Here is a 286,718-nt window from a genome sequence, read left to right on the forward strand (position 1 = left end):
CACCTGCATCTAGATATGAACATCTTCTATCAATTGACAGCTGAATGCTTCAAGGTGACATGTGCTGCTTTTGATCAAATTGAATGCTTGTTTTAACATGTATAGCTTGCAGCCAGGATTTAAAGTACAACACTCATCTGCTGCTTTAACTGCTTTATGGACTTTTCTACTATGCGTTCAAATGGCCAGTCTGTCGCCTGTATCTCCTGGAAAGACGGTACAGACCATACAAGCATCCTGAAGAATAAAGATTGGCCTTCAAAACTCTTACTACTTACATGGTTAGTTGGTGGGCCCAACAGCTTAATTTGGAAAATAAGTACATTTAACGTCCCATTCCTCTGATCTCATCAATATATTTCCCCCCCAATTACATCTGTGCAGTTATACAAGCCTCTACCAATGCTGAACCTTAAGAAGGATTTAAAGGCTGTATTTCCTAAATATTCTGAAATAAAAGAAAATAAAACAAAATCTCCTGGCAGAATCTAAATATTCTAAAGAGGCTAAATCAAGAGAGACACTCCCATTCTCCCTTTCTTCTCTAGCATTATCATCTCCAAAATCCAGAGCCTTCAACTCCAGGCTCCCCTCACCCTAACTGCAGCCCATACGCCCTCCTCTCCAACACATCCTTTACTTCCCTGCTTCTCATTCCTCACGTGCTGCCTTTCCAGACCAGCACCCAAGCTTCCTTGCAACCACTGGGCCTTTCTATATATTTGGCAGATGGCAAACGTACAAGTCCTGCTGAGCAGCTGGCATGGGTCAATGTGCTGGCTGGAACCAGGTGATGGCCCTGCTGAGATGCAGGAGAGGCAGAGGACCTCAGCCAGGGCTTGGATCACTTGTGTTGTTTGCCAGCACTGCCTGTGATGAGCACTGTCACCTTCCTGGGATATCAGCAGGACTTTCCATGCCACTTCTGACCATGGGAACTTGCAAAAAGCCTTCATACCAGTAAGCCTTCTTTACAAATCTCTGCTAACTCATGGCCTGGTGCTACCATACAGCTCACAACCACAGATCACCCATGCGCGCAGGCAGGGAAAGTCTGCAACACCCTTGGTGTTCCCCAGCAGGTCTCATTTGTAGAGCAGCATTGTGGGAAGGGTTTTTTTGGTTTTCAGACAAGCAGAAAAACAATCTGTTAGGAAAAACAACAACACTGAGCTACATCCATTTTTTTTTTGTATGAATACCTTCATATGGCTGAAGAAACTTAGCACAATGACTCAAATTCTAGAGCTGAGCTGTGCACTGAGGTACACAGGCTGCAAGGCGCTTTGTTTCTAATCTTCATTTGCATTCAAAGTGAAGAACAGCCATGGACAAGCTCGACTGGCAAAAGCTGCAAACTTGCCAGGGTTTTCAGGCAGACAAAACCTGAGAAGCAGCTCAGACTGCTGGGGTAAAACGTGTGTGGCATGGGGGTGTTCAAACATTGCAAAATGTATGCAGTCCTCTCAAAAATGCTTCAAAATGTTCCTTGCTGAGGGAACCAGGATATCACACCATGTCATTAGTGCTCAAGGAATCAAATTACCCCCTGAGTTCAAAGGCTGCTTTAAGAAGAAATGCAAGCACATGATCTTTTCAAGGTGTGTCCCCCCCGCCCCTTGCTGTTTAAATAAGGCTGTTCAGGTGGTTATAGTTAGGTATGTACTGAGTACCTTCCCCAAGCAAAGTCTTCTTCCCTCTGTCTTTAGGTAGGCTGAGCAGCTGCTACTCCCTGTATCAGAGGTTTTAAGGTGGATACCTCAGGTGTGAGCCTTGTCTAAATGCAAGGGATAGGTCTGGGCCAAGCCTTTACACAGCCACACAATATAAGGATGAGAGCTGTGTCTAGATTTGCTCGATACAGTACTGGCTTTCAAGCAAGGTAAGAGACCTAAATGTTGACCATACTTTTAAAAGCCAGCCAAGTGACGCACTGTGTTTGAACAGCACCCAGTTTAACCCTGTTTCAGAGATCTGAAATCAGGAGTAGAGTGCTCTGAGGAGAATGATAATGGATAGAAGATACTGTCAGAACATCTACACTTACACAGGATATGGATTTATTTTAGGCTCTATTACTTTAAAATATGCTATCCATCATTTCACCTGTATCTTCCATAACCTTCATAAGCCTGCTCCTCAACTGCTGCAGAACAGCTCTGTCAGTGCTTTATGCCAGTTGAATATCTAGCTAGGTATCTTGAAATGAATGCTCTGTTGGTTGTTTGACATGAAATGTGAATACCCTGTAATGTCTTTGTTTTTGATTCTGTGCTTCTTAGAGCCTTAGCAACATTCCAGTCTTCTACCAACTTATATACCTACCTCTGGGCTGTTACTGATCTCTTTTATTCTTTCTCCACTCTTTAATATTAATCTAGTGAGAGTAGAATCATAAAACACATTAGTGTCAAGAAAGCCCTGGAATTTGGAGGAGATAAGAAGGTAGAATATTCTGTGAGCAGCTAATCTAGTTAGAGAGACTGTTTTTCTCCCCATGAGGAAGCTTTTGCCATCTTTCTGATAGCAGGTGGCTCCTATCCCTCTCCTGGTTGGGAGCTGGTGCAAGCCTGCTTATTCCAAGTTTAGCAGCCTTTCCTTTGCCATAGGATTCTGATGAAATATGTGGCAAACCTGTGTTTGCCCAGTATGGCTTGCAGCTACCAAGTGCTCTGTATTTCCTCTTAGCATTTAATATTTTATTTTCTCAAGCACAGAAAAAAGTGCTCCATCAGTGAACTTGCCTGTGAACTTCGTGGGAAGCAGGGAGTCAGTGGAAGTGAGGCTGCTGGCATGAAAGAAAATTTACTGCTGTGTGCAGCTGCTGTGGGGCAAATCACTTTTGGATACAGGTGAAAGATATTCCCTGAGAAAAGAATCAATAGGCATCATGCCTAAGAAAGGGAGGGGAGTGGTTTCTAGTTATTTCTGTCGAGCTTTTTTGCTGCTCAGACTTTTTACATGAGAGGGTGGGTAAACTCCACTCTGCCAAGACAGGAGAAAGAATTGTGCTCTGGCCAGCTTCAGTTGACTGGGATGTGTCCCGTCTCTGCATTGCCCGTGCTCTCTTCTGCCCTTTCTTCCCTGCTCTGCCTCAGCTGAAGAGATGTTGAAAATAAAGGGATGGGAAAGGACTGCAAAAAAGAGTCTAATCTAAGAAAGCCATAGGACAAAGTAACCCTGTCCCTGACATGCTTTCTTTGCCTTTTGCTCCTGTCTGCCCCTGAACTTGCAGGTCAGACTCATTTCTCATGTTTCCTGAATATCACAGTGATTCACCCTCAAGGTTGTGAATCTTTTGTTTAAGTTGCAGAATAATTCAGTTCAGTGGAGCTAATTGGCATTCACAGTAAGACCCCTTTGCATACATTTCCCTTTATTAGGGAACTGTAAAGAGGATATTGATTATGTTTTCCATCTCTAATTTAGCCAAAGTGATGTAAAGCAGCCCAGACCAGTCCAGAAATGCCTAACATGTTTTATAAATGTGACTAAAAATGAAAAAAGGGACAAGTAACATCCAGATAGTGGAGTGACTTGAATAGCAGATGTCTTTACACAAAATATTCTCCACTTGCCAAGTTAGACAGGAGGTTTAATTTCATTCCTCTTAATTCCACAGATGCTGCTTGGAGAAAGCACCATGCACACAATTATTAGCCTGTTATGCTGAGTGAAAAAGTATTGCCTCCAGTATAGAATAAACATAATTACTGAATGGTTACCAGCAGAACATCAGCTTCACTTGTCAGTTATCAGCAAATTTGCAGCACTTAATTAGGAAGAGGTGGGGCTTTAACTCTCTCAGAAGAGGTCCTTTGAGGAGGTACCTCTATCTCTAGGCAGAAACTTTAAAGGCTTAAAAATGTTCTCCCTCTTCAAATCTAGAGAGCTGGTAACCTTTTCCAGATGAAATATAGAGCTCTGATGAACTAAGAAAAGCAAACAAGGGAAAAAGTACACTTCAACTTTTCACATGTCAGCTTAAAAGAAAACTAAGGACTATAATATCTTGATACTACTAGTGTCACTTTTTGAACTCTCAGATAGAAGCTTAAAATTTTCTTCAGACATTAGATTGTAACCAAGAATCTCTTCGTTGAAGTGGTTTGTCTCACCCACTTTCCCAGCAGTAATCATAAATCTGACTTGCATGCTATACCAATAGCACAAATTAAAAGTAAAACATTGTTTCTACTCCTGTTTACCAAAGGTACTCCTACAATTCTTCAGCTGGAATGAATGGAGCGAATCTCCTTCTCTTTTCAGTGAAATGCTGTGGACTTTGTTATATGGGTCAAACTATGTTATCATAACCCAAGTTTTCAAAAAGAATCAAAGAAGGTGGTATACCTGGGTCTTTGATATGGTATTACAAGAAATATTATGAGTGAAACAGATAAAATGGTGATTAATAGAAGATTTTAAGGATAACTTCAAAAGCAGATGGTAATTGATAGTACTAAAAGGAAAGTTCAGTAGTGAAACTTCTCGAGCATCAGCCATATTTCATCTTCTCATTAATAAAATGAAAATACATGCTCCAGATGCAGAGAATGCTAGTTAGCTGAAGAGATGAAATTGTAAATTAATAGAAAAGCAGGATACAATTGCAATGCCATATGAAAGGAGTAAGATAACCTTGAAGCCTCTAAGCCATAAAAATTGGATTGATATTTTGCATCACAAATGCAAGGACATGTCCTTGACTGACAACGGAAAGTTCTGTTGTTGGTTAGAAGGTCACTGAATAGAAACAAATATCAAGGAGAAAGACCTAAGCGTCCTGGTTGAACACAGGATGATGGTCCTCACTAGTGCAGAGAAGTGCTTTGGATATTCAGGAAACATGAGGCCCATCACATGAAATGAGTCTGGAAGAGTTTGGCTTCATTAATCTAGCAAAATGAAGGCTGCAAAAGGATATAATTGCTTGTCACAAGTATACTGGGAGTAAACCCAGAGAAGGTTGAAAGCTGTTTAAACTAGCTTAATGCTGACACAGGACATTACCGTGAATATATTGGATATATTCATTGGATTGGATATACAGCACCTTATGGCTCTAAAATATTTGTGACTAATAAACAGTATATCCACTTTGGATATCATCTTGTATAATATAGGAAGAAGACTAGAGTATCTTCCTTATAGAGAGTTAAAAAAGAGTGCACAAAGAGAAAATATCTTGAAGCACAACCATGTGATAACAATAAAGTCAAAGTTAAGACTGTATACAGAAACATAAGTATACAATTGACTGTTTTAAAATATTTTGGAAAACAATCGCATTCCATACTTTTAATTTGGAAATTATTTTTCCTGACCATTAATAAATTTTAACAGTGAGTCCCACATAAGAGCTATAAACAAGCACTGTGAATCAGAGTCATTCAAGGTAAGAAACAGTTCTCATACAATGCCAGTTGCCTTGTTGATGAAATAAGCAGATGGTGATTCCTCATGTGGCTCTTTTGATGCTAAAAGTGATGTTACAAGAGATGATTTCAGGGAGATACATATATTTCCCTGAAATACACACTAGTGCATTAACCATCAGACAATGTCTGTGTTTGTTTAGCAGTAGGAAGATATTCCAGATACTCATCTGATATGCAAAAATGGATCTACTTAAATCAGAGCAGCTCTCTCAAGATCAAATGAACTCTAAACCTGGACCATTCTCTTTGGGAATTAAAAATTGACCTTGTCATTGATTATTAGCTACTAATCTTTGAGATCCCAAAGGTTTTCCAAGCTCAGCACGAATATCCATGCACCAGTGAGGCCAGCATTAGACTTGCAACAAAATTTTAAAGGTTTGTCAACTCTTCCAAATGAAGATGGGACTTCATGTTTCCTCTTGTTTCCTGGAAGCTAGGAAGATGCTATAAAGACAGTCTGTTCAGTGTCTCTGAGTATGCATCCTGTTTGCTGTGACATGCTGTTGTGGGCAGGGAAAACAGAAATCAGATTAGAACACATTCAGCTTGAGATGAATATGTCAATGCAAATGACTGGGAAAAAAAGAAAAAAAAGGCAAGTTTTCCCTGCATAAGTAAATGCAAGGAAAAAATCTACTGAATTCCCTTCTTATTAGCTTTTACTCTCTGATAAACTTGTCAGGAAGCAGATGGTTTTTGAGAGAGACAAATTCATTCACATTGAACAAGTATTATCTTTATCTGTGTTAAAGCTGTGACTTGTACTGAAAGGAATGGGGAGCAGAACCTCCTAGACAACATTACAAGAGCTGTCAGGACATTAGGTCTGAGTAAACAGGGATAAATGTAAGCTGCATTGCCTAGTTGCTCTCACCATAAGGCTGGGCAGGGATTTGACTGTCATCCTTTGTTGATCAATGTGCTAGCAGTAATTTATTTCTAATACAGGCCAGTAATAAATTCCTCAAAGTCTGGAGCTACAGATCAGCAATTGTGTCTCAAAGGATCACTGCGTTTAAATGCTCAGCTGCTGTTTTAAAGCCATCCTAGTTTATGACCTATCATTTGTTCATTTGTGAGCACTTTGTATGTCTATATCACATTTACCAACCTCATTTTTGACAAGAGTTTGAGAGTAATATTTGCAGATAAGGTCACGGTGAATCGTACAGGCAGTGTACCTGTAGTTGAAAAGGCCTGTCTTTAGAAGAGAAGATAGCCCCGCACATGATCTCTGTAAAAGCCACTAGAAATTTTTGGAATATCTCCCTAATTTGCTGTTAAGTATTAAAGAGCTTGAAGTTTCTTGCAGCTCTGTAGGAGTGTTTTAATTTCTACAGAAACCTTGTCTTGAAAATCTATTTGAAAAAAAGTTACTATTTCACATCATAAGCCTTGATTTTAGGTGATTTTTTTGTAGAAAATGGTTTTATTTCATTAGGAAACAGGAAAATAACTATTATTTTTCCTGTTAAAATCTATCAGCTCCTCTGAGCTATTTTTTCAAGCTATTTGTATTACCACAGCAGTAGGGCCATAATTTAGGGGAAAAAATCCAGGAAGAATGGGTAAATTACTGCCTAGAAATACTTAGGACAGAATTGCTTGAAAAAAAAACCATCTCTGGCTTTTCCTCAAGTATAATTTCCAAGGAGGGACTAAAATTCAAAGAGAAAATTGAGAACTTGCCCCGAGTATCTTGGCTTTATGGAAATCAATGTATTTGCCCCAGAGATGCCTAGATTTCCACTAGTGGTCAGGTACAAAACTGCCTATGTTCTGGAACTATTAATTTATTGAAGCCTGAAAATGGTTTTCAGAAAAACGATCCTTCCCTTCTTCCAACCAAAAGTCTCATCTTGTAATACAACTACCAAATTGATCTCATGCAAAGAACAGATGACTTGTTTGTTTGGTTTTTAGATGAATTTATGGATATGTCTTCTATTAGCCCAGGGGTTACTATGTTCACTCAGATGCTGTTATTCTGCCTGCAGTGAAATGATGACGTGAATGCAACTATTTCATGCCATAATTGAGACCATTGAAACTGGAGACCCTTTGCATAGTCAAACTACAGTTGGTGGAAGCATGCCAGTCACAAGGCCATTGATGGCACATATCTTCTGCCAGCTTCAAGAGGAGGCAAGGACCCTTCTTAGGACCAGGCTTTGTGCGAGTACCCAATACATAGGATTAACAGCAGATCGTTTAATGCACGGCAATTCTTGGCATAGTTCAATTTCAAAACCAATTTGTCAGAGCGCTGGAGGTGAGAGATGGCTCCACCTCTGCTGATCATCTCTTGCTGAGCTATAAATTGAGACCGACTGGGAACAGAGAAGGTCTCCAGTAATAGCCTGGCAGGATGGTACCAACCATAAATACGTAGGAAAGAATGAGGCCATTTCATAACAAGCTGGTTATCTCCAGAGTAAAATCGAACCGCTTGCTATTACACTTTTTCTGGATAATTATAAAGAAGCGATGCTCTGCTGTTATTTGTCTCTATAAACACAGGAATAATCAAGTGGTGTCTGATACTCCTCCATACAATGGTGTGAATCGCCATTTTATCTCAAAGGTTGAAGAGAGGGTATTTTTTCCTAGAGGTCGTTTTTAATGTGATGAGGCAAGTACGGACACCTTCATTTAAGAAGATAACTTCTTAGCTATTCTGTACCCACAGGAAAGCTTCAAAATGTGATTCAAACGTAGCATGAAGGCTTGGCGAAGCAAATAAACAATCTAAGCTTTATTATTGATATTTTTAAACCTTGTATGTTTTGAGAGGTTAGGATGAGAGCATACTCTCCAAGGCCAGGAATTATCAAGTTTAACTGCTAGGACCTAAAAATATTGTAGGTATTGTATTTGCTGAGAATGCCGTGTAACGTGGGCCAAGACTCTCTTAGGTTTATTGCCATGTTTTAACCCGAGTTTGATTTAATTTATTGTCTGTGGGAGAGGAAGGCCTCAAACTAAAGATCAGCACGAGGCTCGGGACACTGAGGAGAATTTCTGATGGGAAAAAGGTGACTTCGAGCGGTCCGAGGAAACGTCTCGCGTGAGGAATGTCAGTGCCCAAAACAGCAGCCCAAAGCAGAGCGGGGCTCTCCAGCCTTGCTGTTCTGTGGTGAGGGCCCGGCCGGCACCCCGAGAGGTCTGCGCGCCAGCCGGGCGCCATCTGTCCCTGTCCCCAACGTCCCTCTGTCCCTCTGCCCGGGCCCCCAGGGTGGGGTAGGCCGCCCCCGCCCACCGGCCTGGTTGCCGTGGCAACGGTGAGGCCGGGTGCCGGCCGCCATGGCAACGGCAGCCGCCATGGCTGCCATGGCCGCCCTCGGCTGCCTGCAGGGCCTGGGTGGGTGCTCGGGGCAGGAGGCGGGGAGGCTCCCAGCGGGGCTGGCTCTCCCCGCACTGGGAGCACTGGTCTCCCTGGGGATGGTCCGGGAGGCTCCAGGGAGCCCCCACCCTGGCATTTTACATATATTTTACACTGTGGGCCCGGGCGGGACTCAGGCTTTGTAGGGCAAATGGGTATTGCTTTGTCTTAACAATTATCAGCTTTTTCAAAAATCCAGGTAACGTCATCCCCGTGGGCTGTCTCTCCCAGTTTGACCCCAGAGCGCAGGTAACGTGGAAATGATAAAACCCTAAGGACGGCGTCATGGCAAAGGACGGCAGGGAGGGACTGTGTTTCAAAGCGAGGTGGCTGCCGTAATTATTATCGCATTTTCTTCTTGTCTTTTTGGCTGTATTATCATGTCTGTGGCCATCTGGTTCCTCCGTGGGACTCCCAAGGCTTTTTTGGCAAGCGCCTGTGTGAAGATGTCTAGGGTTTTTCTTCTCCAAACCTTTTTTTGCTACGTTTTATTTCTGGAAACGTTCTTTAGAAACAGAGTTTTCGTGAACAGCTGCAGCTTCCATGTGGGTACAAACCTCCTCGCTACAAAGACGTTCTGGGGCAGAAATACCAGAAACCTTTGCCCAGAAATCTGGCGGCGTGTTTAGAAAGCGTCTGGGCTTTGCCCGGTGGCCAGGCGCTGTGGCAGGTGGTGCGAGACCAGCGCCTGTGGTGCCCTCGGCCTCTGATACGAGCACGTGGCATGGTATCTGAAAGAAGAAGGAAATTTTATATAAGTTAAAAGCACGGAGTCGTTCCTTGTAGGTATTGAGAGGTTAGAAGCTCTTGAATTGTCTTGAATGTTATTTTTTTTTCCTGGGCTGCATCAGACAAGAACCTGCTTATGGAGCTCTTGGGCTCTCTCGGAAGATAAATGTGACCTGCGGGGTCACATTTATCACAGTGTCTCTTTTAAGAAATACAGCCTGCTTTCAGGGTGGCAGAATGGATTACGGAGACACAAAATTGGAACAATTCAGCAATCAGCAATCTGGTGCAAAGGCCTTCATGAAAGAGATGAAGCAATGACTAAGAGCAGAATGAATTTGCTCTAGAAGGAAAGATTAATCATCATGCAAAAGAAGGATTGCTTTAAGTGTAAGCAAGGAAACTGAGCTAAGAATAATAAAATTAACCAGAGGAAAAGCAACAAATAAACTAAATATCAGGAGACAAATTTCAAACGAGCTTCATCTGGCTGTAGGATACTCCTCCTTGAGAAGCAGGCAGAGGTGTGCATTAAGGCTGAGCGGTTTCAAGGGATGGATGCTAGGCTGGGGGGCATATTGCATTTATGTTATCATTTCCAGTTTTTCTATTTCAGAGCATTCAAAACTTTCCGTTGCTGTCAAATCTGATTTGCGGTAATGGACAGTTATTCTTGTCTAACAAAACACAAAATATCACAAAATATTTACTTCTGGAAGCCTCAGCTGTCAGACTAAGGGCTGTATGGCGCTAGAATCTGAGCTTCCCTGTTACCTTTGAGATATGTTGCAGGGCATTATCCCAACAGGTTGGTTTTAAAGGCTGTACACTTACAGCGTTCCTTAAAGAGTTTTTAATCTAGAGGTCAGAAAAAGGCATACATAGATGAGACAAATGGCATGGGGCGACATAAGCTGTAGCAAGAGATCTAACATGATGTGCAAATCCATAGCCAGTAAATGTCTGTGGTTTCAGTACTCTGCCCTTCTGGCCACTGTCCGGCTGCAGTTCATCATGTGCCCTAAGGAACTGGGGATTTTGAGGAAGGATTTTTAGGTGGGGCATACCAGTGACTTTATAGTTTTTGAGGATGTGTTATGCAAGAATGCTGTGCTGTGTGGAGGGGATAAACTGTGACTGATGCTGGTTTGGGGCCAGAAGTTTGTGTTTATGGCACTAAAAGAGAGATGTCAGGAGGTGGAATGCAAGTGGATAGTTGACATTTTTTGCCATGGTCACCATGTTTTTTTGACGTAAGTCACCATGACGTTTATGCCATTTTTAAAAGGCTTAAAGGTTTGATTAGGAGAAGAGTTTTGGCAGTAAGGGGGTGGAAAAACAGGTTGAATTTTGGAGCAGCACATAGGAAAAAATGGTAAGCCTTTTGAAAGAGGTCACTTTTTTAGTGAAAAATTATTTTGGGGAAACCTATACTTCACTGGGATTTAGCTAACATTGACATTTAATTTTGGCTTAGTAATGGACAAAGTAGAAATTTGAAAAAAAATCAGGATACTTTATCTTGATCTTTTTCTGAAGGAGATGTTTCATCTAGGAAATACAGATTTTGAGAGAGCAAGTGAAAATATGAAAGAGGAGAGAAAAATAAATAAATCAAGAGGAGGGTCTGGAAGAGAGTGGAGACCTAAAGAACTGGAAAAAAGACAAGCAGAACTTGTTAGATTTTTAAATGAATTTTTATTTATGCACAGTATACTCTAAATTTTGGTGTGTTTCTGAGAAATATAACTCACGCTTCTGTTAAGTTGAAAGTGGTAAAAAAGGTATGATTTCAGACTTCACTTTGAAGTAATTGTCTAAAATTACCACTAACTGGTGAAAATGGGGAAAATTCTGCCCTGACTTGCACCCACTCACTGTTTCCTATGTAAATGGGTTTGCTGTCTGACATCTCTCCCACTGGAGGCATTATTTTGTGGAAAATGTCATATTGATAGATTATCATCATCAAGCTTGACGATGGGCACATAGGGCAGAGGCAGTGGCTGCACCTGGCCTTCATTCCCACTACTTTAGGAGAAGGTCCTAATGAAGTGAGACAGTTTCTAGTTTTCAAACATATTCGTAGGTCAAACTAAAGACAAAGCTCTCATCTCAGATGGCTGAGTGCGTTGTCTTCACTACAGATTCACTTATGTTTGGATTAAGAATTTACTTTTTTTCCTATAAGGATTTAATCCGTGTTACAAAGACAGTATATAAAAAGTTGTCAATACCACTGTAACAGGTGCAATAATCTTTTGGTGGAATTCAAATCCCTGCAGTTATTATTGCAGCTGAAGCTAAATTAAATTTAACAATACAAAGAGAAGCTTCAGTTGTAATATAAATCTCACTTCAGGCTTTGATACATCCGGATTAGTATTTTTGGTTGGGAAGAGACATAATTAAGTTATAACTGCTTGGCAAAATTCTAAAGATTAGCTACACCCTACTTAAAGGGAAGTTATTTTGATCCACAGTGTTTATTTTAATAACTTCTACAAACTTCTCTCAATGAATGCTTTAAAATATCATTCTCTAGAATTTACACTGTAATCATTTTGTGACAGAACATTTTATCAGGTCCTCTGGACCTCATACGCCACTTGTGCCTCTGTCTTTTCTGTGCACCGGGAGGAGGAGGAGGAGTGTGAAAGATGCTGACCTAGTTTAGAATATGGCAGAACAGATTTAGCAAATAATTTAAAAACAAATCCTTCTCGCTTGGAATAATTCTTGCAGAACAATGGAGCAATATTTGAAGCTTTAAAAATGTAATTTTACTATATTTTGCATTCAGAAAAACAGCTGAAAAATGAAGACTATGTATTCAGTGAGGAAACTGTGCAGCATCTGGAAGATACTATTACTGCTATTAAGACATTGGTAATAAAATCTAATATTTATTTTCAAATATATGGAAAAAAATACTTAGTAACCATGCAATTATTATTTTACAGTTGTAACATTGGAAGTTTTCTCTTTTGTAAAATACATTCTTTCTTGAGAGAGACAGTTCCAAGTGAAGTTGGTGGATGCTTGCATACACTTTGCTGCCCACAGAAGTTTGGCTGTAGTAGAAGAAGCCAGCCTGAACTGGGATAAATCATGCAGCTGATCCAGGCCTCACCTCTCCTGCTGTGGGACCAGTGTTTTAATCTGGGAAGAACAGCTGTTATTCTCCCTAGGGGCTAGTGAAATTTGTGGACGGCCTAGACTTCAGTTGAAGTCTAGAGGGGAAGGATCTTGTGCTCAGCGGTGTAAACTGGAACTCAGAATTGAAGTTCTGTTCCCACCTCTATCAAATCTTCATGCTTTGGTTTTGAGCAAGAAACGTAAGCCCCAGATCTACCATGAGTGAATAGGAGCATCACAAAAATACCCAGAGGCAGAGGTCAGTGTGTATAGACTCTTTACATCATCAGGGCCTTAATGCCATCTGTGCAAGGGAGAGAAATACTGCCTCCCTCCCAGGGATATTGTGAGGCTATATCTGCTAATGTTACTGGGTTCAGCAGATGGTACAGAGTAGCAGATAGGTGTTTTACCCTGTGAATCCGTGCGTGTTATATATATATATATGTATATATATATGTGTATATATACACACACACATATATATAACAGTTCGGCTTTCCTTGAAAGCAGGTGTATTATGTGCTTTGTGTGTGGTAGTAAGAGATCTTACAGCAATCATCGCCTGAGGGTGGCTGTTTGTAAGTAACCAACTTTCTTGTAAGACCTCAAAGGTCATTAAAGCCAGAATGGCTTCAAGCAGAATGTATTTTAAAAAGTATCTCCTTGGTGTATTTGTCTAGATAGATGTAAATCTTTTAAAACTCTCTGTTTTCCCTCACTACTCCTCTAAATCATCTATTTCAGGCCAGCTCTGCATTAATCTCTCAGATGAGTGTTTTATATAATATACAGAAATCATAAAGCTATGTTCTTTTTCACTGCTTTAGTTAATTGAGGATGTAATTCATATGAATTAAAACTTTTTACTCTTACACATTTATTTTACACTTCTAAATATTTCATCTTCCCAAGAAAAGCAGAGCAGTTTACATGCATGCATTTAGAATTTGCTCTCCAGAGAGCAACTTTTCTTTTCACACTATCTCATCTATTGATTGTAGCTGCTAGCAAAACTAAAGGAGAAATAAAGGGTTGAGTTTATGCATAAGCCATGTCCATAAATACCAAAGTCAACATCCATTTAAACAGTGATTTTTTTTTTTCTCAGACATCAGGGAGCTGTATCAACCCATCTGCACTTCTCAGTCATGCAGATTTAAGGTTTCAGTTGTTTAAGGGCTCCTCCTGCAATCAGTTCAGTCTGTTTTCTCTTGCTCCACGATCACTCTAAAAATGACCCTTCCCACACTAGAAAGCAAGAGCCAGGTGACAGTGTGTCTCAAAGCCAGCTAGGGTCCTTTCTCTCCAGTATAGCTTCAGGCAGAGAGGAAAGGAGAATGACACCTTTCATCTTCAACAGCAAAAGGTGACAGCTTAAAAACTTCCCTGCCAGCACAATTTTTGTGGTGGAGATATGGGGAACAGCTTCCTGAAGACTGGCACCTGTCAGAAGCCAAGAGCTCTGGAGCTACCTGGTTTTGGGCAGCTAACTGTAGAACAAATTATTTATTATCTGAAGAGGGAAAGAAAGGAGGAAAGAGAACAAATATTGAGCAAAGAGGATGAGTTATTTACAGGTGGAAAACATTCAGTGTCAGCTTGGTAAAAAAGAGAAAATAATGAGTTTGGTTTTTTTTTTTTATATATATATATATAGTATTAGTTAGTTCTGACTTCCACTGTGAGTGTTTGTGACTTTGTTAATTGTCAGGAAGAAATTAGAAGACATACCCTTGAACGCCTGGAAGAGGAGACTATAGAAAACAGCAATCTTCGTGTCAGAATTCAGAATTTTCCAGGAGTGATTACTGCAGAGATGACAGGTAGTACTGACTTAACCAGCTCTGAAAATAGAAGAGAACTGAATTTGATAGAACAGTTCTTCAACTTGTTTAAATACCTATAACATAAATCTTACTGAAAAAGGTGAATCACTTTCAATAACCCATTAATGAAAGAGCACGGGTGTTCACTGGCGTATGATACAATAAGGGAATATTCTCTCACAGAACAGTATAAATGAGAACTATCTCCACTGAAGACCATGCACAAGCACTAGAGGAGTGACTACAGAACTGCAGCTCTGAGTTCTGATTTCAGCTGTGCCAGAGCCTTTGTGTGGCACTCGAAATGGGGCACTTGAGTCCTGCGTGCTGCAAGTTTCCTCTTTGTAAAATAAGGTTCATAACACTTACCTGATGTGAGATTATTTTTGGGTAGGCTTCATCTGACCAAATGCTAATCTAATGACTTTTACAGCTAGTGAAGAGAAGGGCACTTTTAGGCATGATTCATCTCACCCTAGAGCAGATGTTTAAAATAAGGCAGAGGAATCACGAGCTAAAGTGTCTGTTTCTCTCCACTGGCTATGAAAGGAGGCTAAAGGATTAGCTCAAATGTAGACATCTAAATGAAACCAAGTTTTGAGCTCTATGGAGAAAAATTCTCTCTCTTCCCCCCCCCCCCCCCCCCCCCCACAGGTAAGAGCTTCACTATAAAGTGACCTAGGCATATTCTGCTGCCTTGCTTCAGCTTGCACAGGTGACAATGTAGCTGCAAAGCAAAATGATCAGGGAGCTGGTCTAGATGAGTAACACAGGATTTCCTCTTTCCAGGAAGAGCAAGACAGCTGGTTTTGTTTATGTGGATAACCATGCAGTTGCATGATTTTTAGTGATGACAGAGGGGAAGGGATGGGAATATGGGGCAGAGCGGTCAGGGAACAGATCTACTCCTTTTGGAGGAGTACATAGTCTGATCAGCTCTAAGCTCATCATAAAGCCTGAGTTTCTTGGGTTTTTCCACCTGTATTCTGTGTTGATTACATTTTTATAGCAAGTTTTCTCCCTCACCTTCTCTCTGCCTGTGGTTGCTATGCAGTTAGTGGGTTGTTCATACTAGCTGCTGCCGTTCTGCACTGCCTGAGTGTTTTTGTGTGGGTAGCTGTACACTAATGTGACTCTTAGCTCAGAAGCTGAAAAGATGCTACGAGTACAACGCCCCTGCACAGATGAGCTTTAGCCACAGTGCCCCTTCATGCAGTTTCTTTGGTTTCAGGCAGTGGTGACCAGCTCTTCATGGAGAAATGCTATTGAATTTCAAGCAAGGTGATACTGCTCTATCTCCCTGGCTGCTAGAGCTGGCTGGGCAGAGAATTTTTTTCAGGAAAAGAAGTAGTTTTCATATGTGATGGGAATTTCCTGGAGTATAGCATGAAAAAGAGATTAGTGAGAGTAAAGCAGGTTTCTCCTCACTGGCAAATGCAGATGACTCAGGAAAAATATGATAAGACTAAACCATTAAAATAACTTCTGTGATTTGGGGAATGTTATTTAGATAGTCCCTTGGAGTCATGGCTATTCCTTACTGAATGACACGGTCTATGGCAGTGAAGTAAAGATTACAGATCAATCCCTTTATGCATTATCTCATATATGCCTTTTTATAGCTAAGAGGCCTCTGTGAGTTTTGCATTGATTTATTTATTTTTTAGCTCTTGTTGCTGCTGCACGTGAATCTAGCGCTGCTCAGGTAGATCAGCTGCAGTCTGCCCTGAAAAATGTTGTTCATGAAATTGAGTTACTGGACAAGAAGCAAGCCCTTTGTGAAAAACAGAATGCTGAACTGTGGTACGTATTCATTTGAATAAGGAAAATCATATTGGCAAGACGAGTAGGGAGAATTGAAGTGTTACCAAAACATGGTGAATAGTGCTTGTCCCTCAACCCTGCAGCTAGCTGCAAGTATTCCTAGGCAACTCTTTGCTGCAGCAGCAAGCCTAATTTTTAAGATCTTGTTTCCTGAACAGTGGAGACTGCCTGCTGCTTCTGGCTCCATGTGGCACTGATAAGCTAGTTTACAGAAAACTGGCTGGCTGCAGATTTGCTTCTCACAGTGGCGAGGAGAATCTTCTCTTTTAACAATTAATGTTAAGGAACAACTACAAAGATCACTGTTTTCAGTTAAAAAAAAATATCTTTGAAATAAGGTCTGATTCAGGGAATCCTTGTCAGCAACTGAGATCTTCCTGTTCAAGGAGTTATCTCAAGAGGATACAGAGACTTGGGAGATATTTGTTTGCTCCCTGCTAGATTTCATGTTACTGTCACCTTCTGCCATGCTGCTAGAGCTTTTCAAAAATAAATCACACTGACATTTCTTGAGGGGAGCCTGCTTTCTTCATTCTTCTGGTGCTTGAAAGCAGTGCTTCCATGTTTAATAAAATTTGCAGAAAATAATCATACCAGAAGAAGTAAAGCTTAGAAAAGGTTATGATGTAAAAGCCTGAAAGCTCTTTCATTGGAATGCAAGCTCTTATATGGCCTTAATCACAGTTACTGGTGCATATCATGCATATGATGCTAGAGTAGGCTGAATTGTTAATGTGTGGATTGGCGAATATTCATTTACGATCATTTGAACAAAGTCTTTGATCTGAATGAACAGTAGGAAATACCATTTGCTTCTGTTGTTTGTTTTTTTCCAGTGAAGAGCAAGAGTGTTTGCGGATGCAGTATGAAGGAAGTGTAGACTTGCTGAATGAAAGGATGGCAAGAAAAGTTAACACAAATGTACTCTTAAATGATACTTGTGAGAAAACAAGAAATACGGAAAGAGAAGTAGTCAAGGCAAAGGCAGCATTAAAGGAATTGAAAGAAAAAATAGCAGAAAAAATGAATAAACTTGGGAAAGAAAAAGAAGATTGTGACAGAAAGGTAGAACTTTTGAAAATTACTTCAGTTGATCAGATATTTATATAGTGCCAAAAAGTGAAATGACTTTTGAATTACACTGAATGTTATGTTTAACTTTCTCATATGGAGCTAACTTTTGTCTCCATAGCAGCAAAACAGAAAAGTGATCTTTTTGCGATTGGGTGCACAGGTGCCATTGTTTTGACTTCTGCGTATGTATGCTCAGGTGGTAGGAGCAGTATATATTTATGTATTTTTATATATTTTTATACACACACACACACGCATCAAAATTTTGTAGTACATGAAATTTGCTTTCTAGAGCACATCTCAAAATGTCATTTGTAAGTATTTGTGCTTCCTACTGGCTGTGGGACAGATAATACATTAGAGGCTGGGATTTCAAGCCCTCCAGACATACTAGTTAAAATTAAAACACCTATATTTTCTAGAAAGCTTTGGGATTGGGGTTTACTGCTTTTTATACTCTACCTTACTTTCAGTTGTGTATATTTGATATCCTTTCTTAAAGATAACATAAAAATAGATTAATAGATTGAAAGAAAACTTCCTAGTAGAAAGTACTTTCCTGCAGAACAGAATTGTAAATCACATGAAATTTTGCCTGATCTGATCCTAATTTGCATATTATGTTAATCATTTATTGTTTTGTTTTCATATAAAATTTTTATCAATTGGTACCAACTTTGGCTTTTGAAGAATATTATTTTCTTTTAGTATAAATTTTGCACTCATCTAATTTTGGAAGGCTCCAGAAACAGCTATGTTTGAATACTATACACAGTACATTGCTCAGGATTAATTAATTGTATTACTTGTAATGCAGGAGAGAGAAATGAAAAAAATCTGTGATACTCAGGAGGCAAAAACTTCAGAGAAAAAGGATGAGTTTGAAACCTTGAATATAAAATTATTGAATATGGAGCACTTAATAACTTTGAATTCAAAGGTAAGTTACTAGAAAATAGTTCTTATTTCAGTGTTACTACAGACATTAAAATTTAATTTCATAATTGACCAGATTGAGGGGAATTTAGAGATAAGTGGGGGCTCTAACTTTTAAGAAAAGAAATAACCTTACATAATGTCTAATTGACTAGCATTATTGAGTTAATTACTTGGTTATAAAGTCACTGTCAAAAATAGAGAGTCAATGTCAAGTATTTTTACCAGCATAACAAAATTGCTGGCTGCGCTGTGCTAGTGAATTCATTTATAAGGACCTGCTTATGGGGAACACACAAAAATCATGAATGGGAGGATGACTTGGGCCCCAGTCCTGTACATGGCTCTGATGGAGCTATTTAGAGGACTAGCTGAAAAAAACAAAATGACAGTCAGCAGGTACTTGGTGGATACAAACATAGAAAGGAAAGGTATTCATAGCAGTTCAAGGGTGATAAAGAAGGAGAAATAGGAAAAAATTTAAGAAAGCAAAGATTTTGTTCAAATATCATAGGAGAGTTTGTATTGGAAGGCTATTGTAGAAACTGAAGTAAGCAGGGAACTCGTGGAAATTTGCTACATTCAACTTTCTAGAAATGCACTCTGCAGTGTAAGTCAGTCCGTGCTGGTAGGTATGACAATTTTTAGGAAGCTCAATTATTGGCTACCAGTTCAACCTTGCCTACTCCAGAAGGATTTTTCCCTTTTTGTAGGGATAGGTTCTCTGAGAAAAGTATGGAAAGAATTATGTCTTTGTCTTTCCTTTTATGATTTCCTGCAGAGTTAACTCAAACTGTGTGTGTTCACTTTAACATCTGCTGAGTTACCTCAGCACTACTGAAAGCAACCATACTGCAAAACTAATACTTATATGAACCAAATTGAGATGCAAAACATCATTTTTCTACCCTGGACTTCCAGCTTCTGTTAGAAGCACTGCTGTCTTTCAGGTAAAAGCCCTTTCTGTCTGAATGAGTATCAGGTTAGTAAAAACTTCTGAATTGTATCTGAGTTAACTCTTCAGTGAAGTAAAGGACAGACTTTATAGGTCACCCTTTTTTTCATTTCTTTTCATTGCCACCTTGAATTGATGTTTTTAAAAACCCTTTCAGTGATTTAATACAATAAAAACAGCCTTGACCACTATTTCCTCAACATTTTTTCTTTGCGAATTGTCAGTAATTTTGACTGTGAAATTTCAGAGTGGTTAAAAAGTAGTACAGGAAAATCTCGTGAAGATGTTACACAATCTTTAAAAAACTTAAAAGAGTATTTGCAGTAAAGGGTTTTATTTGTCTGCTCTTTTAGAAATTCCTTATATTGTGACAGTCTGTTTTATTTTTAATAGGCTATATTTAATGAAGAAGCTCTGATTGCAAAACGGAAAGAAACAAGCGAGCAATTGGAAAAAACCCTGGAATTAAAAAAAACAAACATGTTGGAACTCTTAGCGAAGAAGTAAGAATTATCAGATTCTTTGATCTTTTGCTAAACCTGTATCAGTATATCCTGGGGAAGTTTACACCAATATTTATGAAGAACCAGTCGAATTCTGTAAAGTATGTGAACCATTTAATACTGTGAGAGAACTAACAGATCCAAGTTATACCCTTATAAATGGGAGCCTTTCTTTTGGCTTCAGTGGCCATATAGTAAAATTTTAGGGACAGCTGGGGCTGATCTGAATTTCCTATTAAGGAAGAAATATTCAAAAACAGTGCATTTTAGACCAGCATCACACTCAGTTATTCTAGCAGTACCTATGGTGGGAAAGTCAGCCATTCCTTCCTGAACAGAGTGTTATCTGTCAGCCAGAAAACCTGTCCTTTCTGTGGCACAGAGACTACTCCTTCTGTATGTTCCCTGAGGTGCAAAGCATCAAGATGAGGAGAATAAGCAAAATAACCCAAGAGATGATTCTATGGGCTTGTCTATATTACACCGGTGGAAGACAAGGTAGAGATCCTCAAGCTAGTGCCTTCCAAGCTAGGTCTATAGCTACTTCTCTTCTGGCTCAGCAGTAGATGTTCTGAAGGGAGGTGATGGAAAAGAAAAACAAGGAAATCTTCCTAGTGATTCAAACATTTTGTTTGAATCAACCTCCCTTTAACAAGCAGAGCAAAGAACCCTTTGACAAAGAAGAAAATAAAAATCCTTGGAAACTTGGATAAACGGAACTTATTGCTCTGAACTCTGTTTTAATTACTATTTTTCTTGATGACAACTAAGCCATTAATGTCTTCATGAAATGAATGTCATCATTAATTAATGATTTAATTATTGTAAAAAATGAGCAGCAGCCCAGCATCTGGCCATGGCCTTTGACCTCATAGGCAGTTATAAACTGTTTCATAAGCTTATAAGCTTCTCTAAATTTTTATTCTCCTGAGTATTGACTTAACTCATGCTAGGAGTATTTGTGCTAGTGAAGTTGACCATGCCTGTGTTTTGAGGGTTCAGATAGTTGTGAGCTGGTGAATGGACAAAGATTTGTGGGCTATGGCGAATTCCATAGTCTGTCTTAGTGGAAGAAAAGCATTGTCTTTCTATTCTTTTAGTAATGTGTTTTTATAGATCCCCAGTGTTGTGAGTGTCTTTATTTCTTTTAGAGTGTTTGACCATCATAGCTCAGTCTACTATTTGGTGAAATAAGTAAGTTAGGCAGTTGAGTTAAAGACAGAATCTGGTCAATGTATTCTTTTCTTCACAGTGTTTGGCACATGATTCCAAAACCTAGCCAGTATGAATTTCTTTTTCTGTATCTATTTGTTATGAAACTACTAGGTTGTTGGGGCTTTTTCCTACTCTTTTGAAATCCTCTCCTCCTCTATATAAGATTTATTTCTTCAAATACTTCTACAGGTAGGCTTATGCTTCTTGCATAGACAAGAGAAACGAGTATCCCTTGTAGTGACTTCATCCTGTAAAGCTTCCAAATATATTATGTCTATCAGAAGCAAGAAGGTTAAATGTACGCTCAAGCTTTCCCATTTAAACCAGAAGACTTGTCTCTGGTAGAACTTACATACCTGAAGGCCTATCTATTTTCTCTTTGTATATTTTTTTGTATCACTTTGTATTTTTTTTGTATATTTTTTTGTATCAGTTTGTATGTTTTTTTTGTATCAGTCTATACAAAATATTATTACTCTCCAAAGCTCTCCTCTCTTCCTTTGCTTGTATTTTTAGGCCATCCTTGCAATAGGAACACTACTAGTTCTGTATGTCTTTCCCTTCATGGCATTTTTTTTCTATGAGATATATTGGAGGGAAGAAATGAACAAGGATATCTGAATGGCATAGAGTTCAAATACATGCAGAAATTCACATAGCTTATGTTCATATGAGAGGCCTGGGAATAAAAATGCATAATAGTTAATAGCTTTTTGTTAATATCCTCCTAAATATGTCTAAATTGGCTTTGTTTAATAGAGATCAGCTTGATTCTGAGTTACTGATTTTAAAATCAAAAATTGCCCAAGAAAAAGAGGATTTGAATAAGGAACTTGAAATGGTAAGAAACAGATTTTTATTCTGCCTCAGAGGTTTTATTAATCCTTCTCTTCTTGAAATGTTCACTGAGAGCAAACCTGCACAAAAATGTGACACATGAGGTGCTTTGGGCACTTCGATTTGCCTGTGCCTCTGTGCTTGGAAGAAGCAAAAGAAGTGCAAGCATTTGTGGGGCATGTGGTCTCTACTTCCTATTCATGCTCTGAAGGTGGTGCCAAGATCTGCTCTTCGACTGAGACCATCGGGTGATTTTGAAAATTAAGGGGCACTTAGAGGTGAGTTGAATTTGAGGATTTGATCTTGTTAACTAGGGTACAAGGGAACAGAAGGTAATGTGAGTAGGATGTTGATTTGAGAGGCAATGTACATACAATAAGAAAATGGAGGAGATAGAGGTATGTAGGAGGATTGTGGGGAGCCTTGTTAACAAGGATGAAGTTGGGATCCTGGTTTGGAAAGCTATGTGTAGTTTTTACAGCTGTTTCTGCTGACTTGATCTATATTTCATTATTATTAACATTGCATGTGTGGGAAAGCTGACTAATGCTGGCATTTCATTAGCTGAATTTGTGAGGGAAGGCCCACTGCCTGAGATTGTTTTTGTCTTGCAGTCTACACAGGGGTATAACCTGGGGGTGGCCTCCAACTTAAGTTCATAAACTCTCCCCCAAAGGTGCGCAGATTGAACAAAGTGATGGTCCATTTGAAAACTCTGCCATACTGACATTGGGCAGCATGAAGTGGGGCCTGTGTTCTCCCCATCCCGTGCCTACCTCACCTGCACTGCTATTGCACTCTCACCATCACAAACCAGGATGCAAATCATCTGCTTCCTACCTTCTTTCTCTCTTCCAACTACCTACCCCTATCTCCTAGAGCCAGGACACGAGCTTCCTACTGCCTCCCACCTCGGTATTGTGTGCCCACCTTCCCAGTGCTCCTTCAGTCCCAAGGCTTCCCCATTCCCACTTTCTCAGCCTTTGTAGTCCACACAGTGAAGGTAGGAGTCACTGCCTTGAGCTGAAGCAAGGTACTGTCTGTCAGTGGCTTCTTTTACTCCGAGACATAGGATCATGGAATGGGTAAGGTTAGAAGGGATCTCTGGAGATCATCTAGTCCAACCCCGTTGCTCAAGCAAGGTCACCTACAGCATGTTAGACTGGGTTGCATCCAGGCAGGTTTTGAATATCTCCAGAGAAGGAGACTCCACAACCTCTCTGGGCAACCTGTTCCACTGCTCTATCCAGAACGCACCTCTTCCATGTTTAAAACATCATGCAAACAGTTGTTTGCAAACAGCTAAAAACACAAGAATGGCTGTGCAAAGTTAGAGTAAAAGTCTGTCTCATTGATCACTACTGGAGACAAGATACTCAACAGCAGATGCCCAAGGAAGTGGTTATAAGCCAAGCATACAATGATACTTTCTCATAAGAGCACTGCAGGCTCCATTAATTTGTGGCATCTTTGTATTTAATAGTTCTGGATGGACTTTCTTTCTTTACCCTCGCTAATCATTCTTCAGGGCTATGTGGGAAACTCACAACATCCTGTGGTGCAGCATTCCCCAGCTTAGTTTCATGTTGTTTGGAGTAGATGTTTCTGTTGAACCACCACCTACTAATTTCATTTGTCATCCTATCCTTCTCATACTGGAAAGATATTTAATAGATTTTCCCTGATTGCTTTTTCCATGTCACTCATGATTACACAGAACTCTATGAAGTTTTCACTTTTCCTGGCTAAGAGTCCTAGTTTGTTTAATTCTTCTGTTCTGTGCCATCCTTGCCAGCTTGCCTGCTACATACATTCTGGGAAAAGTGATTTAAATTAACTTGTAGTAACAGCAACTTCATCTGCTGTGGATACATTGCTAGTTTAAAGCTAACTTGAGTATCTGCACAGGGCATGCAAGCTACAATTCCACTCCAGTGAGTGCTCCTGTTTTGGGAGCAGCATAGTGCTTGCAGGCTGTTCCAGAGTGGTTGGTTTGAATGGGGCCATGGAAATGAAGATTCAGAGAAGAGATCTTGACGTGGTGTTCACATATATTAATTATGTTGTGAAACCTGGTTCATTTTAAAGTCCTCTAAGATTTTCTGATGAAAGCCACTAGAGCAATATAAAATATTATTATGAGGTAAAGCAGAAATAGAAAGAATAATCAACTAACATCAGTGCTCCTTACTTCTAGATTACAGAAGATCTGCATAATGCTGAACGCCTAAATAAAAAACTTAAATTAGAAAATAAAGGTGCACGCCAGAAGTACCAACAATTAGAGGAAGAAGAACAGCACTGGGCTGTAAAAAGGGATAGAAGTGTGGCAAAGTAGGTTTTACTTGTCAGATTTTTGGGTACAGGTTTTTAAAGTTTGTGGTTTTATGACTATTCTTGTTAAATAGTGAGATCACGTTTCTGCCTGACTAAGGATCTAATATGTATTTCTTTTCTTGTAGATTGGGGAAATTATCTGTTTTACTAGATGAAAATCTTGAACTTTTGGCAAATCGTATGATGGAAGAGAAAAATCTAGAGGAGGAAATTGAAAATCTTGAAGATAACCTATTGTATGTAATCTTTCAATTTTGACAACAGTAAATGATCTGAGTACAGTTTACTCAAGAGCTTAGCTGGTTTGTGAGGTTCTGAAATCTGGCATTCAATAGGGAAGTTAAATGGATTTATAAACCACACTAGCAGGCTGGTTGAAGCTTCCTGCAACAAAAAGGTTAGCTGCCAGTTACCATAATTCAATCTGTAGCTTCTTATCATGAAGCAAGGAACGTGCAAATAATAAAGCGTATTGAGACAATATAGAACTTGACAAACAACAGCTTTGACAGTTAACTCCATACTATGGTACATCATCTTGAATTGAGCCATGACCCTTTTATAGTCGTATCCGGGGGCACAGAAGTGACCCTGAAGAAAAAAACTTCAGCTTGTGTAGTCTAAGCAAAGTAGACTTTCTGTGCCCTATTCATTGGAGTATGGCTAGGACGAATGTGGCCAAAGCTTTGCAGCTCTCCGTTAGCCTACAGTTTATGGAAGAACTTCGGGGATTTAGGTGCCCTAGGTAAGGACAAGGTTATGTGTAATAACCCCTCATATCCTGCATGAGACCCAGCTTGTCTGCTCGCTAGAGGATGGCAAGGCTGCGTGTTGTCCACCGATAATCAAATAATCTCATGTAAGGAGGGTAATTTCCACAAAGGGGAGAGCTGCTTCTTTTTTTTCTGCCTAGTAGCAGGTGTGAATTTTCATCCTTTCCAAGGCAGAGTGAAAAGGTTCAGCCAATTGATCTTGTGTTCCTCAAATCTAGCAAACGTTTGTATTTTAACTGCCATAAATTGTCCTGGGCTCTGTGCAGCTTTTTAATAGTGTGGCACTGGAGGGGCTGTGCTATTAGGGTCTTCCTGTTATCTGTCTAAATCCTCCTGAGGAATTTTTCCTTAATATGGAGTTGTCCTACTTCTGGATATAATTATAGATAAAGAATAAAAAAAAATAATTGCTCACCTTCCTTTTTATATTGAATATGAAAACATAAAATACGTTCATTCTGCTATGCTGGAAATGAAGTACATCTCTATCTTGATAGGAGCACTGTTTTCATTTTACCTGATAAAAGAGAGATTGTTGCCATGTAAATGTGGGATGACAGAAATGAAAAGTGTTAGGTAGCCATACACTGCTAAAGAGGGAGAGAACTTGTAGTGAAATGTTGTGCAATGAGCTCTATAGCATAATACTAAATTAACAAGACAGTGAGGTGGAATAATTGTCACACAGCATCTTGACACTAATTGGATATCTACACTAATGATAGTAAAGGAAAGGGTTGTAAGAATTTCTCCCAGAGTCAACTGCACCTTAATTTCAAACTTTTAAACTAGACTTCACAGAACTGTGGAAATATATTGCGGTTCTGAGCTTTCAGAAGGACTGATTGAAAAATCCCCTATCCCTCCTCCCCCACTCCGTAATTTCTTAATATTTTATTGTATGTTTGTATATAACTATATAGTTCTATGAATTTTTGCTGGCTTCATGTGAAAGAATATCCCTATGGATCAAGCCCCAAATCATTTAATTTCAGTGTACCTCACATACATCTCCCAGTCACTTATTTTAACAGTGCCACCAAATCTGAAATCAAAGTTAAGATTGTTTGTTAATTTCTATTGTCTTTAAAAGTAATATGCAATGTATTCAGAATTTCACCACTCACGTTACAAGGCTGACTGATTTTTATATGAGCAATTTCGAATCAAGTTTGTCAGGTTCCATTTACCGAGGGGAATCTCCAGTTGATTAGGAACAGTCTTAAAAATTCTGAATGGAGAAACCCCCCAATGAAAGAACAGTGAACATTATTTTGGAAACTGTGGAACAGAAGAAATAATTTTTCAAAGTTTTGCAATCATTAGTTGGGATACATTCAACTACTTTTAAAATTCCTTGGAGTGCTGGCTTGATACTTGCTTTTGCACCAAGTTTTGCGCTTGGAACAGCAATACCTTTGGCAGAAAGCCCCGTAACCACCTCTTTGTAAGTCTTTATGGGGTTTGGAGCGGCTACTTTCTCCCACCTTCACACTTTGGAGGAGTGAGAATCAGAGTCAGCAGTATTTCCTGACAACATTTTCCCTTGTAATTCAGATATACAGGAACAGGTTATAGATGTTTTACATTACCAACCTTTTTATTTCAGTGAACTCCCCCAGCATATGTTGAATCTAAATGAAGTTAATCTGTTTTAATATTTATCATACATAATACACTAGAAGATTCATACTTACACATTCAGATTGATTTGTCCATCTGGTTAGAAGTTCTACTTCTGTGAATATTCTTTGGTAATACTTGCTACTAATACACTAGTGTACTCATTCATTCCTGAAGCATCTGTTCTTGTGTTTCGAATTTGTTTACTGTTTCTGGCCTGAATAAAGACTCCTAACTTTACTTTTGTTCCTGATGAGAGCCTCTTAACTTTAAATTGATGTTTCCAACCTGAGAAACAAAGGGTGTAACGGATAGCTGTGGCTGAACACTGTAGTATGTATATATTTATGTGATGTATGTAGTATGCATATATGAGATGTGACCCTCAAGTACCATATTGCCTCTCTCCACCTAGTGGAAGTGCTGAGTATGCTGGCTGGTGAGATGGAAGTTTTGAAAAACTGTACTAAAAAATCAACATAAAATAAATGTTCTGCAAACCTTCAGCGCTCTTTCTGAAAATTTCTCTTTTCTTTCCCACAGAAAGATGGAGGAGAGCTATAAAAAAGAACTGAAATCTCTAGAGGAAGATTTAAAGTCAGAAAGTGAGATGAGGTAGTATTAACTAGAGTGTCTGCCTTGTAGCTTTAAAAATAAAGCAGCAAATTAATGAATTGTTGCACCTTGTTGCTGCTATTTTATATGAGATACAAAACTAAGGCCTCACTATGTAAATATTCAGTGGTACAACGGCAGAGAGAGCCCATCTCCTCCAATACTCCCATGATTTCATTTCAGTAGTATTGTTGTAATGCCACGTGGTGGCAGCCACTGAACTTACCATGTAGATTGCACTTTAGCATCATGATATTAAATATTCTCCTTAATCTTATAAGGTCTTTGGGTTTATAAGAGGTACATAAATCAGAAGATTACACACCCTAAGATTCCCCTGTGTTCAGTACAAGCAGAGACACTTTTAAAGGGCAATTCAGGGTTTACATATTTTGAAATGCACACTAGAGCTACACATCTCCTAGATTTTGAGGAGCTGGGACTCCTAGCCAAACCATTTTGATTGTAGTCCTGAAGTTATGGGAGATGTGCTTTAAATTAGGTTTGCTGTGCCTCTGAAAATACTATGCATCTCCCTTGAATGTTTCTCTCCCAATTTTGGCTGATTTTCTGTTTGTGCATCTGTCACTAGAGCAATGCTTCAGTGGAAGATACTGCACTTAACAAAACAGAGAAACCTCTTCCTCTCAGTGGAGGAGAAAAGAAACAAAGAAGTGAATGAAAGAATAGAGGCTGGTAAAAAGCGGCATGGTGAGCTAATTCTGGAGGTATGTTAAACAGCAGGGATTATAATCCACGACATTCAGTGTTACACTACATTCATGCTGTTATAATAATCAGAGTAAGCTGTCATCAGAGTAACTAACCTCCAAGACTAGTTCACTGCAAGATATTAATCATGTTATCAGATCTAGTGATTTGGCCTTAACTCCTATTAATAATAATTTTAAAGCAAATAGGTTTTAAATGTTGGTTGCTCTCATTTTGTTTTGATCACTTATTTCTGAGTAGTCCAAGTGGACATTATGTATTACAGAAATCACTGATCTTCATTTTGTTTTCCATAATGAGATTGAAGACTTAGAGAAAGAACTTTTGCAGTCTGAAAACCAAATCAAAGCCCTGAGTGAAGAAGTAAATAAGAGGGAAACTGACTACAGGAATTATAAGGAGGATTTTACTAACAAAATAAAAGGTCTGGAGGTAAGTTTTGTTGTTCTTTTTATTGACTTTGAAAAGATCTCTGGCGGATGAATTGGTAGTGTTTGCTGCATCTCAGTAAAGGAATGCTCATTGGGACCTGCAAAGGAAGAATGACCTGTCTGTTGGTTAGTTTTTCAGATAGATTCTCTATTTCTCAGTTTCATATGGGTTTCATTTTATTTATTTCTTTTTATGCTGGTAAGCACTTAGGATAAAACCATCAGATTATTGAGCCACTGGAATCAGTACACACCCATGTATATATTTCTTTGCATATGGCTCTACATGTCAATAGAATGCCATACAGTAAAAGTGTTTCTCAGAATGGATGTCTCCCATTTTAAAATTAAAATACATGCAAGACCAGATTCGGTCGTGACACACACACAGCTCAGCTTTGTTGTGAGCTTCCCAATATGTAATTTATTAATGTAGAATTTGTTCCATCATTTTGGAGTAAACAGCTCAACATTCATGGAAATATGACAGCCTGATTTCAGACACTGATCAAAGTCTGCTTGAAATTATTGGTGTGGTAAATCTATTAGAGTGACTAGTCGTGTTCAAGACAGAACCCAAGACTGCTTAGTGTCTGTGTTCTTTAAAACACCGATGAGCTTTCTTTCCCAAAGAAAGTAGGACACAGAAATGCCGAATATGAGCTATGTGGAGCTTTCAGAAATCGCCTGCACTTCTCCGATCTTTAGTATATAGCATATGCTCTATCCCCAGGGAGTCTGTCTGCACTGTCTGACTCTCAGTCAACAGTCTGATTTGAACTAGGATAAATCAGATGTCAGGAGTGTAGGAAATACCCTCTTTGTGTATCCAGCCTTAGAGAGGTAGATTTACAAAAGCCTTGGGGACCTTTCTCATTTCTCTGGCAGCAGAGGGTATGCTCCTATATCACACAACACAGTTATGACCGTGTAGCTGCTGAGGCCTCTGTAGAGATCAAGGGTGAGCATGTCCCTCCTAAATCAACATTTGTGCTGGATTCATTCTCACGCTCTTTCTGGCAGTTGAGCTATGCTGCATATAGAAAAGAGATGCTAGATATACCTTTACTCTTACTCTGATGTTTTTCTTTTTTTAACGTAACCCACTCCAAAAGTGTTTTGCTCTCATATAATACAGTGCTGATGAAAACATTATCAGAGGGTGGTCTTTTTGTTGGTAGCCTGGGCAGAACCAGATTGAAGAAGTAATTGTAATTGTTTTTCTTCAGTGGCACACTCTGATATTTTCTCCTTTTTTAATTTTTTTCTTCTTTGCTTTCATTTCCTACCATTTTGATGAAACAATTGTAGCTGCTTTGATTTCTTCTGCGTTTTTCGTTTGGAACTTTTAGCATTTTCTTGTTCTTGCTGTCCACTGTTTCATCTGTAAAATGATTCTGTCTGATTCTGCTCCCATGGCAGTGGTCTGTATAGGGGGAATAAATTCCCACATGAGTAAGAGTAATACCAGATCCTATGTTCAGGTTCCTTCAGCTGTCTCCAGAGCGTCATGGTGATGCATGGTATCAAAGGGCTACATAGAAGCAAGCCTCAAATCACCTTCCTTTCACTGCTGCCTTCACATACATTTGTCTGCCAGTGGTGCCATCTCCACTTCATCTGTTTTCCTCCATATTTTCAGCTTTTTTTTCTCTCTTTTCACCCTTCCTTCTGTGCTACAGTCCATATAAAACATGTGAGCATATCCAAATATATACACTTTGTGATTTTCTGATGTTTCTAGTCTTTGATTACAGGCACAAAAATGTATAGTGTGGCATCTGACATCAATGTCATGTAAAAAAGTGAAATTAGGGTCCTAGTGTTCATACACTATCTCAGTTTCATTTTTCCTATGGCTTTATTTCCTGAGTATCCTCTTTTCTCTCTATTAACATGGTTCTCAAAGTCTCCCAGCCTATATAGGTTGTTCCTGTTGTGCTCAAAATCATGTTTCTGGGCAGAGGAAGAACACTATATATATGTAAGTAAAGCCAAGAATTCATTGTTAGTATAATAAAAATCTTAACAGTCTAACAGAAGAAACATCATTAGTCTAGATTTAATTATTATAGATAAACAAGTGACAATAATGTCACAGTACCTAATTACAAAAAAAAAGTTGCAATAATAGTAATAATACAATTAAAATTGTAACAGAAACACTTCCTGGTTTCTACCCTTTTCCTTAGTGTTAGCTCACCCTTCCCCTGCTCCTTAGGGTCATAAGGTTGGTGGCTTTGCTCTGGTGTTGGCAGAAGGAGGTGACAGAGGTGCAGCAAGCTGTCAGCGTCTGGAGTCCTTTGTGGGGAGGAATATGATGTTCAAGTTGACGGTTTCTTCTTTCTGCCCCTAGGACCCAGTCGGGGTCATTTTCACGTGTTTGCTAAGATGCATTTACACACGTTTCTCTTTCTTCATTGGACTGCAGCTCTGAGTTGCATCCAAATTTTATATATATGTTGCCTTTTACATATGTTAGATGCTGTTTCTTTGATCTCTTTTTTTGCCCCTAGAACTAGTTTTGTCCAGCTCCAGGTCTGCATTTTTTTCAGTGAGTTGTTTATAGCCATGGGGTCTTCAGTGCCAGGCCTGTGTCCCATCTCTTATTCCATGCCTGTACTCATCTCTGCTTCATCCTGTGTCTCCACTTCTCAAGCCTCTACTACCGTATCACACCAGTATTTCTCTACATCACATGATTGCGTTCATAAATATCTTAGTCTACGCAAAGTAACTACTTGTTACTGCTATCTATAGAAAATTATGGTTGTACCATGCAAAGATAAACAAAAGTAAGCCAAATTAGCTATAGTCACTTGATCATTCAGAAATTGCTGTCACAGCTAAACCAAGTAATACAAAGCTATACACAGGTCAAGAAAACTTCGGACAGAGTAGGCCTGACAAGCCTTAATGCTGAGGCCTTGCAAACTTGATACAAAATTTATGGCTTGCTACTAGAAATGGCAATACCAAATTACAGGGCTACATGAGTTTGCTCCTTCTTTGTTTTTACCTATTGCAACAAAATGGAAAAAGGTCTAGTTTTCTCTGAAAAGTCATTTAACTCCTGAGTTATTTTCTTTTTTGCCATAACATGAGATTCCACTATACTGAGAGATGCGTGTACATAGAATTAAACATTTTTTGCTTTAAAAACACAGGTCAGATTTTTAAAGCTAAGAAATGAGACAGAGAAGGATTAAAATGTACAGATTTGTAATGGTCTTTAGGTGATGATCTGCTTAGTCTTTAATACCTAATAGTTCTTCTCTCCTGTTTTGATGTAACACAGTGCAAAGATTCCCAGGCTTGTAAGTCTGTGCAGCCCCGTCACAGGGGGATGTACAGCTCAGATCCAGGAGTTATGTAGTTACATTTATATTAAACAAATATCAGTGTGGTGAAAAAGACTGCCTAAGGCTAGGCATGAATGGACAAAATGAGACATGTCAAGCCACAGAATGAAATGCATGTAGGGAAGGACATGTGGAATAACAGGAAAGCACTCCGTATTGGTGGTAAGAAGAAGAAATTTTTAAATTTCATATGCTTCACCAACGGGTCAGCAGAATCAAATAGCTGATGTAAATAGTGCTGTCTCAGGAAGGTAGTAACTCAGGTTAGGATGGGGAAGGAACAAGATAGCACGCATACCTAGAGAACGTAAAGGTTTTCAGATCATCTTTGTCTGATGAAATTCACTTTTTGGTAGTTAAATAGCTGAAGCCATTTCAGAGGCATTTATAATTATTTTTAAGTACATGTAAAGACTAGGCAGAGCCAAATCAACTTCATTTCCTAGAATTGCCATACTGGGTAAGACACAAGGTTGGTCCTTCCAGGATCCTGTCTTCAACAGGGATCCGTAGTGCTACTTAGACAAGAAATACAAGAATAGTCAAATACTGAACGATCCTTCTTCTGCACAGTCTCCCTGAGAAATGAAGTGTCATGAATTTTCTTGGCTGGAGATGGCATCTGTGTTTTTGGGTTAATAGCTTTTGATGGAATTTTATGCTACATTGAATCATCAGTGAAATATTTTTCTGTTGCTTATTGATTCTTTTAATTCATGTATATGTTTATCCTCCATAGCAACCTACAGCAGTGAGTTCCATGATTTATTTAAGAACACAGATATTCTTCTGTTTTAAACCTATTGTCTCAAAAGTTTATTGGCATCTCATAGTTCTTCTGTTCTAAGAAATAATGAATGGCTATTGTCCTCTTATCTTTTCCACCCCTTTTACTTTTCTCCATTCATGATTTTACATACATTTATTTTATGCCCCTTTAGTTGTCTCTTTTGCAGGCTGACGAATCCTCAGAACAAGAACAGTTGGAAAAATCATCCTAGATAACAGTTTACTGCCAAAATGGAATAACAAACCCAGTTGGTTTGAGGGGATCTGTTCTCAAACTGGAACTAATTTGTATTTTCCTTAATAACTCAGAGGATAGAATAAAGAGAATATTTATCATATGTGTAGATGGCAAGTAAGATAGAACTAGAAGCACCCTCTGGAGGGTAGAATTAGAATTCAGAATGATTTTAGCAAACTGGAGAAGTAATTTGGGGGAAAAAAAAAGAGGGAGGACATAAAAAATACAAATCTGTGTGCTTAGAAACAGTTGTCTGTACAAATCCAGCATGCAGGGAGTCTTTAAGCCTAGCAGTGGCAACTAGGACCAAAGCTATGAAGTTGAACAATAATATGTAGTGGTAAAAAAGGCAACTATCAAACCAGTCTGTGTGAAGAGGAATATTGTATGTTAAGACATGTGAAGTAAGCTTTCTGTTATATCCAATTTTGGCAAGATACAACTGGTGTACATTGTCTGGTTTTGATCCCTCATTTAAGGAAGGGTGTCGATTATTTGGAGAGCTGAAATGAGTTCAGTAAAAATGATCAGAAGAAAGGTTGAAGAAATGTGTCACTCTTCCATTTAAAATAGAGCAATCTATGAGAAGACATGGTAATAACCTCCAAATACATAAAAGATATATTGCAAGATGATAAACTTTTCTTCTGTCCACTTTTGATGAGATTAATAACAGGGAACATAGCAGATTTAATTTAAGAAAAAGTTTGCCCCTAAGAAAGCAGTGACAGCACAGATAGTAAAAATAGTAAAACCCTAGAATCAACTGTCTGAGACATAGTATCTCTATTGCTAGGGGTTTTAAGGATAGATCAAACATCTGTCATGGGTACTTAGGTCTAATTGATCCTGCTGTAGAGTGGAGGGATGGACTAAGATGACCTCCTGGGATCACTTCCAGTCTTATTTTCTATGTTTTTTCCCCTGCACACATTGAATTATTTATGCATTAAATGCTGCCTAGATTGTTTTATTTTCATTAAAGAATGACTTCAAAACTGCAACTGAGAATCTGCATCAAAAAGAACAGGAATTAAACCTAAGCAGACTAACCTTGGAAGAAACCCAGAGAGAATTGCAAGAGAAACATAAAGAATATGAAGAACTCAGGAAATCATTTTTAAGTAAGTATTATGTAGCTGTTCTGCAGGGTGGGACTTTCTCTTGCTTTTCAGAAAGCATTTTTACTATGGTCCTTTGGCTATGGTTTAGGTGAACAGTACAGCAAACAGAAACTGAGCTCTTTGAAACAACTAGAATCTGTAGACATGGCCATAACATAAATTGATGATATTAAAAAAAATGCCAGACATGTTAAACAGATCACTTACCAACAGAACCTAGTTTCTCTTATAATAGCTTAACTTTACTGTTGAGCCATTACACTGTCTAAAAACCCTTTCTCTGCTTTTTAGAAAAGAAAGATGAAGAGATGAAAACCAAAAGAGCCATTGAGCGGTCAATCAAGACTACTGGGAAGCTCAAGGAGGACATGGTAACCACTTGAAACTTAGCTACACTTTTCTGTGAAGTTCCCCCTCCCAGTAAAGAATAGGCACCCATGGAGACTGGGGATGACAGGCTGGGGTCTTGTGCTTCTATGATTTCACGTTCAGTTCCACAATTGCGTCATACAGGGGTTTCCTTCTGGACATGCTTCATAGCCCAGCTCAGCCTGTGGTCCTGCATTTGTAGCAAACTGCCCTTATGCTTGATTTTGCATCCCTCAGGCATGTGAGCACGCCAAAGAGAAGCTAGGAGTTGCTCGAGTGAACAAAGGCCCCTTGAGAACCTGCTCCTATTCAGATGCTTGCTACTGCTGGGGCAGGAGATTCTGCTGCTTCAGTAATCCACATTTGAAAACATTTCTGTATCTTTGCCTCTTCTTCATTTCTGACTTCAGGCCTTCAATCAATGTTAGTGTGAGGAGAGAGAAAACTGTATGGTTGTAGGGGTAGATGCAATGGTTCAAAAACTCTTAGGAAGGGTGGAGCTAATGTTCCCCAGCCAGAGAGTCCCTACAGAGGTTGCACAGTGAGTCTGCCTGTCTGCCCCACTCAGACCTGCTACAGTTGGTGAGTCTGAGCACAGCAGTCACAGTGCACATGAGACCTGCTGTGCCCACGCTGGCCATTTTTACAGTGCACACACAAACAGTCTCAGCATGTACTGTCACCATTTGTCTAGGTCTGCTGCACCTCAGCAGCCTGGCCAGAGCTTGCTGCAGCTGGGCTCTACGTCCCAGGCATCCAATTAGATTCCTTTTTCTTTTTGGTGTCTCTACCAGAGCAAAACTTCCAGGTAGCAAAGGTGCATATTTGCATCTTCTGGGGTTAATGGGATGAATTAAAAGTTTTTAGTTACTGATAAGTCTACAATTGTTTGTATAAAAGATACTGAATAAATGACACGAAGATGAACAGATCAGATTGCAGGACTCATGCCCGAGTGGTCTGATACCTAGGCAAATCTGTCTGGTGACCGCTTCACAGAAGCCACATCAGCGCGGAAACTGTCTCTTGTTCAGAGAAAGGAGACCTGTTTCTCTAGCCAAGCAGTACAGTGCAAAACCAATTGTGTACCGCTGGACGTGAAATGTGTTATTTCTGCCATTGGAGTGGCCCTGTGGTAGGGAGGTCACTTCATGTCAGAGCTGATTCCTTTCTTATGGACTGTGAACAGTTGCTCCTCCTCTCTGTATCTCTTTCTTCTTATTGGTAAGAGGGTTTAGATACCTGTCTCAGGTGGCCATTTGAAATTTTTAAATGAAAGGTACCACATAGTAAAAACTCTTTTCAGTTTGTTTAATTAAAGTACGAAAATCCTATAGAGAGTTAAGATCAGTTGGCTCTAAAGGGTTTGTTTACAGTTGGAGCTGAGGAATGAATTGCGGATCAAGCGTGACACTGCGTTAGGCCAATTGAAAAATCATACAGAGGACATGAAGTGGCTGGAAAGAGACATCTATGAGCTCAACAGAAAAGTCGACATTGTGAACACTGAGAACTGTAGATTAAAATCAGTGAGTATCTTGAGGGCTGACAATGTTCCTTCTCAGTATGAAGACCTTGTTCTAGTGTTGTTTTTTTACTGCGTTTTTTTCCAAAAGTGTGATGTTGATAGCTGTTGTGCTGCCTGCCAGAAGCCCCATGCCCAGCTAAGTGATAGGGTGCAGCTTCCCAAGTGAAGTAGGTGGTGAACTCTTGCACTCAGAACAGGCACTTGGAGAGGCTGTGGGACCTCCATCTTTGGAGCTATTAAAAACTCAACTGGATAAGGGCCTGAGCAACCTGATCTAATGTCAAAGTTGGCTCTGCTTTGAGTAGTGGGATGACCTCTAAATTATTCTGTGATTGTATGGTATTTTTATCATGATAAGAGAAACACTGTAAATCAGAGAGGATTAATCAGGAATAATAGCTTCTTCAGCAGCCACTCAACAAATAGGCCCTCTGGTCAGCAAAACGTCGGGGAAGAAAACCCACTTTGATTATATAGGCATTTAGTTTCCTGTTGACTTCTGGTGGGTGGAGAAACCTCTGTCTTTTCCCTGATGCATCCAACTCTGGTCTCAAGCAATACAGTTTTTGGACACTTCCATCCTGGCTAAGCATTTGACTTTGTACCCAGTTCCCATTTTTATGGAAGTGGTCTAAGCACTCAGGTACTGAATCCTCAATGGAAATGACTGGTTAGACACTAAATTGCCTATTTTACTTTTAAAATGGGATTTAAGCTGCTGGGTTATCCATATGCCTTTGGAAATATTCTGCATAACTTTAGGTCCTGGGCTATCAGACTAGTGGAACTTATTTCTCCATAAAACACTCAAGGAAAGCTTGTAAAAGAAGTGTCATTGCCGACTGGTGTCAGGCTGTTCTTCAGAGCTGAACCCTACATAGGCTGGCAGTGAAGATGTTGGGTACCAGCTGCTCTGTGGCTCTATCTGATTGTATCCTCACGGAAACAAAGGCTTCCATCAGAAAGGAAACCCTTGTTTACAGTACAAATATTCCTCCCCTTATGCACAGTCCGCTATCAGGCCTGAGAAGCTCTGGGTGGGAGGTTTTTGTTTTGTTTTTTGATGCCCACGTTGCACTAGGAGATGCTGTTTATTGTGTCTGACCTGGGCCATTTCAGCCCAAACTGGGTGTTGTTCTGGGGACAGCACGAGCCAAGGATTAGCTCAGTTGCCCCACTGTGGGTGAGTCCATCCTCTCCTGGGGAAGAGAAAGCAGAACAGTTTTACTGTGTGAGCACGACCTGTGCGTTTCCACTTGCTCTCTGTGCCCAGATCCATTTTATTTGCTAGTATAGACATAGCTAGCACGTATTTATTTTGGCAACTGTTAAAATGTGCTCAACAAGATAAAATGGACACTGTTGTCAAAGAAAACAAGCAAGTCCTGAGGAATACGTTAACTTTGTATATCTGTAAGGTTTTTTTAAATACTTCTTTCTAATCTCTTCAGAAACTGTGAGACTGTTAGATACTATTTAGTTTAGAAACTATTAAAAACTGAGACAAGTATTTATCTATCTTTTTTTCATAGTGCAATGCACAGATAAAAGAAGACATTTTTGCAATGAATTTTGAAGCAGAAAGCCACAAGTCAGTAACAACCAAAATCCTGAATGACCTAGCAGTGCTTCATGGTAACATGTTAATAAATATTTCAAAACAAAAAGTGATATTTTTAAAGAATATCTTTGAATATCTTATGTCTTCTTTGCAGAACTCCCTACTATGTTTTAACTTTTGACTCTATTGTAGATCTTCTTCAGCAGGGATGGTCAGAGGACAGCTCTATTCAAAAGGTGAATTTCATTTTTTTATGCTACTTCTTTGTATAAATTCTTTGCTTACTATGTCAAAAATAAAATTTCCTACTGCAAATATGGCACTACACTTTCTGAAGTCATACAGGGGAAAAGTATTAAACTTGTGTTTTGTAGCTGCTATATGCCAGCATCGGCTAGTTAATGAAAAGCTTCCAGCAGAGCTACAGGTTTGGTGGCCAGGCAAATTATGGAAAAACAAGATAAACAAAACAAGTGTGTTAATATCTTGTGAGTTTTTTGTTTTTTAATAAAAAAGAAATTCTACTTTGTCTCATTACAGGAATTTTTGGAGAATGAACGGGAAATACTAAAAGCAATGACGGCTCTAATAACAAAAATTCAACAACGAGAGGAAAAGATCTATGATATTAATAGCAGACTACAAAATAAATTGGAAGAACTTGATTCACTAGTTGAAAAAACATCTAGAGTGGTTCGCTGTAAGATATACCAAATTTATTCCTTTCCTTTTCTGCTCTTTCTTTTTTTAACCCCATTGGACTTCTTTTGAATATGTTCGTTTTAGCAGCTTGTTAGAAAATAGTAGTACAGCTGTGTCATAGCAGATCACTGTTTTTGCAGATCTAGACTTACAGTCACAGTGGAAAAGCTGATGCATTTATTAGCAGAATTAGGCATGCCTTACAACACAATTTGAATTTGAATATTATCATCTTTAATCTCCATTTGTGGCAATGACAGTGAAGGAGCTATAGAAAATACTGTGTCACTGATCTTTCAGAATTACACATTAGCATTTCCACAAAGGGTAAATAAAACTAACAAACCCTCAGTCCTGCAGTTTGTTGTTGCACGGTTATCGCTGTAGGACTACATAGTTAATTAATGTTTATGGTGTCTAGAATTTTACACGTGGGCGATTTGTACTGCTGTTTCCATTTAAATCAACAATATTTTATACTGTTTTCTTGGAGGGTGATAGGACAGAGGCTCATACAAGCAAAATCACTTGCTTCAGGTCCTCTTTTTAATTCAAATCCTGCAGACTTCAGCTTCATTGTTAGTTCAGAGAGTTCTCATCTGTAGTGAGTCACAGGTTTGGTCTCTGCATGGCTGCAGTCTTGTTACAGAATCTGTCTTTTAATCACGTTGTAAGGCTGAAGGGCTATGGCATTCAGGCTGCTTTGAAATCCTTGGGTGTGGGTAATGTGCCAAGAAGCCAGGGAGAGGGGAGAGGAAGCCACGGAGAGGAGAGACGTGGTGAAGAGGCTTGGTGCTGGTATTATTTTCTGTGTGAAATGTACAGGGCAGGCTTCTAGATAAGGAGCCTACACAAAAATATTACTTGGTCATTCAAAAAATGTGTGTATTTATTTAGCTACATCTGCCTAACACTGTGACTGTAGTTGCTCTTTTTTTTTTTTTTTTTTTTTTTTTTTAATGCTAGTGAGAGCAAGTGTTGAAGAGTTTATTAATTTGTATTTTACACTCCAGATTCTGCTGAAGGCCAAAACAGTGGAGCCCTGAAGCAAAGGTAAACGTCTGGTTATGCCATGCACAGCCCATGCAGTGCTCTGAGTTCCTGTACACTTTGCTTTTAATAGACTCCCTGATTTCTAGACATTTAAAATTAACATGATTCTACACCTAGCAATAGATGTACTCTTCACTAAAGCTAATTTTTACCTGAGATTTGTTGTTGTTTTTCTTTTTAAAAACAATATATAACCTAACTTTTAAACCCAGGCCTCATTGCCCATTCAGAATGCACATAAAAGCATACAGACATCATTACTATACCTTTACGAATGGCTTTTTCTGCATACTGCTGGACTGGCTGCTCACCTATCCACTGCACATGTACTAATGTGGCCACTGTGTGCAGATACAGGCTCAAAACTATGCTTAGGACATTTTAAAGAAAAATGTGCCTATGAAACTGCCAGTTATTGGACAGTGGTATTTTAATATATGAAGTTAGGACCGTATTTTTAGAACTGTCCTCTAGATACATGTGTCTGCAAATCATATTTTGTATGTAGCAGTATAGCCAGAATTTGTCTGATTTCCTTAAGGAGATAAATTACTTCCTTAATCCCTAAATAAAACCTTGTTTCTGCATGCAAGATTTATTTTGTTTGTGCACTGTTTTTAGAAGCCGTGAACGTGCCTGTTAACTGGCCTTCCAGAGAACAAAGGAGACAAATACAAAATGAAACCATCTGCTGAGGAAGGCTCTTAGCTGTTGAGCAGCGCACAGCGCCATCGCGAGGTAGACTAGCTGAGAGACCACGCAAATCAACCCCACCACCGCCCCGGCAAGCTGCCTGCGGGCGCTGGCCCTTTTCACTGTACCTTTGCTTTGAAGTGGGTTGTCCGTAGCAATCTAGAGAGATGACACCATACGAAAGCTGTTATTGTTACACTTAAATATGGAAAAATATACTGCTGTTTGTACCGCTACATCCAATGATCCATTCAGTAGAAACTGTTTAAGTTGAGGAAATCTACCTTCTCCTGTTACTGTTCTCGCCATGTCCATTTTGGTCCAACTGACTGATACAGCCATTGGAAATGCTGATATTAGTTACTGGGTCGGAATAAGCTAAATACCTGGATTTGATTGCCCTTCAATGCATAAGAAGAGCAACTGGCAGTCTGTTTCATGCTGCTGGTCTTTTTCAGGTTAGATTCATATTAAGGTATTCATAGAAGTACACAGATTTTTAAGAATATAAAGAAACTTTAAGAAGAGCAGTAGAAAAGTGATGATGATATCTCCTCTAGGAGATATGGCCTCCTATTTCTTGCTTTCTTTTTTTTTTTTTTTTCTTTTTTTAATCTGTGCTATTTTCTTTGTCTACATTGCATTTAAGATTACCCTCAAGGCTGTCCACATTGTCTATAGCCCTGCTACTGTAGTTATTCTGGCTGGTTATAGCATTCCAATAGCGATATCATGTAGAGATGGATGATTGGGACAGATTTATGCCTAAGACGCAATTATTCCTCTCCTTTCTCAGCTACTAAATTCCACTCTTGTATGACCACAGCTGCTGTTGTATTATGGCTGCTGCTGTGGCCACACATCAGACTGATCCAGTTGAGGGGGAAAAAAAAAAAAAGTCAAACAGCACAAGTTGTACACTTTTGGCGCTAGTAACAAACTGAACAAGCAGACACAAAGTTTTCCCACAGTAAGAGGTTGCTAAGGTGACGATGCTGAGAGACGTAGACAGGGCTATATCCCTATATAACTACCAGATACTTCATAGCCTTACCTGCAGCAAATGGTTTGCTGGCAGAAGTTTTAAGGGATGAAAAAAACTTTATAGTCTGTTTCTAGGTGGAAATCTGTAGTCAGGATATAAGAAAATGACTTTAGTGGGAAGGGATGTTACTAATCAATTAGGAGGAAGTCTCCATACCTGAATCAAGTACATAGAGTATAAAAAATACTTCAGAGAACTTCACAGTGCATTTCCTCTCCTTTCCAGCAAAGTGTGTGAAGCGTAGGTGAGGAGAAGCTCGAGCATTTCTTTTTTTTTTTTAAATCAAAATGAAATATTTGAACTTCTTTTCCTTTCTTGCTCTCAGGAGAACAAATTCCACATGGTAGGTGAAAGAAATTAGAAAATCTGAGAACCAAGTTCTGTTATTGTTTTATTCAGGCAACATTTAAAATACTGTATTAGGAAATAAACATATATAAGCAAAAAAAAATGTACTAGAATGTATCACAAGCTTTTTTACAGATTCACAGTGATAAATAGATAGAAAGACATTCCCTTTGATCTATATAAGCTGTTTATGAAGAATAAAAAGTGCAGCTTTTTAATATTCCACAAACTCACTCGAGGAGTTTCACCTTGAAGTCTTGTACACAAATAACTTCTTTTAAAACAGAAGCTTTCAAATGCATAACAAGCACTAAACTTGTTTAATGCATATTATTAGGACAGCATTGTTGGCACAGGCTCTCTTTAATGTCCATTTCCACCCTCTGAGAGTATGCGTGATGGCTCAGTATACTTTGCAGTCAGCAGGTAGAAGAGGGCAGGAGCAGGTACCAAGGCGAGCAACGGGAGGTCCTGCTCAAGTTTATCCAGTTTGGAAATGGAAATGATTCCATAGGCATGAAGTAACCAGTGGCTGAAGAGGACAACAAGCCGTTTCTTCCTGACGAGAAGATCCTTGAAAGACTACAAAATAAACACAGTATCCTGTTAGCATCAGCCTGTTACCAAGCATCTGATATTTAAGAGAAGCTACAGGTAGCGTATGGAGACACTGCATGAAGCCTCCTAAGTCTGAGCCTTTCCAGTATATAATACAATTTCTAAGCATACCACAAGAGAAAAGACCTGCAGGAGCTTCCTCCAGCTAGGAGGAGAAGTCATAAAAGAAGATATTAAAATACAGAATACACTGCTGAGAAAATGCAAGAGACAAAGTCTCTACTCATTTAAGTATTTTTATATTATATGAGTTTTAACAGGAAAAACATGTTTACCTACCTCCACTTCAGAAGCAGACATGTACACAGCCAGTGTAACCAAAGATAACACCAGTATGATATATGGAAAGGCATAATCTAGAGGCAAACATTGAACATTTTAGAAGAAAAAAAGGTATGATCTCTCCTGAAATATGCTGTTCCACATATAACCGAGGCTCTGAAGTAAACTAAGCTACTGTAGCCTACCTCTTAGCATTTTATCAAGCGTGCAACAAAAATGGTCAGCAAAGTATGACTATTCCATGCTTTAGTTGGGTTTTAAGCTTAGCTTTTGACAAGTGCAAATCAAACTAATATTTCTCATTACAGTTACTGTACACTTAAATCCCTAATTGAAGTAGGAAGATAGGAAAGCAGCCTGGCCAAATAGGGATTTTGTGGCACCTGTCTCCTCCCATTTGACAAGTATGCTGGAAGCTGAAGCAAAGGACAGCTAATTCCCCAAACTTATGCTTTACTCCATTTCTGAAATCAGATGCATTTTATCTTAGAAGCCCATGAAACTAACTCCCTCTAAGAGAAGCATTTGGTTTCCATTCACATTCCCCGCCCCCCCGGCCTTCTGTTCCCTTTTTGGAAAAAGGCACAACCTCTAGCAGCACTAGCAGAGGAAAAACAGTGGTGAGCAGGAGCCTGGTTAGGAAAGGCCTACTAAAACAAACAAACAAACAAAAAGGTACTTTTGTTTAGTGTCATAAGAAGAAAACTCACAGAGCAGGCCTCCTCCAACCGCCTGAAGCACAGTGAGGATAGGGAAGAAATAAAGTGCTGCATAAATGCTTTTAAAGCGATCAGACTTTCCTAAACCACAGGCAATTTTCTTAACCAGAAGAGGTCGAAGTAGCATCATTAACACAAGACAGAAGGCATAGTATATAAACACAATTGTGTACCTGCAAATAAAAAGAGAGATTGGTTAACACTTGTAGTTCTGTATGTCCTGCAGACTCACTCACATCCAGTAAATGTGGGATTAGAGAGTCAATTCTAAAGAACTTACTGTCTAAAGATGTTACAGGAAGGAAATATACAGACACGGAGTAAAAGATTGACTCCTCCTACGTCAAACAGTCAAGTTATAGGACAGATAGGAGCAAAATGCCACCTTCTTTGGTGGCAAGAAAGACACTGATCACAAAAAGCTCCCTGCAATACTTATTCTTACAGATGATGGAAACTTCACAAATACTAGCAATTGCAATCGTGCCAGCTGTCTGTGACAGATTACGCTTCCCATGCATAGTCAATGTAGCAATAGGAAAACATGGAAAAAAACTGCTGGATAGCTGGTTTGTTCTGATTCAGAAAGTTGTTAGGTGTTTCAAACACAAGACAGCTCAACGAGTCGAAAGAGTTCAAGGTTTTTGATACTCATTGGTCCAAGCTGTATATAACCAAAGACTTTCTGCAGCTTTGAAAAGAATGTGTATGGCTAGAAACAAACTTGTACAGAAGAAAGTGACAGATACAAGCACAGTAGCGTTTATACTCACAGAGGATAGACTGCTTCATGAGTGCAGTGCACTGTGGTGATGTAATCAGGACTTGGATTGTAAAGCATCGTATACCAGTCTGAAAGCTTCTTTACCTTGCAGGAACGGATATACAGGGAGCCAACTGGATCACTCACAAGCAGCGTAATGATTGCTGCAATACTGCACTCAAACAAAGCCGTGACATGCTGGAATAGTGCACTGGAACTGTGGAAGGAGAGGGAGCAAAACAGATTTACTACTATTTTGCTACAACGAAAATAAATCTAAATGACAAGTGAAAAACCTATACAATACAGAACCTTCTACAGAGTTAAGAGTCACTATAACTGAGGATAGGATAAAACTGCTTCAATAAAAAAAATGAAGTTTTCTAAGCTGAACATAAAGACTAACATACCATATTTCAGATGACTGATACACTCACTCATACATAAATTCTAAACAATCCGGTTTCTGCTATGCTCAGTGGATGCTCAGTTGGGAGGAAGTCTCATTGCCACTTGTGGAAGCATGAAATAAAATATCACAAAAGCATTGCATAAATCTAGCCTTTAACTCATACCTGTGAAGAACTCTCCATGACAGAATTAAGAGGAAAAGTCTATCTCAATATTCAAAAGGAACAGAAATGAAGAGTCCAAAACTGATTCATAAATCATATTCATCAAAACGTGAATCATATTGTATCACCCTTATAAAAACAGACAGTAAATTTAAAAAGGCATTTTTCCCCATATAAATAGGAGAACTAGAATATTTCAAAAACTTGCAGATGAAGAGCAGTAGACCAATGGAAATATCTTCCAAAATTAAGCATGTGCCTTCATGGACTCTCTAGCACACTCATAGCTGACATGCGGCTGCATCAGTGCAACTAACAGCTTGAAGTACTGGCAAAGTTCATTCAGCATCTCAGATTGAGCACCTATGGTTATGAGATTTCTTTAAAAGAATTTTTTTTTAAGGAAGAGCATACTAACCTCTTTTTTCCTGAATACCATTCAATAAAGAACCAATGTAAAACCAGGGGAAGCATGGCCATAAAGCCAAGGTATAGCCAGTCATAGCGGTCTGGAGATTCGACACATTCACGACAGATTTTGTTGTCATCAGTTCTTTGTCCTCTGGGACATACCTACAAAAAGCACAGGACTGCATTTACAAACTGTCCAAGTACCAAGAGGCAATAATTCCAATTGCTGGAAAAAAACAGCTTGAAGTATACTGGGACATGAAGCTTTTCAGATTTTTATGGAGATCAAACATCAACCTCGATAATTTCTCCACCATATATTAGCCTTGCACTCTCCAGCCCTTACCTGTTAATATAAATAAATGTGTTTCACCTTAAAAGCCTTCATCCTAGGCTCCCCTCTTCTGTTCAGCTGTCACTACATCTCTCACATTGCTAAACTCACTCCCAGGCCACTCACAACCACTGTCCCACGGAGTTTCCGGGGATCCTACCCTTCCTTGTACTCCATTAAAATCATTGCACAGTCTCCAGAGAGCTCTTCCTAGTGAAAGCTCAGGACCAGTACGCCACTCTCCTCAAAGCACTCTGCTGCTTTTGACGCCGTTCTCCACACCCACACGTCTTCTCCCACCTTCCACGACCTGCCCCCTCGGCTCGCCTCCTTTTTCTCGCCAAGCCTTCAGCACCCCTGCAGGAGGGCTGTTCCCTGAGCGGCTCCTGCTTCCCGCAAGAAGCTGTGCAGAGCTTCACCCCCCCCCCAGTCTTCATGTGGATCTCCGCCCTCGGGGAGGCCAAAGAGATAAAGCCGGCAGCACGCACCCCGCAGTCCCCGTAGCTCTCCAGGGAGCCGTTCACGGACAGCACGGTCCTGCCGCAGTACAGCCCGAAGCAGGCGGGCTGGATATCCACGGCTGCGGGGAGAGCACAGACCACGTTAGCGCAACGCTCCCTCGCCTCTCCGCCCCCACCCCGGGCCCCCGCAGCCTCCCGCCCGGCCCGGCCCGGCCCGGCCCGGCCGGCGCCAGCCGCCATCACCGCCCTACCGGAGCGGATCATCCTCGTAACCTGGCAACCACCTCTCCAGCTCCTCCGCACGCACTTCCGCATGCGTCATTTCCCCTTCCGACGCGGAAAAGTGACCTCACCACCAACCATCCCAACTCCCCCCCCACACACACACACACGCGCGCGCACTGCGCTCGCTCAATCGTCGCAGACCGCCACCCGAGGGGCGTGGCCACGCGGGGGCGTGGCTGGAGGGGGCGCGACCATATGGGGGCGTGGCGACTCGGGCGTGTCCGCGAGGGGGCGTGTCCACGAGGGGGCGTGGCTGGCGCCGGCTCCTCCCCTTGCGGGGCGGGGCGCGGGCGGAATGGCGGCGGCGGCCGAGGCGGGCGCGGGTCTGCGGCTGCCGCCGCACGCGGCCGCGGGCCCGGTGCTGCGCACGGTGGAGATGCACACGGGCGGCGAGCCGCTGCGCATCCTGCTGCAGCCGGAGGAGGAGGAGGCGGCGGCGGCGGCCGGGGGCGCGCTGCTGGCGCTGCGGCGGCGCATGGCGGCGTCGCGGGACCACGTGCGGCGGGCGCTGATGCACGAGCCGCGGGGCCACGGCGGCATGTACGGCGCCGTGGTGGCGCGCGGCGAGGCGGCGGCCGGCGCCGACCTGGCGGCGCTCTTCCTCCACGGCGCCGGCTACAGCGCCATGTGCGGCCACGCCGTGCTGGCCCTGGGCCGCTTCGCCCTCGACTACGGGCTGGTGGCGGCGCCGCGGCGCCCCGAGACCGCCGTGCGCCTCCGCTGCCCCTGCGGGCCCGTCACCGCCTTCGTGCCCTGGGACGGGCGCCGCAGCGGCAACCCCGTCCGCTTCCACAGCGTGCCCGCCTTCGCCGCCGCTACCGGTGGGTCTGCGGGGCTTTCCCCCGGTCCGGTGCCCTGCAGGGGCCGGGTCGGGCTCTCGGAGCTGGAGCGGGGCGTTACGCGATGCCCCGGGTGCATCGGGGCGCCCTGGCGGCAGCTCCCTTCTCCCCGCGGCGGCGGCGGGGACGCAGCGCCGTTGCCTCGCTCGGCGCGCGTGACGCCGCCGCCCTGCGCCGTTTCCCCTCCTCATTGCCCTCCTCCCTCTGCTCAGACCTGGCCGTCGACGTCCCTGGTCGTGGCAAGGTGGTGGTCGACATCGGCTACGGCGGCACTTTCTACGCGTTTCTCGATGCTCGGCAGCTGGGCCTGGATGTCTGCTCATCCAAGACCAGAGACCTCGTTGACGCAGCGAGCGCAGTGACGGAAGCGGTGAAGAAACAGGTACGGCAGAGCGGTACAGCACCCACGCAGCGTCCCACGCGCGTTTCCGTGACCGGGGACCTGCCCTCAGCAGCTCTCTGGCCTTCCAGTCCCATGTTGAACTTTACATCTTCTGTCCAGACTCACAAGAACATGAGAGAGAACTTGCTTTCCGGCTGCTCTGTCCGTCTCTGTTACTTGCAGAGTAAAGTTGCAGGTGCAGCAGTGTAGCCTTGTCTGTATTCCTCTAATACCCTGAAATAATGCCTGTTACTGCTGATTACCTGACTGTTGCGAGTGCTCATGAGCATGTTTATGCTGCTCTCAGTTCAAGCCTCATCATCCTGAAAGTGAAGACCTGTCTTTCCTGTACGGCACCATACTAACAGATGGGAAAGATGCCTTTAGCGAGGAACCCACCACCAACATTTGTGTGTTTGCGGATGAACAGGTACAGAAATGGGCTGTTTTCAGACACACAAGGGACCACCTTTCCCTTTTCCTTGTTTCCTCTGCAGATACAAATGGCAGTTCTGTTTCTTCTTGTTTTGGGCAGAACCCTTCTGCTACAGTGATTGTTGTCTTTGAAGATCTGAGTGTCAGTTAACAGATATGATTTTAGTCCCAATGACAGAAATACCTCTGCACATCTTAGATGGCAGCATTTTATAAAGGCTCATACCTATGCCCCGTAGGTAGCAATCTCCCGGGGACAAGGGACTGAGACGAGGGATATCAACAGACACACAGTAAAGTCTCTAGGCAATCTCTCTTGGGGATACAAGCATAAACAGAGCAAGAGAGAAAAGGAGGGGAATAAACTTTTATCTGTGCTTGCAATAGGTAAGGTAAAACATCGCATGAATAGCAGGGGAAGTTTTGATTAGACCTCTCAGCAGTGAGGAGTGTGGAGCATTGGAACAGATCACCTTGGGAGTTGACCAACACCGTGTTTTTGGAGATTTTAAAGAACAGGCTGGCCAGCAGCTCTCACAATTAGCATAAGGAGAACTGATCTTACCTTGACACGTAAGAATGGGGAAGGTGGCTTCTGTCTCTAGTCCTTTTGCTATTACACTGGAAAGCTTTTAAGCACCACCTGAAAATCAATATCCATCCCTCATAGTGGGCCAAAGCTGGTCATAATCTAACAATGCCCCAAACCTGTTTGATTTGTCCTGGCATTCTTGATGTAGCCTGATTCTGTACAAACCATTGGACTAGGGAGATTTCCCCTAGTGTGACATAAAGGTGACAGAGAAAACTAAAGGGAGCAATATTCTTTTCTATTAAAAATTCAAAATACTAGAGCTCATGGTTCTTGTTCTCTTCTGAATGTAGGTCGACCGAAGTCCAACAGGTTCAGGTGTGACAGCTCGCATTGCCTTGCAGTATCATAAGGGACTTATCCAGCTGAATCAGACCAGAACCTTTAGGAGCAGTACCACCGGGTCGTTGTTCACAGGAAAGGCAGTGAAGGCAAGTGGTTTATGTTGTCGTGAGGACTGGTTGGAAAACTGCTTGATGCCTTGACTTGATGGAGGAGCTGAAAAGCCTCTCTATGCCTAGGGAAGGGCATGTAGAAAGAGGGAGAGACCTGGAGGTCATGCCTTTCCACAAGCCTCAGGCTTCCAGATTTCTCATTAGGGAAGCAAGCAGGGGAATAGTAAGACCTTCTTCTGTTGCTTGACTTCACTGCAAATCCTCTCTTGGCCATCGCAAAAGTACTGGGGTGAGAAGCATCTCCAGTGCTGATACAAATAAATGGGTCTGGCCTGCTCTCTGTTGCAGGTAAGGCTGGATTCTTGTGGGCTAAAGCCCGCTGTTTGCTCAAAGGCTCAGCACGTTGTTCATATGCTGGGCTGCACGGCAGGATTTCCAGGTCCAGCCCTGTTCCCACTGGGTCTGACAGCACATGGATCTGAAGGCTTGGACATGGCCCAGAGTGCTTTAGGTCCCTGGTGCAGGAAGCCACCATGGCAGCCTTTGAGACAAACCCGTGCTGTGGCCGTGAGGGCAGGAGAACTTCCTGTCACCTCTGTCCTGATTCTGATCTCTGCAGGAGGCCAGGTCTGGGGACTACAGTGCCGTTGTAGTGGAAGTCTCTGGAGAAGCCTTTTACACTGGTACAGCCACCTTCACTGTTGAAGAGGAGGACCAGCTGAAATATGGGTTTTTCTTCAAGTGACCTAAGCCCGTGGCAAATTCTCGCTGATGGTGCTGCACTTCTGCCCGTACATTTCTGTAGGCTCTGCTTCTTCACGCAGCTCACTGCAATAATCAGGAGCAACAAGAATAGCCCTTGGTGGTATGACAGCATTTACAGTGTTTCAGGATGACAAGCCACCTTCCTCTGTTGTGATCATTATCTCCGAATGCGAGTCCAGGGCTGCTCTGAGAGGTCATATCTTTTCTTTTAATAATTACTCACAGAAGATGGAGCTGAGCTTGGACATCTGTCTTCAATATATGTGCCTTTTTAAAAAATATCTGTGAATTATTAATATCTAAATCAGATTCCTATTAAATGCTAGCTGAAAATACTGCCTTTCTCCTCTTTTTTTTTCATTCCTGTACCTCGTTTCCAGTACTGGTGCTGAATGTGTTGCTGCTGCTGCTGTTTTGAATTGCCCCAGCTTCCCAGGTCTGATACTGCTCAGGCCTGTGCAGAAGTTTTATAACTACACTCACTTCATCCCTGCCAGATTCTATGTGTGCCCCAGTGCTGGATACAAGTATTTGGTCAATAATTCCTAGTGTACAGTCGCTTCTGTGTTCTGTGTGTTAATGTTACACTGATTCCCTAAACCTTGCTTATTTTGGGCTCTTGGCTGCAATGTTGTGTGGTTAACTTTCAACAGGAGTTGGATTCGAAGGTTTGAGCTATTACAACTTTTGATTGCAAAATTATTTACTTAGGATTTTGCCTCAGCCAGGCAATTGCAGAGCAGAGGGTAGTCAATGCTTGCTTTGTCAGAGTCCTTTGAGGGTGAGCTGCCAGCAAGAAACAAACCTGGACTGTGGGTAGGCTTTCACAGTGGCAGAAGCAGAGATTTTCCAACCATCTGGGTGGGAGGTCTGTAACCTTCATTCTGTCACTGCACAAAAAGGTGTTTGTTCGTTGAAGACACTCCTGGGGTGCTAACTCATCAAACGTTTCTGAAAATGAGAATGATTGTCTCCCAATAGCTCATGCAATAGAAGGAGCAAATGGTACTAAAAAGCTTGGAGAAGGTAAAGACAAAACAAATTCCTCTCCAGCTATTTTATCAAATTCAAACTTACAGCTCCAGACAGGAAAGAAACAAAAATCTGTAAGTTCAGAGAGCAGCTGCATTGCCAACGTACATTTTTAGCCTGGCTTCCAGGGCACTCGCTCCTAGGTTTTCCTCTAATTTCCCATAACAACCTGGCTAAATCCCATACAGCCTCTGGTTCACGGGAAACAGAAGGGAGAAATGCATCCTCTGCGCTTACAGGAGCAAGTTTATCTGTGTCTTTGGCCAAGCGGTTTCTGGTTAAGTGCTGAGCTACGGGCTCTGGTTCCCCTATGTCAGCTGCTCTGTGCTCATGGTCCGGGTTTAGCCTGCGACCAGCATCAAGGAGTTTGTCTGGGCTCATCTCACAGGAGAGTTCAACAGCACGGACTGTGGAGCTGCTGCTGCAAGGCTTGGGAAGGGGCAGTGGTGCTCCCTTTGCTCCCTGTAGAAAAGCTGTCTAAAACGCAGTTACTGTAAAAGCCATTTTTATTCAATGTGGCTGCAGTTTCCCAGCATCTGAATAAACTACTCTTGTGCCTTTTTGGAACAGCTCTTCCCTGGTGGAGAGTGCAGCAGGCAGAGACAGGTCAGGCTGGGCTTCCCCACCTCCTGCCTTGTCTGGTCCTATTTCTAGGCATCTTCCCGGTGATCAGATTCCCCCCTGCTTGAGCTCCAAGGAGAGAACTGGGGTAAAAAGTCACAATGTTGGAGTCACAGTGTATTGCTGGCAGGGAGGTGCATAAGCTGTGGAAATGCTCTAGGCCTGGAGAAAATAGATTGGATTATAGCTAAAATTGGATTTACTTCACTATCCCAAAGCCTAAAGAATGGAAAAGCCGATCCCATTATAACGACCTTGCAGGTAAGCCTTGTGGTGTGCGCTTCGCTCTTTACCTCCTAGCTTCCCAATTTTGCTCTGGCATCTGCTTAACAGTTTTTCTTTTCCTCTGCCTTTTTAAACCATGTAGTATTTAATATGATCACGCTACCTAATTGCAGGACGTTTATCCGTGATTCTGCCTTTCAGAGTCTCCATCGGCTTCCTGACGGATCCGCTTCACCGCGCAATGGATCAGGATGAGGACCAAGCACCCTTTCTGTGGGCCTGATGGTGTGTTTTGTCTCTTCAGAGGCTCTTGTGACAGCTGTCCCCCTGTGTCACCTCCGGGGAGTGACTCCCAGTCCTGGTGACAGTGCCTGCCAGGTAGGTAGGACCGCCCGTACTGTTCCCCTGCTGCCACCATCTCTGATGTGAAGTCTGTCTGCTCTACCTCACCTTCTGCAATACTGAATTATCTCCCCAGTCTTGTACTCAAGGAAGAGGAAAAGGGGCATTGACTCAACTTTGGAAACCATTGCTTCCCTAAATTCTCCATCCTCCAAGTGAGGAGAATGGGGCCAGAGCCTGAGATAAATAGTAACCAGGGAGGTAGATGGCAAAGTTGCTTTGTGTGTAGTTGTGGAGTATTTTTTCTTACTGGCTTTGTATCTTCTCAGGGGAGGAAAGGCTGATGGGATCATCTGTGTTTGCCTTTCTGATCGGAGCTGCTTTGCGACTGTGCTGGTGGCAAGCGCTTTTTGTGGTCGATTGCCACAAGAGGGCACCTTACTTGACTTTTCTCAAGCTGTCCAGCTCATTTTCCGGCAAGCAAGGCTACAGGTTGCATGAAAGAAGCTGAGCAGAGAAAGCCTGGAAGCTTTTCAGCTGTTAATTTGCATGCATCCTTCATTACCCGTTTATTATAGGGCTATCCTGGCCTTTCCTTCCCCTAAGAAATTCTCCTGTGCTTTGAATACCTTCTCCTGTGGGTCTCCGAGGGGTGCAGTCCCCCCTGCAGGCCCAGGGGATGTGCCAGGCCGTGGCAGCCCTGAGAGCGACGGGGGTCTCAGTGCCCGCTTGCAGGCTTGCAAGACCTAACTTTGAGGCACCAACACCCCCTACTAGCTCTGCTCTTCCTGTTACCACCCCCCGATCAGTGCCAGAAAGCACAGTGTTAAAAAGCACTTTTGTCAAGCGAGACGCGGTAAAATTATGGGTGCGCAGACGGTAAAAACACAGGCTGGCAGCACAGGGGCTGCTGCTGCGCGGCGCGCGAGCAGAGCGGCCGCGCGCGGCGTGAAGGCCGCCGCGTCTCGGCTGCTGGCGGCGAGCGTGGTGATGCTGCGGCGGCTGGTGGTTTCCCACCGCTCCCGCCTCCTTGGGCCTACGCTGGTCTCCATATACGGGGGAAGAGGGATCACAGATTTGGGGAATATGTGGGGGGAAAAAGAAGTGGCAGGGTGCGGAAAATCACCCCTATGCCAACCAGTAGCAAGGGCAAATGGTGCCAAAGAGGTGGCTGGGATGGGAGGACGGGGTCCAGCTCCCCGTTCTGCCGTGTGGGGCTGGGGGACACGTCTCGGCTCGGAGGTGGGGGGGGGGTCGGTTCCTGTCCCGTGTGGGGCTGTGGGGCCCCATCCCTGCTGTAGGGGGGTCGGTCCCTGTCCCATGTGGGGCTGTGGGGCCTCGTCCCTGCTGGGGGGTGGGGGTCGGTCCCTGTCCTGGTCCCTTGTGGGGCTGTGGGGCCCCATCTCTGCTGTAGGGGGGTCGGTCCCTGTCCCGTGTGGGGCTGTGGGGCCCCATCTCTGCTGTAGGGGGGTCGGTCCCTGTCCCGTGTGGGGCTGTGGGGCCTCGTCCCTGCTGGGGGGTGGGGGTCGGTCCCTGTCCTGGTCCCTTGTGGGGCTGTGGGGTCCCATCCCTGCTGTGGTGGGGGTCGGTCCCGGTCCTGGCCGCGGCCCCAGTCCCGTGTGGGGCCGTGGGGCCCCGCCCCGGCTGTGGGGGGGCCGGTCCCGGTCCCGCTCCCGGCCCCAGCCCCGGCCCCGGTCGCGGCCGCGGTCCCGCGCGGGGCCGTGAGGCGGCTGCGGGCGGCGGCGCGGGGCGGCGCGGGGCGGCGCGGGGCGGGCGCTGGTTTCCCCGGGCAACGGGGGCCGGGCGACGTCGGCGGCTGGCGGAGCCCCCGCGGCGGCGGCGGCGGCGGCGGCGGCGGCGGCCGGACTCGCCGGCTGCGCATGGAGCCCGCCGCGGCCTGGAGCAACCTCTCGCGCGGCGGCAATGACACCGCGGCGGCGGCCGGGTGGGCGGCGGCGGCGGCGCTGGCCTCGCAGGCGCTGGCGCTGCTGCTCATCTTCGCCCTGTCGGCGCTGGGCAACGGCGCCGTGGTGCTGGTGATCGCCCGGCACCGGCAGCTCCGCACGGTCACCAACGCCTTCGTGCTGTCGCTGTCGCTGTCGGAGCTGCTGGGCGCCCTGCTCTGCCTGCCCCTGGCCTTCCTCAGCCTCCTGAGCCGCCCGCCCGGCGCCTGGCTCTTCGGGCAGCGCCTGTGCCTGGCCAGCGCCGCCCTGCACGCCGGGCTGGGCATCGCCGCCACCCTCACCATGGCGCTGCTCTCCTTCGACCGCTACTGCGCCATCGTCCGCCAGCCGCGCCACAAGATGGGCCGCCGCCGCGCCGCCCAGCTCCTGGCCGCCGTCTGGCTGGCGGCCCTGGCCCTCGCCGGGCCCTGGTACGGCCTGGCAGGCGAGGGGCGGCGGGAGGCCCGGCCCGGCGCCTACCGCTGCGTCTACGTGCTGCCCTGGGGCTCGTCCCGCCTGGGGCCGCCCTACGGCGCCGCCCTCATCGTGCTCTGCTACCTGCTGCCCTTCGCCCTCATGTGCTTCTGCCACTACAACATCTGCCGGGCCGTGCGGCTGGCCGAGAGCCGCGTGCGGCCCCTCACCACCTACGGGCACCTGCTGCGCGCCTACGGCGAGATGCGCACGGCCACCACCGTCCTCATCATGATCGTCTCCATCATCTGCTGCTGGGGGCCCTACTGCGTGCTGGGGCTGGCCGCCGCCGCCGGCTGCCTGCCCTTCTCGCCCACCATGGACGCCGTGGCCAGCGGGATGGCCTGGGCCAACGGCGCCATCAACCCCCTCATCTACGCCGCCCGCAACCCCAACATCTCCGTGCTGCTGCGGCGCAGCCGCGAGGGCGGCTACAGGACTAGGAACAACGTGGCCGCCTACCTCTCCGCCCCGGGCCGCCGGCCGGAGCCCCGGGGCAGGGCCGAGCGTGTCCGCGAGCGCTACGTCAACCGGCCCGGCGGCCCCCTGGGCAGCGCCCCATCCTCCTCCAGCCCGGCCAGCGGGGCAGAGGTGGCCATGTGGGCCTGCAAGAACCCGGCCGTCCTCTTCTGCCGGGACGGGCAGCCCGACACCATCTCGGAGGCCACCTTGCAGGCCAAAGCGGACACGATCGACACCAGCCTCTGAAGGGATCAGGGTGCCCGGACACAGAGAGGGGGTTCAGCTGCGGGGTCGTCTCCCTGAGGAGACCTGGCGTTTGGGGCTGTTTGCAGCCAGCTTAGCCAGGAAAATGGCAAGATAGGACTGCCGGAGCCACGGTGTGATGTATATACATGCTTTTTCCATCGTATGAGCCCTGGTTTGGTGACCGGGTCTGCACGTAGGTGAAGAGGGGTCTGCGGGGAAGGAGATTCCCCCCATCCCTTTCCACATGTCGGACACCCTAGCAAGAGAAGCTAAACGGAGCCGGCGTGAGAGCCGGACTGCAGGAACGAAGCAGCGATCGCTCCGGTTCTCCAGAAAGTGCCCGAGGGAGGCTGAGAGACAGACGCACGGATACAGCCCCAGCCAACAGACTGCTGTGAGCTGTTTGCCAAGTGCCAAAACAGCGACCGGGAGCTGCACGCTGACTGCCGAAAAACGCTTGGAAAAACACCGCGCTGTGAAAATGCAGCGTGCCAGGAAAATGTTGCTTTAACCCAAAAGACGTGGAAGCGAAGAAAGTCACAGCCTGTAGGACAGATTTAAAAAGTGATGTTATGATCCTTTTTTTAAAAAAAAAAACAAAAAAAACCCCAAAAAAACCAAAACTCCTCCCAAAACAGCAATTGCTGTGATAGATGTCTACAGACACGGAAAACGTGCTACTGGGAGGGAGGGAAAGGAAGATGAAACTTCAGCAGTTAGAATTTCAGCAGCCTTTTCTTTTTTTTTTTCCTTTTACAGGTCCTATCAGCTTAAAAATACTAAGAATATGAGAAATAAGAGCTCTGCAGACAAAACTGAGGAAAAGGGTGCGGGTGTGGACTCTGGTATCACTGGGTTTGTGCACAGGATGCACGTTTTCTTTTGAGATCATTTCACATCTCTAAAACACTTTAACCGTATTTAGAGGAGCCGTGCGGGAGAGGTAAGTATCTGAAAGGGGAGGGAGAAGCAATATCGTGTGTTGTTTGTGTGCTTAAGCATGTGAAAATGTGTATATGCACAGAACAGGTATTACTGGCTTGATGGCAGCCAACTATTAGTAGAATGTAATGTTAAAAAACTGTTTGCCACTGAAAAATGAAAATAATACCAGAATGCTAAAGTGCTGTTGCACAGCATACATTCATATGAATTTATTTATATAAGTTTTTTGCCCACAGGCTCAAAGACGTAAAGCCTTAAATTAGTGTTTTCACTCAGAAATTAAGATTGGGCCTTCCTCTACCAAACTTAAATAAGAAAGAAAGGCTATGTTTTTCTTGTACAGTATTTAAACATAGTGTTACTGTGTTACCAGCTTTTTCAGCTGTTTGTGACTCAAGTGAACATACTATCATTATTTTGTAAGTGAGACAAGAAATAAATTATCTTTTATGTAGAAGATTAAAGTGTCTCAGCCTGGCATAATTCTTAGACTTGAGAGGGAAGCTTCTGAAAAAAATTGCCTTACCTGGCCTTATCTGCACTTATCTGTGATTATAGAGAGAAACCTAATAGTTTATGAAATTGTAATGCAGTTGCTTTTCATACTGTAATCATTTCTGTAGTTTTCATCTGTCACGCTCCTGAAGTCCATAAGGAAAAGATTTGACTCCTTGATACCTCTCAGCCATGATACTTTCCCATGCAAATCTTGGAGCTTGCAGATCGAGCAGCATGGTTTTGGTACTGCTTCAGAGAGGAACTGGACTGAGAGCACCAGCTCTTCTCACCAAAGCGGTTTGACAGCGAGTGAACACTAGTCAGAAGGGCAGCACAGGACTTGCTTGTGTTTTGGTTTCTTTGGCCTGCCCAAGGTACACCAGAACCAAAGAAAAGAGGTGATTGTGAGGCTGTCCAGATTGGCTTTAACTCTTAACTAGATAGTTGACAGTTGGTACCAAAGACTTGGTGTGGGCTAAGTTGCCGTGCAGAACTCCCTGGGTTTTGAACAGCTTCAAGAGCCTTTGCTTGAGTTCCACTAGTCGTTTACTTCTGTATTACCTGTAGAAAACTTAAACTGCGATCCAGGAGATAGCAGACGAAACCCATGGGGATTCTGTCTTCCCAGAAGGGACATTGCTCAGTGAATTCTAGCTACGGTCCTTACAGTAAGCTCCTGTGCTCTGTAGTGCAGTGGAGAGAGCAGACGCAAGGCAAACTCTCTGAGCCCACTAGTTATCAACTTTATGTCTGTTTAGCATAGACAGCAGACAAAAGCCGACTCCTTTTATTTCTATATTGCCTGCACAGCAGCATCCTGACTCCTGTTCTTTGGCCACTGTACAACTATCATGTTCAGCATGTATGCTTAAAGTAATAAGTCTGTGCTGGATGATATGAGATGTTACTGTTAGCAGCATGATGTCTTTGCAGCTCTATAGCAGAGCTTGTTCTTATAACCAGAAGTGATCATTTAGAGTCTGTCTTTAGCACCACACAGATTTGGAGGATTTTTGCACTTTTTGCATGCAAGAAGAGCTTTTTCTGCTGGATGGAACAATCTTGGTAAGAGCAGACAAACTAAAGGATAGATCTTGGGCTAAGAAAAAAACGGAGATGAAGGTCCACCACTGCTGTGCTTGGCTCTTGGTGTGACACTCAGTCCCACCCCCCTACTGCCTCCCTTCCAGCTGCTCTAGCCCTTCCCTTCAGCTGCAGCAAGTCCATTATGAAAGCAAAGGAGGCAGAACATCAAGCTTATGAAAAACGGAGCAAATTGAGGTGAGGAGTCTTGACCAGATCCTTTCTGAAGTGGATGTGCTGCTGCTCCAACAGAAAGCCAACCTGTATTTTAAAGCTCTGCCTGTCCTGTACTTTTAGCAATCACAGTGCTGATCAGTAATTCAGGTACTCGAGTCTACACTCACATTTTTAGAAGTTTACTTCGAAAAAATGCAACCAAGTAAACCACAAGCAACAGAGCATGAGAGACAGAGGGAGTCACATGCACACACACTCGCGCGCACACACACATGCACGATGAAGTTTACAGGCTGCTTGCCAAAATGGGACTTGAAATGCTGCTGCCACTCGGCTGTGCTGGAGATCCCTAGTGCTCACCAACAGCCCGTGGGGCAGAAGGCTCAACCATGCTAACGGGGAGTCAGGTGTGTGGTCTGCTCTCAGACCCAACATGGGGTGATTTGCACCCAGAAAGTGATTTCCACCCAGAAGGCTGCAAGACTCTTGAGACCTCAGACTTTGCAAAATCAGCCTTGGGGATCTAACCCTCCAGCAACGGCTGTTTGATGTTTCATTTCTTTTTCTCCACTGGGGTGAGTCTGAATGTGAGACAAGCCACAGTCTCATTCACACAAGGGCTCTGCGAAGGAAGCTGTGACACCTTTAACACCCTAATTAAAAAATTACAAGTGATTTGGTGCAAGATACTGGGCGCAATAGAGACTTGAGCGATTCAGCCCTGAATACCAGTGACAATATTAGTAAAGTCACAGCTAAAAATAGGACCTAGGCTCTTCAGTCACACATCTTTCCAGAACATTTACCCTCTATTTAGGGAGCGCCGTATCGTTTGGCACTGCTCTGCATGCCACTGGTGTAATTGATGTGTTATATCTTAGAAGGGAAACGGTAAGTCTTTAGGAATGAAAAGCATTTTAAAAGCACTGTTCAGACTGGAATCAATGGTAGTTTTGCCACTGACTTAATCACCAGGTTCATTCAAGTCATTACTTTCCACTCCCTTCCTAATTCCCAGACGAAGTCTCAGTTCAGAGCAAATGCTTTGCGTATAACTTATGAACTGCAAACAATTAGCCTTTTATAAATGACAGCCTGATGGGCTGTGATGGCTGATGATAATCACCAGAATTCAAATAGCTCACATGAATGAAATCCAACATCCTCTCTTCCCTTTCAGCACTAGCGTTAGTTTGTGTGTGCAGGTAGATGCCAGCAGAGAGTTGAGCAGCCAGCACAACCTTTCCCCCGATGCTGATAGGAAAAGCCAGCTTCTGCTCATGGTAGGATGAGCTCAGCCACCCTGCCTTCAGGACTGCCGTGTCCAAAATAGAAATATTTGGAGCAGAGCTGTGACAAATGCAGTGCAAGGTCTAGGTGCACCTTTCTGAAACCTGTGCCCAAAGATAGATTAAGTAGTAATCGTTAAACTAAACATGTGCTGCCCTTTGGAAGGTTTGTTCTAGAAGAGGAAGATTGAAACAGTCCCAAGACCTGCGGTAGGATCGCGGTTGACGGGCTGCAGCCTTGTGAGATGCCTTGCCTGGGCAGCCACATTGCCCTGCCACAGACCCCATCAAAACCAGCACGGTGAGTCCCAGCTGCGTCACGGGCACATGTGGGTGGACCAGGCACCATCCATATCATGGCCAACCCTCTGGCTGTACGCAGTGCTCTTTGCAAAGAAGAAGGAGTTAGTAATGCCATGTCTCTCATAGCGTGCTGCCTAAGGCCTGAAGCATTTAAATTTACCCCAGATTAAGTGTTTGGGGAACAGCTCTCTGTTCCTAGATTTTTTTCCAAGCTGCATCATGCAGGAACATACCATGGGAACTGAGAGGAGCAGCGGCATGGAGTAGACAAGACAGGGGAAACCAAAGTGGGAGTAGCACTGACCCTGTGGGCACTTCACACCTACAGCCCACATGAGTCACCTGGGGCAGTGATGGCTCCTCTGCTCAGCAGAGGTGATCCCGTCAGACTGTGGCCAAAGGCAGTGGAGACCTGGCAATGAGTGCTCAAAGGCAAAGGAGATACCAGCACTGACTGATGTGCTCTGGGCAATCATGTTGGATGTCACTCTGGATTCAGGCCCCCCCCACCCCCCCAAAAAAAAAAAAAAAAAGGCCATTTGCAAAGGCTCCTGCTCGTCAGACAGCTGTGCCAGAAGGCAGACTCATGGTGACCCTTCCAGCATTTTGGTCCTGCAGAGGCAGCAGTGCCTTCATGGGCTGAGGGTCTGGCAGGATCCCCACTAACGGCGCAGTGCCATGCTGGGCTCTGCTTCCCACACTAAGGCTGGCTCAAAGATGATTTTTTTGGCTAGACACAGGCTCTTCTGGTGCAATCTGTAAGGTCCAATCTGGGGAATAGTCTGTGCGTTTCCTACAGAGCTCATTGCACTGATGTGGCCACCTGAGCTGGGGGGTCAGGCTGTGACTTGCTGCTTGGCCAGCAATGAAACCTTGCTCAGGATGTTTGCGCCATGCAAAGCCGTACAAAAACATGCCTACGGGCTTTGGGGGTTATTGTGAGAGATGAGCTGGCTCCAGCTGTGATTCGGCGCAGGAAGTGCGTCCCTCCGAGAGGAGCCATTTGTTACACACTATTCCTGCCTTGTTGGCACTGAGATCCTCCAGGCTCGGTTGGCTTAGGAAAGGCAGACGTTGACAGAAGCCCACAAAACAGCACAGTGAGCAATTCCCATGTGCCCAGCATCCCTAATTTTATGCATCCATTATCCTTGCCTTTACGTACTATTTTCGACCTTATCTCCCCGCCTCAGTCGCTGCCCGGCTCCCAGACTGCCGGCGCGCTCACGGACTGCGCCATCACGAAGTGGGACTTCGGGGAGGTCGTTTATGAAGGTGTCGCTCCTGAGCTCAGCGAGTGGAGGCTGAGGAGCAGAAGTCCTCAGCCCTTCGGCACTGGAAGAGCCTTCTGGCTGAGCAAGGGTTTCTCCATGGAGCTTGAAGCAGGACTTGCTTCAGGGAACAGGAATCTCCACCTGTTTCGGCAATAAATACGGATGTGCAGGCTTAAACACTCAGGTTTCTGCTCAGAGAGTTTACCAGGGCAGTCACCGGAGTGTGCAGATTTGGAGCAGATGGAAACCGTTCCCGCACGCTGGCTGCGGACGGGAGTTGCACGGGCTCCTAGGCAGGGCAGCGGTAGGGTGGCACATGGCTGCGGGACGCAGCCAGCACCTCTCGGCGGAGGGTCCCCAGAGCGGGGCCATGTGGTGGCAAGCGGACGATTCCTGCAGAGGGGGGGGAAAAAAAGTCCTTGGAGACGTAGACACGGACAAAAGCAGCGAGGTGAATTTAGCTTAAATCATTCACCCAGCAATTCCCGCCCAGCCACGTAAATGCAATTTGCCTACACAATTTGCACTTGTGCGCCTTGCTGGGCGATGCCGGCGGCTGCTGCGCTCCATCGGGTGCGTTTTACAAAGCATTTGGTAATATGTTGCCCCTGAGGTCACGTCAAGGCTTGGAGAAGGCACCGGGGTTGCGGATCCTTCCCGGTGAGCGTGACTCAAGCTGCAGTCCCCCTCCCGGCAAACTGGCAAGCTTCCCTGGAGAAAGCCGAACTGCTCCGCGCCTCCGTTTCTAAGGAGAAGGGGCCGAAGCAGACGCTGGGAGCTGGAGGAAGTGCTGGCTGGAGTTACTCGTCTCTCCCTCTGCTCGTGGCATGTTCTGCATGAAGTCGGACAGTCCGTGTCCTGCAAAGCCCCGGGAGCTGCCGGCAGGGCCATGCGGACAGCCAGCTCCCGAGAAGAGGGACGGAGGAGCGCAGCGGCGGTGGCTTCACTGGTGTCACCCAGACCTTGTGCCCGGGATTATCACGGTTTGGGGCCACTCTGCTTGTCCGAAATACAGGGCACAGGTATGTCACCTCGTCCCTTCAGATCAGGGAGTACCTCAAGGAGCTGTTTCCCTAAAGCTGCTCTGGGAGCTGGGAAACACCATCTTGCTGGAGAGCTCATGCAACATCACAACAAAATCTGGGAAAGCTGGATTTTTAGCTGGGGGGGGGGGTCTGCACAGACCAGGGTCTCCATGCATACCCCAGGAAACAGAGAAGGAAAAAACCGCGAAAGCTGGTGCATCCAGGAGCTCCATCTGCCCAGCTGTATGTGCTGCTCTTATTTATGAAATCAGCTCACAGTCGTGATAGCGCTGATGCGACCCAATGGCGAGGGCAGTTTGGGATGTGTGAAGCGGCAAAACTGTGATCCTGGCCTGCCTGACTCAACGAATACCGACAAATTAGCATGGATAGAATTAAAATGATGCCTCATCAACTGCTTTGGGGGAAACTCGGGTACAAAAATCTAACATTTGACTGCCCCATGGTTGGAAAAATCCTGTAGCTGCCAGAAAACGGGAGAAAGGTGGCAAGGAGAGCAGAGATGGGATTGATTTTCGGCAAGGGACAGGTCTGAAAGTGCGAAGTCCAGAAAGTGCCACCAGATGGTGGTGCTGCTTTTCCCCAGGTCCCCCGTGTTGAGCAGGCTCCTCTCCGGCTCCTGGCCGGTGCCAGCTCCTCGCACCCTAGTTGTGATTTAGGGATTTATCGGGGATACGCAGCGAGGCCGAAGCGGCCCTGTGGGGGCAACCACAGCCCCAGGGGCTGCGGTCGCTGCAGTTAAGGGGCAGCCGGAGCGCGCTGGGGGCACCGGGGATGCCCCGATGCCAACCTCCATCCCAGTGGCTGCCCCGTGTCCATCTGCAAAGACTTTTTTTTTTTTTTTTTTTTTTTTTTTCTTTTTTTGTGCAAAACGGGCGCTGGGAAGAGCTGCCCGAAAGCCCAGGAGCCCAGCCGGGAAGGTGCCCGGAGAAGGGGACCGGCACGAGCAGGTGGGAGAGCGCGCACAGGCCGAGCGCCGGCGCTGAGCAGCTCCCAAGAAACCACCTCGGGGGGCATCGCGGCCGGGGGGGGGGGGTGTCCACTAATTTCGGGCCACTCAAGCTGCCACTCATGGGTGCCCAGAAGCCCTCAAAGAGCTGCAGCGCGGTGGGGGAAACCTTCCCGGGGCCTAAAAACACAGTCGAGCAACGTCGGCGCCGTGCACGCGCTGCAACGCCGGTCCTTTATTGCGCATCGCCGCCTTAGGGCACGTACACGGTACACAGCGTTTCCTGCCCGCTACCGCTAGTAACATTCTGGCACCTAACAGACTAACTAACTCAGTCACTACGAAGCTAATAAGGTCCAAGACATATAACTGCAGTTTACAAACATATTACGGATTTCCCCCCCCCCTTTTTTTTTTTGGCATTATTAAAAAAAAGAAAAAAAGAAACATCATCTTGAAAATACACACCCAAGAGAAAAGAGCGGCTACTTACACCAGCACCCATCGAAAAGTAGTTTTCAACAATGGCACATGGAATTACCTGCACACAGCCTTTGCATTTATATATATATATGTATATATATATATATATATTTATATTTTTATATATATATATATTTATATATATATAAATATAGTTTTTTTTTTCCTTTTTTTTTTTTTTTTTTTTTGAAAGAAAACCAGAGAAATAGCAAACTTGGCCCCGGAACGAGGCTGCTGTGAAACACAAAAAGGTCTGGAAGGGCACAAGGCCACACGTCGTGGCACCGGGGCCCCGCCGGCTCCCCCGTGGCGGCCGAGGGAAACGCGTGAGCAACCATTCCTTAAACCATCAGGAGCCAGGCTTTATCCTCCCCCCCCACCCCTTATTTTTCCTTTTTTTCCTCTTTTTTTTTTCTTAATTCTCCCCCAAAAGTCCATTCCCTCAACTGTATCATCAGCCCCATTTTTCAGCATAAATAAAAAATATAAATAGAGGCACTTTAGTTAAGGAATAGTATTATCATTACCTTTTTGTCTTTATTTCCCCCCTCCTTCCTAAAGCAAAGTGCTTAACTCCACCTTTGAAAACAATCCGCAGGTTTTGCAGCTGCTTTGACACGAGGTGCTGGACTTTTTTTTATTTTTTCTTTGCGCTTACCTGCTGTATTTGTTACTGCTTTAAATGCTACTTGGAAAAATCTTCTTTTTTTTTTCCTTTTTTCATTTTTTTTTGCTTTAATCTACAGTGCGTCAAAAGTTGCAATGAAGAAAAGAACAACATGGTAAAACCACAGCTCTTGACAACTCTGTTCAGAGTGGTATTTCACAGCTTTCACACGGCACACAGACCCCCATGGCCTTGAGGTGCTTAAAACCGTATCTTTTTTTTTTTATACAAATTACTTTAAACAGCACTTTTGCTATACAGTACATATAGGAAAGTGACAACCCATACCCCACCAGTAACATCAATTATCTGATTAAAAAAAAAAAAAAAAAAAAAAAACTTATTTCTAATAGTGTTAATACCTAGTGCAACAGGGACCAACTCATCTCTCCACAGGAAAAAGAACAAACAGGAAAAAAAAAGATCACAAAAGTATTGATGGTATAAAAAGGTTTTGTTTTGTTTTCTTAAAAAAACCACACAAATAAATAAAAAGCAAAAAGTAACAGTCCTCTATATATTCAGCATAATTTAAGAATAGAAATGTTAATATGTTAATGGCGTTTACTTTTTATTTTCCAATCCTTAATTTTCTAAACCTTTAAATTATTACTCCCTGAGAGCTTTGAATTATTATTATTAGTATTCTTTCTTCATCTCTCTCTTTTTTTTCTTTTGGACTAACATTTTACAGGTAGTTCTGCTTACAAATTTGCAATGACGATGAACAGCAAAGCATCCGAGAAGAAACAAAACAAAACACAAGCAAAAAGGACCTTGCTAAGAGACAGAAGTTTCTTGGAGGTGCTGCTCCCGTGCGTCCATCAAAAAAAAGAAAGAAAGAAAAAGGAAAAAAAGAAAGGAAAAACGGGGGGAAAAAAAGAAAAAGGAGTGAAAAAGGGAAAAAGGGAAAAAATGGAAAAGGGGAAAATGGAAAAGGGGGGAAGGAAAAAAGGAAAAGGGGAAAAGGGAATGGGAGAAAAAGGGAAAAAAGGGAAAAAGGGGAAAAGGGAAGAAAGGGAAGAAGGGAAAAGGGGGAAGAAAGGAAAAGGGAAAAAGAGAAAAGGGAAAAAAGGAAAAAGGGAAAAAGGGAAAAGGAAAAAGGGAAAAAGGGAAAAGGGGAAAAGGGGAAAAGAGAAAAGGGGGAAAATGGAAAAAGGTAAGGGAAAAGGGAAAAAAGGGAAAAAGAAAAAAGAAAGGAAGAAAGGAAAAGAAAGAAGGAAATAGTAAAAAGGAAAAAAGAAAAAAGGAAAAGGGGAAAAGGGAAAAAGGAAAAGAAAAAATATGAAAAACGAAAAAAGGGAAAAAAGAAAAAAGGTAAAAGGAAAAAAGAAAAAAGTAAAAGGAAAAAGAAAAAAAGGAAAAAGAAAAAAAGAAAAAGGAAAAAAGAAAAAAGAAAAAAAAAAGGAAAAAAGAAAAAAGGGAAAAAGGGGAAAAGGACCGGTGGGTGCAGCTCACCCCGCGGGCAGCGCTGGGGCCGCCGCCGGCCCCCGCCGGGTTCGGCTGCAGCCGCCGGGCGCCGAGCGGCCGCCGGGGCAGGGAGGCAGCGCGGCGGCGGCGGCGGCGGCGGCGCTCGGGGCCCTCGGGCTGCGACGCCGGGGGGGGGCGGCGGGAGCGCGGCCGCGCCGGGCAGCTCCTCCGCCAGCAGGGCCGAGCGGCGGCCGCGCCGCTCCTCCACCCCCAAAAAACCAAACCAGCTCAAGGGGAACCACCGAGAGAGTTTACGGCCCCGAACGCGGGAACCAGCGCAGAAGCACAGACGGGCAAGTTCGGGGAGTAAGAACGAAAAAGAAGAAAACCCACGACAGGCTGCGTTCACTTGACTTTGTTGTTGTTGTTGGGGTTTTTTTTTTCTGTTTTTTTTTTTTCTTTTTTCTTGCGTGCGAGGTGCTCGCCGGGGCCCGAGCGTCGCAGCGACCCAGAGCCAGGCGAGAGGACGGGGACAAGCTGCCAGGCGGTAGCGGGCGCGCGCCGCACACGCGTGTGCCCGGCCCCGGCTGTGCACGCCCATGCGCACACGCACACCCCCGACGCCTGTCTCCAGCCCCACAACCACCCCGGCCCTATATACACAGTACGTATGTACACTCACACCCATCCACGCGGAGAAAGAGCGTGCCACCGCTTCAGTTCGCATTACAAGGCAGTGTAATAATAATAATAATAATAATAAAAAAAAAACCTAGCCACTTGGAAAAGACTGCTAAACGGTTTAAAATTTTTTTTCTTTTTTTTTTTTCTTTTTGCTTTGTGCGCGCGCGCGTGTGTGTCCCCGGTTGGGGGGGGGGGCTCAGAAGTTGAGCTTGGTGACGGGTCTCTCGCGGCTGCCGTCCGCCAGCTGGTTGGCGATGCGCTTGCGGTTGCGCTTCAGCTTGGAGAGGTCCTTGTCGAAGACTTCGCCCGAGCGCAGGGCCGAGACGAGGTCGTCGAACTCGCCGCCCTCCTCGCCGCTCTCCTTCGCTTTCCGGGCCTTGCGCTCCCGCTCACGCTGCTCCTTGAGCTGCGGGGAGCCAGCGGGGGAGAAAGGAGAGCTCAGCGCCGACCCCGCACCGCGTTTTAAAGTCTTTTTGGACCCTCCTCCCCTTCCCAAGCAGCTTTGAAGTTCAAAAAAAAAATCCTTAAAAAGAACACACACCAATCTGTGCGGAAGAAACCTCGAGGCAGGGCATGGGGTAAGGCGCAAGGTGCCCAAGGGTCTCTTGAGGACATCCATGGACATATCAAGGGAGCGTTAGAAGGCTGACGAAGAGCTGGGAAAGGGGAACCCAGCTCTTCTCCAGCGCAGCCCAGCATTTCAGCCACCTCCCAACTCATTAGTGAATTATGTGAGCAAGCCGAGAGGCAAAGGCGGTGGGCCTAGGGGTGCAGAAGCACTTTGCCTGGCCTTCGCCGCTCCCTGGCCACCCAGGCCAACGGGAGCTATGGGGGACAGCAGGGCGCAGTTGTCTTCTCCAGGCCTCCCTGGCCAGTCTCGCCCATCGGGTGCCCCCAGGACAGCCAGGCCAGGCACCACCGGAGACCATAGCCTCACCGGTGCTCCGGTCCCTCTCACCTGTGCCTCCATGCGTGCCCGGCGCTCCTCCTCCTCCTTCCTCCTCCTCATGTTTTCGTTCTCCTGCTTGGCCTCAGTCACAGCTTGAAGGAACTGATCGAAGATGCCGAAGAACTCATCTGGCTGCATTTTGTCTGTGTCTTCTCCAAAGTGCTTCACAGCCTTGGAAAACTGGGAGAGAGTGGACAGGAGTCTATTAGTCTAAGGAGACATCCGCTTTCCTTCATGGGAAGTGTTTGACCCCACAAAAAGAGAGAAACACTTCAAGTGTTAAGGTGGGGAGCGGAGTTAAAAACAGGGACATGATCAATCAAGCCTTGACTTAAACTCAAAATAAATCATCTCACATTTTACATTCTGCGCATTAGACAGCCACCCTGTCAGAGCCTACCTGGAGCGTTCCCAGAACCCCCCCTTTCCAAACATCCTCCTTTAAAATCACATGCAAAGCTTCACACCTCTGGTTCTGCTCAGTGTCCCAGAGTCCCTAACTCAATTTTATTAACTAAGCAGTAGTAAAAACAAGGAAGCAAAACATTGTGGGACTGAAGACTGAAGACATAAAACTAATAGTAAACACGGCAGGGGAAGGGAAACTCGCACTTTTAACTTCTCTTTGAAGTATTTTTGGGGTATTATTTATCATTGCCACATGCTCTGATATTGAAACCAAATGTGTTGGTGAAACTTCTAAAAGATGTTTCTGCCTGGGCGCAGAAACCGAGTAGGGAAGTAGGAAGCTTTCCGGCCTTCCATGCTGTTTGCAAACCATTAACATAAGTGATTTGAATAAAGCTGTAGCAAAGGTCAGGACAGGACATCCACTATCTGCCAATGCATCAGTGTCCCCAAGGAGCCCACAGGCTGTCCTTTGGGCTTAAATCCTTTGTTCTCACTTGCAGTCTGAAGGACACTCTTTGTGCACAGAAAGTTTGTTAAAATTGTGAGGGCGTGTTCTTCAGATGCACAGGCTTAAAAAAAGGAAAACAAAATCAAAGCAAAAATTTATTAGTTGCTTTGATTTTGCTTTGTTGACTGAGGAGAACATTTTTAAAGCCTGCCTGTATGATTTAGCTTTATTTTCAGAAGTGTCTTAGGTTCTTTAAAAGACATTTAGGCTATTTTTTCTTTGATTGTTTTAAGAGACTTGGCACTTCAACATGCAGGAAGGAACATGAAAGGTGACACAATATTAACCATAATCAATCAGGGTCATTCTTGTTGATTTTCATTAAGATATTGGCTTCTCGGCCATGTTTCTGGTGTGGAGAAAGGTGGAAAATCTTATCCTCACAAAATATGAAGTTTACAAGATAATGGTATTTCTTTTTTCCTAAAAATAATGGTAAAACAATTACAATCTGGACATGTTTAAAAAGCAAAGAGCAAATGACCGGTGCACTTTTCATAGCCCATCCCATCTGCTAACCACTAGAACAGCTCTGTGTTTGCTATAAAGCAGGCTTTGATGGGTTGTGGGGACTGCAACCATACCTTCTCCTCCAGATCTGCCAAGTCAACTGAAGATAGTATGGTTTGCAGGCACTTGTCACCACCTCCAGCAATCCTAACCCACTGCATGCAAGATCTACCAGGTTGGACTAACACAACTCTCCCAAGGCAAGTCCCTGCCTTGCAGTTCCTTATAGCACATCTTGTGTCCCAGAAGCAGTTCATTGGCCTCATCTGCGATCCCTTAGCATGCTGGACTGTGGAGCAGAAAAATGGCCCTAGGTGCAGATAGGGACATACCACCTGCTCACCGCCCACATGCTCAGAAGAAACCGTGAAGAGCATCCCAGAGCCTCTCTCTTGTCAGGGTCTCAGTAGGATGCTCATCATGCCTCACAACATGTGTGATCTCATGGAGGAGAGACATTTGAGATGTTAACGCACAACATACGCTCTGTGAATGCCAGGACAGTTCCTCCCCTACCACTTGGAGGAAAGGCTGAAACACACGGCACCAGTGACCTTACCAGCTCTTTTGCTTCCATCAGAAGATCTTCAACATCTGAGAAGCTGAAGCTGGCTAATGTGATGAACTGGCTGACGACAGACACAAACTTGTCTCCTGGCTGCTGAACCTGAGACTTCTGGAAGTCCAGCTCCTTCAGGAAAAGAAAATGCACATCTGGTGAGGCTCTGGCTGATTCAGGGACACAAACATGTGGAACCAGGAACAAGCCCTGAAGCTCTTCTGTTGCAAACTAAGATTTTTTGGTTATAGGGCACTATTCCCCAGTCACACCGAATGACACGGTGAAACCTCAGGACTACAGGACTGTTGCTTTCTTCCCATCATTCCCTCTCTCTTCCCGCAGCATCCTTCCTGCAGCCTCCAGCTGTGTGCCTAGGTTAGCGCCACAGGTACTGAATGCGTTATACCACTGCTCCCTCCTGACACTGAGGCCACAGCTTGCCCCCGTTTAGATTATCATGATTACACCATGCTTCCGAGGCCAAATCCCGAAGGAGAGATCAAGGAAGCAGGCACTACTTAGCAAGACAAGGAGGCCTTCAGTATACCTTCACCATTTCTTCAGCGCTCCAGCCAAGCTTGAGAAGTGTCCCCCAGCCCAAGACCTTGGTAGCGTGCAGGTTTAGAGTCAAAGAGAGACCTCGCTGCAAATTAAAGGTCCTGCTCCACAGACACAGTCACCAGGCTTACTCAGCCTTCCCTGGTGAACCAGATATAAATCATGCACATGCCTAAGCAACTTCCATTCCCAAGCAGCCCTAAGAGGACAGGCACACGTGCAGGGAGGAAGGAAAGACAAAGAGAGCTCCAGGAAATGCAGCTTTGCTAGGACCTCCCTGGCCTGCTCCCTTAGGAGGGATGCTATGGTGCTCACAGTCTGAGAGGACTAGTAAGGAGTAAATAATACTTACAGTCTCCACGGCTCTCAGTCCGCTCCGCAGAGTGTTTATTTCTTTCTCCAGCTCAGTCATGCTGTTAGAAATGGTAGGATGTTAATTTTCAGCCTTTCTTAGCAAATTTTACAGCTCTCTAATCAATTTGACCATGTTCTCCCATGAAAATGACCCATGTTCTCCACACATTGCTTCCCGTTCACAGATTAGCATCTCTCAAGCAGCAAATTGTGCCGATGGTCTCTGAGCTGGGACTCCAGCCTATCAGACAGTGGTTACAGCTGCTTGTTTAAACAGAAAGCACTTTCCTTTGCTTTTAATCTAAGAGATTTTGTTAAAAAACTCAGACCAGATATTGAGCACGTAGCAAGGCACGCTTTGATGAGACCGAGGAGAAGGGGTCCTCCTCACTCCTCCCCTTGGCAAACGGCAAGGCAGCAAGAGCAGCAGACCAAAGGCAGCTCCCTCAGCTGCAGTCACAGGAACAGGGTGGGAACAGGAAGGCTTGGCTTATCAGCCTCAAGACCTCGCCAAACAAAATGAGAGCTCGGGGAAAGCTTTGCAGGGCACAGCTTTTTCCTTTCCTCTCAAGCACGGGTGGACGACAGGCTTTTTGCCCCATTGCAGAGTAGACAATCTTTCAGGAATGCTGCATAAAGCATCCCTCCTCCCTTACGGACTGCAGCAGCAGTCTCAAGCAGCAGGGCTTTCGTAAAGGGAGACAAATCAAACACAGATAAATAAAAATAAATTGCAATGGCAGGCATTGACTTTCCCTACGTGGGGCCTCAGCCTCCAGCCAGCTCTGAGTTCAAGAGCTTTCAGGTTTCTGTCACCAGAACTGACAGCACCTTTCTGACAAAGACTTTGCGACAACGGGCTTGACGTGTTTCCAGGAGTATCTACCCTGGAAACCCTAGGGCTGGGGTCCCTGGGAATGGTGACATCCTGTCATGGGGCAAGCGCTCCTGGCAAGTTTAGCCTGGGAAAAGGAAGTGTTGGGAGCCCTCTGCTCCAGCGCAGCGAAGAGCTGCAGTTCATTACTAGTGGTGGGACTGACACAAGGAGCAATCTTGCTTAACAGCTGCAGGGCTGGGGGAATTTAGGGTTTCCCAACGATTTAGAAAATTTTTGGTTTCACTCTAGACTGGACCAAGCCCAGCCGTTTCACACGGCATCCAATTTAGAAGAAAATGACACAGTTTAGAAAAAACCTCTACCCAGATATTCTCTTTGTCTTTTGTGCATTTGCACGGCAGCGGCAGGCATACGTGTATGAGAGCGCGAGAGCGAGCGTGCGCAGGCGAGGGCTGTACGCTGCACCCTCCTTTCCACCCGTGCGCAAGTTTCCTCAGCTGACGCCTAAGGACGCAGTAGGCACGTGCTCCTCCTCGCCAGGCGAAGCTTTGTGCACATACTTTGTATAATTCCTGTGACACTAACACAAGCTGCAAATTTTTCTGCGCTTTAAACAGCCTGACATTTGCCATCCAAAATGCTTTGTACGTTACAGGTCTTCAACAAGGAATCTGCCCTTTGGTACAAAAGGACTTTGAAACTTAAAAGACTCACAAGCTATCATAAATTCCATGCATACTTGTCATCCCGTCTCTAAAAATCTACAGTTTAAAGCTCTTTTTGTGTTCACGGATTGTACGTACGCAAGCAAATACGCCCTCAATCTCATGCCTACTGATTTCGGAAGTGGATAATCTTCAACTCACCGTCACATGCTCAGACCCCCAAAGCAACAAGGCACGTAGGCACAGGCCGAGCTTTCAAACCCAAACACAGCCTCACGGATTTCAGAGGGACTTAAGCGCATACTTGAAGGCTCTGCAGAGCAACAGCAGATTCCTCACGCACTTAAAGCTAAGCATGTGTTTAAGGGTTTTGCTGAAGCAGGGCCGCAGCCTGCTAAGAGAGCGCGCCAGCCCGCTCTAACAGGTTAGAGCGAAGCGGGCAGCATTTAATAAGAAATGGAGCGGGTTTTCAAAGGAGAAACCAAGCGGTTCAGGTTGGTGGGTAAGCAAGCGCCAGGCAGGGCACCCAAGCGTGTCCACTCCGTGATGCCAGTGTCCCACGGGCTGCCTGTGCTCCTGGAAAGCTGCGCGTGCAGCAGGAGAGAGCCTCCCCATCGCCCTCACAGTATCTGCAACCTGACCTGCATCTGCAACTACACCACAACCGTTTCCCACCAGATTACTTAACGTTTCATTAGAAATTAATTAAATGCTTTTGCGGTGAGGTAGCAACAGGAAATGGCTGCTCCAGGCAGCTCTCCTCCTTCGCCGTTGGAGGCTTACGTACGACCCTTTGCTGCAATGGCTGAGATTTAAAGCCACCAGCTGATGCTTGCCACATCACCAACTTTCGGCTTCTGCTTGAATGGTTGGTTTCTGGCCAGTTTGGCCTGCAGGTGGGCCAGCAGCACCCAATCCGGCTGGGCACCGCACTTCTGGATGGGACCATGAGCACGGGAGTGAACGGCAGGAAAGGAAGAGTGAAGCAAGGTGAGCTCCTTCCACACACGCGAGCACTGCCGTGTAAACCCCCACTCACTTGACTTTGGCCGCTTGCGGGATGTCTCGCAGCTCTTCGTGAAGGCGGAGAACTTTGGGATATTTCTTTTCAACAATAGTGATGAGATAGTGCAAAAGAGTAATGTTCCTAGGAGAGAAGCAAGGCGAGGTTAGGATGGCAGCGTCACAGCTCCCCAGCCCAGCGGCTGCTCCACTTCAGGGAGCTGGGAGCTGAATTGAGCCTTTTGGTTAAATCACAGCCCTGGTAACTAAGCATCCTCCAGGACTTCTCCCAGGAGACTGCTCACTGCCATCCAGGAGGCTGCTGCATTGCCCCATGCTGTGGACACGGAATAGCCCTGGCCGCCCTATGCAAGGGCAGGTGATGACGGCTTTGGGTGCTTCCAATCTCATCTGCTTCCAATTCACTTCTTCACCTTCACTCTGAGCACTAAGGTCCATAAATCAGTTCACTACAGAGCCTGAGTGTCTACTACAGGATCTGAATACAGGAGATATCTAGATAACCCTCTAGGTAGAGCTGCACATCCTCACCCTTCTGGTAGCCCTCGCACACTTTGTGGGTTGCAAACCACGACAGGGACCCAGGGAGGTGATCGGAACATCGCAGTTCTTTCTTCCACCACCTCTGCTGAGAGCTGAGGCCCTACCAGCTCCAGCTCAGCTGGTGGCTATACACAGGGGTCTCCAAGGAGGGGAGCCTAGAAAATCCCTCCAGCAGCACTGTTCCTGGCAGGGAGCCAAGGTCAGCAAAATGGCTCAGGCCACTGCAGGATCAGCTGACATCCCTCCTCTCAGCTGTTGCAAGCATGGGGGCTCTTCCTGTTCATCACAGCTGATGGGAAACACTTTCTGCTTGCCCTGGCACCAAAATGTCCATGCATCTCCCAAGGGGGTGCTGTGCTGTCCAAGCAACATGTCCACAAAGTCACTGAGATCCCACAGGTGCCAAACTTCCTTCCCCAACACTAATTGGAAACACATATGAGCGTGCAGGGAGGGAGACCCCAAAAGAGACAGTCCCACCTCGATCACCGAAACACGCTTTCTACCCCAACCTGAAACAGCCTTTGAGGAGGTACAAGTCTCAATTGCTATTTAGTAGGCCCAGAAAGGAAAACCCTTAACAGCCCCTGTGTTAATCTATAACTGGCTCCTTTCAAACCTGTCCTGCTCCAAAAATGTAGGCTTGCTTAACCAGAAGTGCCAGATGGGGCAGAAGGAGGGAGGAGAAGGCTCTCGCATAGCCACATCCCAAAGGCAGGGACCTCCCATCTTTCCCTGCAGCAAAAGCAGAACCCGCAGAAGCCTCTAAGGATGAGGGTAAAAGAGAGCACTCACTTGTCAATGCTGGACTTGGTGTCTGCGATCTTGTTCAGGCTGGAGATTTTAAACCCAAAGGCATTTCCCCTCTGGCCTTTGTTCATGTAGTTCCCAAAGGCCAGAACCACTTCCAGCAACTGCTGCAGGCTGCTGCTCTGAAGCACTGCCTTGGAGCCGGCACGGATCGCTGCAAGGACACAGAGGTGAGGGACGTTACCACCCGCATGCAGCGAGTCCTGGCCTGGAGGGCACATCACTCCCTTTTCCTTGTGGCAGCCCTCTCACTCCCGCACGGCCAAGGCTGACCACCAACTCCCTCCCTCCTGGGATGCCTCTGCAATTTCCGTGCGGGCCAGGCTTGCTCTTGCCTGGAGAGCAAGTACTGCTTATGAAAAACAGGAGATTGCAGAACTCTTTCTGTGCCAGCACAAAGCCCCTTAGCAAGAGAAGAAAACCAGCAGGAGATCCAACCACTTGCCTTCAACCTTGGGTTTGACTTCTGCAACTCTCTCTGCAAACTTCTTCTTAAAGTAGAGGGACTGCAGCCTTTGCTGGTAATGGTTTATCCTGCCAGGACAGAGAGGTACAGGTTGAGCACTGCTTGCCCCAGGCAGAGGAAGTTGCTCTGCTGTTCGCAGCTGTGCTTACAAAGCACACTTAAGCCAAACTGATTCAAAAATAATGACCACCTTTCTCTCTGAAACTACACTGAGGTGGAAAAAAAAATTACAACTTAAACCACAACTTTTTTGGGGCTCACCCACGTGGGCTCTTAAGTACATGCTTAAGTCTGTCCTTAACTCAGGAGGTTCAAAAAGTGCCTATTTATGCCCTACTGCAATCAACAAACAGTCCATTTAAGACCACTCTTGAGCAGAGATGCTGATCAGATCTGGGCTCCTAACAGTTTTGCAGTGGGCTATGGTTGGATGCAGACACGTCGGCTTCCAGTACAGATAAAACTGGACCTTTAGATGCTCAAAATGATCACCTGTACCCACCTGAGTGGAAGAACCAGCAACACATCCCAGTCCAACCCTTTACTGATCAAGTTAGGGATTGCTCTGTTTATGTTGGTCATATTTAGGCTATGCAAGATCTCAATTATGAGCAAATGGCAATTTGATTTGAGTCATTTGGACCAGGACCCACAGGAGACATGCTCACAGACAACAAGGCCACAGGCTGCACTCATGTTGTATTAATCAGAGATGACAAACACATCACACTCAGCACAGGCCACAGGGCAAATTAAAAAACTAGGCCTGAAATCAGGGTAAATACTTGCATCAGCATGTTGTGCTTTCCAAACGATGAAGGCACGAGAACAACATTTGGGCAAGAGACTGTGAAGAAGAAAGGTGACCTGAAACAGAAAAGCTAATTCTGAACGCCATCTAGCCCTGAGGGCTCAAGTCTGAACTTCACAGCTCCATCCTACCTGCCTTTGACATTCAACAACTACACTGTGCACGTTATTGATTGGTGTGTTTCTCACGGAGAACAGGAACGTTTCTATTTTTGATCTCCTGGAATGATCTTGGATTGTAAAACTCACTGACTTTACAACCAAGTAACTTGCTCAAAGTTCAGCTAAGAAATTTCCTCACAGCAAAAATTCAGAGTTCAATATTCAGTTGGATTTAAATAAGGAGCTTCAAGATTTTAAACCGGCACCTCTGGAGGATGTGCGTGCAAAAGATAAGGCTATCCATCCCTCAAGACCTCTAAGCCTTAAATGATTGCTACCAGGATCAGGAAGAAAAGACATTTCCTTTCTGTCTCATATTCTTGAGAGCCTTAGGGACAAGTCATTGATAGAGGTAAGAAGTTGGACTCAGTGGACTGAACAGCTACATAGCATGACAAAATTTACGTCCATCAGCCTTGAGTTTTCATCAGGATATATTAGTATTGGGGGAAAAAGAACATTGCTGTGGAACTGCTTTCATTCAAACAGCACTTTCTGCCTCAGCCTTGACGCACGTGATGCAGTCTTATGCAGAGAGTTTGTGCCAGACTGAGTTTTCTTTCCCAAACGAGAGGGTAGTATTTTGGGAGAGCCCCCCGAGAACTGCCTGAGCTCCCAGAGTGGAGATGCTGCTCCTCGGCTGAGCTCAGCTCTCTGCGAGATGATGCCCCGTTTCCTCAATGATCTTTAGCCCAGCCAGGGGTCCCTGACACCTCTCAAGAGAATTGCAGCTCCCTGTTCCTCTCTTGCCACCTGACTGGGTCCATTTCTGATCTGTCCTGCTGCTGCTCATCTTGGTATGCAACCCTGATTTTGAGTGCACAGCATCAACAGTGATCCTTACGGGTGGGTGCACCTCACCTTCTCTCACATCAGTTTGGCCCACACATTTCATGACATGCAAAACACGAAGTATGGCACGTTTTCAGCCCACACTTTATGAAGCAACAGCCTCATGATCAGCCTGCTCCACCCTTGCAGGCCACTGGCTGAAATGCCATGTCTCACACGAGCCAGCCTACCTGCTCATTTCAAAGAGGAACCGGTCGGCCTTGGCCATGCGGTCCAGCTCGTGCTTATGCTCTTCCAGGAGGTCAATGTCACCTTTTTCAGGAACAAATTTCAGGAGCTAAACAAGGGAAAGCAGGTTTGTAGACATAAGATCCATGCACAGTTTCACGGTTCCTCATGAGCAAATGCAAGACCTAGCCACCATCTCCTCAATACATACAGAAAATGACTTCAAATCTCCTACAAAAAACAAGTATGTTATCATTTTCCTATTCTCCTTCCTCCTGTTACCCCATCACATCTGTGTCTCTGGTTTCTGCCCTGCCCTGCCATCACTCCAGTTTTACAACAGATGTACTACGTCTGTTCCAAGGTTTCAACATCAACCCTGTTAAAGGAGATTAGAGGGATCTCATTTGCTGCAACCTACATATTGCAGATGGAAGTTTTGTGCAATGCATCCTTCCACTTTTCTGCTGAGACAAGCTGAAATGGCCTGTCTCAATTTTATGGACAGGCAAGTAAATGGGCAGATAAAATGCTCCTAAAGGGATTCAAGGGGCTCAGAAATCAAACTTCTTTCTTGAGGACTGCACAAACTCTGAATGAGCTTTGAAAAATGCAATTAAGAAATGAAACTCCACCAAGCATGAACTGCAAGTTTCAGTCAGGAAACATGTAACCGGCACTGCCGAACCAGACAGCCTTGAGGTCCCACACCTAGAGGTGGAAACAGGCCTTTAGACATCATTTTGCGTCTTTGCTGACAGGTTTGGCATGCTTTTGAGCCCAAAGGTGTTGCAGGGTCTGTGGACACAGCTACGGTTCTGCAAACCCCCAATACCTGGAGAAATGACACAGGCTCATGGGGCGTTCCCACCTCGCATGGTGTGGCCAGATTTAAAAGGTGCTATGAAAACAAGGAACAGAATGGCGCATGCATCACCCACCTGTTCCAGCATGTCTTTTGGGAGGTCCTCCTGTTCATCCATCGTCAAAATTGCGCGTTTGATTTCTTCATTCGACAGCTTCAGCCTGGGAGGTGGAGGGAGGGAAGGAGAGTCGTTCATGCATGAAGCCCAGCCCCAGCAATCGTTTGCAGGATGGGAAAGGAAATTTCCCGCGCTTGCCAGTTTGGGAGAGACATTTGCTGAAATCACCCCGTGCTCCAGGACCACCTGCCTTCCCACTGAGCTGCAAATCCCACCTGCATCCTTGGTTTAGCTCAGTTGGTTAGAGCATGGTACTGCTAATGCCAAGGTCATGGGTTCAATCCCTGTACGGGGCTACGCCGAGGGTTGGACTAGACGACCTCCAGAGGTCCCTTCCAACCTTACCATTCTATGATCCCGGAGCATTCCCAGGGGCTTCGTGAAGATGCAGCGACAGGCTTGGGGGAATCAGGTCCCCCGCTGCCCGCTCACCAGAGGCAACCACCCTATCCCATCCACTGGGGATGAGCCCACATGCTGCAGAGACCAAGGTTTAGTTTCACCCAAATGGCATCTGAGATCTCAAGTGCTTTTGTGCTTTTCACAGGGCTCAAATGGAGCCGGGGCCGGGGGGGTGGGGCAGGAGCAGCATGTCCCGCTTATAAAGCCCCAGCAGATCCAGACAGCAGGGAAACTAGGGTGTGACCTACCGAAGTAAGACCAAGTGACAGATTTTTCCTTTGAGGCTAGCCCACGGCCACCACCTAAATCAGTTCTTCCATTGCTACAGACAGGATTTAGCTTCTCTGTAATGCAAGGAGGCAACTTGGGCAAGAAGATTCAAGAACATTTGTTTAGCCAAGTATGGATGCAGCCAAGAGACAGAAACAGCTTAATTTCTGGTCAGCAGCAGAATCGCAAATAGCAATCACAAATAACAGCATAAAGCATGTTTTTGAGACACAAGTGTGAATAAACGTGGTCAGTCCCTGCTCCTCCCAGCGGTGTTCGGCTACAGTCTCCCTTTAGGAAGAATGAAACAAACCCAAATTTGGGGGGAGCAGATGTCTTTTGAAGGGGGGGGAACCTCAAGTGTGACAGGCTGGAAACCAGCCCCCTTCCACCTTTCTCCTCCTCCGCTTCATGCAACAGAAATTGGAGATATGGATTTGATATTTCTTAAAACACAGACCACTGTATCACAGCAAGCAAAAACGTATGCTTTTCCCCCTAGCAGCTCTTTATTCCACAGCAGTCCACGCTGAGCTCAGGCAACAGATAGCTAGAGAGGCGCCCTCAGCTCCTCCCGGGTTAGGCTAGCCATTAATTACAGTTTAATGGGTCGGCAGCCCTCCCTGCGCACGCTGCCCACAAGGACCTTTGATTGCAAAACCACAAACATTCGTCTTCACGTTTTGCATCGCGGGTGACAGAGTAATGCGAGTGCAAGCGAGGGAAACACCCTTCTCCCTCCCGCCCTCGCCGCTCGCCCTGGCGGGGAAGCGGCACGCGCGGTTTGCACACCCTCTCCCCGCGTGGTTTTTTTTACTCGCAAGCCCCACGGGCTTGCACGCACACTTTTCCCGCTGCAAAGCGGCTCCGGCCGGCGTCGCGAGCTCCTAACCAGAGCGTGGCAGCGGTTAGCCGCACGACGGTTGCAGGAAATCGTTTGGGCGACGTAGTAATTTGGGTATTCCTGAGCAAGGATGACTACGCGCGAGCCGGCAGAAATAGAATTTGCCAGTTTGGCCGAAGGGGCGGGAGAAGAGGAGACGGGAGTGGAGGGGGAAGAGGGAGAAGCGTGAAAAAAAATAAAAACTCGGAATACCTAGCATTCAAACCTCCTTACAAGGCTAGGAATTAGGGCCGGGAGCAGCGAGGGCTGAGGCTGGGACCTCCCCGCGGGGCAGCACGCGGGGCTCAGCTGTTCCCACCGCAGCTGCTCCGCTCGCAGCCGCGGGGTCCCTGGCCGGGGGGTGCCGAGTGCCCGGGACGTGGGGCCGCTCGGCACCTTTCCCACCCCATCCTCGCACCCTGCAGCGGAGCCTGGCCCAGAGCGGGGAAACACGCCGAGAGCCCAGGCAAAGCGTCTTGAAGAGGACTTGAACGGAGAGTCGCACCAGCCAAGGCACGCAGGTCAGGAGAGCGGTTCGCAGCAGGTACCGGGACTACGAGAGGCAGCAGCGAGGGCTCGAGGAACCCCTCGGCCCCTAGTTTCAGCAATTAATATTGCCAAAAGGGGCTGAAATACTGGATGGGGCTCAAAGGAACGAGCTGAAACTGGGAACACATCCTGCAGCGGGATGGGAGACATTGGGGCTCAGCCTACACAGTTTGCCAGAAAGGAGACCTGGAGGTGGCCTGATCACTCCAAGTATCTACATGAGGAGGGTATTTTTTGTATTAGCTTCTGTTAGGATACCGGATCGAGACCTAACAGCTAGCTTTCGGAAAATGAAGCTAAAAATAAGAAGGGTGCCAGTCTCTTGGAACAGCCTAGTGAAGGATGGGTTTAATGGGAAATCTTTTGTTCAAGATTGGAGATGAAATACCAGCTTTACTGGGGTAGGTGGAGATTACACAGTGGGAAGAGAAGTGGCAGGTAAATATTTGTTCCACGGGAGCTCACGTTTCCCATCTGTCACTCAGTTCTCTTTCACCTCCTGTTCCCCTACCTCACATTCAAGGCAGAGTTTGTTAAAAGAGGAGTGAGGAAAAAATGGCCCCTGAAGCAGGGAAGAAGTTAAGATTTCTAAGTGGCCAAGATGGATGTGACACAGCCGGAGACATGAAGAACACGGGCCGCGTTTTCGAAATGGCAAGCCAGGCTTCTTGGGAGATGGCTAACCGGTTCTCTGATGCAGGGAAAGCAACAGAGATGCTGGTGGCTGGAGAGCAGGTACAACCAGGACGGCTGGAGGTGTCCGTCCTTCACCGTGGTGCTGGCACAGCCACCTCCAGCGGCGACATGTGCGGGCCACCGAAGCTGCAGCGCACACGGAGACGTGCAGAGCTTTGGACAGGCGAGCACCGCTGTGAATGATCCCCCGTGACAAGCCCCGTCTCCTTCGAGGGACGCGGGGCAACGCCGCCGCGTTCGCTCAGCTCTAGTGGGATGACGGACACAGCTCGTGACAGGTACGCGCGTCGCTGCAGGTAATGCGGTCACTGCTGGCAAGCCGCAGGAGGACTCGTTTTACACCTGGGCAGGGCTGAAGCCACCAGCAAATGTCACACCAGTCCCTACTTGCTGGGGCAGTACAGTGGGGCCTTGGTACGAGGTTGCTCTCAGGAGGACATCTAGGGGATCTCTGGGAGGAAAGAAAAGTTCCTGGAGAAAAGAACCAAGCTTGCAGGCAGCTGCCTCTCATCCAAAGCCAAACATCTAACACACACCCTTTCCACCACGATCATGTCCGGGTGGGTGGTGAGGGATGACGGTGACTTTTGTAAGCCCTGCTCATTAAAAGCAAGGTCAATAAATTAGTTAAAAAAAAAAAAAGGCCCAAAAAACCCCTTTCTCAGAAATCATCCAAAACGAGAGCCAAGAACAAGAGCCTGCCCCGCTATCGGCAGAGAGCAATCGCAGGGCGCCAGAAGAAAACAGCTTCTCAGACAATTTGATGGGAAAGGGGCCAGTGAAAGCTAGAAGCTTATCTATAACCACAATAATTATCATTGTTGGCAGCAGCTGCCGAACGCGAGCCGTCTGAGAGGAACGGGGTCACGGTACTTGCTGTCACGGGGATTTAAACCCGGCAGCCTGGAGATGCAAAGTGACAGCTCGCCAGGCTGACAGCGCAGGGCTATTTTGCGTGGCTTTTGTAGAGTCCAGCCAGGGCCGTAACAAGTGTGAAGGGGAAAAACAAATTCCGCCGGGGAAGGGACGCGCTCTCTTCAAAAGCCACATTCATTCGAGGAAAACGCTCAACACGGCCTCGCCGAAGGGAGAAATCAAATAAGCCTTTCACCTCCACTCCACTTGGAAAGGGGTGGACTAAAGTCTTGATGTGTATCACAAGTCTCCCGCACTCAAAATACACACGCAGAGCAAAAGCAAGGACGTGGTGGTTTCATTGAGTAAGACCCTATATTGCATTGACATCGGCATACTTGGGAGTATTCCTAAAAAAAAAGCGAATGTTAAAAATATTCTTGTGTTGCATTACTAGCTGAAGGAAAATCCAGTGATCTCACTACGCAGTAATTTCTCCCAAAGCAAGGGAAGCAGGCAAAAAAATAAATCTACAGAGAGAGATAAAGTATCTTGCTGGCCATAATCTTTCCACGCTGCAAGCCAGACAATGGCTGTTTAGTTTACAAATGTCTGGGCTAAAAAAGGGGCCAACCTTGCAGGTCCTTTCACATGTGAAAATCCACTCTCCTCTCCCCAGCGTGCCCAGCGAGGCAGGAGCCCAGCTGCTGAGAGCAACCCTGGGAGACCACAGCAAGCCAGGCTCTCCCATAGCACCACACGGAGGGCCCTGCAATGCCAGAGATAGGGAATTGCTGCTCACCCCAGTGTAGAGATGTGCAGCTGAGGCAGGCAGGGATTAAAGGATATGCCCAAGATCCCATGGAAGATCTGCTGAAGAAGCAGGGTTTGAGCCAGAGTCTACAACGGTCCATGGGAGCATGCTGAAGGATGCAGAGCCAGGGACTTCATCCCAAGATTGTCCTGCCTTTCTGCTACTTGGTGTTAAGAGTAAATCAGTGAAAGAGATTTTAGGGAGAGAAATCTCAATGTGCTCTTGTGCACACACAGGAAAGGGGCAGAATTGGATGCTGCTGCAATGCTGGAGAAATATCTTGGCTTGCTGGGTCCTTCAGCGAGGTTTCTCACCACACTGACCGAAGTCCTGAGGCGTGCACGGCTCAGCAGGCTCAGCACTTGGAAAAGCAGCAAGGTGCAAACTCCAGAGCACCTCCAGTAGAGCAGGTAGCAGAAGCCACTGCTCTGCCAGAGCCACTCGTCCTCCTGGGGCACAACCCCAAGGCAGGTGCCTGGAAGTGGCCCATCCTCCCTGTGCCTGGAGTTCACACCACGCCACATTGCTTCTCTCCTCCAGCACCACCACCACGCAGCATCGAGAGCTGTGTGGGCTCAGACTGCCGGGGATGGCCTGGAGAAACCACCAACAGCTCGTTTCAGCAAAGGGAGCACATTTGGATCTGCTGAGAGTCTGCGCTCACTCTTTTTTCACTTTTCTATATGTTTCTTTGGCTCAATATATTATTGCTAAAGAACTCTCACAGAGTTGGGGCAGGAGAGACCTCAGGGCTTGTGGGCTACCACTTGGGAAATATTTCCAGTCGAAGCAGTACACCCCCCCCCACCCCGGTGGCTGAGGGCCTGGATGCTCTTACCCTCCAAACCTCGCAGGAGAAGAGAGCCATGCAGGGTGCTGCAGGCCTCATCTGGACACCCAGAGGAAAAGCAGGATACAAGCAGTCAGAGGACAACCCTGCAAGGCAAGTCTGAGCCTCTCCTAGCAAATAACCCAAAGAGGAGGGTGGACAGGCTGTGGCCTATGTCTTGTCCTTTTTGCTAGTTCCATTGCTCAATATAAGCAACCTGTTTCCAGCCATCAATTTACTGGACGAGAAAGATTTATGAGTGAGATGAAATGGAGACCTTTATTGAGCAAGGCACCGTTGAAGTTAAGCACGACTAGCTCCCGTTCACACCGAAGGGGTTGTTTGCATGCTTAACTTCCAGTTGCATCCTTAAACACCTTGCCGAAATCCAGCTAAACTCACTCTGATTGCACACACACTAACTCCACTGGGAGCAGCACAACCAGTGCCCTGAACTAAGTTATTTTACTATCAGATGGCTGGCTGATGTAAACACATTCAACTGTGTGGTGCTTTAAACTCCACTTACTCCACCATCATCGGTGGGCTGAGGCTCCATCAGGAGTGCCCAATGCATAGGCTGGCTACTTACACACTTCAAATATATAGTGTTTTCCCCAGCGTAATAGAAGGCCCCTTCAACAGTTGCCAAAAAATAAATAAAATCCAATCTGAAGAAGATAAAAGATGAAATCAACCCCCCTCCAAATCCCCAGGAGGATTCACTGGGTAACGCAGCTCCTCTGAGGCTCTACAGGGACCCGTGAACTGCCACACATCCTCTTAAGTGTATTTCCCTGCCCCAAACCATACCTCAAAGATGTGTAACTCTATAGCAGGGTTCAGGTGTCTCTGGCTCTCCTGTCAGGGCTCCTGTCATTAAAATCCCCCCTGGGGACTCAGAGCATATCTCCAGCACAGGGCGTGCTCCTCCTCACCAGCTCTAAACTAACCAGCACCTGATACCATCGGAAAGAGGACAACGGTATCAGCTAACTGGTTCCCCCAAAGTGCAAAAAGATATTAACCATACCTTGAGAGAAGAATATTGCAATTCTGAGCTCTCCGGCCGTCTATTACCGAAAGCTCCTTGACTTTATGCCTGGAACTCAACGTGTCATCGATAGCATCTTCCTTCTACAAAAAAGGCATGGAGAAAAGCCATGAAGAAGCGAAGACATTTAGTACTCTCAGCACATACCAGCGCTGTACACAGCGGGCCCCCATTAATCAGCAGTGTCACCAAGGGTTACGAGCAAAACCCATAGGCTGTAACTGAAATATAGCAAGTCATTTCATAAACCAGAACTGGCTTTGAAGCCACTGGTTAGAAATGTAAATATTTTCTCAGACAGGGGAAGATTTAAGAATTTGCAAACACACAGGCACTGCTGAATAAATAAAGCAGGGCTTTCTTAGCATACATATTTGTGATACTTCATTAAATCCTCGCTTGAAATATTTCATTATGGACTGCTGCACACACTTAGGATTACCCTTGTTCTTTACCACCACTCAAAACATCTGCAGTCGCCCTTCACGCATCAGTCCTCGATAGGAAGTTAACCAATAACACCTACCACACTTGCAAATACAACCTGCAGCATTTGCTGTTCATTCAGGAAAATGCTTCCAAAAACATTAAGGGGTGTAAAAGCACAAATCACGGCGACATGAGCACCTAAGTCTCAGGAGTAGCTTAAATATAGTCTTTCCAAATGCAATAGGTAAAACTACAGTTGCAAACGAATGGGCAGATCTCCTTAACAGCAAATCTAATGCATGTTTGCAGAATTTTGGCCAATGAGTTTGTGTTGCTCTCATTTTAATTTACCATATTGGTTGCTTTTAGTAAGATTAATAAATTAATACCCAGCTACTCAATCCTTCTGTAAGGAATGTAACCGGCAGAAGCAAGGTCCTGCACACTACAGATACGCACTAAATGTCGCAGAGCCTAGAAAACCTGGCAGACCAACACTTTGTACGTGTAGAGAGAACAAAGACAAGTTCACATTTTAAAATTCCTTCTCTCATTTTAAAAAGAAAACTGCGGCAAGGTGGGAAATTGCAAGAACAGGCAGCCTGCGGCAGCAGGGGCAGCGGCATGCGGGTGAAGCGGAGCCCCGTGACGGGAGGTCCACGGCTGCCTTTGGCTGGTGGGTCTGCAATACCTGCCCTCTCCCTGTGCCTCACCTGCCCTGGCTACGACAAGCTGATGCCAAAATGCTGCCAAGTCCCTCTCTGCCACATCCCTCCCTAATTTATTTATTTCGACCCTTCGAAAAGCCCCATGTGCATGACAAGCTGGAAAGCATGGGGACGAGGAAAACGGGCAGCTCCTTGCTTACCGGGTCCCCGACACTAACTCTCAGGCTGCTCCTCTTGGCGTGTGTCTTTGCACCATCCTGATTTACACCCTCTTTCATTGTGTTTAAACGCCCACTGCAACATGCAGCAGCCCTGCACGTCCCCCGTGCCCACGTCTGGGCGCTTGCCCTGCCCTCACAGCCCAAAGCCTTCCCGTTCATTAAGACATGAGGCTTCTGCAGATGGGCACTTACCTGTCTGGAGTTACTGTTCACAAAGAAGTCCTACAGCCATAGCAGAAGCATGGAAAAAGGCAGTAAAAACACATGCAATTCAGTGATCACAGCAAAACCAAAAAGACTCAAAGCACAGTCAAGAAGAGAGTACAACACAGAGGTCTCGGCAGCAAGAGGAAGCACTCGGGGTCTACCAGCTCCGAAAAATGGACGATGCAAATGAAAATGCAGTGGAGCTCAAGGGATGCAAGTGAAGAGGTGCAGGGCGGGGAAGGCGGGCAGGCGAGGGAGAGGCTGTTTTACGAAGGGATCGTGTCAAGGTGGCTCTGTGCTGGGATGCTAGGAGGGAAATGCGGAGGAGAGCTGGAAGGATGCGCGGGGAACCTCTTGCCAAACTCAGCCATCGCTTCGTGCGAGAGTCAGTGAGCGCTGGCCCAATGGAGCACCGCTCGGCCTGCAAACGCCGGGGAAGAAAATTGCTAGTTCTTGTGAATCTGAGAAAATGAAATGTCAACACGACTGCCAGGAAAAACAGGGCTTTCAAGTGGAAATAACGAGATTCTCATCCCGGAGCAAATCTTGCCACAGCAAAACTTTACCATTTGCCATGGCAACACATTTCTCCTTGACTTCTCTTCCTACAGGGAGAATAACCCTTCTTCAGGGCTCGGCAGCCTGGAGAAATACTACTCTGACACCCAGCTTGCATTTAGTCCTTCTGCCGATCTCGCTCCTCTGCTGGGTTCCTACAGCATTAGTCGGCAGACTTTAAGCACGTGCAGCAAAGCCAGTATCATGAAACCACGCGCACACACACACGCACACGCAAAAGAGTTTTCCCTCCTCATTTGCTAGGCTGCCTCTTTCTTTTTTTTTTTTTTTTTGCTTGGCTCAAGAGACCATCGAACAGATCTGTGATGGGGAGGGAGATTTGCAAGGTGCATAAATAGAGCATTTCTTAAAAAAAAAAAGGGGGGGGGGGGGAAGGCACACTATGTTGTGAGAGACACTTAGGTGTTAGACAGTCTCCAAATCCAGTTCACGTACAGCCGCGCTGCCTCTGTTAGGAGGTGACCGCCAGCCCGCGTGCCTGGTTTGAGTTAGTCATCTCCAAACACAGTTCCATCATTACAACGGTTTTAAAGGAAACCTCCTTCAGGCAGGTTCCCCCCTGACCGGCTGCCAACGCTTTATCAGCCCAGGAATGGTCTGCGGGTTCGGGAGGGAGGAGGGGAAGCGACTCTGCTAAAGGACACGACACGTCCTGGGCTCGGCTGCAGACCCCTCGCGGGGGAGGCCGAGGGCGGACTGCTCGCAAGCCCCGCAGCGCTCTCTCTCCCCATGGCTTTCGATGCAAATGGTTTCTCGTGTCAGCAAAGGTTAAAAATGAATGCAAAAAGCTTTCCTCGAGCTTAGAAGAATGCTGAAACCAAGAAGCAGAACAAAACGTGCCAAAAGACAAAGAAATATCAGCCAAAAAAACAATTAACCAACCCTTTCCTGAGTGTCCCTGCACGCTCAGCTGATGTGCCAGGGCTTTCTTCTGCAGAGGAACACAACAAGGGCGCGTCTACGGGGTGCCCTGGGGACACCCGGACGCTCCGCCACGCCACGCCGCGCCGCGCAGCTCCGCCGGCGCGGTCCGCGGGAGCAGCGCAGCGCCGCTCGGCGCGGCAACGTGTGCGCGCGGCCGCGAGCTGCCGAGACCCTCCCAAGCCTTAACTTCGCCAGCTCCAGAGCAGAGCCCCGACGCGCCGGCGTCCTGCTGGCCTGCGTCCGCTGCCCTGGGGGACCAGACCTTTGATTTCCTGCCTCTCCCCAGTGCTGGGGTAGGGAGTCGATTTTTGCAGGCTGCAAACCAGCCGCAGCAAAAGCGATACCTCTAGCTCCCCTGGGAGGGGAAGGAGCTAGATTCTTCCTCCCAGCTGTGGCTCGCGTTTCAGAGAAGGGGCTATGCTTCTGTGAATAACTAGGGAGACCTGAGAGCTAAAGCTGCAAAGGTCTATCTTCATGTCTGGTGGCACCATGAAACACCTGGCTGACAGGTGAGCATCTCGCCAAAGTGGGGTCTTCGCAAGCGAAGGAGAAGTTACAGGCCCCAAATGAAGAGACGCAAGCTGCTGTTGCTGCACTTTAGAGAGATAAGTTGAAAAACGCAACTATACAATTTAGCTGAACTCAAGGCTGCTGCAAAGGCAGCATTTAACTCCCCGGATCAGCTAAGGTTTTAAAGGACCAGTGTCTCACACTGCAGCCTCTTCCGAGCAGCTCCCTTCCTGAGACAGGCGCAGAGCAGATCCACAAGCGGGAAGAGGTATGCTGTCGTTCATCTAGCTAATCCTTAACTAGGAATCCCTTCTTTCATCCAGATGCTCAGATCTACCCCCCTGGAGGATGCTGCTGTCCTTCTGCAATCTGGCGTCTTCACGAAACAGAGAACTCACAACGCCCTCAAGGTATGGAAAAGGCCCAGCGTGAAAAAACTCACCCTCTGCCTCCAACAAGCCTCAGCTCTGCCCGTTTCTTGCATTAACTGTGATCCAACCTCCACTGAATGGGAAGGATAGCAGTTAGAGAACAAGTGTATCTTTAAAATCCACTATTGCTGTCCCCACAAACGTTACCAATGCTTATTACCCTCTGGCTTGTGTGCAGGTCACCCTGGCTTACAGAGAGGAGATGAGGCTTTTCCTCTTGCATCCTTTTTTGGAAGATAAATTCTTTCCTAGCTCGCTGCTAAGCCCCTGATCCAACAACATACATATTTTTTTTTTCCACTTGGCCCCAGCTCTTTTACCACACTCGCCACTGCTGCATCCAGGACCTCCCAGGACTGCACCCGGCAGTATCACTACCACTTATCAGTGTCGTTTCCAGCCTTTCCCAGTTTGCAGGCGCTCAAAGCATGTCTGCTGGAGGCACAGACCCCTGGGTAGCAGGTCTAAGCCCAGATCATCTAGACTTGCATTTCTCTGCCACTGCATGATCACCCAAGCCCTGAGCTGCCCCCAAGACCTGCTGGGACTTCGTGCCACAGCCCAAAGGACAGAGTTCCTGCATGTTTCCCTACTACATCTAGCATGATTGCCAAGTGCTGATGTCCCGGAAAGGAAGGTCCTCTTGACTACAGAGTGGAAACAGGTAAAGTCAATTCTTGGTTTCAATCCTCCATAGTCTTGGGCCAGCCCTTGAGAAGGCTTCATCCTATTAATATCAGTGACTCAAGCACAGTGATTAAAGTTAATTTCATTAACATCACAGTGATTTTGGCGACGGAAGCCAAGCAAAGGCTGTGGGGGGTCAGAGCCCAGGTGCGTGCAGTACTGGTTCAGCCAGGCTGAACCATCTCCCCACCGCCTGGCAGGGGAACATCTGCAGACCCCTGGCATGGAGGACGGGGATGATATGAGTTGGTGGCCACCAAGAACACCCAGATCTCTGAGGGATCTGCTTTCCTGAAGGCTTAGACATTACTGCCCTGGGTTACATGTCGCAGGGGTGTCTTGTGTGCCCACGCTCCCGATGGGGAAGCAGCAGCTTGGGGCAAGAGACGAAGTCTTGCCCAGCACAGCTTGGTGATGCTCCCAGACTGAGGCTCAAAAACTCCAAGGGTGCTCCTGTCCTCCTTGCATGGAAAGGGCCTTTCTCTAGAAGCTGCACAGTTCATTAATAGCCAGCATTTACTACCTAGCTTGTGACCTGGGAAAAGCACTTAAAGAGATACTTAAAATTAAGTACATAATTAACCTCAGGTCTGTGCACTACCTAGGCAGAGGTTTGCAGGCACTATCATAACACAAATAGCCAAGAACCATCAATAACAGACCCATGACAGCCACTTCTAGATGGGTTCAGAGATCTCTCTGCTGCACACACCCTTTCTCAAGCTGCACCTTAATGCTGAGTGGGTGCTGAGCACCACGGTGCATTCACATGGCTGCATGATTTCTGAGCATCAATTTACTCAGAGCATGGGCAGGAAGGCAGCCACCGATACCTAGGCCCTAGCGCCATGATGTCTCAGGAGAACTTGAAGTCATTTTCTGAAAAGGGCTTAGGATGGGGAACAGGAGGAGAAATCCCTGCTCCTCCCCTATTTGATCAGGACAGAAACCCATTTTCAAATACCACTGCTAGGAAAATGCCCCTGAGTCGCTAGCACTTGGCTGCTTTGCGATTTTGGGTGAGTTGGAGGCAGAACATCGCAGAGTCACCTCGCTGAGCACGACTCAGGGGAAGGCGACTGCAGAGCAGGTTCAGAGAAAAGGAACAGCTAGGAAACGCTGTGAGTTAATAGGACATTTGCTTATCGTCCTTCTCTGCAGAGACGGGCCATTCACAGGGAGCTCCCCCAGCCCTCTGCCCTTTCCCAATTCTGCATGAGGTGTCCTGCCGTGTGTGTATATTATTTCAAGGAGCACAGTCTAAGTCCATGGGGTGTTGCATGCATGGCAGTTATTTAAAGAGCTGCATTGCAGGCAGCACTGAGGCACGCTGCCAAGCACCTCCCTTCCCACACAGGGACTGCAAACAGAGGAGATGCTAATGAGAGGGGTGCTTTTAGCTCCCTATCGCTTGGTTTGCTGGCAGGAATCTACTGAACTCCATTGCTCAACTCGTGAAACAGGTCCAAAGCTTCCCTGCCCTGTGGCCAGGACTGCCCTCCAAGTATCGGAGCCCACCAGTGTTCAAGTGTGCTGGGGAAGGCTGGAAAAGACACCTCAGGTGTGGTTATGGGCCCTTGGGACCAGAGGGAGGTCTTGCACCAAACGGTGGCATCGCGAAGGGTCGGTGAGCTGCAATGAATGCACGTGCCATGCAGCAGTCGCATCGACAGCGAAAGAAAGGTTTCTAGGCCTGGGTGAGATTTCAGCTCTTCTTTCCAAATCTCCCTTCCACATGCTGTTGCAGCATCCTCCACCAGTCCCATCCCAGGCTCTGTCTTTGCGGTGATAGATCCCAGCCTCATCCCAGGTTTTTGTGTCACCAGGCTTCACCTGCTCTTTTAAGACCTTTTCCACACTTCATCTGCTTGTCTCAGTTAAGCTGAGCCACAACTCCACGAGGCACATTTTAAGGCCAGGGACTTGGCAGCAATTGCCCTCCTGAAGGTCTCTGGGATGCGCTTTGCTGCACCTGGACCTCCTGCCATGCCCAAGGCACACTTCTGCTCTTCAAAAGTGTCTTTGCTCCATTGAGCTGCTCCCTCTCTCGTCTACTAGCCACAACCCTCTTTGGGTGCTCTCCACAGCAGAGGCACAGGTGGGTGCCACAGCTCTTCCTGCAGCACACAGGATCTGCCCCTTCTTGTTGGCCATGCATCTAACCAAATGCTTTGCCCAGCAGGACCGAGGCCAAGCTGAATTATCTTTAAATTTAAATTTCTGCCTCGCACTGATCTAGTATCCAGGCGATTAACTGACTCATGTTGACAAGCCAGAGGGCAAAACGTCCAGCTAGCACGCCAGCCTTCTATTTTTGCTTCCTTTCCATTTCCATCTCCTGTGCCCGTTAATCTACTCAGTAAGCATTAGTCAAGATTCAAAAATGCCGAGGGAAAAGAGTCAGCACCTTAGTGACCTATTCCCAAAATACGCTGAGACCATGCATACTTCTGGTAGGTTACTTTTGATATTTAACCTATTCTTATCCACCTTGATCTTTCTCTAGATTAGCCTCTGGTAGAGATTAAATTCTCAGGTCCTCTAAGAAGCTTATATCTAAGGTCCCTTCCTTCCCTGCTCTCCTGTCCCAGCCTGTGAGGAGCAGGACAACCCGCCCTTCTCTCCTCTCAGCAGCGAGGCCAAGATGCGGCAGGTGAACACAACTTTTACAGCATCTCTCCTTGCTTTTTGTCTTACATTCCTGAAAACCTCATGGCTTTTGCCCACTAAATATCCTGCCTCGGGTAAAACAAGTGCCTAATTTTCTTCATGTGCTTTGATGCCTTCCAAGCTGGGGCCATATTGCTGGAAAACGAGATTAAAAAGCAGAGACTTTTGTCTGTCGTGTCATTATTTTGGTCTGGGATTTGTTTTGTGTTCAAAGCTCACATTTTGCTCTGGGCTCACTACAAAAATAAAAGAAGAGATCCACCCATGGTAGATGTGGGTAAAAGTTAGTCCTTTTTGGCCAGAGAGGGATATAAATTTTCCACCCAATACAGAGACACCAAGCAGTTGCTGTTAAGAGCGATCCAAAAATATTCCCCAACTGTGGCCACATCTGGGGGCTATTTTCATACAATCCCTGTCATTTCTTTCGAGATTCATCTTCAAGACACGAGTGTGTTCACACTGCAACACATGCGGTCAGGTACGTGGGCAGGGGAGAAATCGAACGAATCTAGCTGTTAACTGTCATTTCGATGCAAAGGCACGGGCATGCAGATGAGAGTATAAACCAGATTGAGTCCATCTGGCAAATACAGCGCTAGAGTGAGGTGATGACAGGAGATGTGCTTCAAGACCACACATGGAAACCGAGCGCTTTCAGAACGGCTACACGTTTCCCAAGTGGTCCCGTGCGCCCCGGGCTGACCGTTACCTGCTGTCTTTGGTAGGCAGAGAAGGTTCTTTCAAGGTCTTCCAGGTCTAGGATTTTAAACACTTTTGCGTCATCGATCTCAGTCCACACGGTGCCTGCCAGCTTGTTCTGAAACACATCGAGGGCAGGGCTGGGGGTACATCCTCGCGCCCACCTGCCCCCCACGCCGTCCCACCCCACCGATGGGTACGAGGTGCGAACAGGCTGGCTCTGAGCAGCAACAGCTCTGTTGACCAAACCTCTGCAAGCATGAGGGGGGCGCCCACGGCTTGGCTCACCTCCGGCAGCTTGGACCAGTTGAAGGACTTGAGGGCGTTCGTTGGCTGTGGGATGCTCTTCTTCTTGAGGGCCAAGCCCAGCGGTGCTCCGGGAGGAGGCAGCACCCCGTCGAGAGGTGGGGGGCCAGGGGGTGGGGGGGGGCCACCTGGAGGGGGTGGCGGTGGTGGCGGTGGGGGACATCCCCCAGGAAGCGGTGGTGGTGGTGGTGGTGGCAGGAGGCATCCGGGAGCTGGGGAAGGCAGAGGCCCACCGGGAGCTCCTGGGGGCAAGGGAGGTCCTCCGGGGACCGCGGCACAGGTAGCCCTCTGGGAGAGAAGAAGAGGAGAGACCGGTCACGCAGGGGGAGGAGCGGACCGTCTGAGCCCCCCAGACCACCCCCAGTGCACCCCTGGGCAGCACACTCATCTGGCGGCCACTGTCCCAACCCACAGCAGAGCCCGAAGCAGCTGCTTCTCGGAGACAGAGCTGCTGGATGGCCTCAAGGGACAGGCTGGGACATACCTCGAGGAAGCATGGCAGGCTCTTATGGGAAAAAAGCCAAATTTAACCAGCACGGGAGGCACTCAAAGACTGGGTGCTTTCAACAGAGGCATGATGCAGCTAGAGAGGCAAAATCGCCCCATCCCCAGCACCCTGGAAGCCCTCCCAGCTGGAGCCTTTCTCAGCCCATGGACAGTTTGGCCTCCAGAATTCGCCCCGGGTGTTTTCAATTTGCTGTGAGGAGAGGGGATTTGGGATTTGACCACAAGTGGGAAGGAGGCTTGGGCTCTTACCCGGCTCATCTCGTGGAGCTGTGCCGTGAGATCAGCGACCTGCTGCTTGACCTGCTTGTGCTCAGTGGATTCCTTCTCCAGTTTCTCTTTCATCTTGTTCAACGTCTGCATCATTTCTTCCTTCTCTTGGGCCTTGGCATCGCACTCCCGCTCCTTCTTTTCCAGCTTCTGCTGAAGTTCGCTGTGCTCTGAAACAGCCCCACAAAACAGTCCCATGAAATCACTTCTGGATTGCAAATATTCCCTTATTGCAGATAGCAGCATGCAGGAGAATAAACCCTACGCTGCCCCAGAGAAAAGCAGCACAGTTAAGAAAAAAGAGTCTGCATCATGTGCTTAATACCCTGGCCAGAGTTTTCCAATGCACTGCAGACTTTGAGACATGATGCTCAACAAGGGATCCAGCAGAGGTGTCTCCAAGGGATGGATGGAGAAGTCCTGAGCCCGCTGGCAGCGCTGCTGAAACGTCCTGGGACGTCCACAGTCATTATTCCTCCCACTGCACCTTTGAGAGCTGCAGTGTTGAGAGGCAAGAAGTCAGGCGGCTTGACCCGGCGAGGTACGCTGACCCGGGGTATTTCGGGGCTACGCACTGACACTGGCTCTCTTACCTGACGTCAGTGCTTCACTGAATCAAAGCCTGAGTGATTAAGGTCAAACAAGTTGTAGGAAAAAAGAGGGCCATCAGGACTTAAATCTGTGCTCAAAAGCTTTGTTAGACGAGGACAATTTCCCCGCCAAGCCCAGATACATCACTCCTGACTTCCTCATTTATTCTGATATATAAAAATTAACCTACCAAATAGCAGCATTTGTCTTCTGATCATGAGAAAGAAGGATGAATGTGATTTTAAAAATCAAATCCTTGTTTTTCATAGTTTCTGGTATTTTTCTTTTTTAAATCTAACAACAGCATATTTTTGTGGAAACAAAACTCCCTTTCCCCTAAAGACTCCAAGAAAAAATTAATATCTACTTCAGCCATTTCCATTGTAAGCCCTATGGTATAATCTCAGCCAGTGAATAAAGTCTGCAGAGAGTCCATCCAGTTAAAGTGTGCATATACACTACCAGTTTAGCTTACTGTACATGCAAAGGTTAAAGCCAATGCCTTTTATCTTTTTTATCATTCACCTTTTCGCATTTTTTCTGCTTGCTCTTTCCACTGCTTAACTTCATTTTCATTGACTAACCTAAAAGAAAAAAAAACAAGTAGTGTTACGAAACAATCTTAATACTGTGAGCAGGCAAAAATCAGCAGCAGCGAGCAGGACGGAGCGAGACCGTAGAGCGAAATCTGGGGCTGTTTGTCCAGGCGCAGTTCCCAAACTGGTATTTCTAACACCTCTTCTCTGCTTCCCCACAACTCCCACCCGCCAGTTTTTGCATGCTAAGACACACTGCCGTCTCAACTGCTCTGGGGTCCTGGCCAACCTCGGAGCAGAAACATCACTCGTGTAAGCAGTAAGCGATGAATAAGGAACAGTGACAGTTACAGTCAAAGGAAATGGTTCACTGCCAGTACGGAGGTTGAGCTTAATTCACACGCACAACTCATCGGATGGGTCTACGTAATCTAAATCTGCCAGGGGTGACTCCAAAACCTCCTCGCCTACCCCCTGTTGCAAGCAGCCCTGAGCAGGAGGCAGCGAAGACACGTCAGCCCATTTCGGCACCGCTCAGCAGCAGGCTACAAGGAGGGAGGACGAGCACTTACATTCGGACGACGTTTTTAATGTTGAAGTTTTCCAGGGGAGTGGCGTCGGGGTCCTGCCCCTTGTCACTCTGTATGACGATCTGCTGTACAATCCTGTCGAGCAATAGCCAGTACTGGACAGTGTTGCCGCTTCTTTTATCTAAACAGGAAGAAGGAGAGAGATTGAGAGACTGAATCATCTCCCAGCACGTGCCACCTCGCAGTAGAAGCATAGAGAAAAAATCTACATAGGAATGGAGAAGAAGGACTGAGAGGCCACAGCCTGCTCAGGAGCCCTTCGAGAAGGCCAGGGGAGATCTGGGCTGCCCATCATCTGGATGCACCATGCAAGCCCGGAGCCGTGGGGAGGGACAGGCAAGGCTGTGCAGGCTCTGCTGCATGAAGTCTGCAGAGAGCTCATCCAGTTGAAGTGCAGCCTTCCTCCAGCTCCCGGTGCAGAGGGGAGAGGACCTTCCCATTGCCCTTGGGGAACAGCTCTGGCCTACAAAGCCCCAGGTGGTTGCAGGTTTCTTTTGCCCACCCTGGCAGAGCGATGCATCTCTACTCACAAGGCATTTGGAGACAGTGGTGGAGGATAGACATAAAGTGCGGGTATGCTTCCGTGTGAGTCAGCCTCTTCCTCGTCAGCTCAAACATCTGAGTTGCACTTTTGGTGTCTATGTGAACCTGTGGAAAAGAGCAGAGTGAGATCAAGCCACCAAAGCGATGACTTCTGAGGGTTTTCAGCAGCCTCCCCAAACTGAGGCCATAAGCCCAAGGAAACGAATTGAGCCCAGCTGAGCTCAGAGTCAGAGTGAAACAGGGGATGTGAGACAGCAGCAGCAATAGGTACCTTTAGAGAAGGACCTGCCCTGGGGTCTCCCTTTCTGGGCACTTTCTGCATTGATGAGGAATCTCCTCTAGTGAAGCACCTCTGCGCACCAAAGCGGTGTTGTTACAGCCAGACCCTGGACAAGGGAGCCAGGGCAGACAGAGGGCAGATACCTTGAGCGCTTGCTCGAGCATCCAAAGCAATACAGACCCTGACTAGATCAGCCATGGACTGAGAAAGAAATACCACATTAGGCAGCCGTTACAGGTGCCAAATCCAGCTCCAGCTCTCTCCCTCTGCCACCTGAACGTGGCCAGGTCAGGCAGCCCTGCAAAGACAACCTGACGGCTTGTATCCCTTCCATGGAGATACCACAGTAGATGATCAGACTATGGCCCCTGAGTTTCTCAAGGCTCAACTCCAAATGCTGCGAGCCATCCCCTCTGCCTGAGAGCACGCTGCTGACAGGCAAACACCCCAAACGCAATCAGGTGAGCTACAAAGCCCAGAGGACAGCAAATAGCACTGATCTGCAGCCAGAGGAAAAGAGATGAAATGGCTGGACTGCTGTGGGATGGTGGCTAGGACAGAGCAGGTGAACAGGAGACAGATTTCCATCTGCCAAATTTTATCCAAGCAACCATACTTTGTCCCTATCCATGGGTGCTTTTAAAAGGAATCCCGATATCACATACCAGTTCATACTCACCAGTTCAAATCGTTTGGCAAATTCCAGTTCATCTTCATTTCTAAGCATTTCAAAAAAATCTAAATGCCTGAGGAAAAAGAAAAAAGACTGTTTAAGCAGATAGGAATACTATGATTAATAAACTGCAAGCAATCAGTCTGGAGGAACTTCCAAAGCAGTCAGCTAGCAGACAACAGTCTAGAGAAAAAGAGGACTTGAAACATCAGCAGCATCTGCGGTCTAGAGCTCCAATAGCTCCACATGTTCATCTTGTGGGCTTGAGAAACCAGTTCAGAAACACAAAGGGCATAGTAATTACAGCCTCTCCAAGGAGTCTTTTGGGAAAAAGACAGGCACTAGGAGGAGAAGCATTGACAGAAGTCCTCCAGGCCCAGGATGGGCACCATTCCTGGTTCAGCCATGAGTTAAGAGTGCAGTAAATGGAGCTGGTCAATGTGCATGCTGGCTCTTGATAATGAGCAAGGTGCCCCTGGCGTATCTAATCAGGGCAGATGCCAAAGCAAGTTGGTCGCTCCTGTTCCCATTGCATTTGGTGCGGATTTAGCAGGTTTCTTCCTTCTTTCCTTGGCTACAAAAAAGGAATTTCCTCAAGAGGGGCCAGATCTTCAGTGTAGACCCACCAAATCCTAAAACCAGAAAGCAAGGACAGAAGGACAACTAACCAGGAGACTGTTGGTCACTACTCACCGGTCTAGGGTTGAATTTTCATGTTCTCTTAGTTTATCAATGACAGGCTGGATTCCCAGCATGAGAAATTCATATCTCAGATGGAGTCTGAAATCCAGGCTTTCCTGGAAAGGATAGTTATAGAGTCAACACAGCAAGATGCCTTTTATCTAAAATCGTATTAAAAAAACCCCAACAACCAGTAAAACAGCACCCACTCCAAAGAGCCCCACAGCTCACCACGCCTGCTCCCTGGCTCAGCACAGCGTTAATGAAGGACATGATTGCTGTCTTGAGGTTCACCTCGTCCCGATACCGCCCCGTGCTCTTGTCCAAGTCATTGATCAGCGTCTGCCAAATACACGACTTAAGTTAATAGGCTGAAACTCCCAACACGTGCTCCAAGAACAGCCCCTCTACGCTGCACAAACCACCAGCTTCCATGTACATTAACAGCTCCTCGTAGTGCCCCTACAGCCCCCATAGCAACCCGCTTATGAGGTTTTGTGCCTGTAACACTGCCCATCTCAGCACCTCCATCTGCTAACATCAAGCTGCTACATCAGCCCATCTGGATGTACTGCAGCCTTGCACACCAGCAGTGTTAGGGATCCTGCAAAACCAAGGCTTGCTCTGGGGATGGGGGGACTTAAGGAACTGTTTCCACATTTTTTTCTCAGCCATGGCTCTCATCAGATACAGTATCATAGTACTAAAACTGGAAAAGGCCAAAACAAATCATTTAGAAGACGCATTTAAATATCCAGGAAGAGGAAGGCATAAAAATTGCAATTTGGGCTTTCCAGGGAGGTTCCAAGTAGATCAGCCCCTCTCCACCCAGCACCAGGGGATGATTCGTCCAGAAACAGAGCAAGAAGCAAGCTGAGACCCACCTACCTGAAACCGAGTCCGCTCGCTGGCGTATTTCTGGTAGTGCAGCATAGCCTCCAGTACCTTTTTGTGACCCCCGGGAACCAGGCACACAGCGCCCATGATTTCCAGCACTGCCACCTTCGTCTTAATATTCTCTGTGCTCAGACTCTGAGCGATTACATTAATACTCTCCGAGTGGGCCAGGACATGAGCCCGGCCCAGGGAGTTGTTCATTAGTGCTTTTATACATCCAATGAGCGAGGTATGTATTCGAGACTCTGCTGTCTCATAGTCCATGCTTTTGAGGAAGTTCAGAATACACGATAAGCCATCCAGGTCGATGAACCGGGTTACAAACCTGTCAGAAAGAGGGCTGCTTTAAAACCACATGCTAAGGCCCCCTCTACCCACAAAAGATTGTTCTGGTAGACCCAGAACTGTCTTATGTACTTTTTTTCTGCCATGGACTTTGCATAGCAAATACCCTGCATGGCTACTAGGGCTCAGAGCACAGGGACAGGAGAGTGGAAAAATCTACCCATTTATTCAGGCCCCGTTTCTGCAGCGTAGGCATCCACACACCATCTGCACAACGCAGGCTGGCTGGAGTTATGACACCTGGAAGAGGAGCAGCTAACTCATCCCATCAGCAAGACCCCAGGGCAGAGGATGCCACGACGCAGCAACACTGCTGCAAAACCTTCCCAGCCCCCAATTTGAGTCTTAAATCACACTCATTTGGGACCAGCCTGGGACCAGCCTTTCTACCCCCTTCTACCTTTCCCTGGCTCACCACTCGCATCTTTCTTCTCTCCTGTTACGCACACCTCGCAGTTTTTTAAGCAGGGGTTTCAGATTTTTACGACTTACAATGAAGCTTAATAGAAAGCAGACAGCCAAGGCATGACAGTGCCCACTGCAGATCCAACAGACCATGCAGACAGAACACGCTCTCCTGCACCGCACACTGTTTGTGCCTTCTAGGATCCCCCTGACGGATACCACTCAAGCTGGGTGTACTCTCTTTTATCATAAGGCACTGGCTCAGAAAGCCAATAAGCCAAGAATATTCCAGCAAGCAGGGCTGATGCATAACTGCAGTCTCAGTAAAAATTGCTTTATGGAACTTCTAAATGTGCTCTTATTCCAGCCAAACTGAACAGTAAATATGATGTTTATTTCCTCGAGAGCAAAGCAGGTCCAATAGGTAACATTTTCTCCAAGCCTGCATCCTACTGACCTGCAGGGAGACAGAGACACCTAAACCACATCAGGATCTTGGAAAAATTTATCACAAACTAGCACGGTGGCTGGGTACTACCCCTGCTCCAAAGGTACGGCCGGGAGCAGCGTGCCCAAGGTGCTGGGTTTCATGGGAACGGGCTGCTCACTCTTGACCCTGGGAATTTCCTACAGAGTGCCACCGCCAGAATCATCACAAAAGGGAAACATTTTCATCTGCAAACACTAGCTGTTTCTTCCATAACCAGAACAGGTCATGCATTTTTAATGGAACATTTTACCATCAGAAAATGTCAACCTGAAACATCTTAAAGATTTTGCAGACACGCACATGCAGGCTCCAAAGAAATGCCAGGAAAAAATAAAGGCATTTAGAAAGACTTCCATCCTTTCTTTGTCTTCCCCATCAAAGCCTCCTAGCAATATTCTCTGCATTTCACAAAAGCCTGAAGATTCATATGATTTTATTCCATTAAAAATGCAAAAGAAGTTGAAGTCAAAACAAAGGGCTTGGTTGACCAACAAAGACTGAATTTTTTGGAAAAATTCAATGCGGAAGGAATTTTTACATTTTGTTCCAATTAGAACTGAAGTAAATTTGGAAAAAAAAATGTTGCCTGATTTCCCTCAACAGATGTGAAGCTCCTGGTGGTTCTCATCTATTAAAAAGACAGAGGAAAAGCAAAAGCAAAAAAACAAAAAAAAAAAAAACAGTAAGAGAGAATAGTTGAATCAAAGCAGCGAGTGCCATTCCAGGGTCCTCGCCTCCTAACTTCTCATCCTCAGCAGGCCTAATGCTCCTCATTTATATTTCTATTTAAAAAAACCCTTTGTCAGAGAGCACAAATCGAAAGGCACGACAACGGCAATAAAGTAAGGAAACGGAAGAGAATTGCCTCATTGGTTTCGTCCTCAGTGCAGTCTTCAAACTTTCTATTGTTTTATTTCTCTCCTCCTCGTCTTCTTTTTCCAAAGCAATCAACGATTTCCTCTGCAAATGGAGAAAGGTAGATTAGAGAGACAAGGTTTCCCTGCAAAGCAAATGCACAGACGGGAGAGGAAAGGCAACGCTGGGTTTGCTCCCGGGAACCAAAGAGTTCATTCAGCAGGTATCACCACAGTCAGCACGGGAATAAGGCAAAAAAGCCAGGAGGTTATGGGCAACTGAAAGAAAAATGCTGTTTTATTTGCTGTGTGATGCATGAATGGGGATTTTGAGTTTCCCTCGGCAACTGGGACCTTAAACCAACTCTTAAAATTGAAAGCCGAGATCTTTGTTCAAGTCGCAGGATGCCAGGAAATGGGGCACTGAGGAAAAACCCCCAATATCCTGCAGTGTGCCCAGAGACTGCCTGAACTGGTGACAGCAGGGACGAATGCACCGGGGTAACCAGGCACACGGAGAACTCCCCAGCCCATGTGAAATTAAGCCTCTCCCTTGCACGCTACCGTTAGCTGCAAGCATTAGAGGCATCACGCAGCAGCGACAGCGCGAACCACATCAGCTCCGTGCTGCCGAACAGCGTCGCTTACCAGCTTGTTCCTTCCCCACACACCAAGGTTTTGTTTCAAAACAGCAGGGAACGCGCATCAGTGAGATCCCAAGCAGCGGTAAACACCAAAACCAGGTGGTATTTCTGCTGCGTAGGTCCTTTCCGGGATTGTCTTTGCTTGTGCCTAAGCAACGTGCCGGTGGGCAATGCAAACAGTCGGCTATCGCTGTAGCGGTACCCAGGAGGACGGGTGAGCAAGTCCGCTCATACCACGTCCCTTCTGCACGATGGAAATGCCAGGGGCTTGAACGGGATAACATGGTATGGCTAGGGCAATGGATGCTGCTGGTGTTTACCAGCGGAGAAGGGATGTGGCTTGCTCTCTTCTCCCCAGAAATAGGTGAGGCCAACTCATCACTTCAGCAACCCCTGTCAACCAGCGCTGGGACAAACACGAGAGCTGGATCATCACCTCAAGAGCGCAGACTTAGTGTTGTCACAAAAGTGATCAGTAAGTTCCAGAGTTAACGCCCTACAGGCAGAAATGGAGTCATCCCAAACTGCTGATCTACAGCTCATCCAGAGAAGCCTGGGATGGAGGATGCTCAAGACTATCCCCCCCCAACCACTGGGCTCAGAGAAACGAGACGGAAAACCTGCAACTCAGGAGAGGAACAGCGGAGCTCATGGGGGCCAGGATGTAAATCCTGGCATATCCCCTATAACCCAACACTCCAGGAAATAAACTACGTAAAAAGAAGAGATAAATAAACAAATCACAGTATCCCACAGTAAACTGCCTGGCTGAGGCGTGCTTCCCTGCACAGGTTCCTCGGGTACTGGGGAGCTCTTAGGAGTGCTAAAAACCTCCAAGCACTTTCAGAGGACGTTCCCAGGGCCGGAGCGGCTGCGAAGCTGTGCCGGGCGGCTGCAGCAATGCCCCGGCTGCTTCTTGCAGCACCTGATGGCCGCGGTGCCAGCGTATGTGAAGAGCTGTGCTGACCCCTGCATTTAACTGTGCTGCTCTTTGGCAGCATATCAGGGCGGCCACAAGATCAAGGCCAACCTCCAGGCGCTCGACGAGCTGTGACGCAGGCTCCGCTCCGGCTCTCGGCTTCCTCCGTCCCAGCTTTCCAGGACAGGAGCTCCCTTCTCACTCGTAACCCCCTTCTCCTCCTCCTCGCCTCGATCCCAGGCTCTCCCACACGTCCCACCTCCCCATCCCCTGTTCTGGGCCCTGTGACAGCTCCTATTGACCTCACGGCCAAAATGTATGGCTTCAAAAAAGCCATGCAGCCCACCGCTTGGGAAGCACCTATTAAACCAAAGCAGTAGGGTCTCCAGGTATTCGCGTTTGAGCCGCGTTCCCTTCTGCAGCGTGCTTGTTCTCAGGGTACGGATCATAGCACTATTTTCGTCCTGCCCAGCACAACGACAAGAAAGCGTTTCGTAAAAATACATCTAAACACGCCTGCAGGTCAGTGGGGTGCGCTGGAGCCACGGCAGACTGCGAGGCCTGCGGTCCTTGAAGAGCGGGCAACACACAGAGCCATTTCTTTGCCGCGGCTGCACGACGCAGAAGGGCATCACGGTAACAAGGTGCTAGCAGGGAGCCAACTTTCGCTGCGACAGTAGGTGCTGAAAAAGCACGAGCGCTACCCGCTTCAAAGCGATCGCAGGTGCGCGGTACCTAACTGCCATTTAACCATCTAACAGGTTCCCTAAAAACCAGCTTTAGGCTGAAAATCACTGTTTGCCGTTAGTCTAGCAGGCTTGCAGCTTGGGGTGAGAGGAAAGGCTCACGCGCCTTCAAGCATTTTTTTTTTCCCTTTTCCCAGCCGCATCTGTTGGCCTAATGAACGACATTGCTTCTCCCTACATTTCACCTCACTTCAGTCGGTGGTGGCTGAATTGCTGGGACAAACTGTGAAGTATTGCAGGCACCTTAATTGGAAAGACTGAAAACTACTACATGACACTATTGTAGCTACAGCATGATGGTTTTCGCAAGCCCCATGTCGTGCTAGAAATACTTACAGCAGCCATTGAATTCAGCTGATCAATATAAAACTCTGGCCAGCTGGTGGCTCCTTTATTTTCTTCCTGGTCCTGGAGGGAGAGGGAAAAAAAAAGCAAAACAAAGACAGCAGATTAGAAGAAATAGCATTAACATCCCCTGCTGTTCACAAACAACCATCTAGGAAGACCCCACTTGCTGTTGCATTTATATCAATGTAAGCTCAATTTTCTACATCCTGAACTCACCTGCGGCTGCTGCAGATATGGGAACACTGTCTGACTTATTGAACTAATATATTTTATATACAATATACACTCTACCATCTGCTTGCAGCTAAACTCTGTCCCAATTATTCTGCATCAGTCTTGTAGTTATTGGTTTTGGAGAAACAATACTGATATTTTACACATAGACTTTTCTTGCGCTGACTTTGCATTGTCCTTAAGTGTTTGGCAGTATAGCGTTGAAGAGTGTGCTTTGGGAGAAAAAATGTCTGTGACAAGCAATGAAGACTGAATAAACATGACATCAACTAGGCTCTACTCTTGGAGCAGGCCCACGACTTAACAACATCCTACAAAAGTCCCTAGACATAACAGACAAAACCCCTGGGGTTTTCATTAATACTTAGTATTATTTAGTAGGAAGGAAAATGCACATGCTAATATCCCACGTTAAAGGATGTCTCCTTTTGGGCTAGTTATCTATGGGATCAAAGGATGCAGAGCCTCAGTGGTTATCCTGGGTCTGCAATACTCTGCTGTTGGTGGGACCCATGAGGGGTTTCAGGTTCTACCCTATTCTTGCGTGACCAAAAGACCTTTGAGGACCTTGAAAAAAGAGTAAGCTCCTGTCAGTACCTTGCACTGGAAATGTGTGAGGAAGGATGCAAGAGCTGTGCACATGTTTAGAAACATCTTCCTTGTACAACCTCCTTGTTATCTCTTTTAGACAAAATCTCAACCTGTGGCTGAAAGCTCACTGAGGCTTTCCTCTAAGGACATGAAGAAAGATATCCCTCAAAGGAAGAAAGGTCTCTCTGCCCTGGAAATGGAGAGGGTGCAGCTATTCCCTCCAAGCCCTGGTTTCAGCAGACGAGGTGCTGTCCCTGGGGCACCCTCCCCTCCTCGCTCAGGGCTGGGCTGCCAGACGGAGCCCTGCTCCGATAAATAATGCTGCGTGTCCCCAGGGACTGCCTAGAGCAAGTGGGCAGATCTGAGGGGAATATAACTAACTTATTCACTGTCAAGCTCAAACCTATTTCTGTGCTTCAAGACCAACCCTTCTCCCCCGCAGTATTTTCCCTCTCTGGCTGGGCTATTTATACCCAAGAGAGGAAATAGATTCACATCGGAAATGTCAACCCAAAGGCCTGGGCTGGAGAATCAACTGATTTTACACAAAATACAGACATTGAATAGTAGCGTTCATTCGGAGGGAGGCTTTTCAGAGGATCCAGGCTGCACTATGATTTTCTGGAGCAGGCATCTACTCCCACATGGAGACATTATAGACGGATTTGACCCTGCCATCCAGAAACTTGTGGCCTGGAGGCAGCTGAAGTGGCAGCTTTCGGTAGGAATAACTCATCTTCCCTCATTAACCACCTTCAAAATTCACAGTATGATTTGCTGCACATTATTGCCCTGATTCCCCGTAGCCTCGGGAAAGCAGGATGCTTAGCACTTCCCAGACGCTTATCTTGCCAGACACAGATCTTATGAGACTAGAAAAATCAGCAGCACGAGGGCAGCCTGGACTGCAGACTTTACTTAGATCGGGATGGCAGATCATCACCATCACCCAAAAAAAGGTGAGCTCATTAGATACAGAGGGATGTCAAGGCTTAGAGCAGAGATGCCAGCCCTCCAAACCTGCGTGGGGGTGGCAGATAGAAAATAAATCTGGTTCAACTTGAACCACTAGAAGCAACACCTCTCTAACTTTAAGGTAGAGCTTGAGATGCTTGAAAATGGTATTCTACTTTGCAATTTCCTGCAAGGGCAGGAGATGGAAAACCTATTCTTCTGCTCCCACGTCCATGTGTAAGAATGCAACAGTCCAGCTGACTTCATCAGTTCAAAGGACTAGAATCCAAACCGTGTTGTGGTTCAAGAGGTGCAAATGGGAAGGGTTTGTTCATCCAAACACCACAGTCTCCAGCTTGCAGAGATGAGAAAATGGAGCCAGTGATAACAGTAAATGCATTTTCCTCCCATCGATATGCACAAACCTTTTAAGAGCAGCTAATCATACACAACCAAGCATCACTCTCCCTCTCACAGCAATGGAAACCCCTTCAGGCTATGCCTTCCAGAGCATCCCAGAACTCATCCTGTTTTTTTTTTTTTTTTTTTCCGTCTGTTTTTTTTTGTTTGGTTGGATTTTTATTTTTTTTTTTAGGTATTTTGGCTCTCATCATGCAAAAAGCCCTGGACTAGCATTGGCTCTACCCCACAGTGCTGAACTGCCACATCATCTTCTCTAAAAAGGCTGCCTAGACAAATTTCTCTTTTGGTCATAAACTTTTCTAGCAACTTCCAACTTCTACTGGTTGGTGCTTATTAACCAACAGGCCAAACGCCATTGCTGTATCACCCCCGCAGCACTGATGGGCAATATGTTGGCTCCACTTGCCCCTGCAAGACTGCAGTGTCACCTCTTCTGAGGTCTTTCCTGTAGGACGCCTACACCAATTCCCCATCAGCAGCCCAGCCCTTCCCCGTGGACCTAATCCTTCCTTCTGTGTGACTCTGGGATGGGGAGAAGGGAAGTTCACAAGGAACAAGGGATCCGGCGCCCGGTCAGGCATCTCCTGAACATGCAGTGGGCCAAGATAAGCTATCTGTCCATCCTCGCAGCTATCTGCAGCCACGCAGAGCCGCTTGCCGCTCTTCCTGACGGATGCGATCTGGCCTGGCAGTAACTAGCTCACGCCAGGCGAGCTCTTCGTGCTGGTTGCGCATGTCGGCGGTAAGGAAATTCTCCCCTCGGACAGGCTGCCCACTGACAGACACACATCCGCAAGCCTCAGATTCTTTTTTTTTTTTTTTTATCTTCTGTAAATCTGGTCAAGTTTAAAGCAATGAAATAACTTTCTTGAGCAGGAACACTGTATTTAGACCTCCTTGCCCTCCGCTTTATTAGTTTGGGCTGTTCTCCCTTCCTTCTCCCGCCAAGAACCAAAGTTTTGAATGAAACACTTGATTCACCTTCCCTCGACATTTTTTTACCCAAATGGGAATAAATAGAGAACGAGAATTTTTCTGAGATGTTAGAACAACAACAAAAAATGTGTCCGACCCATGCTAGTGCCAAACCTAATAAACCTCAAGGAGGTCCCACTGCCTGCCTCTGTACAGCTGGGAGAGTCATTAATATTCATGCTCTACCAATAAGTTTATCCTGGCTCCGAAAGCCCAGAAATACCCAAAACACGCGTTGCCAGTCACCGCAGCTCACAGCTATTGACTCCTGGGGAGAGAAAACAGCCGCAGTCTGCAGAGACCAGGGTAAAACCAGCACAGTGCAGCCTCTTGCCCATCTCCGTGGAAGGGAGAACCGGCCTCACCTTGTCCAAATGCGGCTTGGAAAAGGAGAAACGCTCATCTGCCAGCTGGGTTTGTAGCACCATGTTTGAAGGGGAGTGAGAAGCATGCAGAGTACAGCTTTGGAGGTGGTTTTGCAGAGCAGTGATGGTAACGAAGACCTATTTTCTGTTTGTGTAGTGCAAGCAGATTACAGGCAGAGTAGGGGGTGTTACGGGGCACAAGAACACTTGCAAGTCCGCAGGGAGAGCTATTCACCCAGGGACCCATGTCTCTGCAGTCCCACTCCAACTACCATGTTGCCTCTGACCTTTTTCCAGGCAGGAAAAATAGGTTGCGCTGGCTTCTCTCTGCTTTCCCCTCTTCCAAAAACTCACCTCAAGTGAAGGCAAGAAGATGGAGGGGCCGAGGTGGGGACCCAAGCCCTCTTGTGGGAGACAGCCGGCCTTGGCAAACGGCCTCAATGAAGTAATCATCTTCAAATAATCCCCGGGTCCTCCAGGCGGCCAATCCCCACTACATTTTTGGCCACGTTCGTGACTACGTAGCTAGGACAATCATCTGCCAAAATCCAGTTTGGCTGCTTGAAACGATCTCTGCAGGAAAACAAAGGTTCCCACAACAGTCGGGGAAACCTAACACCTTACGGGGGAGCCTGGGAGCTTTGCTCGTTGCCACGGGGCGCTGGGAACAGCCGTGCTGCCGCAGGGAGAGGGGCTGCCAGCACCCACCTGCTGAGAGCTGCAAGCACGCAGCATCACCGAGAGCACCGCTCTTGGTGCTCTCTTGGCCACCTGCCCTCCTGGCTACCAGCCTACAGCCCCATGAGCAGCCCAGCTCGGTGGCTGTGACGGGGATGCTCCCCGGCAGAGCCGGCTGCCAGCGCTCGGCATGTCACGTGTTAGCCGTCATCTCCAGCCAGGCCACCTGGACGTCTAATGATGGTGTAAAAAGTGTCCTGACCTTGGCTCTGAGCAAACGGGCGCCCAACACGGACTCACCGAGCAGCAGGGGGGTTTACACTCAGCCTGGTGGCACCGTCAAGGGGAACAGTCCTACAGAGGCTGCTTCAAACGGGGCGAGAATGAAACGGGCAGTTCTGCAAATGGCTAAACGGTTTTCTTACCCTCTCGCAGGAACGCAGCGCTTCCAGCATGAACTGGACCAAGCAAGGAAAAGGTGCGGCCTGCTACAAAGCAAAACCACTGTCCAGGCGCTAGGAAAGCACCCTGCAATCGCAGGGAGCCAGCGTGCTTTTTGTGGCTAGCTGTATGGTCGCTCAGAGCTTCCCACCACAGGATTTTGCAAAGAAACACCTGCTAGGCCAGCGGTAATCCCGGCAACAAGCGTGTCCGCTCTCACGCGCAGCCTGCAGAAAGCCATTCAGGTTGTCGGGAAGACGTTGTAATCCTGCCTCGCACTCTGCAGCTGCTCAGAGTCACAGAAAAAGTGTTTGGGGGCTGATCAGCCACTGGTCAAAAACCAGGGTGTAATTTATATTTATGAGTCTAATGGAAAGGCACAAATTACACAGCAACTGCTCACAGGGCTGAAGGAATACCTTTCTGCTTGTCTTGAAAAGGCTAGGAAACGTGAACCATAATATTCTGAAAACTATTTGTTTTCCCAGGAAACATAAATCATTTCAGCAGCTCTTTTTTAGAGTTTTCAGTTTAGCCCAGGTAGGATCATAAGTGTCACCAAGAGTGAGGACGGGAGCGGGATCCGGGCCAACTGCAAACAGCTGACCACTGCCAAGATGCCGTGCTGTCCCGTGCCACCCCTCTTCTGTGCCACCTACTGATGGTGCTGGGTGGCACCTGAGGTGGCTCGTGGAGACGCACGGCTCCATGCGTACGCCCCCAATGACGGAGCCCTCAATGCCAAGTGTCCAGGCAGTTCCACAGGATGCTCAAAGCTGTTAGCATGTGCAAAAGCCATTCAAATTACTATTCAAAAGAGAAGCACAAGCTGGTGTTAAGAGTGCGACTGTCAGACCGCAGCGGGCCAAAATCCCACCCGGCTTAGCAGCCCTGACACAGCTGCTACCAGATGCTCGGGGTGAGTGTGCGCACACCCCTCCGCTGGTACACACCACCAGATACAGCGTACCGTCTACACGCACCATGAAGGCGAGATAGCACGTACGGATGGCAAAGGCAATTAAAAAGGAGGAAGGGGAAGTTGCAAGTCCCTGGGGTGCCGGTGTACATCTGCCAACCCATCCTGTCGGAGGCTAGGAGCCGGTCCTAGGCTCTGCCACAATTCTGATTTCCAGCACGTGAAAGCACCAGATAAGGCCTATTAAGGCTACGGACAAAGATTTTTTGAGTGCCATGAGACCTCCCCCCCGCCCCGATGTTATCCCCTGTTAGGGGCTGCCCTGAGCACGTCCTCGCCTCTCGCTTCTCGCCATGGTCCTGTGGTCCCAGGCCACTGCCACCTCCATGGTGCCCATCCCGCATTAACAGGACCTCTCTGCTGCCCAACAGCAGCGAGTCATTACCCTCCGCTTGACCCATCTGCCAGCATCATCCAAGGAAAGGAAAAGACATCACTGGAGGTCTTCTCACCACCCCAGGATCATAACCACCTCTTACAGGTAGCATCCTTCTCCAGCCATGGCTCCCAGCGGAGATACCAAGCCCTGGGAAGTGTTATGAGATCCCCCAGCTGCCTCTCACCACGGGGCTCGGCACCAAGAGCTGAGCAGCTATGACCAGCAGCAAACGTCTCCTGCATCCCTCCTGTGTCGCCGGTTCCTGACCCAAGACCTACGGCGGGCTGGTGAGAAATGAGGTGGAAATGAAGTCGGGCAGTGTGGTCACTTCAGCTGGGACAGCTCGACCCGCTGCACCTGGGGCTCGGCTCCCGCCGGGGCCGGGGCAGCGTCTGCCCCGTGTCGGAGAGCCTTCCGGTACGGACACACGGACACAAACACCTGCATCCCGGCGCGAGGTGGGGTATTGCCGGGAGAGAGGGAACTGCTGTTTGTAGAGGCCTGAAAGGAAGCAGTGGAGCAAAAAAGGTCTCCGGAGGAGGGGCCGGGAGGGGGAGGCCGAACAACAAAATTGGCTAAACTGCTCATTTATAATTAACGTGCTGAATTATAAATACTTCCCTTTGCTCAGCTCCCTCGGGCTCTTGCATTTCCTCCCTCAACCCCCCGGTCTGAAGAGCGGTCGCAATTAAGTGCGGCAGAACCTCATTAAGTCACAGGAGCGGCCGGGCAGCCTCGCTGCAAAGCAACTTCCCATGCAAAGGAGGGAGGCACAATAAAGCAGCCAAAGATCAGGGTACCGGCTTCCTCGGCCTCACTGCAGGTCGTTGCTTCGCAGTAATTACCGAGGCTAATGGCCTACAGCACACCGACAAGCGTCCTTCAGCAGGATTTGGTAGCAATATAGAAGCCCCCGTAACAAAAAGGAGAGCCGGGAGGGAAGTGAGTCATGAGCCTCCGCTCCCAACCAGGATGAGGGAGGATCCTCTCTCCGTGCATCGTTTAATGGGGAGAGCCGGCAGGAAATTTTCCCAGCGCCCATCCGCACGCAGGGAGCTGAGCCTCGAATTTTTGCAGCACGAGCTGGTGAAGGGAGGGTGCTTTGCCCCCTCCTTCTCCCTCCCCGCTCCAGCCCTGGAATAGGATCCTTTTCTGCTGAGCTGGTTAATGCAAAGGAGATTTGCAGAGCACCTTCACCAGCAAACAGTAAATGATGACTTAGGTCTTTGCTTTGTCTAGTCTTTTTTCTTAAAAAATGCAGAAACGAGGGCTGATCCGAATCCAGGACTGACAGCCCGATGTCATGCTGTGGTTTACTACGAGCTACTATTTTAGAGGCAGTCACTAGCAGCGGCTTACTGTAATTATACACTGCAAAGACCGATATCCCTTTTCATTTGTAACATTTGCATCAAAATCACTCTCCGTGTTCCGGGAAACAGCCCCGATGAGCTGTCACACACCGGCTTTTGTTGCAAAAATCAGCAAAGGCCAAAGCTATCCAGCCAACGCCGCTCCTTCTCCTCCCCTTCGCCCCCTTCATTTCCCACCCGCTCCCTCCGCAACCACTTTTTTTGCTTCCAGTGACCTGGCAAAAAATACAAACCGAATCAGCTCCGATCCAAGCGAGCCCCAGCGCCACTGTGCCCTCTTTCCGCCCTCTCCCAGCCCCGGCCCTCCAGCTGTCCGCTCGCTGCGTGCGCAGTATTGATGGATACCGCGGTCGGGAGGTTTCGCACCACCACGGGCGTCGCGGGGAAGCGCTGCGGCGGCATAAGCCTGATTAACGAGCTCGGTCCCTTCCGTCGGCTTTGGGTGCCTCAGGGAAAGCAGCACAGATACAAGATGCTTCATCAACACCAGTTTTTCCAAGCAAAGGTCACCAGCATGCCAGCTCTGGCAGGCGCACCCCGGCTTGGTAGTGGGCTACGTAGCAGAGGAAACACAAACTGGAGCTATCGCTTTTGCTGGAGCAATGCAGTCGTGATCCTGTACTTTACGCCCATCATCACCGGGTAATTTGTTCATGTCTCCCCTAATCCACCCTTCGTTATCCTAACGAACTCCGATCCCACCACAGCCAACTGAAGAGGACAGTTCTCCAGCAAGTCCCTGCAGAAGAGCTGCGTATCCTTCCCGCTGGACAACCCAGGGCTCCTCTCCAGGAGATATGAAGCTACCCAGCACTGCTGTGCCTTGGTGACAAACCTAACGCAGCCACAGCCTGCTTGCCAATCCATCTCGAGTGTCATCCACCACGTAATTTAGAGGATTCTGGTTCACACTGCCTGAACTGTTCCTCTTGCGGGTGCTCTCTCCCTCAGCTCTTCCCAGGGACCTTCCTGTAAGCACGGGACAGCAGCACAGAAGAGCAGCAGCAATATGAAAGCAATTTGCAGACCAGTTTCAGATGAGTTTGCTTACAGTTAAGGTATCCACACCTGAATTAGCAACAGTTCATCTACATGAGCTCCAGCCTCGCTGATCACCAGAAACGCAGCCGGAGGGAGCAATACACTCTCCTACTCCCAGCAAGCTCCCACCACAGCGGGGAAAAAGACATCCATTAAGTTCCTCTGAGTTTTGTTGCAGCCACTTTGCTTCCAAATCAAACTTCTGGCAATGCTTTTCAGACATGCAGCCCCAACATGACACAGAGCATTGCTTTCAGATGATGTCTCCGTCTGATCCAATGACCTCCTTCTCGCAAGCACAGCGCCTGCAGCCCGTGGTGGCGGTGATGGATCTGGAGTTGTTTTGGGATAATTGCGCCCTGGAGTATGGTTGGCCTGGTTACCCAAACATTTGATGTCTGAATACACTGGGTTAAGTCCATAAGGTCTCTTTTGCAGGGCGAAACCAAGTCAGAAGGCCAGAAAGAAAAGACCAGCTTGCAATAGCCAACTCCAAGCAAACACATGAGAGCCATTAAGTGACCATGCCAGAACTTTGATGGTTTACCTCTCTCTTGGGACAACCTGCAAGGCTGAATTGGACCAAGAGAACTTCAAACCTAAAGCAAGAGAGTTATATTAAATGTTTAAAAAGAAACTCTCTCGAGGGGAGACAAGAACTAGACAGACATCAGCACCTGCTGTGGTGTCTGGGATAATCAGGATGGCCTTCACTCTCCATAGAGAACCAAGCATGAGCTACACCTAACACCGTTAAATCCCCTTTCTTCTAGAAATTGTACTTCTGCTGCAAAAATAGAAACTAAACCAGGATGCACCTACCCTTGCACTCCTTCATGATGATATCCCAAAGCTTGGCAGCAACCAAGGTGAATTATCCTCCAAGGTTGCCCTGAAACTCAATGAGCCAACGGTGAGAGATGCCCCCCAAAAGACACACACCAGCAAACTGATGGGATTAAACAGTTCAGTCATTTTCATATACTTGCCACTGAGCTCCTATCCTGTTTTTTCTTTTTTTTTGTGTGTGCGGCTTCCCGATTACATTTTAACTTTGCACAGTATTCCTCGCCTCTCCTTGTTGCTCTGTAAAAGCACCACAAGGCAAAACTCATGGAAACTCGCAGTCCACTGAGCTTCTGCAAACTCAAAACTCCCCAGGAGCACTATTTTCTCCCACCCTCCCTGCCCCCAGGCTTTCAGGGATAATCAACTTGGATGTTGTTTATAAGGTTAAAAACTGCAGCAGGCAGCAGCATAGATGATTTTTCAAACTGACAGCTTTGCAGGCTCCGCAGGAGGTTGAAAGCTAGCACAGGTCCACGGGCACGGATGAGTTTTTGCCAGGTTAACGCTGGCAGATGTTTTGGCCCATCGTAGCCCTTGGGACATCTCTCTTCCCTCCAGCCACTGGGCTTGCAGAGGTATCCACAGAACAAAAAATAAACGCAACTAATGAGAGTTCCCCGCGCTCTGCCAAACCCTCGTGAAGCGATCCTGCTAGCAGCATCTCCAGTTGCTGAGGAGGGCTGTAATTTAACAGGATTCTCCCTCCGTTGAGATCTCAGGGTCCAAACCATCCCACTACAGCACGGACTAGTCCGTTTTTTCTTACGCTCACACGTCCTACACCTCTCCTCTACAAACACACATGCACTCATACACTTTTCCCAGGGTTTAAAAATTATGCTAACAATAAGCAACTATAGCATGACCAGATGCCTCTCATAGTCAGATGGCTCATTGTTTAAAAAGCCTCAGTCTAAAATCCCCAAAGATTGCGAACAGATGCAATTTTTGGCTGGAGGCTGAGAAAAACCTTGCTGAAACAAAAGTGTGTTGTGATTGGAACTAAAAAGGGAATTACCTTTAAAGATAAAAACTAAAAACATTTCCTTTTGAAAACTACCCCCAGCCATGCAAACAGCCTGTTTTCTTTCCTATTCAGTGAAAAGAGTAAAAATGTCAGCCAGAGAAAATTATATCTGACATGATATTTCAACCTGCTGTTGCAACAACTGCAGGTACATTCGGGATCCGCAAAGAGGCCGTGAAGCACTCCTCATTCAACCCAGATGACTGGGAAGGGCAAACTGCCAGACTATTTTTTCCTCTTCCCCTTGTATGTCATCCCTGTCAGTTTTTGCTCTTAGTTCAGATAGAGCAGCAAAAAAAAAAAAAAAAAAAAAAAAAAAAGGAAAAAAAAAAAAGAAAGTGTTTTTACGTGAAGGAAAGGCCCATGAAAGAGCCACAGGACAAAGGTGCAAGCAGAGCAGGGAGCTGGAAAGCGAAGATCTCTGGAGAGAGATGGTGGAAGGCACAGTTAGACAGGAAAGAGGCCATCTGGCTGGGAAAAATAATATCATTTCAGAATCATCACTCACTTCCCTATTTATCACTTTTTTTTCCTCCATTTGCCCCACAAACACACCATTGCTGCCTTCTCACAACACAAAGAAGCCCAGATTTATATCCTATGCCTGAGAAAATTTCAGATGGAAAGCTAAGTTTTGCTTGCACAGGGATATAATATGGAACAGAGATACGCACCCCAGCATTAGCTAGGCTAGCAGGTTTCCAACGTGATCTTAAAGAATGCAACATCATCTGTCATCTCTGCAGGTCGTTTTTTCATCCCTGCACCGCTTCTGCTCTGATTTTACAAATGTTCCATGCAAGCAGAGGGTTCAGCTTAACAAAAAGGGGTGTGGGGGGGGAGAGAGTCAGACTCTGTATTTGCTTAAGCTGATCTTAGCTACCGATCCATTCCACAGGGTTATTTATGATGAGCGTCTGCCTGAATACCACCATATCCCCCTGTATTTTGAGGATTGTAAAAATCACCCAGAGAGTTCCACCTATAACTTGAAGCTACCTACGTCAGCTGGCAAGAGCCAAACCTCCTGCCATTAAGAGGTGCTGCTGAATAAGCATAACGTGTTATTTATTAACTTACTCTGGAACTCGGACTCAGCTTGAGAAAGGCCATCCTGAGTCACCCTCCCTTCCACGGAAGTAAGCCCATTCCCTCCAGCCCGAACTCCCAGCCAAGGAAACTTTAAACCGGGAATCCTCCTGCTTCCTCCCCACACTTCACAGTAATATCCCTTCCTGAAGAGTGAGACCAGCAGAAAATAAAGTACTTTTGGATGAAGTATAAAACAAGTCATCATCTTTCTTGTTTCCTTATTTTATTATAGCCCTAGAGGGGGGCTGACAACTTCAAAGGTCTCTCCAATAATCTTAAATCTCTCCCCTGATCAGTGCTGCACAGCTCCTGTACTTAACGAGGACTTCACTTCCTGCTTCGGTCACTGTCGAGCAAGGCTCCATCACAAGGCGCGTTTTATGTGTCTAGACCCCACAGCATCACAGGATAATTGAAGTGGGAAGAGAGCTCAGGACGTCTCCATCCCACCTCCTGCTCCAAGCAGGGTCAGCTCTGAGATCGCACCACGCTGCTCCGGGCTTTGGCCAACTTCACGTAGCAGTTGCACAGCGTTTCTCGTTGCAATGCTGTTTCTGTGGGCCAGGACAAAAGCAGGCTCTCACACAGTAAAGAAAAGAGGACACGAGGCTGCAGGGCAAAGCAATGCCTTCCAGAAAAGGAAGTAAGTTTTCAGAACAGTTGGGTTTATGTTATTTCCTCTTGACAAGCATGACAGAGGCCAGGTGCTGCTAGATATGGCTGAGAATGTGCTGCCTGGCCAGGACAGCCCAGCACAATAATGACTCATTTTGGTAATCTTTTAGCAAATCCTGCCTCTCGCGAAAATATACGTAGTAAAATATACAGCAGTTAGAATGCACTTGGTAAAGTTGACCCAAAAAAGCCAGCAATGCCAGTGATGAAGGAGAAGTGCCAGAGAGCAGCTGATATGGGAGGACCAAAGGAACAGGCATCTCCTCCCAAAGCAAGGGCACTGATGCCAGCTCATGCCAGCACTTGGCAAGACTCCCTGTAACATCACGTCCAGTCTCCTCTGTCACAGACAGATGTGCCACACAACCCCTTTCAAAACCTGGCACGTTTTTTAAAATGGGAACAAGCAGGCTGCTCCCAGGACCAGATCTCCCCTTCACTTTAGGATGAAGGGGACAAAGGTTTCACAGAACGAGAGCGGAGAAAAAATGTTGGCATTAGGTCCTGGTCTGCAGCCTTGCTGGTCTCCTAAACGAAGGCAACTGCTGTTCACTCCAGGTCCTGGTGAGCACGTCCCCATCCTGCCAAACACGTCAGTCTCTCCGGGGCTCCAACATGCCCTGCTGTGAGCTGCAACAAGGTTTAAAAAGATATTCGGATGCTTTCTGTTTTGCCTGCCTTTGCCTTTGATGAAGGTACCCCAAACCTCAGAACAGCTAAGGGACAGGATAGTTTCTGCTTGAGCCCAGAGCAAGGATCCCAAGGCCTGGAAATCCTGTGTCATGATGCTGACTAAGGGGAAAACTGCTCCCCAGTGCAACCAAGGAGATGGGGTGGGAGGATAGTGTTCAGAAGTGCTAGTTGGCTCCCAGTAGGGTGGTGAAACTTTATTTAGGGTGTTTAATCAGTAGTATCCACAGAGAAAACATTGAGAATGTTTTAATGTGTTAGAATATCTGCAAATCTGGGAATGTCATAAAACCCACCCAATCAGGCATGGGATTCCCTGGCTGTGCATGCTATGGCAACAACATCAGATATTCTGGAGCCTGGCAAAGCTAGTTTTCTGGGAAATCCCCAGAAGAAGGCCAGGCAGTGAGTATGTGTGCAGAGCTGCGCTGCAGTCCTGCTTCTCACTGCTCTTGCTGGGGGCTCACGGCCACCGATCTCTCTGACTGCCACCAGGATCACCCTGGAACACTGTGGCCAGCAAGACAGAGGGGAAGGAGAAGATGGGAAAAAGCTGAACACTGGGAATGCTCCAAACTGGGACTTTCTGACTCCACGTCAGACTGAAGCACTCCTACTTTAACAGCTTGTTTCCAAAAAGAGCCAAAATTGGCAGCAGAGGAAAGACAAGAACTGCTCGGGGGACAATTCTGGACCATTGGCAAGCCATGCCTAAAGCTGAGGTCAGCCTTCTCCAACCCCTTGGGGAGCCAGTAGGCTAAACTAGGTGTTAAGAGCTCACAGACATTTCAAGTAACAACTCGCTATTAAACACAGACAGGCCAAAGCATTTTGGTGTATCCTGAACTTCTTGAATCACGTAACACAGCCATAGCCTCTCCAGCTGTAGCTGAAGCAGTGAGGTAGGACCCCCAACCTTATCTCCAGCAATACTGCCATTGCCAAAACCCAATAATTACTCTCAGCTAGAGAAGTCCAACCTCTCACTTTGGTGCCAAACGTTACAGGTTACAGGCTATGCTGTGGGTGGTTTGTACTCAATAAAACAAAGAGGTACACAAGTAAGATTTCCTATAAGCTGCTGATAGCCTCCAATGTTTCTTTTGTGTGACGGTTCTTAAACCACGTTCATCACGTGTAAGCATGACTGCCTAGAGCCTGCCCATACACAGAAGTGGCTTCTAATGCACGTGACTTCTGGTTTCCTAGATACGCTACCTGCTAAAGCATCTGTTTATACAGCTTCACTCAATTTTAGCTGAAAAGCAGGACAAGAGCATCTGTCTCCCCTGCAAAACCCCTACCAGCAAACCTCCTTTAAAGCAAACAGCAATGCAAAAGCTCTGCAGCTGGCTGAGACGCTTTCATAAGCAGGGCAGGAGGGGCTGAAAGCAACCAGAGTAACGAGGACTGTGGGGTAGGAAAGCAGTACCCAGGATTCAGCCTTGGATGGGTGCGTGATCCAGATACTTCAGAGAATGATGTGAGAGGAGCAGGGGGCTTCTGCAGCTCCTTCTCTTAAAACCACCAGAAATCATCTTGATTTTTAAAGAGTTGCAGTGCCTGTGTGAGTGCGAGTAAGACCCGAACCAGAGAAAAGTGGGAACATTGGTCCCATCTAAACTCTTCCCCAGGAGATTAGATAGCACATAATCTCCATGCACAATAATAATTACATGGCTCTGCTTGATTTAGGTCTCTATTGTCTCTGCTTATCCAGACACACTGGAGTATGGCTACACTTATCCTAGAGGCAGTGACGAACCAGCATCTTCTGCCCATTTTCTTGTTGATTAAGAACAGTGTCTGTAATTTGTTAATGTCTCTGCTCCCCTCCAATTTAAATCTCAGGCATGCCAGGCCTAAGGATAACAATAATACATGGATTTCAGGGGTATTTATGAGAGGCTTAAAACTTAATCCTACATGAGCAAGGTAAGCCTGCTCTTGGCCTAAAACAAGGCTGGAAAATCTGGTGCCATTGCTACAGCAGAAGAAAACAGGGATTAATAACAGTGAATGCACTTTGAGCAGGGCCAGGCAACCACGAGCATTTTGGAGCCAACTTCTGCAGAAAGATTACAAGGTTACAAGCCACAGCAGTGAAATAGGAAACTGTGGGCATTTCCCCCACCAGTGATCGAGAAGAAGTTCCAAGCTTCAGCTCCTGGTGCTCCTGAGCCATCACACACCTCGGCTTGCTTCAATCTCTTTGCTCTGTTTAGCACTTTTCTCCCTGTTTCCCCATTGCAGCAATTCCTGCAGGACCTCTGTGTCACCCAACACGGGAGGGAAAAATGAATCCCAGCACAGCTCGCAGTGGGTTAAACACAGCTCTGCAGCTCCCCAGGGCATGGACTCCTTGACAAACACACAGAGGGGGAAAATCCTCACTCCCTGAAAAATCAAGCTATTAAGGGGGTGGGCAAATACTAGCTAAATACAGACCTTGTTCTCATCTCCGCTAGCAACCTGCACTTGGAGATAAGGTCTGAGCTTTGATTTCAGGACAAAGGATAGTGAAGCTGCTACTGAAAGGGCTGAACAAGGGGCCCCTCCACGAGCGGCAAAGGGAGGCGATGCCTCTCCTGCGCTCAGGGCTGCCGTTCCAGCAGCCACCTCGGCCAACATCCTCTGCTGAGAGAGGAAGGGCTTGCAAACCCTCGGCGACGAATCCAGTGCTCCTGGGGCTCGGCTCAGCCTGAGCTGCGGCAGCGCCGTCGGCACCTTAGCGAGCGAGCGCTGTGCGCCCAGCACATCGGAGGCGCCTGGGGACAGGGCTGGGAAGCGAGAGCTAGAGTCCGTCACGTGCACTCGCAGGTCAGTGTGAGGAGCGAGTTCACACGCTGGTTAAGTCGCACACCTCCAGAAGCAAAATCCAGTGACCTGAGGAGGCTGCCGGGGAGACAGGGAAACAGGCGTTTCGACCGCTCTTAGCTGACTGTAAAAATTTAGCAAGCCGCTGTGCGCATGAAAAATAACCGTTTGGGTTTGAGAGAAGCCCTGTGGGCTGATGGCACTGTCCTCTGCGTGGTCACTGAACAGCCAGACTCCTCCTTCCCAGATGAACCGGCTAGGAGTCAGCAAGAGCCAGCTGAGCACCACCGTGGCAAACCCATCCAGAGGCCACACTGACTTTGGGATATTGGTCACCTGGGCTTTCATCCATCACCTGCGCTTTTATCCATCAGCAGAAATTCAAATCTCAATTCTCACCCTCTTTCTACAGGGGAATGCAACCATGCTCAGATGTAAGTGTATCTCTTTATTCACACACAATTTTTGGAAGGTGCCCGTGTGTTTTTTCATCTTTAGAAACACAGCAAGTAAGGACAACATCACATACACATTCCCCTGTCCCAGAAAATACAGGTTAACAGCTTTACAAGCAGATCAGTGACTCACATCAACCTTGGTCTTTTATCAGTGTAATTTCAATCATGTCCATGAACCTGGGAACCCTTCAGCACCGTAAGGGTGATACAATGTCATCCTAAAAGCAGCTCAGCTCACAAGATAGCTTCAATCTTGCTTGGACCATGCTCTCCTATCCCACCCTCAGTAACCTTTGCATTGCCACGCTACAGGAGAAGTTCCTGCTGGTTTGCTGCGGACAGCACATCTCCGCCAACTCTTTTTTGTTTTATGTCATTCTCAGAGAAAAGCGAACTGCAGCAGGAGAACAAAGAGGACGCCCAATTATATTTAAAAACAGCAAATTGGAAACCCAACCAAGAGCAATGCTTTCGCACAGCCTGTAATTAGGCCATGGAACTCACTGCCACAGGAAACTGTTGGAGAGCAAGCGGCATTGCTCATGCAGATAACAACACGTGCTGAAGCAAAACAGCAACTGCAACAGAAATTTGGAAGGGATGTTAAACCTCTGGTTTCACTCAGTCGCTAACTAATACAGAGTTGGACGGAGCCCAGTGCAGAAACGGATTGTTCTATCTCTCCCGAAAGAATTGGTGTTAACCACCATTAGCCGTGGGGCTACACAGCCCCTAGGAACTGCAACCGGATGAGCCCCGCACTTCTGCAACGCTAACCTCAGCTTCCGGTTCAAGCCAGCGAGCTCTCCTTACAAAACACAAAAGTTCTTTCAAGGGCGCCTGCCCTTGCAGAGGACCTGGACCAGGGCCCTGAACCACTCCCAGAGGTTTGGTAGAGTGACAGATCTCCATGTGGCCCCGCTTGCACCAGCGAGGCCGGGCAGGGAGAGGACCTGCCGCGCACGGCGCGTGCGTAACGCATTGGAAACGCCCGTGCCCGACAGCAGTGTGCAGGCATCGCTGCCCGCTGCTGCCGGGCTCAAGGTTGGCCATGACCACAAACCTCCTGCACGGCATGGGCAGCAGGAAAAGCACGGACACTGCTGACCAAGGGTGTCCACATGCACGGGGGCATCCCCCATAGCCTGATGTAGATGTCTCCTACATCTTAAAACCAGGGGGCTCAACAGGAACAGACATGAGTTTTGTAGATGTGAGTCTAAATATGTGGGATGGGCAGGGAGATCTTTCTGATCACCCTCCTCTCCCCAAGACCTCCCACACTCCAGGGAATCAATGTCCTTCTGTGAAGCCCCACATATCATTTGAAAAGCGCAACAGAAAGTCATGTCCCATTCTAATTCTTTCCTCCCTTCAATCTGGAAGGAACAAGCAAGGCAAACCCATGGCTTTTGAAACCAACACAGAGAAATCTCTTACTTTTTTCTTGCTGCAGTAGATCTGCCATTTCTTCTCTGCTGGCAGTGCAAACATAGCTTCTCTGTGCTTGTCTGTGAGGTCAAGTTCATCCTGAGGAGGGAAAAAAAACACAAAACATGCACCATGAGTACGGCCAACAGCAGTCGCGCAGGCACAACCCTCACTCCCAGATAAGTGATATAAATCAATGTGGGGCCCCGACACAGCAAGGTGATGGTCACAAAGCATCGCCTCTCACCCTACGGCTATTGATTTGTGCGGGTCAATAACACTAATTATCATCCTGTTATTACTGACCTCTCTCTGACTCTTGTGCTACAGCTGGCTGCCAGGAGCAAAAGGGCTGCAAACCTTTGCACGTAGTTCCTCCCTGAGAACGTCTTAATTACATTTAAAAAAGGTAAGTATTTTAGCAAGGACACCCATGAAGTCAAGCTCCCCATACGTTATAGCTGCCAGAAGGATAACTTTATGGAGAGAGTTAAGAGCTCCAGATGATGCATCACATCTAAGATAAGTAAAGGGAATAACAGTTCAGTTACGACCTTTCTTTTTCACCATCCAGAATAACTGCTTCATCACTGAGGACCCTGAGTACACTAAGCCATTTCCACCACTGATGCTCTTGTCATCAACCCCCACCCCCCGGCCACGGATGCAGCATGAGAGCTGCACCTACTGCAGCATGAATCAGCTCCGACTCCAAACCTTGGACTGAAAACACAAGGCGAGATCCCTGTTGTCTCTCAGACCCATTTTACAGGCAAAACAGGCAGCAGAGACACCAAGAGACCTGTCCAAGCCATGCAGGAAATCTGTGGTAGAATTAAAACCAGAAAGGGTATTTCCTATACCTCAATCTGCTGCTCTAGCAGAAGCCTTGGTGGAGTTGCAGTGACGTTGGGAGAAGCAACCGCCCTGGGCTCCTTGTCCGCCCCCGGGATGGAGCCAGACTGGTGCCTCCTCACCCCCTTTCCTCCCTTTGGCAGGCAGATGGGTTACCAGAGTCAGGCTTTGCTTTGCTTCAAGCCATCGAGCCACGTAACTCACACCAGAACTCACTTAACTACAGCAAATTGTTTTTGGTGTCAAGAGTTCTTTTTGGCTTTTGGTTTGTTTTACGATAGTTTAAAAACTAATACCCGCAGTTCAAAAAGAGACAAGCCCTCTCCGCTAAAACTGTGCTGCACGTTGCCTGGCAGGGATAAAGCTGTCTCCCGATTAAGACCTTTATTGGTTTAGGTGATTTTTCTTTAAAAGACGCATCCATTTTTGACTTTCCTGTCTCGGTTAGAACCGTGCCCTCCACTAGGATGCCCGAGTGTTATCAAAGCATCACTGCTTCCCGTAGCTGGATGTAGGTCAAAGCTTTTAGCAGGGAATGTACTAAATAAAACATTCAGACAGGGCTGCGAGGCTCATTTCAAAAGCCTACACTTCGATCCTACGCTCACAGACGTCTCTTAAAACAACCACCATTGATGACAACTCTTCTGCCAGAGGAGGCATTGACGCAGCACTGGGAGTGCTGGAGAGACCTGCTGCGGCCTCCATCCAGCTCATCACACCCAGTCAGTGGATTTAATCAGGAGAATCCCCACTAAAAATTACTCAATTAATTCTATCAACTAACAAAAAAAAAAAAAAAAAAAAAAAAAAAAACACCCACCCACGCAGAGACCCATTACAGTTTTCTGGTGTGAATAATACCAACTGAAGTGGCTATGGCCCTGCACGCCGGTAGCCACTGGTACTCCAATCAAAGAGACAGGCCCCATCTGGCAAAGGCTGAGCAAGATGCCTACGGGAAAGATGGGACTCTGCATCAACAAGCCCACAGGCCATGAAGAAATTCAGCTGGTCTAATTAAAGCTCATATTGCAACCAATTCGAATCAGTATCCAAGGAATGGAGCCCTCAGCTATCTTGTAAACCAAACCAAGGGCGCTCCAGCACAGCACACAGCAGCCAGGGGCTGCAGAGTCCTGAACATCTCGGAGAGGGAGCTGGCTGCAAATTCCCCTGTACAGCCATTTCAAATACTGGTTTCAGTTCCCAGTGAAATTACCCCTCCAACGAAAGGTGTCATGGAGGTTTTCCAATTACGTATGCTTGGAGGAGCTTTCCCTGTTTCTTGATATTTTTCTCTCGTATCAACCGACTCTTCAAATTGATGTGCAAACAGACTTTCCATGCCCACAAAATACAATTGACATTTGCGGAGCTTTGGAAGCAGAATTTCAGAGCAGCCACTACAATTTAAACACTTTTGCTGCCATAATATAGACTTAGAAATAAAGTGTGGCGTGAAGAAAGCTCGTTCTTTCTGCCTTTGTGCCACCGCGTCTATTCAGGCGATGAGCTGCTCAGACATCCAAACCCTCCTTCAGCCCCAACTTTGCATTTTCTGTGGGTCTAAAGCTACTCAACCTCACACAGCAACTAGCTACAATTTAGGCCATTTAAACATGGTTCTTTGGAAAAGAGCATTTGGGCATGTGAGGGAGGATGAGGGTCCCATGCTACTGCGGTAAGTGTCACCTCAGTCTGGCTGAAGATGCTGTCACTGTGACCCAGCTCCCCTGGCACGCGAATCTTGGATTCAGACATGAAAGCCACAGCGACACACATCTTTAGTTAGACTCTTAGAAAAATATTTATTGAAACTTTCAAAAAACCCACGTGCTAAAAACACTTGCACAGAACTGAAGACTTATTAACCAAGGAGAAATATAAACGGAGTGGAAGCCTAAGTAGGAGTAAGAATGAATAAAGCAGAAGAACATGTTAGATGTGGGTATATGACAACGTGCAAACACACCCGAAAAGGATGCAGAAAGCCTCACACAGTAAGTTTCACTGTGCCCAAGTTTGAACTTGTTCAGTCATCACAGCCCTGCATTACTCAGAAACACCTACCTAATGATATCTTCAGGATGCTTGGGAGAGGTGTTTAAATAAATACTGTGTGGCAACCAGTGAATATGAAAATCCTCACAATCAAACAGTGACTAATGACTGTTATTTCAAGCAGTAACAGCCCCTAACTGCAAAGAACCAGGTTTTTGCTGTTACTCAGGCGTGTGGAAATTCCTGCACCCACCTACAGCCTTGCTAGACTTGAGGAAACCCTTACAGTCACTGATGAGTACCTCAGCACTCAGCGGCCCCAAGCAGGCAGCTCAGAAATTATCTTCCAAACGTCAGAAGATCACCAGAGGACAAGAAGATCATTCACAGACAACAGTACAAACCCTGGTCTGCCAAAGCCTTTTGCAGTCGCACTGTGGAGTCATAACGCTGCAGAGAAGCTGTCTACAACCTCTAACCCATATGTGCCTTCAATTAATAATCATGAACTCAATTAGGTGATTCTAACTGGCAATTAATTTTATAGTCCATTTGCAAGCCAGGCACTCACACTGCTGCGTCTGACGGCAGTGGCTGTCCAAGGGGAAGAGTGAGAAGATAACGATGCAGTTTGGGTTCCCTCCCTCCCCGATGTGCACCCATTGCCCTCACCGCTCTACCCCTCCGCACCTGGCTGTCTCCCACGGCAAGCTTTGCCAACTTTGCCATTTTAAACATTCTTTTGGAATCAGGTCAAAGGCATAGAAAATAACAGCTTCATTTTGCTTCTAAAAGGAAGTCTCTGCCCAGAGTGTTTTTGCTGGAAGGAGATATGCTACTCTTAGATATTTATCCCATATAGTTAAACTATTAACCTTTAGATCCGGAAACATGTTTCCACATTAAATCTCCAGTTGAATATGATTTAAAAAACTCATAGTGAGGATCTCATTCTAACAGTTTATATGCTATTTCGAGGAGGTAAAACATATCCACATGATTTGCTTTGCTGATGGCTCACAGCTCTCTACCCAAGCCAAGCAAACTTCCTCTTCCTTCCGAGCGTAATACGAGCCTCTAGTGAATGCAATTACACATCATTCTCCTAAAGCTACCTTAGAAATACGTACTTTAGCTCAGAATGGTGCAAGTAAGATCCCAAGGGCCAAATCTGCATTTTCATCTTGCACCTACGTTTTTCCCTTGGAGGATGCAGAACCATTTTTTCGGTGGAGAGGTTCACAGGGTCTATACCTCCCCTGGAGCCAGCAACCAGACCGGTACGTGGAGCCCCAGCTGTGGTGGCATGACTGCGCAGGCTGGGGGGACTCCTCCAGGGCATGCTTGTGCAAGGCACCAGCACCAGCTCAGCATGGCCCAAAAGTTGGATCCCAAGCCTGGGGTATCACCCACGGCTGATCTGATGCAAATAAGGAATTCAGGGAGGGTGATTTAAAGCGCTGAGCCCCATCACTGGATGAGGCTAAGAGCCATAGGTATTGCCCCTTCCCTTCCCAGATGGAGCAGCAAATGCCTCTGACTTGTATGAAGCTGCTTTGGAAGGAGACAGAGGCACCACCGAGAGGACAACGGGGCAAAGTCTGGCAAGTAAAAACCATGTCAAGGAGCTCTCCTCTCCCGCGGCTTAGGGACAGGACTGTAGGACAGCTGAGCCCGAGCTGGAGAGCTCCTCCGAGCAGGTGTTACTTGGACGCTTTGCTGAAGCGCGCTTGCCAAAAACATCAAATCACAGCCCATTCCAGCAGTGACAGCATCGGCCAGGCACCAAGTCAGAAAACAACCCTGCATTGAGAAAAGCCTGGAAAGCAGGAGGCGGAGAAGACAAGGCGGGAGAGGAACAGAGCCTGACCTCACTGTAAAGAGAACTGCAAAGTTTGTAGTCAGCGCAATCTGTAACACGGCCTTTTAACGGCAAACCAAGATCAAACAGAAAAGTTGGGCTGGCGAGAGAAACGTCTGTCTCGCCCAGCAGAAAGGGCATGAAAGCGCAGCGCCGGCCCGTCGCAGACCCGCTCCCAGCCCGGCGCGGCGAGCTGGCCCCGGGCGTCAGGCACAGCGCGGTGGAGATCTCGGTGAGCGTCCTCCGCGCGCTCAAAGCCACTGAACTTTGATCAGGGAAATGGCAGGAAGCTACGGAGCGGTTGGACTTTGCTAACCTGATAATGGCATTCAGCCAGCACGGGGTCACTCGAAGGAAAAAGCTGTAGAGCGAAACTGCGTTAGGACACCGTGACCAGGTCACTTTGGAGCAGAGACTATAAAGACGTAGTTTAAACCCTAAGGTTATTCAGGATAATTCAGGTCCACACCTGCTGACGCAGGCGAAGCAGAGCTGGAGACTGAAGCCTCTGAAACTCTCCCCTTTGCTATCTCCATCCGTGATGGAGTGGCAGAGCCACGAGGGGACAGGAGGCCACGCAGGAGAGGACAAACCAGCATGACCACCACTGCTTTCTTCATGCTTTTGCCCAGGCCATTCGTTTTCCCACTGACACCCTACAAATCCCATGCTCCACAAAAATAATCTACAAAAAGTAGCTAGAGACTAAACTTTAACTAAGTGATAATTCACTCTACAGGGGTCTGCATCCTCAGAATATTTGCAGAAGTTGCTATATGGGGAAAAAGACAAAAAAAATCAGTCTAATGTATCTTTTTAGCTGATAACTTGAATAACTATAACATATGAAGGAGACAGAGAAGGAGTGAAAAATTATGTCATTAATTGCCATAATTGAAATAAAAATTCCCCAAAAGGTTGCTGATTTGACTTTGAGTTTACATATAAATGTATAAATGTGCATATATATATAAATATACATATAAATACGCACATACATACAAAGTACAACAGGAAGACACAGATGGGTCAGCAAATGAAGAACCTAGTAAAAGAGCAAGTGAATTTGTTCCTGATGGATGGATGCCCAGAGCTGAGAAACTTCACTATAAGGCCTATGAGGACACCAAGGAGAGTGCAGCGCATGAACAACGGGGTCTTCTGCCCCCGCACATAATGCATGGGAGATCCAGATTGCTTAAAAAGAAGAAAAAGTGGGAATGCTTTTTGGCAACATTTGGCATTAACCAGCACAGCATGGGAATTAACAAAAAAATTGCCTGCTGAAGTTTGAATCAACTTCCTTTCCAGGGGTCGTATCGCTTTTTCATTCCCTTCCAGGCATTCTTCTCCAAGTTCATCAATTTGATTTATCCAAGAATGTTGCAGTGTCAAGGGAAACGGCAATCAGCATTTTTCCCTCTGTACCTCATCTAATCTTCTTCCGCTCAGCGAACACGCTCCCTCACACAGCTGCCTCGGAGGGCGGCTTGATTCACGCTGCCAGTCTCGATTGGGATTTATACCAGCGCACGATAAGCCTCGACTTAATAATCCACCTTATTTAACTTGTTGTTTTCTTTTTGTTTTCTTAAATAAGCATACTTATCAACCTGTAACCAGTATTTAATGATTATATGCAAACAAATACAGCCTTCAGTCTGGTAATTCATTTTGCAAAGCAGGGGGAACTTCGCTATCTGCAATGAATATTAGGTGACTGCAGTTCTCAAAATATGTAGATCTAGTTTTACTTTTTTTTTTTAATAGGAAGGTAGTGAATCAAGTCTTTTCTTTTTAGCACCAGTAATAAAAACACCTCCTCTCCAGCACACATCTTCTCATCTGTAGTATACGGGGAACTGAAAAATGACAAAAAAAAAAAAAAAAAAAAAACAAACCTGCAAACAAACCAACCCCAGCCAGTAGTATTACGAGAGTCTTTTTCTTCATTCATGACAACTGCCAGCTGGAATAATAGAAGACAAACAAAACCCTACTATTTATTAATGATTAGGCATACTGTACACATAAGCTTTTGCCTTTACCTATTAATGGGTTTTTTTTGCATAAAGTAACATTGCCTACAGCACAGGAATGGGCTAGCAGCAACAAGGAGTCACGACTTCAGAGTGTTTCCAACCAGTAAATCTCCACATCCCACATTTAATTTTTAGTCATTGATCGGAAGAGGAAAGACCTCAATCCATCCTGCTTTGCAGCTTTCAGTTACGGACCTGAACTCACTGCAGAGATGTAAATAAAGTACGTATTCCTTTCTTCTTCTGCAGAAAAGATTACAGCCATCAATATCTGATTTAGCTCTGCAATAAACTCTAGCTCCAGCTGTTCAATGTTCCCATCAGTTCAAACACCTAATTTTGCCAGACAGCAGGCACTGCTTTAAAATTACTTCATTTAATTAATTATTTCAATAGGCTAAAGTAAGTTTAGGTTTTAAAGGTGCTCACGTTCCAATACCAATGTATTTTAGAAGAGAACTATCTACTTAAGTTTTCCTATCTTTTTTTGGCGATACATATCTATCGCTGCATATATACACACTTCTTCCTTTTATTGAGCTTTGTCTTTTACGACCTTTTCATCAACGTCATCTGGAAAACTCTTCTCTCCTTTTAATTAAACACAGAGTACTTTTACAGGCTGCATTATCGTACAAAGCACCCTAAAGCAAGAATTTTGTTGATCTACGCTATTTGATCCACAGGCACGCTTGCAGACCTAGAAGCCCTGCAGGTGGACTTCCACAGTGTTTTTTGCACGCGGTCGTATGTGAACTCTGGAAGCAATGACAAAAAGACCTAATGGCTGATTATCTATTGCTGTGATGGCTAAAATGGATCAAATTCAAGCCAAGCGGGGCATGCTCACCCTTCGGTGGGTGCATCGCATACCATGATAAAGCACAGAGGTGCCAAATAAATAACAAGAAGGTTTCAGATGTGGATTTCACATATACGTGTGTGTGTGTGTGTGTGTGTGTGTGTGTGTGTATTTATCCAGAGAAGCAGCTACCTTTTCAATCAGTTTTTAAGTCCCACCACTGCTGAAATCAGTGAAATACTGAAGTTACAAATTAAGCCCATGTGTAAAGTGTGGTTTAGACATTCACTGCCCCACAACGATGCCCAAGAAGTCCTGCACTTATGAACACTGTGCTTTGCTGGTCTGGAGTGAAACCGCTCCAAGGCTGCCTATGGCTCAAGGCAAGGCACCTCCAACGGCAATTAGAGACTACAAAGCCCCACGCTGACTTCTTCCCACTGTCAGGATGATTTCTATTTTAAGGACTGTTTTACTGGGTTTGGGCACTGCCAACATCTTAGAATCATTTTTAAGAACCTGAGCAAGAGGAAAGCAGAGAGTTGCTCCAGGAAGGTGCAATTTCTCATAGAGATTTAGCTTCCAGCAAGATGCTGAACACAAGCAGGCACCAGATGGGGTTAAGAACATACTAATTTTTCTCTTGTTTAACCAGTATCTTTTGTAAGTTGAGCTCCAAGCCAAGCCTGGGATGCTTTTCATATGAAAGAAATGTAGTCACCCCATTCCATATTGCTGATTTGCAGTTCATTCTCCCTGCAAAACTTAGCCTTTAAAACAACCAGATAGGAAAATATCTGCTAAGACCTCTTGGTTTTGGGTGCTGCCAGGGAAGAGAAGCTAATCCCCTTAAATAAGGTATTGATTCAAGTGCTCGAATTGATGAGAATTAGGATTGCATGGTGTTAGGGAAGGATACCGCGTGCACAGAGACTCGGCTGAGGAAAGCTGACCTTGGGCATGTTCACACGCCATTGAGCGTACAGACTCTGCTTTTAACAGATACTAAAGCAGTACAAAAAGTCTTCAGACAAATCTGCAATCAGATATGAGGAAGGCACGGTCCATTTCTAGCAAGAATGCTTCCTGCTGAGGTCGGCAGTAAAGCAAAATCCACACGCTGTTCACCCTTGCCTGTGACTCCAGCAACGTGGTTCAACGATAAGGCAATCAGGAAAGAGCAAAACACTGCTAGAGCAAATGCCCTGTCCCATTTAGGCCAGGACCCTCAGTGGTGATTTGTACCAAAAACCCGTGGAGCTGGCAAAAGGCTGAAACCTAAATGCCCCAATTAACAGCACTGGCACGTTACCGAATGAGGTATCCAGGCACCCTCCAGTGATGTGGCCTCCTCTTTTATGAAGCGCAGTGCAAAGCACTTACCAGGCAGACCATATAGTTTTTCCACTTTAGCTACACTTCTCATTGAAACAAAGGGTTTTCGTATTTGCTCTCTGCCTTCGGCTGGGGTACACGTTGTGCCATAACGCAGTTCCTTCATAAAATTACGAGTCGGGAACGGTAAGGCCTTTAAACCAAGACAAGCCAACATGCTTTTTGTAGTCGTAACAGATACTGCAATTACAGAAATGCTTTGGTTGGAATATTCTGTTCCTCGGTGGGTTATATCATCCAAGCTCGCAGAACACGTGTGGGTAGAAAATTCTTATTTGCTTGCTGAGTAGGTGTGCGACTTCGCTATCAGATGCTTACCTATCAAAACATATGAGATTATCTGCAAAAGTGTCAAACCAGGAGGTGCTGAACACAAGCGCAGTGACTGACAGACCGAGATGCGTGAGACAAGCGAGCGCACACCCTACGACTGCAGATCTCTGCCCTGTGCAGGCACCCGGCAGCCTGCGGTGTGAGCCCCTAAAGAGCAGGGGCTGGGCACCACGCTGGAAGAGTCCTTTGTGCAGCACAAGGTTCCCTACAGAGTGAATTAAAAAACAGACATTACTGAATTGCTTAGTTTTCCTCGTTAAAAACCATTCGTAAGTGTGAGGGAGAGGTCTTGGGAGAAGGTGGTGGGATGGGGCTCACACCTGGCATTGCAAGTGCCCAATCCTGGACAGGCCCCGTGGAAGAAATGGAGCACAAGAGCTATCAAAATTGTGTCTTGTCTAGGTGTGCGCTTTTCTTGTGGGGCTATAGTAGAAGTTAGCTTAGGCTACTGTACAATAGTTACCAAAATCATGAAGCTCCTAACAACGCAAAGGCCAGGCAGCAAAAAAAAAAAAAAAAAAGAAAGAAAAAAAGAAAAGGAAAAGGGAAAAGCCCCCCAAAACAGTTGACTTGTAAGCATAAAATGCAAAGCTTTGCTTTGTAGTTGATTCTTCAGCTGTTACATAAAAGCCGCGTTGTTTTGCAAGGTGCAAAGCCTCACGCTTTCTTCTCATTGGATCAGAAACCAACAGGGGGAAAAGAAAGCACATTGCTTACGTTCCTCAGTAAAACTGGATATGGCTGGTAATGAATTCCCTACTTGACACCGGCGTTAACACAGAGCAGTGCTTATGCTAACCACACCGCCGCCTCCTAATTGCCACCTTACTTCTACTGACAACCTTAAGCTCGAAACAGCAGCCTTAACGCTGGGAGAAGTTAAGGGACTGCTCCTATAACCTGCTCTTCACTACCAGCGTTAGCAGGCATCACCGCTCAACTGATGGGCCTCAGCACCACCAGGATAAACACCATATAACGAAGGACACTAAAGCCATAATTTGCTCAGCAGTTGAGGGGAAAGGCTGCCGTTCCCCAGGTCCCCAGGAGGGAACGTGTGAGTTACGGATGCAGTCAAGTTCAGAGTATCGCTTCCAAAGCAAAGGGCCAGGGCTGTTCTCCCGTCTTTGTTTGAGGCCATCCTCCCTGGGAACAACGTGTGAAATAATAATAATTCAAGTATGCAAGCAGGGGCGGAAGCCAACGCTCTGCTCTTCTCTCTGGGTTCTCGTACTGCCCCCGTTGCTTAGCATCAAAATGTTTTGCAGCCGCGCGTTACGAGAGTCAAGATCTGCCAGATGAAATTTGTTCTCTCGCCACCGCTCCTGAAGGGTTATCTTTATGGGCTAAATGGGAAGCCTCAGACCACGCATCTGCTGCCTGACACTTTCAGGACAGATCAGTCTCATGAAGCATTCAGCGTAGCTGTTACCTCCCCTGCGCCTCCAAAATATTAGTTTTGAAAAAGTGAAGACTACAGGAAGGCCCCACACTACCTGCTTGTAAAAGCATTTCACCTCCACGCTGTTACTGTTCAAGAGGTGCTCGTAGGCTTATACGGGTGCTGTTTGCAAAGCTGTGTGAAAGCCCAGGTTCAGAGACATCATACACCTGATCCAGAGAAAAGAAATAAGATTGTGTCTTATCCCAGCATCCTACATCATTTCAGCCACAGACAAGTCACCCAACATGGATCATTTTAAAGGTAATGCGGAGTTAATCTTTGTGATTTGGGATGCTACCTCCTAAAAATCGTTGTCATCCAAAGAGCAGCTCTCCTGCCTCTGATAAAAGTACCTTTGTTGCCACAAGGACAGCAAAAACAAATGCTTGAATAACACAAACTACCAATAACTTTTTTCCCCCTAGTCTCCCAAGTTCCAGCTACTTCATAAATCTGAACAGAGCAATGGAGCAGACTTCCATGTCACGGGAGGGAAAGGCATAAATCACACCGCTTGAGAGAACATGTGTGAATATCTCCCGTCCAGCAGATCCCCACTTAATGCAGTCACAAATAATGTGCAACGTCAGCCGTTTGACATCCTCTGTACACGAGCGCCTGCGTTCCTCCAGAGCCCATGGGGGCTGGGGACACTGCCGAGCCACCCTCCTCGCAGCTTCATCTCTGCAAGTTTCCAAAACCTGGAGGTTACTAGGAACTGGGAGGAGAGACTGGAGGAAGATCATCTCTGTACCTACCCTGGCTTTATCACCTATTACTAAAAACCTGCTATTGCACATCACAGGCAGGATATAGGGCTAGATGCATGGTTGCACCTATTTGCTCTGTATTCCCAAAGAAAAGTAGGAGGCAAAAGAGATATCTTGCTCTCATTGCAGCACTGAGAAGCCCCATAGGGACCAGCAAGAGTAATTTCCTAAAAAGTCTAGGTATTTCAGATCACCTCCCAAACAGCTTCTGAGAGCACTTGGCTCTCATCAGCTGGGGAAAAAAAAGAAAAGGAGTCACGGTCAGTCTCCAGTTCTTTACACTAGCTGTCACCAGCTGCTCTGAGTAAGTGGTCACAGCAACATCTCCAGGGCATTGGACATCAGAGCAGCATCCTGTGCTCAGTTTCAATGGCCAAGCAATCATTTGTAAGGTCCTGTTTCATGTGAGGCTCTCAAGTACTAGGGCAAAGGTAGGTAGGATCCTTCTCCTTCACACCTGCAAAGAGCTTCACTGAACAGAGTATCACCATCACAACCTCAGTGTGAGGCAGGAACGTATGGCCTAGTGTCCGATGCCTGTAACTGGTTTTCCAAAACCACTTTTAGATCTGATTCAAATGACTGTGTTCAAAGAAGACAGGAACGCAAAGGGAAACAGTCCCAAGTTCAGCTCATAGCTAAAATCAGTTGTAACCAGGGGCTGTTAACACAATCGCTGCCGCAGCAACTGCAGATCCCAGTTGGAGAAACCAGCAGAGACCAAAGCTTCAGCACATATAGCGGTGTCCCACACCTGCTTAGGTGGTTGAAGACGGGAAGAGGTCAAGCAGATGCAGGCTGGGCCTGATAGGCCAGGAAGCTGGTCACAGTGGTCCTCCTAGCACTCCTCTGAAGCCCAGGGCCAAAGCACTAAGCACCAGGGTTACAAAACTGTTGTGTCCATCCAACAGAGCAGATGTGAAACACGTGTACAAAGGTGCCCTGTTCTTCACTCTCCTTTTAAATAAATGCTAGGACTCCTGGGTCTGACACAGGGAATTCCTAGACTTACTTTGACCTTTCCTGATCAACCCATTTAATCCCCCTGCGCTTCCATCCGCCCATTAAGCACATGTCCTGCAGGGCTGATACACACTGCCACACACAGCGTGTTTCATTAAAAACCTTAAAGTGACAAGGAGTGTTAAGCAGATATAAAGGACATCAGTCATTCACCCATCTGGTGGAAAGTCTAGTTGCTGGCAGAAAACAGAGAGGATTGTTATGGCAAGATCTACCATATGGCACCATTATGTGTCTCTTTGCAAGTGCTTTCTCTTAGCATGCAAGCAAGATCTCAGCCTTTGAAGAAATGCCGTATTGTTAGCCTGGATACACAGGAGCCTCTTGAAAGAAGCCGTGGCAGATGGCAGAGCTTTGTTCTCGGTGTTTGGAGGCAGTTCTTGGAGAAGCAGATATCCCCCTCCTTCACGTAGGGGCCAAGACACCCTGGTGCTGCATGGGGCAGTCTCCGTTGCAGGACTGGTGCTTGTGTAGGTCTGATGATGTAGTCCACACCCATGCCATGGGTGTCTCCCTCACCAGCAAGCCACACTGCACAAATGCTCCTATCACATCCTATGGGAACACCCATGGCTCTCGGAGAAGGGAACCAGCTTGAATCCATTTGATGTTGCCTGGTGGGTGGTACACTACCGACGAGCCAGAGGTAGCAAACGCTGCCTAGCCAGAGCCCATGAGATGCACCAGCAGCAGTGCAAGAGAATTGCATTGGAGGCCCAGCCCAGTTCCATACTTCTGGGAAGGGCACTTGTCCCAGCAGCCTGAACATTTCCCAGAGAGCCGCAAATGTGCCGTCACTAAATTCAACTGAAAAACTTTTGCTTTTGTCAGTGCCTCCCTGCGAGCACCTGCCCCTCCTTGGGTGGCTAACGCTGGGCTGGCCGAAGCCCTGACAGGACACGAGACAAAGAAAAACCTTTCAAATGGGGCCAGTGCCCACTTGAGCGACATCCCAACAATGCTCAGATGAAAGCCCATTCAACCTCGGGGCAAAAAGGACGGGAAAGGGAAAAGGTTTCTCTGGGAGGAACCAGTGATCATTCATTGACCAAGGCAACGATATTTGCATGTTCTCTGAGGCAGGGAAAAGCTGCAGCCTGCTAGATATTCTTGGCTAGGACAGGATGTATTGTCCCCGCAACCCAGACTGCAAGTTGGGCACTTCTTACTGACTAATCTGCTCATGTCTGGGTCCAGACAAGAAACCAATCCCCTGTTTCCCCATTGTTCCTCCGGAGAAGCACTTGGATAGCAACAGAATAAAAACAAAACTATTTCACAGAAGCTGAAAGTCAAGTAGTTACAATCCAAACTATCCATATAAGACAGGGCAGGCCATATAATATAGGTCAAGAAAGTGAATTGAACTTTTAGCTAACCAGGCTTTGAAGAGAGAAGCGCTGCTCTAAAACCATCCACACCCTCTCATTCTCTGCTCTTAGTCCATGGCAATCACTGATTACTTATGCTAAGGATGTTTTCAGACACATATGAACAAGCACATTAAAAAACATCCTAAGCCTAGAGAATTTTTTGCAGGATGGATCCAAAAAGAAAGAGACTTTGCTTTCTGAAGTACACAACAGCATAGGATGGGCAGAGCGGAGAGCTCGCTGTGCTCAAGTTTACTGATATTTATGGCAGTCCCATGGACTGCCCACGCACTGGCTGAATCCACTCCTGCAATGTCCCAGCAGAGCTCCTAGCGAGCACCGCCAAGCCCAGGACTGAAATCTCTAATGTGGGTCACCTGAAGTCCAGGGCTGAAGGGAAGGAGAGGAGCAAAAAGGTCACTGTGAGAGTGCAACATGGTGAATGGACAAAAGGCTGAAATACATATGGGGGGGTGTGTGCGTGCCCACATGAGCGTGTATCCATATTTGTACAAGCCCAGAAATCCCAAGGATCCCGGGAGAGCAGGCAGCCTTGTGGGTAAGGCATAGGACAAGAATTGAGGCGATCTGGACTTGTCACCTTTCTGCATGACTTCGTTTTCATCCTTTCACCTCTCTGCCTCAGCCCCCTCTTTGAGCAGAGGACACGCCATCACCCATCTCGGGCCCGTTGCCTTGGGCAGTGAGGCTCTCGAGGCTGGAGCTCTGCCTTAGCACGTGGATCGGCCCGAACGATAAGACTGCATCAGCCAAGCCAAAGACTGCACCAGGGAGCAGGGATACGACAGCATTTGGAGGAGTCTGACAGCTCCCTGCGGCAAGTCTCGCAGCTGGCCGATATTTTCATGTTGATTTCAAGGCACAAGAATATTTTCTAAGTTGAGAAGCACCATCCTTCTCCTGCTGCTTTGGCATCATAGGCAGCGTGTGCCATCTCGAGTTGTGCTACCTTGTCAAGGTCTAGCACTAGGTACGAAAGCAGCCAGAGGCCACCTCCTGCGTCACCTGGTGCAGCCTTTTGTTATTGTAATATACAAACATAAATTGCCAAGTTTCACTTTCAATCCAGCGAGATGCTTTACCCCTTGCAGTCCTCTCTCAGCTCTATCACAGGGGGTCCCTTGCTGAAGGTCACTCTGTCCACAGCCTGTTTCTCTCCCCAAGTCCACAGCTCACTGGGGCTCCAGGCCTGGTGGTGTAGACCTGAGGACCAACCTCAGCTGGCAAAGCTTCTGGACCCTCTTTGACTACTTTGACTTCCCTCAACCCAATTCATCGAAACAACTGGGGACTTTCAAGAGAGCTCTGGTCCGACAAAGTGGGCACAAGCCGCTGTCAAGAGGGAAGGGCCTGGCAGCAGCAGGACTGCGACGTTTTTAAGAGACAACTTTCAGCCCCTGGTCGGGCTCCAGCAGGCGTAAAAATCAGCGCAGCGCCTCTTGAGTACGTTCTCTGTCTCTGATCCAAGCCTCACACAGTGGGCTTACACAGAAACAGCAGGACGCTTTCCAAGCTACTTGACTAATGCTGAAATTTAACACCCGTTACCAACAGGTTACTGAGAGCGAGGAGCTGGCCATAATGAGGTGGGTCAGGGTATTTGCATCTTCATTCGCCATTTGGGGGAATCTGCCATATTGCACACTTGGGCAAGAGCTCAGCTTCTGCCTCCTTCCCAGCCAGCGCTGTGTCAGGGCTCGGAGCTTGGGTACAGATTTGCCCGTGGGGTTTTCCTGGGAGCCAGCGGGCTGCAGCTGTTTACCGGGGAGCATGGCAGGGACCCGCTCGCCTTTGCTCTCGAATGACTTCACCTGCCCTGGGGACCAAGCTGCAGTTCACATCTGACTCCGCTCCTCAGCGGAGCAGCTGCGTCAAAGGCTTATTCTCACCACTAGCTGGGAAAAAAAGGGGAAGCCTGGCAGCACGAAGCAAGGGGCAGGGAGCCCAAGAACCACATCACAGCCTGCCCTAGACGAGCAACACAAGCGCCTTTCAACACCCTCCCGCAGAGGCTGGTCCCTACGGGTGCTGCCTTGCTCCCACCTTGCCGGTGGCACGGTTCTCCCCGGCAGTACATTCTTCGCATGAGGTATACGGCTGAATTTGGAGGAGACCCTTTGAGATTCCTGGGCTGACCTGAGATGCTGTAGGCATGCAGGCCTGGTTGGGTCCCAGTAAGAATCCAGCACAGGAGCCTCAGCAGATACCTCCTTCAGCCTGCCTGGTAATGCCAAACCTGTCTCACAACAAGCTCTTATCCTGCATTCAGCTGGGGCAAGTTCGGAACTTTCCACTGGAAAGAGTTTCCACAGGACAATTTGATTTTGCTAAGTTATCAATCAAGAAAGAAGTGGAACAAAGCAGGTTTTTTCAACCTTAAGAAATCAAATCTGATTGACAGTGGTTTGCCAGATGGCTACAAGACCATATCCTTCTGAAGGGATTTTTTTCCCTGCCATGGTGCATGATCCTACAGAGTCCAAGTCTGGGAATTGCCTGTCATCTAACCTCTCCAGTGGAGCAGGTCATCTGGACAACTGCTACTCTCATAACGCAATCTGAAGTCCTCTTCACCCGAGCGACATGGATCACTGACACTACACCACCAGATGTCCAAAGGGAAATGCTATACCATGGTGTGACTGACTAGGATCATGATTTCCAGCTCCCTCTTTGCAACAAAACAGGTTTTCGCACAGGACCAACAAGGAAAGAGTACTCCACACATATAGGGGACACAGCTTCGACACTGCTGCATCAATTCCCAGCTTTCTGCTCCTGCTGCCCAAGGCCACAGCACAAAGACAACACTGGGGAGTTACAGAGGAGCCCTAACAGGACCAGCAGCAACCAGCCCAAGGACACCTCTGAGGGCTCTAGAGATGACATGCCTACAGCTACTCCTCCTGTTACTGAGAGCCTGCTCTTTTCCAGTGCCTGCTCACTGCAGGACAGGGCAGCCAAGAGAAAGCACTCAAACTTGTGCCCTGTCTCTTCTTACAGATGATCCTGAAGCAAAACCAGCTGCGAGCAGCTATCCTCTCCTCCCTAGAGCCTGTCAGCCCATGGGGAAACCTGTGGGACAGGGCAACCAGCCAACCACGGAGATGGCACCAGTTGAAACAAGCCAAGTCTTGGCAGCCTCCTCCCGGAAAGGGCCCAGCATCCAAGCAGCCTGTGCTGTCTGTCTGGGCATCCGAGGAACATCACACCCAAAACCCACATCACACAAAAACAAACTCGCAACCTCGCTGCTCCAGGGCTGTTAGTCTCCCTCCTCAAGGGAGGCTGAAGCCACTTAGAGCATTATTTGTGCTAGCAGAGCCTGTAGCCCCCTGGGACCAATTGCACGCCCAGGTCAGACGCACACATGCTATCAGCTCTAAGAAATCAATACCTCATAAGCAAAAGGAGAAATTGCCACAAAATAAAATGAGGGGAAGAGGCTGCCTGCAAAAGTTGGGCTTGTTCCAGGACTGACAGCTGGCTAGCCCTGAGCCTTAAAGCATGGCAGGTACTTCAGGGACGAGCAGAGCACATAGGAGTTCAAGGTTCAGCACAAAACCACTCCCAGCAGTAGGTCATGATGTTCCCTTTACATTAAAGCTTGTCTGAAAATTCATAACCAGGTCTGTCTTTGCTGGGGAGAATAGATAGGAGGGAAAAAACAGAGGAACAAGAAAGGGATCCTACTCACCACCAGCTCAGTGAACATGACATCCAGTTCTTCCACCGGCGGCATCGGCAGCGCAGGCTCCATGGTCTGCAGGGCGAAGCTGCTGTCATTGCGAAGCCGGTAGGTGATCTCCGGGTGGTCGCTGCTTCGAAAGCAGCAGAAGATGAATGAGATCCCTCGGCCACTTCTTTTTCTTGGGGCCATGGCCAAAATCCTCTGCGTCCCTCCCTTCTAGGTACTAGATCCTAGAGAAAAAGAGAGAAGAGGAGGCTTGAGTACTTGCTCCGTCGCGTTGTGCTTTCCGTTACTTGGAGAGGAGAATGAATCAAAGCCACCCACACACACAACGCGGCGGGGAAAAAAGGAGACAGTTTACATGCCAAATATTTCCGTTCAGATTTGACATTTATGGTTCTGGCAATCTTGACTACTGTGTTAATTAAAAAGATGCATTTGCTCTCCTTGCTCTGAAGTGAGACGGCAGAACAGGCAGAGGCAGACGGTCACGCCGGCGTCGCCGGTGCTCGCAGCCCAAAGGGGAGATGGGCCCCAGGCTCTCGGCTCCCCTCCCAGCCACCACCACCACCACCTCCCTGCCCACGGAGCAAACCACGGCAAACCACCGCAACGCTGACCTCCCCGCGCCATGCCGCTCCTTCGGGTCTGGCAGCCACAACCAAACCCTCTGCAAGCTGGCCATGGAGGATGACGGATTCGGTAGGCAGCTGCCAGAACAGCTGTATCTGCTCGACGCCACCAGGTAAACAAACCCCAGAGCCAACCCTGAGAGCTTCAAGGGCGACTAAACATGGAAAGACTTCACGCAGCTCAGGAAGCCCAGAGCTGCAAATGGTTGGGGAGCATAGGAGAAAATACCGTATATTGTCATCCCACCCTTAAGCATGGCCCTAAGCATCCACTTCCAGCCACTGGTTGGGTGGCTCATTTTCAAGTCAGGTTTTATTTGGCTTTAATTACATAAACCCTAGCTGAAATTCCCGTAAATATTTATGAGAGCTGATTTCAGCTGATAAAGTTGTCCGATGTCGGTACCTCGGACCTTCCTACGCAGCGCTTACATCGTGCCTAACCAAAGTGGTTGGTTTGCTCAGGTCTCCTGACTTTTCAAACCCACACCGAGAGCGAACCTCACGGTAGAAGAGGAAACACGCAGCAGCAAGCCAGCCCGAAAACACTGCATGCACACCAAGGACCAGCCACACAACAATTACTGCACCAAAAGCGTTACCATCTACGATAGAAGTCCACACTGAAACAGGAGGACCACCTACGAGGAATGAACACAGCAAAGAAATACTCTAGCAAGTAAATGGACCAGAAAAACACAGGATTTTTAAGGAGTTTAAACACTGACTTACAGATTCACGGTAGTACACCTGCAGTCTGACCCAGCATGGCTATCCGCATGGCATGTGTAGTACCTTAAGCTTCCCACAACAAGGTCCTTGCAGAAAATTCAGGCTTTACAGCTTAACTGAGGATCTGACCCTTGAAATTGTTTTTGACCGAGTATTTTTAACACACAGTGAAGCTGGCATTGAAACTAAGAGCGATGGGAAACAATTCTTCTGTCTTTACGCAGGATAATCCTGAGCAGTGTGACTATTCTGCGCCCAGTCCAGAAGGTCCCCTCTTCTCAAAGAGCCCCAAGTCTCATTCCACATTCTGCACCTTGCATTTATAAAAATGCAGCCATTTGAGGAACTTCAGCTGCCACGAAATCTCTCTCATCGTAACTCCCAGGCAGCCAGCACCAGAGCAAATCCATTAATCATCTGCTGGCATCCATCAGTTTTTAAGAGGGATTTGAGACCTGACGGGAAGTTTCTTTCCCAAGGTTAACTGGGAGGGAGGGTAACAAAAAACAAAGACACGAAGACCTCTGTCCCTGCCAGTGCAGAGGAACGCCTATGCATGAGAGCTTTGTTTTTGCAAAGCCACGAGGACCATGTCAAAGAGGGAAATTACAGCAGGAAGAACCAGGTCAGGCCATGGGACCTCGCTGCACTGTCTGCACGGGGCCACGGCAGCTGCTCTGCTTGCATTTCAGCATCGCTCCGGCAGGAGTTTGCATCGATCTGCCTCCAGTCAGCTTTGGAAATGGGTCCTGCACAGACCTAACCGAAACAGCCCCTTCGCCTCCTCCGCAGGGCATCTTCTAACTGCTTCCGACACCTCTTCAACCGTATTTTTGAAAGCTGATAGGTACAAGCCATGATTTGGGTCTACAAAAATGTAAGGAAAGCTTTTATCAGAAGAACATCTGCTCTTCAAAGATACACGCTTCTGTTGATGCTTTATGTGAAGTTTGAATGACAGACCAAAAGGCAAGATTTTATTTCAGACTTTAAACCAGACAGCCATGTAGTAACCAAGACAAGGTATTTTTGAGCTGGTCTCAGCTTTGTAGCTATTGAAATTCCTAATGTTCATAAATGATTAGGAAAAAAACCCTGATCTGTAGGTTATTAGCAACCAAGACTAAAAATGGGAAGAGAAAGAAGATGCTAGCTACCAGGCAAATAACGTAAACCTTAAGAAAGCTGATGAATATTCATCAACGTGGTGGATAAAAATCAAAACGGTGCTTCCTGGCAGGTCTTTAAGAGTGCTTCAGATAGCGCAGATTGCATCACCAGAACAAAGTACAGCTACACAGCCTTTTCTTTTCCCTGTAAATTCTATTAAAATTAGTTATATATGGAGAAAAAATGACAGCTATTTTCAACCTAGACACTTGCATTAAGTAAAGAAATGTGATCAGATCCATACAGTGTCATATATTAAATATCTTGCTCCCATCTTCTATTTATATATCTGAGCTTTAATTAGATCAATATATTTACGGCAGACCAGGATCTAGCAGTGCCTTCTGGCTTCTGCTATTGAGCAGGCCAGAATAAATCAAATTTAATTACCTCGGCATATACAGAGCAAGAGAAGACAGCATGGAAAGGGTCTTTGAGGGAACTTCCAGTCAAACCCAAATCACAACGCAGGATCAACTAGACTGAATCATTCCCAGGCTGGTTCACTTTTACTGGAAAAAGAGTGAAAACAGGCCTGCAGTGAGCTCAGCCAGGACAGCAGAGAGATCTGGAGGAAGGAGGTAGCTCAGGATGAAGGAGGGAGACCAGTCGCCATTGGAAAGGCTGTGTGAATTCGTTCTCACTCAGTAAGTCTGACTAAGGTCATCACAGCTGACCCACACCAGTGGTACACTTGCAGAAATTTACAGAAGATGAGCACTATTTCATACGTAATTAAGCAAATGATGCTGTTTGCCCAGTAACATGAAGCAGTAGTCACAGCTATGGCCCTAAAGGACAACTCTTTCTCTCACTTGGGCACATGCCGAATTATCCCAGCTTGACCCTTTCATGACTACCGGGCATGTGGATAAAAACCCATCTTTTGCCCAAGAACTCACATGACAGATGGCAGTGGTTACATCTTGCAACTGAAGCTGATTTTCTAGAGGGGCTAGTATGCACGTGTACTCTGAGGGAAGAGCTGAATTTGTTTCGGCTGCCTGCCTGCTCCATCCTGCATCCATGTCTGGTTTTATTCCCCAGAGGTAGCTAGATGAAGTTTGGGAACTATAAGGATAGAATCTACTTAATTACAGAGATTTTTGACAAGTTGGAGGAGATAAATGGAATTTGTCTTTTCTGAGATAACAAATCATTCAAGCAACTAGACATGGGAATTGTGTCACTATTCCCCAGTAATAATCACTGATGGCAGATAATGTGATAACTGTAGCAACACCAGTGTCTGACACCCTCAAGAAACTGCTCGTTTCCAAGACGCCTTGACTAAGTTTCAGCACAAACTCCTCCCATATTAGCAGAAAAATAGAGGCAGAGCTACAAAGGTCTTCAAAGCTACTTTCTTGTCATCTTCTGTTTGCGTATCAGGCAAGGGATGCTCCAGGATACTGTGTCTGGAAGCCAGGAGCACCCCAAGCCTGGTGACGTCCCACTTCTCCCTGGTGCCAGTTCTGGTGGTCACCAGCCCTTGCCAAGACAACTTCACCCACCCAAAATGTGAATAGTTCTTCTACTGGGGTCGTGAGCAGAGCCAGCACAGCCTGAGATGGGGGACGAGGGAGGAAGCAGTGGAAGAGAGGCAAGAGATTAGTGCATGCTGTAACGGGCAGCTGCCCCCTATCAGGGGGGCAGAAGTGGGGCCCTCAAACACCTCAAGGAGAAAAGAATAGGTAGCCAGAAGAAAAGAAAAGAAAAGAACAACATTGTGAAAAGAGGAGTTCAGCCCCAAATTCTTTACAGTTCAGCTTCAGTTGCTTCAATTAGACAACAAGCAGAGCAGAGGCTGTTTTTTTTTTCTTTCTTTTTTTTTTTTTTTTTTTTTTTTTAAAAAAAGATGGAGATACTAAAACAAATGTAATTGCTGTATGGCTAGAAGTTGAAAATGGCAGAGACACCTTCAAGATCAGCTCATCTAAATTATGGGTCTGGGGAGCAGAAGGCAGAAAGTACCAAAGACAAGAACAAGATGAAGGGAAAGTAACTGGGAAGTGTGCAATCGTGATCCTTCAGCAGAAGATGCTGGAGAAGCAACTCCTTCAGGGTTACCTGGGAGAAATCTTAACAACTCGCCAGGGCAAAAAGCCTGCCAAAAGCAGCTGTCCGAATTTGCTAAATTTGGAAGCTATATTGGACAAAAGGAGAAGTTGTGCTATGACACAGTGAAGGGTACATGGTGGAGATGTTTCGGATGGCTGCAACCTCTTGGAACGAGGACGGCTTCTTGCTGTGGGGTTGTGCAGCACCGATTACAAAAGGGACATGGTTCACTGAGGCTTTATACAACCACGAGCTCCAGCATTGAGCAACTGCTTGGCAGCATCAGGAAGCCTTCCGATGTCCCCAAACGTAGGAGACGGGCTTAGTGCTGGAGGGAGTGAGGCAGCAGCTAATTGCAAATTGCACACTTCAGTGGGATTTTGCAAGTCTGAATTTTCTGTGGGACCAAATATTTCCCCTGCTCCTGGCTATCTGCTAATTTTCTGCTTGTACAAGTACCTCAAAACCCCAAAAGATCAAGTAAATCCTGGCACAGCTCTTCCAGAGGCTGGTACCAGCAAGGATTGCAGAGAGCACGGGTAACTCGAACCCCCTGTCCTGGCGAACCGTGCCCAAACCCAGCACAAGCTTCACAGCAGAACCTGAACTGCATGAGCAGAGCCCAGGGGAGAATCGAGGCAGGAGGAAAATGTCCTTGGCTCCATCTGAAGTAGCTACAAGCAATTTGCCAGAGGATTTAATTTGAGCAGGTGACCACAGAAGAGAAAATCTTGAGGAAAAAGGCTAATCAAAAAGAGATTAAAAGGAGGGGAGGGGGAAGGACAGGGAGACAGGGACTTCAGAGACCCACGTGCTCCTGGGTCTTCGTTAGAGGCCAAGCTCTGCTGTCACACCTCTGCAATTTTTTTCCTCCTCACTCAACAGTATCCAATTTGCTCAGTCCCCTTCTGCGGTGACCTTGTGCGCGACTCTGCAGAGCAGCCCTGCAATGCCTCCAGACTCCTCCTGCAACGCTGCGCCGTGCTGCTGCCACCCCAGCGATGCAAAGCAGCAGGGAGCTGTTTTAATCAAGCCACCTTCCCCTCCCTTTCAGGTTATCTAGCTGGCTTTTATGCAGTCTTCCTTTCATAAAGCCACAAAGGATAAAAATGAAGCTTTAGCTAGGCGTTAATCAGAACAGTCTTTTCAACCACTCCCTGCCTTGCCAAGCAATCATAAAATAGAGATTAGGGTGTCCCCGCCACCCTCGGAGGGTGAGCCACCGGCGGCAGCAATGTGGTGCAAGAAGTGGTTTTGTTGTTCTTCCCCCACCAAAAAAAGAAAGAAAGAAAAAAAAAGCCTACATCGCCCAGAGCAGTGCTTAAATGAAATCAGTCATTAGGAGAAAATTGGACCCTGGTGTCATTTCCTCCTTTGCTTTAAGGAAACAAGAGCAGCAATTACTGCTTGAATATTCAATAGCTTCTTCAACAGCCTAAATTAGCCTGTGCGGAGCAACCCGCTGCCGCAGTGTGTCTGTGACCGATGCCCCAACAAGCTGGTTTAAAACTAACGCTAGTACTGCAGCACGAAGAAACCTGGTACGGGTACAAACGCATGCAAACGAGCCTGCACGCTCCTCTTCGCACCCGCCTCCGAGTCTACACAGCAGCTAGGAACTAAACAGTCAAATATGAACATTAGCTTGCTTTTCTGGCTCCTCTCCCACCCCCTCCCAAAAGGATACGAGATCCCAGGCAAGCTCTTTCCCAACAGCGAGCTTCATTTTGGTGTGCACAAGGGGCAGCTACTCTCGTGCAAGTGCAGTCGCACTCACTGACCCGCTCTGCCGAGATCCGATGGATTTTGGCATCTCCCACCACACCAAACTTTTCCTCCATCATCACAGCCGGGGTTGCTCCCAACTGATGGAAATTTTCTGACAGCTCCCCATCACCTCATTTGCTGATGCTGGCTGCAATTTTGCAAGATGCTGTCACCAAGACAGAGCGCTGTAGTGGCAGTATCCCAGACCGGACAGCACTTGGACAGCTGTCACCTTGCTCGGTCTCATGAGCGCTGGCCCCAGGAGCTGTCACAGACCTTCACTGGCCCCGGTTTCACCGCCATCGTTGCTGGTCCATGTGGCAGGCGTTCCAGACAGAAAAGGGGTTATTCAGCTTGTCGCCCTCATGGCTTCTCAGCTCCCACCACGGAAGGCTGGAGGTGGGCAGCAGCACAGACCTTCCCCTTCCTCCCCAGGTGCTTTCCCCTACTTGTTCAACACCTAGCATGGTGCAGATACTGCTGCAATGCAAGCCAACCCCATTAACAAGCTTGCATCGTTTTTCCAAACAGCTCTGGATGGTTTTTCTCCCACAATAATTCTCATCTAGACATCTACAGCAGCAAGAACTACATGTTCTCATCAAGCTTGCTACATCAGCTGCAAGTCTGAGGTATCTTCTGCGAAACATCAGCGCCTTCTCTGGGCATGTTTTGCTTTTTCACATGACAGATTCAAGGCACCCAGCACCCTCCTTGGCGCAGCAGCTAACCCGGCCCCTTCTTGGCCTTGGCTTTGAGAGCAAGCCCTCCGAAATACGTGCACGGCGCACTGCCCATCGGATCAGACCGCAACACGGAGGCTTACCTACTGCTGAAGAGCAAGAATTGCTGTTCTGTTTTATTTTTGCACCAAAGCCGGTGCCAAGAAGCCCTTTTTACTGAGGGGGACACGAGTGTTATTTATTTATTTTTAAACCTCTGAAATAGACCCCTTGTTTGGGTGAGGAACTAAGAAGCAGGACTGGATTCACCTAACTGAAAACTTAACTAAAAGCCAGCTTTACTCAAATACAAAAGCCCAGAAAATTTGAGGCAGTCACCACAACGAAGAACCGATCCGGTACTGAACAGGGAGCCCTCAGTCACGGCCATACGGCATTTTCTATGAAAAGTAAGCAAATAGATTTTTTGGTCACAAACTCCCACGCACATTTCCAAAAAAATCCTTTCTCAGGCATAAAATTGTTTCTGAGCAGAGCCTGCACCCGCCAGGAATGTTTGTGTTTGGTTGAAATACGTGCGTGTCGGCAGGAGACGGCTTTGCTGCCGGAGAAGGAAGGGAAACCGCTCAGCCAAAACACCGTAAATCGCTTGACAACTGCCTTTTCCCCCCCAACCGTCCTGCGAAACAGCACCTCTGCACAGAAAGCACACAGATTTCAAGTGCTGCCGGGCAGGAGACGCGCCCGAGGAGGGGTTTGCTGGTGGGACCGACCGCGGGAAAGCGCCAGCACAACCTCCGTCAAGGAGGACAAGACGCTCCCGCTGCCCCGAGCCGCGTCGCTCGCGCCGGCCCGACTGCAAGGCGCTCCGTGCGCGGTGCCACCGATCTGCGAAGGAGCTGAGACGAGGCCGCTGCCATCGCCGCGGCCGGCAGCCTGATCCCCGAAAGCCTCATCTGCCAGCGCCGTAAGAAAAACTAATGTTTACATAAAATGTGTTTAGGGCTTTTTGTATTCTTTCCTTTCGCTGTGGCATTCGTGAAAAGCTGAAGTGTGCATCCGGGCCAGCTGCTTCTGAAGAACACGTTCTACTCCGCTCAAGGCTGAGCGAGCTTACAGAAACGTTTTGGGGCCTAGATGGTGAAATTCAGATTGCAGCATCAAAAATCAAATCAAGTTAGAGCCAGTACATAACTATGTATGCACAGGAAAAAAAAAAGAAAGAAAAGGTTGCTCTGTTTCACAAATTTGTGATGCTCCCAGAGAGCCTTCCTTTCGCCCTCTGAACAAAATCAAGAGCTACATCAAGCAATAAAGCGCTGGGGTGGATTTTTTGCAGGCGCCTGCGTGTGGCTCTCCTCTCAGGAACTGCTCCTGATGCTACTCGGAGGAAAGAGCAACAATTTTCCCTGCACGGAAAGAAAGCACCCGCCTGTATCCCTGCAGAGCTCACAGGAGAGTCTTCTAGAGCGCGAGCAAGCTGCAAGCCAAGGGAATCGCACACGTTGTTGACTCTGCAACTCCGGTTTTCTGGGGGGAAAGTGTGGTACACAGCAAGGCGAGACATTATCTCCCTTAAAACCCTCCAACTGGAGTCAATTCTTGGAGCAGAGTCGCAGGCTTCGGCCACACAGCAAAAATCCGGAGGCGGGGACTGTCGCCTCCATGTTGCTTGAATATCGCTGTCCGGGAGCCGAGGGGACAACCCAGCCGCTCAAGGAGAAGACGCCTCTGGCTACCGCGGTCCCCCTGCTCCGGCTGCGGGAATTCCCTGCAAAGCCGGCGTTACGCAGAGTCGGGCACGCGACTGCCGTCGCTGCCGGCTCGGGGGACGCAGCCACGGGGCATCTCCAGCAACCGACATCGCTTACGCCACGGATACAGTCAACCGGGGAAGATGCCGCAGGGAAAAAGTGTTTTCTTAATTTTGAGGATAAAAAATAACCCTGCTGAAAGCTTCCTGGTCAGGTAGACTGCGAGTGGCACAGCATTGCCAAAAGAGGTCACAAGTTCTCAACTAAAAAGGCTGAATTTAACTGGTGATGAGCTCAGTGCCAGATCCTCTACGTCGCTACAGACTGTTTCTTACTCAAACACCACAAGATCAACTTAGGCAAACGCCATTTATTTCAGGAACAAGGGCAACAAACATGTAACCATGGATAAGACCCACTTTGGGAACCTCTATAAATATATATATATATTTCTTAACGCTCACTAGGGTGCTAAGTGACCCAATTCTAGAAATTGTGCATTCTTCCAAAAGACAGGGAGATTTGTGGTTCTTCTTTTGCAGAAGAAAACTAAAAGCTGGGTGGGGAGGGGAAGAAATCTTTCCAACTCATATATTTCTCCCTAACCCAGCACAGTCAGCGAGCGCAGCATCCTGGGGCAAGAGGAGGTACCCTCGTCCTCCCCCACCTCGGCTCCATCCTCAGCAATGAGGGCTTTCACAAGCCAAGATCTAGCCCCGCTCGATTTTCATTGCTGGTTTTGCCCAAACCGAGGGAAAATGTTCATGTAAAGCAAAAAAAATGCCGCAAGGAGGCTGATCATATCAGACTATTAAACCCACCCCAGCGTAGCATGCATTACACATAATTAGCAGCAATTCCCTCTCTCAGATAATTAGAAACCTCCTGACAGTGCCAACACAGCGACCACCTTCCAGCCCGGACCAAGGCTTGCCTGGCTGCCAGAAGGACAGCTTCCCATCCCCAAAATTTTGCTATTCATCCCAAAGGATGTGGATACAAGTTGCTTCCTCTCTGCGATCACGCTGGGCTCCAAGTCCTTTCTTTGAGGATGCAAAGCTGTGGGCGATGACAGCTCAACAGACTGGCAAGTGGTGAGAGAACAGCGCTGTACTTACCATTGTTGGAGGATATTTGTCTGACAATTAGCTTTTTCCTGGAGAACAATAGTTCAATAAATGCCCAGCTTTATTTTAATTCCCCTCCTTTTTTTTTTCCTTTTTCCTCCTCCAATGAATATTTGGGCTCTGACTTTGATTTATTGTATGCAAAGCCTCCTGGCTGAACTTTCCATTTCACTGCTCCCCATTTCACTGGTAATCCCCAGGGTGAGACAGGCTCTCCAATTATAAAAGAGGTGGAAGGCAGGCAGGTTTTTCCTCTGTTAAGCCTCTTAATTAATTTGGCATCAGAATCTGGATTTCTGAAGTTGCGCTGCAGCAAACACTTACCGTACATCAGTACGGCAACGTCTAGGGCCAGCACCACAGCAACAAAATGAGGAGCTACCAGCTTCGTCCCAACTGGCTGATTTGGGGTCATGTTTGGAGATTTTACGATTATCCATGTTTGAGGTGAGGCTAACAAGAGCCACTGGTGTTTGTGCAATTTCTGTATCTGAAACAAATCTTTTTAACCCCCAGCTGATTGCGGTGTTTTCTTCTCTTTCAGAATGAAAACTCCATTGAGGCTGCTTTAAACAGGAACTGTTACTAAAAGAGACCCTTACGGCTAGATGTCTGAGCGTATCATTAAATTTCCAGTCTTGAAACTGCCCAAACCAAACAAAGCACACGTGTTAGATCAATCAGTTGGCCTACACGCCACAGGGGATCTGCGATGCTGATTTTGCTTTAAGGATTTGAAAATTCTGAAATTAATCTAGAGTGATTTTTTTCCCCCTTAAAGTAAGAATTTAAGGTTAAAAATTCCTTGATAAAAATGTTTGATAGCAGAAATTGCCCCTGGCAACCTTCCTTCCAATCTGAAGGACTGACACCAACGCCTCCCCGCGCTCCAGTGGACGAGCACAGTCAAACGGTACACATGGGCTTGCTTCACTCACAATTTGATTTTGCACAATTCTACAGAAATAGCACAGTGAAATTAGAATAGCTAATTCTGCTATTAATGGGGCTACTAAAAGCAGCAGTTTTTATCACATTACACTAAAAGATTTCCGTTCACATTTAAACATAAAAACAAGCAGGCAAGCAGGGCAGGCAAGTCTAATTGGAAGGCTTAATTATATTTTTTATGTGGATGAAACATTATGGCAAAGAAACTGCTCTAAAGAGCACGGATTCTGCTTAACAAAGTTACTGGCATGGGGCCACTAACTTGTATGAGAATTTAATCTTCAAGATAGAAAACTGTAGTGGGGCGAGGGAGTAAAATTCAAGGAACTGATGTTGTTACACATCCCAAAAGCAAAGGGTTACACTGCCCAAGAGGCATTCTGCCCTTTAAACAGAAAAGGCAAAGTCCTTGCTGCATTGAGCGGGAAGATCTCACCTTGCCTGTTTTTACAGGACACAAGCAACACAGGTACCTCATTGCATTGGGGCTGGTTTAAATTCACAACTGGCACATCTGTGCACAACCTCAGCCAAGGGGATGCATTTAAAAATCAATAGAGGCCATTTTATGGTGGCATTTAGCCTCATCTAGGAAAGTATCATCAGCAGCAACATCAATATAAAGCAAATTTAAATATATCAAGTACACGCACTGGATTTTTTTTTATTATTTTTGCATTGTTTTAACCAAATCTCTTTTTTTCCAAACACTTTAGAGTGCAAAGAGTGTAGCCGCAGCACTGCTAAAGCTTTAGACATCCCGCCTGCTCCCATCTCTATAGCCTCTGTGCTATAATATTTGCTATTTAAAAAGCAAGCCTCCGCACTCAGTGAGCAAATGCTTCCAGTAACAAAATCGTCCCTCAAAAGGGGCAATTTCACAGTGACAGCAGCTGCCTTCCCCACCACAGCGACACAGAGAAGCCTCTCTGCATGTCTTTCCTGCTGATAATTCTGCAGGTTTTCACAGAGCACTCCCCTTGAATTGCAACACAAAGCTCGTGTCCTGTAGATATTTATACAGTGATCTCCATTTTCATTAAAAGAAGAAAAAAATAGCCTCTCAACTGCAAGGAAATGCTTGAAAAGTGACCCAAGGGTATTGCAAGAGGCTCAAACACCCTGAGAGAAGGTAACTGCTTTTGAAGTTTCTCATTTAATCTCATCTTCTGGAGAGCCAGATCCCGTATCTAGTTATTTGGGACTAGCCCCACCATGGATGTAGCTGCTAGCACAGAGGTACCTTCCTAGTAGCCATCGCAGACGTGAGCCCTGGCTTGCATGGCTGATGCTCCCCTCGTTTCTGACACTAGTCAAAGTCCATTTATTCCATTCACAAGCGGTTAAGCATAGCCATTAGGAAGAAAAAGAAAAAAAGAAAAAGAAAAAAAACACACACACAAAACCCACACAAGTGGAGACGAGCCCCTTTCTGGCTAGGGGGCTGCAAAAATTTCAGAGCATCTTTGCTCAAAATACCCAAAGGTAATGTTCTTGTAAGCATACACACGACATGGAAGTCCACAAGAAAGCAGGAAATGGCTGGATAAGGCTAAATATGTCTGTCTTCAAACTGAATTGCTGATAACAGCCTCAGCAAATGTTTACTTTCAGCTCTGCAGTAACCCAGGCTTTTCCACCTCAAAACACCAGCACCTGCACCTCAGGAAGCAGCAGCCCTGGCTAAGGATGCTGCTGCGTAACACCCAGGTGCTCTCCTGTCCCTCTGCCATCATAGTCCCTGATCTGCCTTCAACCACAGACGCTACCTATAATGCTGCATCGCCTTGTCAAGGAAGAGGGCTGCGAAGGCCTGGAAAGAAATGTGTTGCACAGTTAACTAGTTTCCTGGCAGCCAAAAAGAACTGCTTCCTGCCTGGCACTCAGCACAAGCAAAAATACTGCCTTCCGCAAAGCATTGCTTGAGGCTGAGAGCTGGGACTCAAGAAGGCCTGGGAAGACCCTCTAGTTCCATCCCACTGCTGCAAAACAGCCTTTGGTTTATCTTCATCTTCCTTACAATGGAGAGCCTGCAACCATACTGTCTAACCACAATCCTTACCGTGAAAAACATCTTCCTCAATATCTAACCTAGGTATCCCCACACTCCAAATTAACACCGCAGTTTGGATGCCCTAAACGTAAGCTAATGAAATACATCCTGACAGTATCCAAGATCTCAATACTCTCTGCAGGGGAAGGAAATTAAACTGTTTTTGGATTCCAAGTCTTTACAACTTCTTCCAGTACAAGACTTGTAACATTGCAACGAAAGCTTGAAGAAGCTGTGCATTGGATGTAGGCACCTAAAAACTCCAGATTCACTCACTATGGACAGAGACTGCCACAGGAAGACAAAACTCCCTCAGATAAATGCCTCCAAAGATAAACATAAGATAAAAACATTCAGAACTCAGTTGCTGCCAATTTTTAGAGCTGGCCAGAGATACCTGTCCCCATCAACTTGAACCTGAGCTCTAAGAGCAGGAGGAGGGAAAAAAAACATCTTCCTGAGGCATTTTTTGCACAGCTGAGTGACTTGTGGGGGGAGTAACCCACACATCAACATGAAGCACATGAAGGCTTTATATATTAGATTTCAGTAGTTTCACCAACACATCAGAAGGAAATGGAATGCATGCTATGCAAATCCATCCTGAGACTGCTCCCTGGCTAATCCAGGTTTAGATTCAGATGCTTATTACCATGGCGTCTAATCAGGTAATGCATAATAGACAGTTTTATTTTAGGCTCCCAGTCCTTCGGTGTATTCTTATTAAAGAAAATATGGCACTAAATGAAAAAAAGCCAACAAATACAACATTCAAAAGTATTCAAACTCTGGCAGCAAGCAGAGAACAAAATCCACGCATAGAAAATGTATTGATACCTATCACGGAAAAAATAGGCAGATATGGAAAAATTTGGTGGCTCACCAGGGACACAGTGAAAAATGATTCCTACTTGCACCTCATCTTATATCCACAGGGAGGAGGAGGCTGCTGATCTTTATGGGTCCCTTCCCTTCCCCCTTGAGATGTAAGTGATGCACAGATCTCACCCCTCCCTGGTAGGACCCATCTATCAGCAGACAGCTCTCAGCAGCAGTTAGCACAGCTGAAGACATCCTAACTTCCATGATACTGAAGTACTGTATGGATTCGAAGCATTGGGTGCTCACTCCATGACTCTGGGTGACACATGGTAGGGCAGATGGTCTGCCATGGCCACCACCAAACACCAGATTGGACACAGAATTGCTGCTTTGGGCTTCACCGGTGGCAGAATTGGTTGTTGGATGAATGCCATCGTTGGTTGAACACCAATCTCTCACCTCCAACACATGGCCACAAGTCTGACATTACACGTCAGAGAGATCTGGGCAGGGGACACCACTCAGGACTTGACAGGTCTTCCTCTCCATCTGCCGCTCAACCACTAAGCTTTCCAGTGATGAAAGATGATGAGGTTCTCAACGCTGCTGTACAACTTCTCCCTTTAGCACTCACTGTATCCAGTAGCTTTTCTTCTCCAGCCTCTCCAATATCACAGAAAACTGGAGTGAAGGAGCCCCAGCACCCTCTATACATTTGCCCAACACTGCTCGTACCAGGATTCTCTCCTGCCTGCAGCTGCTCAGCTCACTGCTGAAGAACAGCATGGAGGCTCGCAATCAGCTCCAGCAAAGCACCAAGAAACGTAAATGCTATTATCAGCCTCTGAAGTCACTGGCGTACTGGGTCCACCAAGCTATACTAAAGAAACTGCACTTGGAAAAAAAAATGGGGCAGGAGGAAGTAACACTATGAACATCAGAATTAATAAAGGAACTTTCCAGAATTGTACTGTATGAGCCTAAGCAATATAAATGAAATTTATATTAATGCTGAAGGACAAACTTACATTTATTAGCCATCAGAGAATCCACGTACACGAACATCCCCCCACAACACACACGTATGTGTGGACTCCTGCAGTGAGGACTCTCTGGTGTCTCGTAACACGGTAAATCCAACTGGAGCACTTTCCATGGTTTAGATATCATAACATTTATGTGTATTCCCTGATGTCTAGTACAGACGGAGTTTTCATTGCATCTTTTGCTTCAATAAAAAACCTCAATAACACCCTTCTATCCTGATGCCTGTTTTCACAAAACTTGCACCAGTTTGACATATTTGAAACGAAAGAATTTGGAAGAGAGGATAAAATCAGCCAAGGGATGCAATGAATTGCTGGTGATGGAGAAGGAGGAGCAGATGGACAGACCAACTTTATAAGCTTTCTTTCAGTAAGGAACTAAACTAAAAAAAGCAGATTAACTTCAAACAATGCACTTTATTACGGCGGAATGTGAAGCAGCTGATATTCTGCCTCTCAGGCACATGCGCTCTGTGCTTCATAATCTACTGAATGAATATTCAAATGCTTTAAAATGAGAAGAAAAACAAAACCCCCCAAAACAGAGGTTGCAGCCTGCAGCATTTTCATAAGCTTAGGCATAGACCAAGCTAAATTTAGCAGCTCCCATTTAGCTCTCCGGTGGTACAGGTGGACGGGCTCTCCCTCCAGTTTTGCACATCCCCACCCTCTCCAGCTCATGGCAGGGCCTGGAGCAAGTTTGGGGTCTTTCTTCCACACTCCTGCAGTCAAAGTAACAGCAGAGAAGGACAAATGAGGTCAAGAGACCTTTTCCTTGAGCAGCCCAGCCCATGCTGCAGATGGAGGGAAGCCTTTGCAAAGCTCCCCACCCAAGGACATGGATGGAGGAACCCTTCCCCAACACTGAAAGAACCACACAAACAAGTATTTATTTGCCCATAGGACAAAATGCCCCAACAAAGTCATACTCATCTGTGTGGTTGGTATTACAGTGGGTCTCAATGCAGAGACTGCATGACGACTGATCAACTAATAGGATTTGCATGACCAGTGTATGCACATGCTAAAAAAAAAAAAAAAAAAAAAAAAAAAAAAAAAAAAAAGTTCATTTTCCCATGTTTGGAGGTGGACCATTTCTGGACCTCTTTTTGGACCAGGTTCGTTCCCCATGGATGACTCTCTAAAAGTGGGGTCCTTCATCCCATTGGAGCACGTGGGGACTCATGGACATCTTAGATACATCTATTTCCAAGAGAAAAACTCTTTCAAAGCCTCAAAAGCTATATTTTTCATAGTTTATTGTGGGGCTGTGGATAATGAGCCTGCAAAGAGCATGGTTCACTCATAATAAGCCAGGATGGCAAGCCATTTGAGATATAAAAATAACTTAATGAATACACATATTTAGAGTTCTAATTCCACAGCAGCTTTATTGATAGGGATGTCAATCACTTTTACACAGATATAAAATTGGCTGGCAAAATGCCTTAGACTATATCCAGAAACCCATCTGTAACAAATCTAAGCCACAATCTCTTTGCATATATTTGGCCAAAGAATAATGCTGCCAGCCATCTTGACTTTCAACGTACAGATGGGCCAGCCGAGCTCTCCAAGCCAGCCACACGGTCAAAGATCGATGAATTTTGATACTACCTACTATAAGCTGGCTAGCGAAAGTATCACGTGAAAGAAAACCAGTCACCATCTGGGCTGTGTGAATGCTAACGCCGACGCAGTGCAAGCCAGCATCCAGCTGGCTACAGGTGGACTTCCTTCAGAACCCCTCATCACTGAAATAGGGAGCTAAAAGCAGAGACAAAAGACCCTTCACAGCTCTGTAGTACCACAGAAAGGCAATGGGATTAAGCTAGGGCTCTTGTGTATGTTTTTTTTGATCCACCACTCAAGACACAAAGCATGTGAAGGAAACTAATTGAAAGTCATCACTGGGCTTTTAATCTCAGAGCAGACAGATTTCTAGTGCTACTTATCCTCTTCTGCCCCAGCCCAGGATCCCACAGCTTTACCTAAAGCTCACAAACATCGAGGAGGAAGATTGTCACGGGCTTCAATGTTGCTGTCATCTGGGGAAGCACATCACAAGCAACCCCAGCAGGGAGATGAGTTGTTGGCGGCTTTATTTGAGGATGGTTCCTCCAGCTCAAGATGGGGCCATCTGGAGAACTGTTTTCACTCTAAAAATTCACATCTATTTCACAAGACGCAATGAACACTGGAGACTTCTTTTTATCTCAGTGGAACTTCTGGGGTCTGGCCATTTCGGAAATCAAGCAAAACTAGGATTATTCCACATCAGATAAAGACTATGGGTAAATGCATCTTATTCATGGAAGCCACAGCATTTTGGGAAAGACCCAGACAGAAGAGAAAAGGCTACTCTGGAGTATTACTTTGAATCACTCTGGAGCAAACCCAGCATTAATTTTCAACACCTAGGCAGCAAACAATTTGAATTTCATGAGCCTATTCAGAGAGAGGTTTGCACACACATATTGGCAGCATTATTTGATAGATTTTTGCCTCTGCTTCATGCATAATTTACAAGAAAACAGCTCCCAACAAACACGATTGCATTCCAGCTAGATTAGTGGATTTAACTGATCCTGCCTTGGGGACAAGGTGACCTCTCAAGATCCCTTCCGGTCATATTTTAATATGATTTTTACACTGGAAACTATTTATGGCCTAGCATTTGCATGGATTCATACTTGGAAATAAATGCATCTAAAGGAATAATTGACGGGAAGAGAAAACAGAAAGGCAACAGTAGTTTTCCCCTCTCTCAAACAAAAAGCGTACAAAAATGACCAGAAGCAGAAGCACAATACCCTCAGCTCAAATGTATTCCAAACACGTTTCTTTTCCAGGTTTTCCATTTGCTTTCTGAGAGCTGCGCAGAAAGAAGGTTTTTTTGCAGGAAACGCAGCAGAGCACAAGCGGTGTGCAAAGAGAAAGCGCCTCTGCTTTCTCAACGGGGTATCTCTGAACATGAGAGTTTGATTGCTACATGGACGCTCACGAAGAGAGATTCAACAAATCCACATGGCCAACAACTCCTCACCTTTAGGGTAGGCTTTCGAGGTTATTCAAAGCATCTTAGGAGAGTGCACCTCCGTGTATGATCTCATTCAGCACGTTTACAAAAAGTACAGAAAAAAAAACATACATTTTCTACATTTCAGCCAGACAAGCTGAAGTTCTTTCTGAACATCAGTGGACACGGACATCTAGAGTTACTAGGCAGCCAAAACTCTGACAGGCCCCATGCCACCTCGCTCTGTATCTGCCCAGCGCAGCTTGCCGCACAGTGGGCAGCTTTGCACGGATAACCAGCGCTCCCACGTGCTGCAGAGCTGCAGGAATCAAGTGTTTGGGGACCATGTGGCTGTCGCAAGGCTGGTCCCTGCCTCCCGTCTCCCTGCTGCTGACACTAAAACTTCTACCCATGCCAACTGCCTAATCAGAAACGGCAAGCCCATAAACCAGAGGCTCAGAAGTCCTTCAAAGTCCGAAGCTGATTTCCACCTCTTTCAACTTGCTTCTGGACACAATCAAAACCAAAGCCAGGCTCCTTTCCGAAGGAGCCTTTCTATCAACTTTATGTGGGCTTTGGATTAGACCTTTTGTAGAAGAGAAAAAAGCCTTGCTCAAGGATGATAAAGTCTAGACGCTACAATATATTTTCCATCTGATGCAGCAAAACCTAAAAAGCCCTCCCTTGATCTCTAACTGCCATGATCAAAGCCATTATCCCATTCAGAGCCCTTCTGAAACTTTAGCTTCCAAATGTGCAAGTTATTTTTAAAATCTAAACCAGGCCAAGCCTCTTGTTCTTTGGAGTTTTATGAGGAAAACTGGGTGTGCTCCCAAACCTCCTCTCCGCATCTGGAACTGGCCGGCCAAGGCGTTGGAGGGCGCGAGCAGGGCAGGCAGCCCCGGCCTTGGGCCTCGGCTTGAGCTGCTGCCCGCGTGCCAAGCAGCAGCCGGCAGCGTGTCTGCCCGCGCACGCGCGACAGGTCGTGCGGCGGGATATTCCCCAACTTCATTTTTGAATCTCCATAAGAAGGTTTTGGGAGAGCAAACGTCCTTTTGCCTCGTTTTACTGGAGGAAAGAACTCGCCCCTTGGGCTTCTCAACTATTTCAGCTCCCCAGCTGTATTTTTGCAAGCTGATTTTTTCAGGCTTGCCCCCTTTACATGAATTATAAAGTAGCAGAAAAAAATCAACAGCACTAGACTTATGCATCTGCGTATGTCTTTGGCATCCTCTGTCATAGGGGTGTATTATTCTGGTGTCAAAGAAGAGGAAACAGTCTGAAAAGCCTTCATTTTCTAGCTGAATTAAATAAAGCCAAGTGTTATGAGTTTCCTTTATCAGGTAGCAGGAAGCACAAGTGCAGAAGGAACATTCATTTATACACTAAGGGACAACTGAGGAAATAAGACATTGCTGGAAAAAATTATCTTCTAGTTTCTTGGAGAAGCATTTCAGATAATCGAAAGAAAAGAGAAAATGTACAGCCCTGGAGACTACGAGAATGCAAGGAGTGAGGTTTTCTTTGCTTTAGACTTCTTGGCAAAGCATCCACATCTCGCCATCCCCCCACCCTTGCCAAAGAGCCCAACTGCTGTAGCCCTTGCACGGGGTTACGACTCATCGAGGTGGAGGACCCATGGTCCAGGCGGGCGCTCCCCAGCATGGCCCCTGCAAGGCCTGGTAAAGCCAAAGGAGCATCACCAGTCTCCGATGAGGCTGCTCAAAGAGAGGCAATGAAAGTCCAAGCAGCTTGTCTGAGCCCCGACGCTCGGCTGGGACTCTGCACCTGAGCGGCTGCAGGGAATCTGATCTCCCCAGGGCTGCGTGTCAGGACAACCGGGCTACAGCACAGCTGGGCTGCTGCAAAGGCAAGCAAGCCAACATCAGCCCAGGCGGTCCCCAAACTTTCCAGCAGGTAGCAGACACCACTCACGAAAGGACCTGAGTCCAGTCCTGACAGGCGAGCTTTGCAGCAAGCCAAGAACGAAGTCAAGATGAGGCGGTTCTGGAGCGACAAGGAGCTGGTGGAACACCGGGAGGGAGGTATGACAGCACACCGGAGCCAAGCTGCATCCCTTGCACCCCGAGGTGGACTTCCAACAGGGAGATGTGTCTTAAAGCAGAGGTGTTGATGGGACAAGAGGCGATCCCAGCCCCGAAGAGGAGAGCAGAGCAACGCAGAGCATTGCAACCCATCCGCATGCTCCAGTTATTTAAAAAGCCAAAATTAACTCCCTACTGAATGCCTTTAAAAGGCCAGTCCAAAAGCCATGTTAAAGTGATGACAGTGCACAAATAAGCCACATTGTCTCTTTTTGGTCACAGCACCCACTTCTACAGCTCTGCCCATCCCCATTCCCATCTCAAGCTTCCATATTTTTACCCTTTCACAGTTGCCAGCAGCAGCTCCTCCTCCTCTCCCTCTTCCCTTGGCCCAGCCTCTTCCTAAATTTCATCAGTGATAGCAGCAGATCTGCAAAACGCTTGCAGAGGCCGGCAGCACGTGCCAAGAGGAGATGCGCAGCCCCCGCCGGCTCCCTTTGCTGTCGCTCCCCGTTGGGCTATGGAGGCTTTGCTGAACGTCGGAGTGGTGAGAGCCTCAGGCGTTTCACACGTGAAGCGCTTTGGGAGATGTTAGCTGCAAGAGGGGCTCTCCGCAAAAGTCCCCAGCTTCCAAGCTCGGTAAATGTCACGGAAAAATTCGAGTCGGCAGCCTTCCTTAAGAACAATTCCCGTCAAATCGGACCTTTCCCACCAGGGCCTCACGCACGCCCAAGCCAAAATGATGCGGTGCAACCAGCAGCTCGACGCAGCTCAGGAGACCCCTCGGGCCAGGGGAGATGGGGGATGTGCTGTGCCCCTCTGAATCTCGGTGGTCTGCTCGGCGGAGCAACCCGCCCGCTCGCGGCGCGAGGAGCCCTACCTGCGCTCGGGAGCAGCTTTCGGCGGGCAGGCGCGAGGTCGGGAGGCACGCCAGCCCGCGGCCCCGCGCCGGCAGCTGCTATCACGGCAAACACGCTCCAAATGCAAGTCTGTCTCCTCGCGGGGCGAGAGAGGCAGGCAGAAAGAAATCTAAGAAATCTAATCGCCGCGAGAGACTTCCCGGCTGGGTATCAGGAGAGCAGAAAATCCTCCAGCATGAGGGTGACTCCTCTCGCGGCAACGCCGGGAAACGAGGCCGCGACCGCCTCCGCGCCACGCGGAGAACAACGAGCGAGGCGCCTTTGCAGGGACGATTTCGCTTTGCAAACACACCGGGAAACCAGAAAAAAAAAAAAAAAAACGTTTCCTACAGCGCCGGCTCCAGCCCTGCGACAGCGCCGAGCTGCGGGCGGCTGCCCCGCCGCCACGGCTCCGCTTCGCTTCGCCCAATTAACGTGGCCGGGGGACGGTCCCCGGCTTTGATCTCGGCCCCCGCGCGAGCAAGCGCTGCTCCGTGTCCTGCAGCAAGGACGCCGCGCGGCCCCACGGAGCGGCCCCACGGAGCGGCCCCACCTCGCCCTCGCACTGCCCCTTTCCCCCTAATGAGCTTTGCACCCCGGGAAGGCTGAGAGCAACTATGCGCCTGTAATCCTTGACGAGAGCTAATTAAAACGCGCGGTTGCTGCCCCCAAGATAGAAGCACGTGAGAGAAAATTTACAGCACGCATTGCCCGGGAGAGGGGGCGGTCGTCACGGCTTCTCCGGGACGCGAGAGCCGGCAGAGGCACATCCATCATCCGCACCGGCGAGCACTTTGAACTCGCGGCCCCCAAGTTTACCCACAGGATATCTGACCCTATAAATTAGACACGGCGAGGGCAGCTCAGCAGCACCTATCCGGCTCAGCAGGACACCCACAAGCAAGTCAGGCGGCCCCGCGCGGGGCGCTCCGCCGTGCCTCCCTCCCTGCCACGGCAGCCAGCACCCGGCCGCGCTCCGGAGCACGGGAATAACCGCTGCGGGAAAAAAGTCACTTCAGCTGCTCCTTTAGACACCGCGCGTGGATCAAGGGCGGGTTCGGCACCGCACCTGTCCCCCGGCGAGGTTTTCCAGTCATCATCTTCCTGTTTTGCAGTGTTATTTTTCCACCTTTCTTGTCCCCGTGTCAGGGATTAATACAGAGCGGGAGTTTATACATCACCTTCCCCCTTCCGGAACCGAAGGTGCAAATAAAAGCTAAAAAACAACACAGTTCCCAAACCTACAGTAATGCCCTTCCAGGCAGAAGTGTGATTTTTGTTAGGAGGAAAGGGATATCACAGAGCGACAGGGTCAACACTCGAAAATGCACAAGCTCAAGCGAAAGCTCTTTGTTTCTGTGTAAAGGCACTTTTTCCTGAAACGCCGCTGAGCAACCCAGATCTGGCCAGTTCATTGGGGTATACGCGAAAGCTTGGCTGCAAGCAACCTCATTATACCGGCTGGGTCATTAAGTGCCAATCAAAACATATAGTCCTCTGATCATCCCATGACGGGCTGGAAACCAAACAGGGCTTTCATTTAAACCAGTGGCAATCGGAAATAATCCTTCCAAAACCCCTCAAGCAGAATCCACACCCCCAACTTGTTTTTTTTTTCCCCCTTTTCTTTTTTGTACTCACATAAGCAGCATGCCAGAAAGCTCGGAGGAAATCAGATGCCTAATGATTAAGCGACGTTTAGGCAGCACTCTGAAAGATAAATACGCCTTTGGAAACTCTGCAACAAAAACAGAAGGTATAAACAGACAGTAACTAATTATTCTGATTAAACCTTGGAAGACCTGAAATACCCGACCAGGCCAGACTGCGGGAGAACAAAGCCGGTGTGTGCCTGCGCTGTTCGCAAAATAAGTCACACCCTTCCCAAAAGAATTCACAAAAATAAACCTAAGGGCTTCTGTGGCGCTTTTGTTTGCGCGCGGGTTTGAGGTCTGCGCCCATAGGAAACCTCCGCCGTTCCCCCGAGGGATCCCATCCCCATTAGCTAAAATTAGGCTTGCACGAAGGTATCCTAGGAGCGGGGTGAACAGGGGTTTCTCCAGCGCGCGCGCACCCGGCGAGACTCCCCAGACTCGCCCGGGGAGTGACAGGCCGGCGTCCTCCTCCCACCTGCAAAGGGCCAGCTACAGACGCGTTTGGGGGTTGGAAGAAGTTAAGAAAATTAAGTAAATAAGGCAAGCTCCCACAGGCAAGGGAGGGATGGAGGCTCTGCTCCCGGCTCGGAGCAGAGGAGCCCCCCGGCAGCGCTCCTGCCATCACAGGCACAGCGTAAAGCATCTGATTTAATGGGGTCTATGACTGCTCCGCCACACCAGATCGCGCACGGACGAAGACATGGGGATGCGCTCAGTCGACATTACCCTGCTCTCCTTGCCTGGGAGGAAAATCATCGTTTTCCTTCTCTCTTTCTCTCTGCCCTCCCCCCACCCTATTAAATACCAGCAGAGCTCGGGGGAATATTTAATCTCAAACCTCAGTAATCAATCAGTTCAACCTCGCGCATGAGAAAGTCACAGCAATAAGTACCAAATCCCATTTCTACCCAGCAATACCACGTTTTAATTACACATATAAAATTTCCCTTTTAACATAAATCCTGAACAGATCCAGCCAGCCCCTGGCTGGTGGGTGGAGAAGGACACGGTGCCAGAGGAAGAGCATGGCGATCGGAGGAGGAAAGGGAGGAGAAATCATTGGGGCAATTATTTAAGACTACCACTTTATATAGCTGCTCCTACTTCTTTTTAGCACGACGATGCTTTGACCTTGCCTTCAGTTCTAACATGCCAACCCAGATGATGGGCAGCAGCGTGGTGAGCAGCAGCCCTGCACCCAGCCAGACAGCAGAAGCTGCATCTTTTTTATTACTACATGTCAACACGTGTGCTGGAATACGGGGATGGAGAACACAAGGTGGACATGTACATTAAAAGGTTTGGGCCAGGTTGTGATTCAAATAATAGCAACCAGGTTCCTCCAACAGCGCCGAGAGACTTATTCTGAAGCCTCTTCACATCAGAGGGAGCCTTTCTAAATAGGTTTCAACAGGTTTTGGATCACTCTCTGACAATCCTTTTCTTTTGACGTGGTCCATGCAGGGCTGGACCACCAGGACCACCACAGTGCTGCCAGTCCAACAGGTAGGTGACTGCCAGCAGCATCCCTCCTCTGCCAAGCTGCCCCATGCTCCAAATGCAATTGCTCACAAACAGCTATGTTAAAAATATACATATGTATTCTTTTATATACACACACAGACTTTTCCAATATACAGGAACAAAAGAAAGGACATCATGCTGAAACATCGTGTGCAACTCAATGGTTCTCTGCAGCGACAAAGGAAATCAGAACCAGAGACCACGTGTGCACACGCTCTTCAAGGCGTATTTTGGTGCTGGGAACATTTTTGGATTCCCTAGTGCAAGCTCTGATCTCAAAGAGCTGCGAAATGATCTTGAAGCCTCTCTAAATGAGAAGCAGAGGGTTCCCTTGGTGCACAGACTGGGCAGGCACAGCAAAGTGGAAAGTAAGGCTAGATGTGCCCTCAGGGATCCCTGAATCCAGTCCATGTTAGATCCATTCAGAGGTCCCCAGGACATCCTAGGTCTTTGCAGGGAGTCCATCCATGACCGCTACTCCAGCCCTGCTAGATCACCTCTAAGGTGCTCCAACAGACAAAGCAACGGGAACAGGTTCAGGATCAGGGATCTTGGTGGTGTCTTTGACTTTATGTGCAACAGAGCTGTGTTTTTGAACCCTCTTTTTTTCAGGCAGATCCTGTGGTAGGCTTCTTAAATAAACACGTATATATCACTTTCAAAAGGTATATACTCTTTGGCTTGCAAAAGCAGTTTTCGGAAGGGGATGTGGTGCAGTCCAACAGGAATTTTTCAATTCCTCTTGACAGGAAATGCCACACTGAAATATGAAAGGGAAATTTACCTGTAACTGAGATTTCCTAGCAGTGGTATCCTTCAAAAGGCAAACTTTCCCTCCCCCTCTTTATTTTTGGCTTCAGTTTCCCCAAGACTTGTAACATCAGGAATTGCTTGGCACATGTACAAATTCCTCAAGCTCCACACACATACCTAGAGAAACTATTTCACTTACACCCTCCCTAATCTCTTTAGCCCATGTTGGGAGATACAAATGCAAGAGAGGCTGAGAAATATCAGATCTCCACAGCATGTTCTCAGAAACTCCAGTCATTTCTCCTTTCTCCCTCTGCAAAGCAGGACTCCGCAGAGCAATCCAGGACAAAGAAATATTTGGTGCAGTATCTAGAGCAAATTAAACCTCCAAGGCATAATACAAGGACGGATTTATCGATTCATGGAAAACGTTCTTATACATTACTTCAGTCAGACAAACAGGATAAGACAAAATGAGGGCTATCCCATTGACCCAGCAGTAAGTGGCTACAGTGCCGTGGGAGTTTCAGTCTAGATTTCAGTCCCATACTCCAGGAGAAAGTATTCTTGCTGAGCAGACATCTTGAATGGGACTTCATGGAGTTGGGGGAGGAGGATGCAGAGACCATCCTCTTTAAACCTCCATACCCCACATTTGGCAAACATAATGGATGCCTCTGCAGGCACCAGGAATGGCACTAACAAGCTTAACAGCTGCACAGACTCTTTGTACACCTTCTTTCTGGCTCATGTAGGACTGCTGCTGCCTGGATGGGTGAGAGGCAGAGTCCGTACGGGGAGCTTGCACCAGACCATGGAAAGGGAGAGCATTTCAACTTGGAGGAGGAATGGTCTTCAGTCAAAAGCCCTTAGCTTCTCATTCACAATCCTGAATGGCTGCTGAAGCTACCAGTTCCCAGGAAGGTAGCAACAGCAGGCTGGGAACGAATGCTGGCAGAGCCCATCCAGCTGGATTACATCTGAGTGCACTAAGTGCAAGAAGCTCCATGGTCTTCCCCAGCAACCAGGTTCATCTTCACAGAAGAGCTCCTATTTAAGGGCAAGACAGACAGAGCAGGATGGCCATGTGCAAGTGCCTACATCTCCATCAGCGCAATACTCTCCAAACAAGCTGCCTACTCAGCTGCAAAAACCAGATGAAAAATCAGTTCAATTTCCTGGGCTCTGCCCAGGAAAAGAGAACTTCAAATACAGCATCAACCTCTGCAACAACACCCAGGGAACGCGACCCATGGCTGCCAAAACGACGGACCTTGCAGCCGCCACCTCCCCATGATGGGATCCAACACTGCTGCCAGGTTTCAACCTTTCCAAAAAAGGTGCAAAAACAGATAACAGCGCCCAGGCGGTTTGCCACATATCCTCAGATGTCTCAACTCCTCCAAAGCCAAATGAACCAGCAGCACCAGTGCTTGATAAAAAGCCAGCGCAAGCCCTACTGCAGCTGTGTTTGCCTCTCAAATACCTCACAGGGAAAGCAGAAAATGAAAATAGCCCAGCCCCAGCCCAGACAACAAGCAGACAACTGCACAGGCCAGGTGATGTTCATACTGGAGATCTGTCCTGGCTGTTAATGCCATCACATGCTGTCTCCTTGCTATGGCAGCATAAAGCTGCTCCACCAGATCGCAGGCCTCACCTCCACCACCTCCAAATAAAGTGAGAGGTAAATGAGAACTCACCACCTCCACCCTGAGGGCTCAGTTTTGAGGTGCAGACGAAGGTAATAATCACTGCAGGCCAGTGTTGAGGCTGGGAGCTGAGACGCCATCTCCTGCTTAGTCACCTAACTCAACCCCAACAAGGATGCCCCAGCTCGGAAGCTCTGTTCTACTGATACCACCGTGGGTGGGAGAAACTCTGTTGGTGAGCTATGGTGCCACCATGGGGAAAACCATGAGCTGGGAGCAGGCTGGGAGCAGGTTCGGGTGTTTCCTTATCACAGTCGCACACAAGCAGGTCCCTGGCTTCCCAACCAAGAGGGACTTAGATGACGATGGGGCAGGAGCTGCAGATACCTAAACACAAGCAGCCTCCCCAGGGGATGCTAAAGCAAACTAACTCACCCAGGCTGCTCTCGGCCCCCAGTCCCATAGGTGGGATCGTTTCTCAACAGCAGTCAGTACCACTTTTTAAAGCTCACTAGAGGTTATATTTTTATCTACCATTGCAAGTTAGAACTGCAGCATTCACTGCCTTTTTCCAGCTGCACCTAGGGCTCACCTTATGCCTTCTGCCACCAGACCCACTCCCCAGTTATTTATTTTGGTGGCACAAAGTCAGCACAGGTGCACAGCACGCAGGGGCAGGATGGCCAAGCTGAGCACTGTGCCCAGCCGCGCTCCCTCGCTCATTGAGCATCAAACGCAGAGAGAAGAGAGGGTGGATGAATGAGCCAGGCACAGAACAAGATATCTGGAAACTAAGAGCCCACCCCACTACACCACCAGTTACTATGCACCTTGCAACTTCCAATCAGTACAGGCTAAGCTCCCTAAATGGCCTCTGAAGCCTAGCATGTGTGTTAAGTGCTGTAGCTCAACTGCTCCTGGTGTTTTCTCACAAATGGGAAGAGAGAAGGGCTTACACTGTGCTTACCACAACAGGGTCCTACTTGACAGCTAGGACCTATAGATGATAACACAGCTCTGAGACCACAAATCTTGGTCCAAACATACAGCCTCTCTCTAGATTTCAAGCATGCAGTGCAGTCAGCAGTGGTACATGGCGACATCTCAGCAGCAGTGGCCGCCTTTGCGCATCACCTTGCCTCCTACTTCCAAGCCGGTCAAGCTCACGGGGCGCTTAGGCAAAGGCCAGCAGCAACCTACCCCATAGGTTTCACTTTGCTCCTACCTCTGCCACACACTGTGCTCTCATGATGCTAAAGGCCACAAGAGGCCAAGAAACCATCTCCATTGACCTCCTGGGTGTCATAGCCCATTAATCTTATCCACTTCTCTCAGTGCTGAGCTTAATGTGCTTTCATCAAGCTCAAGCTTCCTTCCAGGGCAGCTGGCAGCCTCGACCCAGGATGTCAAGACAAGGATGAGGTCGTTTTCTTCGAGTGTTTGTTCTAGTGATTAAATGCAGCTCATAGAATAAATACATATATATATCCATGCCTTGTTCCAGAACGAACTCATCTGGCTCCAGCTTCCAGACGTGGATTGTTTGCTAGACTGAGGAGCCGTTGGACACCCACTATTTCCTTCCTGATAAAGGGATATACACTTACATTTTTTAGCTTGTGATGAAAAGGCAAGATAATTGCTCCTATGCCCTAAGCATAAAGCATTTTCCCCACCTTTTATCCATTCGTAGCCTTTAAAATGCAGACACCAAGAGTATATACTGCCTTTTAATCCTGGGATCAGTTCGGGCCCCATTCTGTGATAGCCGTGGCAGTGCTGCATTGCACAGGCCTGGCCTCACTGTGCACGTCCCGAGCTGCTGCTTCCCAGGACAGGGTCTCCTTTCCTGTACGTACAGCCACACTGAAGCGCCTTTTGTAGGAACGGGTCCCGCTTACCAAGACACAAATTGCTTTCTGCAGCTGCTTTCTGCAGATCCAGTCCACCTTCTGGAATCATTTACCAACCCCCCAATTTTCAGATCATCTACTAGTTTTTAAATCAGTACCAATTTTAGATCTACTTTTAAAATTATCAGTGAAGACACAGAATAACTTTGGATCTCATCCTGCAAGATCATACCTGCAGGGGTCTTCGAGGAATGCCTCTACTACATAAGAAATCCCCAGTTGGTAATATTAAAACTACAATTATCGGTGTAGATTAATAAAGGGCACTGCATCTCTGGAAGCAATCTGAAGCAGGGACTCCCAGAAGTGATTAGTTCAAATTAACAGGGCACGCACGCACACACAGCTGTGTTTGCAGTCACCATTGCTCTCTGTTATTGAAGCCATGCTATTTTGCCTTGCCTGCTCCCCAGAACACACCCAATCCCCCTGGCACAGATTAGTATCTTGATAAACAAACATGTCTTGTCATATCTATTCACTTAACTCGTGATCAAGGGGTTGCTATTCCCACATGCATTCACTTCAGAGAAAAAAAAATGTTAATGAATTTCAAGTCGTTGGTAAGAGGATCCAATATTTCCTTCCTGGGGACGAAACCACCTGGACCAGTCCCGGGATGTTTGCACTGCGCCGCAGCAGCACAGACATGCCAAACCACCCTCGACATTGCTAACTCAGCACAGCCACGGCGAGACGGCTCCCCAGCAGCGGGGCGGCTGACGACACGAGTGAGAAATGCATGCAGTCCAACAGACGGTGGCCTCCTAAGGAGGTATCACACATGCCTCCTTCACCTTTTCTGCACCTGCCTACACCCTGCTTCCTGCTACGGAGCTCACCAGCAACAGCCAGGGCATATTCCTGCCCTGGATGGGCACATTTCTGTGGTTAGAGCCCCGCAGGCTGGTTTGTACTGGCGATAATTGCTATAGGGACTAGGCTAGGGAGAAGCCAGCTCAGGAAATTTGGGGAAGTTTAACTTAGACCCAACCTCTGAAGCAACACAAATAGCTCAGGTGGAAGACGCACCTGGGGACGCAAGACAAGATGGATGTATTTTTATTTTTGTTCAAACTAAGATGCCTAGAACCGGGTCCTGAGTCCTCCTTTGAAAGCTTGGGATGAAAGCAAAGACACTGATTGCTACATGGCACCTACGTGCCAGACAGCTCAATTTTCAAATCAAGATGCTCAATATCTAAACAACTCATCCTTTTAGAGGCAAACGAACCTTATTAGAACCACAAGGAGGATCAATCAAGTGGACTCAAGGGCAACAGCTGTGATGTTGTTCCCTTCCTGTCTCCTAGCACAGGGCACAGACACCAGGCTGTTCCCACCCAGAGCCCGGGCTCTGGAGGTCCCTTATGCCTCCTGAGCTAGAAACCATTGCCCTGGACAGATCACCGTCCATCACCATGGTATCTGGGAGTGGTGGGGAGAAGATGGCTCCTTTAAAAGGAGAGAATTCAAAAGCAATTTGATATTTATCATCACAGTAGCCCAAGACGTTTGAAACATGGAACTGCAGAACGTAGGTTGCACACAGCACAGAGGAGCATCTGAAACGAATCTAGTCTCACAAATCAGTGCGTCTGATTTAAATGGAGGACTCTGGTCACAGCTCATAGCTTTTGAAGGCACAATAAATAACATTGCAAAGTCCGCAGCTAAGAGCTGGAAAGAATGCAAACGCAGTAAACTCTTTATCGGCTTATGCAACAGGAAGAGAGAACTCATGCGTGTTTTATGCAGGTTCTTACATTCTTGACTGTCCGGTCCAAGTGCTTTCTAATTGTGCTGTCTCAGAAATCACTCTAATCATAAATATTCCTGAGACAAGGGACAACAGCTTATGGGGCCACGCCTGGCCCTGACAGCAGTGCATTCATATGATGGGAAGACAAGACTGAAAAAAAAGCAGTGAAACGAATTAAAGACAGAAAGAAAAGCAGACATCAAGGGAGATAAACGTTGAATTCCTGGCTTGCTCACAGACGGCCCTCCATCAGCTACAAGGGACAATCACTCTCTGTTGCATTTCTAAAATTAGCTCTGTGCTCTTGACATTTCTGGGCAGGTACCCAGCTAAGGCACATAAGCCTATATATGTTTCTAAACACCATGCACTTCACTTTAGCTGCTACTCGTGCATGGTCAAAGCAATACAGAACAGCCTCAAATATAGCTTTAAATCTTAAGTTCACAAGAAGATCGAACCACAAAGGTGTCATTTAGGAATAGGCAATCTTCAAACCCTGCACATCATCTAACATGCCAAAGATGAGAGGCAGAGAAAAGGGCTAGAGCCAGCCCTGGCAAACGCTGCTCTCAAGCAAGGATGAAGGGGTTGAGGACACTCCTCCGTGTGGTTTTGATCCTTTCAGGGGTACATTTTTCTGACTGTGCTTGTTTACATATCACAGTATTCAGAGCAGCCCAACCAAAGGGCACGGAGATGAGACCTCACAGCACCCTTCGGGGCTGAAGTTAGGCGGCGTGGTCAAGTGCTGCTTCTGAGACACATGTAAAGCACAAATCATGGTGCTGTTGGAAAGCAGTTTCCCTAACTAACAAACTCAGTTACAAAAGAAGACAGTGAGTTGATCTTTCAAGGGTAAAGATTGCCAACTTTTATCTAGAAAATTGCCTCCTCCCTCATATGTAAGCCAAATCAAGTTTAATATCATACCATCCACCCAGGTTGCTGGATTTTTTTTAAAAGAGAAAGGAAACTCCTTCACCTAGACGGTTCAATCAGCCTAACTCTTCCCCTCCAATAGGTTTTTCAAAACCAATTGATCATGTCCCAGAAGGCAAACACCCCCTTCCCCAGGATGCTACTACTTCCAGCTGCCACTGAATCTATCAGGGCTCCTCCTGACAAGGGTTCAACTGGAAGAGAGGGAAGAGCAAGGCTTGGCCAGCGAGCTAGCACACCACACAACACAGAAGAAAACACACCCGCAGATAAGGGAGTTAATTCCAGTTGCTCAAGGATAAGCACAGTCATATATTACAGATAAGCAAACAGTGAAGAGCAATTACGAAGCTCAGCACTTGCATACAGCGAATACTGTTGCAAGTCACTTAAAACACTATCACTGACTACTTAACTCAGAAGTTGCTTACATCAGAGACCCTTAAGCTGTATTTCTTTAAAGTAGTCCTGAGGAACTGCATTCTTGGCTATTTTGAGGCCTATAATAAAGAAAGCTGAAAAGAAAAAGCAACTCTTCAGTTTGAAGCTGGCACCCGTGCATCAAGGAGAAGATGAAGTAGCACTTTTGACCTGTTGCCATGACTTTCTGGTCTTTCTCGAATTCTCGCAGTGCCAATCCCAGAAGAAGAAGCTCCACTACTACTGTACAAGTCAAACTTTGGGATATAAAGCAATCACACTCATCCCACCAGCTACCAGAGCACATCAGCAAAGATGGAAGGGAGCACCAGCAGGGCCACAGCTTCTGCTCACTGCTGCTGGACTTCACCAGTGGCTCACAAGTTCTCAGGTAGCACTGCTAGACTAATATATTAAATGCCCTCACTAACGTTTAATTTTCCTTTACCTCTCAAGACTGAAACTTCTTCCAGTCATTGCCTGAGCAGGGGGGTTGGACTAGATGATCTCCAGAAGTCCCTTCCAACCGCAACCATTCTATCATTCTGTAAAGTAGACCAATGGCTTCTTAGTCTTTTGCATCTAAAAATAATATATTGCTACTTCTGGGATATCTGAAAAGGTGGAGAGGGCTCTTTTTTCTGTCTTGAAGTGTCCAGCTATGCACAGGTCATTGCAGCATGGGCACCAAACTTTAAAAGGTGCAGGATAATCGAAGGCTTATGGTTACACTGACGTCCTACTGCTTCTAAAATCTGCTTCCCCAAAATCCCAGAGCCAGTGACCTCCAAGTAGTTGCACACCATCTCAGCCGCCATGTGTGTTACAAACATGCTTTAGCGTATTTGGACCACATAAACATGCTAAACATTGCTTAGGAGGAAGCAGAAACACAGCCATGAAATGCCCTGTCTTCAATCCATCCTGGCATGGGACTCACTCCTTCTGGGTCCGTATGGAGCCAGTCAACTGTTTTGTGTTAGCCCGTTTTGCATAATCAGAATTGGAGCTGGCCTCAGTAACCACAATTTAAAGGGCATATTTAACTCAAACAGAAGACAAAAGAGTTTGCATCCACCACAGACTAAATTAGCTTAGCGCTCAGCTTGTTTACATCAGGAATTCATGTCTACCATTGACCAGGCCTCACGCTAGTTTATTCCTTGTATCTCCCCTATTTAGTGGCCCATGGAGAAGGAACAGATCTGCTTCTGCAAAGCTTTAAAAGGGAAAATATAAAACAAAGAGGCAGCTAAGTAGATCCAACGTATTCTTGAAGCCTTGGGCATGGCAGAGTCTCATACAGGTTTGTATCATCCATCTAGACCTCACACATCCATGCAGCCAGGGCACAGGATCCCAGAGAGGGGCTGCAGTAATGTCTGTAAGAACTGCACCTCCTCCTGCTGAAAGAAGGAAGAGGAGGAACCAAGGCAACTAGGTGCCACCACAGGTTGCAGAGCTGCCCCAGTGCTGAGCTCCAACGTGCCCCTCATGCCTACCACACTGCTAGGCTCATCCCACACTGTGGCAGGACCACCATTCCCAGGCTGCACAGGCTCCGCTGTAGAGACGGCAGCAAGGTTAGGATGCCTCCCTCATCGTCTTGAAGATCTTTGCTTCAGAACTGCCTCCAGGGAAACATTTGTTTTTCCTGCCTGATTTCCATCGATAACATTTCACATCCCGACTCCTTCACTTTGGTCTCAGGCAACTCAAAAATGCAGCTAAAGACATGGTTATTTTTACATTCTTCCCAGGAAACACTATCTCCACTGGGCACAAGTGCCATGTCACATCAAATCACCACATAGCTCTAGCTCAGACCCACGACAGCAGGATGGAGCCCGAGAGATACGTGTTGACTAAATATAGGCACAGTCACGGCCAATGATGAGTATTTTTCTGTCTGATTAGCATTAAGTTACTGAGCTTTCCAGTCACAAACATCGCAAAAAACAAAACAGTAACAGAGTCAAAGGTAGTACAGTGCGGTCCCATCACCTCCATAATCCCCCACCCAAGCACCAAAACCACCTTACGGTCTCATCTGACCAGTTTGAATGTTTCAAGAATAGTGCATTCACTATTGCATCCAGCAAGACATTTATAGCACTGAAGTCTCAGTCTCAGCCTGGATCTAGGTCGGTCGGACTTCTGAGCTGACCTAAATTTTCCCCTCGGGGGAGTGACTCAATTTTGTTGCAGATGAGGCAGACCTTAGGTCAGTGGGACAACTGTGCTTTCGGAGGCGATGGGTAAGCTTCAGCACGCTGGGGAGCAGAGTTTTCTGCAGCCCTACTCAGCTGGAGGTTCTTTAAAGCCTTATCTCCAGGACTGTTATCTGGCACTTTTATACCCGGAGAAAAATCCCAGCACTTCCACAAGCAATTTAAGAGCTTTCAGACTTTAAAGAAGGGAGTGATGGAGAGTGAACCATGGAGTACACAGGGCAGTGAGAGACCCGTTCATAAATCTAGGAGAAAGAATTTCAGCAAAGCATAAGCAAGGTTTCCCCCTCTCTACTAAGGTACCTGTAGCAAGCATGCACATGCCGTCTTGCCCAGTATCCAATTAATTAAGAGGTATCTCCAACACAAACCATGCCCTTCCACTAACAAGACACCAACACCCCGCCAGTGACACCCAGTAACCCACTGGCTGATGCAGCAGCGCAACTCCTTGGCACAATACTGGTGACGCAGCAGCGGTCAGGAGGGCTGCGCTGGGGAAAACCGGGCCCTTTTGAGCAAAGGGAGCACGCTTTGCCTTGTGTTTGCTTCCTCTCCTTCCTTTTAGATCATTCTCCCTGGCATGTGGGTACACAAGAGGTACCAGGCACTCAGCAAAGATGATGTTAAGTTCTGTACTGCTTCTACGTAGTTAGTTTACAAATAAAGATGAATATAGCAAATGCTTGCATCCTTAAAAACCCACAATCTTTCCCCCACCTCCACCTTCCAAAACAGCAAGAGTACAAATCCAGCTGCCTGGCAATCTTATCTTGATGCAGAAGCATTCTGGGATGAGATAAAAAGGTTCCCTGAAAGCACAGCTTATTACAGGTGTCTTTATTGAGTTGGTTTTCTTAAAAACATTGTACTAAAGTGCAGTTCCTGCACTGGTTTTCACTGGAGCAGCACAGCAATCCAGCAAACACTATCTCAATACCAGCGCAGTTGGGACAGGTCTCCGTTCCCAGCTGCTGTTACACGCAACATTTGGTGTCATGAGCACCAAAGGGCATCCCAGTGCAGATTGCCTGGAAAGCTGAAGGGAATTCCCAGTCGGAGAAGCACCTGGGGAATCAGAGGAATATATATGTTCAATCTGAGACACCTCCAGGGAGTAAAAGTTAGCCTTCAACCACAGGTAGCCACCCCCTCCTCCCAGTTCAAAGCCACCAGGAGCTTCCAAAAGAACCCTGTTGCTGTGGGATTACACTTCAAGGAGTTTTGGACTGGCACACTAATGAAGTTCACTGCAACTTTCCTGTTTATTCAGCAGGCTTTGCATCTGACTTTAAGCTGTTTGCACCATCATTAGGGTTTGCACATTAGTAGCCAAACATACTTAATCCAGGTTTCAAGAAAGCGAGCTACAAAACAACTGAACAAAGAGACACTGGATGACACACATCTCCGGGAACCTCCCTCCAAACAACGCTTCTATATTTACCCAACACACAGATCTTCACAAATTCAGCTATTTTAATCCCACTCACTATTAATGGATGTAAATGGCAGTTGGGTAAGACATTTGACAAAAATCTCATTTAGAGATCAAGACAAGCTTAATTGGTTTCTAGCCAGACCGGCACAAAGATGGGTTATTCCACAAATACAGTTGCTAATCTGCCCATTATACTCTATAAGCTCCTACTGACAAAGGAGGGGGGGAAAAAATACAAGATGCACAAAGGAATGCAGTATTTTGAGAATGTTACTTGTAACGAGCAACAAATTAGACACAAGGAATTCTGCAAGAACAATAAGTTCGATTTTCTTTGAAGAAAAAGATTAATCAAGTAGTAAACAGAAGAAAAAAGGTCTAACATAGATCAAATCTACATTTTTCTTCCTGCTCTATAGACAGTCACCATCCATTTTGGTTTCTTGAAAAGCATTTCTAGCAGTTACTGTTTCTGCAAGTCAGTAGTAGCAAGGGAGAAGCTTATCTGGCTAACAAAACATCATTTCAAAAGTGATGGAGTGGAAAGGATGGAGAATCTTGTGATTAAAAGGTACAGACCTGAAACCCCAGAGATCTGAATTCACTTCCTAATCTGACTGCAAAAAAAAAAAAAGAAAAAGAAAAAAAAAGAAAAGAAAAAGAAAAAGAAAGAAAGAAAAAAGAAAAAAAAAAGAAATAGGGGGAAAAAAGCAAGTTTCCTGTGTGATCACATCCTACATGATTTATTCAAAAATCTGGTGTTGAAAAATAAGAGGAGGGAAGGAGGAAGCAGAAGGAGGAAAGGGGAAGACACAATCCAGTGGGCTTTTAATAGGCTTTTGGTTAGATCAGCACTGGCAAGCAGTTAATAGTTTGGCACTGAGCAATACCGAGCCTGCTCCTGAGAAGCACGGAGCCGCCGGCACCTCCGGAGCTCAGCACTGGAGGGAAAGACCTGGCATGGCGCAAGGCAGCCGGGAAGCAGCTGTACCACGGCTCTCCTGCACCCAGCTGGGCAGGCGAGGGAACCACGGGGCTCTTTGCTGGGTGCTGCCAGCCCAAGCCCTCACCCAAAGGTTGGCACAGGCAAATACTCATCTGCTTTACTTGAGCTGCTGGCAAATACCTGGACATGGCTCTTCTTAAGCGTGGCTTGGGCACAGAAGCCCATGAGAGAGTGTGAGGTGACCCCATCCACTTGCTCTTGAGCCTGTTCTTCACTGCAAGGTGTGGATGCAAGTGTTGATGTTGGGAGATTGGAGAGCATCTGAGGAGCAGAGCTAAAAGGGCAATCTACTTTTCTGCTCTTTCGCCCCGTGAGTGACGGGCTCCAGATGTGCAGCACTGGCTTGCTTAATGGCATTTGCCAAACAGCAGCTTCATGCAAGTTTTAATAATACGGAACTCCACATAAAAAGAAAACCATATGCAAAATGGAAAGGTTAGTGATAATTTCCCTCTAAGCGTTATGCAAGAACCAAAACCCAAGAAAATAAAGCTGTCCTCCAAACACAGTTTATTATGAATTACACGGCAGACTAATTACAACGCTGCAGTCAGCAGTGATGAAAGAGCTGTTTGGTTACAACCCTCTCCCCTTGTGAAACAGCCTGAGACTCCTTGCTCTGGGGTAGGCGGTGCTGGAGGCTTGCTTAGTTTCTCCAAATCTGAAGCAATTTCACTTGAGTAGAAGAGCTGCACCCAAAGGAGCACAGAGGTTCAAATCCTTCAACAGGTTTGAGCTGAACACAGCATGAGCACTGGAAATGAAGGTGGCCCCCCACTGCAGAGTGGGAACCTTCATGGTAGCATCTCCTAAATCTCTGGAGTATGTTTGCAAGAACTTTCTGGAAGGCAAAAGACCCATCTGAGGGTCCCCATGTCCTCACCCTGCCCATGAGCACAAAAAGTGATCCTGGCCCTGTTTAGCAAAGGTCAGCAGCCCCAAATGATTGGATTCACTATGGGGCAGTGAGCCAGGCAGGTGCCTTCGAGGCTTTCTCCGACCACGATGACCATGCACAAACCCAGGGCTTGGTGGGCTACACAAACACAGGCACAATGGGAAACGTGGCCTGCATAATGCAGGGGTCTGGGACAAGGTCTGCCAGACTGGGAGATAATTGGGTTGGTGGCATTCTGGAGAGCTGTTGGGGAAGGACCAGCCCCTTCCTCTCACTGCTGAGAGCAGCCGCATCAGGCAGAGCTGGCTGTGGGAACGCCGGCAAGAACAAATTCAAACATTCACTTCCAGCAGCAAGAAAACTCATAATTACCAGCACTAAGTACAGCCCAGAGCCTGGGCACAAACATCCCCTTGAAATTATGCGACATGAACACTGTGGTGTCTTAGCATCTCAGTGCCTGCTATGAGCAACCTCTGCTAGTAACAGCTCTTACTCCCAGTGCAGCTCCTGCAGGAAGGAGAAGTATGGAAGAACAGTTTGTCATCCATTTTCCTCCATTTTGTTTGGGGGTTTTTCTTCCTGGAAAAACGAGCACCCATTTTTCATGGATTCTTCTCCTCCTTGCCTGAAGAGACAAGTTGCCAGAACAAGAATATTGTCAGATGCACACAGCAGCCCATTAGAGGAATCAAACCTTGGCCATATAGGTCCCTCCGAGATGAAAGGTGCAGTCCAAAATAGAAGTGTGAAGAGAAAAAGAAGAAAAGAGGAGAAGAAAAGGGGAGGTGAAGCCACTTGTGAGACACTATAGGACAAAACATCACTGCTTCTCATTCAAACATCGCTTCGCTGGAGAAATACACTGGCCCCCTGTCAGTACGGTACAATACAGTCACTCCTTCATGCCTCTATAACATACTTCAGCCTCATCCCAAATGCAAAAGCCAGAGTTTCATATGATGCAATTACTAGGGAGTCTCTGCAAATCAACCCAGCGAGTACTTTGAACCTAAGTCCCTTTTGCTCCCCTTTTCTCACTCACCATATTGAAACCTGTCAAGCTATAGGATGCCTTGAAAAAAAAGCAGAGATATGTTCTACAGACCCTTCTAAGAAAGTCCTAGTGTGCTGACAAAACTACACAGTTTATGACAACATAAGCTGAACCACAGTCCATCACATGCCACTACAGCCTAAACGCAGCTGTGAGCCCTGCTGAATCCTGCACAAGTAAGGAAAGGCAAATTTCTTGAACTTGGTAAATGGAAGGGCAGCCTTTAATGCAAAAGTAAATTTGAGAAAACTATGAACATAAAAAGACTCATCCCCTACTGTAGATCCAAAAGCAAAATGTCTGTAAGGATGACAATATTTAGCATGCTCCAAAACTTTTTCTTGTCATCCTTTTGCTCTTTCTAATCAGTAGTTCTCTGGTGGCTCCAGAGCCACCAGGTTTTTCACGTGCAATTTGCTGGACAGCAGTTTCCACAGAAGATAAAAATAGTTGAATTTTTAAAATGGAAGTAAGTTGTCCCCAAAGAGTCTTCAATCTCTCTGCTGAATGCCTCCTTAATGTCAGGATGAGGAAGAGGCACGTGGACTGAGGGACAGATTAAACAGAGCATGTTGTGTCAGGTCTTAAAACCAAACTCTGGTATCCAATGAGTTTCAGTAAGCAAATGGCTTACGCAAAATATCTGACGGGATACGCGTTTGAAATACCGCCTCTCGTAAACAAGGTTGTTCTGGAGGCACAAGGGATTACAACAGTTCAAACAGTTCTTAGCGTGATTTACCAGAGTGCCCAGGAATGGATTTGCAAGATCAGCTTTGCTGCTGCCGAACTCTCACTTGGCATCGCTGAGCAAAACCTGGGATCCCCAGAGCTTTAACCCTACCAATTCCCAAGACACACTAAGCAGAAGTTACGAAACAGGGATAGCAGTGGGGAGAAAACACGCATCTGACTGCAGACTTGCAGAACATAATTCCACAAGAAAATCCAAGCAGGCATCTCAGTGAGGTTGCTCTCTTCCCTTTAAAGCATAAGGGCTCAAATGTCAGGGTGCCTGCAAGCAAGGTGGGTTACCATCCCTCGGCTGCAGCACAGCAGCTGAGCATCACGCATACAATATGCTAGGAGCACAGCACCAAGTAAAACAAAGTAGCTGGAATCACCATGCATCCAAAAGGCTTAACCTGATACTAAAGAAGAAAGCATCCTCCTCTTGCCTGCACACTGCTTTAGCTAAACAACAGCGCCAAGACACTCCTAGTGCAGAGAGAAGACAGCCTCAACAAACGGTGTGTCCTCAGAAATATTGCCTTTGCATATGCTTTCTGTGAAAGCCAGGCACAGCAAGGGCATCCACCTTCCCCGGCACGTCTCCCCTTCCACTGCCCTAGGCTCAGCCTGGCTCAGACAAGAAGGTGCTGCAAATTCCAGGAGCTGTAACGTGAAGGAATGTGAGCATGAAGGTCCCTGGCAGTCACAGGAGAGAAAGCTTTAAACAAACAGATTTACAGGCACTTACATCCACACAAGCATCCTTGAAGGAAACAGCTGCACCGGACCTCAGCTACAGCAGAGACTCTCCAGGATGGCACGCAAGAGTTCGTAGCTCCTCTAAGTATTGTTTAATTAGTAAGAGATGCTGAGGTCAAGCAAGGAACATGCATCTACAAAAAATACCTCATGATTAGGTGAAAGCTGGATGGACGCACAACTTCAGGGAGCTACTGCCCACCTTCTCAGAAAGCTCTGCAGGAAGGAAACAGTCAAGAGCAGCAGCAGGGCAGACCCACCACAGCCTAAACTAAATGTCATGCAAAATATCTGAGCCAGAAAACATCCAGGCTATGCTGCCTCCGTGGCTGTGCCACAGCAAAAACCTGATTCCCCTTGCTTGTGTCGGGGGGAAAACAGACTACAAACTGTTCTTCCGAACTTCTCCTCCCTGCCAGAGCTGCACTGGGAGTAAGATCTGTTAATAGCAGAGGTTGCTCGTAACAGACACTGAGATGCCAGGACACACAAGAACAGCATTAAGTGCCTTCAGTCTTTCCTCCACCCTGACCTGCTACAGTCTCCCTCTTACCCTACAGACCTGAGCAACTGCTGGTCCAGTCCCTTAACTACGTCCTCCCGCAGCCCTCATTCTCGCACCTCACAGACTGATGTGATTTTTAGGACAAGTACAATCCTGTCTTTCTGGCCAAGTGGTACAAAGGCACAGTTCCCAGGCACCGAACAGCTTGAGCTGAGCTCCAGTCAGCACAAGCTCTCCAACCCTGCAGTTTGCAATCTCTCCATGTTTGTAATTTTGTTCCTCTTCTGAAAGGGTGCGTGCACCTTCCCACCTGTTGACATCCTACACTCAAAAACTCAACCCCAAAACTTCTGAGGATGTCCCACTTGCCAGCAGCATCTCCCCTGGAAAGGCAAGTTGATACACACTCTCCTGAAGTGCTGAAGGAACCAGCACCCCCCCCAGAGAGTTCCTGTAACAGCCAAACTCTGTAACTAAGTTTTGCATATTTGTACAAAGCCCAGCTGCTGATGTTTGATGCAAACCCCCAGAAGCCAGCCTTTGAATGACACTATTTTCAATCGCCTTTCTCCTGCCGTGGTGCCCTGGGGCACGACCTGCCAGCAGCCCAACCCATTGCTACGGAGATGAGTGACTCTTGGGATGAAAGCTGCAGGTGAAAGACAGGCAGCAGGGAGTAAGCAGCACCTGTAGATCTCACTGTACCTTGCATTTAATTCCAATTTCCTGAGTATTTAGACAGGTCAGATGAATTCACTGAGTCCTTCTCCTCCCTTTTCCTCACTGATGATTCACTGTCAGTGGGTTGCTTTGAACTTCTGCATAACTGCTTTCCAGTTGTGGATCTCTCATGGAAGAAGGGATGAGAAGACTTCGTGAAGTCGAGTTTGAAGGCAAGACATCAATCAGAGACCCCACAGGCACGTATGATTATGGTACCAGATGCCTTAGCAGACAGCACACAATGAGGCGATGGCATTCCTTGGATGCATATCCATCTCCTCCATTCTCCACAGAAAACAGGGATGACCAAAGAAGAGTCACTGAATCCAGAGCCAGACACTTCAGCTACTCTTCCACCATGCCCTTCGTGCATTATTTCATTCACCTTCTTGTAAAAATACCTGAACTTTGACTGAGAAGCCCAAACAGGGACAACCCTGACTTTAAGGCAGTTAAGCTATGCACACATGGGAGACATGATTCAGGTAAGCAACACGTAGCTAAAAGTGCATAGCTAAGTAATGCTTATCCAAAGGAATGCAGAAGGCAAAACATGAAGCCACTTGTCTGGCAAGGCGAATAACCCTTAAATAATCTATAAGGTCCTGCACGTGCAGCGGAATCAAACTCTTTTGGAAGGAAGGCACTCTGCTCCGGTGCTCCCTACACAGGGAAACAGCCAACTCAAGGACACAAGCACCTCATTCCCAGCGGGACACTTTGGAAGTGAACAGGTTCAACAAGACAAGGATGCCTCCAAACAACAAAGGATCACCTCTTACTAAGCATTTTATAGATTCACTAGTGCACTTCCTCAGTGCCAAGTCCAGAAGACATCAGAAAAACAGCTCCAAAATGTCTTAAAAGCAAAGCAAAGCAACGACCCTACCAACGTGTCTTGCAGGAAGATGTGAGGTATGAACAGAGGAGCACCAGCAACTGAGCTCCCATGGTTTAACAAGCTACCAGCAGCCTGCTGTACTGCAACAACCGACTTGCATGTGGCATCGTGGAAGGAAACACGTTAGTCCACCACAACTGCTTCTCCAGTCATTTAAGGTAATATTTTGTGTACACAGACTGCTAAGGCAACTCAGTCAATGACTAGTAATTTATTGAGTAATTTACTGAGTCACAATAACAATGACTCACGAATGACTGTCACTAACTGGGGCCAATCTATCCATTTGGAATAAGCCAGGAGCGGCTTTTTTGTCTAGAGGTAGCAATACTACTAACAGTAGGAAGCCCCCACAATTGGCAAATTTGTAACAAGAGCCAGAGCGCTGGAAACTGGAAGCAGGATGAAGTATTGACAAAACATGGTGATTGGTGATTCATGTGGAGTGCAACAGAGCTCCCAGGGCTCTAGATCCCACTGCAGAGCGGGATGTTTCTTAGAATGACCCCACGTAACTTTGCCAAAGAGAAAATGCAGCCAGACGTTCAGACAATTTCACCCATAATCTGGCTTGCTATAATTCAGGTGGCTGGTGTTCACACCACACCAATCACGAAGCAAAACATTGCCAGATCAAATCATGAAACTCTTCAGTTAACTAACCGCGTTTTTATGGTGTGCCAGGCCACTTCTCTCATCTCTGCCTCCTCCTTTCTTTCTCAGCAGCCACAAAGAGTAAGAAGTTTCACGGCTCACTGAGTGCAAATTTCCTGCGATACCCCAGAACTTCAGGACCTGATGCTTTAACATATTTCAAAGCATTATGACACTCCAAAAGAACAGGAAATATCAAGTGCAAAACTCCTCCTCAGAGTGCAGGTGGATAAGAAGGGAGACAGCACTAGTACGACTTTCTTCGCTACCTGTCTGAGATTAAGAAAACTATGGAAAACTAAGGAACTTAAGAAAGCATGAAAGACAACCAGTAAATCACACCCAGTGCTTCCAGAAGGACTAAGGACCCTCTATCTTTTGCATGAAATGGGAAGAGGGATATATGGCACTTGGAGCTGTGGAGAAAGGAAAGGAACTAATGGAATATGCAGAGGAGCTACCATTGGCATACTTAACTCCTTTCTAGATGTTTACTAGTTGTTTCTCACATGCTGTAGTGCAGTAAGTAAATACTAAGACATACATAGAAGAAAGCAGGAGAAGAAATCAGGATCAGACTTCAACACTTAGGTATTTCTTCTTTGACCTTCAACACTTTGTTCAGGTCCTCTCTTTCTTCAGCATAGCACTGACATTTTTCACAGTGCAGAAGTGAAAAATACATGATTATTTTAAAAGAAAAAAAAATCAATATGGACATCATTCGAATTTTACAGCATAGGACTACTACAACTTGCAACTAAACAGCTGTCCAAGCAGGTCCATGCAAGCTTTTTAGCACAGCAATAAAATGCAAGCTTTTTTTTTTTTTCCCTCTTGAAAGAGCTTTACTTACATAAAGTACACTTTTAAAAATAATTGCAGGCTTAAGAACTCTGGTTAAGTCACACTCAACTGCAGCAGAACAAGCACATTCTGCTTTACGTGGCCCCAACAGCCAATCCAAGGCAATGGCAGCTTTTCAAAGACAAGCTAAAATATACAATTGCCAGCATTAAGACAGAAAGCAAAGTATCTGACAGAATCCACATTTGCGAGAGAGGTCCGCAGAAATCTTGTTGAGCAGGCTTTAGCAATCTCCGAAGATGACAGCTGGATGCCCTTGCTTATCTACTGCTGGAGCACACACAAAAAAGCCCTGAATGCTTGCAGTGCCTAGCAAGCCTTCAACTCAGCCCTGCAGGCCTCTTAAAAAGACTCATATAAATAGGCAAGCTTCATTTATTAATACTGCAGAAATAAAAGTGCCGCTGTACTAAGAGCTCAGTGCATATCTGAGTAGCAGGAGGACAAGCAGAAGACCATAACCATCCTACACAGCACATCTATCAGCATCGTTAGTAAGCTACGTTAATGCTGTAAATGCAGCAGATGCGTGTTATCCGTGCACATGCATGTGCTGCGTTGCCATACACACATAGCCAAAGGCCTTCTGCTTGCTCCAAACAAGGACCGATGGACCACTGACTGCAGCAAGACTGAATCTGTTGACTTCATCAACAGATCAATTAACAGAACTTATTATCTTAGTTTAAGTGGGATCCCTCCAAACTGCCCTTTCAAGCCTTAAAACCCTAGTGCTGAACAGAAATTTGGTGGTCCCTAATTATGTTTGGTTAGTAAAAAGCCTTTTCACCCCTGCAAAAAACAGCATTAACTCTGATGCTCCATGGCTTTCCCTCACGCTGGCTTTCAACAGCTTCGAACCAGGGAGTAATCCGGACGGCGCAGGCAAACTGCAAAGCAAGTCGAGGGAGCGGGAGAAGCCCGGCCGGGAGGAGCTATGCTCCTCACTGGCAGGTAAACAATACTGGCAAGGCGCTCAGCTCCCGAAATCTCCATGCCTCCCCTGCATTTTTCCGAAGGAGGAATTACTCAGCTGCAAAGCAAATAGTAACAATGACAGCTCAGGAGAAGAGGAGGAAGAAATGAAAACAAAGAACAGAAGCAAAAAGAGATAAACATGACCCAGTTAGACTGGCTGTCCCCAGCTCCTTCCCATCCGCGGCGGGAGGGACCGTCTGGGGCCGGAGGAGCTGGCCCGCCGCGGCGGACCCCTTCCTGCTCCCTCCCGCGGTACCGCTGAAAACAAAGCGTCAGATAAGGAGCCAGCTCGGGTCAGGACCGGTCTGACTCCGTTTCAAGCCCAGGGGAGCGGGTTCGGCACCGATTTTACACCTCACCCATCCTGTTTGTCTCCCCCCACGGCCGGCCAAGGGCGGAGGCTGCGATGCGGAGCCGCACGCTCGCCCATGAACACCCCCTCCCCCCCAAAAAAAAAAAGAAAAAATAACCCAGGGTGGTAACGTCGGCGAAGCAGGGACTCCCCAGCCACACGCGAGGTGGATGGCAAGCGCGGCCAGAGCCAGGAAGCGTCAACGTTTCCTGCTGTCACCGTGTAACACTTGGGGAGATCAGAGGTCCTGGACTTTGGCTCCTGCTTCCTGGCGGCGTACGAGGCAGGGCGGCCGCGGCCCGAGCACGACGAGCCGAGGCGGATACCCGCAGGGAGTCGAGCAAGAGCGGGGCGCGAGCAATTCCTCGGCCGAGGAACGCCGGGGCGGGTTCTCCGGCGCGCGGGGCTCCAGCGGCGGCGGGCGCTGCCGGCTGCGGGGGCAAACCGCAGCTCGCGCCGAAAGGAGATCCTGGGGCTCGGGGAGCGCCTTCACCCCCGCGGGACGCAACGCGGGGCCGGGAGCGCACCGACCTCGCCGGCCCGTGCGGAGGGGCCGCGCGGGGAGAGGGGAGCGCGAGGCTTGCGCCGAGGAGGCTTCGACTGACGGCGCGCCCAGCGTCGAACCGGCCTCCAGAGAGCGGGCAACAGAAAAAAGGGGGGAAAACGGGGAAAAAAGGGGGGAAAAAAAGGAAAAGCCCCTGCCCTCCCTCCCCGAGCCCTCCGCCGCGGCCCCTCGCAGCCCGGGGTGCAGCGCCCGCAGCCGCCAGGCCCGCCGCCGGCCACGCCAGGCCCCGGCTGCCTTCGCCCGGGCCGAGGGCAGGCGAGGGGCCGCGGGGCTCCTCCCCAGCGCCCCGCGCATCCCCGCCGCCCGCGGCCGCCGACTCGCCGCTCGCGCTTCGGGCAGGGAGGCCGCGAGCCCCTCTGCCGCGGGGGACCCTGCCGCGGCCGCCGGGGCGTTGGCGCGGCGGGAGCAGCATCCTCCGCGCCCGCGCACCGGGGCTGCCCCCGCCGCAAGGCGGCCGCGCTCCGCTCCGCCGCCCGCCGCGGCGAGGCGCGGCACGGCACGGCACGGCGCGGCGCGGCACGGCACGGCACGGCACCAGCCACCCCTCCCCCCTCCCTTCAAAAAACATACATTTTTATATGTCTATTTATAGGCATATATAAACTAAATGGAGCCCCGCGGAGGAGCCGCCGGCCGCGGCGCCACTCACCGTGCGGGGCGCGGAGCCGCCGTACCTGCCGGCGCGGCGCGGCGCGGCGCTGCGCGGCGCGGAGCCGAGCCGAGCCCGCCCGGCCCCTGCCCACAATGGGCCGCGGCCGCCCGGCCCCGGCCCCGGCCCCGCCCCCCGCCGCCCGGCCCCGCCCCGCGCGGCTCGGCCCCGCCCCGCGCGCTGACATCATCCCCCGCCGCGCTGATAGGGCGGGCGGTGAGCAGGCCCCGCCCCGCCCCGCCCCCCGGCCCGGACTGGTAGTGCGGGGCCGCCGCGCGCCGCCTCCCCGCGCAGCGCGTGCGGAGGCGCGTGCACGGGGAGCAGCGTCCGCGCGCGGGGAGCAGCGCCCCACGCGCGAGGAGCAGCGCCCCACGCACGGGGAGCAGCGCCCCACGCACGGGGAGCAGCGCCCCACGCGCGGGGGCACAGTCCTTCGCCCGGGGAGCAGCGCTCTGTGCTGCAGCACCCACCGCCCCCGGGCCCTGGCCGCAATGGTTGGTTTGGGTTTTCAGAGCCCCTCCTGCCCTCATCACACGCAGCCCCAGGACGGCTGCCGGCCTCCCGGCTGCCGCAGCACGGGAGGCAGAAGAGGCCTCCACCCTTCCCCTTCTCTGCAAATACGAATCGGCACCCCCTTAAACACCACTGAAAGCTCAGAATTTGGGAGAACCATGTGCCTTGGGGAAAAAGCGTGCCTGCCTCTGGAGAGACATCACATGCATTTAAGCATGGGCAGCGCAGTGAGTCCTGATGCCGATCAGGACAGAGTTAGGCGGCAGTTCTGATAGCACAAGGAGCAGCTCTGGTCTCCTGCGCTGTGGTCTGTGCTGCAGGGGGACCTCACGACACCTGCTGAAGTTTGGATGGGAGTAACATGGGGAGGGAAGGGAAGGAGGAAGGAAGTAAAAATCTCTGCTCCAAACACTTCAGCAGCCCAGGGAACCCACAGACTGTCCTGAAGACCCTGCAGCACCTTTGGGAACCTTCCCACAGAGATTTCTGGTTGGTTGGTTTTTAATGTGGGACAGCACAGGTAACGTTTCATGCAACTGGTGACATGGATGACCATGGACATGCAAGATCAGTATCCCAGCTGCTTTTAAAATGCCTGGCGAAGTTCTCCCAAGCTCCACCCTTCTCTGATTGTCATCTTGGATTTAATAAATCACTTTTTCAGGGGTTCCCATTTCTTGTAAATCAGCATAGTGATCTGAACTGCTGATATATGACTGGAATTCCACATGCACTGAAATAACCTGTGCATAAGATAAGGCTATGGACTTTCACTCGGTTCAGGCAGAAGGACTAGTTATTCCTTTTGGTGCAAATCAAAACTCCAGATCAAATTAATAGTGTATAACATTTTGGCCTATGTAAACATTCTTTTCTGGATTAGAGGTCAAGCTATTTATAGCTTGTATGAATTTTTTCTCAGCAATAACAGTATGGGAGGGTTTGCAAGGCAGGGGGTTTGCAGTGATTGTTTTACATATGCACACGGCACAAAGAGATACAAAGGAAGGGCCAATGATGGGAAAGCAAAGCAAGAGCATCCTTAGGGGAGTTGATACCAAAGCACAAAACAAAATGTAATATGAGAATGACTGTCTGAAATAGGTTATGTATTTTCTATCCAGATTTCTATGTGGCTTTCTGTACAAGAAAGACATACAAAATAAATCTATGTACAGAGTCCATACAAGTGCTACACAGATTAACTACCTATCTGGCCTGACACTGGCTTTCTGTGTCCATCTAAGTTGCGTCACGGTACCCTATCTGCAAAATAAAGCCACGGTCAGAGTTTCAACCCATCCACAGCACCTAGTAATCCAATGTGGTTTAAGTACCAAACCCTACACTGGGTCACATCTGTGGTCCCTCAGTCCCAGACTCCTGCTTCCAAACAAGTGCTCTATACCCTCCCTGGAAAGAAATTTAGGAGAGTCTTGGGATTTGTTTGCCCATTAAGGAAATTCATTAAGATGTTGGCTGCACTACTTTGTCCTAAAGCAGGAAGATTTATTTCTCTCAAAAAACCCGCATTTCCATTAATGCAGATTTTATCATTCTTCTCACCATGCTCGGTCCTTCTTCCCCCCTCTTCTGGTTTCTTGCAACAATGAGCTCCAAAGAGTTAGCTTGAATTGCCAGTGAAAAAACTGTTTTACTTTACTGGTTCTGAATTTCAAACCAGCACAGTTCCTTGTCACTGTTACTGAGCTGGCTTCACCTCTAAGCTCTCTAAAATCGCCCTTCACAGCCAAGCCTTTGGCAAACAAGGACCAGTCCACAGCTGCCATCCCTGAACTCCATAATCTGAAATAATCCCTTCTGAAGCCATCAACAGCCTTTCTATTATTATTCTTGTATTTTCACGGAGTTACCATGCTCCAGAAGCACGGGAATATGCAAACTGCTTGAAGCACCCTAGAACCTGTCTCTGCGTCTTTCTCAGGCCACAGCAAAGGAATCTCTAGCACTGGCTGTCCCATATGGATCATGGTGGAGTTTGAGAGGTTTCCAACACAGGAAGCCACCTTTGCAGGGGGAGACGCCAGATGAGTGGATGCATCACAGGCTGAAGCATCTGAAGCATCAGAAGGGCTCGCAGAACATACTGACAAAAGGAATGATAACAAATCACCACAATCAGCTGGAGTTTGGACACGAGTACTTCAGGAACCCAAGGCGCAAACAGCGATGAACGCATTGTACCTTGCTGTTGGAGCAATGGGAGGTGGCAATTGTGGAGGCATTTTTGGGGAAAGGTCTCATGGGCAGGTCACTGGGACTGCAGACCAGTAAGCCTGATGGCTATACTATGAAACTTAGTGGGACGTATAGAAAAGAACATCTCCAAGTATATTGGGGAAGAGCCAGCACAGCTTTTATAGAGAAAATCTATTACAGTCTTTGGAAGGAGCCAACATGCTGGTAGATAACAGAGATCTAATGGATGTAATACATACGGCTTTCCAAAAGGCTCTGACAAAATCCTTCATCAAAGACTGTTGAGGAGAGTAAGGAGCCATGAAAAAAGAAGTGGTTTAAAGACAGAAAATACAGTGGACAGATATTGATGGTCAGTCGCTGAAACAGAGAGAGGTCCCCAGAGGCATTCTGTGGAGATCTGTGCAGGGGCCTGCGCTGTTTAGTGTCTTCATGATGATCTGGAAGTGGAGAAGGGTAGTAAGGTAGTGACATTTGCTAGCAAAACTGAGCTGCTCAGAGGAGGAGGAAGGCCAACAGCAGCAAACCGCAGAAGGACCTCAGGAAACCTAGTGATAAAATGACAGATGAAATGTTCTACAGAGAAATCTAAGTGACGAGCATCAGAGGAAACGATCTTAACTTCATGCACACAGTGATGGGCTTGCACTCCACTCAGAAATAAGATCCTGGGGTTAGAACAGGAAATTTGATCAAAGCATTTACTCATTGCTCAGCAGCAGTCAGGAAAGCAAATAGATGAGTAGGAGATAGTGAGAAAAGAGAAAATATCACTGTAAAAATTCCTTGTTTGCTCTCATTTTGAATACCATAAGCAGCTCCCCATTTTCACAAAAGAGCTGATGGTCTTTTGGACCGGCTGTGGAGCAGTTTTCACCTAGGTAGCAACCAGCCAGGCTGGGACCACTCAAGCTGAAATAGGGACATCTGAGGAGATCCATGCTCACTCTATGAAACCAGGAACACCCTGGAGAGGGTGGGCAGGGAAAGACTGTCAGTGTTGAATGGCATAAAATTATCATGAGGCAGCTTCACAGCTCCAAAAGCTGTGAAACTTACTGCCACAGGATGCTAGAGTGGGCGCCAAACGCTTCTGTGGGTTCAAAAAGCAGCAGGATGCATTCAGGGAAGAAAGGTCAATTGAGAACTACTAAATTCAAGGACATCGTGTCTGGCTCAGGAAGTCTTGGAGCCACAGGTGGGTGTCGGCTGGGAGAGTATTCTGGAAAATATCCCTGGATGCTTGATACCTTTCACCAATCACCTACTGCTTGCTCCCATGGCAGACAGGATGCTGGGTTGGATGGTCCCCAGGTCGTATCGAGTACAGTCGTTCTTGTGTTCTTGCATTTATCTCTTTTCCTCCTCAGAGTATCCTCCCAGAACTCCCCCTCCCCTCCCTTCCTCCAAGGCCACACATTAGCCTTTCAGCAGTGGGGTGACTTGAGTGCTCCCACCCCCAGATAACAGCTGCATAACTCTGGTTGGCACCTAGAAGTGGCACCTTCTTCATGCAAATGGCTCGGCCCAGTTTTCTTGTAATTGCCTCCTCAGAGCCTGTTTGGAGGCTGCTTATCAAGGCCCATTGTGCTGCTTTCCTGCTTGTTTTCCAACAGCCGCCTATTAAATTAAGCTCATTCAGACAGGAAAACCCAATAACCAGCTACGCAGAGATTCTCTAAGTAGGGCACATGCAATAGCCACCGCACTAAGACAGATGGGCACCCAGCCCAGCCTCAGGAGAAGAGGAGAACATGGGTACGTGGCCTGCCTAGCGAATAATCCCAGGTGCTTGCAACAGGAGATATTTGATATGGTTTATTGATTGGATGCAAACCTAAACCAGAATTTTCTCTGAGCTGCGGGAAAGAAAACGAGTCTCTTGTTCTAAATCTGGAAGAATATATTTGGTATTGTTAAGAGTTAGCTGCTCACTCGACCCTAAAAATGTTCCCTGAGCTCAATCTGTGTAAGATCAATACTGTATTATCCTTGAGGGATAATTTTTATGTGTTTGCCCCGGTGAAATTTTAAAGGACGCTCTTGATTCAGCTAATGATACCTAAATATAGAAACCATCCCATTATCAAAAATAATAAAACGGATTCTAGGAGGGAAAAAAACTCTCTCTCCTTCAGCTTATAGACCTTCAGACTGCCCAGATGATTTGCTCTGCTGAAAAAAAATGGGCTGCACCTTTTATTTAATTTTGTTATTTTGGTCAAAGTGGGAAATTCGCACCAACCAAACAAAACCGCGCTCGGTGCAGCCACCATCATCCCGCTCCACTGAAGCTTACGGGAAGATTTCCATCGGCTGCAGTCAGGGCTGGGTTTAGCTCCACAGTAGGAGACAGCATTATGCTTCCGCTCTCTCTCTGATAGCAGGCTTTCAGAGTATTTAGAGTAAGTACCTTTTGTGGCTCCGGATCTGAACAGGGAGGTTCTCGCTGAAAACCAACCACACCCGAAGCCAGCGTTATCGCTAACGGGGCTGAGCCCAGCCTAGCCTCAGGATTCACCCCAGCTCCCCGCAGCTGGCAAGGCGAAGCAGAGCTGAGAGGTAATGTTTCCTAGCCTCCAAAGGGAAAACAAGTGTATTCCCAAGGCAGGACTCAGCCATGCCTCGGTTAGCTGGGAGCGTTGGCAGAGACTCAGTGGATTTAGGCCCTGATTCTGCAAAGTCCTGAGGCATGTGCTTAACTCCGCTTGCAAGCAAGTTCCCATTTGCTTCATTTAATCACAGGTGTAAAGATAAGCACATAAATACTTTTTGGCATACATAGGGCTTATACCTTGGTGGAGATAGGGATATTTAGCATAAGCAAGAAACTTTTCCTCCAACTTCTGTTCAGAAAAGGGTCAAATATAGGAAACAATTAGAGAGCAGATTGTGAGACTTCTTGCAAACTAGCTATTGCCTCTAATTAAGGCCTTCCACCAGACTTGCTCTGTCCCAGCTGACTCCAGCACGGGAACATACTGGGAGACGCTAAGGGAGTGCTGCCACGGCGAGGCCAGAAGCCCCTGGCCTCCTCCTCGCATGCAGTCTTCTCTGGCTGCTTCCTCTGCACAAACAACCTTGCCCTGCGAGGGCAAGATGATTCAGACGAGCGGCAGAGGGATATAAAGTACTCGCAGGCGCGTTGTGGGTATAGGAAGCCACTAATAATCCCCATGCATCTTCATGGCTTTTGTGGTTGCCTTCCTCCCCTCTCATCTGCTTTTTGCACCCATCTGAGCTACCTTGTGCTTCCCTCTCCATCGATCCTGCTGGTTGCCTCCTGCAAGATGCCACACGTGTCAGTGCACCTTGGTCTGGATCAGCTTTCCAATAGTCTGCAATAGGCTCTGGCCACACGACTTCTTAATGCTAATGAAGCCAGCGATTAATCTTCTTTCAGGATCCTCTCTGCCTGTGCCAAATCTTCACCCACAGCCTTGTGGCAGCATCAGCTGCCGGCCTGGCCGGAAGCGTGTTGGTGGAGAGGTGTCAAGCAGCACATCCTTCTATCACACTGGGGGTACAGCTACAAGGAGAGGCTGGCAGGGAAGCTGTAGGCTCCTCAGCCCCTGCTGGAAAATCATCTGTAGCTGATTAGAGAACTCCAGTTTTTCCCATGTCTTCTTCTCCCTCTGTTCCTGGAAGTTACATTTCTTGCACTAGATTTCTATCAGATCAAAAAAAACAAAAAATCCCTGTTTCAAGGTACATGGGGCAAATTTTAACCACTTGAAAGTTCAGTGCCACATTATCTTCCTCAAGTCCAGGGCTATTATCTTTTGAGAGAAGGGGGAATGTGAAGAGATAGGGTGAAGGGTACCAGCCAGGGAAGAAATGAAGCAGTGTGGTGGAAGAGGAGAAAGAGGAGTAAGAGAGGAGTGGAAATCAGTGTCTTTCTCAAGCCCAGAGACTGCTGTGGATTTACATCAGCTGTTGCTCTGGCTGTCAGAGGAGAATGAGGTTAGCAGGGATGAATGCATATGCAGCCTACAGGGAAAGCTGCTTTTATTTGCTCATACCTAGCAGAGGTTGATTTTACGGCCTTTGTAGGGGGCCAGCAAAAAGCCAGAGCGTCACTTAAATCCCATTTAAAACTTCAGATTAGGGCTTTAAAAAAAGCAAAAATGTCGAGGTGGAAGTGGCCTGGCCAGATGCTGGCTGTGCTGCTTCAGGAGTTGGTTACAAACCCATCTCACGGTGGTCTCTAGGGAGTTAAGTGAGGCCACTGCCTTACCAGTAGAAAGTCCAGAGCTGTAGCAGAGACAAAGTAAGTGAAAGTTGCCTTAGGCTCAATCTGATTCTCGATCCTCTTAATGGAGCATAAAACAGTTAACCCTCAGGTCACCAGGTGGATCCCAGCCCAACTCACCAGCCCATTAGGAAGAGGAGCTTATTCTAAAGGAACTAGGAGCCCTCAATAGAGACCTAGCTCTATGTGAAATATCTTAATCCTCCTGAAAAAATCTGGCCCAAATCCTCCTAATTATAGATCTGACTCAGTCTCCAAGTACCTATGTTACTTTTGCAAAATTAGGACTTTGATGCCTAAGTCAGGTCTTTGAAACGTTTGTCCTTAGTGACTCACCCAAGGTCACACATGAAGCTTGTGGTAGACCTGGCAACTGCTCCCAAATACCCCTAGTCCTGAGTGTGTTAAATCACAAGACCGTCTCTGTCTTGCTCTCTATTTTGGTCACACTGATTTGTCCTGCATCATTAAATTTTTACGACGCCTGACTCCAGATCATTTCAAATTTGTACCTCCTGTCTCCACTAAGTGCAGAGCTAAGACTTTTTGTTCTTCTGAGCACAAGAGCTGGAAATTGAGGACTCAGCAAACAGCACATTCATGGAAATTTCTCTTGTGAGTGCTATCTGTGTAACAAGAGGTACACGCTCCCAGCATCTTTCAAAGCATCAGCTTCACAGGTCCTGTCAGTGGATTTCTTTCTCGTAAACAAGAGTTGTATGAATCTGATACAAAACTTGATGATTGCTATTATAGTCGGCAGAGCAGCAGGTTCCAACTCGTCAATGACCTGGATATTTGGGGAGGTGGCAGTAACTTCTCCTGTCAAGAGATCCCAGGGCATGTGGTCTACTTGGGATAGAGAGAGCGCAGGAACACTCCTGCCTCCTGCTCCAGCCTCCCAGGCTCTTGGGGACAACATCAAAGCCCTGATCATCTCTCTTTGCTGAGCACACTTTACTCAAGTTATTTTTTCCCTGGAGGATTTCTGCTTGCTCTCCAGCTGCAATTTCTCTGCTACAAAGACTCTCCCAGGTTCACGTGCTCTTCCTGACTGGCCCAGTTGGTATGGGATGCTACTTCACCCAGGGGGTCTGCCCTGCCTTGGCTTAATCTACTCCTAAGAGCCACTGTATTGCTGTGCTGTTTGTGATGGGAAAGAAGAGGTGTTGCGGCTACCCCTGGCCTAAGAGCTACTCTGGGCTGCACCCCTAGGAATGGCCCCACTGGAAAGTTTCTGCCTGGTGATGGCATTGGTCACTGCAGGACAACGCTTCTTCTGCCTCTGTCTGGCCTTTTTGCTGATTGCACCAGCACACAAGCCTCTCCTCCTCCTCCATCAAGCTTGCAATAGTTTTAGGTCCATTTACAAGGCTCTGACTGCTATTCTTGCAGGACTGATGTCCTCCCATCTGGAAGCTGCCCATGGCTGATGGTGCTTGGAGACCACGACTGAAATACTTGTCTCAAGCTCAGGGCATCATATCAGGAGAACATTCCCTCTGTGGCACAGAGAGGAGCCATTGGGAGACCAGGAGTAACCAGGGGCTCTTACACAGCAGCATGGCTTGGAGCAGTGAGAGCCGTGGAGGCTGAGACAGCATCTCTGAGCCTCTTACCTGGGCCAGTTGGACAGGGTACCTCAGTCAGACCCTCTCTGTGCTCATTGCCCCTCCTGTGCAGACCAGCCCTGAATCACTGGTGACACAAAGGTGTTTCCAAGCTGGCAGAAAGGAAATTACTGTCACACCAACAGTACTGGTTACCTTCCCAGTTGCAACCTCTTTAGTCACAGCTGGATTACTAACCCCATTCTTAAATTTTCCATGGAGGCAGCATGACTAAGAGCTGACTCGTAGGGCTGGTTGCTGCCTTCAGAAACTCCTAGGGAAAGGAATGCTGACAGGACTATTCAGCTGCCCAGGTTGCAGGCCAAAACAGGGGAGCCCGTGTGGTTGTGTTAGGAATGAGACAGGGATGCTGACTCAGGCACAAGACAGAGAGAAGGATGCAAGAAAAACCAAGAGCCCACTAGGCAGCAGCCACAGCAGGGGTACAGGGATGGACATGCTGCCCCATGGGACCACAACATCCACTGGGACAGTGTCACTAGAAAGAAGTTGGACACACATAGCCCAGCTTCTTCCACCTCCTCTGACCCACCTTGGTCCCTTCAGAAAAAAAAATGGAGTATCAGTTGGTTTCTGGAGAACAGACCCTAGCTCTTGTGGCAAGCCTGGTCTGTCTCACAAGTTTGACTCATGGCGAGTAGAGGATGAGATCAGATCCCAGAAACACTTTTGTACCTCCTGGACCCATGCCTGGCTTCTGTAAAAGTGACAAAGTAAATGAATGGTGAAGGTCACCGGCCTCCAGGCTGCAGGGCTCAAACACAGATCAGAAGTATTGCACATATCTCCCAGCTCTCAGTTGCAGGTATCTCACAGTGGCCTGTGCCACTCTTGGCTCCAGCCCACACCCACACCTCCACAGCGGCCTGGTATTTCCAATGCAGAAGGTGCAGATCATTTGCTTTCCTCCTCATGACCCTGCACTTCTGCTCTCAGATCTGCCACCCCACTGCATCTAGCACACGAGGGCCAGCAATGTTGGAAGAGGGCCCTGCCCAGGCCTAGCCAACAGCTCTGCTAAGCCCCTATCTCCTGGGCCAGGAAAGCCATGAGATGTCTTGTGGCCCACAGTGGAAGAAGTTACCCAAGAATAACCTGCTGCTCCCAGACCTACTCTCATAGAATCACAGAGTCACAGAACGGTTGAGGTTGGAAGGGACCTCTGGAGATCATCCAGTCCAACCCCTCTGCTTAAGCAGGATCACCTAGAGCATGTTAGACAGGGCTGCATCCACACGGGCTTTGAATCTCTCCAGAGAAGGAGACTCCATAATCTATTGAGCAACCAGTTCCATTGCTCTGTCACTCCCACAGCAAAGAAGTTTTTCCTTATATTGAGGTGGAACTTCCTGTGATTCAGTTTGTCCCCATTGCGTCTTGTCCTGTCGCTTGGCACCACCAAAAAGAGTCTGGCCCCATCCTCTTGACACTCTCCTCTTCCCCAGGCTAAACAGACCCAACTCTCAGCCTTTCCTCATAAGAGAGATGCTCCAGTCCCCTGACCATCTTTGTAGCCCTATGCTGGACTCTCTTTGCACCATGTGCGTAGCGCCATGTCTCTCTCGTACTGGGGAGCCCAGAACTGGATGCAGTACTCCAGATAGGGCCTCACCAGGGCTGAGCAGAGCAGCAGGATCACCTCCCTTGTTCTGCTGGCAACACTGTTCCTAATGCACCCCAGGATACCATTGGCCTTCCCGGCCTCTCAGCAAAAGCCATGGCAATTTCCATCCCAGTGCAAACCTGGGATGCAGAGGCAGGAGGAAGGGGAATTTCTCACTGGGGCTGAAATGATGGGAACAAATTTATGCTACCCCAGCACTGTCTGCCTAGGCGATGGGAATGTGAGCTCAGCCCTGAGGCAAGTTAAAGGGCTTCTAAAAAAAAACTTTGTATTGGATCCATTATTCTTCCAAAAGCTTGTTGGCACCATGCCAGGTAGAAACCTTTGATTCTGTAAATACACCACAATTATCATCCTGAGGAGTCTCAGCTATCAGGCTTCCCCGAAAGATCAGCAGGATGCCAGAGAGGTGCTTAAATCATTTGATCGTAAGAAAGCCTTGGGCTGTAACAGCTTCCCCGCTGCTCCGAAAAAGCCACCCCTCTCCCAACAGCTTGGTTCCATTTTTCTCCTGATTATACAGTCACTGGTGGAGGCAGGGCAGCGAGCGCTGAGGAAATCAGGCCACTGGGGTTCCTGGTGATTTCACCAGGCCTGAGACCGGAGCTCGCTGTGATTTATGAGCTTGCAGGAATCTCCCCATGGAGTTATCTCCCCCTCCCTGCTTTTTATTGCAGTACAGACACAGATTCAGAGATAGAGCTTTTCTGGGTACTGTAGCAAGCTCAGTCTGTTTGACAGCTGCAAATATTTTTCTCCAACATTGCACAGACCCATGTGAGCATGCTGTTACTGCCAGCATCGCGTTCAGGTCCTCGCCACCACCCAGCACGGAGCAGCTCACTGTTGCCTGTGCATCTCTGAGCACGCATAACAAAACGCTTGCCAGACGTAGCACCCACTCTCTGACTTCCATCTCTCGCTCACAAGTCCCCTAAGCTCTCCCCGTCTCCTCAAGGTAGGCTTTTATTACTTTTAAATTGCTAGCAATTTTTTTTCCAGAGGCATTTTTTATTTTCTATGGATTATACAAATCCTGCCCTTCTGCAATGCTCTCCAGTCCAAGGCTGGGATTTTGCAAGGAGATTTAGGGGAGTTAGGTGTTCAACTTTCAGCGGGAGCTGAGTGCTTCTCTCCTTTTAGAAATCCCACTTTAAAGCAGGTCGTCAGTACTTTTCTGCGGCTGTTTTTCTTAGCAGTCTAAATAAAGCTTTCAAGTCTCAATTCATTGATGTGAGGCCAGATTCAGAGACTGTCAGTTCCTTTGTGTATCCTCAACTTGTCCAGGGGTGTTTGGTTTTATTTTGGGATCGGTGGCTGTTTCTGGGGGTTGCTGCAAAGCTGTGCGTTTAGCAAGCCCCTCCTAGCACGATCCTCGGCCGGCCGGGTATCGCATTCGCTCACAGCGCTGCTGAACCCTGCCCCTGCAGCTCACGTCTACATGCCTCTCCGTGCATCGGCAAAGGATTTTGCAAGCAGGAATTAAGCGTGCCTTGCACAGGGACAGGCCTGAACTTTGTGTTTTTAGGTCTGCTAGCCGAGGTTGTGGTGAAGAGCTGCAGATCACATAACTAGCGAGTGGCAGGGCCTCCTGGTGTGGGTCATCCTCCCTCTCCTGCCCCCTCCCCGCCTCCCCCGAGGGAAGGTGTGCAACTTGCTCGGACAATCTCCTCCCTAACGCTCAGCTGTGGCAGAGGTTTGGGCTGGCTTGCCCACTAAGCCAGTGTCCAGGCTCTCCTTCCCAAGCCTCAGTTGCCGCCCTCATGCCCCAGAGCATAGGTGGAGTTTCTTCCCAGTGGAAATGAATTATTTATGCGGACGACAAGGGAAGACTGATCCCCTCTGGTGACACACAGCTATTATCACCACAAGCTTGTCACTTAGGAGCAGGTTTGGCAGAGGCTGAAAAGGGTTTGAATCAGTGGAGTGTCCCCTTTCCGTCTGCACCGGTTGCATTTCTCACTGGAACCAGTGTTAGGGGCTCGCTCTGCTCCGGAAGGCTTCAGTTTCAACAGACCCAGGGTTGATCTTGCTCCAAACTCCCGCTTCTCCTGGCCTGTCCCAGCCAGCTGCCCCATTTGGGGCTTAGCTCCGGTTCCGAGACAATACAACTCACCCCAGAAATCTATAAGCTAGCAACAGGCTGAGACTAAAAATCCACTCCTATCCTTTACCAAATCCACCACCCTCCGCTCACTTAGGATGCTCTGGGCATGATTCTATACTCATTATCTTCATTTGGCTTGAGATTAGGCTGCAATCTTCCCAGATAATAGCTTTATTAGCTCCCTATTATTCTTTCTACATTATTTATTTACACTAAGTCCAGAAGAACACTCAAAGCTTTCACTAGGACAGTAGTATTGTTTCAGTGGACAACATTTTACGCTGTATTTCTCACCCTGGCAAAGATCCTGTGTGGAAGGAGCTACCGCAGGCCAAACATGCTCTCCCTGATGAGACCGTCCTTGGCTGAAGGAAGCTTTGCACGTTAGGGACACATGACCGCACGCGAGTGAGAGGTGGCAGCTTCCCAGGCTTTTGGCACAGGCATCGGGCCGTTTGGTCCCCTCTCCCTGCTGCTCCAGCCAGGGGCTCTGCCAGGGCCAGCCTGGCCGAGGGATCACGAATGCCCATGGTGCTCCCCACAGGAGGCTCCTTTGTGGCCACCCACGAGATTGCTGCCGTGCTCCAGCATGGGCTGGCACCAACCCTCCCTTGGCTGGGACGAGGTCTCTCTGGCTGCCACCTCTCCCGAAACAAAGCCTGGGGCCTGGATGCTAAATGAAATTAGCATCTATTAATTACTGATTTAATTAGAACGAGGACAGGCAAATGCTTGGCCCTCTGGCTTTGGCCCTGCTCACCAGTGAAGACGAGGAGCGTCAGCCATTCTCCCACTCGCCCCAGCAGCGAGGAGCATTGCCGACCCGCAGCAGCCCAGTGCACTGGGTCATTACAAAGATCGCCTGGGAGTATTTCTCTGTATGTTGGCAGAATTACCCAGCCCATATTTTCCACTGACTTAGAGTCACTGAGGAGAATGACTGAACATGAATCTCTGTTCACCTTTTTCTTAACAACCTCAGCATGAAAACCGCAGCCTGGCCTCCTCGCAATCTGTTCTTCTTGCGGGTGCAAGGATCGCTATCTGTCATGGCACAGGCGCTCTCTGTTATTTTCCGAATGACTCTTTCCCAGGTACCTTTTTTGAAATTAGAGGTACGAACGATGCCATTACCACACCCAAGTCCAGTTTAAATGGACTAAAGTCAGGTTGGCTGTACTTCCTGCTCACATGCTCCCTATTTTCCCCCTGCTGCCCATTGCTTCTGGTGCCGAGCACTGCCCTGCATAACTCCCCAGAGAGGAGGCTCCAGGTAAGTCCTACCACCGGCTTGTGCTCAGCAACAGCAAAGCAGAACTGGAGAGGCACTGCATTCACCAAAATATGTTCTTGAAAGAACCTAAATAGCCCCATTCACCCCAGTTCAATCCTGGATTGTGCTCTGCTGGAGGAATTCCCACTCTAGGAGCAAACACTTACAATGTACAGCCCACAACACAAGTGCTGCAGTTCACCCAGCAAACCCGGCAGATGCTGTGGTCTAACTTTGATGTATCTTTCTTTACTATTCAAAACAGTCCCTCCCGGAAGGAGTTGGGTTGGAGGCTGCTTATAAAAGCTGCTGCTGTTTTTATTGGGCTGCTGTCCATCTGTTTAAAACATGGATGTCCTAAGTAGCTTTGCCGGCAGAAGGAGGCTCTGAATATTGTCCCTGTGTTCAGAATGGCTTTTAGAAAAGATGTTTAACATCATCCATCTTGCAAGCCTCTCAAAGTGCTGCCTTATCCCTGGGGTTTGGTGTAAACACTTGGCTTCAGAGAAGGTGAGAGAGAAGAGGGCAGATTGTACGGTTAAAAGCTGGTCTGCGTCAGAAGCGATGCAATTTGTAGCTGCTTGGAAACACCCTGGCAGAGGAACAGGGTATCTGCATGACACACCTCTCCAGTCCTGGCCCAGCCCAAAGGGAGCCTGCCAGCCCAGGGCTGCTGCGACAATGCTGCCCACTGCTCTGGGACACCAGAGACAAAGCCCTAAAGGAGCTAAGATATAGAGCACGTACATTCTTCTTTGTTCAGTGTCTACTCAAAAGCAACCAGACATCTCTGGAAACAAGCTCTGGAAAACACTTCCTAGACAGTTCCCTTTTGAGAGACCCCTCCCCTGCTTTCTGGAGCTGCCAGCAACATACCACCATTGCATTGCCATCAGTTGAAGCTCTGGTGAGCCAAGAAGGGATGAGCTAGCTGGTACTCACCATGCTTGCATCTTCTATTGAACCACGAGAAAGAAATCTCCATCCCTGCCCTCCCTGTGATCCACTCTTCCTTATCCAACCTGGGACTCTGTGGCCCAAAAGCCAGCCCACACCACCCACCTACAGCATGTCCTGTGACTCCATCTGCTCCTCTGTCCCTCACCCACAGACTTGCAATCAGGATGTATCTTACTCAGGCATTAACATGCAGGGAGGTTGCATGGCACCATAAAGAGGGCCTCAGTCCTATTTGTGCGTCCTACAGCCCTGGCTCCTAGGACCTAGGCTGCGAGTGGGTGGCTTGCCCAGGACTGAACAGTGCACCAGTGTCAAAGGAGGGAAGTGGGACAAGGACCCTCCTCTTTGCTGTGCCATAGACCTGGCCTTACTCTGAGCTAAAAAGAAATGAACTGGACATGCAGCTTACCACCACTGCACAAGGCAACTCGCAGCTGGAGCTGCCAGGGAATTATCAGCTGCTCTTGTGGCTGTGCAGAGAAGCCAGGAGTCTCACTGAAAGGTTACTGATTTCATTTTGGCCCTGGGGAGCTGTGTTGGACGAACTGCTGTATAATCCCTGTACATTCCAGCCTGCAGAATGGCATTGTAATATTTTTCTCTTATCATCACGCAGCTTTGGAAGCTCTTATTTGATCTCCTTTATCCATGTGAATGTGTCCAAGAACACAGCATTCACTGCCTGCAGAATGGCTTCTATTGTTCCTTTTGTTCGCGGGCTCTGGCTACTCCTCCGGTCTCCTCACTCCCTTTGTTATAACAGCGATCAGACAAATTCTGCACGTAAAAAAAGTATCTTTACAGACCAATCTTAACATGAGCTCAGCTGTGGAAGAGGCAGATGACATATTTTCTTGAACATTATAGATACGCTTCCTGTGATCCAGAGCGGAGTGTGGTGAAACGCACCCTGAGGTCCGACAGTGGATTAGTTACATTTAACTTCAACCAGGATCTACTCACACTTGCCCAAGGCAAATTGCTCCAAACTAAAGCTGAAAATACACAGCACCAGACTGGGCACTTTGGCCGATACATCTGTTCCTCCTGAAAGAGCTGTCCCTGTTCGTTCAAATAAATCCACTGTAACACAGTAAATCAACCTGGAAGAGAAACAAAGAATCTGAAAGACTTGTGAGATATGGTTCAGCATTTCAGTTTTATTTTCTGCTTCTCCTAACACAAAAGCTTTTTCATGACTTCACGCTGAAAACAGGCTGGAATCCTGGAATCTCACCCTTGATTTTTAAAACATTTAATTTAGAGGTGTTTTTTGTGAGTGTGGAACTGAATACAGCGCTTTTCTAAACGAGGCCTTCAGCTTTGCAGCGAAGTCTCTCAATACCAGCTGAGTACACTTCTAGATTAGCTCCTTCCTACATCTCCTTTCAGACAGGTAGGTGTGCAACAGTTCATCCTAAAATGACCTGCACAATCTCTGTTGTCTGAGCTGTTTCAAAATAAACCACAGACAAACCTCAGCTCCTTCTGAAAAAATGATCTTCTCTTAATCTTCCTCACCAAGAACCTGTAGGAAGATGTAAAATTGTACAAATTGGAAGTCTGGTACAGCTGGGTTAGAGTAGGCTGAATTAGTCATCAAAGTTACAGCTGCAGGATGTTAATCTGTTGGCTATTTCTAAGCTAATTATTTTTATTTCTGTTTACCAAATAAGAGAACAACATTATTGATTAGGCCTTGAGGCATGATGCCTCACTGGTGGTGGTAAAATAAAGATGACACAGAGGTTGCTTGCACACAGATTAAGGTGTACTCCTTAATTAAGCCTGAGTCATCAGTTCATTGTAAGTAGGATTGAAAGATGACCCAGAAAGACTGTACACGCATGAAAGCTGCTTGCTGCTGTGGGCAGTTTCCTGGGACTGTTTAAAGCCCAGATCCTGCAGTTTGTGGTGTTCAGTTAGCTGCACAGACAACTGGTGAGACAGGCTGGAAACTGCTGGTTGAGGGGCTGGATGTGTGCCTTGGCTTTCTGAGCTGCCTTACATGGAACGATTCTTGAGACGGATCTTGTGTGGGCTGGAGGCAGAAGACTTTTTTCCTAGGTTTTGTTACTTTTTGCACTGAATTACGTGGGGAGAATTATTTACTGCTATTAAGAGTTCCATGAATTGTAGTGATGTTAATCTAAATGCTTCCCAAATTACAAATTAAACTTGCTGACATTATGATTTAAAAAAATAAATAAAAGTTGTTTTTCTCTCTGGCTTCCTTCTTTGAGGGTTTTGTGCTTTTTAGAAGGTGTCTTGGCTCTTTTCCTTGAAGAAACAACTCTTTCTGCAAAAGTGAGAATCTATAACTCAGTCACCCGACTCCAGAAGCAGGTGTCCCCAAAAGCTCTGGGGAAAACACCCAACCTCCAAAAGAAAGACTTGGACAAAGCCCACTAAAGTGGGCAGTGTAAGTAGGAGCACTCATTTCGGTGCCCAGGAGTCAAACACTCTCCGACTTAATCTCATTGCTCTTAGCAGAGGACTTTCATAGACTTATTACTGGGGACTGATTATTTGATCCACAGATGGGTGAAAAGAAAAAAAAAAACAGTGACTGATTATAAATGTGGCCTTTGTAATATACCTGACTGCAGTGACTCTTAACAGGCTTATTGGAAGGTATATTAACCCTCCTCAGTGGGTGGAGGGGAGGGAGCTAATCCTGTATTAGCAACTAGTTCTTCTACCGCAGTGAACTGGAGATGTCCCTTGGGAAAGAGCAAACCTTGCGTCTCCCTGCCCTATGTGCCCTTGCAGGCAGAAATACTGGCTTTGGGGAGGCAGAGAAGGAGGCTACAGAGGGGATAAGGCTTGAGCCACATTGGGACCCCACTGTCCTGGATGAGGGCTGCCTGAAGGTGCTCAGTGTCCTCCTCTTCGTTGAGGCAAAGCCTGGTCACGTGGAAAACAGCAAAACCCTCTGCACTTTGCACTCCTATTTTCCACCAAGGCGAACTGTCCCCCGAGGTAACTCTGCCCTTGTTTTGTGCATTAGCCACCTGGTTTCTATGTGAGGAAGAGCCGGCTCTGCATTCCCGGAATCACAGTTTACCCATTGATCAAATGGGAATGCTGGGACGAGCATTGGACCATTTTGCCTCAGACGCCTCAGCAGAGGGATGAAGGAGCAAAATAACCATCACTCCACCAAGCCCTATGTGTCCCTCTATGCTACTCAAAGCGATAGCAAAGAATAAACCTCCTACCTACCTCTCCAAATTCTTTCTAATTAGAGAAAGAAAAGTCAATACCCAGACTGTTGAATGAAGCACATGGAACAAAATGCCCTCCTCTCCTGGAGGAGAGTGCTGAAAGAGCCATGTGTGAGCCTACTTTTCCTAGAACCTCTGTTGACTCTAGGTGACTATTTTGGCTCACCAAAGTGTACTGAAGGAGCCCAATTTCAGCGGGCAACTTGCAACCAGGCCCTTGAAGGGGAAAAAGCAACAAATAAACAAAACTGCCCCCACTGCTGTGAATGGGTCATATCTTGGCCTCCCCAGACAGAGGTTTGAAAAGCATTTGACAATTTGTGATATACAAAGGGTGGTGCATGACCCCCACTACGAGGATGTCGAGGCTATATGAGGCTCATTATATCCTTCTATGCTCCTGTCCATGAAGAGAGATGGTATCTCCTACCTTGTGCTTCCTCTCACTGCAGCTCTCCACCAGCTCAGCTTCCTCTACGACATCAGAGCTTCTTGCCTTCATCATCACAGCCCACCAGACACCACCCTGGCTGAGCACAGGTTTAGTCAAGCTGCCGGTGAACATCTCATCATCCCTGTGGTGCTCTCCTCTTTGGCCACAGAGATCCCAGCAAGTAATGGTAGGCCAAGATGTTGAGACCATACCCTTGTGAAAAGCAGCATTTTCTGCATCCTTCTGTTTCTCTGTCTGCCTGTTTTTATCCACCATTTGTTTCTTCTCCTAAATTCTTGGGTATCTTGGATGGAAGGAAATGCCCCTTCGCTCTGTACATGTCTGATATCTCTTGCAGTGCTATCCTGGCTCCCAGGTGCAGCTTGTGGGACTCTGTGGTGATGGAGTTGGCAGTTGTAATATTAAATGCTGGAGCACCAGGGTTGCACATTGCCGTTAGCAGCTCATTTTCCTCTACAGCTGGTCGAAAGCTTCCTGCTGAAAGGCAGTTACATTGCAAATGGTTGTTACTGCAGAATGGATGCATCCTATGGGAAGGTGCCAGTTTTGCTGACCTTTCCCCATTTCCTATCATTAATCTGAAGGGGGGAAAAAAATCTTTTATTCTCTTATTGGGTCACCCCAGGCCTCATCACTTCAGTTTGGCCAGCTGCATTGAGTTTGTGTGAATTTGATGTTACTCTATGTCCTTCTGAGTTGCTGGTTATTTGGGTGCCTTGTAGGAAATGCTGTCAAAGCTGGGTGGAAAAACAGGTACAAAAGGCTCCTGGGAACAGCACTGTGGACAGTGTGTATCATGCCAAATTGAGCAGGAAAGGAAGGCTTGAGTGCACCTAGAACATTTGTAACAAATACTGTTCTGTGGGAAAATGTGGATATTTTGCTCTAATTTTATTCGAAAACAAATGTTCAAATCTTTTTTTCCCTAGAAATAGAAAACTTGATTTTCTACCAACCTCCTGCTTGCAATCTTTGATTTGTTTCTTAGAGGAAACTTTCTTTTTGCATAGTGTTTGTGGCAAAACCAGAAGTAATTGTGTACACCAAAATGCTCCTTTCTTGTGTACCACCAGCATAAGACACTTATTTTTTACCTACCAGGTACAACAAGGCCCTGAGGGAAGCTGAGTTAAGCCCTGGCAGTGAGTTACAGTGCGTAGCACTCCACAAATACAATCACTGTGATTTATGACTGCTGAGATTACATAGATTTTGTTTGGTAGCGAGGAGTGATGGCTGATGTCCCTCTAAGTGCTTATCGTTTCTGGCAGCTTAATTGAATCCTGTTAACAGATACTGTGAAACAGATAAACATTTCTGTTGTTAGCAGTTCTCATTGGAATAGCAAAGCCTGGCGTTTGCATTATTTCCCTGTTTTCAGGTATCTCCCTTTGAAGTCAGAGGGTGTGGAAAAGACCTTTTTAAATATGCTACAAACAGAGCACATTATTCCTTTATTTGGCATTAGGACATCTGAGCAGGAGAGAAACCTCCCCTGAAGAGCGATAAGGGAGGCAGTGCCCATGGGGCTCACTGAGGCGAGAGCAAGGGGTGGAGGCACTTTTTTGGTGGGGTGAGTATGCTAGCTGGGGGGGCCAAGCGTGGTGCTGAGCCCAGAGGCATCCCATGGGCAGGCTGCAGAGGTGTCATAGCACATGCTGCACGAGAGAGCCCTGGGCAGGAGAGAGTGTGCAGGAGGCCTCAGTCGCTGGCTGTGGGACGCGGTGGCTAGGATAAGGTGAGCAAGGGCTGGCCCCACTCCCTGACAGCTGCTGAGGCAGCTTGGCAACTCCAGCCTGCTACTGCAGATATCACCTTTCAGCTCAGGAAGCCTTGGAAACGAAGTGCTTTGCTTTTAACCTGCAATGTGGATTTACACCTACACTGAGTTTCTATTCCGGATTGATGCATCTCTTATTTCGTGTGCAGAGAACTTGGACTTGACTATGACTCTTCCATGTTTTGTGAAAGCCTCGCCCTCCCCGCGGGCATTGAAGCTCTTGCCACCAGGTGATCAAAAAAGGAGTTAACTGTGACAACATGAGAGTCCAGCCAAGGCCTGTAAGATGCTTCAAGGGTATCTCTGCAATGCAAGAGCTGGTAGATGGAAAAGCAGCAGCCAGGCGTTCCCAGCAGGCTTGCAGGTCACTGGTGAGGAGTTATACAGGAGACCCTGTGTCGCTGGGGCAGCCGAGCTCTGCCAACAGCAGCGTTTGTCTGCACCCAGGGGAGGAACAAACCAGAACTCAGCAAAGGAAGATGGAGAAAGTTCCATACTTCAAAACTTGTGGGTGCAGGAGAGAGAAAAAGAGAGGCTAAAATCTGGAAGGAGGTTTGCAATGGGCTGCCCAGGGTTCAGCTACAGCAGTGCAGATGCCTGTGGCCAGGACTGACTTTTAGGAAAGACTAAGTCAGGTGCACAGGTCACACCTTTTGCAGCACCTGAGTTGGGTTAGTCTTTCATCCACTTTCATGCACTGTGGTGTTATCTTTTTCTCAGGAAAGCCATAGAACTGGGTAGAACTTAAATTATACTCCAGAGAAGTTGGCTCATTTATCTAGTGGAGGTCATAATAAGGGAGTCAGGATTCCAGTTATAGCTCAGCACAGCAGATGTAGCTGGTTTTGCAGATGATAAAAATACAGCCTTGTCTCAGGAATGCTGCAGAAATGAGGAGTGTGTGTGTGTTCTTTTTTGTTTTGTTTTGTTGTTTTTTTTTCCCAGAGCATTGCTTTAACTCCAGCTGTACTGCAAACCAGTTGTTCCCATTGGGAAATCAATATTTATTGAGTAAACAGATGAGACATCAGCTGGTTGCCATCCAAGCAGGTAACAAGACCTGCTCTGTGGAATGCCCACACCTCAAACTATGGAAAATTTTAGTCTTCCCTCTTTGGGGATTAGAGTAATTTTTCATTACCAGTGATGAATACTACCTTATTTTTACTCTGATCTGTATTTTTCTGAAGGCCTTCTTGCAAGGAGAAACGCAGCCACAGAAACACATGGGAAATTGCACTCAGTGCAGAAGTCCAGATGGAATTAACACAGGCTTCATAAGAAACTCAGAGTTCAGCCCAACCTAACACTGCAGCCAGGGCACCAAAGGAAGGGATGATGGCATTACACTGTGATCCTGCTTTGGTCTGGATGAAGTAAGAAAGGGCAAGTTTGCTCTCAAACGCATTCAAGTCTCTGTGAAGCTGCTCAGATTTATATAATCTTTCTGTGTCACATGCTAGAGATGCCTAAAGATCATAAGAATGTAATGTACACAAGTTCATCTCTTCCTATCATAATTCAAGGTCCAGTACACAGAATTAACCATCTCTTTAAATAAAAGCAATTTACCACAGAAAGCAATTACAACTAGCACATCAAATATACCCTACTTCCACACAACTTGAGCAGAGATATTCACCTAGGGGACACACACTGTCCTGCAAGCAGCACATCACTGCTGGGGTGAGGTCCAGCTGGGACTAACATAAACCCGGCTGCACTGGCTCTGTGCTTAGCTGACCATAGGACACTGCCAGCGGAGGAGTTAATTCATCACAGGCACAGCTGGACTCCACATTCTCACTTTGCGAGGTGGTACAATGAGTCCACGTCCTCCCATTTTGCAGCAGCCTTCTCAAAACCAGTTGCGTGATCTCGCCCAGCACTGTATTCCCTTGTGTTTGCAGGAGCAGCTCGCAGCTGTATGAAAAACATTTTGTTTCTAATCTGTATTTACCCAGAGCAGTGATAAAGAAATTCCTGAGCAATCACTTAATCTCTCTTCAGGCTGACAGGACCACGGCCCCCCAGCCCAGCTCCCAGGCCGCCATGCATGCGGGCGCCCCGCAGCACGCACGGAGCAGGGCAAGCCCACAGTGTGAGACCAGAGTCTCCTGCTGGGTAGGGATAGCGAGCAGCTCTGGATGCTGCAAGTGTCTGAAATAGGCAGGGCAATGCTGGGAGGAAGAGCGAGCCCATCAGCCGACTGGTATGAAGATCCTGCTGTCTTGTTATTTTTTTTTTTTTAATGACATGATCAATTGATTTGAGGCAAGAGGCTAGCCTACAGCTCCGTTTCTGTTACAAACTCTGCTGCTTGTAGCGGTGATGAGCTGCCCACAGACTTGCTCTCCCCACGACAAGCTGGCCTACTGGTGTGAGTAAGCTCTAAGCAATCTCTGCATGAACTCGCTGCCTGGCCCTAAAGGACTGGGAAAACAGGAAACCCTTTGAAAGGTGTCTAAGGATTTGATGTTGACGTTTGAATTTCCCTTTCATATCACTGTAACATTTTTGTCCAGGCACTTTATCCCTGCACTGCAAATCTGTCATTTATTTCTAGTCAAAGATTTTGTGCTTTTTAAAATAAAGCCAAGGAGAGGACAGAAAGTAGAAGTGTTCCAAGACACTTTAGTACATTAGACAAGTGTTTATTATGAGAAGCTGAGTCTTCCCAACCCTTGGGGAAAGGCCTATCTTTTGCTCAAATAATTTAGTAAAAAGACAAAGCTGTTTTGCCCAGTAAGAATTTTGCTGTACAAATTGAGAAAAATGTAATGTATTCATCAGAAGAAGCAGAGATATAACACAGTGACAATAATCTGGAAGGAGCTGAAGGGGACCAATTCCAACTTTCTGCATCTACTATGGGTTTTGAAAGTTAGATATTATTTTTCTATCATTGTTTGCTCCCAGGTTGTCCTAAGACTCATAGGGGTCTTCAGGGCCTGTTTTTTTTATGCACCCTGACAGTTCCTCCCCCCCTCCCCCGTGACTGGTGCAGAGAGCCACCTCAAGCCGAGAGCCATGCAGACTGTGTGGTCGCACAGCTGGGAAAGTGCTCTCCCAGCCCAAGCGAGCTGCAGCCATGAGTAGCAGCAAGCAGCCCAGCCAACAAAATGAGGCAGGGTTATTGTGGAGGCTTCTCCGGCACCTATCCTGCTTGTGAAATGGGCTGTGCTTGCAGCAGCACGTGACCACGGAGAGATGTTAAAGCCCTGCCAATCCACTCACTGACATGCCTTGCTCTTGGCGAGTGATGCCAAAGCCACTGCTGCACCCCTGGACTCAGACTTGCCTCCTTGCTGGACCACTCTTCAGAGCTCCCATCTCCTGCAGATGATAGCCATAACAGTGTCCTTGGAGCACAGAGAAGGACAGAAAGAAACTAAGGAAAACTCCACAGGCAGCTAAGTACAAACCCGTGCTTGCTTCCCAGCCAGGGCCATGTTTGATGCTGTTCACATGAAGATATGGCCCAGGCTCCAGCTGGAGACAGCAGAAAGGCACTCAGTGACCCGACATGGTACAACTACACTGCAAGTAGCACCAGAAAGCCAAGATGAGATCATGATGCCAACTGATGGCATGAAGCACTCTAAGTGCACCCAGCCCCCCCTGCAGAGCCACTGCAGGGGCTGTGTTGCAGTCTAGGATCATTTCCCCGGATGTGGTTCACACTGGGGCCCTGCAATGACACCGGCCTTCCAAGGAGCAGAACTGCCCTGTGCAGCCCCTCTGCATCCCATGGGACCCCAGGTTGGGTCATGGTCCTCAGCATTTGTGGAGTTTGCTCTGAAACAGGGCAGATAGAGTTGTTGCTCACATGTCCCAGATGGGCCAAGTCTTTCTCATTTCAGTCATACAGAGAAACACTCTGCTTTACAGCAGTTTTGAACAAGGCAAAGGAGAAGATGCTGCACCTGACCCACCACGCTCCTATCACCCAAATAGATGTGTGCTTCTCCAGGCTATTTTCAGCACAGGTTCATTCCCCAACATGAGCAGCTCTGACAGAGTTGGTGGAAACTACACCCAAGGGTTCCCATACTCCCAGGGGCAGCACTGCAACCTCTCGCCGCATCTGCTCAGAGATGAGCCTGTATGAGCCTTGCAAGCAGGAAGAGACTAGGGGCTTGGAGAGTCCAGCACTCATACTGTGTAGCCAGGACTTGGACAGCAAGGTATCCTGCCCTCTGGGTGAGGTACAAACTGCCCCGCACACGAGCGGTTGCAGGCGCAGCACGCACGGAAGAAGCTGCAGAGCATTTTGCACTCTTCCCAGAAGCCTTTAGGAGCCGCTTGAAAGACCAGCTACCGTTGTTCAGTCTTGACTCTGCATCTCGAGCTGGCCACATTTTATTGCCTGCAAATTGCTCACTAGCAGGAACTGTGGAAAAATTTCCACAGAAAGTCTATAAACATAATCCCTTAGGTGAAACTCCATCCCTCTTGTAACCCAACTCAGCAAATGCTAATGTCCTGTCCCTGCTCTCAATTTCCCATCAGAGCCATTTTCCCCAGACAATGGCCTTCTTTGCCCTGGTAAGCACAGAAAGTAAGCATTTCCTTGGAGGAAGTTCATTTAGATTTTTAGACAAAAAAAGAAAAAAATAGGAAGAATGAGAAAGAAAAAACTTTTCAGCAATCTGGGAAAGTATTTTCAGACAAAACCTTTTCTGCTTAAAGGAAGCACTTTCCCCAGGCCATTGAGAAGCTTAAGACAAACACATTATTTTAACATCATTTTAGCTTTTAACTAAATGAAGAAAATTAGATGGCCCTGCAATTCATTTTTTGCCATCACAGATATTATAGTCATTGAAGTCCCGGTTTTATTTTTGATTCAAACATTTAGCCTTCAGTTCATTTCTCAGGGTTTTGGAGCCATTATAAATTTTACTTCGGAGGTGCAGAATGATTAATTTCTCAACTACATTTTTGCTTTGAAGTGTCTACTGGCTGTTAATAAAATAAGCCCTGTTATGTTCTCTTCAAAGTCACAAAACACAAACACACGCGCATGCTTTGGGCCAAAGGAGGCAGCAGAAAGTCTGCCAGTCAGTGGGAATTTAGCTGAAATGAGGAGGGGGGCTCTTACCTCACTGCCCCAGGGAAGAGTGCTGTGTTTGTTCAGCCAAAACTGCTGCACAGAGAGGCAACGAGAAACTCGGGACTGGGTCTCCGGAGCTCGTGATTTAGAGGGTGGAGTCTGGGGAATGAACGTTACATTTTGTTAGAAAACCACTTGTGTTTTTACAGCACAGATTTAATAAAGTTAATTTATGTCTGACGGAAAATTAAATACCTTACAACCCTGCACTTAGCGTTCATTGGAATACACTGTACATTCAGTGTCCGACCCGCCGCAGAAAAAACGATGTGGCTAGAAAAAGTCATGCCTCTGAGTGCATGGAGAAACATGCAGCAATCAGAGGAGCAATTCTTTGCTAGTGTAGCTTGTCAGCCCTCCTCTGCAGCCAATGGAGGTGTACTAGCTAATGTTAGTAGGGAGTAAGCTTCAGATGCTTTGGGGTTTGCTTTTTTATAAGAGGCAGAATAAGAAGTAAGTGCTGAGAGAAGGTGTCGGTGCTTCAGGCAGTTAGTTGCACAAAGATCCCCCTTCCTCAGGGAGGAATTTCTCCAGGAGACTGGATCGTGCAGAGCCACTTCTATCCCACATCTGCAGGTGCACCGCTGGCATGGCAGGGCAGGCAAAGGTGGAGGGAAGAAGGGGGAAAAAATAAAGAAATAGGAATAGGTCAGAAGCATCTCATCAAAAGGGTTTTCTGTGGAAAAACATAGCTCTCCAAAAAGTCCCAAATTTTCCTTTTGATATAACATTTCCAGTTTACATGAGGAAAATCCACATTAGCTATTTCATTTCAGTCACTTTGATCTGAACAAGAATGTGCCATTGAACATGACACATTTATTTCAGTTTTAAATGAGCTTAAGATCATCTGACAGCATTTCCCCATGATGCATCTGGCTTACAAGAGCTGTCTTCCACAGCTCAAGTCCTTTCTTAATGGCAGGACTCTTCACAAGGCTACATGTCATACAAATTTCTCACTACGGCAACTGCTTGACTTTTGGAGCATGGTGAGAAGGGAGGTTTGGCTTGCAAAGCCATCTCATCACACAGAAAAGAGAAGTAATGCTCTTGGACTACAGTTCCTATGAGCCAAAGCAAAACAGTGAGGAAAAAGGGGGATTCAGACTGGTAAATCGAAGTATTTCAATGTCAAGAGAACATTTCTACTAGAAACATAAAATAAGAAAACATAAAACATATCATCAAAAAGGCAGAAAGAAAATCTGAATTTACCTTGCATAAGATTTTAGGGCTTGAGGTAAAAACAGTTGCTGAAAGGTCCCATAGTATCGCCTATGAATTTTGCTAACCTGCAAGGCCAGACTTTGCAGCTGGTGTCCCTACGCCCCCATCATCTCCTGTTGCTCTGTCACCAACATGGAACTGCCAACAGCCAGCACAAGCAAGAAGCCTTCCTTGACCTTTGCATTCAGCAAGGCCTCAGTTCAGAGGACCCTGAATTCCCTATCAAAGCACTTCAGCTTTACACCAGCATAAATGATGACAACAGAGAACAGGTGAGCTCAACAAGCTGCTAACACAGTACAGTTGTAGGTTACAGCTTTCTGCCTTTATACCTCTGGAGCCTTATAAAGGCGGGTTGGCTCATATGTGGGGTAGACTGATTTTCACCAAGTCTCCTGCTAACAGCACAGGATGCTCAACAGGTGTTTTGTCTCACATGGGGTCTCACTGTGGACAAGAACATGGATAAACCTGCCCCTGCTCCCAAAATGAATGAGAGTTTTCCCATTTGTGACAGTGGGAGCAGGGATCAGAGCAGTGCCAGCAGCAGCAGCCATGAACAACAGCAATTGCTGAACCTACATGCCAAAATTAACTTGAGTACCTGTGAGAGGTGACTCTACGAGATCCTCACCACCACCCCACTGTATGGATACGCCCTCTAGAAGCAGGTCCCTTCTTGCCCTCTACATGTCCATCTTCTCCAGATGAGAGTCCCGTGGGGGATGGATCCAAACTTGGGTGATCATGGAAGTCCCACTGCTGAGCTAACCAGCGACCCTCACCTAGATCTTACACTCAGGCACTGCTGTACAGCTCTGAAATCACTCAGCAGTGATAAACACTCCATAATGGCAACCGTGGTTATCTACACACATCAGAGCAATAGCAATATGCATCCTGTGCTGTAGGACCAGCTCAGACCTGTTGCTGAGGAGGCAGAAGAAGTGATAGGGATGTTATTTATTAGGGACCAAGCCAATAAAAACATCCTCCAGGCCCAAATGTTTCATTTGTTCTACTGCTGAAGAGAAGCTGGATGAATAACTCTACAAAATATATACTAAGCAGCCAAAGGTCCTTATTATAGAGAAACCTGATGCCATTGTCGCAGAGTAGGGGCTGAATGAGTGCTACCTGTGCTGTTACAGGAACAGTGTCTTTCCCCCAGGTGGTCTCCAGGACTACCTCAGCCTCCTGCCTCTTCAGCTGGGAGGACAAGGGCTAATTCTTCCCCTGCCTTTGCAGACCACCAAACCAAGTGAGCAAGCAGAACACACAGGGAAGAGGTGATCAGCAGCACACATCAGATACTCACAGCCATAAATCTTACTAATTACAAACATTTATTACTTGAGGGTTTTGACAATGAGACCTGTAGTATTCACACTGTTGGAGACCTGGATTTGACTTTTTCTCTCCCAGTTCTGCCCAGATGAGCCTCACAAAGCTGCCTCAGCCTGTCTTTCCTCTGCTCCAGTGTATAATTTCAAGAGATTTTAATGGGTAACACCACTTTCTCTTTCCAGCCTATAGACTTGCGCTCAGGGCTGGGAGAGCAGCTGATTTGCTTGGCTTTAACCTGAATGCAGGTATGACTGTGCAATGGGTAACTGTGGTGTGTTCCCTGGGGGCTAGCTGCCAGCACTGTCCCAAAGGCCATGGCCTAGCCTGTCTGAGAGGCTTATCTGTGTAATTGGAGTTATCTCCTGGCTGTCAGCACCTGGGCTATATCCTGCCCTAGATTCATCCTGACAACAATTCAGAGGTCTGCAATGGGATGGCAGGGTGGAAATCAAAGAGAATTTGGCAATTCAAATCCCCTTCACACCCAGGTTGTCTCTGTTGTCTCTGCTCCTGCAGCCAGCTCTTTCCCCTCCATTTGATGATGTCCTGACTTGCTCCATGCCCAGCTTTCCAAAGCCTCATTCTGCATACCACAGCAATCCCAAGCAAGGCACGCTCCTTACTGCTATGTTGAGGACATACCTGAGTAGCGCTCTTCCCTGCTGAACCATTTCACCTGAGTAAGATTCCTTTTTCCTGAGAATATCCTGTTCCTTGGCTTTAACACTTTGGCCTAAGTATCCAGACTCCCTAAGCAAAAAGAAATAAAACAATACAGGGTCATACGCTTGCACAGCAGTTTCCATTAATTGTTACATGCAACATGCATGATTCCAGGAAGCATGTTGTTTTAAAATAGCAAGTTTTCCATCATTCCCTACCAGTGTTTTGTATACGTGCCATTTTAATCTGCTTGGCAAACACAGACTGTGTGATTGGTGTGCCTAGGAGAGCTGCACGCGACTTTCTCCATTCAATCGTTTGCCCTATTTTTAGTCCTATGCTTTCTGTGATCTGCCTTCAGCTTGCCAAACATCTCTTGCAGTTTTTAACTCTAACTTAGGGCAGGTGAAGCATGTGAACAGGGAATCCCAGGACTACAGCCTTTTCTGGAGGAAATTCAAGCCCTGGTTGAAACAAGCCAACCCAATTCCCCAAGACATGAGACTTCTCCACCACCTATGACCCCACAAAAGCCTCTTCGCCTGTCCCAAGGGTGAGGGTGGAAATCAAGTTGAAGAAAGCTTACAGAAAAAGGAGCTGCATAAGCTCTAACATCAGAGTGAAGCTGCTACTAAGGACTTCATGAAGTTACTGTACAGAACACAATTTGAATCAAAACTTACTCCCAATCAGGCCTCTGGCCCTCCCACAGCTTGCCAGAATTGCTGGGAAGGCTTCAGCAGGGAATCATCAGCCCATTGGTTTCAATAGTCTCCTGCAGAAAAGCTCAGAGACACCAGGAAACATTATCCTCTGGAGTGATGCTTTGGCTAGAAGGTAACCCTGAGGGGACACCAGTGCCCTCAGGCAGCGGAGTCTGTGGACAACTCAATATATCACCATAAGGTACCCACGCTTCCGTATTTTGCTTGCAGAGATAGGACTTCAAGTCACAGTGGCTGCACCCAGGCCAGGTTACAACTTTGCCACCTCCCCAGCGTCTGGAGGCCTGGGTTTGGTCCAGGTTTGTTCTTGGGAGCTGCCACTCACACTTCCAGTGGGACTGGCTCAGTGATGACCAAAGCCCCCGGTATCTTATGTTTGTATACTTTACTCCTGTTCTGTGCTGCGGCAGTCAGGTCTTTCATGTCATTGCTGCCACAGCCTGCTACAATGCTCCACGCTCAACATTGGCGTATTTCGTTCAGCCCTGTCCTTTGCAACATATTAATGGATTAACCCCTGATCTTTGCAGTGACCCAACTTGTAGTCTGATTGATGGCTCTACTTGTTTGCTTGCATTCTGCATTGGGGATACAAGAAAAGCAATCAGGATACAAAAGAAACAGCTGCTAGGAGGAGAGGAGGAAAGAAACTCAGCAAGTTGTTTATGGGCAATTCCCATCCTTTGTTCCACAGTAGGTGTGATTTGGTGTAGCCAAACATTTGGAAATGGCTGTTTCTCCCCCCGCCCCACTACTGTGGGCTGATGCTGCTTTAATATGGCTGGGGACCAACTACAGGCAATGATGTTTTGGGGACAGCAAGAGTATCTTTAGCTGTTCACTTGTTAGCATGCTTCAGGACCCACAGTGGAATACATAAATCTCCGGTTCCAGCTAGAGGCTAGTTCACAGCTAGATTGCTAACCCGAAAGCAGCTCTCATTATAAAGTATCATTAGAAATTATTAAGGTGTGTGACAGTACATACAGGAAAGACAGTAGAATAGAAGAGCAGAGTTCCTGGAGACTTTTATATGCTGTCTAGCCCAGCAGCAGGATTTGCCTCTTTGCTAATTGAGCAGTGAGATGGAATGTTGTTCCTTTCCCTCCACCTATGTTATCAAGTCAACGAGACTTGTAATGCATTAACCCTACTTGACGTTGTGAAACAAGACCTGTGTTTGACTGATCTATTGCCCCAGCGGTTAAGAGCAGGATCAGACTGCTCGGTTAAAGGCCCTGCTAGTGCAGTGTTCGCCTTCCCCAGCGGGGTGGGAAAGGAACAGGTATGACCTGATTCCTGGATAGAACTTCCTGTACTGCTCAAAGCTCACTGCTGCATGGGGCAAGTGGGCCACCTCAACATCATCATGGAGAGCTGATGGCTAGCGAGATCACCCGCATTTCTCTCCTCTCTGGTGTGTGAAGCAGTGCCCAGGCTGGGGGATGTGCTGAGGGATTCTGGCACACAAGGTCACACTGCGGGCAGCAGTGGCAATGCAAGGGGACTTGCCAACTGGCAGCAAGATAATTCAGCAGAGACTCTGCTGGATGGGGTGTTATCATCAACAGAAGTCAGTCTGGCTTAGGACATGCAAGGAAGGCTCAGATATCAAAACAGGGAGGTTGTCTTCCCCCAGGAGCTCACAGGCAGAGACCGGAGAGACCCAGGCAGCAGACATAGAGGGAGAACAAGTTGTTCATGTTAGTGCTGACAGCTGAGTCAACTTCTTGAGCATGAATGAGCTGTTTCAACATATTTGGAGGTCTGAGACCTCAGGGAAGTGCCCCAGATAGCATGAAGCAATCACTCGGTGACAGGTACAGGTGGCCAAGGCTGACAGCGTGGGTGAGTTATGTGAGAAGTACCAAGACAGGAAGGACTGTGAAGCTCTAAAAATGGTAGCAAGAAGCCCATATGTGCTCTAACAGACAGAGGCATGGAGCAGGAACAACAGCACCAAACTATCTCATTGGAGATGCCTACTCAGCACTTGCAGTTTGGGTAATTTCCAGAGGATGGTGGGAATGAGGAAACACCATTCAAAGAGGAGTGTAGCAGTGACTAGAGAGATCTAGCCTTACGGATGGCATCTTCTGGAGCCCTAATCACAGGAAGAGCAACATTGCTACTGGAAATGATTGTTTTCCTTTATGTCCATTTACATCCCTCTCCCAAAACACAGCAGTTCTTTTAAGTCCAAATGCCTGAGAAAAATCTAAGCTTTGTGGCAAACCAAACCAGAAAGCCAGTATGAGCTCTGCTGATTGACTGGCATTGCCCCTTCTTATAACAGAATCACCAGCAGACCCAGTGGAGTTTGCAGCAGAGTTTCTGGGAGTTCACTCTGTTTAGATTTTCCTGAAACACCTTCTATCTACCACACAACTACTTTACAGCAGAGTGGCTTCTTTATTCCACATGTGCCAACACATCTGGACTGCACCTTGAAAGCCCTAATGTTAAAGCAAATTCTCCTACTCAGAGTAATTAACAATGCAATTTTCCTTTGCAGGGTCAGAATGTAATTACAGAGTGAGTTAAAATAGAGAGAGTATCAAAGGTGCCCTGGTACATGCCTTGGGCAGGAGGGAAGTCCCAGGCTGTGGTATTTAGGGCCCTCTGCCATAAAGAGAGGGGAAATGAAACACCATATAAATACAATGCATCTAAATATAGCCACACTGGATGTGTGATAGCTAGATAAAGATAAGTAGACAGCTCCCACATGCTTACTTTTGCCCTGTAAGTGCTACGTTTGCTTCTAATGACAACCTAAAATAAAGATATAGCTTAAGATTCTAAGCAAGTATGAAGGATTAAAATTATATCATGAGATGATGAAATGCTACTTGAAAAAAAGCAGTCCCATCAGAGAGAAGGTGGAAAAAGAGCTCTGACAGATCTGCACAGCTTTTTGCTACCTACACACATTGGGGAGGGGGTAGGAATTGAATGTGTAAAAATAGATCTTTTTCCTACATAGATCTGCAGCCATCACAAGCAAGATCTGCTCAAAGAGGGTTAACTGGGGCAGTGGGACCATCAGATACAGGAAGAGGAGCTTTTCCCTTTCCCTTTCCCTTCCCCTTCCCCTTCCGTCAGGCCCAGCAAAACGAGCGGGCTCACATGCAGCATCTGCATGGAGTAGCACTGCCACCTCTCGGGACATGCCAGCACCAGCTTTTCCCACATGGCTTTCCACCTGCAAAACCACTCCAGCTAAAACTATCTGGAGAACAGTATTTCTTTTGACTGCCCCAGTCTCAAGGCCAGGTCTCCAGGGGCTTTAACGCTATTTAATATTGTCCCAGGGTACAACCTCTGTGTCCTGGAAAGATTTGCACCACTGCAGTCCAAAGCTGTTGGACTGAAGCTGCCGTTAGGTAGTTAGGGGCTGTATAACAAGGATAGGTGGAGGAACTCTAGTTACAAAAATCAGTGGAAGCAGAGCACACTAAATGAGATAGTCTGCAAAATATCATTTTTCTGCAGCTCAGCCAGGTAGTCTCCTGTGCCTGCATTCCCCTTATAATGTTGCGCAGACACTCACAGGCACATGATTTCTTAAAAAAAGCTAATTCACTGGAACCTTTACATACAGTAATGCTTCTGCGGGCAATCAAATCTCCTGAGAAGGATGCACAGGATCCCCAAAAGAATATACTGAAGTCACTTCATGGGTTAAGTCCCCATATCCGGGGCGGTGGAGACCTGCACTCCCCAGGTCAGGGGAGGGTCCCTTTGCTCCACCTGTGTGTGGCGGCAGACGGGCCATTCGCAGGAATGCAAAAACTGCACATTTGTGAGAAGGCAGCATGGTCTTTTTTGATGGTCTTGGGGCACTGATGGGTGATGCTGTGCATCTCCATGGCAGAAAGGGGCCTGCATGTCCCACACAGTTTTGCCTAGACACTCACAGGTGTCTTGCTCACAGCTAGAGTCCAAGTCATGGTCCTGCTTTGTGGGAAGCCAGCAGAGCCCAAAGAGCAGCACAAGGGCTCCAGCAAAGGACTCAAACTACCACCTGCCCCACACAGTGAAGACCAAGTCATTCCTGGCAAGCCTGCTCAGCTCTTGGATCATGTGCTCTGACTCCTGCTGCAGCTGAGCCATCTCCTACCTCAGCTGCTCCTCACTCTGCTGCATCTGCTGCAGCGTGGCCCGATCTCTCTGGTCACTGCTCAAACTAAGCGCACAGTATAAAGCTTCAACTACACATGCAACATCTCCCACTCACCTTAACTGTGGCTTCCAAGACTATGGAAAAGGTTGAGCGGGCTGGCCATTTGGAAGGCCAGGGGCTGAGGGACCACTCTGAGTACCTCCACGCACTGCTACAGGTACTACAGGATGTTATCCACCCGCTCCAAGAGATCCCTTCTATGACAGACTGACAAAGATATGAGTGAGCAGGTGCATCAGCACTGTTTTCAAGTAGTAGGTGGAAAAGTCTGTGCCCCCCGCTCCAGGAAATGGGCAAAGAGCTTCAGATATGTCAAGTGGCAGGTGTCCTGGAGAGGTTGCCTGGCCACAAACCTGAAGAACAGCATCTCTGGAACAGTGCAGCTCTCCAGCTGTGTTGTGCTACAGGTGAAGCCGGCCTCTGCCTCCTGAAAAAACAGTCATGGTGCTGCACCCCAAGCAAGATGGCGATGGACAAGGACCTCCCAGAGACATTTTCCAGGCAGCTCGCAAGAGTGGGAGCAGGAAGAGGGCAGCACGGTCAGTCAGCAGTGGTGCGATGCAGGCAAAAGCAGCCAGGCAGTCATCACTACTAGCTGGAGCCAACGGGCCGTTTTCTCCACATCTAGGCAGGGGCTGCTGCACAGGTAGTGGAGGAGGCAGGGGCCCCCATTTCTACCCAGATCACCCTCGAGCTGGTGCACGAAGCATCGCACGTCGCCCAGCAGCCGCTGCCTTGAGCACACGCTCTCCAGCTCCACGTGAACACGGCTGTGCCTTGCCAGCAACTCCCTGCCAGTGCCCAGCTCCAGTTGGAAGCAGTGCCCGCTTGGTGGCCTCAGGGGCACGAGCAGGCTGTAGACGATGTCCCCCTGGAGGCTCCAGCCTTCAAACACGCTCCCCACCCCAATGCATGGTTCCAGCTCTAGCAGAGCAGTCTTCAAGCTGATCAGATGGCAGGCATGGAGCAGGTCGCCCACCAGTTCCTCCACCACCTTGCGTGTACTGCTCAGGCAAAGCACTGGCAACTGCAGTTGCTGCATGAGAAATCTTTCCAGACACCAGTCATTGATGGGGGCTTCCTCTTCCTCCTCACTGCTGGAGGAGCTCTTGTCACTGCTGGAGGAGCTCTCATCCCTGCTGCTCTCTGACTCATCAAAATCCTGCTCGGTGGCCTTCCAGGAGAGCGCAAAGAGCAATAGGAGGGCTCCAGCAAAGGCCCCAAACAGCCACACGTTCCACGTGGCCAAGATCAAGTCCTTCAGGAAAAGTCCATTCTCCATCTCAGGTGCTGCGGGCACAGCCCCTCTCAGGGTCCAGCTGGCCGGCCTGGGTTGTCGTCCCCACCCCATCTCTGCGACACGGCATTGCCCGGGGCAGCCAGAGGCGATGCCCTGGCACCCACCTCCTGCGAGCCCACGCAGCAGCAGCACGGAGCCCGAATCTTCTACCTTCCTGTATGATCTCCTGGGCACAGCCAATGTATTGAGCATTTCAACACCCAGGAACATCCATCCCTACCAAGGTACACAGCTGCAGAGGCATTCCTAATTAAACAACCCTGAAATTATTTCATTTCTACAGTAGCATTCTTACTTTTCAAGTAGGTGAAAATTACATAATATGGGACTGAAGTGCAAGTTCTCTACATGGCCTCTGGTAGAAAAGACACATCCCCCACGAGATCCGGGCTGAACCTGTGCTGCTACATTCACTCTATGACCGTCGCCTGGAGTCAGGGTCTTTTCAGGCTGCAGGCGCTAGAAAACGGGTCCATGAAGTTCAGTTTTCCTCCGTCCGCCTCCTCTGGCCGTACCTCCCGCGCCGCAGCGGCACGTGAACCGCTCTCCCCGGGGCCCGCCGGGGCCGCGGCGAGCGCGCAGCGCCGGGCGCCGCACGGGGCGCGGCAGGCGCCGCCCGCGCGGCCGCGCCGCCCGGGGGCCACGCCCCTAACGGCCGCGAGGCGCTCAGCAGCCGTTAGGAGCCGCGACGGCCGTTGAGCGCCTCGCGGCCGTTAGGGGCGTGGCCCCCGGGCGGCGCTGCTGGTGCTGGGCCCAGGGGCAGGCGCGTCGGGCTGCCGGCGCCGTGGCCCGTGGACGGCGCTGCGGGGAGGCGTGGGCGCTGCTCGTGAACCTGTGCCAAGAGAAACCTCGAGCGGCGCAGCAGCCTGCGGCACCCAAACCCCATCTGCAGTACGGTGTGGGCGAGAGCTGTGCCCAAAGCAATGAGGTTCCAGCATGAAGGCTGCTGTTGAGGGCATGGAGTGCTGCTCCGAGCGGCTTGTCCACGCGAGCAGACTGTGAAGGTGGCCGCTTCCCTGGAAGGCCCGTTGGCAGTTTAAGTGGGGCCGGGGCTCCTTTGGCAGACAGGCAATGACTGCACCTGTTGCTGCACCCTGTACTTGCGCTGGTAGCTGCTATTGCTGTCTTGCTCTGCCTTTGGGGGTGACTGTGGCTGTCGTTCCTTGTCCCCTCCAAGAGCCTGGGAACAGGATAACTAGCACAAGCTGGGCCTCACTGGGCCCATTGCAGAAAGAGGCAAGAGTAGGTGTCATAGAGCACAGCCCTGTGAGAGACCCTAAACCACACAGGCCCTGGCAGATGGCCACAGGACAGCTGCGGTATGGGTCCTTTTAGCTCACTAGCAAGCCAAGGTCATACGTGGTAGGATGCAGCGTTACTGTGGGCCTTTTGTAGGGAAGGAAGCTTCGTGGTGGGAAGGTCAGACTGCAGCCTGCAAATCTCCCTGCAGCAGGAGATGCAGAGGAACTGGATGGTCTTCTTCGAATGTTCTATTTCAAAGATCCATCAGTTGGGAAGGGGTTGCAGTGGCTTCACCTGTCTTGGACAGGCTGGCTGCGTTCTGCCCCTTCTGACTGCATATCGGGTGGGAGCCCGGAGGACTTGTGCAGTACTGGGGCATGCACAGGTCTTTTGATGTGATGATCATCAAAGAGCTTGTGAGCCTTCCCGACAGAAGAGGGCTGCATTCTGCTGGAGGTATCCCAACTACAAACAGGCATGCAGCTGTTGTGTCACATGCGCTGCAAGGCCAGCGCTTCCCCGACGCATGGCCTGCAGTGCAGGTGCACGTGCTTAGAGGGCAGCACATCTGCAAAGTTTTAACCTTGCTGGCCGTGCTAGCGCTGGCAGGGGTGCCTCAGATCTGCCTGTTGAGCATGTGAAGCGTACATCTGATGCACCTCGGGAATGTCATCTGTGCAGCGCACTTGCTGCTGTGAACTCGCAGTCTGGGATTGGGGGAAATAGGGCAGGCCGGGGTGTGCTAGTGTTTGTGCTCTGATCATCTCCCAGACTTGAGGAAATCCTATGGACAAGTCTCCTCGTGGTGGGATGGGGCTGCATTCCCCACACAGTGTTGCCTGGACGCTTAAAGACAGAGGGCAGGTTAAAAGAGGCAAGTTTATTGGAGTCTGTGCATAGGGTAATGCTCCCATGGGGAATTAAACCTCTCGAAAAGGCTGGGCAGTCGCTGTCCAGCTGATCACAGGGGCCTCTCTTGAACACCTCCTTGCAAGGGCATCTCCAATGGGATTGGGTGTGATTGTCCCAGCTGTGCTTTTGTTGACTTTCCAGAACCCTCTTTCAGCATCATTGTAACAGGCTCCTGAGACGCTCTTGCAGCTCCCTGAACTCCCACAGCGCCCGAGTGCAGGCATCCAACTCCTGCCACAGGTACTGGAAGAGGTTGAGAGGGCTGGTTGTTCGGAAGGCCGCTGGCAGGGGGACCTCCCTGGGCACCCTCTCATCGCCTAGGAGGAAGTGGTGCAGCACTTTCTCCTCCAGGCAGCACTGCAGGAACTGCAGGATGTCATCCACCCGCTCCAGGAGATGCTCTCTGTGCCAGCCTGACAGAGGTGTGGCTGTGAGGAGGTGCATCACCACTGTTTTCAAGCAGTAGGTGGAAAAGACACCTGAGTCCTCCAGGAGATGGGCAAAGAGCATCAGACATGTCAGGTGGCAGCTGTCTGTGCGGGCCTGTCTGGCTACAAACCTGAAGAACAGCATCTCTGGAACAGTGCAGCTCTCCAGCTGCGTTGTGCTACAGGTGAAGCTGGCCTCTGCCTCCTGGCTGGTCAGGAAGACTCCCGAGTCACCTTGCTGCACCCCAAGCAAGATGGCGATGGACAAGGACCTCCCAGAGACATTTTCCAGGCAGCTCGCAAGAGTGGGAGCAGGAAGAGGGCAGCACAGTCAGTCAGCAGTGGTGCGATGCAGGCAAAAGCAGCCAGGCGGTCATCACTACTAGCTGGAGCCAACGGGCCGTTTTCTCCACATCCAGGCAGGAGTTGCTGCACAGGTAGTGGAGGAGGCAGGGGCCCCCATTTCTACCCAGATCACCCTCGGGCTGGTGCACGAAACACCGCACGTCGCCCAGCAGCCGCTGCCTTGAGCACACGCTCTCCAGCTCCACGTGAACATGGCTGTGCCTTGCCAGCAACTCCCCGCCACTGCCCAGCTCCAGTTGGAAGCAGTGCCCGCTTGGTGGCCTCAGGGGCACGAGCAGGCTGTAGACGATGTCCCCCCAGAGGCTCCAGCCTTCAAAGGTGATCCCCACCCCAATGCATGGTTCCAGCTCTAGCAGAGCAGTCTTCAAGCTGATCAGATGGCAGGCATGGAGCAGGTCGCCCACCAGTTCCTCCACCACCTTGCGTGTACTGCTCAGGCAAAGCACTGGCAACTGCAGTTGCTGCATGAGAAATCTTTCCAGACCCCAGTCATTGATGGGGGCTTCCTCTTCCTCCTCACTGCTGGAGGAGCTCTCATCACTGCTGGAGGAGCTCTCATCCCTGCTGCTCTCTGACTCATCAAAATCCTGCTCGGTGGCCTTCCAGGAGAGCGCAAAGAGCAATAGGAGGGCTCCAGCAAATGCCCCAAACAGCCACACATCCCACGTGGCCAAGACCAGGTTCTTCAGGAAAAGTCCATTCTGCATCTCTTGAGTCATCTTGGCCAACTCCTGCCTCAGCCGAGCCATCTGCTGCCTCAGCTGCGCTTCACACTGCTGCATCCGCTGCTGCATGGCCAAATCTACCTGGTCACTGACCTGCAGCGGCTGCAGGATGATGCCCAGCACTGCCCCAGTGAGGACTATAAGTGCAGCCATGTCCTAGAGGAGATGGGAGAGCAGGTGTGAACTGGGCAGTGTGGGCAGAAGGTGGCGGATTGGGGTAGGGGCCACAGGCATGAAGAGGCAGGATGGGAGAGGGGGCGAGGGAGCTTGGAGGCAGCAAGGATGGGGTCCGTGAGAGCTGCCTGCATCTGGACGTGGTAGGGCACATGCTGCCAAGCCTGCCCTGAGGCTCAGCACTGTGGCCTGGCTTTGACCTGGGGGGCAGGGGTGCCACAAGGCTAGTGGCACCGGAGTGGGGACTCCGGAGGAGTGACTGCCTGTGCCCCCAGGGCAGCAGGGTCCTGCACGCTTGAGGGGGCCCGGCACATGCCCAACATGTCTCTGGGCACCCAGGATTGCTGGGAGCCCAAGCACTGCTGCCCCCAGCTCCCAAGGCAGCAGCGCCCTGACCCAAAGCGCTCCCGTGTGCAGCTCAGCCCTAGCTGCAGCACTAAAAGCCCTAGGAGGGGGCTGGCATTTGTGCCCTGGCCCTCATCCCGCTCAGCCTTACCACACTGCCACACTCACCCTGCAGAGGCTGCTGCAGCCGGGACTGCCCAAGGCTGTAGTGCTGGGGGCCCAGCAGCGCCACGGGGCCCACGCCTGCGGGTGCCCTTATGACAGCACTTCCCCTTGCGACTTGTCCTCTGCACTGTGCTGGGGGCACAGCCCCTCTCAGGGTCAGCTGGGCAGCCCCACCTCCCCTCAGCATGGGGTCCCTCCTCGGCAGCCAGAGCCGAGGCCCTGACACCCACCACCGGCTACAGTGCAGCAGCACCGTGTGCCTGTGGGCTCTCCTCACCGAGAGGGCATAAGCACCCCAAAATCCCTTAGTCCTAATGGGAATGAGAGAGAGAGACTTGACTTCCAAAGAGAGATTCAATATTTTCTGAGACAGGTGGATGTTCTCCAGCTTGTATTCACTCCCAGTGCTCCCCAGGCCCAGGGATCTCCCCCTTCCCTGCTCGTGGGCAGAGGGTGGAGGGACTGAGACACTACCCTCTGCCCGGGAAACCTCTTTCCCTCCCTCCTGTCCCCTGAGGGGTTTTATCCAGGTCAACTGTTGGCCAGAGCTCGTTGGTCACTTGTCCCTCTTCAGTAGCCAGAGTGTGCCCTGCGGTGACCCTGGCCAGAGAGACTGGCCGCTGCAGTCGACCACACTGCATATGAGTTTTACCTCTAAAAAGATTGCTCTTGTCAACTTGCAGTAAGACACAGGCAATTCACTTTTGGGGTGCTGCACATGAGGTGTCGCAGTAGGTCTGCACACGTGAGCCGTCTCCCAGCAGCCAGCTGTGGAAGTAAGATGGTTAATGCTTGTGGAAGTAAAATGCTTTACAGACCTCTCGCCAAAAACATCTGCAGTGACCTTGCTGAAGTCTGTGTTTGTAGCTATCGGAGGAACGTATGGTCTGTAAAGAATTGTGCTGTGTGTTTTGTTGGAGCCTCCTCTCCTGAAGAGATTCGCTCCCTTCTTCCCTCTATTCACACACCTGTAGTCCTGTGAAGGACAAGTCATATAATCCAAAGGTTTATTAACTCTGTAATGGCCTCATTAGGGTCACCTTCCTAACAGCAGAGGCTGTTAGTTTGTTGCTCTGGGCTCTCCCTATAGCTATAGTAATAAACAGCTGCTTTTCTGATCTGAACATGGATTGCATTCTGCTTTTCTGTTACAGAATCTGGTGCTATGACTCAGATTTACATGTTCTGTTTAAGCGGAAGGAGGCAGAATGGTCCACACCAAAACTCCTTGGCAGCACTCAGAGAGGTAAAGGACCTTCTGAAATCCCTCTAGGGGCTTTGCCCGAGGGTTTTCTGCAGACTCCCACAGCAAGGCTTGGACTGCTGAATCTGAACCTTTAACACAGGTCAGTGCAGAACTGACTTGCTCTAAAAGAGGGAAAGGTATTTATAATTTTGGTGATTCTGGTGAGTTTAAGGAGAGTCTGTGTTGCAGTTATAAATATGGTATGAATGTAGAATGAAAGAACTGGATTCAGGACAACTCTGAAATCTTACACAACCGCCACGAGCCACTCAAAAGCCACAGAGGTGATGAGTGGCCTAACTTGAATGTAAGGATGCATGGTGGCAGTTCAGCCCCTGACTTCCCTCCCATTTCCAGTTCCAGCAGGGGCCTTCTTGGGCTGCACTGTTAATGACTCTGACTTTGACCAACACAGTGGGCTCAGACAAAACATCTCAAACAGGAAGACCCTTGTGTGTCTTCTTCTCTTAAGTCTCCAGTTTTATTACTGGCAGAGAACTTGGGCTGATATTCAGGCACACACTTAGTTTCTCTCAAGGAGTGAAAATGGGAACTAGACAATATATGTGTATGCGTTACTCTCCTAAAACCTCAGGTATTTAAATAAATAGAATTTCTGGATAAGGGATGATCCCTCTAAGCAGTTTCCTGTAGAATTCCTTAGACAAAATAATGCACTTAAGGGCACCTTGGAGTCCAGAGGACCTAAGGTACCCCAAGGTCAGCAGGATGCATGTTTTGCTTGATACTGGAAGGCCTCTAAGAAGAAACAGAATCTAAAACCAGAAGTTTGAGAGACTCTCAGGAAAAAAAAGATCCAGTAAAGCATCTTGAGGGACAGTAGAAAAACACTGAATTCCTACTAACCCAGGGTGCTCCTTTACACCTTTTATTCCCCCAAAGAATCACACTAGGAGGAGGAAGAGACTAGGGAGGTTATTTTAGAGTTCCTTTGTCTTCCTGCTATAGTACTGGAGATGCCACATCCCCAATGTGATATAGAAAACCTGGATGCCAGGGGAAGAGTGTGGCTGATTTAAAGTAAAGACCTATTCTGACAGAGCCAAAGGAGGGGGGGGAAATAGTGTTACATTGTCTTTTACAAGAGAAACAAAAAGGAAAAGGTGGAATTTTTCAGCAGCAGAAGCCAGTGCTGCTGTGAGTACAGAAACAGCATTAGCACACGTTGCTGCTGCTGCACAGCTACAGCCATCCTGGGTGCCTGGGTAGCTGCAAGGAGACTAGACAGGGACACGAGCATCTCCTCTGCCAGAGCCAGCAGAGGCAGTTTTTGGAAAAGAGCAGAAGGTTTTAAGGAATGATGAAATGCTGGGATTAGCCCAGGCTGTAATACTAACTGCAACAGTCTATAAGCAGCCTGGGCTATAATATCTGCTAGCAAAGATGTGCAGCAGTGGGATTGAGAAAGCGCAATAGGTATAAAGAACCGTGTAGAAAAGAGGAGTCCCGGGCATGGGGTGAAATGTGGAGAAGCAGGGAGAAATGAATCATAGAATCGGTAAGGTTGGAAGGGACCTCTGGAGATCATCTAGTCCACCCCCACACACACTCAAGCAGGGTCACCTAGAGCATGTTAGACAGGGTTTCATCCAGGCAGGCCTTGAATATCTCCAGAGAAGAAGACTCCACAACCTCTCCAGGCAACCTGTTCCAGTGTTCCATCACTCTCACAGTAAAGAAATTCCCCCTCATGTTCAGGTGGAACTTCCTGTGCTTCAATTTCTGCCTATTGCTTCTTGTCCTGTCACACGGGACAACTGAGAAGAGTTTGTCCCTGTCCTCTTGACACCCTCCCTTCAGGTACTTGTACATATTGATAAGATTCCCCCCTCAGTCTTCTCTTCTCTAGGCTGAAGAAGCCCAGCTCTCGCAGCCGTTCCTCATAGGGCAGGTGCTCCAGCCCTCTGATCATCTTTGTAGCCCTACGCTGGACTCTCTCCAGTAGCTCCATGCCTCTCTTGTACTGGGGAGCCCAGAACTGGACACAGTACTCGAGATGAGACTCCTTTAACATGCTTTCCAGACAAGTTTGGAAGTAAAGAGACACATACAAAAGAACGTTCATCTGATTTGTTGGAGCCTCCTTTCCTACAGTGATTTACTCCCTTTTTCTCTTTATACACACACCTGTAGTTCTGTGAAGGACATGTCATATTCTCCTCTGTGCTATAAACTGCTTCTGCTCTGACTTGAACTTAAACTACATTCTTTTTTACTTTTCTGCTTCATTTTCCTTTTTCATCTCTTTTCCTTTTCTTCTCTTTTCACCTTTCCTTCTCCTTTTTCTTCTCTTTTCCCATTTCATTTTGCTTCGTTTTTCCCTCTATCATTTTTCTTCTCCCCCTTTTTCATTCTTCTATGCTTCCCTTCCCTTTCTCTTCTCTTCTCCTTTTCAGCCATGCAAATTGAACTGAGAGGAAATGGTGTATTTTATTATGCAGGCACGGCCACAGTCAAAACAAGGCAAAACAACATTTGGGGATGGTTGGAGACCTGTAGCTATCATTAACAATCACTTGTTCCTCCTGTGCTCACTATGTAAGAAAAACAGAAGGAAAAGAATGGGTCGTAGGTATCCTAGGTTTAATTCAATTCATTTGCTACTACTCTTAAACAACTTGTCACCCAGCCTCCTGCTGTGCTTGCTCTTGGCCACAGTGCACTGCGTACTCTGAAAGCTGCATTGCCTGCTGCTGCACTTCAGGGTCTCCCTCCCAGGGCTTTCCAGTGCTGTAGCAAAGACTGAGCCATGCCCAGGAGCGACTCTGGGAGCACCATGCACACTGAGATAACACTGGTGGTTCAACCAAATGACCTGAGGGTCTTCCTGAGCAGCCAGGAGGCAGAGGCTGGCCTCTCCAGCAGCACAACATAGCTCGAGAGCAAAGCCCTGCAAGACCTAATGGTCTTCAGGTTTGTGGGCAGGCAGATCCCCCTTGGCAGCTGCCCTCTGGCATGTCTGCAGTTCTTCTCCTACCTCCTGGAGGACTCAGTGCTTTCCTCTGTCCACTTGAAAACAATCATGATGTACCTCTTGATGCTGATTCTCCCGTCAGCAGCTCCATCAGCAGCTGAATGATGTCCTGCACTACCTGCAGTGCTGCCTAGAGGAGAAACAGCTTCACCACTTTCTCCCAGGCAACAAGAGCATGCCTAGGGAGATCCCCCTGCCACCAGCCTTCTGAACAGCCAGCCCACTCAACCTCTTTCAACACCTGACACAGGAACTAGACATCCACACCCAGGTGCTGCACGAGTTCAGTGAGCTGCAAGATCATCTCAGGCACCTGTTACTCAAATGATGCTGAAAGAGGCCTTCATGCACACACCTGTATTTGCAGGCTTCTGAGCTGCTGGCAGACATTGATTTCAGGGGTACCTTAGAGGCAAATCACAGAGAAGAAACAGCCTGAAGCTGACCTGGATACTGCCCTGAGATGGAGAGGAGGGAGGGAAAGAAGTGTCCCCAGGCATAGGAAAATGTCTCGCTCTCTCTATCCTCTGCCCACCAGCACCCTCCAGAGAGATCCATGGGCCTGGGGATCATGAGGAGTGCTATCCTATAAGCATGCATGGGAAAGGCCCCAGAGTTTCACCAAGGTCTCTTCAGCTCTAGGTCAGGCCAGTGGACATGCCCTGGCAACTGTGGGGCAGCCGCCCCACAGGCAATGGCGGTTAAGACTTTGCAGACGTGCTGCCCTCTAAGCACGTGCACCCACACTGCAGGCCACGCGTCGGGGAAGCGCTGGCCTTGCAGCGCATGTGACACAACAGCGGCATGCCTATTTGTAGTTGGGATACCTCCAGCAGAAATGCAGCCCTCTTCTGTCGGGAAGACTCACAAGCTCTTTGATGATCATCACATCAAAAGACCTGTGCACGCCCCAGTACTGCACAAGTCCTCCGGGCTCCCACCCGATACGCAGTCGTAAGGGGCAGAATGCAGCCAGCCTGTCCAAGACAGGTGAAGCCACCGCAGCCCCTTCCCAACTGATGGATCTTTGAGAGATTACTTTCAAAGGGAGACTGTCTATTCTCCCTGCATCTCCCACCGCAGGGTGGTGCCTCCCTTCGGCACCTACATCTCCCTCCGGGCCCTGGCATGAACAGTAGATGACCCCTTCCTTCCTGAGCAGCCCTAACACAGCTTACCGCAAGGGTTTGCAGGCTGCAGCCTGACCTTCCCACCACAAAATGTCCTTCCCTAGAAGTGCAGTCGATCCCTGCCCATCTGCCAAAGCTGCTCTGGCCCTGCTTGCACTGCCGATATGCTTTCCAGGGAAGTGGCCGCCTTCACCATCTGCTCTGTTGCAGGAATTAGGCAGTTGCCACCTTTTACCATAGGAATTACGCCTTTGCCACCTGCAATTGTTGCAAGAAATACACAAGTCTTGACTGTTATTGTAGGAATTTCACACTTGCCACCTTCAACTGTTTTGTCTCGACCCTAGGTCTCTGCTTATTTTCCCTATTAAACATATTTTTCCAAACTAAAAAGGTTTATTCCATGTAATGAAGGTAGAATTTAAGCTGGGTGCCTTCAGGGAGGAAGCCCCCCAACACACACACACAGCTTCTTAGTTCTATTTATCCCATGACGAACCGACTGCAAACTCTCTCTCCCATAGTCCAATCCCTATTAAACAATCCCGCAACTTCTCTTACTCATTTTCTTGTGGTCCATTGGTGCTGTCTGTTGCTGGGAGGAAGGGTGCAAAGAGCTTACCTGTGCAAAAGTTATCTGCAATGGTTGCAATATTCCTTGTTCTGTAAAAGCTAGCTTCAGCTGGCTTTGGCTGTGCCCTTGGCTGCACCCTTGGCTGTGGCTTAAGGCCATGGAAATCATAGTTAAGGTGAGTGGGAGATGTTGTGCCTGTCGTTAAAGTTTTGTAGTGCACACGTATTATGAGCAGTGACCAGAGAGGTCTGGCCCTGCAGCAGCAGATGCAGTAGTGGGAGGAGCAGCCGAGGCAGGAGCTGCAGCAGGTTTCTTTCTTTTTTCTCCCCTTTTCCCTTCTCAATAAAGATACGCTCTTTGCCACTTCGGACATGTGGCTGTTTGTGGCCTTTGCTGGAGCCCTTGTTCTTTTTGAGCTCTTCTGGATGGCTACCAAGCAGGATTTTGACAAGTTTGACAGCAGCAGTGATGAGAGCTCCTCCAGAAGGAGGAAGAAGAAGGCAAGAAGGATGCTGGTGCAGCGCACAGGCTCTCTCCTAAACGGCAGCCATACTCCAGAGAGAGGAGGACCCTGGAAACCTTCTATGAGCAGCACCTCTGGGGGCCAGCACAGGACATGGCCAACATGTGCAATGTAGTGGAGGAGCTGGTGGGCAACGTCCCCTATGCCTGCCAGAATCTCTCTCCAACAACTTTCTTACCACAGATAGAACCATGCCTTGGGGTGTATAGCTTCTGTGAAGGCTGGAGCCACCACAGGGAGGACACCATCTACAGCCCGTTCATGCCCCTGGAACCATCATCCGGTCACTCCTTCAGTCTGGTGCTAGGCACCATGAGGGAGCTGCTGGCAAGGCATTGCCATGTCCTTGTGTAGCTAAAGTGCATGTGTGAGAGGGAGCAACAGTCAGGGACATGCTGTGCTTCTTCCACCATTCAGAGGCCCAGTGGCCCATTTTTATCACAGCAGCTGGCTCCCACTCAAAGAGGCTCCATGTTTTCAGGGCTCTTTGATCTTTTAACTGTATAACTGTATAACTCTTGGAGCCCAGCAGTGCCCTGGCCAACAGTCTTGTCTTGCAGGATGGCTGAGGTATGGGGCCAACCCAGGAGCAGGCTACACAACCTAGCAACACTGGCAGCTCATTGCCACTTTCTACATTTCCCCGTCTCTTGCAAGTCATGCCACAGAGGCATGCTCATTCTCAAGAAGGAAATTAGTCCAGTCCAGCACAGTCCCTGGGGAGTCCCACGATGCCAAGGAAAGAGGGCTGGCAGTGAAGGCACCACTGATACTGGAGAAGTCTTCCCTTTGAAGATGATGTCACCAGCATAGGTGAGCTTCCAGCAAACTCTGTCACACGAATCCCTAATGTAATCATGATGAACCGTGAAAGAGCCAGCGCTGACCCCCAGGTGAGCTGCCAGTGATGGCAGATACATCGCTCAGCTGTGTCAGCCCCTGCTGTGGCATTCGCCCATTTTGGGCTGCTTTGCACAGCAGCCCTAACCTCCTGTGTACCAAATCTCTTTAACTCCCTGACACCTTGCTGGCAAAGGCAAGACACCAGCTGCAGCATTTTCTTCACCCATGGAAACTGGCCCGTTTCCTTGACAGTTGATAGTTATACACCAGAACTGAGCTTTGCAGGTCCTAAATAGCAAACCGAGAAGTATAAGAATCTCTGCTGAGGAAAGCTTTAGTGTAAGTATATAATAGCTTGGCATAAATTCACAATATAAAAATTAAATGACCCATGTTAGAAGACTGAATGTTCTGACCTCAACTGTGAGTAACAGATATTTATAGGAGAATTGTTATAAGAAAGTATAAGAAAGTGTGAAAATGAGCGTCATCTAACAGTCTTACTCCTAAGCACAGCAGGAAGTACGATCACAATCACATGGCAAGGAATCTCCATAGCAACTGATAACATTCTCCTTTAACATGGGGTTAATTTCAGGTTATAATCAGTCTAAGGACACGATCTGCATAATGATGTAGATAACTGACTCTATACATAGAAAAAGGAAATGGTTACACTGTGAGTATGGTGGAAGGCAGAAGGACTAAGAGTGGGGCTCACAGAGTGTGTTGTCCTAGCGCATGGTGTCACAGGCAGGAAATGCTCTCTGCCCTTCATGACCACAGGATCTCACTACGTGCGTTTCCCTGCAATGAACTCGTAAATAGTGCTGTGTTGCTTCTTTTTTCCCCTGATCCCAGCCTGCGTCATTGATCTGTCCTGGCTTTGAACAAAAGGTACTAATTAAGTGCATTACCAGACATGCTGCCTCCTTGATTCGTCACAAATTATCAGATATCTGAGGGCACTAACAGGCCTCACTGTCCCTGCCTATCTCCCTGGGAACTCCTCTGACCCTGTCCATGTCCAGGCCCCCATTTCGGCCCAGTTCGGGGCCATCAGTCCTAGCCTCACAATGTTGTAACAGTGGTGGTCTCCAGCCCCACCAATGTCCTGCCTCTGCCCGGCCAGGGGCCTGACCTGGACCCTGATCCATAGGCAACCACCTGGTCCAGCCTTGGCCCATCTCCATCACTGTAGAGGCACCCAGTGCCCAGGGCTGGGGCTGCCCTGACTGCCCTGCTCCTTTCGAGGGCAGTGGGACAGGCCGTTGCTGCAAGGCCCTGCCCTGCTGCCATGGAAAGCCACTGACAACACCAGCACCCAGGCCCACAAGGAGCCACCAGCCAACACAGCACCCTGACGCAAATGTCCTCAGCTTTGTGATACTTATATTCCGCTGCAGGTCCTTACCAGGAAGCTACACCCAATGCATCTACTGCCAGTCGCATTCTTGTAGATCACATTGTTGATATAACTACAAGCTACAGATTAGGTGACAATGGGACAGTCTCAAAGAGAGAGGTGAACTGGGCCAATAGAAGGTCTCCTATTGATTTATGAGTTACGCAGAAGCACAACTTCTTGATAGCTGGAGCTGTTGGTTCTTCCATGACTGAAGACAACAGTGTTGAGGCCTTGCAACTGCGTTTTTCAGCTACTCTTTGAGGAATGTATGGTTCTGAAATCTCGTGGGTTAAGGCCCTAGAAGGAAGGGGGGTCCAGGAGAGCTGGCTACTATTCAAACATCACTTCCTCCAAGCTCAAGTGTGGTTCATCCCCATGAATAAGAAGTGCAGCAAAAGGGGCAGGAGACCTGTGTGGGTGAGCAAGGAGCTCTTGGCCAAATTCAAACAGAAGAAGAAAATACACAGAACATGGAAGAGGGGACAGGCTGCTTGGGAGAATTATAGGAATGCAGTCAGAGTATGCAGAGATGTGGTGAGGAAGGCTAAGGCCCAGCTGGAATTGAGTCTTGCAAGGAATGTCAAGGACAACAGGAAGGGCTTCTTCAAATACATCAGCAGCAAGAGGAGGACTAGGGAAAATGTGGGCCTGCTACTGAATGGGGCAGGGGCCCTGGTGACAAGGGATACAGAGAAGGCAGAATTACTGAATGCCTTCTTTGCTTCAGTCTTCACTGCTAAGGGCAGCCCTCAAGAATCCCATAGCCTGGACGTGAAGGAGAAAGTCTGGAGAAGGGTAGACTTTCCTTTGGTTGAGGAGGAAAGGATTAGAGACCTTCTGGGCAGGCTAGACACCCACAAATCCATGGGCCCAGATGGGATGCACCCACGGGTACTGAGAGAGCTGGCGGATGCTGTTGCCAGGCCGCTCTCCATCATCTTTGAAAAGTCATGGAGAACTGGAGAGGTGCCTGAGGACTGGAAGAAAGCCAGTGTCACTCCAGTCTTCAAAAAGGGCAAGAGGGAGGACCCTGGCAACTATAGGCCGGTCAGCCTCACCTCCATCCCTGGTAAGGTGATGGAATAGCTCATTCTGGATGCCATCTCCAGATGAATGGAAGAAAAGAAGGTGATCCGGAGTAGCCAGCATGGATTCACCGTGGGGAAATCCTGCTTAACCAATCTGATAGCCTCCTGTGATGGAATGACTGGCTGGGTAGATGAGGGGAGAGCAGTGGACGTTGTGTACCTTGACTTCAGCAAGGCTTTTGACACTGCCTCCCATAACATCCTCCTAGATAAGCTCAGGAAGGGTGGGTTAGATGAGTGGACAGAGAGATGGATTGAGAACTGGCTGAAAGGTAGAGCTCAGAGGGTCGTCATCAGTGGTGCGGAGTCTAGTTGGAGGCCTGTCGCTAGTGGCGTCCCCCAGGGCTCAGTACTGGGACCCATCCTGTTCAACTTTTTCATCAATGACCTGGATGAGGGGGCAGAGTGCCTCCTCTGCAAGTTTGCTGATGATCCCAAGCTGCGAGGAGTGGCTGACACACCAGAGGGCTGTGCTGCCGTACAGAGAGACCTGGACAGGCTGGAGAGCTGGGCAGAGAGGAACCTCCTGAGGTTCAACAAGGGCAAGTGCAGAGTCCTGCACCTACGGAGGAATAACCCTAGGCACCAGTACAAGCTGGGGGCTGGCCTGCTGGAGAGCAGCTCTGCAGAGAAGGACCTGGGAGTGCTTGTGGATGACAAGTTGACCATGAGCCAGCAATGTGCCCTTGTGGCCAGGAAGGCCAATGGTCTCCTGGGGTGCATTAGGAAGAGTGTTGCCAGCAGGTCGAGGGAGGTGCTCCTGCCCCTCTACTCAGCCCTGGTGAGGCCTCATCTCGAGTACTGTGTCCAGTTCTGGGCTCCCCAGTACAAGAGAGACATGGAGCTACTGGAGAGAGTCCAGTGCAGGGCTACAAAGATGATCAGAGGGCTGGAGCTCCTGCCCTATGAGGAACGGCTACGAGGGCTGGGCCTCTTCAGCCTGGGGAAGAGAAGACTGAGGGGGGAGCTTATCAACGTGCGTAAGTACGTGAAGGGAGGGTGTCAAGGGGATGGGGACAAACTCTTTTCAGTTGTCCCGTGTGACAGGACAAGAGGCAATGGGCAGAAATTGAAGCACAGGAAGTTCCGCCTGAACATGAGGGGGAATTTCTTCATAGTGAGAGTGATGGAGCACTGGACCAGGTTGCCCAGAGAGGTTGTGGAGTCTCCTTCTCTGGAGATATTCAAGGCCCACCTGGATGCAACCCTGTCTAACATGCTGAGCAGGGAGGTTGGATTAAATGATCTCCAGAGGTCCCTTCCAACTTTACTGATTCTGTGATTCTGAATAGGTCTGTGAACCCATATGGCCCATGGGCTTGGGGAATGTAAGGGGAGTGCTGCCATTGCTAGCATTTTGTTTTGATTAACAAGGATCTAGGAGAGATATATCTGTAATCTCTGTAGTGCACAGGGATAACAGTGGCTCATTTATCAGGTAGTTGGGAGGGTACATTGGAGCATTGTATCTAGCCAGGTTATTCTGGTTGTAAAGCATGTGTGCAGAAGCCAGCCCTGCCGTGATGATGCATTGCGACTGAGTCAATATTAAAAATTTCATTGCCTTCCATGAACCATTTTTTCTTTTCAGATGTATTGAGCAAAGAATATGCTCATATTATCTGCAGAAATGCAGTGTGCAGACCAGGAATCACTATGTTTGCAAACGTAAGGGGACTTGTGTCACTGAGCTAAGAGTGCAAGAGACACAAAGGGGCATAGGGATAGGTGCCATTATTTGTATAGAAATATTTGAAACCTGAGGAACAAAAACACCTTCTGTAGCTTCAAAAGAAGTGAAAGGAAACATGACACATCCTGTTTCTACAAGCCCCTTTCCAGTCACTTTAAGAAAATCTTTAAGCTTTTAAGAGTTTGCAAAGCTACGTATCTTCATTCATAGTTTTCCTGTTTTCCTCTGAGGTCAGACAGGTTTCTGTGTGAAAGGACAACTAGCATTTGACAGAGTGAAGCCATCTGTCACTTTTTGTTTACACTAGCTCAATAAAGCTAATCTCATGGTTTTTGCATTTTCTTGTGTTTTCAAATACAGTAGGAACACAGGTGCTTGAAAAACGGAATAGATTTTAAACAGTTTCTTAATGGCTGATTTGCTTCAGAGCTTTCTCATGATTAAAACAGGACATCTGCTGAGTTAACAAGGAAACTGTGCAGAAGTCAAATGAAAATGCTGGAAAACCTAAGGTTAAGCAAGTTAATGTCTAATAATGTCCATGATACAGTCAAATTCAGATCTGCCTGGTATCTGTCCCAAAGTCAATATCTTCATTCAAGAACTGTGCTCTCCCACCCTAGCAGTTCTCAACAGTGGCCAAATTGCCATTGAAGCTGATGAAAACAAGCTCAGACATTTACATAGGCAAATTCCCATTGCATGGGGACCATTCTTCTGAAATCAATAGTGGTTACTTCTGTAGATAATGATCAGTGATATGGCCAAGCATTTCTTCATGAGAAATTAAGTTTCTGTTCTCTGGAACATAAGAAGTCAAGGGACTCTCATAACTCTTAAATCAAGGACTTTAGGCCACCTGGGAGACCTTCACCTGAGGAGTCCCATGTGAGAAGCCTTGAGGCAGGTTAAACAGCCAACAGAGGGTCTATTAGAGATCTTCTTGATTGGAGAGGAGAGGAAGGTACAGCTATGCAGCCCATCAGATAAAAGATATATCAGTACCTCATCGACATCATCAGATAACTAAGAAGTCCTGATAAATGCAAAGATGAAAGAGAGAGAAGTCTTGCTCCAAGTCAGGGCCAGTGAGTATGTGCTCTTGGTAGAGTTCCTTCATGCTCATTAGATGAGATGAGCCATGGGATGGGATGATGAGTCTCTTGGAAAGACAAAGATTTTCAGCCACTGAGTGGAGTCCTCTCTTAAGAGAATTAAGGGTTTCAAGGGAAACATTCCAGGGATCAATAGGGAACAACACTAGGGAACCAATCCAGGCAGACTCATAAGCAGCAGCATTTATGATTGTCTGCAGGCAGAGATTGTTCTGTACTCATCACCTAGCTGTATCAGAAAAAAATAAAGCAAAATAATTCATTAAGACATGCAGACCCTCCGGGTCATCTACTGTTCTGGCACTGAGAAACAAATAAACTGTCTATGTGAAGTGATAACACAATGACAACTTTTTGATATGCAGAAAGAACCTCAGCACTTAACAGGTTTGATCCTGTACAGAGTGTACAGAGTGACATACCACTAAAATTCATGAGGATTTTGCCTGGCTTGGGTCTCTGAGCCCCAGCTCAGCAAAGTGTTTGTGTGCTGATTACACTGGAACTTCTCAGCAATGAAGACTGTCATGATGTCATAGGATCACAGGATAATTCAGGTTGGAAGGGACCTCAGGAGGTGTCTAGTCCAACTTCCTGCTCAAACAATATTCTTCCAAGTGAGGTCCTCTGGGGGCCCTGTGCGGACTGCCCTCACCTGTCCCCCAGAGCCTTAGAACGCCTCTCAAGCAGGAGGAGATGGCCATCTGCCAGCTTCTCATATCCTGACCCATTTTTCCTGAGAACTCAGCAAGGCACAGTTTCACAGACAAGAGGAAATCCCTAAACTGCACACAGCCCAAAGAGTGGAAAGTTTTTTTTTTTTTTGATTTTTTTGTTTTTTTTTTTTTACTTGCTTGGCTTTTTTTCTAGCTTCCCCATGAACATATTTGACAGCTTGCTGTTCCTGCCAGCGCAGGATCCCAGTGGAAATCTGGGCTGAGGCTATGCTTTCTGCCTCAAGAGAAGCTTCCCAGAAGCGCCAGGGATTTATTGAGCACCACCTTTCACTCCCCATCCCTTGCCGTGTCCCACTGAGGGCCATGTGCAGTGGCAAGCTGCAGACGGGTTTGCTGGTGGCTGGCTACTTCATCTACTTGCTCGTGGGTGCAGCCGTGTTCCAGGCACTGGAGAGGACTGCTGAGAAGCAGCAGAAAATGGCAGCCGCCCAGATGAAGGAGGCTTTTCTGCAGAACTTTACCCACCTCACAGTGGCAGAGATGGAGCAGTTTATGAGGGTGAGTGCAAGGCATGGGGGAAGCCTTTTCTCCCTCCCCTTTCCCCATCAGTCTGTGTTTCCTACTCTGCCTTGATACACAGATGACTTTCACTGTGTCCCTGCCGGTGCATTCGTTTGGATGATTTTTGCAAACCCCAAGCCTGTTCTCTGGTCTGACTAGGGAGGTCTAACAATGCATGGGGCTTGACAGAACCTTTTGTGTTAGCTATTAAAAAACAAAAAAACAAGCAAACAAAAAAATCCCAAGGGTCTGATTCTTTTGACTCTTGCCTCCTGCTGGCATGTTTCAGCAGGGCTCTGCTGATCTACAGTGGGCAGCACGGCATGAAAAATGAGGCTGTCAGAAATGAGTGGGGATGATTGCCACACACAGCAGCATCGCAGGCAGTGCAAAAGAACAATGCAGCAAGCTCTGAAATAATCTCTTGGGAAAAAAGAAACTCAAATATCTGCCAGGCTCGTGGCATAGTCGGGGTTTGTTTTTCAAAGATAGCATGGAAGCGAAGCGCTCAATCTTGCCAAGAGAATGGTGTTTCTAGTCACTGCAGGGGAAACTGAGAGTGGCTGCACTTCTCTGGTCATCTTAGGACTTTGTAGCTCTATCTGCTACAGTGCGAAAAAAATGGGGACTGAAAACAGCCTTCCTATAAGCATTTCTGCATGGGAAACTAAGAGATCTCTCAATAGGCCAGTTGGCAGGATAAGGAGAGGAGCTGAGAAGCAGTATTCCTAATAAAACCACTGTTGATCCGGCCCCCAGTTCACATACATATATACCCTCTTCAACTTCGATTTGAGGGGAAAGGGGGTAAGAGGAAAGGAAAGAAAAAGAGGATCTTGCTCACGAGAATGAAATCTTTGTGTCACAGCTATGGAATGGTATCTGTTAGCCTTGATTTTCTGGGGTATCAGCAGAAGACTTAATGGGGGGAGGGAATGGGGAAGATCTTCCTGGTGCAATTTTTTCCAGCTTGTGTCTTGCCTCTGGCAGGGCTCAGCCCTGGAGTTTATCTAGGCTGCTTCTATACAAATTGGCCTGTGTTCCAGATGTCCAGCCCTCTGTCCTCTGTTTGCTAAAAACAGGGACAGCTGCACATTGCCTTCTTTTTTCCCTAAAGCTTTTAAAAATACATCAATATTACTTATTGTTAAAACCAAGGAAAAAAGGGAAAAATCTGAAAAAAGATAGAATCATGGATGATAGGTCTGAAAGGCCAGTCAGCCACTTGCCCCAGGACAGTCTTCCCTGAGCCCAAACCGTCTCTGACAGATGTTTATCTACTCACATCTGAAAGGCCTAATTGCAATTATCGCATGCATGTGTGCTCATGTGTTCAGTTGAGAGGACAGTGCAATGCGTGTGTCGGGCCGGATTCTGACTGCAATTGCACCAAAAGTAATGACTTGAAACCCAGGGGATTTTCTCTGGATTTAAATTTGTGATACTAATCAGAATACAGCCTTTGAATGAAATTCTGCTAGTGTGTCATGTGCACCCTGCTGTAACTCACTGGTGCCTTGCTGAGAGGCATCAGGCGCACTGCTCAGTGCCTCTCCATACGGATGAGAAATTAGGCCCTGGATCCATTACTACCATCTCAAGGGCAAGCTCAGAACCAGCAATCATCAGCCACGTCATCGCTTAAAACTAGTGGGCTGCCCTGCTCTGGCATGTCCTAGTCTTTTTTTAGGATCCTTCACTTCCAAAGTAGACAGTTTAAAAAAATCTGAGATCCCTGGGAGGTGCAGTTCACACTGAACAAACAAGTTTTCCTATTAGACCACTCAACATAACCACAGGGCAAAGAATTAACATTCAAAAACGCTGTCTGGCTGCCTGCAAGTCTGTGCCTTCCTTGAAAGCTAAGGTATGAATGATGTCCAGAGTCAGGTTGAGGACAGCTGAGTGCTACACACAGGAAAGGAGCAGTAATGGCTAAAATTCATAGAACTCTTGCAGCAAATACTTGAGAAAAGCAGCCGTGCTGGTACCAAATCTTGCTTTCCCTCACAGAACCTGACTGAAGCCATTCAGAACGGAGTATACCCTGTTGGAAATGAATCACAGATTGAAAACAGCAACTGGGATTTCAGTAACTCCTTCTTCTTTGCAGGCACGGTCGTTTCTACAATAGGTAGGATTTTCATGTGTGTGTGTGCCTCTACCTGTGCATGTGTGTGTGTGTGTGTGTTTGTGTATGTGTGGTGCTGATTAAGTATAGTTATTAGGACCTAAACAGATAATGCTTTCAGGGTAAAACTCCAGCTCTTCATGGCGAGGGCAGGAAGCAGCAACAGGTATGAGGTATGAGACCTCATCATACCACAGCAAATGCAGCATCTTCCTTCATAGCTTTGTTTTGGCTTATGAAATACCAACTGTTTTCATATCATTGTTTCCCACCCATTTCTTCTTCTGTCATCTGTTAAAATCTTGGCTCAGCTGCCAGATGTGGGTGGGAAATAGACGTGACTTCCTTGGTCTTATTCTATGGTCAAACAAGCTATAAATCATTCCTGAGACTTCTGTAAAGCATAGAAGAATGGTAGGAATAAAGTGAACTTTGCTGGGGCATGGACACCATCACAGTAACCTGTCCTGGGTTAGTGTATGCCTTGGGCCAGAATATGCTGGAAGGGAAAAACAGGAAGGGGAAAAGGTGAATGCTATTGCTTTTACACTACTCCTTCAAGCATGTGGCTGCTGTTCTTACCATTTCAAGGGCCACCTTTCCCCTGTGTATCCCTCCCTTTTTTCCAGGTATACATCCCCGAAAGCACAAGTCTGCTAAATATGAGTATAAAATCCACACTGTTGGCTCTTGCTTCACAGGCTCATGCAGCGTAGGTTAAATCCGTGCTTTTGCAGAGCAGAGCTGAGATGTCACTCCCACTGCACCTTAGGCACAGCTGCCCCATTGATCACTGAGTATGACATGTTACAGGGGCTCCAGGGGTCTGCCAGCATCATGGCAGGTGTGTAGGTGATACACGACACCGTAGCTTCCTGTCTTAGAAGAAAGAAAATGTAGAGCCTTAAATAATATATTCTTTAAAAGTCTCCACTGATCTGCTGGAACGCTTTCTGTGCAACACAGAAAAAGCATGGATGAGGGTTCAGGAAGGAGAATGTGCTGAAGAGTGACTCGTTCCTATTGATCAAATTGTCCAAATACTATCAATGAACTTGAACCGAAGATCAGAGCTTCCTCTTACACACTCCTTGCTCCTCACTGCCAAATACATATGTCTGACTCCATCAGCATAGAAGAGGTCATTTTAGCACATAGAAGGGTTGAGCACTAGAAAAGGCTTCTGACCAATTACACCAATAAGGAATGTTTCATGGTTATAGCAATATTTACATACCAGTGAAACTTTTCTAGTTTGTCAACACACTGCCACTAGCAAAAGCCATTCTTGGCACCACATATTTTTGTATTTTTGTCATTATTGCATTTTTCTACCAAGAAGAGATCAGTTGCCTCTCATCAAATTTTGTTTTTCCAGCAAGGGAGACAGGCTGTCACAGGAGAAGTACAGCTTTGCCTGTTTCTCTGCACCTTCACCGCATCTTCAGACCTCCAGGATCAGAGATGTCAATTTTTGTTATCATGAAAGTGGAACAGCTGTGTGACAGGGAGCACAAGATATCTTAAGCATTTGGGGGCCTAGCAGCCAATAAATCAGCCAGTTGTCTTATTTGTGTTTTCTCTCAGAGAAAGCCTTGCGCTCTAGGAGTTATGGACACCTTGAGATGAGCCTGAGCTGGAGAAAATGCATTTTCTCAGTAAGAACATACACTAAGTACAGGACTCATGCACTCAGATGTGTATCTCAAGGGGTCTGAGAAGAACAAGTCTCCAGTCCATTAAGGGACATAGCTGGAGTTCTGCAGCCATTTCATTGCTTAGATAAATTCTATTTTAATAAAATTTAAAGACAAGTATCTTTCTGGTATGAATAAATCAGCCACCATTAAAGTCTAGGCTATTTAGCACAGGCTATTCTTATATATCCTACAATGCTTCCAGGACTCGAGCCAGTATCCAGATGTACCAGCTTACTGGCATTTAGCCAGGGAGGTCACTAACACAGCACTGTGCTGTATCCTCCAGCCATGCCTTCGTGGGCAGATTGAGAAGAAGCTATGGGTGGGCTATATCTGATTCTGGCATGGTAAACAGCCCTGGGCTCCAGCCTTGACATCTTCCAGGTTCCCAGCCTTCTGGTTTATGTCTTTCCATGTATTTATTATAGGAGAGTGTGTTTTCTGTAACTGCTTTTAGGTTATGCTCTCATTCCCAGTAAGGCTGGCTGGAAGCAAACTGCTCTCTGCATCTTCCAAAGTATACAGGGTGAATCACTTCATCTGCCTACTGGCTTTGTCAGAGAAAAGTGAATGTACATGGTCTGAGAAGTGCTAGCCACATCTTCTAGGGGCAAAGACAGGCCAGGTTCAGGTAGGTGTGAATGAGACTGTAGACTGCTCTAGCTCTTTTGAATACCTTCTCTGACCCAACTTTCTTTCATAGGTTATGGCACAGTGCGTCCTAAAACTGCTGGGGGCCAGATCTTCTGTGTCTTTTTTGCTCTGTTTGGAATCCCTCTGAATATTGTTTTTCTACACCGTGTTGGTAAGATACTCTCACTGCTGTGTAAAAAGCTGGGGAAATTCCTGTACGAGAAAGGAATGAGAAAGGTAATTTGTTCCACTTACTCAGGCACAGTTATATGCTCACTGCTATACTTCTTTCAAGATATATCATATCAAGAGCATTGTCCTATGTTACATTTGTTCTCATGCCATGTTAGGCACCATACTAGAACAAGAGATGAAAAGTTCTTCACCTTGCAGAGCTAAGCAGACAAGGTAGCAGTAGAAGAGAGAGAGGCAGAGAAAGGGATGCTTTTTGCCTATTCATCTGAGCGGCAGGCATCTAGCCCCTTCAGCAAATGATGGAAAGAGAAGGTATCTCATCTCACTTCTCTAGAAACTTGTCTCAGGAGCTAACACTCTTGGGTAGTACCATTCTCTCTTTATGGCCAATAGATATGGATGAGATGACTGATCATCTCATGTCTAGATAGCAAAAAGTAGGTGAGCCAACCAGATGTTACAGGTATCAGTAGATACTTGACTCATTGCTTAGCTAGCCCCTCTCCTCCCTTTACTCTGACAGACAGAAAACATCATGCTCAAATTGTCCATTTGAGCCCAGTTGTTGAAAGATGAGGAAGGAGGCACACATAAGGGGCTAGAGGCAGTCTGTCTCTTGCCTGGTTTTGCCCCAAGTTTTGCAGCTTCTCCTGTTATGTAACCATCTTTAAAGAAGTGGAAAGAGCTTTTCTCTGTCCCTTACCATAATTCTCTTTCAGGAGGAGATATGAATGCTACAGACAACTCTATTCAAATTATTGATTTTCTTCCCATGTCTGGCAAACTTAAACGGAACATGAGGCTTGATCAGATATAGACTCTAGCATATGCACAATGCATTAAAGGCATGGAGAATTATCCAACAGTTGCCATTCATTTCAAGACAATCTGGAATTGTAAAATTCTGCACATAAATTATAGGTGTGTCTGACTGAGAAGTCTTAATTTAAAAGAAGTCTTTTCTTCCCAGTCAAGACCTCTTTCTAGCTGCATGGAGGTGAGATGGGCACTTCATCATCAGGAGCTCATTTGACAAAGATCTTCTTGTAGCTGGGTATTCACTGAGTGGGAGCCAAGCTGTGGCACTGATGCCATGCATCTTCAGAGGAATACAGGCAATGTTCAAGACTCCTGGAGATAACATTGTTGGAACAGATGTAAATTCTCCATGGAATATTTTTAAAATGTCTATTTTCTCAGGCAACTTTGAATGATTTTTGAGAGCAATACCTAAATTTCTAAAAACTAATTAAAAATGAACTAATATGATGAAAAAAACGGAAATAGTCTGATCCTGATAAAAGTCATTGAATAGGAATTCCTTCCATAATTCATGGTCATTGGAGGTTGATGCAAACACTAAAAAACCTACATGTCCCTCAGTTACTATAGCCATACAACTCCCATGGTGCATGGCTTACCTCTACTTTGGGGGCAGGCTGCAGTACCTTTAGAGGAAGCGAATTCAGTACAACCCATCAGCCCCTGTGGTCGTAGCAGGTGGTCCCAGATAGCCACTCATTTGAATACTGCACCATTATATATGACCTTCTGCTGTGTCAAATCAGAAATATAATTGAATTGGTTTCTTTTTCAGAAGAAGATCAAATTTCTGACCCTTTTGTTCTTCCTGGTGACGGGGATCCTAGTGTTTCTGTGTTTGCCATCACTCTTCTTCCAGATAACAGAGGGCTGGTCCTACAGCGAAGGAATTTACTTTGCATTTATCACTCTCAGCACCATTGGCTTTGGTGATTATGTAGTAGGTAAGGTTGAATTCAGAGAGGAGACACAACAAAATGCCAGGGATACTACTGTAATTAACATAAGATGAGTGCACAAGCCACTAGTGAAGGTACTGTAGAGACAACTCTTCCATCTGGGTCTTCCTAATCCTCATCCTCTGTGGTTCTGAGGCAAACACTCTTCTCTAGGATTGCATCAGGTGATGAAAAGCACTAAGATGTCTAAATAAAATGAAATACAGTGCTTTGGGGTGCAAAGAACCCACATATTTGGGGGAGGGGAAAGGGAAATGTAGAGCAGGACTCAAAGGGCCTGAGAATTTGCGTATACCAAGGGAACAGTTTGTGACAGTCATACAAAATGAGGCATGTATCCCTGCTTTGGCCATCTAAGTCTTATGTTTCAAAGTGTACAGTAAAGAAATGATTGGTCATGTTTCAGAAGATATGATTTTACAGCAATTCTCCTCAAACCTGTGGAAAGGGGAGAAGTGGGGAAATGTACTCAGTTGTTGAAAAATGGGAGCTTATACCCACATATCACTATGCCCTTCTAGTCTCCTGTGCATCACTGGGTGCTCTTTGACTTCACAAGTTGGAGCTTTGCATTTTCCCCGAAGTTAAACTGTTCAGTCCATGTCCAAAGTCCAGTGAACTGGAGTGCTTCTAGAAACACTGCTGTGGATCTGCTTACCCAAATACACTCTCCATAGAATTAGAGGAACTCTAAAATGAACACCAAGGGCCAAATAAGTGTCCGTGGAAGAAGCAATCAAACACCTGGACTTCACAGAGCATCAAAGTTTTCTCTACAACAAACTGTCCTGCTGGCATCTTGCCAATCCAAACTTCATTTCAGCTGTGGTATGAGAAGGAAACTCTGGAGTTAGTATTTTAGCTCCAGTGCTGCCCACACAGTGAGTCTGGAAGTCTCACTTCACTTTCTGATGAACAGACTTCCACAGCACACCAAATACAAGGCTCTCAAGCCCTGCAGAGGGGCAAGAGGGGCTTCGGAGTATGGGTGACTGTTCTGCTGCTTGTTTAGAAGATTTTTTTAGGTCAGGACTTTGGCAGAAGGGGCCCACAGGCTTTTCCAGACACTGTCCAATATTCCCTGCTGGCCTTAATTTTCCTGAATCTGTGTATGAGACCAGATGGTGCTTTGAAGATCCAGTCAACATCTTGCTTGTTTGCATGAGCTCATGGATTGTAATGATCTCATAGCCTAGATGATTGCTCGTCCACGACGTAATGGATTCCTTTTCCTTCCCACAGGATGTGCCACACCAGTTATTGGCCCTGACCTGCTGTCTGTTAAAGGCCATTAAGTTTCACACAAACACATACAAACTCAAAGTCTCCATGTGGGTTGAATACATCTGGTCTTGTGAAATTTACTGTGTGTTTCAGAGACAGGGAGCAGAAGACATCATCATGTCATGAAAGTATCAACACCCAAGACCTCTGCAATGGCCATGAATTGGTTAGGCTACATTTTCCTATGTGATAGTAGCAGATTAAGTATCCCTTAAAGCAAAGGAAACCAATCTCCCCTGACATTCTCTTCTCACCTAATCCATAGAAACACTCTTTGCCTCCAGCTCTGGTGAGTGATATTGCCACAAGCAAGACACAACACTCAGGCATTTGCAAAGAATCTGCGTCACACAACAGCGGCCACCTTGCTTACTGTTTTCTCCAGCAAGGACCAATCTTTGTTATAGCAATGGAAGACAATATGTCACAGGCATTTCTTTTCTAACTGTTTGTAGGACTGATGACCCTGGTCTGTGCAATGCTAGGCACCTTAAACTTCAATTACAGGCAATGCAGGAAGATGGAAGGTGACTAGGGCCTTGCAGGGGAAGATGTGAACAAATGGACAGCAGCCCAACTGGCTTGTTCTCTTCCTTTGCCCCAAAATACAGGTGTGCTTTACAATAATGGGAGCAGGTCACAGTCTGAAAACCACCACTTCCTTAGCACTTTCCTGCTCTGCAGACAAGCTGTTTTACAAATACAATTAAAAGATCATCATCAGACAGACCTTCTGACTCTGTAATTTCATCTTCATTAAAGTGACCTAACTGGAGCTGAAATATTTTTTCCTGCAACATTTATCTCCATTGGCATTAAACAATGAAATAAAATATTAAGTTTAATACCTCAAACCTCCGCAATGAAACAAGCAGAATCAATGGCTATCCTCACTATTATGCATTTAGAATTGATTACAGAAGACAGATGGATTTGTGTTGGCCAAGTGGAACAGAACAGGTTTGAGTTCATTTGTATATTAGTTCAAATTAATTAACTGCACATTAATATTAATATTAGTATTAATGTTAATATTCAAATTAGTTAATTGCATATTAATTCTAAGCTCTTCTGTAGCTGTAGTGCATCAAGCATGAGATAAAGCCTCTTTTTTTTTTCAGGGAGACATCCTAGGAAAATGCCAGAGTCTGAATTTAACTGTTTTTGTACGTGCACACGTAGGTGAAACTCCCCTTGGGCTGTAAACCAACCTCATGTTCTACTTAAGCCCAGTTTTGAGTAAACATTGTGAAGACATTACAAGTTGCTTTGCTAACATGATGTTGAAACCCTCTCCGCAAATCATGAGCTCCAGCTAACAGCACAAAAAGGAGATGCTTTGCAGCAAGGCCGGCAGCTCCTCTGCCAAGTCAACTCCAGTAGTAGCAGAAGAAACAACTGTTGGATCCCTATGCATTACAGCAAACCAGCACCCTCCTGCCCCATTTCCAAAGATCTTGCACAATGAAGTACAATAATCTTGCACATTGATTTATGCAATGCTAAGCACTGCAGGACCTGAAATGAGTTGCCAGCATCCTGACTCCTTCCAAGAAGTTTCACAATGGGAAATGCTCTACGAGGCTTGCACTAACCTCCATGCCCATGCATCTTGCTATGTTACCTTCTGTGTGGAGTCACCCTTAACAGTGACTTATAACACTTGATAAGCAGTATTACCATTAAACTCAAATTTTAAAGCAAATGCCATGGTTATATCAGCCGGCTCATGCTAGTAAAGTTGCATGGGATTGAATGCAGTAGGAGTAAAAACTCTCTGAACATTGGTCATGCTGACATCTGAGGAACCAAATTAAATGACCCATGCAGAACAGCGAGTGTGGAATACTGAGTGATGTTAAGAGGTTTAGACTGCATGAAATATGCTTCGATCCACTGATTTCCAACACAGAAAGTTGTGTTCTCAGTATGTGACAGTGAGTTCTCATCAATCACCTACTTTTTTAATGAAGAAAGGTCCTGCAGCCATTCAAAAACAAAGTAGGAGTTGCAACTTCTCTCTTTCTGTGATCAAGGATACCTGTAATTTAAAATAATTTTGTATTTGGTCATAGTCACATGATGTTGGAAGAATATACAGAATTACAATAGTCCAGATAGCAATTGTAGAGCAGTTTTAGTGGCCCACTATGCTTTGTTTTTTGTGCCTTCTGAGTTTGGGAATACTTTCATAATAAAACTACACAATCTACTTGTATATGCAGAGGTTGCGATGGAGTTGGCATAAGGGGAAAAATATCCTGATCTGATGCTAACCCATCTCAATCTCAGCGTATCTTTTTGAAGGGCTAGCATGGTAGACTGGTAGGTACCCGCTTATTACAGCCACAAGAGACTGGCCCTACCTGAACCTAAAGCATGTTTTCCTTTGAGCTGCAGCCTTGCTGGGGAAGTTACCTTAAAGCACTCAACGTAAAATACTTTGATGAATTCACTAGGTTGGCCCATTTTACACAGGCAAAGCAATTTAAACTTGTTAATTTTCCTTTTCTTTCTCGCTCTCTGTCTGCAGGAAAACAACCTGACAGGAATTATTTTTCCTACTACCGAACACTGGTGGCCATTTGGATCCTTTTTGGCCTTGCCTGGATTGCTCTCCTGTTTAATTTATTGACAACGGTACTGGAAGATACTGAAAAAATAATTGCCAAGGATCTCCATCAAATGGGAAGAGTGAGTAAGGACAGTGAAGCAAGTCAACAAAGATGCTGGCCTGCTCAGTTTATTCCAGTAGAAGAACTACAACTACCGTATACTGGAGGGGATGCACAGAAAATTGAATCATTAGCAGCAGGTTCTGAACACCCAAAAAATGAAAAAAATGTTTTTTTCTCATAGTAAAAGTATTTCCATAACCTATGGGGATTGAATTCTTCATTGGAGATTTGCTAGTGCATTATTCTAAAGAAATTCCCATGGAAATAACATTTCTCCTGCCTTTTGCTGAGATATGACCTTTCAGAACTCAAGATTTAAAGTACACAAAGTAAGACTATTAATGGTAAGAAATTTGCTCCTCAGTTTGCCCTGAGGTTGTGCTAACAACCTGACAAGTGCACTGGTTTTGCAAGGCTTCTTTGAGGTTTTTCCACAAAAATGCAGAGGAGGTGCATGGTAGAGCTTGCTGGTTCTGTTTGGATTTTGCTGCTTGTAAAAACTCACATCTGTTCCAAGAACTGACATGCACAAGCTTTTCTGAGGCATTTTATAGCACCTTTGGAGAAAGAAATAAAGGGATATAACTTAATAATGCCTGATTTAAGCTGTCATATTGAATAAGCCTGCAAGACTTGGAAGACATGTTTGAAAGGCAGAACCTGGGCTCAGTTAAGGGGCACAAGAGGCATCTAATGGACAGGGTTAGAAAAAGGTTAGCTGTGTTAGAAATGGTTTATGCTACCTCTTCCTGTTTTATACTAAGATGAATAAAGCCAATTTCACATTTTATCCCTGTGGCTTTGAAAAAACGTTTATGATGGCGCTTATAAAGAGTATATAAACACATATGCATTTAATTCAGTTTTTTGTAGCATTTTATAAGAACAGCGACTGGTTTGAATGAAGGAGTCCTCACTGCATCAGAGCCTTGCTGCTATGCTTGTATTTCATAGGCACTCGAATGCAGTTTAAAAATGATCATACTGCTCAGTGCTAAGGTAGCTTGCCAAGTACCATCATTGTCTAAACAGCCCAGCCTTATCGTCAACCAAGTAAAACAAGGATCTCAAATCTGGACTCAGCCTCAGAGTTTCAGGTGTACTGCTTGGCACACAGGTCATCCATGGGTGAAGACTGGCCTTTAACAGCTCAGTCTACACTTCAGATGCTTTGCGTGCGTCAAGAGCGTACAAAGCCCTACTTCTAAGTGCTGGCAAAACCCCTGTGGTAGACAGTCATAGAGGAGAAAAGTCCAGTGGGTGTATATGGTTACATCAAAGGTCAGACAAGCCCAATATCCTGTCTCTGACAGTGGCTAGTAGCATATGCCTCAAAATTAAGGACAAGGCAGCTCTGCCATCCTCCATCCCTGATGTGCCCTCTCTCTTCCAGTAGCTAGTGGCTGGAGGCTGCCCAGGCAAGAAGTGGAGTCTCACAACCTAAAATTCCTTGAATTTGTCTAAATGCTGAATTCATAGTGACATCCACAGCAACCTGACAAGGTGGTGGACAGATTAACTACACAAAGTACCTCTCTGCTATTTCTGAACCTGTTGCTTGACAGGTTTCTTTTTAGATACCCTCTGGTTCCTGTTCTGAGAGATGGTGAATAATTGTTTTGAGCTCACCCTCCAAGGTTGCAGCAAGAGCAGCCTCCTCCTGGAGATGTAGTTTTACTGGCAGAGCTATTCTTGTATGAAAAAGGAGAATAAATTACAACTATAAAGTAATTTTTGGTCATAAAGATGCAATCAGCCTTGAAGTTGAACTTGTAACTACTTCAGTCAAACAAAACCACACTTCTTGCCAAAACAGCTCTGTTGGTTCAAGATCTGGCATGTAAACCTGGCCAAATATGCACTCTCCTTCCCTCCCCAAACTACTTCCCAGTGCTGCCCTCAAGGATGACTTCTCATGTAACATCTCTCACTCACAGGAAGCCTTTCTCAGGCAGTAGGACTAAGAACTACTCAAAGTCGGGCAGATTGGTGGGGACCATGGCTGCATTGTAGGACACAACAATCTCTAAGCAAGCTGTGACCCAGCTGCTATGACAAGATGACACAACTGACAGCTGAGCAGAGGAAGTAGCTGGATGCTGGCAGGTGGGGATCCCTTCACCATGTTGTGTTCCCCTGTCACCAAGCCATGACTGACAGTATATTTACCAGACATCACTTTTTCACTGCTGCCTTTTCCTAGTCCTTCCTACAGGGCCCATTTATCCTGTCCCCAATCCAGCAGAGATACTGTCAGGACAGGTTTAGGGAAGAGGTGATTCCAGCTGGATTGCACAGCCTCTTGTGGTCCCCTCCAGTCTCGTTCACTGTGTTTGATGCTCCCCAGTGCCAGGATGTCAGGCAGAGCCACTGGGCTGGTGCACAATGTGTGTCCATTTGCTGGACAGAAGAAGACATGGAGGGAAATTATGCCTCCAAGGAACACCTTTAAAACAATACGCTTCTGAAAGGTTTTGCTCCACTTGTTACCACTGTTCTGCTCACTCCCTACTGTGACAAATAACATGACCCAGCCCTGAAACAAACTGATAATGTCTTGTTGCAATATGGAGTTGGAAAAAACAAGAATGCTTGTTCAAACATTTCAGGGAAGGGCAAGAGAGGTTCCTTGTGGACTCTGACCACAAGCAAAACCAGTGGCTCCTCAAACAAATAAGGACAAATTCTCACATGGGCAGGTGTTTAATGAAAAGCCATGAAAACCAAACACTTGCCATTTCTGAAAGCCAGTCTGTCCTCTACAACTATTGTCACAAGATGCAGCCAACTCATTTTTTAAAGCATCTCTTGTCATCATCCTCCCCAAGGTAAGGATGTGTCCCTGAGGACAAGGATAGAGGGGCAGAGAGACTGAGTGATTTACCCAGGGCCAGAGGAAGTGGGAATCTGAGCTAGGAATGGCCGTGATGGTGCTGCCCTGCTTCAGGCACCATGAATCAAGGTGTCCCTGTGGGGCTCCTTCCTCCTCACATAAACCTTTAGCTATGGCTCCTGCACACAGAGAAAACACAGCCATGAGCATAAAACACAAAACCTCTCTGGAGAAATTCAAATGAGTATCCTGAGAAAAAAAGACTGGCCATCTGTAAAACCCTGTAGGGCTGCAGAGAGGCCATTTGAGAAAAGGCCTTGGCTTTCCTTCTCGTGCCCTCTTGTGGCTGTACGCCGCCAGACCCCGTCCTTCAGCATTATGTCCGTGTTCAGGCGGTTTTATACCATCTCCTGCCCAGGCCTCTGCTGCCAGTTTGGCTCATCTAGCTGATGGCAGCACTGCCTGGGACATGTCCCGGGACAGCAGCTTTGCCAGTGCAAACTAGAGGAAGCCAACTCATATCTTGATATGGTTCACAGAGGCTCGCTGAAGACAAAAACATGCCTCTTTCTCCCTTGAGACAGAGTCAAGGATGTGCACCTTGTGCACACCCTTGTATATCCTCCATATACATGGATGTATATCCTCCATGTATATGATAGAGTGCAGATCCAGCCGGGGATCCTGCCTCATCCTGGCACAGAAACAGCTTTGTGGGGGTCAGCCGGGGAGGCGATGGCTTTAGCTTTGCAAACTCACCACAGGGAGGATCCTCACTTATAGCCCACCTGCAGCCAGGAGATGTCTGCTGTGCAACCAATGAATGCACCAACTTTCACCACACACCTTGGCCTCAGGACTGACAAATTAATCCACACTCTCTGTCCTGTGAGAGCATGGGCTGGTCTAGGAAAAAAAAAATGCAAAATGGTAGGTTTGCTGTGGCTTTGGAGTTGGGCTGAGCTGGCCTGAACTGTGGTAGCCCTGAGGGCAGGCGGTGGTGCTTGCCACAGAACAGATGGAGAACAAAGCTGCAGATAGATGGAGAAAAGAAAAGCACTAAAGTGTGTGTGGTCCTTTCCACTGAGAAAGGCAAGGGGAAAAGCCCTGGAAAATTGTAAGCCAGGGTGGGAGAGGAATTTTTTTGTTCCTTATATTTATGCTGAACAATAAGGCTGTCTCCAGAAGGGCTTAGGCACACCAACAGATCTCTCCAGGGACGCAGGAAGCAGCCTCTTCCAGCAGTATTATCTTCTGAGTACTGCACAACCACAGCAGATCTTGTCCTTGCCTCACCCCTGAAAGAGAGAGTCATTGCTTTCCACGCAGGGAGTAGAGGCCCAGTGTAAATTATGTCACCTGAGTTCATGCAAGAGCCCTTCGGCAAACATCTCCCAAGTCCAGTGCTCTTTCAAGTCTGATGCCTCATTTTGCTATTGCTTACTAATAAATCGGACCCAGCAAGCAGTCCTGTAGTTGTTGAGGTTAAGAAAAATAATTTTGGTCTGAGAGCGAAGTTAGAACACAGCTTGTCCTCAGCAGCCAGAGTTTCATAAAGGCCCCAAGACGTTTAATTTATGAATATACGCCAGGTTCCAGCTCTACTGCACTTTCCCTTTGTAAAAGGCACAGAAAACAGGAATAAAATCCAGCCTAAGATCTTCGTCCGACGAGTGGCGCTGGCAGCAGGAATCCTCCGGAGACCGGGCGGAGGGGCTTCTCCGCTGGTAGATCCGCGTGGCCTGGAGCTTTTCCAGGGAGCCATTGGAAAGCCTCTCTCCAGCCCAGCCCTGCTGCGCCGCTCAGGGAAATCCAGCTTTCACAGAGCAGCCTCCCATGCAACTGCCAGCTCTCCCACAGCCGTTTGCTTTCCAAGGGAAAACATTTCTAAGGCGGGTCAAATAGTTTCCCATATATTAAGCCAGTTGCTGAAAAACTCCAGGAGCACAATCACGAAATACATTATCTTAAATGGCAGCAGCGTGTTCCCGTGTTCGCATTGGGCAGCTCCTCCTACCTCACCTGAGTTTTTGCTGCCGGCTAGCAAACAGTGCACATCGCTGCACTTGAAACTGCGGAAAAGCCCTGAGGAATTATTCTTCCCTCAGAAAGAAGCCCCCAAGAAATTCAGTTGCCTCCAGAGAGAATAAGAGGAGCTACACTTTGATCTGTCTTTAATTAGTATATGGGATTGTTTAGGGAACTTCTGAGGTCTCTTTCAATTAATACCCAGCTCATTTGGAGAGATTAGCTTTTTTCTGGAAGCAGAGAGACAACTCAGAGCAGTGAAACAGTTTGGCTAATGTAACATCATATAGCCAGTGGGATCATTTTTTTACAGACATTACTAAACTTAGGCCACACACATGGTGTTTTCCACTCCGTCACACTTGGAGATGTGCATCCTCTGCCTGGCTCATGACCCAAAAGCCTGAAACCAGTTCAGAACTGGTCTGACAAGCATAACAAATCGCTCTCCATGGGCCCGTTCTCTGTACCTTATGATCACACCTGAAGGAACAAAAAGATCAGATCTTGGAACAAGCAAAGTTCCCTTAAACTATTCCAGCAGGATTTAAAGTGGCATTGCAGATTTCCTGCAAGGGTTAACAGCTTTTCTGCTGTAAGGAAAGAGGATCCCTGGGATCCCCAGTGCATGCGCCTGAGGACTAGCATAAGGCAGCCTTGTCGGTTAATGCTAGCAAAGTCAACATTTAGCTGGTTTTGGACTTAGAAGCAGGAGGAACTGAAGATTTGGTGGAATCTCCTTCTCTGGAGATCTTCAAGGCCCGCCTGGCTGCAACCCTGTCTACCATGCTCTAAGTGACCCTGCTTAGCAGGGGGGTTGGACTAGGTGATCTCCGGAAGTCCCTTCCAACCTTACCGATTCTATGATTCTACGCCACCATCCACAGGACTGGCAACCTCCTTCACTCCTGCTGCTGGTGGGGGGCCATGCTAGCTGACGCAGGAGCTGGTGCTAGCCACTTCATGGAAACTGAGCATTAGAGAGAGCAACTTTTGGGACATTAATGCAAACAACTCCAAATCTGCTCAGAAAATCCAACAGCAGGATGCTGGACTTCATTAGGGTAATTCTCTACCAAAGCTTTTGAAAGACTCATTTTGCTGAGTTAAAGTAGGGCAGTTACTGAATCCATTTAATGACTGGTTCAACTTGTCTCCTGACTTGTCTCCTGAATAAAGACTTTCCCAATTTCTCTTTCAATTATTCTCACATATGTGGTCGGAAACCATAGCTATGCTTCCATGGTGAGATGTCAAAGCATGAAATAATACATCCCCAGAAAGAGAGATATACTGATAAGCAGAATGATGATAATATCAATCGTGTGTCACTGAAAAATGAAGGGAGGTACAATTTAGGGTTTAAATTAATGTCTTCCATGAGACAGATTAGCCAGAAAGATGCTGATCTTGCTCAAAGAACAAATGTGGCTTGAGGTAAACCCAGATTCTCAAAGAAACAAATGATTGTTTATCATAGCAAAGCATAGAGGAAATCATGCATCAAGACCAGAAAAGAACAAAAGTTAGAATTTCCACTGAAAATCCCACAGAATGCAGTTCCTACTCATTTAAATGGCTCATGGAATGCTTAAAAAAAAAGTTAAGATCTTAAATTTAAAATGGCATCAGATGTATTCTCAGCTTCAAAAGCCTAGGCATCTATCTTAAAAAAAGTACATGCTGGCTCGCAGTGAGAAAACTGCAGGAAGCCAAGTCCCGGCACCTTCCTCGGTCGTTCCTACTAGACAGCAATTCCCCACACGCAAGCAGCCTGCCTTTGTGCAAAACATGCAAAGGCTACTCAGCATCTAGTATTGCAAAAGTCAGTTGCAGCACAAATCCCGGGGTCACAGCACGTGTATTATTTCTCCAAAGTAGATATAAATCAGTTACAAACTAAATGTCCATCTCTGCAGAGCTTTGGCCAGTTCTCCTCTCCCTCAGCCCAGTTGCTCTCCCCCCTGGAGGCCACTTCATCTCCCTCCCCTTCCAGTTTCAGCTCTGCCCCCCATCTCTGCACTGTAGTTGATCTTCAATAGTGCCCAGGCAGCATCACAGATTAAAGCATGGAAACAAAGTGCAAAGCCAAAAGCAAAGGGCAAAAATGGGGTCTTCAGGCCTCAGTCAGCAATGAAGTCCATTTTCCATCGGCTGAATGCCTGCTTCAGTTTTCCCTGACTGTTTAATTTGGTCAGATCAAGGTCTGTCTTGTACCCAAACCTGCCCTATTTGAGTTTGTGGTCATGTCTGCTTCTAAGGCGGGACTGAGAGAAAGAGTAGACATTAATGCAGAGAAACAGAACAACCTGCTAAAACTTCCCCAAATCAGCAACAGGATTTCAGCAAATATATCTAGATGATTAGGCTCGCCCCAGGATTCAGATCGCCAATTCTTGACCTCAGCAGGTTAGCTAAAAGGTGCTTCTGCAATGCTGACCACTGAAAACGAGCAAGAGGCCATGCAGAAGTGCCTGCGCACGCACACATGCGGCGGCACGGCCTCCAGATGTCAGCATCAACTCGAGGAAGAGCGAGGCGCCGCCGAAGCGCTGCGCCGTAACCGCTCGTGCAGGCTTTGCCTGCCAGCAACGCTCTCCTGGAGCTCCTGCTCTCCCGCTCGGCACAGACAGGCGGGTGAGAGAGTTTCCAGTTTTCACCTGGGAAAGTAGGTTCACAGGCGAAGCCAGGCAGCGTGGTTTGTAACCATGCACGCAAACATTTTGCATACCCAGCACACCGACGTACAGCATACGGGCACGCGCTTGGGTGCCAGCGTGTGCTCATTGCATGTATGTAACACTGGTCTTGGACTTTTCAGCAGATAAGAGGGCTGTTTGCAGACAGCTTTACACGAAGGCAAAAGCAAGGCACATTCTCCAGTACTTTTTCCAACGTTATGTATATTCATCTCTGCCAATACACATTCCTGTTGTGCCACATAATGGATGGAGTGAGGAACACGGTGGTCCACCATGGATAAAGAATTTGAGCACATAAGCATCGGCTGCATCCCCAGGTGGCATAAGGCAGCCTACCTTAAAGTCTGCCTAGTAAGGTCAGCATTAGCTGATGGAGGAATTGCTCATCTCCTCTATTGCGCTTGGTCCGGTAAGTTCATTTTCTGTCATCCTTTTAGCAATGTAAATGTGCTTATTAGAAAAAGAAAAGAATTAAAGAAAACCATCTCTGCCTCTTCTTCTCCTTAACTCTGCCCCCTTAAATCTGGCAATTTTTAAATGCAGTCAAAGTTTATCAGGAAGGAAATAAGGTCTAAAATTCTGCACAAAGGGGGAATTTACACAGTCTCTGTCACTGGAGCATGGAGTCAAATAAAGTCACCAGTATTCCAGGTCTGCTCTCGGCCAGGAGAAACCACAGTGGAGCCCATCTTGCACTCCACCCCGCCAAAGCCCCACCAGAGAAACCCCACCGCCACACGGTGACCCACTGCTGTGCCTGGTTACCCTTCTGCAGGGTGAGAAAGGGAGATGCAAGAGGTTGTTCTTATATAAAAATACCCGCAAGATCCTCACGCACCCAAGCGCTCATCCTGAGAAAAGTAATGCATACAACAAAGTTCAAACAAGGCCAGGGTTACTGAAGGGATCATGACACAAAAGATTAATGGATCTGTTCAGCCAAAGGTTGTCAGTTAAGTCAAGCGCTGCTAAGGCAGGATGCTGTCCTGAGACCTCTATTAGCACAATGACGAAGCCTTTTTTAAGTCCTCTACGTAAAAGGCATAATCCTCGTATGCCAATGGATCATATCCTTGAGATCCCTGGAGACCGGGGCAAATGTGGAAAGAAAGGGAAAGGAAATCCCTTATTTCATAATGGTGCAAACAGACGTGTCAGGAGAATTACATCAACATGCAGCACATGTGAAATTTAATACTCTTCCTAATGCATTTAGATGAGGCAAAATGCAAAGTCTATACTGCCTCTGGGAATAATTCTGGTAGGAAGCTTTCACCACTAGGAACCAAGGACTTTCTACTTACTCTGGAATTTGAGCCTTTGTTTTCAAAGCCTTCCTGAGAGACTTCAAAACCAAGTTTGTTAAGTGTACATTACTCTTTGAAGATCTGTTTTCCAGAATGAAACACCCAATACTCTTCCCAGAAATGCTAGTGTAAAACAAAAGCAATGTGTCTGAAAATCAGTAAATTTTCATGGACATGAAAATAATCTGCAAAAACAGAGAGCTGATCCTTTGCACTGTGGAAGACCAAGACAGGCAAGCACACGCAGCCCTTCTCCCTTGCCTGGTGTCAGCTCTAATTGCTGCAATGGTGCACCAATGCTGCATGGATTTCCACCAGTTCTGACTATTGTCTAGTCCTCAGGGTCTTATAAATCCAAGTAATACTTTCTTCAGAGTTTTGCAGACAGGAGGAGCCTGAGATCTTCCGACTACTTTTTTCCGCCCTTAAATCAGGCCATAGGGATGGGATTCAGCAAAGGATATAGCTCCGTTGTGGCTTGAATTCAGACAAGTGACTTGAAGTGATGATTTCCCTCCCCACACCATGTTGCAGATGATCAATGTATTATGCATGAAAATAGTGCCAAGCACAGATGGGGTGGGAGTAGAAGGTGTGAGCTGATAATGGTAGCAGCCAAGCTCTGCTAGAAAAGACTCTGCAACCCACTTGCATATTAGACAGAAAAAGGATGCAACATGCTTGAGAGACTAGCTATGGTTTAAAGGGCCAGACAGTTTAATTGCCACCAACACCAAGGTTTATGCAAAAGTTTGAGTGACATGGTTGCCAGAGAGAGCAGAGGATTAGCCTTGATGATCTGAGGAGGCATCTTCCCATCTTGTATTCTTGGATAACCATACGGGAATGAGTAAAATACTCTTTCTGGGTTTTAAAACCTGAAGACAGGAAATGCAAAATGGTGACATCATGCTGCCTCAGATATTGCCTCCAGCAGGATCCTGGTTCATTCCCAGCACAGTGCTGAGAACTTGGCACCAGATCCAAAGTGGAAGCAAACAAGGACTGCTCCACAGACTCAGTTGGGTTTTGGATCCAAGCCTTTGAAGAACAGGCATATGTGGCCTGATCCTGGAGAAATAGTGGCACTTTGGACAGGTGGCATGTCACTGACTTGGAGCCAGGTGGATGCAGACTTCAGTGGGAGGATGAGGCTGGAGAGTTCCCAGCACTGTCTGCAAAAGGACATGGCACTGCAAGAAAAGAGTTTAGCAAACATGTCATGAATCAGGACCCATGAGGAAGCAGTGCTTTTCCAAAGAAAATCCCACAGCTTCCCCAGGCCAGTCTGGTAGCCCCTTGGGTATCATTGAAAGAGATGAGCTACTTGCCTTGTAGAACCAAACCATGAAGAGAAGATACCCTGTTTCTTAAACAGCTTCTTTGAAGGAGATCCAGTCCTGGAGGATGCACCTGAGAGCCAGCAAAACAAATCCAACCATAGCTGAACCCTGATGCAATGAAATGTTTGCCTTGAGTTACCAGAGGCTGAGGACGTGTCTGGAGGATCATCTGGGAAGTGACAGGCAAAGACAACAAAGACTTGCTAGCAGCGATGCATTCGCCAGTTCTGGGGCTCTGTAGAAGCCTATTCTTGCATAAAGACATCCGTGCAGAAGTCCAGTCCTTGCTGCCTGCACTGCTCATGGTGCCAGTATCACTACCAGGTACAGGAAACCAGCATCTGAGGGAACTAAGGTGCGTGTTCAGAGACATACAGAGATCCTTGCAACATGGGAACATAACAAAGTTTGGAGAAGCCAGGCCAGCAGGCATTGTAAAGAATAGATACGTATTTTACATTGCTTAGGGGCTAAAGTCTTATGACATGTAACCATTTCATTGTGCAGAAATTCAGCGCACACCAGTCTAGTCAAATTTTCTCTGAAGAAGGTTCAGATGCTTAAATTTGTCTGTGCGCTGCCCAACTTAAGCTTGCAAAGAAACCTTCCATAACGGGAGCTTCCTGGGGAACAACGTTTCAGCTCACGTATTACCCACAGCCCTAGGGGCTGCAACACACACATGGGCTTCCACCTAAAGGCAAGAGCAGATGTGTGATGGAAAGGGTGCTGTGGGATTACAAGACTGGAGGAGTCTAGCCCCCGCAACGGCTGGTGGTGGCACGTGTTGTGCCATGCTGACCGCTGCTGGTCATGGGGCTGGGATCTGCATCACTGAAACTGTCACTGCTCCCCTTCCGTCTCCCAGCTTGGGCAGCTGCCTCCAAAAACTGCACAGACCCTGTCCAGAGACCAAGGAACAGTCAGGATTTGGCCTTGATTTATCCTACATGGCTATCCTTATCTCGTGCATTTTCAAGGAGCTCAGCAGCAATTTATAGATCAAAGCTAATCAATAATTCCAGAGCTCTCTCACCATATTGTTTTCACTAAATTACTGTTTCCTTTGAAACAAGAAATCTTAATAGACCGCAGCACAATGCCAGACAGACTGTCACTTCCAAATTATGTTTATTTATTCTCTCTCTGGCTCTTGGCTGGCCCCATTACGAGCATATCTTAGTGTCTCTCAGTCATCAGCGTATTTGCCGTCGCTCCCTTCCCCCTACCCCGAGGAGCACGTCTCCTCTCAAGTACAAAGCGGACTGACACGGCAAGTTTTGAGCCTATTTAACACCGGCTTTATCTGAGGAGAACTAGATTCAGTGACAGTGCCTCAGAATTAATTACACGAAGGTGAATTCCCGTCACGGAGCCTGGCACAGTGTCACCGTAAACATTTTAACAGCCAGCCTCTGGCCCTCGGCTGCCTTTGTGCAGCGTAAAGCAATTATTTGTACCTGCTTGGCGAGACGTGTCAGCCCCTCGGAGGGGCTGCGGTCGAGCAAGCACGGATCACCTCCGCTGCTCGCTGGCGGGGCGGAGGAAAGGGTGCACGGTCTCTCCGGGCTGTGTTCAGGCCCTTCAGGACGGGGAAGGCAGTAACTCGTGTGAAATCGATACGGCAGACGCTATCTTGATGCACAAGCCAGGCTGAGCGGTTTGACCAAAAGCAGCGACGGGACTCGAGGCCGGGGAGGCAAAGCGTGAAGCGCGTGTCGCAGCCTCCGGCCCATCCCTTGCCAAGACCCCGATCCGGGAGCAAACGGAGAACAAATCTCATCTCTCTTTTGTCAAGTGTCTTCAGCCCCTTCCTCTTCCTTTTCACCTCCCCCGATTCCTCGCAAGAAGCCTTGGTGGAAACCCTTTCCATCCTGCACACACCGGCTCCAATTGCTTCCCCTTCCCGTTGTTTCAGCTGTTGCAGCTGACACATTCCCACTAGCTTTTTTTTTTCCTGAACAAAGAGGGAAGGATTTTTCCCCCCACATACCTGTATTACAAATTTGCTCAGAGCTGAATTAACATTAGGTTATGCCTGTAAAGTTCTGCAGAAATGTATTATAGGAGAGCAGAGGGTAAAAATGAGTAAAGTTGCACTCCAGTGCAGAGCAAGCATCTCCGGCTTGCAAGGAGAAAAAAAACTTACGCGGGTAAGATACTGCACACTGATCGCATGTCCTCGTAAGTACTGCACAGCATCCACACATGCTCTTCCATACTACAGACCAGCCTTTTCCCAGAGGAAAAGAGATGCCTGCAGATCCTGAGCACTCCTTCTGCCTTGGCCAGCTGGGGCAATAAGGCTCTTTTACCAAACACCAAAGGCAGATCAGATTTACCCAGGGGTTTTAGGGTACAACCCATGCTCTTCTAGCCAGCTTGCAGCCTTGGCCTTCCTGAATTGGCTGTAGGCTGTGGAGGACCTCAGCATCACGACGGGAAGAAGTACCAAAGAGCCCAAACTCCTCAACAGCTGTGGGTAAACGGAGAGGGGGCACACAAAACTCATCTCCAAAACCAGAAGCAACACAGATACCTTCCTGAGTGGAAAGTCACATTGGTTTTTGTGCAGTGGGCTCCATGCACAGGAGTAGATGGGCTGAGCGTCAGCAAAAGGAGCCCGAGAGGTCCCCAAGGCAGAAAGTTTTCCAGCTGATAGGCAGGAAAGTGGGCTATTCTTGGCGAACTCAGTCACAGTGTAAAAACAAAGTTCTTCCTCATTAGGGAAGAATTTGACAGGCCTCATTGGGAGCAGATGCCATGGCACGCAGAAGGTCAGGTCTCGTTTCTGAAAGCCTCTTCTGCCAGCAGGAAAAATCATTTAAAAATGTCCCCCAAACAACGGCTGCCCACCCTCCCCCCCCGGGGAATCGCCTCAATGTGAGGGAAAGCACCATGGTAGGCATGGCTGATCTCCCTGTCCAGCCCACAAGCCTTAGATCCCTGTCCATCTGACAACCTCATTATTAAAAAGCCAAGTCTAATTAAGATGGGAAGGAACAACGGGTACACCCTGTCCCTGCAACACGGCACACTGCGGAGAGAGTCACGTCCATGGAGACCCAAGCCAACGTTAACAGAGTCACAGCGTGGCTGGCTGTATATGAGACTTTCATAGGTGATGTTCGGCCTATTTAGATGCCTGAGTTATGTCTTTGGTGCTATGGGTGGCCTGTGTCTGTCTGCACCAGTCTGTATAAAGTCTCCTGGTACTCCGCAGAAATGTGTCTCAAACTCTCCTGTTAGTGTGACGACAAAAGAAATCAGCTCCATGAACCAGAGCTGTGTCAGCACACAGGATTCTCACCTTCAAGGTCTCCCACCATCACCTGGTTCTGCTCTCAGCTGCTCCAAAAGGACCAGATTGATCCACATCTGTGGAATCCTGCCTGGTGGCTTCTTTATATCCCATGCACAAAACACCTAAACCTTTGTTAAAACCCTTTCTTGTCCATGATACCTGGTAAACCAGACAAAAGTAGGAATTCAGCATATGCGGCAGAACTGCATAACTCATCTGTGCAAATGTCATTTACTTCTTACTTATGTTCATGAACACGAATTCCCCTCCTGTGACCAAGACTAATTATTTCCATTAAGACAATTTATGGTTACTCTGAACTCAACATCTTCACTCTCCTGTTTTACTGATTTTTAGATGAACTTGTAGAAAGCAGCAGTCAAATGCTGGCCAAAACTTAGGACCTGAACTGAAGAAGTTTCATTTCAGCTGCATCATCCACTGCAGAGGTCATAGTTAAGTAAAATCAGCTTAAACTGGGATTGCAAAACTGTGCCTGCTACATTAGCAGAGAGATCAGATGACAGATTTAGTCTGGCTTCATTATCTAGCCATAAAAATATAAAAGCCTGAAGTATTTGGGGAATGGGAATAGAGGGAACAGGAGGGATTTCTGGAGGCCTCTGTGCAGTATTTGCTGTCTGAGCGAATGAGACCAAAGTACCCCCACCCAAACTGTCAGATGCAAGCTCTTATCTCCTGTAACAAACTGAAACCAGCAGAATCAGTTTCTTCCTTTTCCAAACAGCCAGGGGAACAGGGGCTCCAATATGTCTACAACATCTCACATTTATTTTTAGCTTCATCTATTTGGTTAGTGAGGTCACAGGAGTCCAGGCTTAAGCATGCTTTAAGCAAATGTTACCTTGACCTGCCAAAGCTCTGTATTGCCTTTAGCTATACATATCGCAAAGAAACAGAATCAATGGTGCAAGCAAATATTATGTTAGTATTTTACACTAGAGTTCAAATAACTATGTATCCTCATTTTTTGCAACACTTCTTTTTCGAATGTGAGAAGTGCAAAATACACTTCAAGCAGTTTTGGTCCAAAAAAATATTTGACAAAGCTATTTCCTGTCTGAAGTAGCCCTGTGCCTTTTCCAGTAATTCTGTGTTCAGAATTTTATTTATAGAGTTGAAGGATTAAATCATAATTTCCAATCCTTAGTTTAAAAGGATTAAAACAACAAAGTATAAAACAACAGAAGACCTCCCTCCCCCTGAAGTTAGGAAGCACTATCTGAATCACTGCAAGGAAACAAAAGATACTCAGAGCCACCAGCTCCCATGAATTCAGTATCATCCAGGCTAGAAAAGGGGCTTGTGTGTAGGTGTCATGGGCAAACCTTCTCAAAGAATCACGGAATCATAGAGTCAGTGAGGTTGGAAGGGACCTCTGGAGATCATCTAGTCCAACTGCAGAGATACCAGCAACAAGTGCTTTTTGTAGCGAGAGCTTGTTCGGCAAATGCACTAACTTGCTAATGGGGTCCCCAAGCCCAGTGCTGGAAGCTTGACAGGACCAGAGAAGGGTCTGCAGGGAAGCGGGCAATATTTACCTCTATTCCAGATGTGAGATGAGGATGAGGAGCTTGTAGGAGCTCAGTGAATATTAGGTAAGGCAGCACGACCCCAGACCTTGCAGGGGAAGCTCCTGTCCTAACAGGCTCTTTGACTGCTTTACTGGGAACGATGAGGACGCTGGTGTTAACTTGGCCGCTGCACACGCTAGAGGTCCTACTCAAAGGAAAGATGTTCCCAAGGAGCAAAACTCTTCCAGAATTGTGTATCTATCCTTACTTTCAGTCTTTAAGATGACTCATTCTGGAAAACGCCCTTTTCTAAATGCTGATATAACGATCTCCTCCTGAGGGATATATTCGTGTAGATGCAGGTGCCCAAATTAAAGAAGCTCAGCAGAAGTTACAGCTAATAAAGTCAGCTACAGTGACTACACATGTGCAGACTTTTAGCCTCCTACAAGTGCAAAGCAAAATATCACTGCAGGGTGATTGGAGCTAATATGCTCTACTTTGCATTTGCAATTGGCTAGGAATTGCACATGGCTCCTTGCTGGGGCTCAGCTGTCAAGCGATAACAAATTAAGCCCCAGTAACTCAACTGCTTGCAAGGACTTGCTGTATCACTGGCAAAAATTATTGCAGAAAAATCACAGCCCACACCCATACGGAAACAGAAAATACTGAAGACTTGGTTCAACTCCCCTAAAGGCTGGTCAGCACGTCTGAAGGTCAGAGCAACAAGCACATTAAAACCAAGTTCCCATTTTTCTGCTATCAGACTACACAACATTTCTGCAAGCAGTGGTGTTGATCTAAAGGAGATTGTATGAATCAAGACACTTAATTCTATAAGGTTTGTGTCCATGATCTTTTGTTCAACCCTTCTGTGGTATATGTCTCCTTTCCTAAATTCATGTGAAAGAACCTTTCCACCTCTAGAATGCCAAGAGAAAGGCTACTTATTTTGTGTGTATATACTCATTTGAACTATCTATCAGATGATCACCGGAAAAAAATTGTGAATCATTTGTTATTTAAAGGTTTTGATAATCAAATTAGCCACCGGATGACACAATAAATGGCACACACTCAATGAGCAGTCATTTGGGTAAACTCACTGTAAACTATTTACAGACCTGTTCCATGAAAAAGAGGCTCATTCTGAATGAATGAGCTCAGGCTCGTTCTGAATAGCTCAAGAATGAGCAGAAAGAAGGAGAGGAAAATCCCCTGATAATTCATCTGCAGAAGATAATTTACTAGGTCTAATCAGAGCAAACATCTCTATGGCTGGAATGTTGAAATAAATTAAATATAGAGCCTTCAAGGTCATAGCTTCCCAGGCTAATAATACAGCATTGCTGAAGTCAGGTGGATATACTCGAGGCAGATGCTACGCTTCACTGTGAAAAATCTTGAGAGGGATCACCTGGACATAATGGGAATGTTTCAAGCAGCAATTATGCTTGTCTGAAAGAAAATGGGGTAAAGAGGGTAAATTCATATATAGAATTCAAGCTTTAAGCAAATAAGGAAACTTGACAAGCTATTCAAAAAGATTTCAGCTCAGGCGGAAAACAAAGTTTGCATAAAAAGGAGTTTGTATTTGAGATGAGGTTTAAAGGAGTGACTAGGGTTTGGAGGGCGCAATGAGATATCTGCTGAGCCATGGCTGAAGCTGTGTCAGCAGGTTACTGTGCCCCCAGCTGCTCCCCTCTCCATCACCGTGTGGCTCCCGGTGCAGGTTTTTGCGCCCTCTGGTCTGCCAGGATAACTGCCAGAATGGCTCTTCTCTAGCTTAGCTTGGACTAGGGAGGTGGCACCAACTGCACGTGAAGTGGGAAGAGCCCGGGAGCAGCAGTGCTTCGTCCAGCTCAGCTGCCACCAGCACAGGACATTCTGCTGAGCCCTGCACACCTGAACAGCAATGCTTCAGTGGAGCCAGGCCTTGGCATTGCCCCAAGACCAGGAAGGCACAGGTGGAAGGAGCACTGCATTTAGTTTTGTACCACTTCTGGGAGGGGATCACAGCACGAGAGGAGCTCCTGGCCATGAAGCTGTTGCTAGTAAAATAAAAGCTATGAGAAGCTGACCTGGGATTGTTTGCTTTACTGCCCCTGCCTCCAAAGCTTGATGCAGAAGTGATCAAATATTGCACTTATGGCCATATCACACATTACTGCTCTTGCAATGACTAGTCCCACCGGTCAAAGGCTTATTACTCTCTCTCAGTCCCAGCTGCTCCATCTAACTGACTCTAAGTTACCACCTGGCTGTGCAACACAGCCATCCTCTGCCTTTTAAATCACATCTGTGAAAAGACCTGGCTTCAGAAACAACAAATGCTGCCTTAAAGTTGAACAGGTCCAGTTTAAAAGGCAGCTTTGCAGTCATTGATCAGGCAGGGGGGAATGTGAGCAGGCAGCGGTGGAGACCCTTGAGCCGGGGAGACAGTAATGCACAACTGGAGCAGGAGGCCCTCCCAGACCAGATAACCACGTGAGCACCCTGGAGGTGCCTGGATAAACTCCTGAGCCTTTGGGGTCTGACTCGGCTGTGCTGGTTAGTGTCATCATGAAATGCCTGAGAGCCTGCCCTGTGCTGCTGCAGTGATGCCCTAAGATCTTGGTTGCTGCCCAGGGCTTTTTTTTTTTTTTTTTTTTTTTTTTTTTTTTTTTTTTTTTTTTTTGCTGTTGTTATGACATTTGTGGCAGCAGAGGATCTTTCCATAGTAGGATTAGAAAATTCTTTGTTATTTCTTTTTCAGTAAATAAACATTTCACAGTCACCTACAAGTCCTTCACACTCACTGCAAGAGCTTTCCCTCTGAATCTTGCTGTTAAAAATGACTGCCTCATCCTAGCTTTTAATCTAAGATTAGATCCTGAACGTGAACACACACACACACATGCACATTGATTTAGCCTCTGCTGTGTATGTTATAATATAGTCTAGGAAAACTTGATTGTGGACTTGTTCCCCTCCCCTCCATCAGACCCAGCTTTGCTACCTACATAATGATGCACAGCCCCAAAACAGATTGCTGTTGAATATTTCTCTCCCTATTCATCATGCAGCCTGGGGTCCTCATTCACTTGCATGTCTTTCAAATCCTGGGCTGAGCTTTCCTGTGAAGTACTCTCCTCTCAAGCCTGAAAACCTCACCAGCATTAATGGATATATCAGCAGAGCCCCGTGCCATAAAATGATAGTGCCATCTCCGTTTTCAGAGATGAGGAATGGAATTGCAGGGATATTAAGGTCAACATTGTTAAAAGCATCTGCTAATTTGAGAAACCACAAGGCCTGATTTTTCAGAGTACTTATTTCCATAGCACTTCACGTGGTCATAGCACAGCTCCTCTTTGACTGCATTTGCAATCATGAGAGCTTCATGCTCCCGTCTGGCAGGAGAGGGTCGTGAGCTGGGGACCCAGACAACGAGCAGCACATAATTAGTGCCCCTCTCCAAGAAGCCTGACCCCTCCAGAGTAGCACAGGAAAATTCCCCTCTGGAGTAGGCTGGGTTGGAAAAGCTCTAAGAAACAGAAAGCTGGGTCATCTGATGAAAAATATCTGTGCTAGTTATCATTTTCAGTCTAAGAGTTTTCAACCATGGCTTGTGCATGTCAGCAGGTCTACAGACAGCTTTTAAGTGCTCCACCACAAAAAAGCAATGTTTTCCATGAAAAACAAGCCTATTGTGAAGATGCTTAGATGGCTGCCAAAATACTCATGCTTCCACCAGCAAAACTTGAGCCTGAAAATCAAGGTTGTGGAAAACACCAAAATCAACATAGGTACTATGATGGGAAGTGGTCCAAGAATAAATAAAGTGTAGTCAAGGGGCTTGCCATCAGACACCGAGGAGCCTATAGTTTGCTTGGTCAGCTGCAAAAAGATGCTAAGCTTCCCTCCCTTCCAGATTATGCATTTCTTTTCCCATAGTCTGGTCCCGATTTGTGTGCAGGAGATATTCCTCCCTCATGAAGATGGAGGGAAAGGTTTTCTTACCCTGATTTTTGTCATGGCCTGGGTGGGCGTCCTACATACTGGGGACACCATCTCTTCCTCTCCTCTGGTCTGTATTTCAACACTCAGACATCAGATCCATTAGATTAGGCACAGCTTTGCTTATCCTCAGTATCTAGAAGCTCCATCAGAAAACCCTTTGTCCTTTATGTTCAAGGAAACAATTAAGAACAAATTGATTGAAAAGCAATGGGGCGGGAAGGGAACCTTCCTCTTTCACCTTTCCATAGTCCCTAAAGTCCAAGAATTTTAAAATAGACTTAGTGTCAGGTTTTCTGCAAAACCTACCATTCTTTGTCTAAGCTGAGGTAAAATTCTGGCTTTTTTACGTGCATTTCTTTTCCTTCCATGCTCAGCAATAATTCTACCCATACAGGTTTCAGCTGGTGCTAGCGTGAATCATCATCTGATCGAATTTACAATCTAGGTTTGTTAAAATAAACCAAGTCTCATCAAGCTCTGTATTAGATAGGGGCATGTGCACAGGCAAATCAGAAGAATTCAGTTTTCAGGCTTTGAAGCCCGTTGCTGTTCTGGCTGGGGAGGCAACCGAAATCACAGAAAGCAGACTGCATTTTTGATATTCCCTAAACATTCAAAGATGCAGGATTTTCACTTGGAAAAGCTTTTCCTTTCTTTCAAAATTGAAATACAGTAATTTGCAATTAAACAACGTGTGAAGGGAACAGAGCGTCCGGTTGAGGCGGAGGTAAAATGCTCCCACCGACCCGACTCCATCGGACACGTTTCTGCATCCCAGACCTTTTTGGGAAGTGCCAGCTTTGCTTCTCACCTTTTTTTTTTTTTTTTTGGTGGCATTTTTTGATTTGTTTGCTGCCCTGAAGCCTTTTTCAAAGCCAGCCAGGGAATTTCATATTAATTCAGGGAGCCTTAGATGTGAATGCCAGTTTCTAAAACCACAGTGGAGGACGGAGGTGCTCGAGGAGACAAGAGGTGCACTCCGGTGGATGGAGGCTGCAGGGCGAGGAGAAGTCAGGAGACAGGTTCAGCCTCTGCCAAAGGCCAGAGCCAGCCTTTGGAGCCCCAGATTCACTCCAAAAGCAACCTTTTAGGCCAAAATGAAGTGCTGACATAGCCGGGAGCCTCCCCACAGCTACAGGAAATCCCAGTTCTGGTAGCTCTGATGGGCAAAAAAAATCACACATCTTTCAGAGAAAAACACATCCACCAGGGAGAGCTTGACCTTGCCTGGAGTTCACCCAACCCCATCAAAAACTGGCAAACTCGGGCGAATGATCAGATTTTGCCCAGTCTGCTCACTCCTGCACCACCAAAGATGGTGATGAGGTGAGGCAGGGAGCTTTAACCAACAACAAAATAAATGGTATTTTAGCAGCTAATGAGAAACGTAACCATTTGATTTTGGCACGTACATTATTCAAGCCACCAGGAAAGAGTAAGGATTTTGTTCAGCCCTCTGAACATCATTCATATCTATTAAAATGGCAAGCAGTTAAAACACTGCCTGTGTTTCCACATATGCAAAAAAAAAAAAAAAAAAAAAAAAAAAAAAAAAAAACACACATAGCCCATTACTCACATCCCCAGAGAAATCACAGTGAGAGACACAGGGTTTACCACCTTCCAGCAGGAAATAGCTGCCTTTCTAATGCTTGCTAATTGCTTCACTTAAGACTAGTTTGATTAGCTGGCACCGAGACAGTATTTTAAATCTGAATTATTGCTTGGAAGTTTTCTTTCACCTACCAAGAACCCGGGTCATTAAAAACGCGTACCAAAGGTCTCCCTGTGAGACGCAGAATCGCCTGTTAACTCTTTTATGAACCATAAGAGATGTTAGCTTCTGGGACAGCTCCTTGCTATCTTGCCACACGTGCCTTGCAAACTCAGGTATTATTTATTAATACTGCAGCAGGCAAATGCAAGAGTGCTCTCCAAGAAACCCAAGTTGCCAAAGGACTGCTCAATTATCAAAAGCATTCCTAAAAATTGTCAGCTGGGGCAGGGTCACATTGGCACCTTCTCAATCAGTCAAAGCTATCGCTGTAGGATTCAGGTAGGAGCAAATTCTTAACTTGCCGTGACTCTCCCCAAAGGGTGGGAATTACAGTGCCGTTTAGCTTGGAGTAAAGGACACGGGGATGCCAGTTACGGGAGCGCGAATAGTGCGGAGTGACCTGCAGGAGCAGATGGTTTTGTGGGCTTGGCCGTACAAAACGTTGCCATCAAAACTGCCTTTGTCACAGCACTTCGTCGGAATCAGAAATTACCTTGCGTCTTGCACTTGACAGGAAGTTATTAAGAAATCTCCACAGCTACAATATAACTGATGATTAAATTGTAATCTTTCAAGGAGAATTTGAATCTGAATGCAGAGCATCAATAAGGTAAGTAATAACTACACAGTCAGCACATCCCCGAAGTGTCTGTTTCTGCAGCTCTCCCTTCAGGTGAGACTGGGCTGCAAGGAGAGGTAGTGCTTCCCAGCCGGGGACCTGCGCGACAGCAAGCACCCGCAACGCCCCTCTCGGAAGCCCGTACGAGAACCTTCAGGGCAGGATTTTTCAGCAGTCTCCCACACCGATCCGTTATGTATTTGATCAAATTCAGCACCATGTTTCCCCACCAAGACCTTCTGGTGAATGAAATTCTGCGTGGCTATACAGGCGTTGTCCCATAGGACAGGAAACAGTTGGGGCTTTCTCCTTTTTTGTGATGCTCAGAAGCTGGGAGTTGGACTCCAACTTCTAACTTATCTCTGAGGAATTCAGCAGCTACTGGTTTTATTTCAGCCAGTGATATGAAACATAAGAGAAAATGGTGATGAGGGAGGTATAAAATACAGTTTGAATCTAAAGCAGGATGTTTTGAGGCAATTCTCCAATACATGGAGGAGGGTTTTTCTATTATGCCATCACTTATTTAAATAGAAGCCATCCAGAATAAGATGAATGCACGAAAAAGTCTTAAGTGCAATGCACTCAGAGAAATGGCTTCCAGTTTGAGGCCTGTGCATACATCTATATCCAGCAAAGCTGTATGAAAGCGCACAGATGTGATCTGTGCATGCAGAGATCGTCCATGCACCCGCACTGCATGAGGCTGGGAACATGCGGTCAGCTCCTGCTCTTGCCAGGACAATAGTCACGACAAATTAGAGAAGAACCTCTAATGGCTTGGAGAACATGTTGGAAGGGGATGCTAGCTAAAAATGTCATCCTATTGATCAGGAAGGTGGTCAAAAACAAAACAAAAAAAACAAACAAACCAAAAAAGCACCTGGATCTATATGCAAAGAAGAAAATAACACATTTTTCACATTGGGAAGCTGTACTCAGACAAAATATCAACGTAGAAGAAATCCTTAGCACTATAAGCTGAGTGATGGTTCATAAAGAGTCTTTGCAGCTGATGTTTTTAAGCATCCCTGTAATTCAGGAGAAAATGAAGCTATGGGCTAGTTTTTCAGCTGGTGCAGATTACTGAATATTAGAGATAACAGAGATTTCCAGTCGGCCACTTGCACTTCACTGTCACCAAAACTGAGGGTAGGAAGTAAAGATCAGCATCAAAATATCCTGTTTCCGAGGTGATCCACACAACCTCCCATGGAAATGCTTTTGCAAGAGTGCCCATTGTGCAGACCATAAGCACAGCACAGAGAGGGACAGCGAGACACAGGCCACCACTGTCCCACCAGGCTCTTCCCTCCAGTCTGAGCAATAGTCATCACAGAAAAAGAAGCAAGGCAGCATTTAGTAAAACACTGAAAATAAGCCATTATTCTGCACGAGCAAGTGAAATCCAAGCTGAAAGCACAGGTCCAGAGAGGTCTCTCTCACCAGACGTGCCCCAGCCTGGGAGGACGTTGTCACCTAATGCTCCAGTGTCAGCTCCTAGTTTCCACGGGAAAGGATGCCACCAGGCTGGAGGTGACACAAGTGCCGCCTCCAATGCAGAGGTGAGCTAAGCCTGGCAGACACAACCCCCACCTTCCTGAGCACGAACTTCAGCACCCAGCACGACCACAACGTGTGTAAGATGGATTGAGCACACCGTGCTACCAGAGGAGCCATTAGCTTGCTACATATAAAAAGTCCCCCCATGCCTCCAGGATAAACATTTGTGTTTTTATGATCTTTTCTCCTCTTCAGCCCACTTCCTGCATCCTTTACCAGTTTCCCAAACACTTGACGAAAGACTTAAAAAGATCATGGCAGGAACTGAAACTTAACGTTTTTGTTTTCAGGCTTCAAAAATACATTTTTCAAGCTTCTCAAACATCTCTTGTTCTTCCACAGGAAATACCTTTTAAAACATTCTCTAGTGAGCAGTTAAGTAGTTGAACCAACACACATCCCATATCAAGTTTCTGCAGATAATTAATAAACAGGCTGAATATCTGACAGGAGGGTAACTTTTATCATTTCTAGATAAATGTTAATACTCCTGGCTACTCCCAGACATTCACTGATACAACTGGAAAAGCAAATTAGACAGTGTTGTAGTAGTCAGCTTAACATTCCTTCTTTTTTGTTGTTACTGTTAATTTATTCCTTTAAGACATTTTTTGCACTGTCATTCCTGTGAATGTTTTCTCAACAATTTAATTACAAAAAAAGAACCCTCTAATGTGAAATTTTTACAGGATAAAAATCAATATTTAAAGTGTCTGCTTAAAAGCAGCTCAATATCTTGTGCGTGTGAGGGGGAATGTGTGCACACACCCATCAAGCCTATTTGAATGTTCAGCTTTATAAATTCTTTTCTTTTTTTGCGAGAAAAACATTTACCTTGATGTTCTTTGGTTCTTAGAACTAAGTGTTTCTCGGTTAATTAAACAAACATTTTACACTGCAGAAAAAGAGATGTTATTATCCTTTAAAAAAATCCATACATCTGAGGAGGTCCAAGAATTTCTGAGAACTCAACATTTTACAAAGATTTCTGAGCATGCATAATTTTTCGCCCATAAATGCCACCCACTCAGAAACAAAGAACTAAAGTAGGCTGCAATTACTTCCCTACACAATAGATTCCGATTGCTCCTATCAAGAAATATTACATAATTATTATAACTGAGGGCTGTGATTATATATTTGCTCAATGGAGAATCATACATAATAGAATGCAGTAGGACTCATGGCTCTCAGTCTGTTCTGTCAACTCATACATTTAAATTATTTGATTAGAAAACTAAACAACGACCTTGCGTTCTAAACAACACTTTTACATGAGCTGTCAGGATTGAAGGAAAAAAATAAATGAAGGTGCACGCATATTCGTGTAAAAAATTGGAGAAGATGGAGAAAGCAGAAGAGAGGACACGTTGTGTGTCTGTTGTGTCCATCCGTAGGAGGCAAAGCGCTCTGCCTACATCTTGCAAGGCGTTTGCTCAGAGATGGCAAAAAAAAAATCTGCTAGAAAATGTTTTCTGGCCTCGGTATAACTTGGGAAGAGCAATTTGAGCCCAAAGTGCCAACAGTGCTGCTGCTGCTGCCGAGTAGCACAGGAACATAAGGCAATATTAGAGCATTTCTAAGCTGACACAGTTGAGACTTTTTGGTCAGCCACTAAAGTCATCTGTGGAAAACATCAAGAAAAATTAATTACTACCCATTTTCTTCTCAATGTTCTTGGAGACTCACCCCCTCCCGTGCCTCACGCCAGCTGGATCCCTGCTATTTGAACAATTTTCCATCTGAGGCAGGGGCTGCATGCGCTGTGATGTGAGAGGAAGGGGGAAAGCAAGGCTTCGCTGGGGCTTACAAGTTCTCTTGACAGTTCTGCGTGTTTGATTTAAACTGACTGCTTTTCATGCTCACAACTCATGTGTCAGACAACCTACATGTCTCTGATACTACCAGTGTTTGCAAGAAACTATCCTACTCCGTATCCTTGGATAACCTGCACAAAACAAAAAGCAGATGGCCACCAAAACCAGGGAGAACTGATCAGTTAGAGAGAGCCGGCTTGAGGATCAGATGTAGAGCTGTTCCTGGAGAAAATCCTAGAAGGCTTCCTTCTCCTCGCTTTGCCTTCCCAGACACCCAGTCCCTCTTGGTACTGAACCGCAGTTTTTTAAATGCGGTAACCCACAGTTTATACTCAAGGAAAACACAGCAACGTTTTGCATTCACTGCAAAGCAAGAAACACAGCTTTAAAAAAAATCCTGGTAGATCTGCAAAATACCATACTGATAATGCCATCAGTAGTGCAAGAGAGAGGAGGACGCCGACTCCAATTTCGGCATGGGGTCAGGACATCTTTGTTCGCAGACATGGCACGGCCGCGAGGTGAGCGGGCGTGCGGCGACTGCTCGCTGGCACCGAGCCAGCGCAACTTCAAAGCAAAATGCCACAAGAAGCTGATTTTTCACTTGTGTGTTCTTTTATTGGGCTTTTTTATATATATATTTCTGCCTAGTAATGGCAGAAGTAATATCACAATTCCCAAAGTATAACAAATCTAATGTGTCATACATATTGGATGGAAGCAATTTAACATGAGCCCTCTTTAATTTTGCAGCTCTCTATTGCAAACAGTTCCTAGTTAATGATCAGGATTTTGCTGTTTTGGCTTTTCAAAGTCAAAACTTTTAAAGTCCAGATGGAGAAGGTTTATTACAGCTGTGCGGGGAGCAGTGACACTGATATATTCTGAACTTTGCAGATTTTTCTGCTTACTTACAAGGATTTTTGAAAGTCATTTTAAAGGGACATCATCAATTTGAAAATCACTTTGGATCTCATAATGTTACAAGTACTATTTAAGATTACCACAAGAAGCCAGCTGAGGATAGAGAAATAGATTTTCCATACCACTTTGACACACACAAAAAAAAAAAAAAAGTTGCTTTGAATTTTGACATCATCTTACACAGAATTCTTAAAAGCTGCTCAGTGCTGTACTCCAGTGGGAAATCACAGCCCTGTGAATAGTCATTAACGCCACTATATTGTCAGATAAGCCCCAATACTAGTTACAGGCAAATCTCTTCCAGCAGCAGGTTGAGGGCTGGCACTGGCCTGTTTCTACTATGCTTCTGCTTCTGAGGATCTTTTTGATGCCAACTAGAAGTGGAGAAATGCCAGCATTGATTTTCAAATAAATACAACAAAATAGTCTCGGACAGTACGACTCTGTTTAAACCCTGTGCAATGTGTGAGGAACACCTGGAGCTTCCCATGGAAATGACATCTTCAGCAAGGCACCTGGAAAAGGTCTCACCCGATCCAGAGGGGCATGTAAAGATGGAGGCTGCAAGCAGGAGCCCAGCTGAACCCTCTTGGTCATTGGTGGCTAACCCAGGAGATGGCAGGAGGAGAGCAGGGCAGCTGGCACCATGCCTGCATCTGTGAGCAGCTCAGGTCTGCTCAACACAGCTCACGGCAGTGAGGTTATCCCTCCCAGGGCTTCTCTGGTACCCCAGCACTGAAGTAGATAGCCTTACCTCCTACACTACTGTTATTGGAGCTGTTCAAAACCAAAAAAAAAAAAAAAAAAGCTGTGATGGAACTGGTTTCCTCTGGGTATTCAGGGAAATCAAACTGTTTGTGGTATCATGTTAGTTTTGCAGGAATTTCTGTTTAGGGAAAGAAAGTAACAACCCTTTAACAACTGCTCAAGGACATGATATTCCTGTTTTGCAATGATTGTTCATTTCTATTCTGGCAACTTTTTCACTGGAAGAAAACTTCAAATGGGTCCAAAGTTCTTTCCTCTCGCTTTTCCATGATTACTCGTTTCTCCTCTTTTTGCCTGTGCACAGGTGTGTTTATTGCCAGGTTGCACGTTGCTCTCCAAGCTTCAGCATCTCAGACTTGCAGAGCCGGAGCATCTCCAGCCAGAACATCCAAACATTTCCAACCCTCCTCTCTCAGGTGTGGGATCAGGCTGAAGGGTCACAGCTCCCCTAGAAGGACTACGCCGGACCAAAGCCATGGCAAGCGCTGACCCCAGCACCCACCAGCCCGTGGCCATTTCCTCCCTCTGCAGTTGCGGCTGAGGGAGGAGAGCAGCATCTTATGCGACACTGCAGCTCCTCAGTGTTAGGGGAGAGTTTAAAGATGCAAGGAAGTCTTCTGGTTCCAACCGCTTTTGCCTTCACTGTGGCCTCTTTTTGTTTTTATTAGATCTTGGTTAGGAGCACTCATTGTGCAACCTAAAGGCCTCTAATTTAGAAGCAGCTGTGACTGCGCTTAATCCACAGAGAGCAAAAACACTCCCAAAAGGGAAAGTTCTCCTCACCAAAGAAACTTCTAGAGTGGAAACAATGACTGACTTACTTGGAAACAAAAAAAAAGCAGAGCAGGGAACAGTGGGCCAGGCTGTGGCATAGGAAGACTGAAGAAACTGAACACTTTGCGACTGAAAGCTTATTTTGAGGGCAGAGAGAGCCAACACATTTTGAACTTCACAATCATCTCACCTGCTGGGCTTCATTTCAGAGCCCAGTGGTTTAATTAGACAAGGCCATCTCATCCACCTCTGTTTGATCCATACATCAGCTTGCACAAGGAGTTAACGACATCTCAGCACAGCCACCCTATCTATGACCAGGATGGCCCAGGACAGGGCTGGATCCACTGTCCCTTGACATCATCCCTGCAATCTCATCCTCAGACATTTGAGAGCCTTATCTGATTTTCTCTTCACAATATACATTTGAGATATATATACTTTAAGGAGGATAGATTCAAACTGTTGCTGGCTCAGATCCCTTTTATGCTCAGACTCTTGGTCAGGTATTTCCACAGGAACTATAGAAACATAAAGAAGTCATAAAAGAGGCTGCTTTGACAAGGTGTCACTGTTTCAGGATGTGGCAAATTTTGGTGTGTTTTTTCCATTAAGAAAGTGCCAAAGAAGCACGGCCACAAACACAAAAAGTGCTGGCAGAACCACCCATCGAAGTACAGTTGTCTGAGGATCTTGGGATGGAGCACAAGATCTGGGACTCTCAGTTCATCTGCTGCTTACAGATTTCATCAAAATAAGCAGCGTGTCCTGTTCTTCTGTCACACAAATGCACATGGAGACCACCAACCTCTCAGAGCTACAGTGTCCTCCTCAGCTTGAGCAGTGGAGGTGAGATTTAAAGGATCCACATCAGGGAGGCAGCTTTAAGCCTAAGAGGGATACTCACCCACTGAGGGAATTTGCTTTCTCTGTGTGACATAACCCATGTTTTCAATGCATGGGCACTCTGTTTGTCAGGACCCTAACAGGGCTCTGCATTTAAGAGGTGCTGAGTATTCTGCCTATGACCAAAATCAGCTGGAGCTGGGCTCAAAGAGCCAAGGGCTGGAAGACCTTCCCAGGTCCCTCAACATTTAGCACGCTAAGCAGCACATTTGACCTGGTCTGCGACATCAAAGATATGAACCAATACTAAAAGAAGATGTAAAGCAACTCTAGCAACTCATTTCTCTGACCGGATGAAAGTAGCGTGGAGATCACTCCTTCTAGTACATGGAGCCGAATTGGATGGGGATGGATGCCAGCACACAGGCCAAGATAGATGGAGCAGGAGGCTGAAGGTGGGTGCAGAAACCCGGGAGCAGGCAGAGGAGGAGACCTGCCGGGAGGGCTGCGCGGTCGGAGCTCCCCCTCCCGACGGCCGAGCCTCGGCCCTTCCTGGGCATAACCTCCTGCTTACCTGCGCAGCGGAAACAAAACGACGGCAGCAGCTCCAGGCCTCTCAGCTCTCCGACTTGACATCCACGCTCCTCTCTGGGCAAATAACAAGAAAAAAAAAAGATATAAAGTAATTCCATATATCTTTAATTAAATTCAATGTAATGATGGTTTTGACTAATCCTCAGAAAATAGCCTAACATTCCTACTTTCCCCTGATATCTGCAATTTCATTACAGTCTAACCAGCTCATACACCACAGCCATTTATTCATGGAATGGTACATTTTCTTTTTCTTTTCCCTGTGCTGGTGATCTCTGTGTAATTTCATTTAGGAAGGCCACTGTGCTGTGCTGGCTCAAGAGGAAAGTCATCACACTTAAACAGTCGGTTCGGAGAAACAGTTCCCAAGGAACAGCCAAGCTTTCTTCTGCAACATCTTGGCATATTAAGACTTTCTAATTTGGCTTTGCACTTTCTAGAACTTTTTAAAGTAAATGCACGGCAGTGAAGCCACAGACCCAGAGAGGTTACCCAGCTTGTCACAATTTATTTTATGCTCTAAATTCATTTGGATTTCAATTAGACTCATCATGGGGTTAAAGAAACAAACCAAAAAAAGAAAAAAAAACAGTAAATAACAAAAGCCATATACACATTCTAAAGCAATTGCATTTTGCAATCTAATTACTTTAGCATGTAGGGATGGGGGAAGGGAGTTATTACTCATAATACCGGAAGGCTTTCGTGGAATAACAAAGAATTATTAAACTGTTCAGAAAAAAATCCAGTTTGCAGTTCCCACTACACATTTACCTGGGCTATTTTCCCTTTTCCTGTGGCCGAGAATCACTTTGTATTACACTTTCCCATCTATAAATGAAGCCCTTGTTCGCAGCTGCCCTAAGGTGCTCATAATGTTATTGGTTCTGTGCTAAGAAGTTGGGCTTGCTGTGAATTCCTGCCTTGTAGCTCTCCGCTTCACAAAATAAATACATTTGCTCAGTTAGCTAGGCCTCACGGTGCCCAAAAATCCCACAGGGAACAAAACGTCCTATCGGAGGAAGCTTTGAAACTCGAGTTGCTCTAAAACGCTTTTCTCCGGCAGGAGAAGGCACAAAGCACGCTTCTGTGCCGTGGTTACCGCTTTTTATGGAGCCAGCGCATAAGGGCTGCATTGAACGTTCGCAGAGGGGAGAGGTCTCCCCTTGGAAACGTGCGGGATGCAATGGAAAAAAAAAAAAATAAAAGCAATGAGTCCCTTGTGCCCCGCACGCAGGTGGCTCCTAAAGATGAAAAAACACTCAAGGGCGAAGGGAGAAGCAGCCAAAACAGTAACTTTCTTGGCTCACGTGCACTTACTGAAAAATAAACAAGTAAATCCCATGCCCGTGCCACCACCGCAGCCTTCCTGAGTGTGCCGCCCGGCCACTGAGCACAAAAACTCACCACGGCACTCGGAGGGGCACCCTGGTGAGACACGCCGCTTGGCCTTCCAGAGCAGCAATCTTCCTAGGTGAACACACATTGGCAAAAAAGCCCTTGAAAAACATCTGAGGTTGCTTCCTTAGAAGCACTTTATTTGTTTTCTTCCAGTGCTAATTGAAGCCAGGTGAGACTCAGCAGACCCCAGGCTGGAGCCTGGGGGCATCAGACAGGATGAACCAGGTGAGTGCCCACTAATTTAACCAAGGAGGTGCTGCTTAATTAAAACCCATCAGCTGCAGTTGGGGGCTTTTCACTTCTTCTTGCTTTCTGGTGTCTCACAGAGCCCAGCTGCCTCCAGCAGAGCTCCCATGAGAGAGTAGGGCTAAGGACAAGGAAGGACATGCATCTACACCTCCTAAATTGCAAGCCAGCACCCCAAAAGCTGGATGTTCCTCCCCCTCCTGGCACGCCAGTTGACGTGGTGGCAGCTGTGGTGAATGGTCTGGCTGGCCAACATGGGATTATCCTGGGGAAAGGATGTTTTTTGGAGGTATTTTCTGTGCCATCCCTGCTGTGGGAAAGCAGTAACACGGGCACGTCTGATAACTCGTCTCCTTACAGGAGCCCCACACGTGCTCCAGACATGTCCCAGCTGTTTATCATTTCCTATCATGGTGGATCGCTGGTTATGCTCATGTGCTTGCACACACAAAGCACACGCAAGCAGGCAGCACAATCAGCACGCTGTTTCCTCACTCGTAATGAAAAGTCCTTGCTGCCTTAGGCTCCTTAATCTGAAATTAAATTACACCTCAGCTGCAGTAGAAGGTAGAGCAGCGCTTGCAGTGGCTGCAGAGCAAATCAGAGCTTGGCACTCCAGACCTTCCCGCTCGCTCCTAACACCCATGTCATGTTGCCATTAGACACATTCCAGAAGTCCTCATTTTCTAAGCATGAAAACATTTTAACAATAAACAGAAATTCTTCCGATTACATGGTTATATTGGGCTGCTGAAAACAGACTCTTATTAAGCTAGGCAGAGAGCAATTAATGTCATGTAGAGAGCAGCCTTCCACATGGCAAAAAGCTGAACTAATATATCTTTCCCACCTCCAGCAGCTGGGACTGTGAGTTAAGGCTCCAAGTTTGCAAACCCTTATTCGTACATTTTCTATAAGCATATGAGCAGCCCCACTAAAATCAGAGCCTGGTGCAAATCTGACTGTAATGAGGTCCATGGTGGCTCTAGCACCGACTTCAGTGGGGACAGTATTTTATCTCTAAGTTATGGTTTCAGAGGGTTTTATCCTCACTTCAATCCTTTCAACCACTTGTTACCTGGAAGGATATTTTTTACATTGGCACATTGGATGTTGAAATAACACAGAACAGGATTTCAAACCTATTTGAGTTGGAAGATCTTCATCAACTTAAATCTTCCAAGTTCTTTATTTTTACCCTTTTCAAAGGAATCTCGAGGCTGTTCTCACAGGTCTGAAGCACGCTGCAGCTACTACAGAAAGTAAAAGCAGAACATAATGAAACTGAGCCGTAAATTGCTTCACAATTATTTTTGCCACCTAATTTGGTGCACGAGGCTGGAGGCCTGCTCTTTGAGTACTGTAATCCTGCCACAAATTCAGGAATAGCCCAGAAGGCCGCAGAACAGAGGAGATATTCATTATCATCTCTCTCACGTTGCAGTTGTGACAGAGGCCCTGGAGAATTTGCCCAGCACGATACTTGCAAATGCCTGTTCGCCTCTGCACGAGTGCAACCAGAGAACTGCTGCTCAGGACAGTGTTCCTCCTGCCACCCTATTCCTGCCTTGAAAGCACAGCCCTGCCACCTGGGAAGTGCAATCTGGACCGACTTCCCTGGGACTGCCGTCTGCCTGCCGATTGTACCCTCGGGACGTGGAGCAACGATCCCGCAGCTCCAGGCTGGAGTCACTCCGGCGCAGTGCGTCAAAGACTCAGGATGTTCCAAGATTTATAGATTTTTGCAGTGAATTACGGTGCTCGTTGATGAGACAGGGAAGTTACAGTAAAACCACTAGCTCCACAATGAAAGAGCTTTTATACGCTCCATTGCAGTGGTGGTTATGGCTGCCAATTTTGCACAATTCACTTTCAAGCACAAGAGCAGCACAAACTGGTTTAAGACGATTTCTGAATGATGAATGATGACTTGAAAGGTTTCCAGTACGACATAATTACTCTGCATTAATGCGCAATACACAATGGTCTATATGTATCTCAACAGGAATCTCAGTGGGGCTCCGCGGGCTCCGTTCCAAGTAACCTCCGCCGGGAGTCACGCTCACAGTCCCGCAGGCTGAAATGCAAATAGATCCCATATTCATTCCTGAATTATTTCTGTGTAGAATCAGATGCGAGAGATCCAGGGCCATATCCTCTGGTGTATGGCAACATACAATTGTACTCAGCTTCAGTGAATACAGCCCATTTTATTTTCTCTCCTTGGCCTGATGTATTTTGCTTTGGCTAATGTATGCACACCTTAATCTTTAGTCGCCCAGAGACAGGCAGCTCTAATGAATTCCCTATGGCTTTAAACAAAGATACATTTTCAATAAGTGAGGGTGGGGAGGGGAAACTCGACCGTTCGTTCCGAGCAAAGGCCAAACTGCATGAAGAACTCATTTAGCTACTCCAAGCCAAACACTGCTCACTTAAAGATTTTACCTAGCCCTTAAAATGAGCTGTAATCCTCTATAATGATTGTCCTTCTGCGAAAACAGCCCTCGTACCATTGTTAAGTAGGTAATGAAACAGTAAGGTTCAACATTCACATCATCCTGATTAGTTTTCGAATGCCTCAACATTGGGCAGGTCTGGCTTTTATCACTGCTAAAGGCCACTGGGGTGCCCAGGTGCCCTGGTGATGAGCAGAGGACACGTGCATCCAGGAAAAAAAAAAAAAAGAAATACTACCAATTAATTCTTGGTCTGGAGTTAAAACTTCTCTCTTAAGTTCAGAGCTATTTGAAGCAGAGATTTTTCACCTGGGCTCATTTCCAATATGCAGCACTACAGTTGTTCTCGTTTTGTACCACAGTGCTGCTTTCAGGCCTGGGGTCACGGCAGACTGCTAAAATTTGCTTCACCTGAAAGAAAGCTTCTGGGACACCAGGCAAAGGAAAGAAGACTTTGGCAGCTAGTAAGTCCTCCTTCTGCAGCCAGTATCTCTGGTAGATGGGGTGGAGTGGGAACATTTCACTAACATTATGGGTGAATCCTTTTCCCTGGTCGGTTTTGCGCAGCCAATGCCTACGGTGAAGGCGAAGGCAGCTGTGAAAGTGTTGCTGAAAGAGTAGAAACAGCAGCACAGATAAGTAAGCTGCAGATACACAGCTTCAAAGGGGTGAACATAACAACAGCTGGACATGTCCCAGGTAGAGCGAGGTACTCTGCCCAGGGCTAACCTTGATCAAAGAAGATCTCAGACCTCCAATACCCCGAAAGGAAGAGTTTGAGTGGGTTGAGCACAACAATAAAAAGAGGCAGAGAAGAAAGAATTCCCTTCGACACAGTCAGGGCAGACTGTGAACAGACCAGTTTGTTACTTGCTGCAAGCAATCAGCTGCCTGACTTATAGCAAGTAAAAGCTAAGTTGATGAAGGATCCATTTTTAGCTCAGGAAGCAAGGTTTATGCAAGGATATGGCCTGTTGGTTCCTCTCCACCCTCAAACTTTGCAACCAGCGTGCCAATTTTAACCACGTTCAAAAAAGGGTTAGATGCATCCAAGATAACATTCCTACTGATTTGTTTCTCACCAAACAGACAAAGAAAAAATCATCACCCACACAAAGAGGAGGGAAACCCAACAGAGCACCTCTGCGGAAAGAAAGAGAGGAGGAACATTTCTTACCTGCTCCCTTCAGCCCCAGGTTGGCCACAGGTCAGCACACCCGTATCTCCTGCCAAGCCAGAACAAGTGTGGTCTCTTATTCCTGGGACCTGCCACAGGGGACCAGATGTTATACTGGTGTGGGAAGAGCTATGGGTTGTGGCTGTTTGAGTCGTGCTTAATCAGTTGCCCTAGGCTCCAACACAAAACTCTTTCCCAAGCTCTAAACCCATCAAATTCCCAGCAGCAGTAACACAAAGCTCCAGGTCTGGGAGAGGAAAGATCTGAACCTAAAGCCCAGGGGACAACACCCAGAGAGACCTCAAGGATGGATCACCCTGTAATGAGACAACAAATCAAATAAAATGTATAAATAAAACTTAGTAAGTAACAGACAAAGCAGGACTCCAGCAATAACATCTCTGCAGAAGGAAAGAGGACTCAAGGCCAGTTGTTGTAAGGCAGAAAGAATGCTCCAAGAATTAGGACATTGATGTGGAGTTTTAGATATTCTTGTGTAACGTTGCTGCCACAAACTTCCTAGATGTCCTTGCACAAGTTCCTTGCCCTCTTCCAATCTCCCATCTGTCAAACTTCTCCCCCTCAAAATCATCAATAAATCACTTCAGCCCTTTCTGATACAATCAGACTTGAGATCTTTGAGTTGTTTCTATTAAGATAACAAAACTGGCAACGCAGGCATGTCTCTTGATGCAATCCTATTTCTTTACCAAGAATATGCAGTTGCAATTCCTTGCTTCAATCACATGTCCCTTTGCCCAGAGTTACCAGGCTCTTACAGTCAACACTCAGCCCGAGGGGCTCTCCCCCTTGGCTTTTCTCAGAGCTGTAGGGCCACTGCTTCTTCACCTGCATTCCTGGTTTACTGATGCTTCTCTGTATCCACTTACAAGTTGGGAATTTTTGGTTATTATTGCTCCTTCCTCACCTGTCCCATTCTCAAAGGTTATACTTAACTGTCCAGTCACCAGGATGCTATTTAAAGCTCTTCTCACATGCACCGTGCACATGGGGAGAGGTCAGGACCGTTGCAAACACTCAGATCCTTAGGGGAGTGAATGAGGTACCTAGGCCAGGTTTATAGGGAGGGATTAGAGAGAAATTGGTACAGTTTGAAAATCTTATTCATTTTTTTTCAGGGACAAGCCCTCCTTCAGTCTTGAAATATCATCATTGCAAGCCATGACAGCTGAGCACTTCTTAATTTTCACACTGAGGAGGCAACCAACTGGGAGAGTGAGGGCTTGTCTGTGGCCAAGGGCTTCCTCTCCTGCCTCATGCGCAAGATGGACACGGAGGGGTTCAGCCCAGTTCCTTAATCCCAGGAGCAGTGACCAGAGCTGCTGCCTCAGCCTTTTGCTGAGGATTTGGGATAGGAGCAGCCAGAGCCTACATTAACTGCCCAGTTGCAGAAGACGGGACAAATGTGACCTGCTTCTCCAGGCCTGCTCACAAGCACAGAGAAACCGGTGCCAAATCTCACTTCTCTGCCAATGCCTGTGAAACCCCCTAATTCAGCAGGATTGTTTGTGCAGACACATGGGAAGTAGCCTTTGGCGGGTGAGAGGATTTATTAATGCTCCCCATGGATTTTTTCCAGCATGGTTTCTGGCCTGTCTCCACTCTGCTTTTTGTTTAGGATAATCTCCACCAGCACTGGCTTTCCCTTCTCCCTCCGAGCACTGCAGCAGCCTGCTCCAACGTGCTAACTGCCCCATGCCCAGATTTGGGACTGGTCCCACCGACTCTGTCCAGCCCTGCTGAACTCAAACCAGTGCAACAATCTCCCCATGCACTTATTTTAAAATGAAACCTCTCAATCAGAATAACACAAAAACACTGGTTGTGCCACCATTACCAAACCTACAGTCAAAAAAAACCTGAATGCTGCTATTTTCTGCTCTGTTTGCTGAAGAGACAGTCAAAGATTTGACCCAGGTCAAGCCTGGCTAAGTATTGTAGTGCTGTTCCCAAGTCCAAAGGACCATTGTGTTTTTGACGTCCAGCTCCTCCATAACCCTATTACAGAAACGAGGCCTTCCAAACTGACTTGATTCTGCTCAATTAGCAGTTATATCCTTCTGGGTGCATACACTAATAGTCTGAATGCCAGAGTCAGATCCTTTCTTCAGGTTGCCCACGGCAGAGCAGTGAAGCAGGGTGCAGGAACGCTGTTTTTGAACTCTTGCATGCCATAGGTGCGAGACAGCCACTGAAAACTGCTCATCCAGGGCCACCCCGGGACCTGAACCGCTCAGCGTGCCGCTCTCCCAAGTGCATTTCTGCTGAAGTCACGCTCATGAGTCAAAGGCAGCAGGATCTCGGCTCTATTTTAAATTCTGACAACGCACCCAAATGCTGAGGTTTTGTCAGACCTCCAAAGACTTGTCTCCACTCTTGAAAAACAGTTCAATTTTTTTAAAAGAAAAACTTCAGGGTAGCTAACAGCCAGCAGCTCTCTTAAGGCAAACAATGCAGCCGAGATGGTGAACTTCAGTTTTACCGAGGGTAAACTCACCGAGGTCAACGCTGTGCTCCCGCTTCAAGTTGACCTCTGTAAATTTATCTCACGGGATACTTTAGTTTTGCTGTCTCGTCTGTGTTTTTACCTCAGGATATTGGATGAGCACTGGTCCCCTGGGGTTGAAAAAAAGATAAAAAATCTAGCAGTAAAGGCAAGACCAAACAATCCTCCTCAAGAAGGAAAGTATCTGTAGAGGGTCTAAAACAGCTGTTCTTTGTATAAGTCAACCAACACAGATGTAATGTCTTTTCCCCACTGGCAGAAAACAGTGTAAACCAAAAAAAGCAAGCATGCACCGTCTAGGACATACTATTGCTAGAGAAACTCTACCACCAGTAAAAGTGTGTTTAGCTCATAAAAATCCACCAACTACTTTCACAGGAAAACTATGGAGGAGGAATGACTTACAGTTCCAGCAAGTTAACATTTTTATAGGAGATATTCTACTTCTGGTAAAAGCCCAAATACAAAAACACAGCCCTGGATTTGGGGCCAATAAAATTCATGTGAAATTGGAAAAAACAAAGTGCTCGCTGTTTGCAAAATTACATTATGCTTTATTATGTGTAATTACACAAGCAGATTCATTTTTCTAAGAAGCCTGTCTCAAACACAAGACTTAAAACCATTAAGCAGTGTATCTTAAAAGCATGTTTAAAAAGGAAACTAGATCACTTTTTGCTCTCTACACATGTAAATACCAAATGATACAGCTGAAATCAGGGAGTTATTGTTTACTTTCCAGAGCAGTTGCTGAGACAACCAATACTTTTAAGATTGACCCAGAAAGGGACATGGAGGTCCAGTCTGTGTCCTGAGTTTTTAAAACACACTAAGTGAATTCTGGAAGCGTCTGCAGGAATTTTCTGTGGCACCACCATTACACCTCTCCTTGCAATAACAAAAATTAAAAGTTTAGATAACTCAGCCTTTAACCTACTGACTTTAAATAATGTGTAAATTTGACCTCAGAAAAGAAAAACTGTTAGTGAGACTGGAGAACTCCCAGCAAAGTTTTCCCCTTTCTTGTTTTTTCTTTTCCTATATGATAAAATTGCTCTTTTTCATAGAGACTTTGAAGCAACAGAGCATTACAAACACCTCTTGAATTTCTCAGGTGGGTGGAGTGGGAAGTTATACTGTCTTCAGCTAATATAAATGAGCAGAGCTTCCCTGAAAATAACAGCGATCTTTGCCGATTCACGTAGCTGAGTACCTCCCCTCTGACCACCCATGCCCTCCGCTCTTTGCGGATGAACCCCTTGGGCTTTGAATAAACATCACCAAGGAACAGAGAAGATGGCATAAGCGCATTATTTCAGCTTGCGTATCATTTAAGGATTGAGGATACTTTCTTTAACCAGGTTTTTGCTGGCTGTTTGCTGAAGAAAGTGTCTCTTGCTGCAGGTCATTTTCAACAGCACTTTGAGATCTGATTTACTGAGGAAGCGTGCTGCTTGGTGCAACCAGAGCAATGTGAGGAAGGTCTGAAGAAACAGCCTTTCCAAGGTTTTTTTTCACAGAGGAAGTTGCTTTAACCTAGATGTCTCCTCACAAAATATATTTTCTGTTCCTAGGTTGTTTCAGGAGAACAATAAATTCCCAAGAGTTCTTACAAAGATCAGTCATGCCTCTTTGTTTTAATGGCATATTTTGAAGTTTTGCCTCCAGAATATTGATAAAAATCAAAGTAACTTTTGATATATGGTGTTAGATATGCTCCAGGAATAAGATTCCTCTCAAGTTAGGCTGTCTGCAGACAACTCAGACCACCCACTTTCAGCTTATACATAGTCTGTTCAAAGTCTGCAGCAATTCAGATCAGAGCGGTAGCTGTCTGCACAAACCGTGAGATCTTGGCATTCATCAGACATGTCCAGCACACATCTGATAACACAGCCTTAAACTGCCCACGGCCATTTGAAGGCAGGTGAGGGAGAGCTAGGAAATATCAAAGCTGGAAACAGCCTAATCTTCAACTCGGCACACTACACATTTTGAATTTCACATGCATTCCACAAAATTCCCCAAGTCCCCAAAGCTTTAATCCAGTCACTTTGCAACATATGTGTATTTTATTTAAAAATAAATTATTCAGTATTACTTTTCCTTTCCTGTATCCAGCTGGCAACACTTTCGGTTAGTTTTACATGAGCCAGCATAACCTCCTATTAGTTATGGTATTGTCCACTTGTCTACATCTTCAACTAATTTTCTGCAAAGCCTTTGGAAAATGCACACAGTTGACTTTTCAGGCAGTTAACCTGCTGCTCCAGGGACTTTGCACTGACACTACCTTAAAGCCACTTGACTTTTGCCATGCAGAATATTTCCTAGAATAGCTCCAGGATGAACATAGAAGCTAAACTGATCAAGTTGCCTATTCTAGCTAGGAGTTACAACTCAGCAAAAAAATTACCTTAAAATCGACATGAGCTAATGCCACTGGTGTGGGCTAAAATCAGACACACGAGGCAGCCACTGATGCACCACGTAGGGACGGTAGCTTCCTATTCAGCAGTCAAATGCCCATAATGTCTGCATTAAACCAGCATGTAAGCGATCCTGAAAAATCAGGCAGCTACAACAGACAGCACTATGGAAACATCAGCTCCAAGCTTGGTAGCTGACAGAAGACAACTAGCAAGAGGAATGCTAAGAAATATTTCACCAGGAATACAGTGTAATCCTCAAAGCCACATGAGACTGTTGCAGGCCTCCACCTTGCTTGTCACATCCAGCTCTCTTTCACCATCTCAGCAAGATGAGAGTGATCCAGATAAGACACAGCCAAGGGCAACCAAAAGCTCAGCAATGCAGACATAGACAAGGTCTTGTCAGCCCCAGGAAAGGAGAAAATGGAGAAAGTGAAGCTCATGAGGGGCACATAGGAGGTGAATGAGCGTGTTTTAATCACTGTCCTATGCACCGCAAAAAATGAGAGGTAGCCCATGAAACTATTGGTAGCAGATTAAAAGAGTAGTAAGTAACTGCAAAAAACAAAAAAAAACAAAACAAAACAAAACAAAACAAAACAAAACAAAAAAAAAACCCAGTTGCTTCATCAGTTATCCCAGTTAGCAGTATATACATCTCATGCCCTGACTTATCCCCAGGCACCTGCTGCTGGCTATGGCCAGTTAAATTCAGTGTTGGGAACTTCTCACCCAACCCAGTGTAGCTGTTACGCCTGCCTGCTACCTAGGTCTGCAGCTCCTCTGGAGAAGGGCTCAGCTCTGCAGCCACCACCTCCCCAGGGCTGGCCTGGGCTTGGGCAGCAGCTGCTCACTCAATGGTGGGATGACTAAGAAGCTGTCACCATTTGCTATGGCGTAAGCAGAAGCAGCTCGCCAAAGTCAACAGGAGCAGAGGAGCTGCGTAAGCAGAATCCGCTGCCTTTTCCAACAGGCAGGTAAAGCACTTTACTTCTTCAACTGACCAAAAATAAAACATCTTACCTGTTCTGTTAAAGATCACCAATGAGCTAGAAACAGTTTTATATGCACCACAGAGAGGAGCAGATTTGGCTTCTTGCTTGCTGGTAGCTGAAAGCTGCATTTGATGTGACTTCTGCAGCCCAGCACTTGACAGAGGAAAGCTGCTCTCGATGCTGTTGGCCATGGTAATTAGCTGTCTGTCATCTCAGCAGGTTCGCACTTCCCCACCTCTGGACCCAAGCATCCACAAACAGCCAGATGCTCCACCAAGGAAAGAGAACAAACAGCCTGAAGGCTATTTTCTTTTCCGGTGGAGAAGCTTGAACTGCTAAATTGGATGGGTGCTCTGAGGCTTCAGCTACCAGCTAAGCATTTTGAGAGAGGAGGGGGAGGGTTTTCTGCAGGAAGCAGAACTGGAAACTGGAGTTGGTTTTGCCACTCACACTTTTTCCACGTTTGAGAAAGACAGGGAGAGATCTCAAAGGCTTCGGGAGTGAGTGACATGAGATGAATGCTGGAATTGATGCTGGTGCATGCAGACAGGGCTGGTTGTTCATTGCTGAAAGGAAAGCCTCATGCGGCACGCAAGGGGACTGAATAACGACGGTGATGGGCATGATAGAGTACAGCAACAGGCTCTCGGCTAGAGCAGAGAGCACCAGCAGTTTCCTCCATTTCCTCTCCACCCCACAGCTACCCCTTTCCTGATGGCTTCTTCTAATGATCTTGTTGAAGAGGTAGCTGGGAGCTCTGGAACGTAAGGAAAGGCCACTCAACCTCACAAGCCACTTTCCCAGAGCACTAGCCAAGGCTGCCCAAGGAGATGGTGGCTCCTGCTGTGATGCTAATATTTGTTCCAGCCCCTTTGGACCTGACTGCCAACACACAGTGTGGGGGAGACCTTCTGCCTCTGGCACCGCTTCTCACAGCCAACCGGAACACAAGGCATTAATTCACACAGCCTTGTGTTTCTGGGTCCACAGTCCACATCTCGTTTTCAGCCTATCAGTCATCCTGTTACGCAGGTTACACTGCTGCAATAACCTGCCTAAACGCACCGGCCGTGCTCGCAAAGGGGGATTTGTTTGAGGAACGCTTCCCCCACCCCACTTCACGTGCCTCACCTCCACAGCAAGCCATCTGCCCTTCGCATCCGGGCTGCTCGTGGCTTCTTTTTCACGCTCACCAGCCCGCGTTCCCCACGAAAAGCGGCGCATTGAGTATGTAAATGCAACGAGACGCCCGGTAGTGTGCGGTGATGAAATGACTGCTTCAAGAGGCCAGCAGCAGCACTGAGAGTTATTGCAGATCCAATCCATTTATTTTCTGCAGCTTTGCATATTTTCAATAGCTGCTC

General features: G+C 47.1%; 6 protein-coding genes and 1 pseudogene across 10 annotated transcripts; 3 read left to right on the plus strand and 4 right to left on the minus strand.

Annotated features, from left to right (window-relative positions):
* Nucleotides 1–41,246: 41,246 nt before the first annotated feature.
* Nucleotides 41,247–45,680, minus strand: JKAMP (JNK1/MAPK8 associated membrane protein). Its single transcript, XM_062576975.1, has 7 exons — nt 45,604–45,680; nt 45,380–45,471; nt 44,565–44,719; nt 43,582–43,788; nt 42,800–42,981; nt 42,087–42,163; nt 41,247–41,771 (listed from the first exon to the last, which is right to left on the minus strand). Exons 1-7 carry the CDS (start codon nt 45,665–45,667, stop codon nt 41,553–41,555), a joined length of 996 nt encoding a protein of 331 aa, XP_062432959.1. The 5' UTR covers nt 45,668–45,680; the 3' UTR covers nt 41,247–41,552.
* A 252-nt stretch (nt 45,681–45,932) lies between these two features.
* Nucleotides 45,933–49,381, plus strand: L3HYPDH (trans-L-3-hydroxyproline dehydratase). The gene is made up of 5 exons (XM_062577396.1): nt 45,933–46,458; nt 46,689–46,858; nt 47,166–47,288; nt 48,179–48,316; nt 48,900–49,381. The coding sequence occupies exons 1-5, from the start codon at nt 45,933–45,935 to the stop codon at nt 49,023–49,025; spliced, it is 1,083 nt and encodes a 360-aa protein (XP_062433380.1). The 3' UTR covers nt 49,026–49,381.
* Nucleotides 49,382–53,145: 3,764 nt separating this feature from the next.
* On the plus strand, nt 53,146–64,348 carry GPR135 (G protein-coupled receptor 135). The gene is made up of 4 exons (XM_062577706.1): nt 53,146–55,333; nt 58,549–58,683; nt 63,184–63,301; nt 63,799–64,348. The coding sequence occupies exon 1, from the start codon at nt 53,146–53,148 to the stop codon at nt 54,388–54,390; it is 1,245 nt and encodes a 414-aa protein (XP_062433690.1). The 3' UTR covers nt 54,391–55,333; nt 58,549–58,683; nt 63,184–63,301; nt 63,799–64,348.
* A 361-nt stretch (nt 64,349–64,709) lies between these two features.
* Nucleotides 64,710–182,184, minus strand: DAAM1 (dishevelled associated activator of morphogenesis 1). Of its 3 annotated transcripts, XM_062577406.1 has the most exons (26): nt 158,861–158,952; nt 136,465–136,688; nt 118,854–118,943; nt 101,361–101,432; nt 98,727–98,821; nt 96,613–96,946; nt 95,956–96,066; nt 95,737–95,840; nt 95,050–95,116; nt 94,078–94,195; nt 93,530–93,668; nt 92,947–93,005; nt 91,813–92,000; nt 91,039–91,344; nt 90,761–90,868; nt 84,233–84,262; nt 82,702–82,805; nt 76,329–76,413; nt 75,390–75,496; nt 73,375–73,463; nt 72,915–73,083; nt 71,593–71,700; nt 69,049–69,109; nt 68,136–68,267; nt 66,157–66,327; nt 64,710–65,604 (listed from the first exon to the last, which is right to left on the minus strand). In XM_062577406.1, the coding sequence occupies exons 2-26, from the start codon at nt 136,645–136,647 to the stop codon at nt 65,395–65,397; spliced, it is 3,240 nt and encodes a 1,079-aa protein (XP_062433390.1). In that variant the 5' UTR covers nt 136,648–136,688; nt 158,861–158,952; the 3' UTR covers nt 64,710–65,394. The 3 variants fall into 3 exon arrangements, with proteins under 3 accessions (XP_062433390.1, XP_062433389.1, XP_062433388.1); XM_062577405.1 differs by lacking the exons at nt 84,233–84,262; nt 158,861–158,952 and adding an exon at nt 182,159–182,184; XM_062577404.1 differs by lacking the exon at nt 84,233–84,262.
* A 33,442-nt stretch (nt 182,185–215,626) lies between these two features.
* LOC134141474 (inositol 1,4,5-trisphosphate receptor-interacting protein-like 1) lies at nt 215,627–216,748 on the minus strand. The gene is given in 4 exon segments (XM_062577707.1): nt 215,627–215,693; nt 215,695–215,744; nt 215,747–215,893; nt 216,059–216,748. Coding segments are annotated over 4 exon segments (954 nt in total).
* A 2,328-nt stretch (nt 216,749–219,076) lies between these two features.
* Nucleotides 219,077–220,592, minus strand: LOC134141475 (inositol 1,4,5-trisphosphate receptor-interacting protein-like 1; annotated as a pseudogene).
* Nucleotides 220,593–234,631: 14,039 nt separating this feature from the next.
* On the plus strand, nt 234,632–245,971 carry LOC134140868 (potassium channel subfamily K member 16-like). 3 transcript variants are annotated; one of them, XM_062576522.1, is made up of 5 exons: nt 234,632–234,973; nt 236,990–237,110; nt 239,511–239,677; nt 241,233–241,401; nt 245,234–245,971. In XM_062576522.1, the coding sequence occupies exons 1-5, from the start codon at nt 234,683–234,685 to the stop codon at nt 245,557–245,559; spliced, it is 1,074 nt and encodes a 357-aa protein (XP_062432506.1). In that variant the 5' UTR covers nt 234,632–234,682; the 3' UTR covers nt 245,560–245,971. The 3 variants fall into 3 exon arrangements, with proteins under 3 accessions (XP_062432506.1, XP_062432507.1, XP_062432508.1); XM_062576523.1 differs by having other exon boundaries at nt 241,236–241,401; XM_062576524.1 differs by lacking the exon at nt 245,234–245,971 and adding an exon at nt 241,938–243,610.
* Nucleotides 245,972–286,718: the final 40,747 nt, after the last annotated feature.

This window comes from Rhea pennata, chromosome 5 (genome assembly GCF_028389875.1).
Source record: "Rhea pennata isolate bPtePen1 chromosome 5, bPtePen1.pri, whole genome shotgun sequence".
Classification (NCBI taxonomy): Eukaryota; Metazoa; Chordata; class Aves; order Rheiformes; family Rheidae; genus Rhea; species Rhea pennata.

What these genes read in the sequence shown, in the direction of transcription:
- L3HYPDH (XM_062577396.1), top strand. Translation starts at nt 45,933, where the DNA reads ATGGCGGCGGCGGCCGAGGCGGGCGCGGGTCTGCGGCTGCCGCCGCAC. An exon ending in CGCCTTCGCCGCCGCTACCG is followed by an intron (nt 46,459 to 46,688) that starts GTGGGTCTGCGG and finishes CCCTCTGCTCAG; the next exon opens with ACCTGGCCGTCGACGTCCCT. An exon ending in GTGTGTTTGCGGATGAACAG is followed by an intron (nt 47,289 to 48,178) that starts GTACAGAAATGG and finishes TTCTGAATGTAG; the next exon opens with GTCGACCGAAGTCCAACAGG.
- DAAM1 (XM_062577406.1), bottom strand. Translation starts at nt 136,647, where the DNA reads ATGGCCCCAAGAAAAAGAAGTGGCCGAGGGATCTCATTCATCTTCTGC. An exon ending in GCGAGCGGACTCGGTTTCAG is followed by an intron (nt 96,067 to 96,612) that starts GTAGGTGGGTCT and finishes TGTATTTGGCAG; the next exon opens with ACGCTGATCAATGACTTGGA. An exon ending in AGTCAAACCCAAGGTTGAAG is followed by an intron (nt 73,084 to 73,374) that starts GCAAGTGGTTGG and finishes GTGTCCTTGCAG; the next exon opens with CGATCCGTGCCGGCTCCAAG.
- GPR135 (XM_062577706.1), top strand. Translation starts at nt 53,146, where the DNA reads ATGGAGCCCGCCGCGGCCTGGAGCAACCTCTCGCGCGGCGGCAATGAC.
- LOC134140868 (XM_062576522.1), top strand. Translation starts at nt 234,683, where the DNA reads ATGCTTTCTGCCTCAAGAGAAGCTTCCCAGAAGCGCCAGGGATTTATT. An exon ending in CACGGTCGTTTCTACAATAG is followed by an intron (nt 237,111 to 239,510) that starts GTAGGATTTTCA and finishes TTTCTTTCATAG; the next exon opens with GTTATGGCACAGTGCGTCCT. An exon ending in ACGAGAAAGGAATGAGAAAG is followed by an intron (nt 239,678 to 241,232) that starts GTAATTTGTTCC and finishes TTTCTTTTTCAG; the next exon opens with AAGAAGATCAAATTTCTGAC.
- JKAMP (XM_062576975.1), bottom strand. Translation starts at nt 45,667, where the DNA reads ATGCGGAAGTGCGTGCGGAGGAGCTGGAGAGGTGGTTGCCAGGTTACG. An exon ending in CATGAAGCAGTCTATCCTCT is followed by an intron (nt 42,982 to 43,581) that starts GTGAGTATAAAC and finishes TTTTATTTGCAG; the next exon opens with GTACACAATTGTGTTTATAT. An exon ending in TGTCTGCTTCTGAAGTGGAG is followed by an intron (nt 41,772 to 42,086) that starts GTAGGTAAACAT and finishes TTTATTTTGTAG; the next exon opens with TCTTTCAAGGATCTTCTCGT.